This window comes from Pinus tabuliformis, chromosome 2_2, assembly GCF_031772625.1.
Source record: "Pinus tabuliformis cultivar Carrire ecotype Pingquan chromosome 2_2, CPIR1, whole genome shotgun sequence".
Classification (NCBI taxonomy): domain Eukaryota; kingdom Viridiplantae; phylum Streptophyta; class Pinopsida; order Pinales; family Pinaceae; genus Pinus; species Pinus tabuliformis.
The window spans coordinates 890,969,714-891,258,071 of record NC_142300.1 but is presented as its reverse complement, the minus strand read 5'-3'; the positions used below and the strand labels follow the sequence as shown (position 1 = coordinate 891,258,071).

Below are 288,358 nucleotides of genomic sequence, written 5' to 3'. Positions count from 1 at the left end.
GAATCATACTCTTCCACCATGGCATCTACCCATGCGGGATCCTCCACAGCTTCCTCGAAAGAGGATGGCTCAGTCACGACACATTTGCTCACAAGAGCCATGTATCCAGTGTACCGATCAAGTGACTGTCTCTGTCTGCACTGTGATGTAGGTGGTCCTACAACCTTCTCTGCATCTTGAGCCAGTCGCTCAGCTTCTGTAGTGTGCTTTCGCCCTCTGATGGTTGGTGCTGCATGAGTGGTCTCTTCCACTCCATGAACTTCATCTTGTGGCTAATCCACATCCTGAAGCTCATCCTTAGGAACTAATAGCTCCTCATCTGCATGCAAGTGTGGCTCCCTCTCAGGCGAACACTTCATGTCTTTCTCCTTCTGAAATTTGATATCCCGTCGCACAACAATCTTGCGACTATCTGGCAAATACACAGGATAGTTGTGGGACGTATCATTGTACCCCACAAATATCCCAACCTCTGCGGTCGGCTCCAGCTTCTTCCTGGCATCCTTCATCACATGCATGTAAACAGGAGAACCAAAAATCCTCAAATGGGAAATATCAGGCCTCTTACCAGAATAAGTCTCCTCGGGTGTACTCATGTCAAGTATCTTGTGAGGACAATGGTTCTGACACATATACTGCAATATTGAATGCCTCCACCCACAAGTGAAGGGGTAGGCCATGATCATGCAACATTGCCCATGTAGCACCCACGATCATTCTATTCTTTCACTCAGCAACCCCGTTCTGTTGTGGGTTATGGGGAGCTATGAGCTCTCTTTGAATCCCTTATGTGCTGTAGAAGTCCTTGAACTTGCCAGAGATGAATTCACCACCATTGTTTCTCCTAAGAGCCTTCACCTTCTTCCCCGATTCCTTCTTGACCAGTGCTTTGAACTCATAGAACTTTGATTATGTCTCGCTCTTCTTCTGCATGAAGAAGATCGAGCACTTTTGAGAGAAATCATCAACAAAGATCAAATAGTACTTGTGTTTTTCTGTCAAAGCTACTGAGAAAGGTTTCTCTCAAGGATCGTCATGGCACAACTATCCTTCTCGTGAAAGGTGGCTTTCACAAATTTTCCCAAAGTACACCCCTTGCACTGATCTATGTGTGCAAGAGTGCCTTTAGGAAGCCCAATAGAAATATGTTGCAGTATCTTCAAGGCTCCATGGTGAAGGTGGCCCAATCTCTAGTGCCACAGCTCGCCATCATCTCGGCTCACCAATCCTTCTACCTTGCATGCCATTGCTGCGTAACCATCTACATGCAAATGATAAAGGTTCTTGACTCGAACCCCTATCTTCCGGGTTTCTCCAGCTGTCTTACTACGCAGGAAAGCCTTTCCCTCACTGAAGACAACATCATATCCCTTGTCTTCTAACATCACCATAGAGATAAGATTCTTCTTCAATCCTAGAACATGCATCACTTCCTTCAATACGAAGGGTTTACCAGACTCCCTCTCAAAGGAAATGGTACCGATACTGGTCGCACTGTATCTACCATCATCGCCCATCTCGATGTGCACTCCAAGATCTTTCTCATCTAGATCAGAAAACAAATCTCGATCTCCTGTCATGTGAAAAGACGCACCACTGTCCAAGAACCATACCGATCCCATCACACTTGATACCAAGCATGCGATCAGCGAAAAATCCAGCTCAAACTACGAGGCTAAGGCCTCTCCCGCTGCAGATCCAGCAGCTTGCTTATTTTTCTTCTTCTATGGACAATTTGTGGCATAATGTCTGTGCTGGTGACAGTGAAAGCACTTCACCTTGGACATATCCTGCTTCTTGCCTTCCGCATCGGAATGAGAAGCTTTCTTGTTCTTCCCCTTCTTTGCTTTGGCAGCCAAAGCGCAATTTTCTTCATCAGATCCCTTTGATGAAGATCCGTCCCTAGTATTCCGCCTAGTCTCCTCTTGCACAAGATCAGACCAAAGTCTCTCCCATCCTGGGAATTTCTCCTGACCATTGATAGAGTCCTGATAGGAATTCCAACTCTTCGGAAGACCAAGGAGAGCCAATCTCACCAAGTCCTCATCATTGACAGTCACCCCCACACTTCCCAGCTCATCCCGGCATTGGGTGAACTTCATGAGATACTTGGGCATACTGTCTCCTTTCTCACACTTAATGTTTTTGAGTTTATCCTTGAGTGCTAACTTCCTCTAGTCACTCTTTCTTTGGAATAAATCTTTCAACGCTTTCCACATCAAGTATGGAGACGCCTTTCCATGCGGGCTGGATACAATGTGATCCTTCATGCCCTCCAACAAAATCCTTCGACACTTTGCTGTCTTCTTTTTCCAAGCCTCAACTTGAGTAGCAACAGTAGGCTTTGGGACCTCAGCATCTATGAACTCCTTCAACCCATTGTCATCTAACACCACCTCCATCTTGTCTTTCCATGCAATATAATTCAAGCTGCCTTCAAGGGCATACTCCAATCGCAATCCATTGAAAGACATTTCAACTTCGACACCAAGAAAACATTGCTGCAAATTCGAATTCCACCAGCTCAAAACTCAAACACTTCTGATCTAAAATTCGTGAGAACAAATTATTTCTCATACAGAGATTGACTGTATGGGCATTTACCAGATATCTCACCTTCCAAAAGAAGGATGAATCCAGAGGCTACCTGGCCTGATTACAGACTCTGCCTGAAGAAATAAAATGTAATCACTTTCTGAATAATAGATCTGATGATCAACTTGACTCTGATACCATGTAGAAATTTGAATAATATAACACTTATTCACAGAGATTATCCTGATTATACACTATTTGCGGAATGCATGCATAATACACAACCTCCTCTACCATTGATCATCAATTTGCGAAATTTAAAAAAACAATCGCATGCGCACATTGAAACATCAATCACACATATCAACATAGTATGTAATGGGAAAGCATACAGCTGAAAACCCCCAAGTATCTATATATTATAATGATAGAGAACATGCAACAATACATAGTACAATACTCCTCACAAGTACTCAGTACTATCTCCACATGCTACACACAAAACTAGCTCAGATCTGAACAAGTCACGGGTTCAAATTTCCTCCACTGTTTGCCTACCTCTACTGGCAATCCAAGTTGAGAATGGATCAGATCCAAGTTCGAATTCCCTTGGCTTGTACTACGCAATCCTCATTGGAAATCTCAATCAATGATTGTGAAAATCTCATGCACAGCTATAGTCACAACTGATAGTAGTCTCACCCTTTCACCCACCTCTAACACTTGTCTCCACTGAACTGTCCATGCATTGAGTTAACTGATGTATTCTTTAGTTGATTATGAGTTAATAATTAATGAATTAATTAATAATTAATTCACATCACTCATCACTAGTGTATTTGGCAGTTAGACTAAATACAACTAGTTCAACTAAGTCAAACTGAACACAACTCCATCAACTCCTCAATCAACTCCACCAAACTCAATCACTTGAGTTCTAACTGAAGTCCATCATGCAGTAGCTCAACTAACCCATAGGAAAAGCATATTTCCTTCTGGCAGTTGCATGTTCCACATCCGTAGCTCGAACTGAAGTGCTGCAAGAGGATAAGATAATGTTTATAGTCCAAATATTATTAAGAGCTAATAATATTTGACTGTTCTATTTTTTGACTGGCAGTCTAAAAATAGACTCCGCCCATATGTCTAAAAATAGAGGTCCATCTATTTTTACCAACATGACCAATCATCCATAAATAGCATCCTGCAACTCATAGACCATGATCCATATGTCTAAAAATAGACATAGTCTAAAAATAGACTTTGCTCCAAAAATAGCCTGCGGGCCCACTTAGTGAAGGCGACTTCTTTTCACTAAGCTCCATCATCTTGTTGCATTTTCAACAAATGATCTGTCGCTTTGGTACCTCAACTATTGAGTCAAAATCAATGGTCCAACATTGAAGGGATAAGAATCCTCAAACGGAAACCCAAGGTATGTCGGAAATCCTCATAGCATCTTCTTCAGTTAAGAAATGAATACCGAACCATGCATTGACTAGGGAACTTACCTTTGGTCTATATTTGATGATCGGCATCGAGTATTTATCGATTCATGTTTTCATTTGTACTCCATTACAATTGGCATACTTCCACCAGCCGACCAGTACATGCTTCTTCAACCAGTCAACATTTTCCCAATACTCTTCGATGCCAAGGGTGAGCTTCTGGATCGACGCCTGGGCTACAATAGGTTTCTTTCGCTTGCTCTTATTTTTTCTGTTATTTTCAATTGATTGTTTCTCGCCACCAGGAGTGTGGAAAGGGACCCTAGGTGAATTGTTGTCATGTTCATCAAGCCCAGCCACTGCAATAGTGCCAACTGGGACCCTAGATCTATGCTTCAAAGCAGGATGTTAGCCGCCCTTTGTTGTGTGACAATTTTTGGCTTCATTAGTTATGTTTATGAGACTATGTTCATTGGATAGGTATTCAAATTACGTAGTAGGGTCTGCCATCCAGTGTGATTACATTGACCAGCCATCAGAGATCTTGATAACAAGGAATGGTCCCCCACCGCTCACAGACAAGCAGGTGCCAATTGATTGTACTCCCAAACCGACGTTGACAAACCAACCTGCTTATATTATTTATATGTTCACTGCCTCTTGTCTTGTAATAGAGATTATATTGTTAAAATATTATTGGAGTCCCCTACACCGACGACAGCTAAGAGAGGAATGTACACCTACACGGTTTCCAAATCCCAAAGTTAATTCACTAGATATGTTAGTCATTCCATGACTGACAACAATGAATGACCAGGACTATAAGGTAGTTGGTACCACCTATTTGCACCAAACAGATGAAGGGCTAATAAATGCATTCAAATTTGAAAATGGAAAAGGCAGTATGGCCAATTCTCGCCGCGCTAAACTAGAAAATTGCTATACTACTCCAATTCAAATCCCATGAGTGATATCCCCCTCAAGGATCCAGTTTGAATATCTTGATTGATATGCAGCTCGGGGGTGTTTTATGTAGAAAATGACTGATTACCAAACAGTGACTGCTCAGGGATCTTTTATGGAAGAAAACACCGAATGCCAAAAGAGTGACCATAATGATGTATCCTGCATCCCCTTTTAACTCGAATGCTTGATCAATCATAATGGTATCCACTGCATTTGACTGTATTAATATCTTCATCACCTTCTATATGATTTTCAATGCAACATTAGCAAATGTGGCACCATCGAAGATTAATCCATAACCAATAATTATCGCAATTCCATCCTAAACTTTCCTTACTAAATTATGATATGTAAATTGTGTGCCTACCTCATCTGAAAGTCCTATAGCTAGACCTCTTGTGTGCTTTGAATGTATCCTCACTTAAGGACATAAGGAGTAAGAGGGCAACCAAAAACATACCTAATAACATCAATTACAGTTAGATGAGAATACTTCATCAAGTGCAGTCTGGTTTATTTGTTGGCACTGCCTTACCTACCAAAGCATCTACATTAATGGCCTCTCTGCTTTGAGCATTTTCAGTTGTGTATCTGAGGAATATATCCCTCCATTGGTGGCCTTGGCTTAGTCAATCCCTGTCCTTATCCCTGTCGCCGAATCTGCCTTCTAGTCACCCCATCCACTAGAGTCAATTTACATAGTTGTTGGAGAAAAATGCAGCAGCAAAACCATTAACGACCTCTTCCATATTTTCATATCTAATCTGTGCACTACCTGCAACCTATCTTGAGAGGATCGAATTCCCTTGCCTACCAGACATTTGTAATCATATTTTCCATCTTTCTTGTGCTTTCCCTAATAAATAAATAAAAGATATACATTGCATATATATGCAAAGAAAAGTAACTAGCACAATTGCATTTACTAATGTGGTTGATATACGCCGATAGGCATATATGAAGCATATATACAATCACATTTTCCAATGTGATTGATATATGCCGATAGGCTTATATCAACCACATTAATAATTATTATGTGTATTTTTTTAAACATCAACTATTTGTAATTATTAATAACTATATAAATAATAACAACCATATTCTTATATATTTATATATTATTATATCATTATTATATTAATATTATAATAATAATATAATAGTAATAATAATAATAATAATAATAATAATAATTATTATTATTATTATTATTATTATTATTATTATAACAATGATATTAACTCATAATAACAACTATGACAAAGATTGTAAAAGTGCAAGGAGAGCAATTAAAGAAGCGGTTGATAAATCTCTTAAAATTGGCAAGATAAAAATATACAAAGCCATAACTAAAAGGAAAAAAGGCAGTATATTTGTAAAAGACAAGAGAATCTCTTACACCTCTCTAAGGTAGCTCCTATGAAATTCTCGAGGCAGATTCTAACTAGGAAAACTAAAGATAATAATAAAATTGCTTTACACGACTAGAATTCTTATTTAAAAAAGCTTTATGAATCTCCAATTGTCATGGATAACTTTGAAACCCTGCTCACAACGAAAGAATTTTTCTCATTAGAACACATTGATTTTTGGGTTAAACGCTTGGCAAATGGGAAAGCTAAGGAGATTGAGGGTTACTAGGCAGAAATCTTAAAAATTGGAGATCCAATCCTCATCCCCCACATCCACAAGATTTTCAATCAAGTGGTGTGGCAAGGGTTCCCTAAACCATGGACTCAGAGCCTCATTATCCCTATTTTTAAAAGTGGGGATATGAATAACCCCTCTAATTATCGGACAATTATGATCAGCCCTCTCTTAGCCAAGTTATATGGTATTATTTTGGAAAACAAATTGAGCATACAGCTTGAAAGTGAAGGTAAGTGGGCTAAAGGCCAAATGGGTTTTATAAGGCAACACTCAACAACGGACCACCTCGTTAAGCTTAGGATCATTGTGGAGGAATTCCATAATGATAAATCCAATCTCTTTTGTTGCTTTGTGTACTTTAGAAAGGCTTTCAATACAGTTCCTAGAAACAACCTATGGAATAGATTAGAAGAGCTAAAGGTTCCTTTGAAGTTGAGAGTTGTCACTATAAGGTTATACAAGAATGTAATTGCCAAGTTAAAGAGAAATGAGGGGTGGTTGAAAGATATTAAGTGTAATATTGGAGTTAAACAAGGTTGCCCCCTCTCCCCTACCCTATTTGACATTTACATCGACAAGCTAGAAGGTTGTTTAGAGGAAGTAGGCTATGCTGGCACGATCTTAGTTGGGATAGTCATAATCCTTCTTCTCTATGCTGATGATATTGTTCTTCTCGCAAGGTTCCCATCAGATCTTGGTACGCAACTTAGACTTCTTAAGGATTTATCCTCTACCATGGGTATGACTTGTGTTAACAAAACAAAAGTTATGATTATCAAATCCAAGAAGGACACTTATGCTAATTTTATGTATGACAATAGTAACTTGGAGGAAGTGTCTTTTTACAAGTACCTAGGAATTGATATTCATCACAAGCTCAATTGGAACTATAGCATTCAGAAAAAGATTAATGAGGGGTGGAAAGCTTATTTTGGTCTTGAAAATAATTGTAAAACGAAAAACCTCATAATGTGGAATAGAAAGAAGTTCCTCTTTGAAACATTAGTCACTCCTGTTATCTTATATGGATGTGAGGTTAGGGGTTGCAGCTAGAGAATCCTGGAGAAAGATTGAGAAAATCCAGAAGTGTTTTATAACGTATAACCTCAAAATTAAAAGCAATACACCCTATCCTATTCTCCTTATAGAAGCGAGTCTTTCCCCTATCGAGAGCCTAGCTATGACTAGGCTTTTGTTGTACAAGCACAAACTCAATAGCATAGGAGACCATAGACTTCCTATGCTAGCTTTAAATTCCAGCCAAAACCACCTAAGGCTCAAACGAGGTTGGTATAAATACACCAGAGCCTGGTTAAACCATTGGGAGATCGATGAGAATGTTGCATTGCAAAACATTAATAACATTTAAAATATTTTACTTCTATGTTCAAAGAAAAAATGTGGTGTGAGAAAGATTTAGCAGCTAAAAGAAAATTAAGATATTATAAGGAGGTCATCAACCCCACCCTAGAAGATCAAAAGTATCTCTCTATTTTAACTATCTCAAAGAAGAAAATTAATTTAGCCAAGATTAGAACAAACTCTCATGAGCTCCATAGTGAAACAAGTCGTTGGGCAATTCCTAAAACACCATGGATGGAATGGATCTGCCATCTCTACGAGAATATGAACATCGAGGATGAAAATCACTTCCTCTTAGAGTGCCCCATGTACAACCACATTAGATCTCAATTTCATAATGTTTGTTGCAATACTGACCTTCCTAACCTTCTACGATGTCAAAATTATAGTGAGCTTAGGAGGCCTCTCTCCAAGCTTTTTGAGCATAGCAATAAAATCTTAAATCCAACTAAATAATTCATTTTTTTAGGTCCGATAGACCAAAGTTTGGTTTCAATGGACATTAACCACCATCGTCATTATCATCATCATCAATTAGAATTGTGATAAGAGAATTATTATGTATATTGTTTTAAATATTAATTATTTATTATTATTAATAACTATATAAATAATAACAACCATATTCTTATATATTTATATATTTATTATTATTATATTAATATCATAATAATATTATTAGTAATATTAATTAATTAATTAATACTAATAATAACTAATAATAATATTATGAAATAATATTATATTATTATAATAATAACATTAACTCATAATAACAACCATGATCCAATAATAATTAAAATTGTGATAAGAGAATTATTATGTGTATTATTTTTAAAGACCAATTATTTATAATTATTAATAACTATATAAATAATAACAACCATATTCTTATATATTTACATATTTATGATTATTATATTAATATTATAATAATAATATTATGTTTTTATAATAATATATTTTAATAATAATAATAATAATAATAATATTATTATTATTATTATTATTATAACAATATAAATTAATAGTAATAATAATAACAATGATATTGTATTATTATTATAATAATATAATATATTTATTATATTACCAGCCTAGATCCATCTTAACACTCGATCTATCAAGCGTCGAGAGGGATCAAATCTCTTGAGGTGCATACCTATTTTTTGAGTGCAAAACTTGAGGAAAGGTTTGCACCTCGAGAGATTTGATCCCTCTTGGCACTTGATAGATCCAATTTTAAGATGGATCTAGGCTGGTTTCAGTCATGTACGGTCATACAAAATTTGTTGAGCATCTAATTATTTTGATCATTTTAAATATGCTAAATATGTTTAAGATTAATTTGGTCAATTTAATTTAAAACTTTCTTAGTTACCTCAATTTGTTAAGATGAGAGAGACTCTTAGTAACTTGAATGATGAATAAAGATGAAATACAAATTTTGAGTAAAAAGTGTCAATGTAACAATTTTGATAGATAAAAATTGTGAATACTAAGAATATAGTCAATTACAAACAATCTTCATTGCAATCAATCTGAAACTATTTTTTTTATTGTTCCTATTGTCACATCTATTAGTTTTTCCATTTTCTCATATCGATCATATGAAAGAGTAGTTGGAATTATAGACCATTCAAATATTTAACTCGCTACTATAGTAAACAACATACCTTAGAGTAGTTGGAATCATAGACCATTCAAATATTTAACTCGAGCTACTGTAGTAAACAACATACCTTGTTGCTCTCCAATATTAATAGTAGTTTTCTCCAAAGTCAATCATTGTGACTTATGGAGTGTTTACCCCAACTAATTTTCAATGGTAGTTATTTTCTATTACTGCGTTTAAATGCAAAGTAATTAACAATGTTAAATGATGGAAAATGGGAATCATAAGAATGTACTCAATTATAAATAGTTTATAGTTTCAAAAAGAAAACATTTGGGGTAAGGAAACATTTTATTTAGGATGAAAATTCAAGTATTGTATTTATGGTTGAATATAGGGAGGGAGGAAGAGATATATATATGGAGAGAGAAATGTTAGAGAGAGAGAAGGGGAAGAGAGAGAGAGGGAGGGAGGGATAGATAGATATATAGAGAGAGAGTGTGTATGTTTAGGGGCTGAGATAGAGAGATAGAGAAGGAGAGACAATGGGTTATAGACATATATATGGAGGAGGTAGAGATGTGCTTACACTGAAATCAATGCACACTATTAATCTAATTACTTTGAAATTAATGTACATCATACATCTTGTTGCATCAAATCAGAAATCAACATCTACACTAAAATCAATGCATCTAGTGCAAACAAACAAATAGGATTAGAAATCAACATCTATACTAAAATCAATGTATCTAGTGCGAGAAATAAAATTGGATTAGAAATCAATATCTACACTGAAACCAATGCATATAATGCAAGAAATCAAATATTAGTAGAAATCAACATCTACGTTGAAATCAATGCACCTATTGTAAGGTATTAAATATGATTAGAAATCAATATCTACACTGAAATAAATGCATCTAGTGCAAGTGATTAAATAGGATTAGAAATCAATATCTACATTGAAACCAATGTGTACTGTGCAAGCAATCAAATAGGAGTAGAAATCAATATCTACATTGAAACCAATGCATCTAATGCAAGCAATCAAATATGAGTAGAAATCAATATCTATGCTGAAATCAATGCATCCAGTGTAAGGTATTAAATATGATTAGAAATCGACATCTACACTGAAATCAATGCATCTAGTGCAAGCGATCAAATAGGATTAGAAATCAATATCTACACTGAAACCAATGCATCCTATGCAAGTAATAAAATAGCAGTAGAAATCAACATCGACATTAAAATCAATGCATCTAATGTAAGGTATTAAATAGAATTATAAATTGATATCTACATTGAAATCAATGCATATAGTGCATGTGATCAAATAGGATTAGAAATCAACAACTACATTGAAACCAATACATCTATTTTAGTGAAAATATAAAATATTCATGACTTTCTAGATCTAACTTCTATGTATGTATTTGTCTCTATGAGACTCTTTCTTCTTCCCTCTCTCTATACCTTCCATTCTGTGTCTATCTACCTCCCCCTCTCCTTCTCTCTCTTCCCCTCCCTCTCTCTCCCGTCTCACTCTATCTGCCTCTCCCTAACTTTCTCTATCTTTCTCTTCTTTCCTCTCTCCCCTTGCCATCTATATTTATACCTCCCTCCATCTCTCCTTATTTGTCTCTCTATCTCAACCCCCTAAACATCTCTCTCTCTCTCTCTCTCTCTCTCTCTCTCTCCATATCTATTTATCTATCCATCTATCTCTCCCTCTTCCTTTCCCTCTCTATCTCTTCCCCTTCTCTCTCTCTTGCTCTACCCCCTCCATCTATATCACTATCTCCCATCCATCCCTATTCCTCCCTCCCTCTCTCTTCTACCCCCTCACCCACCCCATCTATATCTCTATCTCCCATTGTATGTCCTTCTCACCCCTAAAACATACACGCTCTCTTTCCTTATCGATCTATCTCTCTCTCTCTCACTGACTCTCCATCTCTCCCTTGCCACTCCCTCTCCACCTTTATCTCTCTATGTATTTCTTCCCCTTCCAACTCAATCTCTTTCTCCCCCCCTCTCTCTCCTCTCTCTCAAGTCCTCTACCTTTTTCCTTTCTCTCTCTCCCCTTCTTTCCCACCTCCCTCTATCTCCCCCCCATCATACACACACTCTCTCTCCACCCTCCAACTTTGTCACAATCTCCCTCCTTCTCTCCTTCTCTCTCTCCCCCTCTCTCCCCCCTCCATATCTATGTATCCCTATCTCTCTCTTCCCCTTCTTTCCCTATCTTTATCCTCTCCTTTTCTCTCTCTTCCCTCATCTCCTCTCTCCCTCATTCCATCTTCATCTCTCCCTTGTCACTCCCTCTCTTTCCCCCTCCAAATCCATCTCTCTCCCTCCCTCTCTCCCCCTCCTCTCTCTCTTCATTTCTCTTTCTCACTATGACTCTCACCTCTATGTCTCTCTCCCATACTCTATGCCCCCTTCCATCTCACTCTCTTTCTTAAATATGGTCCCATTGTATTGTATTTAAGAAAGTATCTAAATTAATAAAAAACATAATTGGTTGTAAAATATTAAACCTATATTTTGGATCAATCATGTTAAAGAAAATACAATAATAAAAAAATTAAAAGAATCACGCACTATCTTTCTTCTATCATTGTTAATCAATTTTCTTTCTCACTTCGCTGTGATCCTTGGTTAAGATGCATCTATCCTGGTTCATTATAATATTATTTATATTATATAAATTCCACATATGTATATATACAAGTATTCTCATTTTTTAATTTATTAAAACCTCCATTTAATCTCTATGAAAGTATTGTTAGTAGTCATGAGGATGGAGGGTTTAGATACACCTCAAAAATAATTATAACCTTTTTTCTTTTATATCTAATTTAAAAAATGTTATAAAATAAAATATGTTTAAAATATTTTTATTTTTAAATAATTTATTGTTTTTGGGCATGTGGTATTGATAAGACATGGTATTGACCCATGGTATTGTAACAATTAAAAGCCTAGATCCATAACATAGTAATCAAAAGTCTATATGGCCCATGGTATAGATAAACCATGGTAGTAGCCCATGATATTATAATTTTCTTCCCTCCTCTCCCTCTCTGTTTTTCTCTTGCGAGTATTGTTCTATGGTATTGTAAAAAACCTACTTAGAAGTTAATAATATCCATGGTAAATATTCATGATTAAAAATATTTTCATAATGTAAATATTAAATTTTTATCTGCTTATTAATTAAATTTATAGATGGAACACATCTATATTAATTTTTACAAATATGTTGATGACATAAAATATAATATTACAATATTATATGTTACCCAATATTTATAACCACTCCCACCTAATAAATACAGGTTAGGGGTGGGGAGAAATACTAATTAAAATGTAATATTATTAAAATTTACCTAATATTTGAGTATATTACATTCTACTCAATATTTCCCCTCACTCCTACTAATTTTATTGAGCACCTTCCATTATATTTAGTTTACCTTCCTACAACCGAAAACCTGAAATTTACCACATTATTACTATTATGGTATGTATTAAAGAAATCACAAAATCGAAAACTTGAACAAAAAAATAGAAATATAAATTTAGCGGGTTATTATTATTATTATTATATAAATCACACAACAAAAAACCTAAACGCCACGAAATTTACCTACCAAAAACTTGAACAAAGAAATATAAATTTACCGGGTTATTAATATTACAAAAATCACACAAACCTAAACGCCATGAAATTTACCTAGTTATTATTACAAGATATGCCCAATTGAATCATCCACTTCCTTTATCTAATTTTCTTTGTTATTTGATGAATAAACTAATCAATCTCTTTTTAAGTTGTATCATAGATTTATTTATTTAAATAATTTTCTTAAAATAATGTTACACATATCTTCAACATATACAATATAATAGCTAACGCATACATATGTTTTAATAGTTTTTAATCTTCAACATATATAATATATATATTAACCGACACACATATATTTTTTTATATTTTTTTAATGTAACATTACATTACGTGACAACATCTCCCTCATATATTTTTAATATTTTTTAATGTAACATTACCTTACGTGACAACATCTCCCTCATATTTTTTTAATATTTTTTAATGTAACGTTACATAACGTGACAAAATCTCCCTCATATACTTGGCTGTAGAGTGCCTCTCGGCGCAATTATAATAATAATAATATTATATTATTATTACTTAAGGGATTAATACTAAAACCCCAAGGGATTATGAACCCAAGCGAATAATATTAAAGAACATGGACTAATATTATAAACCCAAGGGATACAAACCTTAAGATAAATATTAAAAATCCTAAAATAAACATGGTTGAATTAATAAAACCTAAGAATTAATACTTTAAACTCAAGGGAATAATAAACCAAAGGGATTATTAATATTATAAACCCAAGGAACTGATAAACCAATTGTTTAGTATTATAAACCCAAGTAATTAGTGAACCTAAAGGATAAATATTAAAAGCCTAAGGGATCAAGAAGTGCAAGAGATCGATATTACAAACACAAGATATTAATAAATCTGACCATGATTGATATTATAAACCCAAGGGATTAATACTAAAACTCTAAGGGATTATGAACCCAAGGCAATAATATTAAACCCAAGAGACTAATATTATAAACCCAACATTGGTAAACCCTAATATAAATATTAGAAACACTAAAATAAACATGGTTTATTTTCATGGTGAGACAATCCTTGTCACAATGCGACATTGAACCATGGCTAACCATTGTTGGCTATAATTGATAATGGTTGACCATGATTGATATTATAAACCTAAGGGAATAAGAAACCCAATAGATTGATATTATAAACCCAAAGGAATAATAAACCCAAGGGATTAATACTAAAACTCTAATGGATTATGAACCCAAGGGATTAATACTAAAACCCTAAGGGATTGTGAACCCAAGGGACTAATATTATAAACCCAACGTATATAAACCCTAAGATAAATATTATAAACATCAAAATAAACATGATTAATTGTTGTTGATTTTCATATGGAGACAATCCTTATCATAATTCCATGTTGGACCATGGTTGACTTCATAATAAACCGTGGTTGACCACGGAATAATAAACCCAAATGATTGATATTATAAACCCAACGAATTAATAAACCCAAGGTATCAATACTAAAACCCTAAGGGATTATGAACCTAAGGAAATAATATTAAACCCAAGGGGCTAATATTATAAACCCAAGGTATGTAAACCCTAAGTGGAGACAATATGTTTCATAATGTGAGATCAGACCATGATTGAACACAATTGACCATGGTTGGTTATGGTTGACCATGATTGATATTATATACCCAAGTTAATCATAAACCCAAGGGATTGATATTATGAACCCAAGGGAAACATAAACCCAAGGGATTATTACTAAAATCCAAGGGATTATGAACCCAAAAGAATAATTTTAAACCCAAGGGACTAATATTAAAAACCCAACATTGGTAAACCCAAATATAAATATTACAAAAACTAAAATAAACATGGTTTATTTTCATGGGGAGACAATCATTGTCACAATGCGACATTCAACCATGGTTGACTATGGATGACAATGGTTGACCATCATTGATATTATAAACCTAAGGGAATAATAAACCCAAGAGATGAATATTATAAACCCAAAAGAATAATAAAACCAAGGGATTATGAACCCAAGGGAATAATATTTAACCCAAGGGACTAATATTATAAACCCAACATTGGTAAACCCAAATATAAAAACTACAAACACTAAAATAAACATGGTTTATTTTCATGGTAAGACAATCCTTGTCACAATGCGACTTTCAATTTCAAACATGGTTGACCATGGTTGGCTATGATTGAGAATGGTTTTCCATCATTGATATTATAAACCTAAGGGAATGATAAACCCAGGGGATTGATATTATAAATCCAAAGCAATAATAAACCCAAGGGATTAATACTAAAACCCCAAGGGGTTGTGAACCCAAGTACACCCAAATAGAAATATTACAAACACTAAAATAAACATTGTTTATTTTTATGGTGAGACAATCCTTATGACAATGCGACATTCAACCATCATTGACCATGTTTGGCTATGGTTAACAATGGTTGACCATGCATGATATTATAAACCTAAGGGAATAATAAACCCAAGGGCTTGATATAAGAAATCCAAAGGAATAATAAACCTAACGAATTGATAGTAAAACCCCAAGGGATTATGAATCGAAGGGAATAACATTAAACCCAAGGGACTAATGTTATAAACCCAATGTATATAAACCCTAAGATAAATATTATAAACACTAAAATAAACATGATTGACCATCGTCCTTTCATAATGAGACAATCATTATCACAATTCCATGTTGGACCATGGTTGACCATAGTTGACATCATAATAAACCATGGTTGACTAGGGAATAATAAACTCAAACGATTGGTATTATAATCCCAAGTAAAAATAAATTGAAGGGATTAATACTAAAACCTCAATGGATTATGAACCTAAGAGAATAATATTAAACAAAAGGGACTAATCTTATAAACCCAAGGTATACAAATCCTATGATAAATATTAAAAATACTAAAATAAACATTTTTGAATTAATAAACCCTAAGAATTAATATTTTAAAGTCAACTGATTAATAAACCAAAGGGATTATTAATATTATAAACCTAAGGAACAATAAACCCAAGGGATTAATACTAAAACCCCAAGGGATTATGAACCTAATGGAATAATATTAAACCCAAGGGACTAATATTATAAACCCAAGTTATATAAACCCTAAGTGGAGACAATGTTTTTCACAATGTGAGATCACACCATGATTGACCATAGTTGACCATGGTTGCTTATGGTTGACCATGATTAATATTATAAACCCAAGTTAATAATAAACCCCAAGGGATTGGCATTATGAACGCAAGGGGAACATAAACCCAAGGGATTATGAACCCAAGGGAATAATATTAAACCCTAAGGACTAATATTAAAAACCCAACATTGGTAAACCCAAATATAAATATTACAAACACTAAAATAAACATGGCTTATTTTCATGGTGAGACAATCCTTGTCACAATGTGACATTCATCCATGCTTGACCATGGTTGGCTATGATTGGCAATGATTGACCATCATTGATATTATAAACCTAAGGGAATAATAAACCCAAGGGATTGATATTATAAACCCAAAGTAATAATAAACCCAAGGGATTAATACTAAAACCCCAAGGGAATAATATTCAACCCAATGGCCTAATATTATAAACCCAACATTGGTAAACCCAAATATAAATACTACAAACGCTAAAATAAACATGGTTTATTTTCATGGTGAGACAATCCTTGTCACAATGAGACATTCAACCATGGTTGACCATGGTTGGCTATGATTGACAGTGGTTGACCATTATTGATATTATAAACCTAAGAGAATAATAAACCTAAGGGATTGATATTATAAAGCAAAATAATAATAAACCCGAGGGATTAATATTAAAAACCTTAGGGATTGATATTATAAAGCAAAATAATAATAAACCCGAGGGATTAATATTAAAAACCTAAGGGATTATGAACCCAAGCGAATAATATTAAACCTGAGGGACTAATATTATAAACCCAATGTATATAAACCCTAAGATAAATATTATAAACACTAAAATAAACATGGTTGACCATCGTTGATTTTCATATTGAGAGAATCCTTATCACAATTCCATGTTGGACCATGGTTGACAATGGTTGACATCATACTAAACCATGGTTGTCTCGGGAATAATAAACCCAAGCGATTGATATTGTAAACACAAAGGAACAATAAAACCAAGGGATTAATACTAAAACCCCAAGGGATTATGAACCTAAAGGAATAATATTAAACAAAAGGGACTAATCTTATAAACCCAAGGTATACAAACCCTAAGATAAATATTAAAAATACTATAAAAAAGCATGGTTGAATTAATAAAACCTAAGAATTAATATTTTAAACTCAAGAGATTAATAAACCAAAGGGATTATTAATATTATAAACCCAAGGAACTAATAAACCCAACTATTCAATGTTAAAAACCCAACAAATTAGAGAACCAAAGGGATACATATTAAAAACCTAAGGGATCAAGAAGCGCAAAGGATCGATATTACAAACATAAGATATTAATAAAGGTGACCACAATTGATATTATAAACCCAACCTAATAATAAACCCAAGGTATTAATAATAAAACCCAAGGGATTATGAATCCAAGGAGATAATATTAAACCCAAGAGACTAATTTTATAAACTCAACATTGGTGAACCCTAAAATAAATATCACAAACACTAAAATAAACATGGATTATTTTCATGGTGAGACAATCTTTGTCACAATGCGACATTCAACCATGGTTTGCTATGATTGACAATGGTTAACCATCATTGATATTGTAAACCTAAGGGAATAATAAACCCAAGGGATTGATATTATAAACCCAAAGGAATAATAAACTCGAGGGATTAATACAAAAACCCAAAGGGATTGTGAACCCAAAGGACTAATAGTATAAACCCAACGTATATAAACCTTAAGACAAATATTATAAACACTAAAATAAACATGATTGACCATCACTATTTTTCATATTGAGACAATCATTATCACAATTCCATGTTGGACCATGGTTCACCATGGTTGACATCATAATAAACCATCGTTGACCGGGAATAATAAACCCAAGCGATTGATATTATAAACCCAAAGGAACAATAAACCCAAGGGATTAATACTAAAACCCCAAGGGATATTATAAACCAAAGGGGATAATAAACCAAAGGGATTAACACTAAAAACCCAAGGGAATAATATTAAATGAGGGATAAATATTATAAACCCAAGGTATATAAATCCTAAGATAAATATTACAAACCGTAAAACTCAATGTTTTATATACCCAAGGGAATAATATTAAATCCAAGGGATTAATATTATAAACCTAAGGTATATAAACGCTAAAATAAATATTATAAACCTTAAAAGAAAAGCGACTAATAAATACAATGGTTTAATTTTATAAACCCAATGAATTAGTAAACCCAAGGGATAAATATTATAAACCTAAAGGATCAACAAACCCAAAGAATCAATATTAAAAACACATGGGATTAATAAACCCTAAGAATTAACATTTTAAACCCAAGGGATTGATAAACCCACACGATTATGAATATTATAAACCTTAGAGATTAACAAACCTTGAGGATTGTTAATATTATAAACCCAACCATAATGAACATTAATGATATAAATATAAGGTTAATTATAAAATTAATATTCATATTAATAAATATATAATAATAAAAATATTAAAAATTTGTTATTACAATAAAATTATTATTATTATAATAATAATATTACATTGTAACAACATTTTCATAAAAAATCACATAAAATAAAATCTCATCGACGCGTTTTGAACCAACCAGTGTGGTTCATCTTCAGGACAAGATAAGGAATCAGATCTAGAAAATGGAATAAATAGATGATGAGAGCAGCTAACTAGCCGTTAAAAATAATAGCTAGTTTGACTAAAAAATTGAAATAACTAATTAAGCATTTGTCCCAGAATTAAAAAGAATTTTAATTTAATAATTAATATTATTTTTGAATTAAGAAATAAATAAGATTAATAAAATAATCTCATTTAATATTAAATAATATTAGTATTATTAAATTGTATTACAGATGTAATATCAATAAGAATTTTGAGATACAAAAACTATAATAATAATAATTAATTCATTAAATAACTATTTTTTTACCTTTTTATTAATAATCTATCATAATTTTAAATTAATAACTAATACTATTTTTGAATTAAGAAATAAATAAGATGAATAAAATAATTTTATTTTAATATTAAATAATATCACTATTATTAAATTATATTACAGATATAATATCAATAAGAATTTTGAGTTAATAATTAGTTTTTAACTTTATTATTATTGATCTATCAAAGAAAGGAAAAAAAAATTGAATAAATAATAATAATAATAAGACTAAAAAAGTAAAGATTAGGAAGATAACTAGGAAAACAAGAAAAATCTAGGAAGAAAAAGCAGGGATCCAACACCTGCTAATACTCCAACCATCATTTCTGTTCAGATTGACGGGCCTTTGTTCGATATCTAAGGCCTCTCTAAATTTCCGATGATGAAAGTGGTCAATCCTAACAATGACCTTCGCCTCTTCTATGCAAATGTGATGATTGGTTTTTTCCGCATGTTTAGCCAATGCGGAGGAGCGAGACCTTCCATGCTTTATGTTTGTAGCATGCTCACAAATCCTTTGATTTATTGATCGACCAGTCTCACCAATATAAGGAGTCCCACATGAACAAGGAATCATATAAACGCCCTTCCCATCCTTAGGGTTAATAGGGTCCTTGGCGGAACGAAGAGAACTTCGAATAGTGCGAAGGGGTCTAAAAGAAGAAGGAATATTATGCTTTTTCAAGATCCTCACGATTTTATCCGTGGTCCCTTGAATAAAAGGAATATGAACCCTGGAAGATTGATCTTTGGGATCAATCCTCTTCTTAGGACCTCTTTTTGAACAGAGACGATGGTTGGAGTATTAGTAGGTGTTGGATCCCTACTCTTTCTTCCTAGATTTTTCTTGTTTTCCTGGTTATCTTCCTAATCTTTACTTTTTTAGTCTTATTATTATTATTATTATTTATTCAGATTTTTTTTCTTTTGATAGACCAATAATAATAAAGTTAAAAATTAGTTAATTAATTAATTAATTATTATTATCTCAAAATTCTTATTGATATTATATCTATAATATAATTTAATAATAGTAATATTATTTAATATTGAAATAAAATTAGTTTATTGATCTTATTTATTTCTTGATTCAAAAATAATATTAGCTATTAATTTAAAATTATGATAGATTAATAATAAAAAAGTAAAAAATTAGTTATTTAGTTATTATTATTATTATTATTGTTGTTTTTGTATCTCAAAATTCTTATTGATATTATATCTATAATATAATTTAATAATACTAATATTATTTAATATTAAATGAAATTATTTTATTAATCTTAGTTATTTCTTAATTTAAAATAAATATTAGTTGTTAAATTAAAATTATTTTTAATTCTGGGTTAGAGGCTTAATTAGTTATTTCAAATTTTTAGTCAAACTAGCTGTTATTTTTAATGGCTAGTTAGCTGCTCTCATCATCTTTTTATTCCATTTCCTAGATATGATTCCTCATCTTGACTTGAAGATGAACTACACTCGTTGGTTCGAAACGCATCGACAAGATTTTATTTTATGTGATTTTTACTGAAAATGTTGTTACAATTAATATGAATCACAAAAGTCTAAATTCTACAATAATATTACACACAAAAGAATAATATTATAAGGCCAAGGTATATATACCCCAATATAAATATTGTAAACCCTAGAATTATCATGGTTGACCATGGTTGATTTTCATATTGAGACAATCTTTGTCACAATGTGACGTTGCACCATGGTTGACCATGATTGATTTTCATATGCAGTGAGTCTTTGTCATAAAGCAATGTTGGACCATGGTTGATTTTCATATTGAGAAAATATTTGTCACAATGTGATGTTGGACCATGGTTGACCATGATTATAAACCAAGGAGATTTATATTAGATGAAAGGATTAATATTATAAACCCTGTGAATAATATTAAACCCTAAGAATAATAACCCTTAAATTAATAAACTAAAGGGATTGATATTATAAACCAAAGGGGATAATAAACCAAAGGGATTAATAGTAAAAACCCAAGGGATTACAAACTCAAGAGAATAAATCTAATATTAATTATAAAATTAATATTCATATTGATAAATATATAATAATAATAATAATAATAATAATAATAATAATAACAATAATAATAATAATAATAATAATAATAATAATATTAAAAAATAACTATTACAATAAAAATATTATTATTATAATAAATAACAATTATTAATTTATATTAACAACTAATTATAACTATCTATTATTGGCGACATTGGATTTTGGGCTAACGCGCGCTCTGCAGCCTTCGGCTCTGAACCCTGAGGCCCGCACCTTGCGCGATCTGCAAGCAGCGAGCTCGCCCGCCCTCTGCCGATCTGACCCCTGCGGACTTCTGCATGCTGCGGTTGGGCCGTTTCATGGATCGATCTGCTGGCTTTTGACAGTCCCGATCCTGGGGATTGAGACTATGGAGGGGTTGGGCACTCCTCAAGCGGCTCTCCCGCCTCCTCCGCCGATCTCGCCTTCTGAGGCCTTCACCCAGCTCTTGGCTGGTCTCCCAAAGAAGAAAAATGTTGAAGCTGCGAAGTTTGTTAAAAAACTGGATGATATTCCGGTGATCTCCCTTCCTCCAGAAACCCCGATCCAAGTTGCTCTGTCTTTAGCTGAACGGGCTCTCATCGGCTAGTTCACTAGGCTATGGCCGTCTCCAAAATCCACTAAGAGCTGGGTCATCAGAAACTGGGCGCCGCTAATCAAAGAAAATGTCACCTCATACTTTCTGGGGAGAGGATACTTCCTCTTCGAATTCACATCAAAGGACGACAAAGATCTGATCTTCCAAAACGACCCCTACTTCATGGGCCCTCAGGGTTTGTATCTGAACAATTGGACCTCGGACTTCGATCCGACAGTTGATGTGCCCAAAGCAGTCCCGGTGTGGGTTAGACTTCCAAATCTTCTAGTACATTGTTGGAATTGGGACTCATTGAGACACATTGGAAATGCCCTGGGGAAATTTATAGACCGAGCAAATAACAAAGACCAATATGACTGTGCCAGGATCTGTGTAGAAGTTGATCTGGAGGTGGGACTACCAGAGGCCATCACAATAAAGGTCGGAAGTTGGACGCATTTACAAAAATTGGATTATGAGTAGCTGCCCTTCAAATGCCAGAAATGTCATGTTTATGGACACTTTGCCAGAGATTGCCTGACCAACAATGAGGCTGCGTAGGGGAAGGAGAAAAAATGGAACCAAGTCAAGCGATCCAAATCGCATCCCAAGAATCAGAAATCGGGAGGCCCTAATGGCAAAGGGCCTCATCAGACCACTGCTCACCAGATCCTGACCAAGCTTGCGCCAGAAAATAAGTTCGACCCTCTGAGCTCGCAAACAGAGGGCACCCAAGAGGTCGTGGTACAAAAGGAGACAGAAGTGACTCAAGAGACCGAGGTCCATAAAACAGCTCCTTCAGGCAAAGGTACCCCCACAACCTCTCCCAAAGGAGCCAATGCTGAAGATCCCAAAGGTAAGATTTTAGAAGAGGAGGAAGAAGAATAGGAATCTGAAGAATCAGAAGAAGAAGGGGAAATAGGAGAGTCCCAAACCTCGGTAAGAAGATCTAAAAGAGGCCGGAAAACTGACAGGGAAAAAAGGGAGCAGGAGACTTACAAAGAAAAACTTCAGGGCAGCCAACCAACTTTGGAAAAACTGCTAGCTCCAAAGTCAAAGATGTCGAAAAATCAGACCCAAGGTTCCAAGGGAGCCCACCAGAAACAAAAATAACGAAGATCATCTCCTGGAATTGTAGAGGTATGGGGAGTAAAGCTAAGGAAGAAGCCATCAGAAGCTTAATTAGAACAGAGACTCCAGACATCTCGTCCAGGAGACAAAGTTGGAAGACATAGTCTTCCTTCATACAAGCAAGAAACTTTGGTTCAAAAGTGAAGCAAGAGCAATCTCTGCCCGGGGTGCCTCGGGAGGAATTGGCACTTTATGGAACACTAGCAAATTTGCAGTCCTATTTGAGGCTAGAAATACCCACTGGTTGCTACTGAAAATGCAGAATCTAGACACCAAGGAAATTTTTTGTCTTTTTAATGTTTACTCTCCTGTCAATGTCGGGGAAAAAAAGGACTGTTGGGATTCCACAAGGCAACAAGCAGATTTGACAAACTTGGAAAATATAATTATTGTTGGAGACCTCAATCTCACTCTCCATTCATCCGAAAAAAGGGGAGGCAACATAGTACGTGATCCAGCAAGGGAATGGGTGGAGGACATTTTGCAGGACTAGGACTTGCTGGATATCAAACCCTCTGTCGGTAAGTACTCTTGGTCTAATAAAAGAATGGGCCCTGGTCATATTGCTGCCAGGCTAGATAGATTTTTTATTCAAAGTTCCTATTTGCTGCTAGGCCTAGAACCAAGAATGCATATTCTTGCTAACAACATCTCAGACCATAAGCCCATAAAACTAGAGCTCCTAGCTCATCTTGATTTGGGACCTATCCCCTTTAGATTTAGCCCACTCTGGACAAAGGAGCCAGACTTCATGAAAATTGTCAAGGATTGTTGGAATCAGCCTATCAAAGGTTCGCCTTTATATATTTGGGAAGAAAAGCTTAGAAGGGTAAAAGGAGCTCTAAAAAGATGGGTTAAAACTCTGTCTAATCCGGCTACAGAAAGGAAATCCATTAAAGCCTCTCTTGCCTCCCATCAAAAGCGTATGGAGAATGATACAATCACTAAGGAGTTATTAGATCAGGAATCTCATCTGCAACAGTGCTTCCACAAGGCTTGCTTAGCTGAAGAAGAATATTTGAGATTAAAATCTCGTAATCTTTGGCTCAAAGCAGGGGATAGGAACACTGCATTTTTCCACAAACAATCCCAGGCAAGGAAATGCTTCAACACTATCTCTGAGATTAAAGAGGATAATGACATCCATAAGGATTTTGAGTATATAAAGAAAGCAGCCTTTTTTCACTTTCAAAACTTGTATAGTGAAGACAAGGATCCAAATCAATACCTTCTTTAATCTCTCAGCGTATAAAGGAAACTCTTGAGGCCAAAGTTACTAAAGATGAAGTGAAAAAAGCCCTCTTTGATATGGAACCGGATAAGGCCCCTGGGCCGGATGGTTTCTCTGCCAGATTTCTCCAAGCTTGCTGGCCGATTATTGAAAAGGACCTGCTCAAAATGGTGCAAAAGCCTCAGAACACTCAGAAAATAGGAGGCAACACAAATTCTGCTTTCTTAGCCCTTATACCCAAGGAAAAAGGTGCCAACATCTTCAGCAGATTTCGTCTGATTTCCTTATGTAACACTGGATACAAATTAATCACCAAAGTAATTGCAAAGAGACTGAAGCTCATCCTACCCAAAATAATCCCTGAGAACCAAGGAGGCTTCATCCAAGGAAGGCAGATTGTGGACAACTTCATTCTCGTCCAAGAGGCAATTCATTCAAGTCTTCTCTGAAAAGAGCAAGGTATGGTAATTAAACTTGATTTAGCCAATGCATTTGATCAATTAAATCATAGATTTCTTTTAAATGTTATGAGCAAATTTGGTTTTGGAGAAAATTTCATTAAATGGATCTGGGCATGCATCTCGGAGCCATGGATCACCCCACTAGTGAATGGAAGAGCCACTAATTTTTTCAAAGCTTCGAGAGGACTTAGACAGGGGTGTCCTCTATCCCCTCTGATTTTTGTCATCCAAGCTTCTATCCTCAGCTTCCTGTTAGACAAAAAGATGCAAGAACAAGATATCAATGGATTGTGTATTGAAAGATGGGTAAAAAACATAAATCACGCCTTGTTTGTGGATGACACTTTGTTACTGGGACCTGCCACTCTCTCCTCTACATCAAAATTCAAAGAGGTTTTGGATGATTTCAGTAAGGCCTCAGACAGTACTGTAAATAAGAACAAATGCCACATCTACAGCTAGAATACTACGCCCAGATTGCTATCTGACATTTCTAGATGTCTGGGATTTGCAGCCTCTTCCTCCTGGTCATCTTTCAAATATTTGGGTCTCCCTGTATATCATAAGAGACCTACAAGCAAAGACTGGCTCCCACAGCTGGAAAAATTTAAGTCAAAGATACAAGCCTGGGGCTACTCCTGGCTCAATACTGCTGGAAAATCAGTTTTAATTAAATCTGTGCTTACCAGCCTCCCTTTATTCCAATTCACTGGGCTTCTTGCTCCAGCAACCATCCTAAAAAAAATGGAAGAATACATACGGAGGTTCTTTTGGAAGGGAGGAAAACAAAACGAAAACAAGATTCCTCTTATCAGTTGGGAAACCATCACCAAGCCACTGTGGGAGGGTGGATTAAATTTTAAAAATCTCTGTCAGCAGAATGTGGCAATGGCAGCAAAGATTATATGGAAAATCATTGCACCCAATCCTGGCTGGGCTCAAGTGGCTCTCTGGAAAAAATATTTCAGAGGACCCCGCACCATATGTTTAGATAATGTTATTCAATGGCCTAACTCGGCATTCCTGAAGCTGTACGCTAAAGCTGCCCCTCTAATTACAGCACACTCCTATTGGATCCCAGGTAATGGCAAAAAGGTCAGCATTTGGACTGACAAAATCATGAATAAAGAACCAATTGAAAACAGAGCCTCCATTAGCATGCTACGTTGCTGGATGGACAGAGAGGGACTATGCACGCTGTGGGATATTTCTCTATGGAACAACTCTACTTGGGCAGGATGGAAACGCATCGAGGTGCCAGATCAATTGACCAATGAATGGGCCACGTTGCTTGATTTCTTGCATGGATTGGCACCCACACATGAGGAAAAGAGACCTGAAAGGTTGGGGGCTAAACACCAGAGGTTACGCAGTCTCCCTAGGGTACGTCAAATTGAATGAGAGACCATATGTCCCCCCTAATCCAGCTCCTTGGCGAGGTGTCTGGCACACTCCTTCATGACCCAAAATTGACTTCTTTGCCTCGCTTCTCTGCCACGGTAAAATCTTAACTTGTGACATCTTACAGAGGAAAGGATTCTATGGTCCCTCCATTTGCTCATTGTGCAGTGAAAATGCAGAGACAACAGTTCATTTAATTCTAGAATGTAACTTCTCCAAGCAAGTATGGTTTTCCTTTATTCATAATTTGGAACCTAATATCATGCTTCCTTGCACCATGGCAGATCTCTTTTCAAACTGGGCAACCAGATACCTTGGCCCAGCTCCTAAAAATCAGATCATTAAAACTGCATGGGCAATCCTCCCAAAGATTATATGTTGGCAGATATGGCTAGAACGTAATAGAAGAATCTTCAGAAATACAAAGCAGAACCACAAGATCTTAGAAAACAAAATCAAATGCCACATTAAGGAGTGCTTGACTGATATAAAAGACGACTCCAACCTCACTCAATAGGACATCATTTGGGGATCGATTCTAGAACTTCAATTCCAACCAGCAGTCAGAAATGCCCCTATCATTAAAGACTGGCAAATAAGGAAGTCTAAAAGTGATTTTCAAGACTGGATCAAAACGCAAGAAAGACACTCTCTCTTTTTTGATGGGGCAGCAAAGGGAAATCCGGGAAGAGCTAGAGTAGGAGGTGTTGTTGTAAATCCATTTGGGGGAAAAATCCATTCCTATGCTTGGGGACTTGGATATTCTTCCAACATTCAAGCGGAGGCCTTAGCCCTCTTTCAAGGTCTCAAGATCCTCAAAGATTTAAACATAAAAGAAGCTAATGTTATAGGTGACTCCCAGATCATCATAAACGCAATGGCTTCCAAATCCCCAGCTCTGGATCTTAAACTAGCAAGACTGATAACCAGAATCAAAGGCTTGGAAAGCAACTTTCAGAACTTGAATTACTATCATGTGCTGAGAACCCATAATAAAGAGGCGGACATTGAAGCCAACAAAGCTGCCCTCCTCTCTGCCGGAGTCAAGATGAAAGACGGAAAAGAATCATGGGAACCCATTCCATAATCTGATCGCTGCCATGTTCTACTGTTTGCTATTAAATAAATTTGTATGTATCTTCAAGTGGGGGAAAATCTCTGAAATTGATTCCATGGACTCCTTAGTAAGGAAGAATTCTGCAAGCTCCAGCTGCATCCTTAGTCACTACAGTGAAAGGCAACAGGACAAAGAAATCTCCAATGTAATCAGATTTTCGGCATTCAGGCCAAGATGAATACAAACACTCCATAACCATTTCTGTTAAAAAAAAACAACTAATTATAACTATAAATTAATTATTATTACAACCATTATAAAATAACTCAAGGGAATAAATCTAAAATTAATTATAAAATTAATATTCATATTTATAAATATATAATAATGAAAATATTAAAAATATTAAAAGATAACTATTACAATAAAAATATTATTATTATAATAAATAAATTTATTAATTTATATTAATAATTAATTATAATGTATATAAATTATTATTACAAATATTTTAAAATAATTAGTGTTATTACTATTTTTTTTTTCTTTTTTGCTAAAGCAAGAGTCGTACCTTCTATTCATTAGAAACAAAGAAACAAATTACATATAATACAACTACCCAAAGAGACCTGAGGGACATAGAATCAACTATCCACTCAGGGCTTGGGTACCAAGCCAAAAGCTTAACAATCGGGCCACAGGCCCACAAACTTAACTGCCAGACCTTCAAAATACAAACCAATGCCTAAACCGCCCGATCTGTTTGTAAAGATCTATTGGAAGAGATGCATATCAGAGCCATAAAAGGCATATTCTTTGATTCCAAAAACAGAACCGATGGAAAAATAGAAACCATACTTAACATATTTCAGGTCCGAATGGAGGAATAAACTTCACACATGTGATCTGCCCAAAATCCACCGATTCCAACCTCAAGGCGCAACATGCACAGAAGATAACAGTGAATCCAGACCCAAAATCCAGATAACCCAAAAATGCAACCCGCCCCCAGTATCCCGCAAGATCTCCCACGACTCAGTCCCCGGAAGAGTCCCTTTGATCTGAGCCGTCCTTTCTAGCGCCTAAACCAACGGCCAAGGATGAAATCCCATAGCAAAGATGACTGAAGTTTAACGGGTCGCCCCTCCAAGCTGCCTGAACAATCTTGACGGCTGATCCACCCAAGAGATCCAACGGTGGAGAATAATATCGCACCGAACAAGTTAACTAGACGTTAGTGTGCGAAGGAGGGAATTTTTCCAAACCCTCACTTTGCCACGAGTAGGAATTTGGATGGGATCGTTGCAAAATCACTAAAACCGTTTCCCACTTTAAAGCAGTACGATCATCCAAATATCGCTAAGGAAGTGGTTTTACTCCCCGAGGCCCAAAAATGCAGAGATTCTGGCTGCCGGTAAAATAAGGATTCCTACCATGATTACTCAACTTTCTAGTCTGAACTTGGACCCCAGAAAAGAAGAGAGGCTCTCCATTAGTTAAGGAACTATGGTATCCACTGTGCTCCCCCCGATGAATAGTGATGACCATCTCGTTGACTCCGGGGATTTTAGCGACCAGCCGTGTTCAGCCCCCCACCAAAGACCAGTTTGCTAGAAACTGATGACACATTCAAAGGCAAAAAGGTTAAGAGCTTGCCTCCATGGCTTTGTGTTTGAACACTCTCCTATCCTCTTCCTCTTGCTCGCAGCAAAGAGTTCTTAGTCTGCTTTGTTGCAACTCCTGCCATTCCATCGAAACCTTGACCTCTGAACAGTTGACCCCCTAATTAGCAAGAAGATCCACTAGCTTGTTGGCCTTTCTGCGAACATGATGGAAACTGACAGTGCACAGGTTTTGGAAGTGATCCTAAATTCACTAGAAAAAACTGATTAATTTCCAGTGTTTGGAGACTTTTTCTGGCTCTGTTCCACTATTTATTCTTTTCACTGAGTTAATTATTAGTTCAGAGTCCGCTTCTATTATCACATTGCAGCAGTTATCCTGACTTAGAAAATCCAGGCATTACTCCAAAGCCATTAGTTCAGCCATGTTGTTGGTAGTTGTTCCTAAGTGACAATGGAAGATGAAGATAATACTTCCCTTAGCATCCCTAAGGACTCCTCCATACCTAGCATATCCCAGGTTTCCTTTTGATGCTCCATCTATGTTGTATTTCAGATATCCTTCTGGGGGAGGATGCCAAAAATCCTTCTCCGTGCGTAACCTTCCTATCAATACCTTAAGGAATTAGCCCCTCGAGCCCCAGCTGCCTGAGAATTTTCCACTCCATATCTGAGGGAGGATTTTTAGGGTCGTTGCAAATATTGGTACCCATTGTCTCCTTAAGTTGTTTTAGGATTGTCTCAAACAGGCAATATGGGGGATTTTTTTCCTCCTTAAATATTCTTTTGTTCCTTTCCTTCCAAACATTCCATATAATGAAGCTTGGTGTAAGGGCCTAGGATGAGTTGAGAATTTCATAGTCTGAAAATTTTCCTCTCCACCTATTAAGGGTATTAATGATGCTCCCTCTGTCCCTGCCAGAATATTGAAATATTTTGGCAAATATGTCCCATAACCAGGAGGTGAAAATGCAACTGTTGAGTAGATGCTCTATTTTTTCTTCTTGCACCCCATAGAGTAGGCATCTAGAGGGTGCCAAAATACCCCTCTTCCTAATGTTATCCCAAGTCAAGATTTTCCTGTGGTAAACCAACCATATGAAGATTTTGATTTTCATCCACCCTTGGTCCCTCCAAAGTTTCTGCCAGATTTTGTTTGGAACCTGGGGATCTAGCTCAAGGAGAATGCCTTTTGCTTCTTTAATATTAAAGTTGCTCTCCTTGTTATTGCCCCATCTTAGTTGGTCCTGCCCTGCTGAAACGAAGATCATCCTTTGTTCCACCATTCTCATTAGCTCCTCTGCTTTTGTTTTCAAGTGGTTGTTATTTCTGCAATCAATGCTTCTCCAGATTCTCCATTTGTCCATCTGCTGAGTGTTATCCCAGAAGTCCTTTACTTGAATTAATCCTTGGGGAATCTATTTCATGTTTAAGGTCGAGGAAGTCTTATTTTAACAATATTGGTTCTTGTTGCCACTTATCTTCCCAAAAAAGAGCTAGATCCCCTTCTCTGATTTCCCAGAAACTATTCTGTTGAACTAATCTTCTATTTTCCCAGGCTTTGTTCTAGATGTATGAGCCCTTAATATTACTTGACATTCTTATGAGGTCACTAGTTTGCCAGGATCTTGCATATTTTTATTTCCAGATATTTTCCCATTGAGTCTCTGGTTTCTGAACCCAGTGGCACCATAGTTTGGCCCCTAAAACCTTGCTGAGTATTTCTTGATCGTCCAAGCCAAGCCCTCCATGGTTTTTGGATCTGCAAATTTTTTCCCAAGACACTAAGTCCCATTTCTTCCTCATCTCCTCCTTACCCCAAAGGAAGTTTCTTTGTATATTTCTGAATTGCTGAAGGACTACTTTTGGAGCTGGGAGGGCAGATAACATAAAAATAGGGATGGCTTGTAGGACAACTTTTGTAAGAACCAACCTGCTTGCAAGATTTAAAGATCTAAAGGTCCATTTACTGACTTTATCCTACAACTTATTGATCAAGGGTTCCGAAATGCTTTTTAGCATTGGTTTAGCAGTTAGAGGAACTCCCAAATATTTTGATGGAAGGGAATCCCTTTGAAAGCCAAGAATTTTGGAAATATTTCTTTGAATCGCAATATTGGTATTAAAGAAAAAGATTTTTGATTTGGAGAGATTAACTTCCATACCTGTGGCCATGGAAAAGACATTCAGGATTTGTTTATAAGCTATAGCTTCTTTGACCGTGGGGACTCCCTGTAGCATTGTATCATCTACAAATTGTTGATGAGTTAGAGCCTAACCATTCTCAATTAGTTGTAGGCCATTAATCTTACCTGTTACTTTAGCATGCTTGATGGACCTACCAAGTCATGAGAATGAAAATAAATGGGGAGAGTGGGTCTCCCTGTCTGAGGCCTCTGGAAGGCCCAAAAATCTCAGAGGGAGAGCCATTCACCAAAATTGAGAAGCTGGAGGAAGTTACCAAGGCCATGACCCACCTGAACCAATTATCCAGCCTGCCTTTTGCTACTTAATGAGTGAACCACCTCTTGGGCTTGAATGATGTTGTCTAAAATTTGTCTACCTTCCACATAACTGGATTGTTCCCCTGAAACTAGGGTAGGAAGCAGAGGTTTAAGTCTATTAGCCACAACTTTGGATATTATCTTATAAACCACATTGCATAGAGCTATGGGTCTAAACTTATCCGGTGTTTGGGCAATGTCTTGTTTAGGGATAAGGGAGATAAAGGAGGTATTGAGTGCTTTCAAAATAGTTCTGTTCAACCTGGAATCCTCCACTACATTTAAAATATCTTGTTTGACTATATTCCAACATGCTTTATAAAATCCACATTAAAGCCATCCGGGCCTGGTGCTTTTCCATTCTGCATTTCTTTGAGGACATCATCTACCTCCTCTTTAGAAACTGGCTTATTTAGATTGAAATTGTCCTCTCTGGATACCAGCTTTGGTATGTTTCTAGTTACATCACTGATGGACTATTCTCTGTCTAAATTATTTTCCTGTGTAATTCTTTAGAAGTGTTGAACTAACACAGCGTCAATATCTTCATGGGAGGTGAGAAGATCACTGTCTTCATTCCTAATTGAAGATATTCTGTTGTGTGTTCTATTTGCCATGGTGGACCTGTGAAAAAATTTCGTGTTACACTCCCCTTCTTTTAGCCATTGAACCCGAGACTTTTGTCTCTAAAAAATTTCCTCTTGTTTACACAGATTATCCCATTCTTGATGATATTTGTCCACTTGGTTACTTTTAACTCTATCAAATCCATCCTTGATCAGAGCTTGGTTGAGAACCTTCATTTTGTTTTCAATTGATTTTTTTCCACAAAAATATTGCCAAAGTCATTTTTGTTCCAATTCTTTAGTCTAAGTTTGATATGTTTTAATATTTTTATGCAGAAGAAACATTCTTGTTCCCTAAATCTGTAAATATTCTAACCACCATTTTTTAATATTGTTGATGAAATCAGGGTGGGAGAGCCAGATATTTTCAAATCTGAAAGGTCTGTTTCTGAGAGTACCCAACACTTTGATCTCTAGTTGAACCGGCCAGTGATCTGAGCCTCCAAAGGGGGGAACTTCCGTTATTACTTCCTTATTTGTTAGCATAAGATCCTCCGAGATAATGAATCTGTCTAACTTTGAGGCTACCTAAGACTCTCCTCCTCTTTTATTATTCCAAGTAAAGAGGCCAGTATTCGTTTCAGTATCAACGAGGTTCATATTGTCTATAAAGGTTTGAAACTCTAAAGAGTCTTTACTTAGAGTTCTAATTCCTCCTTTTTTCTTTGAAAGAGATTTGATCATGTTGAAGTCCCCTCCCATGATCCAAGGTATTCCTGCCTGTCTATCCCTGAGATCCACCAGTGAATCTAGAAACTTGAGTTTGTCACCTATTCTTTGAGGGCCATATACATTTGTGACCAAATAGGTATATTTGTCTCCTACATGTTGAATAACTACTGATAGATAGTTCCTGGTTGCCTCCACATCTATTATGCTAATTTTTTTAGGGTTCCAAAGAGTGAGAATTCCCCCCACTGTATCCTTTGCTTTAACTTCTACAAACTCAAATCTACTGAGCCATTTGCGATGGATTTGTCTTACTTTTTGAATGGAACATTTCATTTCTTGGATGAAGATAATATCCGAAATTTCTTGTTTCATCCTATTACTAAGCATTCTCTTACTCCCTAGACCTCTGATATTTCAAGATGTAAACTTCATAATTAAAGATTTGTAAAGGAGTAGCTGGCTATATCTTTCATCTTACCTGAATCTATCATTAGCTTGCCACACTCCATCAAGAGTTCATTCTGCTTTTTCCTGCCTCTTTTGTTACCTGGGTTTCTTGTTGCTAGTCCCAGATTTGTTTTTATCATCTTCACCACTATGTTATCCTGCTTATCTTTATTTTTTCCTTTCTCCCACACATTAGCCCACATTTTCCATAAAAACAACTGTTGTATTCTATTGAGCTCTTCTTGAGGTATCGAATCTACTCCTCCCGTAGTTCCTTGAATCAAGAACCCTTCCAGATCTAGGTTTTCTTTATCAAGAATCTCATGTATCTCATGGTCCTCCAGGTCCATTTCACTCTGGGTCATTTCCTGATCCATCTCAAGTTCTATTTCGCTCATTATGGTTTCTTTCTGATAATCAGTTTCCTGAGTTTGTTCACGTTCTTCTTCTTTTTTCTTTTCCCTAGGATTTCCTTCCATTGCTTGATCTTCCTTTGTAGTTTCTTCATCTTCCTAAAGAACTTGGAACTTATTTTGACTGACCTTTAGCCCTTCATCTTGGTGTTGCTTTGGTCCTCTTTTGCCGCCTTTTCCTCGATTTCCCACTTTCTGGAAGCTATCCATTTCCTTTGTTGTGTTAACCTTGTTGTTATTTACCACTCTACCTAGTGGATAGTCTCTAAATAGATGCCCATGTTCATGACATCTACGGCATATGAATGGAATATGCTCATAGTCTACTGTTTTCACCCATTCTTCATCAAAATCTTCCAAGATCACTTCATCTGGTAGAGTTCCTGATAGATCCATTTCCACACATATCCTAACAAAGGAATTGTATTTCCCTCTTCTTGTGGCTTCAGAAGCTTTGAAAAAACGACCTAATTTATTGCCTATGGCTATTAACGATTCATTTTGCCAGTAATCAAGAGGTAAAGAATAGAGTCTTACCCAAACCGGTACCGAAGTAAAAGTCTCACGTTCCGGGACAAAATTCATCATCCATAGCCTCATGTAGAGTCCAGCTAATACATAGGAGTAGGGTCCTCCTTCAAAAACTCTGTCCTTGTCTTCAATGTTCATGAACACCACAATGAAGAATCCCTCTAACCCAAGATGCAGGTCAATGCTACCTTTAGGTTTCCAGTGATATTTGATCCATGTCTGTAAAGATTTTTCAATGGGCCATAGTCCCATGAACATACAGATAATAGCATATGTCCACATGTGATCCCTATGCGCTTGCAGAGCAGAATCATTTAAAATAACTCTGGGAGTGATCTCAACTTTAGGTTTGCAAGGTCCCTTTTGTTTCTTGTCTTTATTTCCCTGTTTTTTGTCTTCTACCTCCTTGTCCTTTGTTCCATTTTTTTCCTTAGTATTGGCTTCTACTGTCTCCTCTTCCCTATTTCTTTTCCCTTCCTCTGAAGAACCTCTAGCATTTTCTAGAGGTTTCTTACCTCTACTAGCAACGACCTCCTTGTAGAAGGGAGTGGCACTCCCTCCTCTGCGACCCTCCATGAGGAACCCTATCTGCAACTCGCTGAAACCCTCCATGAGGAACCTTGTCTGCAACTCGCTGAAACCCTTGATGTTCGCCTTCGTTGTTCCGCTCCATTCCTTGATACCACCTTGAACAGGTACATACTCTCAACCAACCATTATTACTAATTATTTATTATTAGTAGCATTATTAGTATTATTTATTATTTATTATTATTATCAATATTTGAGGTTGGACCATGGTTTTCTATGATTATAAACCAAAGGGGATGATAAACCAAAGTGATTAATACTAAAAACCCAACAGATTAAAAACTCAAGGGAATAATATTAAACCACGGCTAAATACTATATACCCTAAAACCCCAACATTTTATAAAACGATGAGAATAATATTAAATCAAAGGGATTAATATATAAACTCTAAAATAAATATTATAAACCCTAAAATAAACATGGTTGACTATATAGTGCCTTGGGGTTTTAAACCCCAAGGGACTATGAACCCAAGGCAATAATATTGCACCCAATGGATGAATATTATAAACCAAAGGTATATATACCCCAAGATAAATATTGTAAACCCTAGAATTATAATATTGCACCCAATGGATGAGTATTATAAACCAAAGGTATATATGCCCCAAGATAGATATTGTAAACCCTGGGATTATTATGGTTGACCATTGTTCATTTTCATATTGACACAATCTTTGTCACAATGCGACATTGCACCATTGTTCATATGCAGTGATTCTTTGTCATAAAACAACATCGGACCATGGTTGATTTTCAAATTGAGAAAATATTTGTCACAATGTGACAATGGACCATGGTTGACCATGATTATAAAGCAAGGGGATTTATATTAGACCCAAGGATTAATATTATAAACCCTACGAATAATATTAAACCCTAGGAATAATAACACTTAGATTAATAAGCTAAAGGGATTGATATTATAAACCAAATGAGATAATAAACCAAAAGGATTAATACTAAAAACCCAAGGGATTACAAGCTGAAGGGAATAAATCTATTATTAATTATAAAATTAATATTCATATTGATAAATATATAATAATGAAAAAAATAATAATATTTAAAAATATTATCATTATAATAAATAATAATTATTAATTTATATTAATAATATTAATCAAATAGGACATCATCCTCATGTAGACGGAAGACGGAAAACTGACGATCAAGATTCTAGGGTTCATCAAAAATAGTGACAGAGGGTAACAGGTACCCATGGAGGCACAGGGAGGAGGGAGCTCCACTCCCTCCTACAGTAATGTGGTTTCAAATAGAGGAAGAGTAGGGAATAAGAACAAGCCTCCACAACCCTTGGAGGTCAAGACAAAAAACACTGAAACTCAAAAGGCGGAAAGCAACAAAACCCATGCAGAACAAGGGACCCATGAAGAAGACCGCCAGGAGGAGAAAGTGGAAGACAGAGGTCAGGGTACAAAAAACAAAACCAAGATGGGGCCTTGTAAACCCAATACCATAACTAAACCACGAGTTATTTTAAATGATCTAGCTCTGCAAAAGCATAGGGATCACATGGCAAACTATGCCATTATATGAAAATTTATGGGCATCAGGTTGTCAGAGAAAGCGTTGTACACTTGGATAAAATACAACTAGAAACAAAAGGGGAATTTAAATATACATCTTGGATCCAAGGGTTTTTTTACAATGGTATTCATGAACATGGATGACAGAGACATGATTTTTGAAGGAGGACCATACTTCTTTGCAGCCGATGGACTCTATATGCAGCCATGGATGATGAACATTGTGCCAGAACAAGAAACCTTCACTTTGATACCGGTATGGATTAGACTCTACTCCTTACCTTTAGATTACTAGATCCCAGAATCTTTAACAGCTATAGGCAATAAATTAGGTCATTTCTTAAAGATTTCAGAGGAAACTCTACGACGAAAATATACCTCCTATGCTCGTATCTGTGTGGAGATGGACCTATCAGGAGCCCTTCCAGATGAGGTCATTCTAGAAGTCTATGATGAGGAATGGGTTCAAACAGTTGACTATGAACATATCTCGTTCAGATGTCACAAATGTCATGAACATGGGCACCTATCTAGAGATTGTCCTCTTAATAGAAGGGAGGAATACCTAAACACCAGCAAAGGGAAAGATCAGACAGGTTTCACCAAAGTAGGAGGAAAAGGAAAAGGAGGGGGAAGGAAGACACAAAAGAACCCTACTGAGAAGGATAAAAAAACAAGAAGGTACAACAATTTTGAGATCTTAGGAGAAGAAGATGTAGATGGAGGTGATCAAAAGAGTACAGAGAATCAGACAGCAAGGGGGAAAGGAAAAGAGACCAGCATGGAGTTCACACAGGAACAGAATGAACACATGATGAACCCTTTGAGTAACATGGAAATAGAAAAATACCATGAAATGACTCAAAGTGAAAGTGGCACAAAGGACCAAGACTTACAAGAGATCCTGGAAAGGGAGAACCTAGAGTTGGAAAAGTTTCTTGAACAAGGAGGAAACCTACGAATAAACTCCATACCTAAAGAGGACGTTGACAAGGTACAACAGATATTCCTTAACAAGTCACATCAAACAATTGCAAGAGTTAAAATAGGACATGATAACCAGGAAAATAAAGGGACTTCCACAATAGGATTAATAACAGGAAAATTAACAAAAAAATCCAGGCAAGAGAAGGGGAAGAAAAAGACAGAAAGAATTACTGCTAGAGTGTGGAAAACTCACACTCAGGAAGGATGAAAGACATTTCCAGTTACTCCTTTAAAACCCCACCTCAATGAAAATAACAACCTGGAACATTAGAGGACTAGGGAGTAGAAGAAAACAAAGGAATCTAGGTAACAGGATCAAAGAGGAAAAACCTGACATAGTATTTATACAGGAAACAAAATGCTCAGTGGAGAAGATTAGAGAAAAACATAGCAGATGGTTAAATAGATATGAATACCTTGACATTAAGGAAAATAAATCGGCTGGTGGCATTCTCACTCTATGGGATCCACATAAATATGGTGTGATTGATGCGGAGGATTCCAGACATCACCTTTCTTTGATTTTCCAGCCGGTGAGTGATAGGCAATGTTACATGATCACCAATGTCTATGGTCCTAAACCAATGGAGGACAAACTTCAACTCCTCACAACACTGGAGGATATGAAGAAAATATACCCAGCTCTACCCTGGATTCTAGGAGGTGATTTTAACATGACAAAATCACTCATGGAGAAGAAAGGAGGTACTAGAACAATTGGTAGGGATTCAGTTGCCTTCCAGAACTTCATCACCAATATGAAATTGGTTGATATGGAAACTAGCAATGGAATCTTCACTTGGAATAACAAAAGGGGCAGCCCTACCCAAGTAGCCTCAAAATTAGACAGATTTATTATTTCAGAGGAACTTCTTCTCATGGGAAGTAGCCTAAATGCGCTCATCCTACCTTTTGGAGGTTCATACCACTGGCCTATTCAATTGGAAGCTTCTCTATTTGGTAAATCGAGGAACTCCCGCTTCAGGTTTGAGAACGCTTGGCTTACACATTCAAATTTCCTCACAAACATTGAAAAATGGTGGAAGGAAGAGCTACACCTTCAACGTACAAAGATGTCCCTTCTACATAGCACGCTCAAACACATTAAAGGCAGACTCAAAGAGTGGAATAAAAAGGAATTTGTCAATATCTTCAAAGAAAAAGGAGATGTGGAAAAGAAACTAAAGGAAATAAACCAAATTCTTAACACAGAAGGCTATACAAATGAAAGGAAAGAGATGGCAGAGTCACTCTAGCATGATTGGAAAAATAGATGTCTACAAGAGGAAATATTCTAGAGACAAAAATCCAGAGTACAATGGATTAAGGAAGGGGAGAGAAACACCAAATTCTTTCACAAACCCACCATAGCTCATAGAAACAACAACAGAATTGTGAAACTTACAGATCAACATGGAATAGAAAGAAACACTCATGAAGAGATGGAAGAGGTTCTAGTCCAACATTTTCAAAGAATTGCTGAGGAAACCTCGGAAGATAGATATCAGTTTACGAAAAGATTTACTCAATACATTCCTAAATTGGTTTCTAGAGAAGACAATTACAATCTCAATAGACCAATAACAGAGGAAGAGATTGAGGAAGTCATTACAGAGATGCACAATGGGAAAGCACCAGGCCCAGATGGCTTTAATGTGGACTTTTCCAAAACATGTTGGAGGATAGTAAAACAGGATAATCTGGAGGTAGTGGAAGACTCTCAAAGATTTAAGACAGTCTTGAAGGTGCTTAATGAATATTTCATAGCCTTAATCCCCAAATAGGAAAAGGCCACCTCTCCAGATAGATTTAGACCTATAACATTATTCAATGTGGTGTACAAAATAATATCCAAAGTAATTGCCAACCATCTCAAACCACTCCTCCCTACCCTAGTGTCAGAGGAGCAGATGGGCTATGTGGAAGGAAGATAAATTCTTAATAACATAACTCAAACACATGAAGTGGTTCATTCACTCAGTACCAATAAACAGGCAGGGATGATAATTCAGCTGGACATAGCAAAGGCCTATGACAAAATTAGTTGGTCGTACATAAGAGCAGTACTAAAATCCCATGGCTTTGATCATAATTGAATTAAGTGGGTCATGGTGCTAGTTACCACTGCCAACTATTCAATTCTTCTCAATGGCTCTCCCTCCAAAACCTTCAAGCCTACTAGACGTCTTAGGCAAGGTGATCCTCTTTCTCCTTTCCTTTTCATTCTAATGATGGAAGGGTTAGGTAGAGAAATCAAAGCTACTAAGGAGGAAGGGAGAATTCAGGGTCTGAGACTCACTCAAGGCGGGGACGCGGCGACACATCAGCAATTTGTAGATGATACTATGCTTCAAGACACACCCACAATCAAGGAAGCCAGAGAATTCAAGCAGATTCTGAGTGCGTTTGCCATGGGAGCAGGCACAGAGGTAAGTCTCACTAAATAAAAGATTTTCTTTTTCAATACAGATATTTCGATTCAAAGAAATTTTTCCAGAATTTTTGGCTTTCAAAGAGAGTCATTTCCCGTGAAGTACCTGGGAGTTCCCTTCACTGACGAACTGTTACATAAGGAAATTTGGGAGCCTGTTCTAAATAAGCTAAAAGATAAGATTAGAAAATGGACAAATAGAGCCCTAAGTCTAGCAGGGAGGCTTATTCTAACTAAGGCTATCCTCCAAAGTATCCCTATCTATATGCTATAGCCATTCCGACACCAATTGGTGTAATTACTAATATAAGAAACATTCAAAGAGACTTTCTTTGGGGGAAACGTGAAGGAAAGAAGAAATGGGCCCTAGTGGCATGGGACAGGGTATGCAAACCAAAATCCCATGGTGGCTTGGGTCTTCATGACCCAGGAATTCTTAACAGAGTTTTAGGAGCCAAAATATGGTGGAGATGACTAAAAGAAATTCAAGCCCGCTGGGAAAAACTATGGAAGCAAAAGATTGCAAGAGATTGGCAAGAGAAGAACCTCATAAGAATGACAGGACAAGTAAAAGGTTCTTCAATTTGGAATAGGGCATGGGAGAATAGGGCCCTAGTCCAAAATCATAGTTTTTGGGAGATCAGAAATGGAAATCTGGCCTGGTTCTGGGAGGATAATTGGTAGCAGGAGGACAATCTCCGTAGTGAAGAATTAAAAGACATTCACACAGATACCATCAATAAAGGATTAAGGAGGGCAAGGGACTATTGGGATCACTCAAGGAATAATGGGAAATGGATAATATGGAAACTTCCAGATTATAGTGAAATGGGCATGATGCATACTCAAGCTATAACCCTTAACAGTCTTTTGGAAAAGAGGCAAATCTTAACCTCAACCTTGGAAGATCAATTAAGATGGGGAAAGAATAAGACAGGTCTCTTCACCCTTAAGGAGGCCAAAAGGATAGACATAGGGCTTAACTATCCAAACACTGATAAGACATGGAAAGAACTCTAGGATAATCCTCATTGGATGAAATTCAAACTGTTCAAGTGGCTGGTTCAACAGGGAAAGATTCTGACATGGGATAACCTAAGTAAAGAAGGCTTTGTTGGCCCCTCAAGATGTCACCTATGTGGACAATAGGAAGAAACCACTAATCATCTCCTAAATAGATGCTCATTCACCACAATACTTTGGAACTAGGTTGGTGATGTCTTTGAGCAGACAGACAGAAATGTAAATGACATCATTGCTACATTGATAAACTGGCGGAATTTTTTTTCGAATAATGAGATAATAACCTCTGCCTGGGCGCTGACCCCAGGGTTCTTAATCTGGAATGTTTGGAAGGAGCGCAACAACAGGATTTTCAAGGATAAGGCGAGCCCAGTGAGCAGCATTCTAAAGCTAATCCTTAAGCAACTCAAAGAGTCTGTTCATATCCTGGGAGGTGTCGATACCGGAAAACTCATAGGACAAAGAGAGGCCAGAATCCTGGAAAAGTTAGAGCTCAAGGTTCATCTCCCTCAGTGTTCTATGCAGATCAACAAGAATACCTCAGCTGAAAAAGCTTCTTGGAAACCCCCTTCTCATGGTTTTTTAAAATTTAACATTGATGGGGCCTCTAAAGGAAATCTGGGTGAAGCAGGTTATGGAGGGGTCATGAGGGATGAGGAAGGAAACATTCTGGTCATCTTCCACAGTTATCTAGGAAAAGCAACCAACAATATGGCTGAGCTCATGGCAATGGAACTATGCTTGGAAATACTGCTCAAGTACAACATTCACAATGTCATCATTGAGGCTGACTCAGAATTAGTCATTAATTCAGTGAAAAGGGTTAATGTTGGCGCTGCACCTAAGAAAATCTCAGGTCACTGGTGGCTTCTGCAAGTCTACCAAAGAATCCAATCACACCTAAGAGTGCTAAGAACTCTTAGGTTGGTGCATGTCTGCAGGGAAGCCAACAAAGTTGCGGACTGGCTTGCCAATGAGGGGGTTCAAAACAAGCATATCGACTTGTGCTGCTGGTGGGAGGAGGTAATGGATGACAAGATGAAGGAGGAATGCTCATCCCAGGCCCTTAGTGACAGACAACAGTTTCAGAAAAATTCAAGAGACGGAATTTTACCTCATGTCAACGATGAATAAGTTCACTTCAGACAGTTTATCAGAGGATATGCACTGTCGGTTCTCTAAGGGTGCTTATAGAAATAAAGGTAGAAATCAAGACAGAAGATATCTGCTCATAGGAGAAGGGATTCCATGTGAGACGAATGCCACAGAGCGCCAACTCCACTCATATGGCATTCCTTGCAGGAGGCCACCCTTCCGGCCAGGTCTTCCTCGTACAATGCGGGGGAGGTCAAAGGAAGAGATTACCGGGGTCAAAAACTGCTCGAGATATACCACCTACTTCAGGCACCCTCTAAGGTTTTCTCGGATGACAAGCGATGCCATTCAACTAGCGACGCGTGGAGGGGGGTGAATAGTGTTTACTGCCTTCATCGCTGGGTAATCTGCGAGCGGATGTGCGGTCCGATTTGTTTTGTGACCATCAGATCTGGAGGAGGAAGATCTACGGCCACCTTTTGGCGTGCAAGTTGGTGGGCCCGAAAGGACAAAACCACTAATGGTTTACCACCTTCATCGGGCACCATCTAAACCAAAGTCGGTTTTTTTCAAAAGCTAGCGATTCCACTCAGGATGCAACACGTGGTGGAGGACTAGAAAAGCAAACCGCCTTCATCGCGCGGTATTCAGCGGGCTTTTAAGCTGTACGATATGGACACCAGCCATTGGATCTAAAGTATGAGATCAATGGTCAACGTTGATCGTGCAACTTGAGGTTTTTTTTCGCGGGCTTTGCCTCCACGTGGGTTGATTTTTGACCGCTAGATCACTAGGAGACAGATCTTCAGTGGGTTTTGGGGAGCGGACTTTGAATCCACTTGCCCACTTTCGGTTCCAAGGCAGTCTCGACATTGTTTCTGTTTGATTTTTGGAGGTTTTTTGGGTACTTTGAGTAATTTCACTCTCCCTTTGTGGGAGTCTGCGCCTCTGTGTTTTCACTCTCCCTTTGTGGGAGTTTGTTGTAACCTGTGTAAATCATTATTTTTTACCTAAGTTAATAGAAGGACCGTCTCTTGCTTTAGCAAAAAAAATAATATTAATCAAATAGGCATTGGGAATGCCTTTTGCTAATATTTATTAAGTGATATTTTAAATACTAAACATTAAATATATATTTTTCAATTTTAATATTTTTAATATTCATGTTACAATTTAAATAATATTAATAATTTATTGTTATTATGAAAATAATGTTAAAGGGTCATAATTTCAAAAAATTATTATGATTAATAATATTATTTTCTTAAATCTAATAAAGTTGTTATTAATAATCACATTAAATTATTAAATGTTGCTAATTAATCATATCTAATAATCGATTTAATAATCATCATATTATTAATTATAATAAATCTAAATTTACATAAATGCTTACATTAATGTTTAGTAAACCATTTTGGTCAACCATGCCACTTGATGTGCCATTTGATATAGTATATACAAATCACAACAATATTTACTAATGATTTAACCATATTAGACTCATCAATATTGATAACCCAATTTATGTTGATAACTTAGTATTTGGTTATAACCACAATATATTAGGTTAATGACATCACACATATTAATTTGTAAACATTTTTAATATTGTATTAATGATATTATTAATAACATTGTTTTCCATATTAATTTGAATGTTATTGTTATTATTAATTATATTTATTAACATTGTATTTTTTAATAATTAATATTAATGTTATATAATAAACATTAATAATATTTAATATTAATATCAATAATAATAATAAATGATTATTATGTGAATACAAATATTAAAAATATTATACAAAAATATAGTATTTAATGTAAAACTTCTTTTAATAAAAAATAATTAAAATAAATAATATATTTATTAAAATTTAATATGAAAATTAAAAATAGATATAAAAACATATTTATTAAAACTTAAATGTAACTCACATTTGTTCTAATGATGTAGTTAAATGTTTGTATTAAATGTTGGAATTAAATATTGTATTTGTTAGATTCAAAGTTGGAATTAAACTTTGTTCTAAACATTGTAAATGTTGTAAACATATTATATGATATAATTCATTTCTTATATCAAATAGCATTGGGCATGTACAAAAATGATAACATTGGACAATTAATCATAAACCACACAATGTAATGTAAAGCACTGTATTGTAAACGTTATTTTGAACATTGTAAACTTTGCTCTCCACAATGAATACATTGTTCCATAATACTAATGAACACTCCCCAATGAACACAATATTAACACAATAACTCTAAGCAATGACAAAACAAATGTTGCTAATATAAAAACAATGTACCAAATTCCAATACGCTTCCCAATGGCTTAGATTATGGCACAATATAAACATTGGAGTGTTGCTCCAAACTATTAATGTTTCTCCAAAAATATTAATGTATTGGAAATATATTAACACTGCATAACTTTGCAATTATATATTAAATGTTAGTATTAAATGAATAAAAGATGTCATTAAATGAAGAAACATTGTCTTTAAATGAATAAGAAACGCATGTCTGGTTTATTTTGAATGCTCTCTACCACAATAAACATTGAAAGTTGAATGTTGCATAATAAAAACACTGTCCAATGTTGTACATTCTCCAATTTATAACACTCTTCATCGTGTCTTTAAGGTGTCAATATGATGTATGGAGCTATCAATATTCATTATTTGTTTTTATGTCTCTTGTCATCTCTACGATCTTGATAATTATGCATTCCCTGTGCCTATGCCATCTACTATTTTTTAAGATCCTATCACCTTGCATTACCTCTGATCATAAGTGTAATGCATATTTGTAATGAGACTTGAATTTAAGAGTTAGGGTGCAAAACCATAAAAAATTCTTTTGAGAGAACTTTCTTCCCAATGAAACAATAGGTAACATATCTCATGAAAATGCATGGATTTTGATTCCAATACTATAATTCTTTCTTTATTGCTTAATTATTTGATTAATTACTTGTCTCTTGATTCATTTCCTTTTTTTTTTTTAACCATTGGCTACTATCTCTTGTTTTTGCTTCACCATTACTATTTTTATTGACTTCCATTTAGGTTCATCAAATGCTATTGGAATTGCTGCTTAAGTTAAAATTTATCAAAAATTTAAAGTAAAACTTTTTTTAATAAAAAAATTAAAATAAATAATATATTTATTATAATTTAATGGGCGAATTTAAAATAAAATAACCTTATTTATTTCAAACATTTGTAAGTGAAATGGATTTAAAAATATGAAGATTCAAACCCTTCATGAAACTCATTCATTGGCAACTCATTAAAATCCTAAACTGATGCAGGAGCATCCAGCTCCGAGGAGACAGAAGGTGGTTGACTGTCTCGAAAATAAAACAAGAACAAGCCGAAGACTACATGTATTGTTGGACAGGTTATTCAACTTGTCATTTTTGGTTTCTTTTTGTTATTTGTTTCATTTTCCAGAAGGTCGTTAAAGAACGTAGGATTACAGTTGTGAATTGTTTTAGTTTAGGAAATAATTAGCAGTTAGTTATCATTTTGGTTAAAAAAAAAAGGAAAAGAACTGGCTAACAGTTGGACAGATTCTGGTTGAATAGTTCAACCGAAAACAAGAAGCAGTTATACTTTCCAAGTATTAAAACAAAGAGAAAAATAGTTGGAGGGGGAGAATCTCCAGTACGAAGAAACAGATAGGAAAACAGTCTTCTGTAATAAAGAAAACAAATCATTTACTTTGCCAACTAAGAATCCATTGCTAATTATTTCATACGTTGAGTCCTATGTCTATTTCATACTTCCTTCTACTGTGAATAAAATGCATTTGAAACAATAAGACAGCAAGCTGTAACAGGGTTTACACAAGTCGAAAAGGGAAAAGCGTTGCTACAGGAAACCATTTCTAGCAAAGGAGGGAGAACCATTCAACAGTCACCGACGAACGACCAGGTAACGAATACGATGCCTTCAAACCATTTACAAAAATAATACAAGTACTGAAAGCAAATGTGAAACAGTTTAATTCAATTAACCAGTTAACCACCGTCCATTACAAGCAAGAGCACACATAAAGATTTTCTGAGCAGACAGCGCTCACCAAAAACAAATTTCTTTTAAACGAAACCTCTTAAGCTAAATACAATAGAGCAGGGCTATTCGAGCCATAAAGGACAGAGTGGAGCACAACCCAACTACAACTCAGGTGACTGCAACTATAAAGGAATGAGAACCAGGAATATCAGAACCCATCACAAACTAACAATCGAATCGTGGTCGGAAAGACCCTACCCGTTGTGTGTGAGTCTGGGCGGGTTTTGATCTACTCCCCGGAGATTGTAGAGAGAGAAAACCCTTGGCGGCCAGCCACCTTAAACAACTTGAAAACAGAGGAGGACGAGGGTTAGTGCAGAACCGGAATGATAGAATGAGCTAACCCAGCAAACGAAACAAAGCCATAAGTACATTGGCGCTTAGCTGTGGTTGATAAAGCGGCATTGCAAAACCGAAACCGACATCCAGAGCCTGATGACAAGGAACGAGTCTGTAAGAGTCTGAAACAGGCGCGAAGGCAGAGTATGGCATAGAACAAGTGCATACCTCGGAGGCAAGGTCGAACGAATCGAGCCAGAAGCGCGGAACTGGAGGTCACCCTTTCACAGTTAAAAACCAACAAGTTAACAGAGCCAAGAAACGAACCCATGCGACAAAAATTGTCCAGAGTAACAGCAACCATACCATAGCACAGGGCAGAGAACTGATGGTGTTGTCGCTCTCATAGAAGCTCAACGCACAGAACAGAGGAAGCTCGAACGCACCAAAGAAGCTCAACGCACAGAACAGAGAAAGCCCGGAGGCACCAACATACCTCGGCAGAGCAGAGCTAAGAGTCGAGCACAATGAACAAATGAAAATGACAGTAAACGAGGGTAGGGTTTGTCAAAAGGCGGGAGCGGCTAGACCGAGGAGACCGACAGGTGGCGTCCCATGACCGGTGAGGAGGGACAGTAATCAATACAAGCAGATTGCAAGTGAGTCCAAATCCACGGAGGGTTTAATATCATTGCACCATAACATGACAGTTAATATAACCATAGGTTAACCACCGAAGGGACAAGAGGGGCCTGTAACCTTAGCACGGTTACCAAATACGTTCACATTAATTTCCACACGATTGAAACAACGCTACGCAACGTTGGAGGGCTGGGCCATCAAAAGTGGTATCAGAGCAGGTTTGCCGAATAGGAACAAATGGAGGTTGGCAGAAGAGGAAGAGCAGTCCGGAGAATAGCAGAAGAGGGACTCCGTGAGGAGATTCGCGTTTTGCGTGAAAGATTGGCAGTAGTAGAAGTTGGGGGAAGGAGAGACCCAACAGATGATAGTGATGAAGATGTGGCAGAACCAGAAGACGAGTTTGAAGGGGTGACACCGGAATTCCGATTATTAAAGTCAGTTTTGCTGTCCAGTCATAAGCCAAAGCACGAGCTACCCACTTATGACGGAAGTTTGTCTGCAGATGTGTTACTGGATTGGTTGAGTGAAGTAAATAAATATTTTGAGTTTGAGGAAACCAACGAGGACAAGAAGGTGAAGTTCGCTGCCACAAAGCTGAAAGGACATGCGTCCTTGTGGTGGGACAGCGTTCAGGCGGAAAGGAAAAGGCTACACAAACAGCCTATAAAGAAGTGGACCAGGATGGAAGCAAAACTGAAGGAGAAGTTTATGCCGAAAGACTATCAGATCATGTTGTATAGGAAGGCACAGAACTTGAAGAAAAGAGGGATGACTGTTAAGGAATATACAGAAGAGTTCTATAAGCTGAATCTGCGGGCAGGGTATGTGGAAGATACCCCAGAAAAGATAGCCAGATTCGTGAATGGGTTGAGGGGGGAAATACTAGATGAAATCGATATCCTCTCACCCAGAACTTTGGATGAAGCATACCAGTTTGCACTAAAGGCAGAGGAGAAAATTAACAGGAAACAAAATGCCAGGAGAGGAGGCGGAACTGGCAGGGGGAAAGGCAAGGTTTTTGGCAGAGGCAGAGGTGCAGGTTCAATTGAAGAAGGCAGTAGTTCTAAATCTGCAGGAACAACAGAGAAGGACAATAGCACTAGAGGAGGACGACTGGCCCAGCGAGGGCGAGGAAATGGTTGGGACAGGGGAACTGTCCAGTGCTATCGTTGCCACAAGTGGGGACACAATTCGTATGACTGTCCTGAAGGTGAACTGGTAGGTGGAAGAGGATCTTATGTTGCCCAGCCAGAGGATGCTGAGGCAACACCTCAAGAAGTGGAGAATGCACTAAAGACGGGTGAATCTTTGGTGTTGAATAAGGTGTTGTTGAAACCAGCAAAAGAAATTGCAGAACCTGACCAGCGAAAGGCTTTGTTCCGAACAGTTTGCAAGTCATAGGGTAAGTGCTGCAAGCTGATCATCGACAGTGGAAGTACCGAAAATTTAGTGGTTGTAGAGATGGTGGAGAAACTGGGATTGAAAAAGCTGAAGCACCCCACTCCCTACAAAGTGTCATGGCTGCAGAAAGGACATCAACTGTTAGTTGATGAACATTGTGAAGTGGAGTTTCAGATAGGCAGGTATAAGGATAAAATTATCTGCGATGTTATGCCAATGGATGTCTGTCATATACTGCTAGGACGACCCTGGCAGTTTGACAGAAGCACAGTTCATGACGGGAAAACAAACTGTTATAAGTTTGTCAAAGATGGGATCAAGCACACGCTTGTACCCATCAAAGAGAAGAGTGCAGCTGAAACCAGTGGGGTAAAAGCATTATTGATTGGCGGAAAAGAATTTATAAAATAGATTGAGGACAGTGATGTAAATTTTGCTGTCATAAGAAGGCCAAAGGCAGTGATACTGCATACACAAATTTCAGACCTGCCCGAGGAAATCCAAAATATGTTGCAGGAATTTGGAGACATCGTGGTGGATGACCTTCCAGATGAACTACCCCCCAGGAGAGGTATTAGTCACTGTATTGACTTTATACCAGGGCCCAGTCTGCCAAATAAAGCAGCCTATCGTATGAGCCCTAAGGAGCATGAAGAAATTAGGAAGCAGGTCCAGGAGTTGTCAGACAAAGGATTGATTAGAGAAAGCATGAGCCCCTTGTGCAATACCGACCGTTTTGGCTCCAAAGAAAGGAGGAGAGTGGCGAATGTGCACAGATTCTAGAGCCATTAACAAAATTATTGTTAGGTACATATTTCCATTGCCGAGAATGGACGATATGATGGACTGTTTGAGTGGGGTGGCTTATTTCTCGAAGATTGATTTGAAGAGTGGATATCACCAGATCTGAATTCGGGAAGGAGATGAGTGGAAGACAGCTTTCAAGACAAATGAAGGGTTGTATGAGTGGCTGGTGATGCCATTTGGGTTGAGCAACGCTCCCAGTACTTTCATGTGCCTGATGAATGAGGTGCTAAAGGAATTCATTGGAAAGTTCGTAATAGTTTACTTGGATGACATTTTGATTTTTAGTAAAACTAAGGAAGAACATTTCAGGCATCTTCGAAGTGTGTTGAGGAAGCTGCAGCAAAACAAGTTGCTGATCAATCTGAAAAAGTGTACTTTTTTTTCAGCGGGAGTTAGTGTACCTGGGTTTTGTAATTGCGGAAAATGAACTGAAGATGGACCCAGAAAAGGTGGCAGCTATAGTTAGCTGGCCTTCTCCAAGAAGTTTATTCGAAGTCCGAAGTTTTCACGGACTAGCAAGTTTTTATAGGAAATTCATCAGGAATTTCAGTGAGATCTGCGCACTTATGCTGGATACGATCAAGAAGCCAAATCAGCCTTTTCACTCGACCGAAGCAGTGGAAAATAGTTTTCAGATTTTGAAAAGGAAGATTACCGAAAGGCCGATATTGAGGCTACCTGACTTCAACAAACTCTTTCAAGTTCGTTTTGATGCTAGTGGTACAGCCATTGGGGTAGTGCTTAGTCAGGAGGATAGACCAGTCGCGTATTTCAGTGAAAAGGTGAACGAGAGTAGACAGAAGTACTCAACCTATGACAAGGAGTTCTACGCAATTATACAAGCGTTAAAGCATTGGAGACATTACCTGTTGGGTAATGAGTTTGTTTTATTTACGGATAATTCTGCATTACAGTACATCATGCAACAACATAAATTGAACCATAAGAATGCAGCATGGGTTGAGTATCTTCAGAATTTCACGTTTGTACTGAAACATATTAGTGGGCAAGCGAACAAGGTGGCAGATGCGCTGAGTAGGAGGACCCTACTCTTATAGGAAAGTACAATGCAAGTTTTAGGCTTTGAGCACCTGAGGGAACTGTATCAAACAGATGCAGATTTTAAGGAGGCCTATGAGGCCTGCCAAAACCCTCTGTTGAGAAATAGTAGTCTGTGGTTGGACTACAATTTACAGGAAGGGTTGTTGTTTAAGGGAGGACAGTTATGTATTCCCAACTGCTCTATGCGAGAGAACATTATTCAGGAAAAACACAGTGGGGGTCTGGCTGGACATTTTGGTATGGACAAGACATTTTCACAGGTAGGGCATTTCTATTTTTGGCCAAAGTTGCAACAGGATGTATAGACGTACGTAAGTAGGTGCAAGATCTGTCAACTAGCAAAGGGTCACAGTCAGAATACAGGTCTTTATTTACCATTACCCATTCCGAGTAGACCGTGGGACTCCGTCAGCTTGGATTTTGTTCTGGGCTTGCCTAAGACACAACGGGGTTTCGATTCAGTAATGGTAGTGGTAGATCGATTTTCAAAGATGGCGCACTTTATACCTTGCAAGAAAACCAGTGATGCTACTTATGTAGCACATTTGTTTTTTACCGAGATCGTTCGACTGCATGGTCTCCCAAGGTCCATCATCTCCGACAGGGACGTAAAGTTCACCGGACATTTTTGGCGAACCCTGTGGAAAAATTTGAACACCCAGTTATAGTTCAGCTCCGCTTACCACCCGCAGACCGATGGAAAAACTGAAGTGGTAAACAGGAGTCTGGGGAATTTGCTACGGAGCTTGATAGGCGAAAATTCACGGATGTGGGACCGTGTACTTGCTCAGGCGGAATTCGCATATAACGATTCACCTAATCGCAGCACCGGTTATAGTCCCTTCCAAATTTTATACGGCATGCATCCACGCGGAGTGCATGAATTACGAGATTTGGGAAAGCTCGAAAAACGAAGTGCTGATGGGGAAGATTTCGCCCAACCAATGAGCAACTTACATGAGCAGGTAAAGCTGAAATTGCAGGACAGTAGTGAAAAGTATAAGCAGCGAGCTGATTCAAAGCATCAGGAAGTTCAGTTCAATGTTGGAGATGAAGTCCTTGCGTATTTACGTAAGGAACGATTTCCAAAACGGGAATACAACAAGTTAAAGTATAAAAAGATCGGTCCCTGCAAAATCATTCGCAAGTTTTCTGCAAATGCCTATGAGCTATAGTTGCCACCAGGGATCAGTATTTCTCCCATCTTTAACGTGGCAGATCTGTTCCCCTATGTCGTTGATTCGGAAGACAGTGCAGCAGAAAAGGCACAACAGAACACCAGTTGTGAGGAAAGTTCATGGATGAGACAGATGCCAATGGCACAACCCCTTGAGATCGAGAGGATCCTTGACACACAGGTAGCCAGGCGCACACGCAGGAAAGAATATCTGCGGTACTTGGTCAAGTGGAAGGATCGTCCGATAGAGGACAGTTCGTGGCTCGACGCAACGCAGATACAGAAAGCAGGCTATTCTGTCGACGAACTCATGGAACGGAGCCATGACTTTTTGCCACCCCGGAAGCCTGATGCAGGAGCATCCAGCTCCGAGGAGACAGAAAGTGGTTGACTGTCTCGAAAATAAAACAAGAACAAGCCGAAGACTACATGTATTTCTAGACAGGTTATTAAACTTGTCATTTTTTGTTTCTTTTTGTTATTTGTTTCATTTTCCAGAAGGTCGTTAAAGACCGTAGGATTACAGTTGTGAATTTTTTTAGTTTAGGAAATAATTAGCAGTTAGTTATCATTTTTGTTAAAAAAAAAAAGGAAAAGAACTGGCTAACAGTTGGACAGATTCTGGTTGACAGTTCTACCGAAAACAAGAAGCAGTTATACTTTCCAAGTATTAAAACAAAGAGAAAAATAGTTGGAGGGGGAGAATCCCCAGTACGAAGAAACAGATAGGAAAACAGTCTTCTGTAATAAAGAAAACAAATCATTTACTTTGCCAACTAAGAATCCATTGCTAATTATTTCATACGTTGAGTCCTATGTCTATTTCATACTTCCTTCTACTGTGAATAAAATGCATTTGAAACAATAAGATAGCAAGCTGTAATAGGGTTTACACAAGTCGAAAAGGGAAAAGCGTTGCTACAGGAAACCATTTCCAGCAAAGGAGGGAGAACCATTCAACAGTCACTGACGAACGACCAGGTAACGAATACGATGCCTTCAAACCATTTACAAAAATAATACAAGTACTGAAAGCAAATGTGAAACAGTTTAATTCAATTAACCAGTTAACCACCGTCCATTACAAGCAAGAGCGCACATAAAGATTTTCTGAGCAGACAGCGCTCACCAAAAACAAATTTGTTTTAAACGAAACCTCTTAAGCTAAATACAACAGAGCAGGGCTATTCGAGCCGTAAAGGACAGAGTGGAGCACAACCCAACTACAACTCAGGTGACTGCAACTATAAAGGAATGAGAACCAGGAATATCAGAACCCATCACAAACTAACAATCGAATCGTGGTCAGAAAGACCCTACCCATTGTGTGTGAGTCTGGGCGGGTTTTGATCTGCTCCCCGGATATTGTAGAGAGAGAAAACCCTTGGCGGCCAGCCACCTTAAACAAATTGAAAACAGAGGAGGATGAGGGTTAGTGCAGAACCGGAATGATAGAATGAGCTAACCCAGCAAACGAAACAAATCCATAAGTACATTGGCACTTACCTGTGGTTGATAAAGCAGCATTGCAAAACCGAAACCGACATCCAGAGCCTGATGACAAGGAACGAGTCCGTAAGAGTCTGAAATAGGCGCGAAGGTAGAGTATGGCATAGAACAAGTGCATACCTCGGAGGCAAGGTCGAACGAATCGAGCCAGAAGTGCGGAACTGGAGGTCACCCTGTCATAGTTAAAAACCAACAAGTTAACAGAGCCAAGAAACGAACCCATGCGACAGAAATTGTCCAGAGTAACAGCAACCATACCATAGCACAGGGCAGAGAACTGACGGTGTTGTCGCCCTCATAGGAGCTCAACGCACAGAACAGAGGAAGCCCGGAGGCACCAAAGAAGCTCAACGCACAGAACAGAGGAAGCCTGGAGGCACCAACATACCTCGACAGAGCAGAGCTAATAGTCGAGCACAATGAACAAATGAAAATGACAGTAAACGAGGGTAGGGTTTGTCAAAAGGCGGGAGCGGCCAGACCGAGGAGACCGACAAGTGGCGTCCCATGACCGGTGAGGAGGGACAGTAATCAATACAAGCAGATTGCAAGTGAGTCCAAATCCATGGAGGGTTTAATATCATTGCACCATAACATGACAGTTAATATAACCACAGGTTAATCACCGAAGGGACAAGAGGGGCCTGTAACCTTAGCACGGTTACCAACTAAGTTCACATTAATTTCCACACGATTGAAACAACACTACGCAACGTTGGAGGGCTGGGCCATCATAAACCTAATATTATAATATTATATTAATATAAACTAAAATATGTATGATTGAGGCATGTTGAAGTGAAAAGAAATATGGGGATACAAAATATTCATTTGAGCGATATCCTCGTATAACAAATTTATTTTGCACTTAGTAAAGAGGGATTCAATCAAATTAATAAATTCAAGGCTTACATGAAGGGGCATGAGGGCTTTACATTATCTGAATTTGTCGAAGAGAGCATTTCATAGTTAAGCAGGAGAGCATCTCATGGTCTACAAAGTTTTTATTAAATTATATATGTGTGTGTGTGCGTGCACATTTTGATTGAATTTAAATGAAACACATTTCAAATTCACTTTTATTTCAAATCAAACAAATTTAATTGAAATTTAGTCCAAAAAAAAAGTGATGGGCGAAGAGAGATGTTGAAGAGGAAAAACATAATGATTAAGAAAAACATCATTAAAATTTATTGTTAAAACCAATTAGTTATATTAAATTTAATACTAATATCTAATATAATATTGAGAATATTATATTATATATTATATTAACAATACTAGAACCTAATATTATATAAATTATATTAATATTTAAAATCTGAAATCTAAAAATACTATTATAACTTAAAACCATTAATTTTTGTTATAAAACCATGTTAAAGTTTTGGCAGTTTGAATAAACTGCAATTAATGAAGACCAATGAATTGAATAGACAAATATTTGGACTATGAAGCCTTTTGAAACACACACTTTAAAAAACTAACACACAACAATGTGCAACCATGTTTCAATAATATAAAAGTTTTAACATTTTTGTTTTTAATTCTATTTCTCTAAAACTAACTTGTATGGTAAATTTTTAATAGTGATTTGTAAAAAAATAATTTAAATGAGGTTTAAACATATGATTTAGATATGCAAGAAAGTTAGTGGTGTGAATTCCATCCATTGATGGAGTGACGACGACGAGAATATACTGACATCTTTAAGTTTACACCATCCCATCAAAAAAATTAATTAAGAAAAAGATTAAAGTGCCCAAAAAATTAATTAAAAAAGGATTAAAGTGCCCAATTCCAATAAGAAAGACGTCTATCCGGATAAATATATCAAACTTTGCTCCAATTGGCAAGTGGGTTTGTCTTGTGTAGATAGAAACTAAGAATTTTGGGAAACCATTGAAATTTGATCAGTATTCTAGAGATTTTAACAATGAAAGATGACAGTCAAGTGGTTGGATTCCAAGATAGAGATGATTGAGAGAGAAAAACAAAAGGCAACTTCTGTAAAGTCTCCCAAAATGGATGGTTATGATTGTAATTGATATCTAACCATAACTATCAAGATATAACATATTAAATCTGATAATAATCATTTCATTAAAATTATAGACAAATTTAAATGTTATTTTACATTTATTGTTACATATTAAATCTAATAATAATCATTTCATTAAAATTATAGACAAATTTGAAAGTTATTTCACATTTATTGTTAGTTTTATTTTTTATAAATAATTAAATTATCTAAATCAAAGGTTTATACTATCATGATCTGTTCATGGATATGAAACATTGTTTCCATATATTAAGCATCGCTGTAGTTTAATTCAATATAAAATTTATAATTATATTATGAAAATTATAATATGATATTAATTATCAATTATAATTTAATTTAATATTTTTTTAGTTTTTTAATTTTCTATTTAAATTTAATTAGATTTTATAATTTTATTTTAAATATAATATTATTAATTTTATATAATTTTATTTTAATATTATATTTAAAATTAAGTGGGCTTGGAGTATGGCTTAAAATTGTTTTTTGCTTAAAAATTTGTTTTTAAGTTGTCCAGCTGCTTCTTTGGGATAAATTGCATTAACATTTCTCGTTGTTGCGACAATTAACGCTATGAAGAGCAGGATCCTTCCCGTGTCCTCCATTATTTTTGCTCTTAGTTACATTACGCGTTCTTGAATATGCATAGAAAGTATTTTATTAGTTTCTAACGACGACAAGCATACCGTCAACTGTGGAAAGTTATATTGCCGCAAATTTTAACCATAGTTAACAATTTCCTAATTTAAAATAGTTCAAAAATAATGAGAAACAAAATTTATGAAATTTATCAATATTATAGAATGGAAAAATACAAAAAGAAAATTAATAATGTTAATAATAAAATTTTAAAATTAGAATTTAATGTAAATAATAAGATTTATAAATATCAAAAATAAGTTTCAAATACAAACATTAAACCGATCCATATAAGCCTACTAGTATTAAAACCATTTAGTTTTTAGATTTAAATGTATTTAACAATAATAGGATTGGAATCAATAAATTAACCATTCAAAATGAAACTGGCTAGTCAAATCTTACACCATGTTTCACTGTAATTTAGAGACACATTGTAATGGTTATATTCCAAAATTTTGTTTATTATGGTTCATTGAAAATGGAGCTGGTTAAGAAAATCCTACACCATGCTCACTATTTCACATTAAACAAGAGCATGGTAATCACTATCTCCCCCCCAAAACATATGTTTTTGTAAAAAGGCAAAGAAACCTTTTTACGATTTTTTAAAGACAAAATACTTGCTCAAGTTAGTATTCTCAATTGAAATTGTTGTATTGATTCATATTTTTGGGGCTAATTCGGCCAAATTTGGTAAGTACGTTTTCGACCAGATATTCCTGAAAATAGCGAGTGATTTGCAAAGAGTTGCTCGATACAACTCGATAGAGAAGAAATTGTCATTCCATATTGGTGACAATAATAATAAATAATTCTCAATACAATACAACTCGGTATGGAAGAAATTGTCATTCAATTGTTAAAATTAGCTAATTACTCATGCATGAAGAGTAGGCTAAACTTAGAGAGTCATTTAACTAAGTGATGGAGTGATTGAGTATTTGAGTGTTGAGTCAAGTCAAGTTAAGTCATAAATGACTTTTAGTGTGTGGTTGCATGTCAAGATATTCTAGGTAAGTCGCCAGTTGGAAAAGGTTAAAGACCCTTCACCGAGTTCATTGCAAGTATCAAGTTTTGTGTGATCAATAGAAGAGCCACAACTCATGTGATTTGTGTATGAATGTTATGATTTGTCTCCTCCACCTTTCCAACAAATTGGTATCAGAGCGAGGGAGAACAGATTAGCAACAATCTTTGTGAGAGGAGAAATATAATTTTTCTCATGGTATATGTGCTATAACGCACCTTGTAGGTTATATACAAGGCATTATAACACATTAGGGCTTAGTAAAGAGTCACGTTGCATACAGAGCAAAGAAACCCCTTGAGCTAGTACATACAAACTTGTGTGGACCTATGAGGAAACATCCGATTGGTTGAAGTTGTTACTCCCTCACTTTCATTGATGACTACAACAGAAAGATTGGGGTTTACTTCTTGAAGAAGAAGTCTGAAACTTTTGCAAAGTTCAAGGAATTCAAAGCCTTAGCAGAGAACCAAAGTGATTGACAGATCAAGGTATTAAGGTCAGATTGTGGTGGAGAATATGATTCAAAGGCATTCCATGATTACTGCAAACAACATGGAATCAGAAGATAGTTTACAACCAGGTACACACCGCAACAGAATGGTGTAGCAGAGAAAAAGAATGGGACAATTATGAACATGGTAAGAAGCATGTTGAAAGGAAGAAACTTGTCTAATGAGTATTGGGTAGAAGAAGTTGCATGTGCTATTTATGTGATCAATAGATTTCCTACAAAGAGTGTGATGAACAGAGTACCAGAACAAGCATGATCAAGTATGTCTTGCAACGTATCCCATCTCAGAGTGTTTGGATGTGTAGCTTATGCACATGTGCCTAAAGAGAAAAGAGGCAAATTGGACAATAAAAGTGAAAAATGCATATTTAATGGTTATAGTGAGAAATCAAAAGCTTACAAATTGTATATCCCTATCACAAAGAAGACCATAATTAACAGAGATGTTGTGTTCAAAGAACAAGAGTCATGGAATGGAACTATAGACAAAAAAATTGATGCACAAGTGCCACTAATGGAAGAAGATGATGTAGCAAAAAAGGAGCAGCAAGAATCACAGGTAAAGACACCAAACAAAGACACACCAACAAGGACTCCAAGATTTTCAGAGCAGCATGGATCTTCAAGTAGATCAACAAATCAAGATTCTCCCACCAATCAATCAGGTGATGAATTAAGCAATGGTAAGAGAAAGATGAGAATTTTGAAAGATATTTATGATGATTTGGATGTTAGTTCAAATTTTGCATTGTTGTCATTCCAACCTTCTTCGTTTGAAGAAGCAATCATAGATAAAAATTGGGTGCAAGCCATGGATGAAGTAATTGAATCTATTGAAAAGAATGATACATGGGATTTGGTTGATTTACCAAAGGAACAAAATCTCATTGGTATAAAGTGGGTGTACAAGACAAAGTTGAATGAAAAAGATGAAATTGATAGATTTAAAGCAAGACTTGTAGCAAAAGGATTCTCGCAGCAACAAGGAATAGAATTTGGAGAAACGTTTGCTCTAGTAGCGAGATTGGTTACTGTAAGAGTGGTTCTAGCCACAACAACTTAGAAAAAATGGAAAGTATATCAGAGGGATGTGAAATTAGCCTTCTTGAATGGAATTCTAGAAGAAGAAATTTATGTGTAGTAGCCTCCAGGATATGAAGTTGAAAGTAACGAAGAGAAAGTTTATAGGTTGAAGAAAGTGCTCTATGGACTGAAGCAAGTGCCTAAAGCTTGGTATAGCATAATCAACAACTACATGATTAAGAATGGATTTTGCAGAAGCAACATTGAGCCTACCTTATACACAAAGGTAAATGAGCATGGACAGATTTTGATTGTTTGCTTATATGTTGATGACATGATTTTTGCAGGTGATTTTGAGATAGATGAATTTAAAGTAGCCATGATGAAAGAATTTGAGATGACAGATCTTGGTCTCATGAAATATTTTCTTGGCATAGAAGTTGAGCAATCTGAAAAAAAAAAAAAAAAATAAAAATAGAAATAAAAATAAAAATAAAAAAATAAAATAAAAAAATAAAGAATATATATATATATATATATATATATATATATATATATATATATATATATATATATATATATATATATATATATATATATATATATATATATATATATATACATACATAATAATAATAATAATAAAATAATAATAATTTTTATTTGTTAAAATAAATATGCCAAATATTTGTTGAAAAGATTCAGGATGGAAAATTGCAAACATGTCCCTACACCAGTTGCAACAGGTACAAAGTTAAGCAAGGATGATGAAGGATCAGATGTCAATCCAACTCTATTCAAAAGATTGGTTGGCAGCCTCATGTCTCTCACAGCTACAAGACCAGATATTATTGAAGGAGTGAGTTTTATTTCTAGAATTAATTTTTATTTGTTAAAATAATTATGCCAAATATTTTTTGAAAATATTCAGGATGGAAAATTGCAAACATGTCCCTACACCAATTGCAACAGGTACAAGGTTAAGCAAGGATGATGAAGGATCAGATGTCAATCCAACTCTATTCAAAAGATTGGTTGGCAGCCTCATGTCTCTCAGAGCTACAAGACTAGATATTATGCAAGGAGTGAGTTTTATTTCTAGATTTATGGAGACTCCAAAAGACACACATTAGAGTGCAAGAAAAATAATTATGAGATACATAGTAGGAAGTAGAGATTGTGGCATAATGTATGAAAGCACAAAAAATAAAGATTTGATTGGATACACAGGCAATCATTTTACAGGCAGTTTGGATGATAGGAAGAGCACTTCTGGTTTTTTGTTCCATCTTGGTTCAGGTGTGATTTCATGGGCATCTAAGAAGCAACCCATTGTGACACTTTCGCCGGCAGAAGAAGAATATGTAGCAACAACATCAGCAACATGTCAAGAAATGTGGTTAAGAAGAGTATTTGATGGACTTAAGTAAAAACAATAAGGATCGACAACAATATATTGTAACAACACCTCAATGATTGCACTATCCTAGAATAGTGTGGTTCATGCAAAGAGAAATCATATTGATACTAGATAACACTTTATTAGAGAACTTGTGAGAAATGGAGAAGTTAACTTGAAGCCTTGTAAATCTATTAATCGATTGGCTGATATATTTACTAAGTCATTAGCACAAGATGTGTTTGAGTTTCATAGAAGAAACTTGGGTGTTGTAAGCCTAGCTGAGACATAGACCAATAGACATGTTTGAGTTGTCATGAGTCATGTTTTAGTTTAGCGGTCATAATTAAGTGGAAGCGTTAAAATAAACTAATTAGTCCTGCATGAGGAGTTCGCTAAACTTAAAGAGTCAGTTAACTGAGTGATTGAGTATTTGAGTGTTGAGTCAAGTCGAATTAAGTGATAGATGAATTTTAGTGTGTGGTTGCCTGCCAAGATATTTTAGGCAAGTCACTAGTTGAAAAGGTTAAATACCCTTTATTGGTTTCATTGTAAGTATCAAGTTTTGTGTGATCAATAGAAGAGCCGCATCTCATGTTATTTGTGTATGAATTTTATGCTTTGTCTCCTCTATCTTTCCAACATCAATCTGGGTAACAATAATAAGCAATTACACTAAATAATTCCTAGATATTTCTTTGTTCATATCTATCAAATATCAAGTATAAATGAAATCTCTCCAAATACAAACTTTTTTTAAGTTTTTTCAGTGTTTTGACGCGTTGATTCCTTGTACTATATCTAATATGAAAATATTCTAGTTTTTTTATTTCTTAACAACTATTGATAAACACTCAGAATACTGATAAACTAATGGAACGTTATATGTCTCGCCTCTGAAATCACCAGGGATCATCATTGGTAAAATAACTGAAAGGAAAGAAACTAAGGGACCGAAACTCACGCCTCTGAAATCACCAGGGATCATCATTCGTAAAATAACTGAAAGGAAAGAAACTAAGGGACCGAAACTCACATTAGTAAAAGAAAGAAAGGAAAGATTTCCTGGTTCTTGCTTTGACATAAACTCACACTTTAAAATAAAAAGTTAGAAAGGAAAGGAAAGAAATGAAGGGACCCAAAGAAATAACTCCATGAAAGACCTCTGCACAACCACTTCATCATCCTGATGATCACATTTCAAATGCAATATTGACTTGTCTGGTAGATTGCCTGTGTAATGAATGGAAACATTTACAAATGCGAAATATGGATCAAGGTTCATTCACTATTATTTATTTATTTCAACATTTATAAAGATTCAATATTTTTTTATTCTTTATTTTTTTCCAAGAGAGGAGATATATTTATTTACTTTATTTATTTTTAATTATTTAAAAAATGTTGTAATTGAAAGTTATGTAAATTAACTATATTGTTTTTAATTTATTTATATATTTAAAAAATTAGTTTGGAAAAAAAATGATATATTAAAATCAAAAAATAAAATTTTAAAACAATTAAAATTTTGAAATGGTTTAGCCAATTATTTGCTAAAATTTCCTATTTTACTATTTTAAAAAAATGAAATAATTAAAAAAATAAAAATAAAATTTAAATCTAATTATAATTATTTTACAAACAAAGAAATTTCATCAAAGCCTAAGATGGAGGTGAGAGGAAAACTTTGGTGGCGCTGGATAAGAGGAGGACCCAACTTGTGGAAGCAAATTCAGACTCGTAAATATGACATGACAACTCGGATTGAAGATATCCTCAGATATTGTCACCCTCCCAAAGGATCAGCAATATGGAAAACAACAGTCCAGAATAGAGACCTCATCCACCAACATGTCTTCTGGGAGATCAGAAATGGGAAAACAACTGTGTTCTAGCAAGACTCATGGAAACAGAGAGGAAAACTATTTGAGATAAGATTTGAGCGACCTATTTTTGTTCACAACTGGTAGGAACTTCCGTACGGTGGATCAGTATTGGAAATAAGACTTGACTATTGATGGATGGAGGAAATGGAAGGAGCGTCAGGACTGGCCTCAACCCCCAGAATTGGAACAATGGAAACAACTCGACAAAGAGTTAGAATCTAGGAAGCTCTTTTTCCTAAATGGACTAGACATCCTTCGATGGGGATATACTATAAAGGGAACTTTCACCATTAAGGAGGCATATGGACTCAAGGCAGGGAGGGACCAGGGGCAACACAATCCTATTTGGAAGAAGATCTGGAAAGGAGGATGGTGGCAAAAAGTTGCCTAATTTCTTTGGCTAGTATGCAGGGGTAGAATTCTCACTTGGGACCAACTACAAAAACGAGGTATCTATGGACCCTCATATTGTATCATCTGTAGCCATCATAATGAGGATATAGAAAATCTGTTAAATTCTTGTCCTTTTGTAGATAAAAAATGGCACCAAGTGGAAGACATTTTTGGAAGAACAGATAAAGACCATCAAAGCATTAGAGAAACCATTCTTCTTTGGCCAACATGCATCTTCTCCAACCCAGTCCTGAACACAGCTTGGGGCTTGTCCTGAGTGCAATTCTCTAGGCTATATGGAGAGAAGGGAACCACATAATTTTTAAGAATAACCATCTACCTTAGGAAGTTGTTTGGGAAGGGATCATCCAGACATTTGGGAAACAATCTTTGCAGAGAAATGGCACCCGGATGACTGGAAAGTTGCCCTCACGAGGATAGAATCCTCCAATACCTGAACCTCTCACCTTCGATGATTTACCTGAATTCTTGGAAACTCATCACAAGGGGAGTGGATTCAATATAGCACTTCACTACACCCCCAAAGGGATTCATCAAGTTGAGTTTTAACAGAGCCTCGAAAGGTAACCTAGGTCCAATAGGACTAGGAGGGCTCTTTTGAGATTCTGGGGCATAATCTTGTCTAATATATGCTGACCACTATGGTTATACGAGTAACAATAAAGTAGAATTTTTAGTTGTTCGACAAGGTCTTATCAAGGCTATCAAATTAGGGTATAGGAACATTGTGGTGGGAGGAGACTTCAAGCTTGTAATCAACACAGTTAAAAAATTGAGCCAAGTGGATAAATGGGACAAAATTAGCCACAACTGGAGAACTGCAAGATTAGTGCAAGAGATATGCGATCTTCTTCAAAATTTTGTTTATATTATTACCAACCATGTTAGACGAGATGGAAATAGAGCAACAAATTTCCTAGCAAATTGGGGTTTTTCACATCGAAGTGACCCTCTCGAGTTGACTTGGCCACCTTAATCCATGGATGGTAGGTTCAACTCCATGGAAGTGATCCTAGAACAAGACAAGAGACACAACTCTTAGAGTCTCCAAACATCTGACTAGACCCCCAATCCGGGTATGATTTTTACAACACTCCCATCAAGGCAGTTAAATGCAAAGGGCCTTAGGGTTCAAACCCACCACCCTCCACACGCTCGAGGTGATACATGTGGTGGCTCTATGCATGCAAGAGGTTAATACTCCCGCAGGAGGTGGCAACGACTTTGTTTCTTTGGTCTAGCATTATCTCAAGTGCTCTACGAGAGTTGATGGTAGGTTTTTTGTCCAGGGCAAAGAAGTTTGGAAGGGTGATGCCAAGTGCAGAGGAAGGACACGAATCTAGGTAAGGTGGTGGGCTAATCTACTCCTGGTGAGGGTAAACTGGTATGTGACCTGTTTCTTCTCTTCCTCCTCCATGCATCAGCTTATCTAGTTATGGGAATTGGGTTTGCATAGGGTCAACTTGCCTGAGATTATGAGCAAGTGGGGTTTCAAGAATTTATCGATGCTTGTATCCTAGATGTCGTATGTCATGTTGACCAGCATGGTCTCTATGTCTATTCAATTCGAAATTATTGTTTCTCAGATGGGGTTATATGGGATTTGTGCCTCTATGGTCGGCCCCTGGGACCTTATTCTTCTAGTTTGGTTTGATAATCCCGGGACTCAGGGATGGGTTATCAACAACTCTATCCCTAGGCTTAGTTTTAATGTATTTCTCGGGGATGGGTTGAATTTTTCTCCCTGCATTTTTATTGGCCTCAGAACCATAAGTGTTTCTCTATCTATCCTGTCAATTCTCATGCCCTCTACCTCTATGGAAGTCCTTGCAGGGTTAGATACGAGGGTCTGTGACAGTCTAGGTATGGCAACTGAACTTATGGTTTAAGTCTCGTTGGTATATTAAATTCTTCTTCTGATTACTATGATAATTGTTTTTGGGTTGTGGAAGTTGAGTCTCTATTTGGGTTGGAAGGCAAGGATGGGGTGGATGAGAAAAGACCAGAGGAAGTTCATTGAATTTTGTCATGGAAATTATTGTTTCATGCTTCTCTCATGGTAGGTGTGCGGGGATGTAGGGTCACCTGGAAGAGAAAATATTCCAGGTTCGAGCCACCACTTGTACAAGCAATTCTTCATACCTACCTTTTCACTGTGCACTATGAGTTCGTGGAAATGGTGTGGGCTGCATCCACTAGAGGCCGCGGCAATAGAACCTGGGTGACTACAAAGGAAGAGAAATCTAGCTCTTATGGGTGGGAAAACAAGAGGCTGCAAACCGACCGCCAGCCTCATAAACGATGCAGCTACAACATACCATGAAGGGACAAGCGAAGAAATTAGGCAGTTAATTGAGGAGTGGAAAGCTGATTTGAACTGACAGGCTGGCTCGATGGACATTGAGGTGGAGGATTGGCAACCTATGGTGCCGAATCCTAGGCACACCCATTGTCGCGTTACCCAGTTTAAATAGACTTTGTACCTATACTGGTCCATGAAAAGTATCCTGGGAAAGGCCTTGGAGCAGATCTTTGTGAATATGGCAACAACAGTGCAAGACTTCCCCAACTACAAGAAAGACTTCCAAAAACTATAGTTTCAACTACAAAAACAAGATGGACGCCTTCGTCGAATCGAGGATCACTTCCCTTGCCTTCTCTCACAGACTGTGCTATCGGGTTCCAATGTTAAGGATCTAGCTCCAATAGGATTTGCAACTGCTGAGGGAGAGGAGTAGTCTGCTAGATGGTTTCAGTTTTTTATTATTATATATGCAGATAGCTTTAAATTTCCAGAATGTTGTATTTTATGTTCATAGGAAAATAGTATTTGGGCAAGGCAAAGACATACAAACTTATATAGCTTGGGTAGAAAGACTAATTATTTGTTGCTACTATATGGCTTATCATGCTGTTAGGTAGCCAACAGACTTGGTTTCCCTTTGGGCAAGTTGAGGCCACCTAACTATTCACATGTAGATGTAACTTGCTTATATATTAATGAAAATGGAAGGAGCTACCAAGCTTATAAAAATAAATAAATAAATAAAAATCATATTCTAATTATATTTATCATAAACTAATTTGATAAATATTTATTATATCAATTATATTCCTTAAAGCTCAAATGCCCTGCAAAGGCCCGACTCTTTCTATGGTGCCTCCTCAAAAGGAAGGTCCCCACATGGGACATCCTCCAAGCTAGATACATGTATGGCCCTGGGAGGTGCTCCCTTTGTAAAGAGGAAGAGGATTCTATAAATCATCTGTTCCTTCGCTGCTCGGAGACTGCTAAAATATGGAGGGAGGTTGAGAAGCTGCTGAATAAAAAGTTACAGTGGGGAAATGGAAATCTGGACGAGGCTTGGTCAAATTGGTGGCAGCAGTACCCGGAGGGGAACATGAGAAATCTTCCGCCCATCATTTGCTGGGGTATCTGGCTTGCTAGAAACAGAGCCATTTTTCAAGATAAGGGAACCCAGGCTTCTGTCACAGCCATCCAAGCGGTCTCCATTTACTCTTCTATCCCTGAACCTGAAGCAAAAAGTCCACAAATTATAAGCAAGACAGTTCAAATAAAAGATGGCATCCCGTGGGCGTTCTTTGACGGAGCATCACAGAATAACATAGCTGGTGCAGGAATTGTCATTCACCTAAATGCTCAACACTCCCTTAAAGCCTCGGTGGGTTTGGGCTCAGGATCAAATAATTTTGCCGAATTATCAGCCCTGAGACTGCTCCTTTGTTGGCTTATTCACAGAAACACCTTCACTATTCAGATCTTCGGAGACTCCCTCAATGTGGTTAATTGGGTCAGCGGAAAAAGTATATGCAAGAATCAAATTTTGAAACCCATCCTGGATGAGCTGCTGGTCCTTAAGTCATCTTTTAACACTTTCTCCATATGCCATATATACAGGGACAGCAACGATGCCGCGGACAAGCTTTCTAAGGAAGGTTTGCAGCAAGTTTTGGGAGGGTGGAAGATAGTTGAAGACTGTCAAGGACAGTCCATTTCATCAGATGTGCCTCCTTATATGTAACTTTTCAGCTGGTTCTGTTTACCTGTTTTTTTTATCTCTCATTTTCCTGTTTCAGTCTCTCTATCACAGACATCTCTTTCACAAAACTCTGATACTTAATATTATATATTTTTTGTGGGTTGTTTTCCTCTCTGTTGAGGAGACCCAAAGGCTGCTTTAGTACGCTGTTTTTTGCCTTTTTGATCTGCCTCTCTCAGTCGAGGCGTGGTTTTGGTTATGGCTGTTTTGTTTCAGCTGTTTTCTTCAGTTAAAACTTGCTCAGTTTTCTGCGTATCTAAAGGGCAGAAAGGAGTTTATAGTTTTTTGTTTGCTTGGTTGGCAAGCAGCTTTAACAGAAATGCTCGGCATATGCAATGTAACTTTTTATTCTCTTAATAAAAAGTTCGCTTTTTCTTCGGAAAAAAAATCAATTATATTCCTTACGTCATTTTTATAATTTTTAAATAATATTAATATCACTATTTATTATATCACTTATATTCACTATATCATTTTTATAAGTTTATATATATATATATGGATGTAGATATAAACAAACTATTTAACTATTCAAATACAAAATGAAAATTATTGTTTAGAATTTTATATTTAAAAAAAAAATTGTTTGGTTTAATATTCAATGAATTGAAATTTTGTTGGGTGGAAGAACATGAAGGATTAGGTAGAATTTATGAACACCTTTTCATTAAAACAAACCATGTGTCTTCTATCAATCCAACCATTCCAGTCATTATTGATATTTCCATGTTGTTTTCTTCACCATTTTAGTTAACTTTTTTTACATTATTTTGAATTTACCAATACAATGACATAATGCATTGCATAATGATATTAACTTTTGTAGTTGGTGTAGTTTTCAATCTAACAAACTAACTCAAAAGGATTTTGATCTTATGTAATCTCATATCTAACTAATTCAAAAGGATTTTGGTATTATGTAATATGGTGTTTTCTAATTACAATTTCTCAATAATTATTGAAAATCACAATTTATTTAAAATAATTTTTATTAAATATGAATTAAAAAGTATTTAAAAATATGTACTTTACTTTTGCATATTTAGTTAAGTGTATAAATATATTATATGATTACCAAATTATTAAATAAAATAGTAAGAAACAAAAAATTATAAATATATATGTGTGTGTGTGAGAAAAGATAAGATGATCATTTTTATTAAAAAATGAATGGAAATGATATTTCCAATATTGCATTTGTTTTTCGAAATAATTTTGGTATTTTATTTAGTTTAAAATTTGAATCCATGTTGCCCACGGAGTATAGAATAGAGAGTTGATGGGATATACACTTAAGGTTCTGTGTGATGTGAAGGTCACTAGTTCGAAAGTCCATGGGAAAAAATCCAACCATGTTAAGGATTAGTGGCATAGACTAGGTGTGATCTCTTGGTGATTTTGACGGTTTAGATGCCCCTGGGTTGCGATTTCTCAAGCCAAGTGAATCTAAAGAGAAAAACTCTTAAAAAAATTCATTACTTGCCTCAATTGTGTTTTAGATTTATGTATCCATGAGTTTTGTATTGTTCTGTCTAGACAAAAAGTCTCATCTACTAATTGGAACATTTGGTATAAAGTTGCTTTGGGCACACTCGAGGTCTTCTTTACCTTCATGAGAGTTGTCAAAGATGTATTATTCATAGAGATATCAAAGCATCCAACATTTCAATCACTAAGAATTTTTACCCATAGGTAAACTATGTCTCATAGAGGCCTCCATATTATATATGTAAGGTCTAACTAATAACAGAATGGGTTGGATATGTCATTACTACTAATTTGATCATGTATCATTGAAATATTTCATGCATTAAGGCATAGTTTATGAGTAAGGGCTAACTGAAATAAAAATATGCGGGATTGGATATGTCATTATTGCTAATTTGAGCATATATCATCGAAATATTTAATGCATTAAGGCATTGTTTAATAGGAACTTATTATAATTATATCTTCTTAGTAAGTTGACCCGTTCCTAAATTCTTAGGACATTTGTTCCTTAATACCATTTCAAAGTTTTTTTGATAAAACCAAGGTATATATAATAACATAGTCTAAGCATTATTTAAATGTCGTTTGAAAATATCGGATAAAAATTATGATACTCATGAGCTTGTACAATTGTAGAAATATCTTTCCACGGTGGGAAAAATTAGTGTTGAAGGAAAAAATTAAGATAATTAAGTTTGCATTTAATTGCATTTTCAAATGCATGTCCAAGTTTCGTGTCATTATGGAAAAAAAGTAGTAATGTGGATTGAAAAATTAAGATAATTATGGTTTAATATTGCCACATTTTCAAATTTCTTCCCCAAAGCATAAAAATAGTCGTGAAAAAGAATATAATATTTGATCAGGGATTAGTATTTTAGCTAAAAAAATGAAAGTGCTCAGAATTGCTTCAGATCTGAATGAATGGATAGAGTTTGTCACGAGGATTCCAACGTCGTGAATGGTTCAAAAAACCGACAATGTATGCAAAAGTGAGAGCTTCTAAAAGTTTGGTAAAAAAAGTCAAAATCAAAGTTTGACTAGAGTTCACTGGATGCCCGGTCAGTGTGCAGAGAATATTCTCTAGTTTCAGTGAGTGACAATGTGACAAATGTCATCTTCAGATTCTCTTGTTTGGCTCAGAGAAGGTAAAATTATCCAATTGACTTTAAAGTGGAATTTGATTTTTTTATTATTTAATTAAATATTATTAAATATATTTTATATATAATTTTTATATTATATTATACAATTTTTAAATTATATATTATAATTTAATTAATATATATACATATATATCCTAATATATTAATTAAATATTCCACACATATATATATATATATATCCAAAGTGGAATTTCAAATTCCATATCCCAAAATAGCAAGTCACGTAAATATTTTTGAATGGCATAGAATTATGGTGTTTAAAAAAAGGGATGTTGACCTCCCTCTCATATTTCCCAAGCTTTACCAACCAACCATGGGTGCACAATTAAAAAGGAGGGTGCGGACATTTATATTTAAGCCTTAAATGTTGACTGACGAAGGAGAGGAGGGAGCTAGCCCCCTCTCCATATGACCACCAAATGAAAACCAAGGGCTAGGGCCAAAATTAAGTGCGATTAGCGCCATAATCAAGATTAGCAATTAATTAATCCATTCATTAAGTTGGTGGAATTTATGACGGAGCCACCAAATCTAGAACTGCCACCAAACTTGGCGGACGTAACTGGAGTCTCTCTAGATTTAGCGGAGATTTTCTAGGAAACATTGTTTGATCCATAACTTACTCAATTCTCAGCCAAATTTCGAAAATGAATATTCATTTTTGACTAATTGGCATGCTAGGAACTCATTGGAATAGGTTCTATAGGAAGAAGAGTTCATCTATAGGTGTTTTTGGTCACTTGAAGATTTTTGAAGCCCAGGGCCACCAAGTGTTAGAGGTCATTCCCAAAGCAGCTAATAACCAAAGTGAGTAAAAAATAGTCATTTATGATAGATTTGAATGTTTTAAACTCATTGGAATATGTTCCAAGAGCATTGATGCATGTAATATAAATTTGAGCACTATTGAAGATAATACAAATGCCTACACTATGAACCTGGACCAAGGAAATGTAGCCTAGGAGGGGTGAACTCATTCAACAATTTTTTTTTTATTGAGATCTGTTATTTGTGTTTGCTGTGTTTTTATATGTTCTTGTTCAGACATGTAAATTCATGCTTTTGAGTTCATGCAAAACACTAAATTTCACCAAGTTAGATGAATGGACAATCACATGCTCATGGATAAACTCTTTATGGATAAGCAAGCCAAAGCAAAGAAAATGTTATATCTGGAAATGATACTAGCACAACATTAACTAGCAATCAATTTTATATCAAGTTGGTATCAGAGCACAAGGTTTCTTGCTTGATTTTCTTGAAGGGTTTAATAGTTGCAATTGTTGTTATTATTACAAGCTTGAAGTTGGAGAGAGGAGAAGGGAAGTTATGGATAGCTAGTCTTGAGATTAGGACAAGAAGGAAGAAGGCTGAGAAAGCACCATCCTCACCCAAATGACCACTCAAGTCAACACCTGAATCACCTCAAGTTCCATCTCCATTAGTTGAGATAGAAGAGGCACAGCTTGCACAAGAGGCTGAAGTGATTGAAGAGGTACAATTAGTACAAATTTCTGAGCATAAATCCATAGCAATTATGTTTGGAGAAAGAGAGAATGAAGGTCCCTCTTCAGAAGAAGAAGAATTCAAGAAAGCTTTCTAAACTTTGACAGAGATGGTTAAAGTCCTCTATGAAGAGAGGAACACTAGAATGGTTGGAGAGAGTTCTAAACCTCCACATGGAGAAGGAAGCTCATAGGAAAAAAAAGATGAGAAGAAGGATTCCAAAGGGAACGGTGGAAAGCCACCTCCATCTCCATCATCCTCATCATCTTCACCATCTCACACAACATCATCTTCCACTACCACCACTACCATACTCATTCGAAAACCAGAAAAGGAAAAACTCCATTACTGAAATTGGACATAAAATTCGAACTTCCCATGTACAATGGAGAAGCGAATGCAGAAATGTTGGACAGTTGGATTCGACAGTTGGAGGTATACTAAATAATTCAAAACCTTCAAGAAGATGACATAAAGATCCAATTAGATTCACTAAGGCTTGAAGGAGCTGCACTAGTTTGGTGGGAAGCAAAGACTCAAGAGGAAATGCGAATCCATGGTAAGATATCCATTTCTTGGGTTGAATTTGTTTCTGCAATTAAAAGACAGTTTTATCCTTTAGCCTATATGCAAAAATCCATTATGATTTGGCATAATTTTAGGCAGCTTAAAGGTCAACCAATCCAAGATTATACACAGGAGTTTAGGAAAAGGGCTTTATTGTTGGGAGTAAACTTGAATTCACAAGACACTCTCTTGAAATATATTGGAGGTTTATATTCCTATTTGCAGCATACTATCCTTATGTTTAACCCAAGAAACTTAGATGAAGTATGTGTGCAAGCCACACATCTTGAGAAAAGGATAAAACAAAACATAGAGGAGAAAGGTGAAATTGAGGGTAAGGGAAAAGAGAAGGGAGGAAAATGGAAGGGAAAGAAGAATGCAAGTATAAAAAAAGAGAAGGAAAAACTCACATGCAAAAAATGTTCAAAGATTGGCCATGATGAAGACCATTGTTGGCAACTTCATCCAAAATTAAAACTAGATAGGTTGAAAGCCAAAGAGAACGGAAAAATTGTTGCTATAGCTGAAAAATACTTAGGGTCAGATTCAGGAGATGAGACAAAAATTACAGCTATGGGTTTAAAAGGTCAACATGTTGAAAGTACTAGTTCCTCAGATAGTCACAACAACACTCCAAATGAAGACAAAAGGGAAAATTTGTTCACTGTAAGAGTAATCTCAAATCATACCAAGATTGATGCACTCTTTGATAGTGGATCACAAGAAAACCTGATTTTAGAAGACTTAGTTAAAGAGCTTAAACTTGAAACTATACCACATCATAAACCATACCCTTTGGGTTGGATAGTTAAGGATTCCAGTTTACAGGTTTCAAGGAAATGCATTTTTAGATTTCCTATTACTACAAACTTTGTTGATGAAGTCGAGTTAGACGTGGTTCCACTTGACATTTCTGGAATTATCTTTGGAATTCCATATTTGTATGATAGGAAAGTGGTGTTTCATCGCTATGAGCACAAATACCATTTGCTTAAATATGGGGTGAAGTATATTATGAGAGCTCATCGCAAGAAATTAAACATTTCTTTAGTTAATGCAGGGAAAATGAAGACGCTAGTGAATGCAAGTTAGAACTTGACAATGTTGATGATCAAACAAAGATATGTTTTGAATTATATTTTTCATAAAGATGTTTATATTTGTAATGAGTTGTTTCAGAATGATAACAAGTTGCCTATGAAAGAAGGTGAAAAACATTTGCAGTAGCCAACATTGGTGTTGAGCAGTGTTGAAAACAAGGTGTTGGTGCAAGAAGTTGCAAAGGTCAAAGAGAAGAGAACAAAGAAACTTGGAAAAGAAGGCATGGGTTTCACAAATGTTCATTTCTGGTTTCCAAAATGCACATTACAATGGCGAATAAACTTGGGCAAGGGTCGACTCAAGTACAAGGCAAAAGTAACTAAAAATTGCCATAGAGACAAAGTGCAAGGTGAGAAAGATTCCAAGTTTCCTTTGCTTGTTGACCAAGGTAGGAACAAGATTTTTTCTGCAAAATTAGATTGTTTTTCCACAAATTCAGAAATATTGTAGCATGGCAGTGTCAAAGACAACAATAGATGGTCGTTGGAATCAAGGAAAAATTTTACTTTTTATGAAAAGCTCCCAATGATGAAATTAGGAAAATTTCAATGGATAAAGACTATAAAGCTGAGAGAGCAGTCCCCTCATCAACATAATCAGTGATCAAGAGAGATTTTGGGGTCCAACAAGCTTCTAGTGGGGAGGAATGATCAAGGATCAATATTTTAGCTAAAAAAATGAAAGTGCTCAGAATTGCTTCAAACCTAATGGATGGATAAATTCCGTCTCTAGGATTCCAACATTATGAATGGTTCAAAAAATCGATATCGTATGCAAAAGTTAGAGCTTCTGAAAGTTTGGTTAAAAAGAAGTCAAAGTCAAAGTTTGATTAATGTTGACTGGATGCCTAGTCAGCATGCAGAGAATATTCTATGTTTCAGCCAGTGACACTGTGACAAGTGTCATCTTCATATTCGCTAATTTGGCTCAAATAAGGTAAAATTGCCTAGTTAGCTTTAAAGTGGAATTTGATTTTTTTTATTATTTAATTAAATATTATTAAATATATTATATATATAATTTTCAAATTATATATTATAATATATATATATATATATATGTATATATATATATATATATATGTATATATATATATATATATATGTATATATATATATATATATATGTATATATATATATATATATATATATATATATATATATATATATATATATATATATATATATATATATATATATATATGTATATGTATATATATATCCAAAGTCGAATTTCAAATTTCACATCCCAAAATACAAGTCATGTAAATGTTTTTGAATGACATATAATTACGGTGTTATGGTGTTTAAATAAACACGATGAGGAGGGCGGCTTTGAACTTGTGACCTCTCCCTGATATTTCCCAAGCTTTACTAGCCAACCATGGGTGCGCAACTAAAAAGGAGGGTGCAATCATTTATATTTAAGCCTTAAATGTTGATTGACAACAGAGAGGAGGGAGCCAGCCCCCTCTGCATATGACCACCACATGCAAACCAAGGGCCAGCGCCATAATTAAGCATGATTAATGCCATAATCAAGATTATAAGTTAATTAATCTGTTAATTAAGTTGGCAAAATTTATGGCAGAGCCACCAAATCTGGAACTGCCACCAAACTTGGTGGACTTAACTGGAGTCTCTCCAGATTTAGTGGAGGTTTTTTAGGAAAAACTGCTTGAGCCATAACTTACTCAATTCTCAGCCAAATTTCAAAAATGAATAGTCATTTTTTACTAATTGGCATGTTGGGAACTCATTGGAGTAGGTTGCAGAGGCATAAGAAGTCATATACAAGTGTTTTTGGTCACTTGATGACTTTTGAAGCCCGAGGCCACTAGGTGTCGGAGGCCATTCCCAGAGCAGCTAGTAACTAAATTAGGTAAAAAAATAGTCATTTCTAATAGATTTAAATGTTTTAAATTAATTGGAATAGGTTCCAAGAGCATTGGATACATGTAACAACAATTTGAGCACTATTGAAGCTAATACAAAGGCCCACACTGTGAAGTTGGACCAAGGAGATGTAGCCCAGGAGGGGTAAACTCCTTCAACAAAAAATTGTGTATTAAGCTATGTTATTTGTTCTTTCTGTGTTTTTATATGTTGTTGTTTAGCCATTTAAATTCATTCTTTTAAGTTCATGAAAAACACTAAATTTCACCAAGTTAGATGAATGGACAATCACATGCTCATGGATAAACTCTTTATGGATAAGCAAACCAAAGCAAAGAAAAATCTTATGTCTGGAAATGATACTATCACAACATTAACTAGAAATCAATTTCAGATAAATATTCAAAAGGAATTGTCAAGGAATGTTATCTAAAAGAAACTATGTTTTTAACAGTAAAGCATAGCCATCGTTTAATCATTCAAATGTGTCAAATTAAAATTTCCGTAGAATGTAAAGCATACATGAGGAAATCTGACTTTGACAAGAATCATTAATTTTTCTTGGACCTTCACCTACTAAAAGACCAACACACATATACATCACACTGCAATAAAACATTCAAACCCACTCGAATAATTTTCATGTATTTTTCACAAGGATTAAAGGTTAGATTAAACCCATAGTTGTAGATTTGAGTGTCGTTATATTGCCTCAATTGGTGAATTCAATGCGTCATTTCCTCTTTGAAACTAAGGCTCCTTCCATGTTTTCGTAGGTAATATTGGCCTATATTTCCACTCCATTGCCCTAATTCTTTACTCTTAAGTGCCTTACACTTTAGAATGGATAGCATACAAAGATCCTACACTGGTTAGAGATTGGAGGTAGGGTTCAATCTCTTCATGATAATTTTCATCTGGTAGAGTAAACAAAAGGTTTTACAACAACCACATTTTTAGAAAATTTAATCATGAAGTTAATCAGTTGTCCAAGAAAGCTTGTTCTGGGGATCCATGTTCACTGCTCAATGGAGTTAGCAGGGGTGTAGAAAAGGAATCTCTCCCTCCTATATTCATTGACTTGTAAAAGCATTTCTAGTAGAGGAAAGTCTCTAATCACTGGCGATTTTTCTCATAGGATAACACATCTTACGTATAGATAATGATTTGAAATACCATATATATATTAAATATAGATAATGATTTGGAATACCGTTTTTAAGAGCCTCAACTCCTTACTTTTATGGCAGAACCGACAATCAAAAGAAGATAAATTCCCTTGAAAAATAAAACTCGAGATGCTAGTCATGATAGGGAAACTAGTATGCAGGTTCATCCAGGATTGTGAAGTCTAGATTTCTTAGTTTTCTTACTTGTAGGGTTATCAGATCCCTTGCATGTCAGCGTAACTAAATATGAACATTTCAACCAAAAGACCTAAGAATCCTAGCACTACATGGAGAATTTCTTAGATGATGCCAAGGAAAAATGATTTGGAGGATTTGGTTTCGGATCAATCCAACCTACATTGATCAATTTGATTTGTTGTTCTTTGACCTTGAGGTAGAATGAATACTAAAAGTGATGGCCCTCAAGTCTGGTCAATGGTTGGTATTCATTAAGAATTTTGATGATCCATGCTTACATGTTTATAACTTCTCGGACATGGGTTTAAAGCTATATGGTTTCTGACCTATATGAAGATTCAAAAGGAGCTATGATTTATGGTTTGTTGATGAAGGTACCCATTTTGTAGCCTTATATGATAATGATCCAAGCTTATGCAGGAACAAAACAAAATACAGATATTCACATAAACGCAGAGATGCAGTAGAAATAAAACTTCATTTCATTAATATCAAAGAATTGAAATATGCTTACATACAGAAATGGAAATAAACTAGCTTGAGCAATGGTAGCTTATCTCTGAGAAAAGATGTGATGGCTACATGACTCTTAACCGATGTTACAATGAGGCTCAAGGGCCTTTTTATTATTTAACAACAAGGGAAAACCCTAGAAAACCAAAACCCTAACCCCAGGAGATGGAACACCAAGAGTTAGTGAGCACTATTGGGGTTAGTTTGTTAAACAACTTCCCAAGGTCATAACTTGGTCATATTATCTCCATTTGGTGCATATGATACCTCATTGGAAAGATATCTCTGAGTAATACAATATTTTCTATATTTAATTCTTCCCATGTCCTCCAATATTTTTCACTGAATTAAATCACATGTTCCTAAATATCAATGATCATGATTTTCTTTCCCAAAATTGATCCTTTGATCTCACAACTTACTATAGGAACATTTTATATCTAATCATTCGTAATGTCTAAAATATTATATAACTAATAGATTTTAATTTTTAAATATCGTGAGTAAGATACATGAAAATACATATTCCCCTTTTCCATGGATTCGATCACTAACATGTCATGACTGTATGAGAATCTTCACTCCATAAGTAATCCCACAAGCTTAGTGTTGGCCTATATTATGAATATTAACCATTATATCATGATTATTAGATTTTAAAATAACATAATTAACATAACATTCATCGAGGATTTTTCCAACTAGTTGACATGCAATATTCCTTCCCGAGCACTCAAACTTTATGCACATAACAATTCTTGTCTTGAAACCAATATCTGTAATAGCTCCAATATTGAAACTAAAAGTTACGATACCACTACATCTTGTACCCAACCCATTATTACTCATTCAAATCATGATATCTAGAATCTATATCGAAAAACTAAAGTAAGACCTTCATCTGCATAAAAGCGATGTCGCTCCAAAGGATACGATAAATATGAAATTTATTTTTAGACGAGACCCACAAATCAAATATCTATGGGAAAAATTGTAAGAAATCATGGGGGAAAAAGGTTATTACTTTCAAAGGACAAAGGAAAAGCTCATATCACCTAGCAACCCCATTTTCTCTTCATCTCTTATGGTATCATAGTGCCCTTGTTACTTCCATAAGAAAGAATTTTGGAGGATATTATATTATTAGGTATTTTTACTCTTCGTGTATGATTATACATAAATCATGAGAATATCATGGAAAATATTCCCACCACATTATATACATAGCCTTCCACTTGTATCCATATGAATTCACTAGTTAGGCTTTGCCTTGAGCTCCACCTTAGGAATGCTTACAATATAAAATGAGGCCATTACAATAACCCAAATAACTTACTTCTATGTGACAAACCACATCATATACTTAATACGTAATTATTACATATTATAATTTATGTGTCAAAATTATGTTATTATGTTGAATATTTAAAATTGCTTTCAAATAATATTTATACAATAGACCATCCACGAGGTCTTGGATAGACAGTGATCAAGTGCACTGTTAATGCACTCCTAGATGTTAAGTCACCAGTTCAATTCCTCACCCTATTCGGGTGTTATTCTTGGACATGACCATGATGTAGCCTCATCAATGTCGAACTTACAATATATATATATATATATATATATATATATATATATATATATATATATATATATATATATATATATATATATATGAAGAGGGGATATCGAGGATGGCGTCTAGGTTTCCTCCTTGTTCTTGTCTTCCTTCCCATGTTGCTACTGCTATTCTGAGTTTGTCTTGTCATCCTAATGTTGTGCCATGGAGTGGTAGCCTCTTTCGCATGGGATGCTACAATCCAAGGCCTTTTTCCACTAAATCACGTGATTTAATGTGTGACATTAGTTATTTGTTTATTGAGGATGAAAAAATGCAGAGGCATGATGAAATCATAGGAATTTTTGTGCTTGAGGTAGCCTATTGTGAGGGGTCCCTATTGTGGGTGATTTTTTTTCTCAAATATGACTCAAGGTGCCTCGTCGCCGACATGGAAGGATGTTTGCAGTTTTCATTTTGGGTATGGGCTAGTCAAAGTTTAGATTCCTTGGATATGCTCCCTTGTTCCTCCATTTTTCTTATTATATGCAATATGTATCATTTGGAATGTATCACATTTATGGTCCTTAGTGATATGAGGCCCATTTCATTGTTGGGGTCGACCAACCCCTATGAAATACCTTCATTTTCAGTTCTAACTCCCCTTGATTTTGTGTAGTCTTGGTGTTTTCTACACCAGGGAATCCCATTTACTCTGCCCATTTCAAATGTTACCACCTCACACCAAATTGAACAAGAAAAGGCAATAAACTTTCACATTTTCATCAAGAACATCAAGCGTAAATCTATTAGCATATGGCCAAAAACCCTAGACTTGGTTTTAGCCCTTAAAAGTAACATTGAAGAGAAATGGGGCATACCCATAAAATTCTAATGTATGCAAAATGAGGGGAAGGTGGTCCATGACTTCTCCTTGCTTAAAGAAACCATTATATCTAGAAATTCAACAATAATATTGAACTCAAGACTATGAGGAGGTGCTCCTGGTACCAAGACATCAAATGGAACAATTGTCGCTTTCAAAGAAGTAGTCCAAGGAGTGTAGAAATTCCTTATAGATTCAAACTACTTATGTAATTTACTAAAACAAAATACTTGAATCTATTCTCCTCATCAGCGGAAAGCAATTAATCGATCGAAAAATCAAAACATAAACATGAGACAAGACTCAACACACATACTCAGAATTTTATCTATGAGAAAGAAACTAATCAAAACCCCTTACTATATGTATTGCATTAATCAAATAATATGGATGGACATAATATGCTCTACTCAACCTTGAGCTCAACTTCCACAAGTTTTTCAATCATCTGTTTTACTGATTACTTTTGGCCAATACTTAGTCAAATTTTCAAGCCTCCAAGCTCCTATTTTGTTGCAATGTTCATCTAGGAAATTAGCCCCTATTAAATAGGAATTTCCTCAATGAGAATTATGCAATAACTTTAGGCATTCCTTTAACTGCATGCATGACATGTACGATTTGGAATATTCTACAATTGATAATACACTACCCTTGAACTCCAATCTCAACTGGGTAACTCAAATTTTGTGCATGTATGAGTTAATTTAGGCTGATTGATTAGTTAACTAGTTAAACACTAAAATTTCACCCCACTGCGAGACCTCCAAGTAGTTCCTCCAACAGTTAGAACTCGTTTAACTAGCCATAACTCAATTTAACTGAATTAAAATGCTACAACTAAAATTAAATCAACCTAGGGTCCTAAAATTTAGGAATCACTGTACACAACTCAATTTCTTCCTCCAACTCAAATTAACTAGGTTAACTAAGTGATAATAACTTAGTTAACTCATTCAAGTTGTTTGCTGATGTGGAATTTTTATTTTCTCCTAATTTAATTAAGGACAAAATTAAATTAGGAATTTCTTGTTGCATTTTCAACGCTCCCTCTCAGCAAGAAAGGGATTCACATATACCTTGATCCAACATCTTTGGAATGTACTGCATGCAAAACTTCTCATTGTTTTTGTTTCTATTGCAATATCTGCAACTAAAAAGCATAAAAAAAACAAACTCAATCAATTGTGTCTATAATTGTCTACTGGGAAAATTGTGTTGTTGTTGACTCTGCTAATGAGCCTCCTTCTCTGTTGTCAACACTCCTTTACACTCCTCAGTATCTGACTGACAATGATCCTCCTAATACTGAATACTATGGGTCCCCATAGCAAGGTAATGATCCATGAGAAAAAAAACACCTCAATGGACCCTGCCCAAATTTTTGCACCCCTGTTATAGAAATTTTTGTGCCCTACAACTCCAAGCATGAAATGTCCATAAACCAAGGGCTCCTAAGTCCCTAAAAGTGTTGTTCTAACCCCTAAAGGAACAAGGTCAACAGATTACAGCTTCTCCCAGAAGTTCTCCATGAAAAACTAATCAAAATTGGTCAAAACAGGATCATTGCAACTGCTCCACTGGCTAGGTGTGTTGCATCTCACCCAAATGCACTGTGAGGGTGCGTTGCATTTCAAAACTCCCTTCTGTGGGGTGCGATTGGTGAAAAATGACAAATGGAAGTGTCATTCCGCGAGGTGGAGAGGAAATGGAAGCTTCCAGAATCTTCTCCTGTGACACTTGCCTCACTGAATTCGACCAAGGATGAGTAAGAGGCCCTCAGTCTCCAAGTGGAAGCAAGAACTGACAGAGAGAAGACACTAATCAAATCACAAGCTGACTCATCCCCCTTACAGATATCTATACATGGATCCCTCATCCCAGAGATCCAGAGGCTGGAATTTTGCATATTGTAAGGAATTGTTGTTGGTTTCTAGAGACAAACATTAGATTGTTGGGTGATCTAAGCTTTGTTTGAGGTAAAGAGGGGCTTCTTTGCTGGGAGGTTGATGCTGGGTCGGAACCACTGGTTGTAACTCCTCCTGGATCTTTTCTTGTTTATCAATAAAAGCTATTTGAGTTTTCCTCCATGCTTTTGTATCATTGATGCTTGTTACATTTGAATGGTCAATTTAAATCTGATCCTAAATTGTTTATGAATATAGATCCATGTCTTTGTATAGTGCTATGCTTTTGTGATCTTACAAGTACTTTGTGAAGCTGGGCGTGCTAGGGAGCAGGTAGCTGGAGACTATCAAAGAAGAGAGGGATCGAATCAAAGGATTAGCGCAAGACAGAGGTTGGTTCTTTCTATTCCTCTCTATCTATAATTCATAAAGGAAATACAAAAGTAGTTTTTCTCTGTTTGTTTCTAAGGCAGCTGTCACACCTTAGTGGGATAGGGCAGTTCTAAATAGACACTTTTCCATGTAACAAAATGGCGACTCCGCTGGGGACATAATTAGTTTGTTTGTTTATCATTATTTGTTGTTTGTTTCATAAACTTACAAGTAGCATTCGAACTGCATTTGTCATAACAAATGAAAAGTAGATAACTGATGCTTCAATCCATTCACTGGATCTGTTTATGATTTAAACAGCTGATTCACAAACTATCTGATTGCCCTTGTGATAGCTCTTAAATCCTTCTTAGATCTACCCCTGATTGTTGCATTACTGATTGCTTTTTACTCGGCCAAAAACCAAGAACTGAACTACAAACTGTGACCTGGAACTCGAGCAGAGTCTCGTTTCTGGCCCAACGCAGGTACTGTTCAGAGATTCTAAATTTTAGCGCACTTCCCGAAGGGACAACCTGCGCTACATTTCAGATTCCCTGTGTTACAAGTGCGCTGATCAGACTAGCTCTGTGCAGTTGTGGATTCTGTGGATCATCCTTTCCAGTTCTATTCCTGAATTTTGCTGCCTGTGATTAGTATATGTCTGTCTAAAACTCCTTTTCCTTGTTGTTATTCCTCCTCCTTTGTACAAAAGAACTGTAGATGTTTTTGTGTGTTTGTTGAGTCGTTTACAATTTTCCTTTGCAAAAGTAGCATAGTCGTGCTGTCGTCCTTTGATTTGAATCTATCGCAAGTGTCGATTTCGATCATAGGAGAAAGTTTGATTGTTTTTGATGGTCGATTATCCTGTTACTATTTCTTTTGGTCTAAATTTTTAATTTTCTAGTGTCAAAAACAAGTATTCATTTCAAAATCGTAAGGTGTCGTAATCATCTCTATTTTTTTATTTCGAAAAGAAGCTTGTTTATATTTGTCGCTTGAAAAGAAATTCAGATTTGTACATCAACTTTATTTTTAGCATCAATACTAAGAAAGTCAAAAACAAATACATGCATGTGCACTTGCATATAGACAGTCCGTTTGGCTTGATTTAGGAAAGTGCATTTACAGTGTGCTCTTTGCTCTTTGTGAAAAGATTTTGTCTTTCTTTTCCCTAGTAGCTAGGATTTTCATTGCACAAAAGAGATAACAAGTTTGTTTATCATCTTTAGATTGCATTTTAGGAATTACATCTACATCTCGTGGTGAAACCGAAAGGCAAACTTCATAAACAAGATCAACTTAAAATAAATTCAATAAATCTAACAACGCTTTGGAACTTAACGCACAACATTTAGAGGTCTAGGCTAGAGACATATTCCAGCATCGTAAAGCCTGGTAACTGTTGTTCTCACTGATGGTTGGGTGATTCCTCCACTTTGAGATGATAAGTGCCAGTACGGACTTGTGCTCCCACGTACCGTCAAGTATATTTTGGGAGAAACCTATAGGCTTAAATCCTTTATCCATAGGAAGCTGTGTTTGCCGCCCTATCGATCGCAATGCACTGAACACAGCATTCGGGAAGATTGACTGCCATACTGTAAAAAGTATTCTGCAGTTTTGCGATTGGTTTGGTACTCCCTCTACCTAGACTTCCAGAGTAGTCCCTTTCGTTCCTTTTCAGACTCGTTAATGGAAAAGGTCCATCTGAGCACTTGTCACTTCAGGCTCATTAAAAATTGAAGGAGACTAGAGTCATCTTTTGTTTTTTCTCGACTCTTAAAAACTGAAAAAACAAGTTGTGTCAAAGAGTCTAAAAATTTATTTTAAACGGAATATTCATTACCCCTTTCCTACGTTGATCTTGGGTTGAGAAAATGGAACCCACCAACCAAGGAATTCCCCTTGGAGGAAATCCTAGTCCCTTCTCCTCTTGGGGAGATGTTGGTGCACCCCATATGGCCACATTGTCGCTTCCAAGACTGAAAATTGGTTTGCATGTATGGCTCTTCTCAACCTCTGTCGTTCAGAACACCACTATTCCTGAACAATCGAATCAGCAAATAGACGAGTCCAGAGTTACCCACCAACCTTCTACTTCCTCTAATTCTTCCTCTCCTCCTTCCTCTTCGCTTGATGGGGCTGGTAAAGCCAAAAGTCAAGTACCTAAGGAGAAGAAGGAAAAGAAGAAGAAAGAGAAGAAGAAGAAGGAGACAAAAGCGAATGGGGGCAAACGAGTGTCGTCTAACGAAAATCCACACACTGCACCGACCAGTCCTAAATCACCATGTGTCATTTGCAAGGGAGACCACTATCACAGAGATTGTCCTTGCATCCCTCGGATCTTAAGGGACTGGTCTCCTCGTTTGCACAACCCGGTGTCGTCAACCTATGATGATCATGTTGAAAACACACCACCAACTAGTGAAAGTGAAGCCCCAAGACAAAAAGGAAAATATAGATTTCCTTGTAAACTGTGCGAAGGCGATCATGCCATCCACCGTTGTCCCTTCTTAGATGAAGCTAAAAGAGTTTTGGATGATCATCCGGTTTCACCGTTACAACTTCCTCCTGGATATAAAAAACTCTTGCCGAGTCCGTCACTAGCTGAAAATCCGGTTGACCCACTCAGGTGGTCAGCCGAAGCATCTATCATTGAAGATGAACCATCTGAATCCAGACCAGACGATAGTCAAAAGGTCGAGGTGGCAGTTGACCCGGTCTTGCCTTCAGAGGTTCCATCTTCAGATGATACAGTCACTGAAGAGAACAAGGATGACACCGTCCAAATTCTTTTCATAAGCACAGACTCCAACGAACATGGGGGAAATTTACCCGTTCCTTTACCACAGAAAGGAAGTTCGTCAGAGTCGTACCCAGCCGTCTATTCGGTCCCACCTCCAAGCAACCTAGTTGTCTCTTGCGACTGGAATCAACTAGGCAGACCCCGTTTACCAGCTAGTGTACCATTCCGAATTATTGTTCAAATATATACAATGGTTATGGCTGGTACCATCATAGATGAGGGGGCTTCTGTGAGTATCCTTTCCTCAACTGCTTGGAAAGCGCTTGGTTCGCCATCGCTTTTGCCTGAGATGAGAAAACTAATAGGCTTTGATAAAGGAACTAGTCGACCGTTAAGGATCCTTCCCAATGTGCCCATAACATTGAGAGGGAAAACCGTTCACATGAACATAATGGTAGTTCAGGGACCCCTAGATTACAATCTACTCCTTGGACGAGACTATATTTATTGCATGGGAGCAATTGTCTCCTCACTCTTTAGAGTAATGTGTTTTCCGCACGAAGGAAGAGTGGTCAAGCTCGTGGACCAGCTTTCATTTCTTGGATCATACAAAGCAAATAGTCATATACCATCCCTGAATGGTATTTTCACGCAAGAATGTCTCAATCTCCAGTCTGTCCTCCCGATGAGCGCGAGTGATTTGGAGGGATATGACTGAAACCCAGGGGGCATGCACCCTGGTCTGCTTCGGCAGGAAAACTTTCGGTATAGAGTAGGCTTTCGCGGGAGAATATGACTAGTCTGTACCCCCGTTCGTGATTGGAAGAGGGGGTTATTCTGGAACAAGATTCTCTTGTCAAAGTTATGTGAGTTGGTGGGCATCGCCGCTAACGTTTGTTTATTTCGGTAGACATCACCGGAGAAGTGTTTTTTTTACGAGCTAAATAGAACAATCTTTGGGTAGCCTGAAAGAGGTATACCTTTCTTGATAAACCAAATGTTTTGTCAGCTCGAATAGAAGGTGACCTTGAAACTCTATTTTATACCTAGGGGCATGCAAACCTTTTGGAGTGCAAGCGAAGAGCGGCTATTTATTTTTTAAATTTATAGGACCTCTAACCCTTTAAACTCGTAGGATTGGTCGTTTCCTAACTTGCATAAAGAAAGGATGTGGGGCAAATCTCTAAAAGTTGTCGTTTTTATATGAGACATTCTTATCACACGACTGGATTAATCGAGCAGTGTTACCGCAAGGTTCAAGCTCGTTAAAAGATAAACTCGCATCGAGAAGTTTTAGCACATAGTTCAAGCTCGTTAAAAAATAAACATAAGACATGAGCAAATGTTTCCACCCGCGTTTAAGCTCATTAAAAAATGAACTATTCCCCGGTAAATAACCATCGTGAATGTAGTACTTCAGCCATTAAAGCCTTGCTCGTGTTTGCACCATCACCTCCACTTTTTCATTGGCCGATCATTCACCTCCATTTGATTGTTTACCCATTTTGAGGAACAGCTGCGAAGAGTGATTTCACTAGCCATCCTTGTGGCACTGCCATGATTGGAAAATTCCAAACCTTACCTGGAATCAGCTGCTACCCGTTTTATCACTCGTTCCTCAAAATACGAGTCTCCTTTAAGCTCTTTTCAACTGACTCGTAAAATATGAAAAGATTGTCAAGCCATTGGCCTCTCCAGCTCGTTAAAGGGACAGGAAGTGCTATTCCTCCTCTAGATTTTAATCTTTTTGGACCCGAGGGATTTTTACACAAAAAGATCGAGCGCTTGTTTTGTTCGGCTCGTTAAAACTATCGAAAATTCATCCCGTCTGTATTGTTTTATACTTTTTTGGACTTAAGGGATTAGATGACGAAAAAGGAATTTTGGAGTTACCTTTACGTTCCTTTTCAGACTCTCTAAAATTGAAAAGGACTAAGTTATCTTTGTTGTTAAACTCGTTAAAAAGATTAATAGCGACAAACTTGTCTATACACGAGAACGAGTTTCACTATCGCTAGGCTCGTTAAAACATAGCGATGGGTTTTCCCGAAGGGCAAATTATAGAACAAGCATATGTTATCCACCTCAAGCTTGACAAAAATAAAGAGGTACTGGTCAGCAATGACTGGGGAAAAATTGGGAAGAAAACTAAAAGAAACTTTGTTGGTAGCAAGTCGCTCTTGAACATGACACTTCCACTCCGTGTCCGAGTCGGGTTGGGTTGTTTCATTCACCGGTCACATCACCATGGTCACTGCATACCATCCACATTTGGGGTTAATGCTACCAATCCATCACATCAGTGTCGCTGATATGTTCAAGAGAAGTCATCCAGAGAAGTCACCTGTGTCTCACCCACTACCATACATTATACTCCATTCTTTCATAACCGCCACTCTGAACCTTATATCATCAGATCATTTTCACCTCCATTGAAATCATTTGCTCTGTTCCATGTCATTGATGTGGGATTCATTAAGGCCATCCTGTGACGAATCACTTCTTGTCAACATCAACGCATTATCCAAGAAGTTGATCTAGTAACACCCCATTCAGTACTTTGAAGCTTGCGTGCCTCAATGGAAAGTTTCTCACTTCCGGCGACAGGTTTACATCAATGGCCTTCGACCGAAATATTTTGCGTGGTGTTCGATGCCAAGTCCTTTATTCACACCACGTGAATTGTGTTGCAGTACCTTGAGGGTCATTATCATTATCGTGATTCCTCTCATGCTTGTTAACAGTTTACATCATTGATTGGTAATCAAGCGATGTCTTTCCATGTTCGACTTCAGAACATTTCTCACATGGATCGACTTGTACTTCGAGTGAAGATCAGATGAGATTGAAGACCCCGGATCTAGTTTCATCCATCTGGGCTGCGATATATATTCAGGGAAATAAAGACATTAAATGTACAGCATTGCAGCACAGATAATCATCCTACCAAAAGGATGATGGCTCTATCAGAATCATCAGTCTACACTCAGATGGTTGTCTGTCCTATGTACATGAAAATGAATTTATAAAGCTGAGCATGGGAATGCCCGCCTCAGCTAGATCATGAAAATATTATGAAGATAATGTATTGTATTGTATCTTATTACAGGTCTCCTCCCAACATTGAAAGAACTTCGGATCCTCATAATAAAGCATTTCACCCGACACCAAAAGGTTAACGGCCTCATACTTTAGGGGGCAACTGTTATAGACATTTTTGTGCCCTACAACTCCAAGCATGAAATTTCCATAAACCAAGGGCTCCTAAGTCCCTAAAAGTGTTGTTCTAACCCCTAAAGGAACAAGGTCAACAGATTACAACTTCTCCCAGAAGTTCTCCATGAAAAACTACTCAAAATTGGTCAAAACAGGACCATTGCAGCTGCTCCACTAGCTAGGTGCGTTGCATCTCACCCAAATGCACTGTGATGGTGCGTTGCATTTCAAAACTCCCTTTTGTGGGGTGCAATGGGCAAGAAATGACAAATGGCAGTGTCATTCTACAAGGTGGAGAGGCAATGGAAGCTTCCAAAATCTTCTCCTGTGACACTTGCCTCACTGAATTTGAAAAAGGATGAGTAAGAGGCCCTCAGTCTCCAAGTGGAAGAAAGAACTAACGGAGAGAAGACACTAATCAAATCACAAGCTGACTCATCCCCCTTATAGATATCTATATATGGATCCCTCATCCCAGAGATCTAGAGGCTGGAGTTTTGCATATTGTAAGGAATTGATGTTGGTTTCTAGAGACAAACATCAGATTGTTGAGTGATCCAAGCTTTGTTTGAGGTGAAGAGGGGCTTCTTTGCTGGGAGGTTGATGCTGGGTCGGAACCACTGGTTGTAACTCCTCCTGGATCTTTTCTTGTTTATCAATTAAAGCTATTTGAGTTTTCCTCCATGCTTTTGTATCATTGATGCTTGTTACATTTGTATGGTCAATTTAAATCTAATCCTAAATTGTTTATGAATATAGATCCATGTCTTTGTATAGTGCTATGCTTCTATGATCTTACAGGTACTTTGTGAAGTTGGGCGTTCTAGGGAGCATGTAGCTGGAGACTATCAAAGAAGAGAGGGATCGAATCAAAGGATTAGCGCAAGACAGAGGTTGGTTCTTTCTATTCCTCTATATCTATAATTCACAAAGGAAATACAAAAGTAGTTTTTCTCTGTTTGTTTCTAAGGCAGATGTCACACCTTAGTGGGATAGAGCAGTTCTAAATAGACACTTTTCCCTGTAACAAATCCTGGGGATATTGCTTCACATTTCCCCACCTCACACTTGGAGGTATGGCTGCATGTGCTCCCTTTGCCCACTTAGCTCGAAATATCTCCCTAATGGAGATCTCTCTTCTTCTCCATTTGTGGTTTCTCCACAACTTGCTAAGGCTGCTTCTGAGGCTTCATTTTGAGAGGTAAATCATGATCCCTCTCAACCACCAAGTCTCTAACATTTTCCTTGCTCCTCAAGGCTTTGCATGCATCTTCAACCTCAAGTGTATAAAGGATCTTGACTCGCACACTGATCTGCTTTACTTGTCACGTGGTGATGTGTCCTAGGAATGCCTTTCCTTTGCTGAATATCACATCGTAGCCATGATTCTACAATACCATGATGCAAACAAGATCTTTCCTTAGTCCTGGAATAAACATTGCATCCTTGAGTCTAAGAGGGGAGCCTAACTCCCTTAGAAAAATATTTGTACCAATATTGATCACATTATACCTTTCGTCATCTCAAAACTCAATGTTCTTCTTGAGGTCTTTCTCCTCCAAGTCACTGAAGAAATCTCTTTTCCATGTCATGTGTAACGAGGCACCACTATCTATATACCACGTGATTCCCATTAATGTGTTTTTCATGCATGCAATGAGAGTAAAATCAAGCTCGAACTATGAATCCAAAGCTTAACCTATTGCTTCTATTGTAGGCTCCTTCTTCCTTTCCATCTTGGGTGGACACTTCGTGAACATTAGGGGAATTTTGAGGTCTAAAATGGGCCTACTAATGAAAATATAAAATAATAGTGGAAATAAAAAAATAAGATTAGATTACATCATCAAATTTTAGAAGGAAAAAAAGAAAAAACTAATTTTTCAACTCGTATTTTCAACTTAGTTTCCTATGCGTTTACTCAGATTTCGAGTGGAAATACTCATTAGATGCAAAATTTGATTCCTCATCCAAGGATCACCCATGTTTCATACTTTTGATGGACCGTACTACAATAAAAATGAGAAAAAACATTAAAAACATGATTTCACGTCTTTTCGTGTTTTTCTCATTTTTAGTGTAGTAGGGTCCATTGAAAGTATGCAACATGGGTACTCCTTGGATGAAGAATTAAATTTTTCATCCAACAATTATTCTCACTCCAAATTTGAGTAAAACCTTAAGGAGATAAGTTGAAAATATGAGTTGAAAAAGTAGTCTTTTTTTATTTTATTATTTTTTAGTCTTTTTACTTTTTTACTCCAAAAATGTTGAATCGTCCCCCATAGTTGACATCATCGTATTGAATCCTTTGGTTCTAATAAAGTTTATTTTGGTTGTACATTTTTCTTAGGAGGCCCATTTTAGACCTCAAAATTCCCCTAATGATAATGCCTGGATTCATGACAATGAAAACACTTGATTTTCTACAAGTCTTTATTATTTCCCTCTTGGTAGGAATCAACCTCACCTTGGGACTTCTTCCCCTTGGCCTTCATTCCTTTGCAGACTAATGCAAAGTCCTCCTCCTCTTCTTTAGATGAGATCCCGTCTTTGTTGTTCCACCTTATTTCTTCCTGCACTAGATAGGACCATAACCACTCCCATTATGGTAGTTTCTCTCTATCATTTACTGAATCTTGATAACTATGCCAACTCTTGGGAAGACCCAACAAAGCTAGAGCTACCAAATCTTCTTCAGGGGCAGTAACACCAACCCCGCCAAGTTCATCACAACACTATGTAAACTTGCTCAGATACTACAAAATTGTGTTATTCTTTTGCATCTTTACGCTTCGAAGCTTGTCCTTGAGTGTTAGCTTCCTATGGTTACTCATGTTTTGGATTATATTTGTCAATGCTTCCCACATTACATATGGAGTCTATTTCACGTGGAGATTCGAGACAATATGGCCTCGAACTGCCTCCAATATGAGCCTGCTCGCCTTCGATACACACTTCTTCCATTCTGCTAGATCTTGAGCATCATATGTTGGAGGCTTCTGGATATATTTATCTATGAATTCCTTTAGCCCATTATCTTCCAACACTGCATCCATCCTGTCCTTCCAAGCAACATAATTCAAGCTACCCTCAAGGGCATACTCGAGTCTCAGTCCATAGAAAGCCATCCTGCTAGCTCTGAAGAATTGATCCTGTAAATTCAATCCACCTACAAAGACAACTTCAAATTGTCTTCTCTACTATGATTCCTGCCCTAATACCATGTAGAAATTCTTTGTAGATTTAAACTACTTATGGAATTTTCTAAAACAAAAGACTTGATTCTACTCTACTCATTAGTGGAAATAAATTAATCGATCGTGAAATCACAACGTAAATATGAGACACGATTCAACACACATACTCATAATTTTATCTAGGGGAAAGTGACTGCTCAAAACCCCTTACTATGTATATTGCATTAATCAAAGAATATGGATTAATCCAATATGCTTCACTCAAAATTGAGCTCAACCTGCACAAGCTTTTCTATCCTCTACATGACTGACTGCCTCTGGCCAATACTTATCCAAATTTCCAAGCCTCCAAGCTCCTATTTCCTTATGTTGTTCGTCAAGGAAATTAGCCCCTATTAAATAAGAATTTCCTCAATGAGAATTGCACAATACCTTTAGGCATTCCTTTGACTGCATGCATGACCTCTACAATTTGAAATATTCTACAACTAATAGAAAATTGTCATTCAACTCCAATCTCAAACGGGTAACTCAAATTTTGTGCATGCATGAGTTAATTTAGGTTGATTGATTAGTTAACTAGTTAAACACAGAAGTTGCACCCCATTGCTAGACCTCCAACTAGTTCTTCCAATAGTTGGAACTAGTTTAACTAATCATAACTCAATTTAACTGAATTAAATTGCTACAACTGAAACTAACTCAACCTAGGTTCCTAAAATTTAGGAATCACTGTACACAACTCAATTTCTCCGTCCAACTTGAATTAACTAAGCTAATTGAGTGATAATAACTCGGTTAACTCATTCAAGTTGTCTACTAGTGTGGAATTTTGATTCTTTCCTGATTTAATTAAGGATAAAATTAAATTAGGAATTTCTTGTTGCCTTTTCAACAAGGAGGGGCTTTTGGATCTGCAAATCAGTCCCAAATTGTCCTCGCTCCCTATATTGTTGACCAAATGGAACATCCCATTTGTGGAGGTTAACAATGCAAAGGTCTGTTCTCTTTATTTTTCCCTTTCGAAAAGGGAAACCATTTGTAGATTTAATGGCTTATGGCCAAAATCAGAAGTTCTTACCCAATGGATCTTCTCGTTTTGGACACCAAATTGTGGCATATACCTATGCTCTAAAGGATTCTTCATAGTCCAATCAGACACTCAAAAGGACTTTTATTTTGTTTTACAAGAAGGGCCATCGTTTTGGGGAAATGCAAGTTTATTCACCACCCCATGGTTTCTGGAGTTTGATGCCTCAAAAATGGTGGTCGCTTCCATGCATTTGGGTGAAGTGTCCAAACTTTCCCCTTCCTTTTTGGCACCATAAATTTCTTGAAGACATAGGAAATGCATTGGGTAAATTCAAAATATGGGATATGGAAAGAACATAAAAATGCCTCTTCACCTTTTCCAGAATATGTGAGGAAATATACCTGTGCAAAGGACTTCAATACCATATAACCTTGAAGCACAATAAATTTCAGTGATGAGAGGTCCTAAACTAAGAAAACATGACATTCCCATGTCGTGAATGTTTTCAAATAGGTCATTTGCATAATACTTTCTTGCACACTAAGAAAACACTAGAAAAGAAAAATAGGCAACCCAACCATCTAAAAGGATGACACTTTTCAAAGCCAATCCCTTCTAAGAAAGAAGGAAGAAGAAATTATAGAGAATCCTTAATCCCATCATGATGTAGGAAATATGGTTCACTTTAGATATCAGTCGGAAGAGGCCTCCCAGCCACCGAAAGGATCAGTTGTACAAATTCAGTAGGACACTATTCATGTTAGTATGTAGATTTCAGATAGTATTGGGGGCACAAAAAGAGCCCATGTATCGGAAATCTCCGATTCTGATAAAGAATCACCCTAGGTGGTCGTAGAAAATGATTTGCCAATGGTTCCTTTAGAACCAATTTCAGATGTTCGGCACAAGGTGCAAAAAAGGAAGGGCAAAAGGACTAGCTAGTAATTAATAATTTTAAATAATAATAATAATTTTATTGATGGAGGTATAAAACTTGAGTTGGATTTTAAGTTAGAGGGAATTGATTTCAAAGAAAAAGTTTGTTTAAAAGGGAATGAAGCTTTATATGAGGAAAAGTCCCAAATAATACTTACAAGTGAGGAAAAAAAGCAAGAGATGACTTCAAACCAATGTGAAAAAGTTGGTTGTAAAAGATGAGATTGACAGTTAAAATATAATAAAAATTACACAATTACCCAACTAGAGACCTTAAAGCACACATTTTCACACTAAAAAATTCACTCTTTGTAATCCTTTAAACATAGATGAAAATTTAAAATGACACTTCAAGTTAGTAATCCACCGAGAAGCTTGATTATTATTATTATCTAATTTTAATGTCACAGCCAAATCAGACACCAAATTGATGTATGAGACCCTTTGTTTGTGAGACAAGGGATCCACTTCCAAGTAGTTATTTGACTGCTAAGTCTAAGAAAACATAAATACAACCCTCTGGTTTTGAACCTTTAACCTTTTAGGAAGAAACACATACATTTAACAAACAAAATAATGATAAATATTAAATATTTATTTTATAAAAAAACGTTAATAGTACTTTTGACTTTTATTTGTACTTTTGATTGTCCAACCGCATATTAAGAAAAAAATAGCCCCTTCACCACTCCTCTTAAAATCCTTCTTTTTTTTCTTTTTCTTTTTTATAGTACGAAAAAAATGCTATTTATATTAATATCAGAGAGAAATTTACAAAAAATACAGATAGTCTAGCAAAACATGCCAATCAAAAATAGTAATCAAATACAATAAGCTTCATGTGTAACAACATGAATCATCTTCCCCTAAAACATTAGAAGGAAGGACCAGTGAAGCTAGATTATGGAAGCTATGTGTAATAGTAACAATAATAGGTAGAAGTACAACCCAATACTTGGAGCAAAAAATAAACCCTGTTGAAAAGAAAAGGATAGTCACCATCTGCAAAGGAGAAACCCCACTTCGCAGAGGACACTGTGAAATGCCCAGTGGCCAAGCAGAGGAAGTCCTTCAACAGGGAAAAAAAGAGAAAATATGTTCACAATTATGTTCCTCGAAGGATAAATTCTTCCATGTTGTAAGTGATGTTTTCCAAAAGAATATCCATATACCATTTGCCCGATTCTTGAGATAGACCTTCCTTTGATACTCCTCTTAAAATCCTTGCCATTGAAGGAATTGCAATGAAGTTGGTGAAGTGATCCGTCATTGTTTTGTCGAGGCTAGGTGTATGAAATTCCCATCACCTTAAAGTTGGAAGATGAGAATGGAAGTGGAGTCGTAGTGGGATTATCTGTTAGTTTCACACCGGCAAAGGTTGTTGTAAGGGGCCAAGGGCCAACATTTTGGCAGAATAAGTTAATATAATATATAATATTTTTTGGATTTCAAGTTAGGGAGTTATTTTTTAGTGGGTTTTTCTATTTAATTTCTCTAAAATCATAAATTTATTGAAATCACAAATTTGAAAGTAATTTTTACATAATAGAAGTGTTTTAGGGTTTTTTAAAATGTTGAATCCATTGATAACGACATTCAAAAAACTAGATTAAATAACACAAATCAAAATTTTACTTCAATTTTCTAGGACACCAAAAAAAATCCAAAAAAATCACATTAAAAACAACTCTATTTACTTTTAATAACACAATATATATATTTTATTAAAAAATAATAAAGCAAAACAAAGACTACATGGTTTTCTGAATAAAAAATTATTTCACCTTTATCCGAATAAGAAAGTGTTCCACCCTGCAAGTTAGGTTGATATCTACCAATCACTATCAAGATATAACCATATTAAATCTGATAATATTCATTTAATTAAAATTATAAACAAATTTGAATGGTATTTCACATTTATTGTTAATTTTAAATTTTATAGATAATTAAACTATTTAAATCAAAGGTTTAGACTATCATGAATTGTTCGTGGATATGAAACATTGTTTCCTTATATTACTTAGGGCTGCAGTGTAATTCAATATAAAATTCATAATTATATTATGAAAATTATAATCATATTATGATATTAATTATAATTTAATTTAATAATTTTATTAGTATTTTAATTCTAAATTTATAATTCATTTTAAATATAAGATTATAAATTTTATATATTTTATTTTAATATTATATATTTAAAATTAAGTGGGTTTTGAGTATGGTTTAAAATTTTTTTTGTTTGGCTAAGAGTTTGTTTTTTTGGGAAGTAAAAAAACCGGTTAACGACCTAGAGGCATATGGGAGGAGTGAAAGCTTACCTTTTTAAGAGTGATGAGTCAGCGTGCATTCGTGGATAGCAGCCAGAAATGCTTGTCTTCACCACTGGTTTAACAATTTATAAATTATGTTGTTGAATTGAGACCTAGAGGCATATAGAGCCATATGGGAGGAGTGAAAGCTTACCTTTTTAAGAGTGATGAGTCAGCGTGCATTAGTGGATAGCAGCCAGAAATGCTTGTCTTCGCCATTGGTTTAACAATTTATAAATTATGTTGTTGAATTGATTTAGGCTGAAATTTTTTCTCATAAAACTAAAAACTAAATTATGATAAATTTTCCCACCGATAAAAAATATATATTTAAAATTATTTTTTTATTTATTTATTGATGGTAAAATGATAAGAATTTAAGGATTATATTTAGTTATATATCATATTTTTCGTATTGGGGAACCAGGCTTGCAAATTTTTAAGTAAATGCACTTGATAATATATGTTTACTAAGATATACTAGTATATTATATGTGTTACATACATTAACATCGTCTAATGAATCTATTCATGCTGTTATAACCCATATTGATAGTCCAATAAATGTATTTTATTAGGTTATTTTCCATATGATGCAGTACTTATTACAGATAGGTCGCCATGAGAGTGACGTAGATAAACCACAATATCTAAATATCTAAGCGACCAGGCCGTCATCATCCCGGAAGCTTAATGATCGATCCACCCATATAACAGCGACCGGGCTCCGAACCGTGTAGACGCGAGACGACCAAGTGATCGAACCATAAGCTCCAGAGGCAGAGGACTTCTCAACACCAAAGCTTACAGTGAACAGATGTCTTTGATTCTTCTTAGTGAACACCAATGTTTTGGGCTTCACAGTCACCTTCACTCCCGACGGCTCCACAACTTGTACACAGTAAGTTGAATTATGAGGCCCCACATTGGTGACCTTCCTTGTGAAAGTAGCAGACGCTTTGCCAGTGGAATAAAACACCACCGAAAAAGAAGGATAATTCAGATCGCCCGGCTTCGGAATTTGCTTTGGACAGGAAACCCGTGTCTTTGTCAGCACACCAATCTCGGAAGACGAATAGTTCAAGCTGCAAAGATAGTTAACGTAATCTTCAGTGCCGATATCGTAGACAAGCCCCGGTTCTCGTGCTTTCTCAGGATTTACGTGGCCCGCACCCATGCCCAAAGGAGTGGCAGGGGAGCCTCGTAGCCAGGCGTCCGTTATAGGGTTCCCCTTGTTATTGGTAACATAAGCCGTGGTCATGAGAGCAGACTTGAGAGCAGCCGGGCTCCAATCTGGATGCGCGGCTTTCAGCAGAGCAGCCAATCCACTGACATGGGGACAGGACATGGAAGTGCCAGAGTCGAGATTGAATTTTGTTCTTCGTTTATCAGAGGGCAGCCCTGAGGGGCCAAGCTGCTAGAATGTTGAGCCCCGGGGCGATTACATCGGGCTTCAGAATGTCTGGGCTTACGGAATTCGGACCACGGGACGAAAAGGAGCTCAAAATTGGCGCCTCTTCTCTGTGGTAAGTGGTGCCATAGAAAACAATTGTTCCCACTGGGCTAAGGCTTGTGTTTGAATTCAAGTAATCTCTGATTGCCTTGGCGGCCTTGTTACCGACATACGTAGCGGGCAAAACGTGCGCGTCGGCTACGAGTTCTTCTCCGCCTCCGTCGGGAGTGAGTAGTATCATGCCAATTCCTCCGGCCATGGCCACCACTTGCCCCTTTTCGGTTCTAGCTGTGATTCCTCGTTCGCAGACCACGATTTTCCGTCGGACCATCTCGGGTTCCAGAGAGCCATCCAAACAGAAATCTCCGTACACGAGTGCCAAATTGGGTTTGGTTCCGAGAGGCTTTCCTCTGTAGAGAGATGCGCCACGGTAGGCGCGACCGTTTCCCAACACGACAATCGCGGGAAAACTTCGGTCCACGGAACTTGCCCCCACCGTCATTATCCACGGCGCCTCGTTGGACAACGATGAGGAAATAGGCCCATTATTCCCCGCAGAGCAAGAAACGAAAACCCCCTTGGCCATCGCACCGAATGCCCCTACCGCTATGCTGTCTGCATAAAACGGAGTGCCGTGCGAGCCTCCTCCAAGGGATATAGATAAGACGTCCACTCCATCCGACACCGCTGTGTCCATTGCCGCCATGATGTCGGAGTCGGAGCAACCTTGAGACCAGCAGACCTTATACACCGCCACTCGTGCTCCGGGTGCCATACCCGTGGCCGTGCCCTTGGCATAACCCAGAACGTCGGCGCCCGGTATAACGTTGCCTGCCGCTGTGGACGCAGTGTGGGTCCCATGCCCATCCGAGTCCCGCGGGGATTTATATTCCACCGTTTCATTTATAGGACCGTTGTGGGACTCGTACCCTTTGTAGAAGAAGCGCGCGCCGATGAGTTTCTTGTTGCAGTTGGAAGCGTTGAATGCTTTACCAGCCTCGCAATGCCCCTTCCACTTGGACGGCACCCGCGACTGGTTTTTATGATCCGCAAAGCTGGGGTGCTCAGGCCACACTCCGCTGTCGAGAACGCCTATTATTACATTCGTAGCATAGCCCGTGGACTCAGACCAAAGGCCTTGCCCTCTTTTCAAGCCCAGGTAATGGGGCGTATACGTTGTGTGGAGCTTCAGAAGTTTGTCTGGATAAACGCCCATGCAGCTGTCCATGGCTTTAATTGCGGCCACCTGCTTTTCGCTCAATTTAGCCGCGAATCCAGTGAGAACAGTATTGTATGTGTACAGTATACTCGATTCTGCCAATTCTTCGTCATTTATCACTCCGGCTTTCACAACTGCGTCACGAATGAAAGATGCATACCAGGTTGCGGGATTTATAGAATCGGCGATTCGAACCTTCGTCGGGTTCATGTGAACTATGAATGCCTGGTGTCGTCCGGCCGTTTCTTTGGGATAAATTGCACTAACGTTTATCGCTGTTGCAACAATGAAGGCTACGAAGACCAGGATCCTTCCCGTGTCCTTCATTATTTTTTGCGCGTTCTTGAATATCCGTGATCAAATCTGGCAAGAAAGTATTTTATTAGTTTCTAACGAAGATATGCATACCATGAACTGTGGAAAGTTATCCTGCCGCAAATTTCAACCACAGTTAACAATTTCGTTTTCGAATTTGGATTCGAATTCAAAATTCTTTAAAATTTAATGTGAAAAAAATCCCAGGTCATCTTATATATTTAAAAAAAAAAAAAATGATGAATTCTTCAACATTGATATAGGAATTTTTTTTTTAAATAGTTAAAAAATAATGAAAAAATATTTAAAAAAATAAAATTATGAATTCTTTAAACATTTTTTTTGTTTAAAATAGTTAAAAAATAATGAAAAATATAATGTATCAAATCTATTGAGCTGAGAGCTCATTTTACAGTTTAGTATGTTGTTGTTGTTTTTTCTTTTTTTTTAAATTTGGTTAAAGCCATGAGTAAGTATGTATTTCTTTAATTTTGTTAAAGTTATGAATAAGTATGTTTTTGGAGAATTGACACTTGTCTAAATAGAAAAACAATATCAATTATATTAAAAAAAAGAATATACTATGTATATTTAATTAGTTATATATATAACTTAATATAATTTAAGGTAAAATTCATATAATTTAATATAATTTCATGTAAAATAATTATAAGTAAAAAAATATGTAAACAAGATGTATATTTTAACAAGTTATTTAAAATTTGCAGTTAAATAAATTTGATCCTTCTCAATTTATGTTATATCCATTCTTTCACTCTCAACTTATGTTAAATCCATTCTTGAGATAGATTTAAGCTGATTAATATTATAAAATGAGAAAATGTGAAAAAAAAATTAATAATATTAATAACAAAAATTCAAAACTAAAATTTAATATAAAGAATTCAAAATCAAAATTAAAAAAATAAATTCCCCATTATATTATATAACAAAAAGAATTATTATTTTAAATAATATTAAGGCGATCTACTAATATTAAAACCATCTATCTAATTATTAGATTTAAATGTATTTAACAATAATAAGGTTGCAATGGACAAATTAACCATTTTTATAATGATCCATAGAAAATGAAACTAGATAATAAAATCTTACACCATAGTTCACTGTAAACATACACATTGTACTGGTTCCAAAATTTTGCTTAGAAATTGAAAATGGCTAATCATAGTAAATTTCTTTCTTGACAACTATTGATAAACACTCAGAATATTGATAAACCACTGAAACGTCATGTCTGGCCTGAATAGTACCTTTTGAAGGGTTGTAGTGAGCGGAGCGGAGAAATAAGTGGAGATGGTACTCGGCTTCACGGCAAGAGAAAGACGTGCGTGGGCAGGCATGAAGAGTCCAGGGCAGTGATGAATCTTTATACACAGATTGTTACTTCATGGGTCCGAGATATTAAACAAATCATTTATTGAAACAGGCATGAAGAGTGGAGGGCAGTGATGATTCTTTATACAGAGATGGTAAGTCGTGATTGTTACTTCATGGGTCCGAGATATTAAACAAATCATTTATTGAAACGTGACGATAAAACGATATTAAACAAATAAGTCGTGATTGTGATGGTAAACAAATCATCTATTGAAACGTGACGATATCCTGGGTCCTGCTCTGCCTTGCCTATTAAACAAAATTGTGGCTTGGCTTCAAACAGAGATTTCCTGGTTCTTGATTTGACATACACTTACTCTTTTGAAACAACAAACTTCGAAAGCAAAGGAAAGGAATTATTAAAGGACCCAGAGAAACAACTCCATGAAAGACCTCTACGCGACCACTTCATCATCCTTTCATGATTGGAAGACAAGGATGAGGTACATAAGAAAACACTGGAGAAAGTTTATCTAATTTTATCATGGAAATTACCGTTTCATGATTCTCTCATGGTAGATGTGCAAGCAGTAGGGTCACCTGGAAGCGAAAATATTTTGCCCTAAGGGCTGTACAAGCAATTCATCATACCTACTTTTTCATTGCGCATTGTGCGTTCATGGAAATGTTCATGGAAATGGTCCGGGTTGTGTGTGCTAGAGTCTGTGGCAAGAGATCCAGGGTGACTTTGAAGGAAGAGCAGTCCAACTCTTTTGGGAAGAAAACGAGAGGCTGCAAACTAGCAGCCAACATCATAAACGATGCAGCCACAACATAGTGTGACAACATAGTGTGAAGGGACCAGAGAAGAAATTACGCAATTAATTGAGGAGTGGGAAGCTGATTTGAACCGACAGGATGGATCTATGGACATTGAGGTGGAGGATTGGTGGGCTATGGTGTTGGCTCCTAGGCACACCCTTTGTCACTTTACCTAATTTAAATAGACATTGTCCCTGGTCCATGAAAAGTATCTTGGGAAATTCCTTGGAGTAGATCTTTGTGAATATGGCAACAACCTCGCAGAACTGCCCCAACTACAAACAAAACTTCCAGAAACTACAGTTTCAGCTGCAAGACAGGATGGACGCCTTTGTTGAATGAGGATCACCTCCCCTGCTTTCTCTCATAGACAGTGTTGTCCGTTCCAATGTTAAGGATCCAACTCTAGTAGAGTCTGCCTCTGTCGAGGGAGAGGAGTAGTCTGGTAGATGGTTTCAGTTTTTTATTATTATATATGCAGATAGATTTTAATTTCCAAAATATTATTTTTTTATGGTTATAGGAAAATAGAATTTGGGCAAGGCAAAGACATACAAACTAATATAAGTTGGGTAGAAAGACTAATTATTTTTTGCTACTGGATGACTTATCATACTGTGAGGTGGCCAAGAGACTTGGCTTCCCTTTAGACAAGTTAAGGCCACCTAACTATTCATATGTGGATGTAACTTTTTATATTTTAATGAAAATGGAAAGAGCTACCAAGTTTATAAAAATAAAATAGAAAAACAAAAAAAAATCATATTCTAATTATATTTATCATATACTAATTTGATAAATATTTATTATATCAATTATATTCCTTATTTCATTTTTATAGTTTTTAAATAATATTAATATCAATATTTATTATATAAATTATATTAAGTATATAATTTTTATAATTTATTTATATATATATATCTATATATATATATATATATATATATATATATATATATATCTATCTATATATATATATAGATACCTCATAGAGACCTCCATAGAGACCTCCATATGAGGTAAACTATGTCTCATAGAGACCTCCATATTCTATGGGTAAGGACTAACTGATAACATAATCTTCAACGTTACATATGTCATTATTGCTAATTTGATCATGTATCATTGAAATATTTCATGCATCAAGGCATAGTCTATGAGTAAGGGCTAACTGAAAGCAGAATCTGCGGGATTGGATATGTCATTATTGCTAATTTGAGCATGTATCATTAAAATATTTAATGCATTAAGGCATAGTTTAATAGGAACTTATTATAATTATATCTTCTTAGTAAGTTGACCCGTTCCTAAATTCTTAGGACATTTGTTCCTTGAGACCATTTCAAAGTTCTTTGATAAAACCATGATATATATAATACCATAGTCTAAGCGCTATTTAAATGTCGTTATGAAAATCCCAGATAAAAATTATGATACTCAGGAGCTTGTACAAATATCTTTCCATGGTGGGGAAAAGTAGTGTTGAAGGAAAAATTAAGATAATTAAGTTTGGATTTTAGTGCATTTTCAAATGCATGTCCAAGTTTCATGTCATTATGGGAAAAAAGTAGTAATTTGGATTGAAAATTTAAGATAATTATGGTTTAATATTACTGCATTTTCAAATTTATGCCCCAAAGCATAAAAATAGTCTTGAAAAATAATACAATATTCAAAAGGAATTGTCAAGGAATGTTATCGAGAAGAAACCATGTTTTCCACAGTAAAGCATAGCCATCGTTTAATCATTCAAATGTGTCAAATTAAGATTTCCGTAGAATGTAAAGCATACATGAGGAAATCTGACTTTGATAAGAATCATTAATTCTTCTTGGACCTGCACCTACTAAAAGACCGACACACAGATACATCACACTCCAATAAAACATTCAAACCCACTCGAATAATTTTCATGTATTTTTCACAAGGATTAAAGGCCAGATTAAACCCACATTTGTATCTTTGAGTGTCATTATATTTCCTCAATTGGTGAAATCGATGCGTCCTTTCCTCTTTGAAACCAAGGCTCCGTCCATGTTTCTATAGGTAATATTGACCTAGATTTCCACTCCATTGCCATAGTTATTTACTCTTAAGTGCCTTACACTTTGGAATGGATAGCATACAAAGATCCTACGTTGGTAAAATATTGGATGTAGGGTTCAATCTCTTCATGATAATTTTCATTTGGTAAAGTTAACAAAAGATTTTACAACGATCACATTTTCAGAAAATTTAACCATGAAGTTGACTAGTTGTCCAAGCAAGCTTGTTCTAGGGATCTAGGTTCATTACTCAACAGAGTTAGCAGGGGTGTAGAAAAGGAATATCTCCCTCCTAGATTCATTGACTTGTAAAGGCATTTCTAGCAGAGGAAAGTCTGTGATGACTGGCGATTTTTCTCATAGGATAACACATCTTACGTATAGATAATGATTTGAAATACCATATATGTTAAATATGGATAATAATTTGGAATGCTTTTTTTTAGGGCCTCAACTCCCTACTTTTACGGCAGAACTGAAATTCAAAAGAAGACAAATTCCTTTGAAAAATAAAACGTGAGATGCCATTCATGATAAGGAAACTAGTATGCAGGTTCATCTAGGATTGTGAAGTTCAGATTTCTCATTTTTCGTACTTGTAGGGTTATCAGATCCCTTGCATGTAAGAGAAGCTAAATATGATGGTTTCAACAAAAAGACCTAAGAATCCTAGCACTGCATGGAGGATTCTTAGATGATGCCAAGGGAAAATGATTTGGAGGATTTGTTTTCCGATCACTCCAACCTGCATTGATCAATTTGATTTGTTGTCCTTTGACCTTGAGGTAGAACGAATACTAAAAGTGATGGCCCTCAAGTCTTGTCAGTGGTTGGTATTCATTTATAATTTTCATGATCCTTTACTTACATGTTTATAGTTGCTCGGGCATGGGTTTAAAGCTAGATGGTTTAAGACCTACATGAAGATTGAAAAGGAGCTATGATTTATTGTCTATTAATGAAGGTACCCATTTTGTAGTCATATATGATAATGATCCCAACTTATGTAGGAACGAAAAAAAATACAGTTATCAACATAAACACAAATATGTAGCAGAAATAAAACTTAATTTCATTCATATAAAAGAATTGAAAGATGCTTACATAGAGAAATGGAAATAAATGAGCTAGAGTGATAGTCGCTTATCTCTAAGAAGAGATGTAGGGGCTACATGCCTCTGAACTTTGTTACAATGAGGCTCAATGTCCTTTTTATTATTTCACAACAAGGGAAATGTTGGCTTGTTTGGGCTTGACTCAGGTTCAGAAGTGATTTATCCAAACAAATCCCGAAACTACCGGCCCTTTCAGCAACAGTTTGCGGTGCACGGACTGAGGTCTCGCCCGAGGTAGTATGGGAGGGTGTTGGAACTAGGTTTCCACACCCTAGGGATGTCTTAATGAAATCTAGGAAGTTTTCGAACTGAACCTGCACGCTTGCGTTGCTCTGCGTAGCCTTTTGTCCTTCACAACTTGTGCAACTGCTTCCGCGCAGCTGTGTAAAGAGCGCTAAGAGGTTTTGTCTACATCTTTTATCTTTACTGTGCTATTATTATAGATCATAACTTAATTGTGTGGGCCAAATATTCTTATTAATCATTCAACATTCGTAACAAGTGGGTGCAATCATAAAACTATAAAGAGATGCATAAATATAATCGAACCATAGACACACGATATTTTAGAATCAACTTATCTTTTATTCATTCTCTGTCCAAGTACAATCCCAACTTCGCCCTACGCACTCAGCTGTAGGGGTTCGCACACACAGCTACGGACTCTACTAGGCCTCCGTGCACTCAGCTGTGGAGCCTCTACCTATCACTACGACCCAATACCTTCATATCCACTTCTAGCTTCTAATCATGCCTTTGGATCTCTCTATTACTTGTCAAAAACTAAGACTTATTTTACACTTAGAGCCTCGTTCTATCTATACAATCCCATGGTCTGCGGACCATGGGTAGGTCGACACACTTTACATTAAATTACATTATCTTAGGGCAGACAACCCTAGAATCTTGTGCTTCACGCCCACATTTCACGGGGTCTTTACATTACACTTGACCAAAATTTGGGCTTCAAGCCCCAAAAACATGTTATGGGGGGATCCGCTACCCAACAGGCCCCCAACACAATCATCGTGACTCGTCCCGAGTCACTCTACTGGTGCAGAGATCTTTGCGCGAAGTCCATCCAACTGTGCCTATGCGACGCGAAGGTCTGTAACGCACTATGCTGTCGTTGTTTGGATTTGCTCCATTTCTTCTTCTGGATCATCTGCGTCTGACTTGATTCTCTACTTTGATGTCGGTTTCTAGTACCTGTGTTTATAGTCCCGCACCTTTGTCTGGCTTGTCGGGTCACGAAGACTGTACTTTGGTCAGTTAGTCAGACAGCCGACCCACCCGTGTAGGGCTTCAGGCGACTTCCATTTACTCTTCCTGGGAAGGGTTCTCCATTAAGTTTGACTAGCTGGACCGTGCCTCCATCTGTGACTTCTTTTACCACATATGGTCCTAACCAATGCATTCTGAAATTCCCAGGAAATTTTCCAAACTTGTTGTCATACACCAACACTAAATCGTTTACCTTGAATGTGCGCAACTTGATATGGTGATCGTGCCAGGCTTTCTTGCGTTGTTTCTGTACCTGCTGATGGAATCTTGCCAGAAACCATTCTTCCTTGAGTTCCTCTAATTACGCAAGTCTCTCTTCCAAGGCTTCGCAGTCTGACATGCCTGTAATTACTACTATTCGTAAACTAGGTACGATGTATTCCATCGGCATGACTGCTTCCATGCCATAGACTAACCTGAAAGGTGTCTGACCCATCAATTTTTTGCATGTGGTTCTGTATGCCCATAAGATGGCAAGTATGTGTAGGTCCCAGTCGTTTCGTTGTGCGTTACATACTTTGGTCAGTGCAGTCTCTAGAATTTTGTTGAATGCTTCTACTGTCCCATTAGCTTGCAGATGGTACAATGTACTTTGCTGATGATACACCTGGAATTCCTCAGTGAGTGCGCTGATGGTTTCATTTAGGAAGTGTGTTTCGCGGTCACTCATTAAAATTTTCGGGCAACCAAACCGTGTCAACACGTTGTCGAACAAAAATTTCATAGCTGTAGCGGCCGTGCAGTCCTTAACCGGTTGTGCTTCCACCCATCGAGTCAGGTATTCTGTTGCGGTGATGATGTAGCGCACACCCGTCTTCCCCTGAGGTTTGATTGGTCCCACAAAGTTGATTGCCCATTTTTCGAATGGCTGCAGTGTCATTTGTGGATTGAGTGGCATCTCATCCCTTCGTGATGGTTTCCCAGTCCTTTGACATATGTCACAGGCCCGACAGTGCACTTTCGAATCTTGATGTAGGGTTGGCCACCATAGCCCAGCGCGAAGAATCTTTTGTGCCATCGCGCATCCTACATAGTGTCCTCCTACAACACCCCCATGTGCTTTCGCGAGGATCTGTCCTCGTTCAAATTTAGGTACATATCTTCACAATATCTCATCGTTTCCCATTTTGTAGAGGTGCCCCATGATGACAGAAAAGTCAGCCGCGTGCACCACCAATTCCTTCTTCTACTGGACTGAATATTCCTTCAGCACAGTCCTTGTGGTTAAAAAATGGATTATATCTTCGAAGTGGTCATCTACGACGCACACTACAAAGAGCTGTGCATCAGGTAGTACTTCTTCCAAATTTGTTGGCTCCCCCCCAGTCTCAATTCGTGATAAGTGATATGGTCCTACATTTAGGTGTCCTAGCTTTACGATCACCTCAAAGTCATATTCTTGAAAGAGTAATAGCCATTGGCATATCTTCCCCCGCAACACAGGCTTGTTCACCAGGTATTTCAACGCGGAATGATCAGTGTACATCTTGAAGTGTCCGCCAAGTAAATAATGTCGGTATTTCTGGAGTGTGTATACCATTGCCAACCCTTCACGCTCAGTAGTAGAGTAGTTCTTTTCAGCTTTGGACAGTCGCCGACTCATGAACGTGATCGGGTGATCCACATCTTCCGTGCCTTCCTGCGTAAGCACAGCTCCCAGCGCAATACAAAATGCATCAACATCTACATGAAATTCTACGTCCCATTTTGGGAAGACCAGGATGGGAGTGGATGTAATTTTCTCCTTTAGAACATCCAAACTTTTCCTTCAATCATCATTCCAACAATATGTAGCGTCCTTTTTCAATAGCTTTTCCATTGGCACTGTTATTTGTGCATAGCTCTTGATAAAATTTCTATAGTAACCAGTGTGCCCCAACATAGTGCATAGTTGTTTGACACTTCGTGGCGCTTCCAGATTGAGGATAACAAAAATCTTCGCAGGATCCACCATCAGGCCTTGTTTGCAGACCACATGGCCGAGCAAGTTTCCGAAGGGGATGAGGAAGGTGCACTTTTTAAGATTCAGTGCAACTTGTTGTCGTCAGCAAGTATCCAACATCAAACGTAAGCTTGTTATATGGTGTTTAACTAACCCAAATACAATCCAATCATCCAGATAGACCTCTAAGAACTTGTGGATGTATTCCTTGAACGCGGCCACCACTATGCGCGAAAATATTGATGGCGCGTTATTATGTCCAAAGGGCATAACGGTGTATTGAAAACAACCCCATTCGGTTGCGAAGATTGTCTTGCTCCTATCTTCCGGCGCGATCTTGATCTAATGGTACCCTGAGAAGCCATCCATGAATGAGTAAGCTTCATGATCGCCAACATTCTCTAATACTTCATCTGTAAACAGTGTCGGAGATGGATCATGAACACAGGTGTCGTTAAGCTTCCTGAGGTCCACGCATATTCTAATTTCGCCCTTCTGTTTTTTCTCCTGTACTACCATGGGACTCACCTAGTCGGATTCTTCCACTGGTTCAATAATTCCAGCTGCAAGCATTTTGTCTAATTCATCGTGGACCTTTTCTTTATACTTTGGATTCAACCGGTAAGGTCACTATTTAATTGGCTTCACGTCTAGTTTCAGAGTGATCTTCATCATCCCTAAGTCACCAATGATCCCCTTTAAGTCCGTGATTTTGGTCGGGAACAAATCTTGATATTCGTGGAGTAACTCAGTGACCTTATCTATCGTAGCATCGTCCCAATAGTCCCCAAGCATTGTGTACTTCAGCTCCGCATCTATGCCAATGTTTACCTACTTTGTATTAGTGGCGCAATGATGTCAGGATCCTTAATCGATGGTCCTCAAATGTCGCGGGAATATTAATATTTCGGGGGTCATCATCATCCTCCTCTACTTGCACGTTATAACATTCTAGGGCACTGCTTAACTGGGTTGCCCATGTTGGTTGAACTACTTGTCATGGTTCCTGTGGTATTTTGAAAATGGCGGCTTTTACGGCTTGCAGTGCGTCATCAACAATATCCGACCATCGGCCTTCAAATGTGAATTTTAACAAAAATCCATCACGCAAGACATCCCATTTGCCCGTACCATGTCAGAGTTTTGTCTCACTATACCAATTCATGGGTATGACATCCAGGGTATGGTAGAATAAGTGTACCCATTCAGGCTGAGGTTCTTCCCCATAGGCCTTGGTACATTTTGCGTGGTGTGTGCATGGGTCATCTCGTCCATTGTATTTATCTTCTATCCATAGTTGCGTTTTCCCAAATCGCAGGCGCATCACCCTTCTACATCCGCACCAGTGTTCAAAATTTCCTTGATGTGTTCCCCACCAGGGCACAAGTGTCGCGCGCAGCGCCCACTTCAACGCATCGAGCCGCTGTTGTTCCAGTACTGCGCTTTCAAACTTGCCCAAGAATTCATCTACCACTATCAATCCATCTTATGTTGGCAGATCTCGGGCCTTGGTTGTTACGCAACGCAGTGATCTAGTCATCATGTTGCAATTCAACATTATCACTTCGTTCAACCGATTGTGCCAACGTTCATCTTCTTCATTTGAATACAAGGTGCAGGAACTTGTGCGCTCCCATGAGATCCTTCCATCTGTAGTCAGATTCACCAATCCTGATCTTGCGCAGTTATCTTGTAGATTCAATCCAGCTCATCGTCGCTTCCATTATTGTGCACAGGTTCGGTGTAGCGTGTTCCTTCAGCTGGATCTAGCAGAACGACTACGCATAAGGAATATTTCTCGAATATCATCTTCTGCTTCTTTAGGTTAATGAATCCATTCATATCAGTGGCCCAGTCTATTCCTAGCAACGCGAGATAAGGATTGTTGTCATCGACAATCTCTATTACTTCAAAGTCTATCTGTGTACTCATGCCCTCGATATCGACTATTACCCCTTGCAACCTCCACATGGGCAAAATCTTATGTTGGTTCACCATTCGTAATTGAATAGGGGACCACTACAACATGGGCCTGCCCATGCATTCCCATGTTTGCTTCGGTAACACATTCGCGTTTGATCCCAGATCTAGGATGACCTGATCCATTTCATACTCACCAATCTGCACAGTCAACCTCATCTCCCTTCCAGTGCGCAATGTATGCTTCCCCAATTTCTGGACTACGCGTGGTTCTCCTGACCCTGTGCACCTGGTGATCAATTCCTGTAGTCCCTTAACTGCCTTATTATTGTGCAGCAGCTTCATGCATGTCTCCAGAAAGGTAGTAAGCATAGAAGGATCCATCCCTAGCTCTGGTTGATCCTTACTACCTGAAGTAGAGGCCTCCGCGAAGCTCTTCTTAGCTTCCATGAATGTCTCCTTTGCGTGTTCTAGGTCAAACTCAGGTTCCTTTGTAGGAGCCTTACGAACCCATGTATCTTCCTCGGGCTGCTTCCCCTTATCCTCCCCTGTGGTCGCACCGCTTTTAAGCATCATGTTCACATTTCGGTCTTCTTCACATGGTTCAGACCTCATCATTTGGATATTCTGAGTCAGAGGAGGCTGGAGTACCCCTTTCTCATGCATCTGTGTGATCAACGTAGGACAATCTACTACTTCATGATCGAACTGAGCACAGTATGAACAAGATATTCTCATTGGGTTGGTACAATCGCAGGCGTAGTGCCCTGGTCCTCCACAATTGTAATAAATTAACTATGTGCGGCCCCTTCATGGTCCCATTCCTCTTCGTCCTTGACCTCTCCCCTGAAATCCAGCATGCGCCATCCCCGCAGCTGGGTCAAGGCCTCGTGTTTACCTTGAATGTGCGCAACTTGATATGGTGATCGTGCCAAGCTTTCTTGCGCTGTTTCTGTACCTGCTGATGGAATCCTGCCAGAAACCATTCTTCCTTGAGTTCCTCTAATTACGCGAGTCTCTCTTCCAAGGCTTCGCAGTCCGACATGCCTATAATTACTACTATTCGTAAACTAGGTACGATGTATTCCATTGGCATGACTGCTTCCATGCCATAGACTAACCTGAAAGGTGTCTGACCCATCAATTTTTTGCATGTGGTTTTGTATGCCCATAAGACCGCAAGTATGCGTAGGTCCCAGTCGTTTCGTTGTGCGTTACATACTTTGGTCAGTGCAATCTCTAGAATTTTGTTGAATGCTTCTACTGTCCCATTAGCTTGCAGATGGTACAGTGTACTTTGCTGATGACAGAAAAGTCAGCCGCGTGCACCACCAATTCCTTCTTCTACTGGACTGAATATTCCTTCGGCAAAGTCCTTGTCGTTAAAAAATGGATTATATCTTCGAAGTGGTCATCTACGATGCACACTACAAAGAGCTGTGCATCAGGTAGTACTTCTTCCAAATTTGTTGGCTCCTCCCCAGTCTCAATTCGTGATAAGTGATTTGGTCCTACATTTAGGTGTCCTAGCTTTACGATCACCTCAAAGTCATATTCTTGAAAGAGTAATAGCCATTGGCATATCTTCCCCCGCAACACAAGCTTGTTCACCAGGTATTTCAACGTGGAATGATCAGTGTACATCTTGAAGTGTCCGCCAAGTAAATAATGTCGGTATTTCTGGAGTGTGTATACCATTGCCAACCCTTCACGCTCAATAGTAGAGTAGTTCTTTTCAGCTTTGGACAGTCGCCGACTCATGAACGTGATCGGGTGATCCACATCTTCCGTGCCTTCCTGCGTAAGCACAACTCCCAGCGCAATACAAAATGCATCAACATGTACATGAAATTCTACGTCCCATTTTGGGAAGACCAGGATGGGAGTGGATGTAATTTTCTCCTTTAGAACATCCAAACTTTTCCTTCAATCATCATTCCCACAATATGTAGCGTCCTTTTTCAATAGCTTTTCCATTGGCACTGTTATTTGTGCATAGCTCTTGATAAAATTTCTATAGTAACCAGTGTGCCCCAACATAGTGCATAGTTGTTTGACACTTCGTGGCGCTTCCAGATTGAGAATAACAAAAATATTCGCAGGATCCACCATTAGGCCTTGTTTGTAGACCACATGGCCAAGCAAGTTTCCAAAGGGGATGAGGAAGGTGTACTTTTTAAGATTCAGTGCAACTTTTTGTCGTCAGCAAGTATCCAGCATCAAACGTAAGCTTGTTATATGGTGTTTAACTAACCCAAATACAATCCAATCATCCAGATAGACCTCTAAGAACTTGTGGATGTATTCCTTGAACGCGGCCACCGCTATGCGCAAAAGTATTGATGGCGCATTATTATGTCCAAAGGGCATAACGGTGTATTGAAAACAACCCCATTCGGTTGCGAAGGTTGTCTTGCTCCTATCTTCCGACGCGATCTTGATCTAATGGTACCCTGAGAAGCCATCCGTGAATGAGTAAGCTTCATGATCGCCAACATTCTCTAATACTTCATCTGTAAACAGTGTCGGAGATGGATCATGAACACAGGTGTCGTTAAGCTTCTTGAGGTCCACGCATATTCTAATTTCGCCTTTCTGTTTTTTCTCCTGTACTACCATGGGACTCACCTAGTCGGATTCTTCCACTGGTTCAATAATTCCAGCTGCAAGCATTTTGTCTAATTCATCGTGGACCTTTTCTCTATACTTTGGATTCAACCGGTAAGGTCACTGTTTAATTAGCTTCACGTCCGGTTTCAGAGTGATCTTCATCATCCCTAAGTCACCAATGATCCCCTTTAAGTCCATGATTTTGGTTGGGAACAAATCTTGATATTCGTGAAGTAACTCAGTGACCTTATCTATCGTAGCATCGTCCCAATAGTCCCCAAACGTTGTGTACTTCAGCTCCGCATCTATGCCAATGTTTACCTACTTTGTTTTTAGTGGTGCAATGATGTCAGGATCCTTAATCGATGGTCCTCAAATGTCGCGGGAATATTAATATTTCGGGGGTCATCATCATCCTCCTCTAGTTGCACGTTATAACATTCTAGGGCACTGCTTAACTGGGTTGCCCATGTTGGTTGAACTACTTGTCATGGTTCCTGTGGTATTTTGAAAATGGCGGATTTTACGGCTTGCAGTGCGTCATCAACAATATCCGACCATCGGCCTTCAAATGTGAATTTTAACAAAAATCCCTCACGCAAGACATCCCATTTGCCTGTACCATGTCAGAGTTTTGTCTCACTATACCAATTCATGGGTATGACATCCAGGGTATGGTAGAATAAGTGTACCCATTCAGGCTGAGGTTCTTCCCCATAGGCCTTGGTCCATTTTGCGAGGTGCGTGCGTGGGTCATCTCGTCCATCGTATTTATCTTCTATCCATAGTTGCGTTTTCCCAAATCGCAGGTGCATCATCCTTCTACATCTGCACCAGTGTTCAAAATTTCCTTGATGTGTTCCCCACCAGGGCACAAGTGTCGCGCGCAGTGCCCACTTCAACGCATTGAGCCGCTGTTGTTCCAATACTGCGCTTTCAAACTTGCCCAAGAATTCATCTACCACTATCAATCCATCTTATGTTGGCAGATCTCGGGCCTGGGTTGTTACGCAACGCAGTGATCTAGTCATCATGTTGCAATTCAACATTATCACTTCGTTCAACCGATTGTGCCAACGTTCATCTTCTTCATTTGAATACGAGGTGCAAGAACTTGTGTGCTCCCATGAGATCCTTCCATCTGTAATCGGATTCACCCAATCCTGATCTTGCGCAGTTATCTTGTAGATTCAATCTAGCTCATCGTCGCTTCCATTATCGTGCACAGGTTCGGTGTAGCGTGTTCCTTCAGCTGGATCTAGCAGAACGACTACGCATAAGGAATTTTTCTCGAATATCATCTTCTGCTTCTTTAGGTTAATGAATCCATTCATATCAGTGGCCCAGTCTATTCCTAGCAACGCGAGATAAGGATTGTTGTCATCGACAATCTCTATTACTTCAAAGTCTATCTGTGTGCTCATGCCCTCGATATTGACTGTTGCCCCTTGCAACCTCCCCATGGGAAAAATCTTATGTTGGTTCACCATTCGTAATTGAATAGGGGACCACTACAACATGGGCCTGCCCATGCGTTCCCATGTTTGCTTCGGTAACACATTCGCGTCTGATCCCAGATCTAGGATGACTTGATCCATTTCATACTCACTAATCTGCACAGTCAGCCTCATCTCCCTTCCAGTGCGCAATGTATGCTTCCCAAATTTCTGGACTACACGTGATTCTCCTGACCCTATGCACCTGGTGATCAATTCATGTAGTCCCTTAGCTACCTTATTATTGTGCAGCAACTTCATGCATGTATCCAGAAAGGTAGTAAGCATAGAAGGATCCATCCCTAGCTCTGGTTGATCCTTACTACCTGAATTAGAGGCCTCCGCGAAGCTCTTCTTAGCTTGATGGATGTCTCCTTTGCACGTTCTAGGTCAAACTCAGGTTCCTTTGTAGGAGCCTGGCGAACCCATGTATCTTCCTCGGGCTGCTTCCCCTTATCCTCCCCTGTGGTCGCACCGCTTTTAAGCATCATGTTCACATTTCGGTCTTCTTCGCATGGTTCAGACCTCATCATTTGGATATTCTGAGTCAGAGGAGGCTGGAGTACCCCTTTCTCATGCAACTGTACGATCAACGTAGGACAATCTACTACTTCATGATCGAACTGAGCACAGTATAAACAAGATATTCTCATTGGGTTGGTACAATCGCAGGCGTAGTGCCCTGGTCCTCCGCAATTGTAATAAATTAACTATCTGCGGCCCCTTCCTGGTCCCATTCCTCTTCATCCTCGACCTCTCCCCTGAAATCCAGCATGCGCCATCCCTGCAGCTGGGTCAAGGCCTCGTGTTTATGTCTGCATTCTATAGGCTGGGGTCCGATCCATCATTAACTTGTAGCTGTGACAAGTACGCTCGTCATGACCTACTAACCTGCAGAAATTACAAAACAACTGTTGGGGAGTCTGTGTATACTTCTACAACAAATGATAATGATCCGTTGTGTGTTTTCCTCCTATGTGACAAATCGTGCACCATAACGTGGGTATCGCACTTGGCCCTGCTTGTGCCTCCGGTCTCAACGGCATTGGCCCCCTTCCTGCCAAGAAGTTCACGAATACTTCAAGAAGTGGTCTTCGTCATGTCCCTGGCCTTTGCATTTTACACACCATACTTCCTCACGTGCCTTTGGTTGCGGTGCCCTATCCTATTCAAGCTCTGGATGTCCAGGCAGAGATTCTATAGTTGCACGTGGATTTGTTGAACTCCCGGCCCTGGATCTTGTATTGGTGTCTCATGCAATCTCATCGCCATTTCCAATGCTTCTGCCTGGGTAGAAAGTTTCTGTTGGGATAGCACCATCCTTAGGTGTGGTGTCAGAGAGGCCACAAACCATGCACGATGTTGTGCATCTGTGAGCGTCATATTAGCCTCGCGGATCATACTCTTCAGTCGCTGATCCAGATCCCAGGGGGTCTCGCCTGGAAGCATCATGATCTCTTTAAACCTGATGATTGATTGTGTCTCTGATTTCAGCCAACTAAATTCTTTGTTCAGTGCATTCTAGATCTCTGTTATTCCTGCATTTGGGTGATCATTAGAGTGCTTGATATACCATGTCAACGTGCGATCCTGCAGTGCGCTCACCAATGTATCCTTCTTAATGTTGTCGTCTGTGACCCCTTTTGCTTCCCACACTACTCTTACCACGAACCAAAATTAGTCCGGATCCTCATTCCCTACTCCTTTGAATACGGGTAACTTGATCGTGCTCGCCATACCGAATTGCAAGGTTGGTGGAGGTGGAATGGGTGGATATGGAGGTGAAGGAGGTGAAGCGGGTGGTGGCATGGGCAGAGGTGGTAACTGCAGAATGCATTGCCTTATTAAACTGATCGCACTTCATGGAGAGATCCGAGCGAGCTCTTCCTCGCTCTCTTGAAAAGGTGAAATTAAGGGATTGTTTCCTAATTCCTCGCTACCTTTGTAGATCTTTCTGCTCCGTGTCATTCCAAACATTAATGTATTCACATAACCTGCTTTTCACATAACAACATCTTAATCTAGGTATTCAAGGATTTAATGTACTTACCCCGCGGTCGCTTGAGAAAGCATCGTTATGCTTTACTGTAATTCACGATTGTGTCTATTACAAACTCAATGATAAATCCCCCTATTATCTGGTCGAGCTAATGGTCCACATCTCGCGTGATCTTATCTTCTGATGCCTCTTGTCTACGCACTAATTCCAGAGTCCACACTATCAGTTGGTTGAGCTTACACCTTCCTTGGCTGTCAGCAAACCTCGCAATCCACTCATACAATTCAGAAGGAAAGGACGCGAAGAAGATCTTGTGGATTTCTGTATACATGTAGCAATCTAGCCACCTTTTCTTGGATACCTGTGGAGTTCTGTTTTCCTGTGTCGCGAATTCGTGAATCTTCTTGTCCAACCACTCTTCAATTTCCCTCTTTGTTGGGTTCCAGTGGCATGACATCAGACATCCCTTAGGCAGATCCATGTCCCGGCAACGGAACCATTTGTTGGCTTGTTGGGGCCTGACCCAAGTTCAAATGTGATTTAGCCAAGAAAATCCTGAAACTATTGGACCTTTCGGCAACAGTCCATGGTGCGTGGAGTGAGGTCTCACCCGAGGTAGTATGGGAGGGTGCTGGAACCAGGTTTTCGCACCCTAGGGATGTCTTGATGAAATCTAGGAAGTTTGTGAACCGCACCTGCGAGCTTACGCTGCTCTGCGCAACCTGCTGTCCTTCACAGCTTGTGAAACTGCTTCCTCACAGCTGTGTAAAGAGTGCTAAGAGGTGTTGTCTAGATCCTTTATCCTTACTGTGCTATTATTATAGATCTTAACTTAATTGTGTGGGCCCAATATTCTCATTAGTCATTCAACATTCATAACAAGTGTGCGCAATCATAAAACTGTAAAGAGATGGATAAATATAACCGAAACATAGACACACAATATTTCAGAATCAACTTATCTTTTATTCATTCTCTATCTAAGTACAATCCCAACTCTGCCCTGCGCACTCAGCTACAGGGGTTTGCGCACGCAGTTGCAGACTCTACTAGGCCTCCGCGCACTCAGCTGCAGAGCCTCTACCTATCACTACGACCCAATACCTCCATATCCACTTCTAACTTCTAATCATGCCTTCGCATCTCTCTATTACTTGTCAAAAACTAAGACTTATTTTACACTTAGAGCCTTGCTCTATTTATACAATCCCATGGCCTGCGAACCATGGGTAGGCTGACACACTTTACATTAAATTACATTATCTTAGGGCAGACAACCCTACACTCTTGTGCTCTGCGCCTGCATTTCACAGGGTCTTTACATTACACTTGACTAAAATTCGGGCTTCAAACCCCAAAAACATTCTATGGGGGCATCCGTTGCCCAACATGAAAACCCTAAAAAGCCAAAACCCTAACCCTGGGAAATGGAACACCAAGAGTTAGTGGGCCCCATTGGGGTTAGTTGGGCAACCAATTTCCTGGGGTCGTAACTTGGTCATATTATCTCCGTTTGGCGCATAAAATACCTCGTTGGAAATATCTCTCTAAGTACTACAAGATTTTATAGGTTTGATTCTTCCTGTGTCATCCATCATTTTTCATTGAATTACGTTACACGTTCTTGAATATTCGTGATCATGATTTCCTTGCCCAAAATTGATCCTTTGATCTCACAACTTACTATAGGAACACTTAATATCTAATCATTATTAATGCCTAAACTATTATACAACTAATAGATTTTAATTTGTAAATATCATGAGTAAGATACATGAAAATACATATTCTCCTTTTCCATGGATTCGATCACTAACATCTCATGATTGTATGAGAATCTTCACTCCATGAGTAATCCCACAATCTTAGTGTTGGCCTATATTATGGATATTAACCATTAGATCATCATTATTAGAGTTTAAAATAACATAATTAACATAACATTCATTTGGGATTTTTCAAAATAGTGGACATGCAACATTTCTTCCCGAGCACTCAAACTTTATGCACATAACAATTCTTGTCTTGAAACCAATAACTCTAATAGCTCCAATATTGAAAATCAAAGTTATGATACCACTAAATCTTATACCCAACCCATTATATACTCATTCAAACCATGATATCTAAAATCTATATCAAAAAACTAAACTAAGACCTTTATCTACATAAAACTGATGTCCCTTCGAAGGATCTGATAAATATGAAACTTATTTTTTGACGAGACCCACAAATCAAATATCTATGGGAAAACTTGTAAGAAATCATGGGAACGAAAGGTTATTACTTTCAAAGGACAAAGGGCAAGCTCAAATCACCTAGCAACCCCATTTTCTCTTCACCTCTTATGGTATCATAGTGCCCTTGTTACTTCCATAAGAAAGCATTTTGGAGGATATTATATTATTAGGAATTTTTACTCTTCGTGTATGCTTATACAAAAATCATGAGCATATCATGGAAAATATTCCAACCACATTATAAACATAGCCTTCCACTTGTATCCATATGCATTCACTAGTTAGGCTTTGCCTCGAGCTCCACATTAGGAATGTGTATAATGTAAAATGAGATCATTACAAATCAACCCAAATAACTTGACTTCTATCTGACAAACCACATCATATACTTAATACGTAATTATTACATATTATAATTTATGTGTCAAAATTAGGGTATTACGTTGAATATGTAAAATTGCTTTCAAATAATATTTATAAAATAGACCATCCACGAGGTCTTGGATAAATAGTGATAAGGTGCATTATTAAGGCACTCCTAGATGTTAAGTCATTGGTTCAATTCCTCGCCCTATTCGGGTGTTATTCTTGGACATGACCATGTAGTAGCCTCATTAATGTTGAACTTACAAAAAATATATATATTTATACAACATGAATATGAAGAGGGGATATCGAGGATGGCATCTAGGTTTCCTCCTTGTTCTTGTCTTCCTTCCCACATTTCTACTTTGATTCTGGGTTTATCTTGTCGTCCTAAGGTTGTGCCATGGAGTGGTAGCCTCTTTCACATGGGATGCTACAATCCTAGGCATTTTTCCACTAAATCATGTGATTTAATATGTGACTTTAATTATTTTTTTGTTGAGGATGCAAAAATGCAGAGGCATGATGAAATCATAGGAGATTTCGGGTTTGAGGTAGCCTATTGCGAGGGGTCTCTATTGTGGGTGAATTGTTTTCTCAAATATGACTCCAGGTGCCTCGTCACCAACAAATGAGGAGACTTGATGTTTTCATTTTGGGTATGGGCTAGTCAAAGTTTCGATTCCTTGGACATGCTCCCTTGTTCCTCCACTTTTCGTATTATATGCAATATGTATCATTTGGAATGTACTGCGTTTTTTATCCTTAGCGATATGAGGCCCATGTCATTGTTGGGGTCAGCCAAACCCTATGAAATACCTTCATTCGCAATTCTACCTCCCCATGATTTTTGTAGCCTTGTTGTTTTCTGCACCAGGGAATCCCCTTTACACTGCACCTTTCAAATCTTACCAACTTAGAAAGAAAAGGCAATAAACTTTCACATTTCATCAAGAACATTGGGGGTAAATCTATTATTGTATGGCCAAAAACCCTAGACTTGGTTTTATCCCTTAAAAGGAACATTGAAGAGAAATGGGGCATACCCATAAAATTCCAATGTCTCCAATATGAGGGGAAGGTGGTCCACGACTTCTCCTTTCTCAAAGAAACCATTTATTTAGAAATTCAAAAATAATATTGAACTCGAGACTATGAGGAGGTGCTCCTAGTACCAAGACATCAAATGGAACAATTGTAACATTCAAAGAAGTAGTCCAAGGAGTGTAGAAATTCCTTATAGATTCAAACTACTTATGTAATTTGTTAAAACAAAAGACTTGAATCTATTCTACTCATCAGCGGAAAGTAATTAATCGATCGTTAAATCACAACATAAACATAAGACAAGATTCAACACACATACTCAGAATTTTATCTAAGGGAAAGAAACTACTTAAAACCCCTTACTATATGTATTGCATTAATCAAAGAATATGGATGAATATAATATGCACTGCTCAACCTTGAGCTCAACTTGCACAAGTATTTTCTATCCTATGTCTGACTAACTGCCTTTGGCCAATACTTAGCCAAATTTTCAAGCCTTCAAGCTCCTATATCCTTGCACCGTTCCTCTAGGAAATTAGCCCCTATTAAATAGGAATTTCCTCAATGAGAATTGTGCAATACCTTTAGGCATTCCTTTGACTGCATGCATGACCTATACAATTTGGAATATTCTACAACTAATAGTACACTACCCTTGAACTCCAATCTCAACTAGGTAACTCGAATTTTGTGCATGCATGAGTTAATTTAGGTCTTTCTCCTCCAAGTCACTGAAGAAATCTCTATTCCCCGTCATGTGGAATGAGGAACCATTATCTAGATACCACATTATTCTCATTAATGTGATTGTCATGCATGCAATAAGAGTAAAATGAAGCTCAAACTATGAATTCAAAGCTTCACCTATTCTTGCTACTGCAGGTTCCTTCTTCCTTTCCATCTTGAGTGGACACTTTGTGGCATAGTGCATGAATTCATGACAGCGAAAACACTTGATTTTCAACAAGTCTTTATTCTTTCCCTCTTGGCAGGAATCAACCTCACCTTGGGACTTCTTCCCCTTGGCCTTCATTCCTTTGCAGACTAATACAAAGTCCTCTTCCTCTTCTTTGGATGAGGTTCGGTCTCTGTTGTTCCACCTTATTTCTTCCTACACTAGATAGGAGAATAACCAATCCCATTGTGGTAGTTTCTCTCTACCATTTACTGAATCTTGATAATTGTGCCAACTCTTGGGAAGACCCAACAAATCTAGAAGTGTCAAATATTCTTTAGGGGCAGTAACATCGACCTTGCCAAGTTCATCACAACATTGTGTAAACTTGTTCAGATACTGCAGAATTGTGTCATTCTTTTGCATATTTATGCTTCGAAGCTTGTCCTTGAGTGCCAGCTTCGTGTGGTCACTCATGTTTTGGATTAGATCTATCAATGCTACCCACACTACATATGGAGTCTCTTTCACGTGGAGATTTGAGACAGTATGATTTCGAACTGCCTCCAATATGATCCTCGTCACCTTAGATACACTCTTCTTCCATTTTGCTAGATCTTGAGCATTAGATGTTGGAGGCTTTGGGATATCTTTATCTATGAATTCCTTCATCCCATTATCTTCCAACACTGTGTCCATCCTGTCCTTCCAAGAAACATAATTCAAGCTACCCTCAAGGGCATACTCAAGTCTCAGTTCATAGAAGGACATCGTACTAGCTCTAAAGAATTGATCCTGGAAAATCAATCCACCTACAAAGGAAAATTCGAAATCTCTTCTCTACTGTGATTCGTACTTTGATAGCATGTAGAAATTCCTTGTAGATTCAAACTACTTATGTAATTTTCTAAAACAAAAGACTTGAATCTACTCTACTCATTAGTGGAAATAAATTAATCAATCGTGAAATCACAACATAAAGATGAAACAAGATTCAACACACATACTCAAAATTTTATCTAGGGGAAAGTGACTTCTCAAAACTCCTTACTATCTTTATTGCATATATCAAAGAATATGGATGAAGACAATATGCTCCACTCAACATTGAGCTCAAACTGCACAAGTGTTTTCTATCCTCTGCGTGACTGATTGCCTATGGCCAATACTTAGCCAAATTTCAAAGCCTCCAAGCTCCTATTTCCTTGGCTTTTCCTCCAAGAAATTAGCCCCTATTAAATAGGAATTTCCTCAATGAGAATTGCGCAATACCTTTAGGCCTTCCTTTGACTGCATGCATGACTCGTACAATTTGGAATATTCTACAACTGATAGTACACTACCATTGAACTCCAATATCAAATGGGTAACTCAAATTTTGTGCATGCATGAGTTAATTTAGGTTGATTGATCAATTAACTGGTTAAACACTGAAGTTGCACCCCATCACTAGACCTCCAACTAGTTCCTCCAACAGTTGAAACTAGTTTAACTAACCATAACTCAATTTAACTAAATTAAATTGCTACAACTGAAATTAACTCAACTTAGGCTCCTAAAATTTAGGAATCATTGTACACAACTCAATTTCTCGTTGAAACTTGAATTAACTAAGCTAACTGAGTGATAATGACTTAGTTAACTCATTCAAGTTGTCTGCTGATGTGGAATTTTGAATTTTTCCTAATTTAATTAAGGATAAAATTAAATTAGGAATTTCTTGTTGCAATTTCAACAAGGAGGGGCTTTTGGATCTGCAAATCAGTCCCAATTGTCCTCGGTCCCTATATTGGTTACCAAATGGAACGTCCCATCTGTGGAGGTTAACAACGTAGAGGTCTTTGCTCTTTTTTTTGCCCTTTCGAAATGGGAAATTAATTGTAGATTCAATGGGTTTTTGGCCAAAAAAAGTTCTTACCCAATGGATATTCTTGTTTTGGACACCAAATTGTGGCATATACCTGTGCTCTAAAGGATTCTTCATAGTCCAATTAGACACTCAAAAGGACTTGTATTTTGTTTTACAAGAATGACCATCGTTTTGGGGAAATGCATGTTTATTCACCACCCCATGGTTTTTGGAGTTTGATGCCTCAAAAATGGTAGTCACTTCCATGTTGATTTGGATGAGGCATCCAAACTTTCCCCTTCCTTTTCGACACCATAAATTTCTTGAAGACATAGGAAATGCATTGGGTAAATTCAAAAGATGGGATATGGAAATATCAGAAAAATGCCTCTTCACCTTTGCTAGAATATGTGTGGAAATATACCTACACAAAGGACTTCAACACCATATAACCTTGAAGCACAATAACTTCTAGTGATCACAAGTCTTGGACTAAGAAAACACGACATTCTCATGGCGTGAATGCTTTCAAATATGTCATTTGCATAATACTTTCTTGCAAGCTAAGAAAACACCAGAAAAGAAAAATAAACAACACCAATATGAAAAAATAATTGTAAAAACAAAAATTGACATTTAAAATATAATAAAAATTACAATTACCCAAGTGCAGACCTTGGAGCACACATTTTCACATTCAAAAATTCACTCTTTGTAATCCTTTAAACATAGATGAAAATTTAAAATGATACTTCAAACTTAATAATCCACCAAACGTACAAGGGAGGAAGCTTGATAATAACTTGCACCTAACCAGCAAGATAGTGATAAATGTCAAATATTTATTTGACAGACCAATGTTAGTGGTAATTGTGAAATTTATTTGTACTTTGGATTGTCCAACCGCATATTAAGAAAGAAATTGCCCCTTCACCACTCCCCTTAAAATCCTTTCCATTGAAGGAATTGCAACGAAGTTTGTGAAGTGATCCGTCATTGTTTTGTGGGGACTCGGCGTATGAAGTTTCCATCACCAGGAAGTTGGAAGATGGGGATGGAAGTGGAGACATCGTGGCATTACATATAAAGCAAATTTCTGTCAAATAGTGCATTACGAACGGTTGCGTTAAGCATGAAGAGTCCATGGCAGGAATGATCTTTGTGTTGGATAAACACTAATTAATAATTCCAACATTTAATGTGTTGTCTAGTTTCTGCTTGAGAGTCGCTGGAGAGTTCAGGGGATGGTCTAGAGTCTTTGGCAGACTTCAGGTAGCGTCCAAAAGAAGTCACAGACAATTAGAATCTAGAAATTTCATCGTGTATATAAAACTATTCTTTGGCAATGTGAAATTCAAGCTGTGGTGTATTAAGTTCAATGTTCAGAGTGGGTTTTCTGATTTGGTATCACGGAGATTCAAACAATCACAGAGAAAATTGAAATACTTGAATAGAAAGAATGAAATGATAGAAGCTGGAGAAGGATTTGAAATGTTTCCTGTTATTGAATTCATGTCTAATGAAGATATGAATAAACATGAAGAATTTCATGTGCATGAAAATAGAAGAAAACGTGAAATATTTGAATTAGTGCAAACTGATGTATGTGGTCCAATGCAAACTAAGTCACTTGGTGGAGCATATTATTTTATTATATCTATTGATGATAGCACTAGATACACCTGGGTGTAATTTATAAGAAACAAAAGTGATGTGTTTGAATACTTTAAAGAATTCAAGAGTATGGTTGAAAAGCAAACATGAAAGAGCATTAAAATTATTTCATCAGATAAAGGTGGTGAGTACACTTCAGGAGCTTTTATCAATATTGCAAACAAAATGGAGCTATGCAACAATTTACAGTACCACATTCACCTCAGCAAAATGGAGCAGTTGAGAGAAAGAATAGAACATTAGTTGAATGTGCCGTTGAATACTTTAAAGAATTCAAGAGTATGGTTGAAAAGAAAACATGAAAGAGCATTAAAATTCTTTGATCAGGTGGTGAGTACACTTCAAGAGCTTTTATCAAATATTGCAAACAAGATGGAATTATGCAACAATTTACAGTACCACATTCACCTTAGCAAAATGGAGTAGCTGAGAGAAAGAATAGAACATTAGTTGAATGTGTCGTTGAATACTTTAAAGAATTCAAGAGTATGGTTGAAAAGCAAACATGAAAGAGCATTAACATTCTTCAATAAGATAAAGATGGTGAGTACACTTCAGGAGCTTTTATCAAATATTGCAAACAAAATGGAATTATGCAACAATTTATAGTACCACATTCACCTCAAAAAAATGGAGTAGCTGAGAGAAAGAATATAACATTAGTTGAATGTGCCGCTAAGCCATTAATACAGTTGTATATCTTAAAAATAGAAGCTCTAATAAGTATCCTGAGCACAAAACACCATTTGAAGGATTTTATGGTTTTAAACGTAAGTTAGTCATTTAAGGATATTTGGATGCAAGGCCTTTGCTCATATTCCTAAAGAGGATAGGAGAAAGTTGGATGCCAAAGTCATCAAATGCATTTTTATTGGATATGGCATTGATAAAAAAACATATAAAATGTATGATCCAAGTACTCACAAGGTCTTTGCAAGTAGAGATGTTATATTTCATAAGGCTGCAGATAAACAAATAAAAGAAGATGAACGTAATGTATGGCAGCCTCCTTATGACATCTTTAAGGAAGAAGAAGAAGTTGTGGAATCAACTCAAGCTCAAGAACACATGGACATTCCAGAAGACATGTCAAGGAGTCAAAGTCCACAAAGAAGTGATGAAGGCACTCCACAGAGAAGAAGAAGAGGAGAAGGTACTCCACAGTGTAATGAACCTCTAAGAAGGTCAACACGATAGATTCAAACCCCTATCAGGTATAAATATTATGCTTTAATGTCTCAAGTAATGACTGTTTTTGAGCCTTTAAATTATGAATAAGCTAAAAATCATAAAAAATGAATGGAAGCTATGAAAGAAGAATATGAATCTATAATGAAAAATGAAACTTGGGAATTAACAGAATTACTAGAAATGAAAGTTCTTATAGGATCAAAATGGTTGTACAAGACAAAATTTAATGCAGATGGTAGCATAGACAAGTATAAGGCAAGATTGGTTGCAAAAGTTAATTCACAAAAAGAAGGTATAGATTATGAAGATACCTTTTCTCTGGTTGCAAAAATTAATACAATAAGAATAATGATAACTTGGCAACTAAATATGATTGGAAGCTACATCAATTAGATGTGAAGTCAGCTTTTCTAAATGGTGACTTAAAAGAAGAGATTTATCTTGTTCAACCACAACAACTTGTAAATAAGGGACAAGAAAATCATGTATCCAAGTTAAAAAAAGGCTTTATATGGACTAAAACAGGCACCTAGATCTTGGTATGAGAAAATCGATAAATTCTTCTTTCAATAAGGATTTAAAAAAAAGAAAAAATGATCCTAATTTGTATGTCAAGACAGATAGAAATGGGGATATAGTATTAATCTCTATATATGTTGATGATATAATAATAACAGGGAGTGTTGATAAATTGATTAAGGATATAAAAAGGAAATTATTACAGGAATTTGAGATGAATGATCTTGGTCATATGCACTATTGTCTAGGTCTTGAAGTATGGAGAGATGATGGAAGAACCTTAATCACACAAATGAAGTACTAAAGAGATTTCATATGAATGGATGTAAAGTAGTGAGTACTCCATTGGAACAAAATATCAAATTGAGAAGTGATGATGGAACAAAAGAGGTGAATGGAACATTGTATCGACAATTAGTAGACAATTTGAATTATATCACTACCACTAGACCTGACATTGCTTATGCAGTAAGAATACTTAGTCAATTCATGGCTAAGCCTCATGAAATCCATTGGTTAGCTGCCGAAAGGGTCCTTCGATATTTAAAGGGAACTATCAATTTTGTTATTTAACATACTAATGATGTAATGTTGAATTAACAGGCCATTCTGATTCTAACTGGGCTGGAAATCCAGATGACAGGAAATCCACGACTAGATACATCTGTAATATATGGTCGAGAGCTATATTACGGAGCAGTAATAAATAGGCAACAGTTTCCTTGTCATCAATTGAAGTAGAGTATAAAGCATTATGTAGTGCCACCTGTGAAGCTATATGGCTTAGAAGAATACTTGAAGATGTTGGTGAAGGTGAACAAGAACCTATAGTGATCATATGTGATAATCAAAGCACCATCAAATTGGGGAACAATCATGTATGTCATGCAAGGTCAAAGCATATAGACACACAATATCATTTTGTAAGAGAAAAGATACAATCACAAGAAATTTCCTTAATATATTGTAATACAAATGAGAATGTAGTTGACATATTCAGTAAGCCTCTTGTGAAGGAAAAATTTGAGTTTTGTAGAAGTAAGTTATGTGTTGTAGAAAATACAGATTATGTTGTAAGCCTAGCTGAGACTTAGACTAGCAGGAATGTCAATTAAGAGTATGTTTATAGTGTATTATGTATTGTGCTATAGTGTATTTTGTGTGTTTGTCATATGGTTGGAATTAAGGGAGGGTGTTGGAAAATATTAATAATTCCAACCACCATCTCCATTTAATGCATTGTTTAGTTTCTTCTCGAGAGTTCAGGACATGGTCTCGAGTCTTCAGGAGACTTCAGGTAGCGTCCTAAAGAAGCCACTGACAACCAGAATCAAGAAACTTCATTGCATGTATAAAACCATCCTTTGGCAATGTGAAATTCATGATGTGTTGTATTAAGTTCAATGTTTAGTGTGGGTTCTCTGATTCTTTATACAAACTGGGTTGGCAAAATCATCCTAAATACCTCAAATCGTGATTGTTATTTTTTTTAGTAGAAAAAAAACACTACTTCTTCATATTTATAAAAAAGTATTACTTGATCATGTTTCTCTTCTAATTTCTTCGAGATTTTTTATATCATCTTTTGTGTTAACTGTCTATCTCTAATATATATTTAGTTACTTCTTCCTTACTATATTTCTTCTCAAAAACAGAATATTACACCACTTTAAAGCATCATATATTATCAGTCCTCTTGTTATTCTTATCTTCTTCTAAAAAACAACAACATAATATTATAGCATAAAAACCAACAAAAAATAATAGTCCACTTGTTGTGTCTAGTCTTTGTCTTACTTTTAAGAATAATTTATACTGCTTTCGTTGATCCGTTGGCCCTGTTCATAAGCAAAAAAGTATAATTTACTTATTGGTTTAGGCATCTCTCTATTGGACAACAGATCAACATTCCAATTCTGTTCTCTGTAAATATGATCGAAGTTAATGGATTGAAAGGTACCTACCACAACCCGAATTCTACACATCCAATTTTTAAGAATATGGGGACTGAAACTAGTATTGTTCTGAACCCAGTCTATAATACCTTTTGCATCTCCAAAAATCTAAATACAGTCAACCTTGAGCCATTTTTCCATTATGAGAACACCTAATAAAGCAACGAGTTATGCCTTACTATTTTCTACATGCCCTCCTTCCCACCAGAAATGGAAGTACTTTCCGGGATTCATGACAATAACCGCTCCACAAACACACCTCCTCCCTTTTCATGCTCCATAAAAAACACCCACCGTATAGGTACGCCATATTTTTTTGTGTTTGTTTATCCTCATTCCTTTGTTTTTTATTGTTGGACCCATCTCTACATAGATTGAGATAATCATGTTAATATCATTCTGCACTAGCCCGCTATTATGATCAAAAGTAGTTGTGTTCCTATTTCCCCAGATAGTCCATAAGATAAAAAGTGGAGGGGTCTTGTGATTTTTTTTATTAAAAAACCAACCTTAATATAATTTCCCAAACTACCACTCCTTTGTATCGGTTTGATCTTCAATGATTGGAGGGTCCCTACCCATACATGCACCGCATACTTTCCATACTATTTTTGCATAAAACACAAATACCTGGGCTGATCAAACCTCTTTTTTGTAGATTGTTCCAAGTCAATATTTTGTCATTGATCGCGAGCTAAAAAAACTTTTAACCTTTAAAGGGATATCCCATTTCCAAATGACCTGAAGCCAATTGTTATTAAATTGTGACTCTGGATTACAATTCAGCTTCATATATATATCTTGTACCTTTGGAGCTCCTTTATGTAACTTCCCATACCAACGCAAATGATCGTGTTGATCTTGCAAGAAAATCCCTGCATCAATAATTTAACTATATATTCCTCCCATTCCAATATGTGCATATCTGGCAGCTCTAATTTTGTCGCCCCTCTCCAAGAATGTCCAACAATATTATCAAGTTGAATTGAATATATCTGATGTAAAGTATGGAATCCCTTACTGTGAATGAAATATTCAAAATTTGTGCCGATAGTGAATGACCACCAGTTACACCCACCATAACATCTAAACCGATCTTACTCCTATGCCCATCACTAGTCTCCCATTTGATGAAACTCATCATACAGGGAAGTAATTTCATCATGCAATGCCAAATGTATGATTTAGTAGTTTTGTTCCTGGCCCCCTGGGATATCCACAACAAAAAACAATTGTCAAACATATATTTATCCTTTATGATTAGAGACCACATACCTTGTCCTGTAGTTGTCCTCCACATAGTATTCATATTTAGAGCTTTGTTTAATCTAGAGATATCAATAATGCCCCACCCTCCTTCTTCTATCAGCATAGCTATCACCTCCCACTTAATCAAATGGTACTTGTTCTGCTCCTGTACATCTGCCCAAAGAAAACGACCCATAATGACCTCCATCTTATGAATAATCTTCTTTGGTAGGAGATATAAATGCATCCAATAAACTGCTAAATTATGTAACACCGCTTTCAGCATAATCATTCTACAACCCATGGATAACCATATATGTTTCCAACATACCAATTTCTTTTGAAACCTTCCTAACAACTGCTCCCAGTCCTGAACATAATATTATGAAGGTTTAATATTATAGCCAAGATAACTTACCCCTTCGTCAATGTGCTTAGTCGAAATCCCAAATAGTGTTATAATTCCTCATTCCACAACATGATCTATATTATCATGTAATAACATTGATTTACCACCGTTCATATATAAGCTTGTAGCGGAACTGAAACCAGCTAGATTCTTGTGAATGTGGCACCATTCGGTCACCGAAGTCTCCCCCCTGAGCAGAAGATCATCGACAAACATCATATGAGTGAACCACTGATGTTCGGATACCTTGATCCTAGCTATAATTCCTTTTTCTTTAGCCTCCCGCACCTTCCAACTAAGACAATCGATTACTAACAAGAATAGTAATGGCGACAGGGCACATCCCTACCTAAATCTCTTTGAGCATTAAAGAATCTCATCGGTGGCACATTGATAATAATCGCAATTTTTTTTGTTTGAATGCATGCCATTATCCATATGATGAGAGTCTGTGACATACCAACTTTAATCAAAACCATTTTCAGGAAATCCCAGTTGATGCCGTCATAAGCCTTAGAGAGGTCTACTTTCATCGAAAAAGCACTCAACTTCCTAGACTTTATAGAATGCATAATATCCTCTGTAATGCCGACATCATCTTGAATCTGCCTGCTTTCTAGGAAGCCAAACTATTCCTTCGAAATGAACCTCGACAAAATAGGTTTGATTCTACATACAATCAACTTGGAGATCAACTTGTAAATCGAGTTACACAACGAAATCGGTCTATAGTCCATAAAGGGTTTTGTGAGCTCCTTTTTGGGGATTAATACGATGAGTCGCATTAACAATGCCTGAGACATGTCCTTTAGTTATGGACTCTTATACTGCTGCGAAAAAATATGACATCATCAACTCTTTGAAGTAACAAAAAAGTTCTATCCACCACCTGTCTGTTCCCGAGCTTTTTTCTTTTGTACATACCCTTAAAGTCTCTGAAATCTCTACTTCCATGATTGGCCGACCAAGAAGTGCATTTTCTGCCTCACTGAACATATTTGGCACCAAATTAATAAGTTCCATTTGTGCTGAGAAGTCTTGTTCCTGCACCGCGAAATGTCCTCTAAAATGTGCCACTCTTGCCTCTTCGTTCAAGTTTTGTGTATTGTGTGTATTACCCGCCGAATCCGAGATATTATTGATCACATTGCGCTTCTTTCTAAGGTTGAATTGTGAATGGAAGTATCTGGTATTCTTGTCACCCACCTTGATAAAAATAGCTCTGCTTTTCATTCTAATATCATCTTCTTGTGAGCACAAAATATTGTTCCTCCTTTCTTATAGATCTATGATCTGGATCTTGTACGTAGCCAGAAAAACATTGGATCCCTTGGGTCATTTAGGTACCTGAGCTTATGCTCAATCTCCCTCAAGTCTTTTATATATGCCTCTTGCATTGACTTAATCCAAGATCAATACTCTCTCTTCAGTCTATTAAGTTTATGGAATATAAGAGCCATCCCATTTGATGCATGTGTCTTTTGTGACACTTTCCAACTCTTATTCACCAAATTATGGAAAGCCTCCAACTGAAGCCATTTCAGGTTGAAATTAAAAGGAAATATCCATCCATTTGTCATACCCTCATAAGAAAAATAGGTTAATGATCCAACATAAAGGATGGGATAATTACAGATCACACGCCCACTAGAAGATTAGACAGAGTATGACTCAATATAAATCAATCCAACCTCTTGGATATCCCTTGTACCCCTTCACGCCCATTCCACCAAGTTGGACCAATAAGTGTGTTGGGTTGTGTTATATTCTTTCCATGACTACCCCATGTGGGGGGGGGGGGGGGGGGGGCGGTCACGTTGCATTGGGTGGTAAGCAGGGGGGCGTAGCCCCCCTGCATGGGGTCTGAGGCAGTGCCTCGGGAATTTTTTTTGGACCCTATATTAGGTGGGTGGACCTACCTATGGTTTTGTGCATGGATTCCAAACATGGTTTTGGGCATGATGGATTTTTTTCCATGGTATTTTGTAGATCCGATCAAGGGAGCTACAGTTATGTTCTAATCCAAGATTAATGGATGCTTTGACATGTATATATATATATGTATTGTAACATTGAAAAGAACATAATGAAAAATCAATCTAGTAGTCCCACTTTTTGGATCTAGGGCAAATCTCTGTGTATATCTATTTTATGTTTCATGCTCTCACCATTGTTTATTTTCTATTCTTTTAATTCGTATGCAAGTAATTTCTGTACAGGGTTAAAACCTACATTTGCTATCAGAGTTGTTTTCGCTTCAAGGGGAAGCCTTTGTTGCTAAGGAATTTTTGCTCGGGCCTGTGGTAGACTTTGTTCAGTGGGAGATTTGCGGGATTGATTCATGTGGAGAAATAAGATGGTGAGAGGTGGAAAGATAGAGATCGATAAATTTAATGGTCAGAGTTTTGAGTTGTGGAAACTCAAGATGGAGGATCTGCTGGTGGATAAAGATCATTGGATCGCGGTAAATCTGGGTACCAAACCAACAAAAATGTCAGTTGAAGACTGGGTGAAGTTGATCGGAAGGCAAAGAGCACAATATGATTGTGTGTCTCAGATTTAGTATTGTTGAATGTATCAGGGGAAGCTTCGGAAAAGGCTATGTGGGACAAGTTAGGGACTTTGTACCAATCTAAGTCTTTGTTGAATAAATTGTTCCTATGGAAAAGGTTGTATAACCTGAGGATGAAAGATGGAGACTAGGTGATAGAGCATATGAACGCATTATTACTATGGTAAGATAGTTATTATTTGTTTATATTAAAATTTTATATGAAGATAAGTGCATCAGTTTGTTGTGTTCTCTACCAGATTCATGGGATAGTCTGGTTGTTGCAATAGGTAACAATGCAACTTCCTTGTAATTTGATGAAATAGTCTCGTCCCTGCTGTCGGAAGAGATGAGATGAAAAAATATGGAGGGTCAGAATGGTGATGCCTTGTCTGTACGAGGATGGTCCTAGAAAAAAAAACAAAAATAAGTCCTCGAGTGGTAGATATAAATATAGAGGGAGATCTAAATCTCCAAGAAAAACTGTAAAGGTGTGTTGGAAATGCGGAAAGGAATGCCACTTCAAAAGGGATTGTAAATATAAAGCTCCTGAGAAAGGAAAGGGATCTGATGATGATGCTCTTGTAGAGGTGAAAATGACCTTAGATGAAGGTGGGGATATGTACTTGAATTCTTCTTGAAGTACACATGTAGATCATGATGCATGGTTGATTGAATCAGGTGCATCCTTTCACTTCACTCCCCATAGGGAGTGGTTCTGTGGGTATGAGAAATATGATGGTGGTGATGTATTCTATGGGGATGAAAGGAAGGCTATAATCGTTGGTTGCAGAAAATTCAAGTTGAGTTTGCAAGGTGGAAGGATTAGAACACTTCCGGGTGTTCTGCATATTCCTGCATTGGCCAGAAATATTATTTCTGTAAGCAATCTCGATGATGCAGGTGTAAAAATAGTGTTCAAGAAAGATACCTACAAGATGGTTTGGGGAGCAGTAGTATTGATGTGGGGAGTTCAGATTGGAACTCTATACAAGCTTCAAGGTAGCACTGTTATTAATGGGTGCAAAATTTTTGTGGTTCCTGAAAGTGGAGCAGAAAATTTAGTGGTCTCTGGAGAAAAGACCATGCTATGGCATCAAAGGCTTGGAAATATTGGAGAGAAGGGTCGTCGAATACTTCATGGTAATTGTATGATAGAAGGTATGTCTAATAGCTCTCTGTATTTTTATTTCTGTGAAATTTTTGTATATGGGAAGTAAAATTGGATGAGTTTACCCTCTGGTGGTAAGAGGGAAAAATAGATATTAGAGCTTGTGCACAGTGATGTGTTTGGACCTGTGTCAGTTCCATCACTGGGAAAGTATGTGTACTATGTATCATTTATAGATGACTTCTAAAGAAATAAATGGATATATTTCCTCTAGAAGAAATCTGAAGTCTTTGACAGGTTTAAAAAATTTAAGGCTCTGGTGGAAAACCAAATAGAGAAGAAGATAAAGGTGTTGAGGACAGATAACAGTGGAGAGTTTTGCAAGAAGGAATTTGTAGAGTTCTGTAAGAAGTGTGGTATAGCACGACAAAAGAATACTCCATACACACTTGAGAAAAATGGAGTTGCAAAAAGAATGAAAAAGGCATCGATGGAAAGGGCAAGAAGCATGCACAGTGGTGCCAGGTTAGGACAAGAATTTTGGGCAGAGGTGGTGGAGGCTGCATGTTACCTGGTCTATAGATCACATTCATCAGTGTTGGTGGATAAGACTCCACAAGAGGTATGGATTGGTAAGAAACCTTCTCCTTCACATCTGAGGGTATTGGGATGTGATGCATATGTACATGTTCCAAAGGAAAAAATAAAAAAGTTGGATAGTAAATCTGAAAGATGCATCTTTATTGGGTATAAGGATGGTTTAAAAGGTTATAAGATTTGGAACCCAGAAACAAGGAAGGTTGTGTACAACTGATATGTGGTGTTCAGAGAGGTGAAAGATGTTATTAAACATGAAGTCCTACCAAAGGAACCTGAGGAATAAGAAGATGAAGAGTCACAAACCCCGGCTATGAGAAGACAATTCGAGAAAGAAGGAAGCTAAAAAGGTATAGTCCATCTGGTTTTTGTTCAAATTTTGCTTTATCTATTACTGATTATGATCCCAAAACTATGAGGGAAGTAGTATATTCAGAGGATGGAAAACTCGAGAAAGAGGCCATTGTTGATGAAATGGCATCTTTGCACAAAAATGAGGCTTGGGATCTGGTGGAGTTGTTGGCTGGAAGGAAACCCATTGGTAGCAAATGGGTGTTTAAGAGGAAGATGAATGCAGAAGGAAAGGTGGAGAAATACAAAGCTCGGTTGGTAGCAAAGGTATTCCCAGGTGCCAAGAATTGATTTTGGTGATATTTTTTCTCTTGTTGCCAAGGTATCTTCTATTAGATTACTTTTATTTGTTGTTGCTGCTTTTGATTTTGAGGTAGAACAGATGGATGTGAAGACAACATTTCTTCACGGGGATCTTGAAGAAGAGATCTATATTAAGCAACCTGAAGGCTTTGCGGTGAAGGGTAAAAAAGAACTGGTATGCAAGTTAAAAAAGTCTCTATATGGGTTAAAACAGTCACCAAGGATGTGGTATCAGAAATTTGATACATTTATACGGGGATTTGGCTTCACTAGAAGCAAAGCAAATCACTACGTGTATTTTAAATTAATTGGTGACCGTGTTATTTATCTGGTCTTGTATGTGGATGATATGTTGTTGGTTGGAAATTACAAAGAAATTATCCAGGATTTGAAGACCCAATTGTCCTCCAAATTCGACATGAAATTTCTTGGTGTTGCAAACTATATTTTGGGCATGGAAATTAAATGAGATCGGGCAAAGAGGAAGCTCTGGTTAAACCAGAGGAAGTATGTTGAGACAATACTGCAGAGGTTTAATATGCGGGATAGTAAACTGGTGAAGTTTCCTATTCATGTAGGTGTAAAGTTATATGATGAACATTGTCCCAAGACACAAGAAGAGGAAGAGGACATGTACCATGTTCCATATGCAAGTGCAGTTGGTAGCCTAATGTATGCACGGGTCTATATTAGACTAGACATTGCACAAGCAGTGGCAATATTGAGCATGTTTATGTCAAAACTAGGGAAGGAGCATTGGACAACAGTGAAGTGGGTTTTCAAGTATTTGCATGGCACTAGTGATTATGGTTTGTGCTACCAAGGAAGACCTGGATTGGACAGAGTTTTAGACATCCGTGGTTTTGTTGATGAAAACTGGGGTGGAGATCTGGATTAGAGAATATGTACAAATGGGTATGTGTTTAACCTATTTGGAGGTGCAGTCAGTTGGATGAGTAAGAGACAATCTGTAGTGGAACTTTCAACTACAAAGGAAAAATACATGGAAACCACTCATGCATGCAAGGAAGTAGTTTTGTTGCAGAGATTGTGTTCAAGTATGGGGTTAGTAGAACGAGCTATAAGGATATAATGTGATATCCAAAGTGAAATTTTCTTGGAAAATAACCCTAATTATCATTCAAAGACAAAGCACATTGATGTTCAGTATCACTTTCTGAGGGATATGGTTGAGGACAAAAAGTTGTTGCTGGTAAAGGTGGATACTTTGAAGAATATTGTAGATGCATTGACAAAGTTTGTGAGCATTGAGGAGTTCTCCTGGTGTAGAGAAATAATGGGCATTGCAGGGATGGATCAATGACTAAGCTCTCCTATGGCACCCTGTGGAAATAAAACAACAAGTGGGAGAATGTTCGGTTGTGTTATATTCTTTCCCTGTCGGGGGGTAAGTAGGGGGGAAGTAGCTCCCTTGCGCGGGGTTTGTGGCAGCGCCCCATGAATTTTTTTTTGGACCCTATATTAGGTGGGCGAACCTGCCTATGGTTTTGTGCATGGATTTCACATATAGTTTTGTGCATGATGGTATTTTGTCCATGGCATTTTGTAGATCCAGTCAAGGGAACTACGATTATGTTCTAATCCAGGGTTAATGGATTGGGGTTTATGGATGCTTCAGCATGTATATATATGTGTTGTAACATTGAAAGGAACATAATGAAAAATCAATATGGTAGTCCCGCTTTTGGTATCCAAGGGAAAATTTCTGTGTATATTTGTTTTATGTTTCATGCTCTCGCCATTGTTTATCTTATGGTTTTTAGAATTCGTATGCAAGTAATTTTTGTAGAGGGTTAAAACCTACAAAGTGAAGGAATGATGTTTATTAGATCATGTGCCGCAATCAATCCAAATAAAAAATGAGATAATGCATCCACTCGAGCTCTATTCCCCCAGATCTCTCATGGGCCCAAAGAAAAATTAAGACCTCCAGTGAGAATTAGCAAGCTAAGCCCTAAGACCCCGGAAGGTGGAAATCCTTTCCCAAAAAAGTTTTTCTATCGGAGTTAGGACCATAATTATTAATAATACGAATCCTCTGATTAGATCCCACTTGATGGCCAATACAAATAATCCCTACAACACATTGGTAGGCTTTAAACAAAATATTACTTGGATTCCACATAATCCCAAGTTCTCTAGACAAGTTCAATGCTTCAATGGCACAAACACGCCACTCAGAACAAATAGATAACATGGATTCCCAATAATTTTCCTTTGAGATCATAGTTTTTGTTGATTTTTGGTAGCATTGGATGTGATCTAGCTATGCAAATTGGTGGAGAGGCTAAGGCACATGAGATCTCCAAGACCCAGAAATAGTTTGGGGAAATTCAACCCGGATGGAGAGATATTAAAATAATTAATATTTTTAATGGGGTTCCTAAGTATAAACTTAGGAAAATTAAAATATTAATGTATATTAATATAATATTGGTGAGAAAGTTCTAAATAATGAGGATCACGCCAGATCTAATCTTAGCCATTGATTAGGGACCTAATCTCGATCGTTGATTCATCAACAGGAAAAGTATAAGAGGAGGCTTGATGGTCAGTTGGAGATACACCAAACGGATTAGTCAATTCGATTTCCTGGGGCAAGGTTTGTTGAGAAATCGATTTAGTGATCTATTGCAGCAAGGGGAAGTTTGAAAAAACGTTGAGAATACATAATAGATAGGCAGAGAGAGTGCCAGAGAGACAACGTAAAGGTAGCCATAGCTGACACAGAGGCTTGGAGGGCCAGTGTTGAGGACGCAAGAGTCTGAGAAGCTGACATAGGAAGATGCATAGGCTAGCAGAGTTGACGTTGGATAGAAATAGTTGCATTGTGGTGTTTTCATGGGGCAGAATAAGATTTGAGAGGTATACATAGAGCCATAGAGAGTGACGCAGACCCTAGAGGGTGATGTAGTTCCAGAGAGAAGCTTGGAGCAGCTTTCGCTGTCCATCTAAGGGACAGTCAAAGTTACTATGGGGCTCATCATCCTGTTCCTGATCAACCATAATATTTATCTCCGGAACAAGGTAATTATTCCAAGGAAAATCTCTGAAGGGTGAGCCATTTCTAGCACCCTAGTTGTATTCAGAAAAATGCATAATAATAAAACCTTCATCTGCTGCACCGATTTTCCTGCATTTGGTTTTTCTGTGGACGATTGTCCAAAAATAATGGTGTCCCTTGTGTTGTCTCAGTTATTTCAGTTGTTGATTTGTATATGTGTGAAGGTTGCATTTGTGTTTATTTTGATATTTATATTAATAAATAACTTTTTAATGGAAAGAAAAAGTAGGAGATAATAAACCAGATAATGCAGTAGGGATTTCTGATGTCTCAAATTTAGAAATTTCCATAGTTTCCTAGAACAGAATCATACACGGGTTATATAATATATTAAGGTCCTTGTTGGAGCAAATTTTATTGGCCGCCCCCATCCCTCTTATATTCATGGACAACATAATCATGTGGACACTGCAAAAGGGAGTGTATCCCCTCTAGGGACCCAATGACTGTCTAAATAAGATATGGACATGTTCCCCACTGTATAGGAAACATCAATGTTAATAAAATCATATGTCTCACCTAACCCCTTAGCCGAGGATAAATCAGGCTTATCGTATGCCGAAACCTTCCTATATTTGGGAGGTTTCTTTTTCCGGTGAGTCACATTTTGACGGAAAGAATGACCAGGTGGAGTTGACATGTCTTAAAAAAAGATATTTTGATCGAAAGGGGTTCCATCCCTTCCAAAGAGGTTATAAGTGCCTCAATTTCCTTATGTGGGGATCCCGAGAAATTGTTCATCGACACCCTAGGTGGATTTGTTGAGGGGGGTCCCAACAATGGACCAAGAGGCGAAAGAGCATGGGAATAATCCTGGTTATGAGTAGTGCCCAAATGTGACCCCGCAACCATATTATCACCATCAGTATCTAAAGAATCATGATGAGAATTACATACAAAAGGAAACTTATCTAAAACAAAAAATCCCCAGAAACAAACTTTAAGAAATCATACATCAATGTATAAATATCAGTGTGTAAAGCATCCAAAGTATTTTCGGTGGGAACAGAGTTGCCTAGGAATAAAATGCTGACATCTTCCCTTGCGATTGTCACCGACTTCTCCAAGGGATAGGACTTATAGAAACTTCTTTCCCCACCAGCTCTGCATCTATTTGAAGAATCGAACAACTGCGAACATTAATGAAATAAATGTCTCTTATCATGACACTTTAAACACTAATACGGGACCCCCCAGTAGTCAATAGATAACCTGGATGAAATTTCTCCATTTGATGTCCAATTCCACAAGAAACCCCTAACCCATCTCAACTTCTACCAAGAACCATACCATTCTTTTATCCAATTTCCCTAAACTAGCTTCATCCCAATAATAATATTTAATAATTCTATTGGCTATCTCCTTAATGGCCATCTAGTTCCATAATTCTAGTGGAAGACCAAATTTTTTTGCCCAAATCAAATTCTAAATCTAAATCATCATGGTAGGGTTGAAACTCACCTTCCATTGTTGGAGGATAGGGAAATCCCTACCATTTACCCAGACCTCCTTAAGAATTTGTTGTGCATCCTTCGACTCTAGAAAATGAAAATAGGTCCAACCATTGTATAAATGCTGACCTTTGGCCAATATTGCAGGATTGGGAACCATTTAAGCTCAACCCACTTCTTTATTTGTTCTTTAGACATCTTCAGGTGGTTCCACTTCCAAATTAGAGCCTTATGTCTTAATATTTCTATGTTATCCCAATATGAACCAACGACCATTACCATATGAGGTTCTCCACGCAAGGAAACAATAGGGACATTTTTTCGATTATGAACTCTGCACATATCCTTTGTAACATTTGTAACACCGACAATCGTATTCCCTGTAAACCTCCTGTAACATTGATGATTTCCCAAGTTCTGTAACAATAAAAAATTAGAATGAATGTATTGTGAAAGAGCCTCTTACTTGACATGCAAAGTGGCTTTTGTCATGCGGAAAGAGTCAATTTTGCGGACAAAACTAACCTCCCTAGAAGCTTAAGGCTTTCTAGTGACAAACAAGACAATTAAGAACAATCCTTCTCTAAATATGCATTTACCATATAAGAAATCAAGTGTTTAGATCCTACCCGTAGTCCAACGCTGTTGTAGTAGTCCAGCCTCGTCGATCCGGATGAGCTCCTCCTTCTCTTCGAAACCTGCATTCACTAACAATCAAACGATTAAATAGCACCTGAATATCTCATAAAGTAAAACATATTTAACATACAGACCAAGGAGTATATGAAACAACTCATAAATAACAAATTGTTGAGAAGAATGGACTTATTTGTATTAATAGGAAACAAAAGAAACCATTACAACCTGAGCCTTGGTGTTGTGCAAGTTCCTCCCAGGGTCCAGCAAGAGTTTTCCTTTACTTTGATCAGCTCACCCACTTCCAAATGAAACAAGAAGGATGACAATCTCTCCTCACAAGATTCTACAAGGAAGTGCTAATCTCAGCAGCATCTACCCTTAGGAATGTTCAGCTTTCAACCTCCCCTCCCTCTGGCCCAATGCATGTATTTATAGTGCTGTAGAGGAAGTTAATCAGGTCCACCATCAATGGGATAAGCCCCTCTTTGGATGGGTTAGCTCCCCTCTTGATGGGATAAGTTCCTCTTCCATAGGGATACATGAACCATCTGGAGGCGCTCCATACACGTCAAACAAGCTTCTAGAATGCTCTAGAAATGACCACAAGTAACTTTTTTGGAGTGAAACTTGCGCCTTTTGACCTTTACAGGAGTACGCACCCATTGCTTTACAGACAGAGCGTACAAGTACGCAGGTATTGTGAACTTGGGTCGCGTACACGCAGGTAAGGCTGAGAGAAACTGCGTACCCAGAGATAATTGAATTTAAATGACTTTTCTCTCTTTCTTGGAGTTTGACATGGAAAGCAGAGGCATGAGACTTGCCAAGGAGGATAGTATGACAGTTGATGGAGCCATACTAACTGCAAATAGTCATGGTGACATTTTTTAGTGTAACAGATTGCCCCCTAAAGTGCAAAGCCTGAAGTAGATTTAGGGTTTCATATCATCTAGGAAAGGTGAAGTACTTTATCATTTCAAGGATTATCTTGTGGAGAACCCGGTCAGAACCTGCAAATATTCAACACAAAATACATATATAAGATCATATCATCGTTGAGGTAGGCATTCCCATACTCAGATTGAAAACTTTAACTAACAATCTAACTACTGCTCTGATACAGGAATGATTTTGCAGTACATCACAATCATAGACACATGTAGACATAGTATGGACGCAGCCATCTGTTTATAGTTAGTCTACTTATACAATGAATACAAAACTCCTCGCAGCCTGGATGGCGGAAACTAGATCCAGGGTCTTGATTTCTACTTCCCGAATTGGTACGATTCTATCCATGCGAATAAATGAGTTGATGTCGAACATGGTAGAAAACACTTGATTACCAGTCAGTGATGTAAACTGTTAACAAGTGTGAGAGAGACCACCAGTGATGTCAATGGTTCTCAAAGTACCCAGTACAATCAATGAGATGTGAATGAATGGGTTGATGTCGAACATGTCACGGAATCCTTCGATCGAAAGTCAATGATGTAAACTGTCGTCAAAGGCGAGAAACCTGCCATTGATGCATGCAGACTTCAAGGTACTGACGATTTCTAAGTCATCTCTCTAGATAATGTGCTGATGTCAATAGAAATTGACCCGTTGCAGGCAAGCCCACAACACGAAATCATAGTTCAAGTTGAAGAAATGTTGCTGTAAGGACTAACTCAGGGATGGTCAAAATGGATGACAAGTATTTTGCATATGAATGGTTTATTTGCAGAGGCCTCTTGAACACATAACGACACGACAGATGGCTTGGCGACGATTGACCCAAAGTTAATACCCAGAAACGGTTGAAGACTTTCAAAGTGGTTTATTCAACTTTAAGACAAAGGATTTCCCAACCCAGGTGAATGAAAAGTGTCATGTTCAAGAGTGGTAATAAGGTTTTTCTGTGACAAAGGATAACAAATAGGCTCATTCTTCTCTCTTTTCCCCCACCATTTCTGGCAGGTACCTCTTTATTTTTTACAAGCTTGAGGAGGATAACGTATGCTTGATTATAAGCTCATCCTTCGGATGAGTCCAACTTAGTTTAGATTCGAACCCTAAGAAGGAGTGGTTCGTTCCTGTTTGTAATCGAACAGGTCCTTTACTGTGAAATTTTAACGAGTCCAGTATAGGAGAAACTCAGTGTTTTTCAATTTCAGAGAGTCTGAAAAAACTAAAGAAGACTCCAGGGTTGAACTTTTTCGTAAATTTGTGTCTCTCAAGCCCGAAAAAGTATAAAATAATACTTGAGAGAACCGCTTGATCTTGCGACCAAGGAGTACTTTCACGATTAGTGCCTCTGACCTGAAAAGTAAAAAGTGATCAAGGACACATCGTTTTATTTCCAGTATCGAGTTTGAAACGACAAAAACCCGGCAATCTTTTCCTGTTTTTACGGTCAGAAAAGGGCTATAAGGGAACCGTCTTTTAATTTCGTTTTAACGAGTGTAAAAAAAACGCTCGGCAATCTTTTCATGTTTTAGGAGTCAGAAAAGGGCTTAAAAGATGACTCTGATGTTTTGGTTCATGAAAAATGATAATTTTCTCTGAAAGTCCTTTTGTCCTGCACAAAAACAACACATTTCTCATACCTGTTTAAGATAGGCAAAAATACATTGAAAAATATCCTTCCATGGTGAAAAATAAAAAAACCTAGCATTCATTTATCCAAAAACCTATAAAAAGACCTTTTACCATGTCATTTTTACCATTTTACTGTTGAGGGAGAGAAAAGGGCTTTTGGCAAGAAACTTCCCGTGGACTTTGCGGAGAATCCGACCGTCAGAATCGAGCGCCGTCTCTTTCAGGTATTCCACAACATCCTCCTCTTTGTTTTCATCCGTTTAGAATTTCATTTTAAGCCCTAGTTTGATTTTTTGGGGGCTTTGGGGTTTCAAGATCCGCCTTTCGGGGTACGCAAGTGCCCCAGGGGCGACCTGCGTACCCCGACATTTTCGTTAATGGGAAAATGGCTGGAGTACGCAGCCTACCTTCAGAACAGCTGCATACCGACGCTCTGTTTCTGAACACGGGGTGCGTACTCCGCACAAAGCAAATTTAAAACCTCAAATCTCAAAACTAAAGCATTAATTTTTGATTTAATGAATTCTAATGGGTGTTTTCTGGTGTGTAGATTGCCCACCATGCTTGATTGGCACGAAAGAGAACACGAAGATGTCGATTTGGCCGCAATAGATCATCAACCTTCCATTGATGCTTTGAAGGCATGCGGTCTCTACAAATACTGGGCCATACCTGGCATGAGGGCCCAGGTGCCATTCCTGGAGTGGCTGGTTGAAAGGTGGAACGTCCAAGAACAATTTTTTTACATCGGAGGGCACCAGCTCGAGATTGAGCCCTCAGACATATATTTTCTCACTGGTTTGCCTAATAGGGGCGATAAACTGTCTCTGTTCGGGACTAGGCCGGGTGGCCAATCCCTTGCTAGTCTCCGGCTAGAGTGGTGCAATAATCAAAACCAGGAGAAGGGGATAGAAATCAAATACATATCCCGTCCTGAACTTATGGTAATTGCCTTTACAGTTACCAAACTCTGCGGCGCGGCCGCTTTGCACATTGCCACCGGGTCCCAAATGCGGATGGCGATTGATTGCTTCCGAGGCACCATTTTCAACTGGTGCGACGCTGTGTTGGCCAATATGAAGGGCCAACTGACTAGGGCAAAGAACGGGAAATTAAAGACCTTTGGGTATGGGCCTTTAGTTGTGAGCTTTGCCCTAGAGAGAGTTCCGCTGCTGATCCCTCAGCATCTCACTGTTGTGGTTGGGCCACCTCGGGAGCCAAAGTTGATGCGATGGGTTGCGGTGATGGCCCGACATCCTGATGAGGGAGCGGGAGTTGTCTGATTTCCTGCAGGTTACTTTCACTGGTTGGAGGACCAGGTCTTTGCGATCCAGGATTTTCCTTATGCTGGAGTGGATTTTCGCGGTGATCCAGACATGGTTCTTCCACAGGGAGAACAATGGGACGATAGAGGTACTTTATTTTTACAAGTTTTTAAATTATCTATTTTTTTGTTTTTATATATCGTCTCAAAATTGACAGTAAAAATTTTCAAAATGCAGATGTAGGTCCACGGCGTCCAGCCAATCTCCGGCCTTTCGAGAGGAGACAACCAGTTGCACCGGCACCGGTCCCACAATATGCGGCTGCAGAGACCTTAGCTGAGTTGGAGCAGGATCTAGAGCGTCTGACGGCGGATATACCTGAGACTACTATAGATGATATTCCTATCAGACTTCAGTGCTATGTACTCGCAGTCCCATGACCTTTTAGGAGGTTCTTGTGTAGGGTAGCCCGTGCAGTGGTGTCCTATAGGGAGCACCACCAGTGATTGGATGGTCACTTTTGTAGACACATGTGACATTTTGGTTTTTTGTACTTATCATTTTTGCCGATCATAAGGTATTTTGCAACCTATGATCGAAGACGATGTATTTTTGACACACTCCTATCTATAGATATATCATTATTACCGGCTTATCTTGTTAAACATGTGTGATTAAATGTTAATGTTTTTAAATTTACATGTATGATTATCGCAAATGTCTGTCTAACATTCGAGAAGCAATTGCATCTGCTAATGTATTAAAAGACCTTGGAATATGTTGATATTCGATGTAATCAAATTCACGTTCCAAAAGACGCACTCTAAAAAATAACCTTAATAACACTGGATTTCTAATGGCATAAACTCTATTAAGCTGTAATACAACGAGTTCAGAATCTAACCTCACTATCAAACTCCGAATCCCAAATGAAATGGATTCAGATAATAACTCAATCACTGCACCGTATTCTGCAATGTTGTTTGTTGTTTGACCGAGGCTTACCCCATGCATAGAAACTAACTCGTCAGAGGGCGAATAGATAACCCAAGCTGCGGAAGAGATATTCCATGTACTACGACAAGCACCATCAGCAAATCCAATATACGTTTGGAGAGGCATCGACATCTGCAAACATCAAGGGTAAAACCAGGATAAGCAGAATAACGATGAAAAACACACTTTCTAAGCTAACCACACTATCTATACTAACAAACACACTAGCTAGAAAGAAGAATTAACCTAACTAACCTAACGAAAATCTTCACACCCACCATTTAAGCATAGTACCTCTTTAGGTAAATTCCATTTCTGGGTTTACCCAAAGAGTCCCCATCAAAGTCAACCAGCTCATAGGCCCCTTTTTCTAGCTTTCACTTAACAATGTAGGGTCCATGCCACATAGGAAAAAAATTTCCAGCACCTAATTTATCGTTAGCTTAACCATACAATAGCACTGGGTCTCCTTCCGAAAAATTTCGAGGGGTTACATTTCGATCATACTGAGCTTTCATTCGTTTTGCATGAGTCTCGATTTCTAGTGCAGCATCGCGTCGAGTCTCATCTAATTGAGCTAAGTATGATAAATGCCTCTCCTCTTCGGAAGTAGCTGGAAGTAATTCGACAACCATTTGAAGTGATGGGATTTCGCATTCAATGGGCAGCATGGCTTCCAAACCATAAACTAGTTGGAAAGGAGTGAACCATGTTGATGTTTTCACTGAAGTTCGATATGCCCAAAGCGCGGAAAATAACATGTTGTGCCAATTTGACCGATGAATCCCAATGATTCGTCGGATCATGATGACCAAAACTTTGTTGATGGACTCAACCAGACCGTTGGCTTGTGGATAATAAGTAGTTGAGCTATCGTGACGCAAACCAAGTTGGCCTGTAAGTTCTGTCATCATAATCTTTCGAAAAATGGCGCCCATGGTAAGTGATTATCGCTTGTGGGACACCAAACCTAGCAATAATGTGATTGAATATGAAAATTGCAGTTGTCTTGTCGTCTGCCTCGAATGTAGGCATCGCCTCGGCCCACTTCGTAAAATAATCAACCGCAAGGATGATATACGCATGCCCCCCGGCCGAGTGAGGGTTACATGTAATAAAGTCGATACCCCATTTGGCAAAAGGACCGATGGCAATTATAGGGTGTAAAGGAGCTGGTGGTGCGCACATCTTGTGATCAAAAACTTGACAATTGTGGCATTTTCGGACCGCAATGATACAATCTTTAAACATGGACGGGCAGAAATAGCCAGCACGCAACACCTTCTGAGCTGTGGCATACCCAGACATATGACCGCCACATGCCCCAGAGTGACAGTCATTCAAAACCCTTTCTGCCTCTTCGTGAGTTAAACAACGTTGGAAAACCAAGTCCGCCCCACGGCGATAAAGAGTATCTCCAATAATTTGGTACAGTTGGGACTGGAATCGAATTTTCCGACGTTCTGACTTTGAAGCTTCGGGCCGAAAGGATTGGGTTTGGAGATAGATAATTATATCCCCATACCACGGATCTAAAGTGTTGATGATAAACAAAGATTCGTCCGCAATGGGTTCTTCTGCCACAGTTTCCGTGTCAGCACGCGGGAAGTCACACATCAACTCTACAAAGACTAAAGATTTCTTAGACTTAGACTTTTCAAACTCTAAGTCGAACTCTTTCAGGATAACGATCCATTTAGATTACTTGCCCCCTAGCAATTGTTTAGTCAAAATGTAGATCATAGGGTTGCAATCCGAAATGACTGTAGTTTTACGGAGAAGAATGTAATGACGAAATCGTTGGACAGCCTGAACGGCTGCCAGGGCCAATTTCTCCACATGCGAATATTTTAGCTCAGTGGGATTTAACGTCCTACTACGATAATATATCACATGTTCCATTGCGAATTCGTCTTTCTGAACTAACACCATTCCAATAGTGGAATGAGAAGCAGCGAGGTACAAAAAGTAGTCTTGGTTGTAGTTGGGAGGATGCAACAAAGGTGCATGGGTCAACGCGTGTTTTAGTGCATCAAAAGATTGCTGAGCGATCTCATCCCAAGAGAATTGAGCATTCTGTTTCAACAACCGTGTAAAACCTTTTGTAACCTCGGCGTAGTTAGGAATGAATCGGCGTATAAAGTTTGCTTTCCCCTGCAAACTTTGGAGTTGGCGAAGACTCGAAGGGGGAGGCAATTTGATGATAGCTTCTACCTTCGAGGGATCGACGCGGATGCTGGCTTTTGAAACTACAAATCCCAGCAATCGTCCCACTTCTATATAGAAGACACATTTGTGTGGGTTCAAACGTATACGATAATGCCTACACCTCATGAAAATTGCTCGTAAATGGACAAGGTGATCAACTCGATGTAATGAATGAGCAGGCAAATCATTGAGGTACGGTTCCAGAATGTGTTTGATGTCATGAAACGCATAAGACATCACCCTTTGAAAAGTGGCTCCAGCATTCTTAAGCCCAAAATGTAATTTGAAATAAGCAAATGTCCCCCATGGACAAATGAAAGCCGTTTTTGGTTGATCGGCAGGTAGAATATTGATTTGATTGTAACCGGAAAAACCGTCCATAAAGGAAAATATTTCATTGCCGGCACAATCATCAATTATTTGATCGATATAGGGTGTTGGATAGTTGTCTTTGGGACAAGCACGATTAATATCCCTATAGTCAATACATATTCTTATTGTTCCTTGTTTTTTGTTAACCGGAACAATATTCGATACCCAATCCGTTAAGGGGATCAGATAAATGAAACCTGCTTTCAACAGCTTGTCGACTTCTGCTTCAATTGCAGCCGCTTTTCAAGGGTGAATCTGATGCAAACGTTGCCGAATGGGTTTAGCGTGCGGGTAAGTCTTAGTCTCATGGACAACAATTGCGGGATCAATTCCTGGCATTTCCTCATAGGACCAGGCAAACACGTTGCAGAATTCTTGAAATAGGGCCTTGTATGTTTGAATCTCATCATCTGAACATGAGGCACCTATATGAATGTTTTCAATAATTCCAGGCTTGACTGAAATGTCAATGGGAACAGTGCGAGAGATGTTTCCAAAATTCAGCTCTGAATCAGGATGTTTCATTGGACTCTGAGCTTCTTTGACATATTCAGCTGTAAAAACTGATGAGAAATCATTTTCAAAGCGATCATCCTCAGGTAAAAATGAAGATCTATGATGCAGATCTTCCCATGGTAAATCGTCTACACACAGGACTTCACAAAGTTGTTCGTCAGATGACACAACGTCAGGAAACGCTATTAACTCCGAGGTTGAAGTGAAAAGTGATTCCTCACGGACCACATTCATTTGGTCGATTCTGGTTGAACGCAGGTCAGTAAAAGACTGCACCGCTTCGTAAGCAATTTCATACGGACTCAAAGGCATAGCATCACCAAATGAGTCTATTTCAGATTCGGAAGGAACGATCCAAGGATCGTCATAAACAATGGTATCTGATGTAATCATATGAATAGATGCGAACGAAGACACGACGTTTATTGGAGGAAAAGGAAAAGTTCCCAGTAAACCGGCATCTTTAACTAATCCTACACCAACATCCTTATAAGGGATAGTCGTTTTACCAACATGTTGGATACTCTCTGAAGAGGCTGGGTCGGATGAAAAGTAAGCCAGCTGGTCTATGGTCACGATCTTACCATTATGTGGAAATTTTATTACTCTGAAGACTGATGAGACGACCGCTGTCATAGCGTAAGACCAACTTCGACCCAAGAGAAGATTGTAGTCTAGAGGGGCATCAACCACCTCCACATCCAGATTAACGGTTTTTCCTTCAACCCCTATAGGCAAATCCCGTGGAATGCCAAACGGATGGAACCCACGGCCATCAAAGGCCTTAAGAAATGTCGGGGATTGATTAAGTGAAGGAGAACCAAGCGATCTCCAACACTGAATCGACATAATACACGTGGAAGCTCCCTCATCAATTACAGTCCGAAGAATAGGCTTGTTGTTGACTATCACTGGAATCTGGAAAGCCATCTGATGAGGTAAACGCGGTGTACTATTTTCTAGATCAAAGATTATCAGGTTCGGGTCCTGAACATCAACAGCTCCTATAGCCGAAAAAAGTAATTTTCGTTATGCTGGACATGATTGTAGCACTTCTAAAGCCGACGTTGCTAAGGGCGAAACAACTAAATCCTCAACAATGTTGTAATTCTGGGCCGCTCTCGCATGTGGATTGAAAGCAGACCTTCGAAGTACACCCTTGGCGGGCGGTTTAATTACTAAGTCAGGGTTAGGTTTCTCGATCTGTAGTGGATCAGAACCGGGAGCTGAGGTTGATGGATTTGACTGAGAAGATTATGCTTCTTTCGATCCATCAACAGGACTTTTACTACCATAATCATGTGACCGAGTCGCAATCCTTACATGAGACATCATCAATATGGGTTCTTCAACGGCACTATAGGAAGAACCTATCATTTTGCTATCTTTCAGGAATGGATCTTTCAAGATAGCAGGAATTTGGGAACCTTTGACTAGTTTCGCAACCTCGGCCTGATGAGGGCAATCTCTTGCAAAATGATCTTCTTCACAAATAAGACAAGGATAACGGGGCTTGCGCTTTTTGTCATTGGTTTCCGACTTTTATGTTTTCTCCTTTGGAGCTTTGTCTGCTTTATTCTTCTTCTTGCCTTTCTTCTTCCCATCGTTTTTTGATTTAGCCGTAGATGACTCTACAGCGTGAATATCAGCGGAGACTTCAACGGAAGATTCTCCTGTCGGGGAGTCTGGTAGGGTGATAATGGGCAAAGAGTTCTTTGAAGACTTCTTCTTGCTTTTAGTATTCACCGTACCAATAATGCCACCAGCAGCATGAGGTCCCGAAGGAGCAGCAACGATTTGATTCGACTTTGAAAGATCTGGGATCTTTTCGTGTAACGTACCCGACTGAGTATAAACTAAGTCAAGGTACTGCGCTTGAGCAATGACTTGCTCTTCAGTAACTACTCCAGCCTTAGCTACGTCTTTAGTAATCTTCGGTAATAATGATTTAACAAACCATTCAGCTAAGATTTGGTCCGGGATAAGAACTTTCACTAAACGCCTTCGACGTCTCCATTCATGAATATGGTCGGAAATATAAGTGGACATCGACTGTTTTAATGAAGTTAATAACTGAGTGCCATTATCATATCTGACCGGCAACTGAAAATGTGTTAAGAACAAGGTAGCTAACTGACTAAAATTATAAAAAGAGGCCCGTGGTAACTCAATGTACCACTTGGCTGCGAGACCAATGAGTGTACGCTGAAAAATACGTAAATGGATCGAATCATCCGAGATGGAATTTGAAGCACACCAGAGGTGGTAAGTCATCATGTGATTTGATGGATCCTCTCCAGACTTACCTTCGAAGTTGGGTATATCACTGGGCAACTTATTTGGCATTGGCGGCCAGAACGGAAGATAATTTATTGGATCGTTCATTAGGCGCGTCAAGTCTGGTAAATCCAAAGTTGCGATAAACGGCAATTGCCGATTAGGATCCCTAAAAGTCTGGGTCACAAGACCAGTCCCAGGAAGAGGATATCTAGGATAACTTGGAACAGGAATCGCATTCGGGATATTGTATCCTCCCGGAAAACCAGGATTAACCGGACCGTATTAGGGTTGCTGTGGTTGTTGATAAGTGTACCCAGGATACGGTTGATACTGGTAAACCAGTTGTTGGACAGCAGGACCGTATTGGTACTGTCCCTGGTACGGTTGTAAACAAATTGTGGTTGAGTAGTAACAACCGTACTTAAACCTGGCTGCCCCACAGGCATCTGAACCGTAGTTTGGATCGTGGATCCAGACAATGGTAAAGATGTTTGCGGAGTAGTGGCAGAGATAGTAGAAACCGGAGCTATCGATACTCCAGAAGTAGGTGTGGTGGAAGGAACAGATGTTGCGGTAGTTGCAACAGTCGTTTGAGATGGAGTACTAGGTGCAATTGGCGACTGAGTAACTACCGAAGGTACAGAAGTTTAAACATTAGACTGGACTGGTTGTTGGGGTTGACCAGAAACCATAGGTTGTCCAGTTTGAGATGACAACTGTACGCTTGGCTGCAACACTTGTTGAACTTGCGATGGATCCCACACTACGTTCATTCCGGGGTATTGACCCATGACAGGTTGAGGATATTGAGATCCATAACCGGATTGAGGTTAGGATTGATAATTGAAAGGTACATTTCCCGTACCTTGAACATAAGATTGACCTTGAGGTGGTTGATAACCTTGACTCGAGTACTGACCTTGGGGTAGATACCCTTGAGGTAAGTACTGATACTGGGGTTGACCTTGAGGCATATATTGATACTGAGGTTGACCTTGGGGTACATATTGAGGCTGGGGTTGACCTTGAGGAATGTACTGTACCATGGGTACATACTGTCCTTGAGGTTGCCCCCCAGACGCAAGTTGTGTACCTTGAGGTTGCCCCCTAGGCGTTAATTGAGGCTGCCCCCCAGGCGGTAATTGACCACCTTGAGGTTGCCCCCTAGGCGTTAATTGAGGCTGCCCCCCAGGCGGTAATTGACCACCTTGAGGTTGAGAACCGGGAATTGAACCTGAGATCATATAAATGTCCCCTACACCCAACGGTTTATTACCATTGTTTCCAGCTAATGACCCATGTCCAATGGGTTGAGAAGATGCTCTTGCAAAAGTACCAGAAAGTGACTGATACCCGGCAGGAACAGAAGGACCACCATACAAGAAAGATTCAGGAGGTTGAGTAAACACGTACGACTGACTAGAAATATTTACAGGAGTATAAATACCTCCGGGTGGATAAGGAGTACGAGGTGGAGAAAAACTTATCCCTGAGTTGTCTAAGTAATCAGTTAACGAAAGGTACCAAGTAGTACTTCTAGGTGGACTGTAAAAGATAGATTCACGCTCCCTTAGATCAATGGTAGGTTGATCTTCAAGAATAGGGCCGCCTACTTCTTCTTCTGGAGCAAGTCCTTCAATAGCTATCAAACCAGAAGGAAGATTTTCGGTGATGACTCTTTCTATCCTAGGTGAATCAGGAACACTAGAAGTTGGAGTAACAGGTTCAGATATTTCAGGTTCTTCGCCTATATCACTAGTAGATGAAAAACTACCAGCAAGCTCGGAAACTGCAACAACTTTAGGATTATAACCTGTTTCTAGACTTTGGTAATCTGGATGGACTACCAACGAAGACTCTCCTTCTTCAGGTGAACCCACTCTACTGCCACCAGGAGGAGTTACAAGGACTTTCAGACCTTCGTAATGACTCGGGACGTCTTGAGGAGGCTCACCCCGAAGTCTACGGGACTTCCTCAAAAAATCGGCCACGGTAACAATCTCAGGAGACTGGCCCCGAAGTTTACGGGACTGTCTCGGTAATTCCGCCATAGTTAAAAACTTTTAACTACTGCACACGCAAAAAAAGTAAAATCTCAAAACAAACCACCTAAAGTCTCTAAAGAACCAAACAAATTTTAATCACACGCCTAAATAATCTAGGGCTTCAAACCATACACAAACAGTAGCCTTCCGGACCGAAAACACTAGTTGGTGATGAAGCCCAACATCGCCGAATTCAGTACAGAAGTGGTGGGTGGAACAGTTACCCCGACAACCTGCTTAATGAATAGACCGGCACACGTTCCTCCACTTTAACCGTCTCGAGTGAAGTGAACCCCCTAGAAAATCCAAGTGAGTCTAGCCGACGTCTGCTCCAGGTACAGTGGGATCTTCCCTCCACCGTCACCTCGGGTAGAATCCTAAAGATAATGGTCACTAAGGTTACCAACAACAAAAAATATACCTGGGGAAACAGTCTACGACCCGATAGCATGCAAGAGCAGAGTAACAAGCTCAATCCCCTTGCCGGCTCCTTGACAATAATCCAAGGTTTACCGACAAGTGACCCCAGGCTCCTCGAAAATAATCCGAGGTTTACCGTTTGTAATACGTGCGTATCTAGCGTCTTTCCCAATGAAGGAGGATTGATCCCATCACTGGTTCGGACACGGTCTCGTGCTTCTCCTTTAAGAGGAGCTTTCCCAGAGTACAAATGAAATAGTTGGATTTATCCTACCACAAGATAAGCTACTTGTTTGGTTTTGCTGTCTTGGAGAGTTAATTACTCTCCTACTCCAAGACACTAGCCTGATCTATATTGGTGTTTCAGAGCCCTAGTAAATAAAAGTTACTAAGTTGATTTTACTTTAAGCGTTAATTTTTATGGCTTTTCTTTAAGACAAAAGGTAGCAGAGATGAAACTGATGGTGTGTAGACTTGACTCAAACCACTAAAAAGATGCACTTAGGATGATTTATACTAATTCTCTTTTTCAATGAATTCCTTAGCTAAGAGAGTTGGAGAATGCAAAATTTATATAAAGACAACTTTCTTGGCAACGAAAATCAAAGAAACAATCTCTTTATCTTTTCCAAAACATGCAACACATGACCACTAATTATTTTGCGAAAATTCCCTTTTCATTCAAAGACTCAAATGCCACTAATCAAACTTTTCTTTCAAAAGAGATTTTTGGATTTTTTCCTACTTAACAAAGCATTTAAAAATAAAAAAGAAAACCTTTACAAATATATCAAATCAAAGCTACTTAAAAGCAAATCAAAAGAAATTCACCTAATAAGCAAATCTAATGAGGCCAAAACCTACAAAGTATGATCCCAGGATGTTTTACTCAGTCGTGATTTAACTAAGGACTAGTCAATGCAGAATCAAAAACTAGTCAAAAACAAACATAAAATATTTTGTTCTTTTTTGTAAAATGAAATTCACAGTTATATCAACAAACCCTTCCGAGATTCGGCAAAGAGACAAAACAAAGGTAGATGTCTCACAAGGGTAGATTCTATGAAAAGTCCGACTCCTAAGAAGATTGCAAATACCAGGGATATCCAAGGTTTTAACACTTCTAAAGTCAAAATCACTACAGGACCAATGTAAAAATCAAACCCTAAGGCAAAATCTCTATGAATTCCACTAAAACACTTGACACTGACGAAACAAGTTCAGATGAAGATCTCTGGTAGATAACCAGTGGATCTGGGTGGAAAAAACAAATTAAAAGCAAAATCTAAGAGGCAAAAAGGAGAAAATTGAAATTTTCTCAATTCTGACAGGGTACGCAGGCAACCTGTTTACACAGGTGTGGGTACGCTCTGTGCACAAAGCCGCAGTGCGTACAGGTACGCACTGTGCTGAACTCAGAGGCTGCGTACTTCTAGCAAAATTAAGAAAAAGTAAAATCTAATTTAACCCTAAGCTAAGCCACCCAAACACACAGTCAGACAACCAAAACCAGAAAGAAAAAGACTTTTCTCAGATCAAAGTTTCAGACAAAGGAAAAATCATTCACATCAATGGATTCCCCAGCGGAGTTGCCATTTTGTCATGCGGAAAGAGTCAATTTTGCGGACAAAACCAACCTCCCTAGAAGCTTAAGGCTTTCTAGTGACAAACAAGACAATTAAGAACAATCCTTCTCTAAATATGCATTTACCATATAAGAAATCAAGTGTTTAGATCCTACCTGTAGTCCAATGCTGTTGTAGTAGTCCATCCTCGTCGATCCAGATGAGCTCCTCCTTCTCTTCGAAACCTACATTCACTAACAATCAAACGATTAAATAGCACCTGAATATCTCATAAACTAAAACATATTTAACATACAGACCAAGGAGTATATGAAACAACTCATAAATTACAAATTGTTGAGAAGAATGGACTTATTTGTCTTAATAGGAAACAAAAGAAACCATTACAACATGAGCCTTGGTGTTGTGCAAGTTCCTCCCAGGGTCCAGCAAGAGTTTTCCTTTACTTTGATCAGCTCACCCACTTCCAAATGAAACAAGAAGGATGACAATCTCTCCTCACAAGCTTCTACAAGGAAGTCCTAATCTCAGCAGCATCTACCCTTAGGAATGTTCAGCTTTCAACCTCCCCTCCCTCTGGCCCAATGCATGTATTTATAGTGCTGTAGAGGAAGTTAATCAGGTCCACCATCAATGGGATAAGCCCCTCTTTGGATGGGTTAGCTCCCCTCTTGATGGGATAAGTTCCTCTTCCATAGGGATACATGAACCATCTGGAGGCACTCCATACACGTCAAACAAGCTTCTAGAATGCTCTAGAAATGACCACAAGTAACTTTTTTGGAGTGAAACTTGCGCCTTTTGACCTTTATAGGAGTACGCACCCATTGCTTTATAGACAGAGAGTACAAGTACGCAGGTATTGTGAACTTGGGTCGCGTACATGCAGGTAAGGCTGAGAGAAACTGCGTACCCAGAGATAATTGACTTTAAATGACTTTTCTCTCTTTCTTGGAGTTTGACATGGAAAGCAGAGGCATGAGACTTGCCAAGGAGGATAGTATGATAGTTGATGGAGCCATACTAATTACAAATAGTCATGGTGACATTTTTAGAAATATTTATTCTTTGCAGAGTTGATGTGTCACTTCCCGCGTGCTGACACGGAAACTGTGGCAGAAGAACCCATTGCGGACGAATCTTTGTCTCTCATCAGCACTTTAGATCCGTGGTATGGGGATATAATTGTCTATATCCAAACCCAATCCTTTCGGCCCGAAGCTTCAAAGTCAGAACGTCGGAAAATTCGATTCCAGTCCCAATAGTACCAAATTATTGGAGATACTCTTTATCGCCGTGGGGCGGACTTGGTTTTCCGACGTTGTTTAACTCACGAAGAGGCAGAAAGGGTTTTGAATGACTGTCACTCTGGGGCGTGTGGCGGTCATATGTCTGGGTATGCCACAACTCAGAAGGTGTTGTGTGCTGGCTATTTCTGGCCGTCCATGTTTAAAGATTGTATCATTGCGGTCCGAAAATGCCACAACTGTCAAGTGTTTCATCGCAAGATGCGCGCACCACCAGCTCCTTTACACCCTATAATTGCTTTCGGTCCTTTTGCCAAATTGGGTATCGACTTTATTACATGTAACCCTCACTCGGCCGGGGGGCATGCGTATATCATCCTTGGGGTTGATTATTTTACTAAGTGGGTCGAGGCGATGCCTACATTCGAGGCAGACGGCAAGACAGCTGCAATTTTCATATTCAATCACATTGTTGCTAGGTTCGATATGCCCAAAGCGTGGAAAATAACATGTTGTGCCAATTCGACTGATGAATCCCAATGATTCGTCGGATCATGATGACCAAAACTTTGTTGATGGACTCAACCAGACCGTTGGCTTGTGGATAATAAGGAGTTGAGCTATCGTGACGCAAACCAAGCTGCCCTATAAGTTCTGTCATCATAATGTTTTGAAAATGGCGCCCATGGTCAGTGATTATCGCTTGTGGGACACCAACAGTTGATGGAGCCATACTAACTGCAAATAGTCATGGTGACATTTTTTAGTGTAACAGCTTTGATTAAGCTTTCCCAGGAGATGGATAGCGAGTCACGTATGTTTGCCATCCGCTTGATGGGATATAGAAAATCTGCCCAACTAGAAATCCGATGGAAACACAAGCATAGAAGAGAATACAGAGAGGATGTACATTATATCTAGTTGGAGTGCCAACTCAGCATGATATCCCTTCCAAGGAAAACCACCTGTACTTAATGATCGAGGACCGAAAACGGGAAGCACGGACTGAATGACGAGTAGGAAGCCAAATCAACACAAGATCCCCTCCATGGAAGACCACCTATACCTAATGACCCAGGAACATTTGGATCCACTAGAAACCTAGGACCCAGACAGTCTCAGGACTCTAATCCCAAAATAATTGTCCAAAAATTGAAATCAATGGAGTTAAAATCACCTTTAAAGCCTTGAAAAATTAGATTAACCAAAATGCAAAATACTGCAACTTCATAAAAAGCCACATGCGGTAGTACCAAATAGATCAAGGGACCCCTCTAGATCATGCCACTTGTGCATTTGGTTGACCTATCAACCCCACCTAGATCCGAAAAATAAACTACATTATTACCCAGATTCACACACCAACCCCACCGAAATCCCCACTCATCACTAGGAGTCAGATGTCATTACATCACTCTAATTGTATTACCACCCCCCCGTTGAATGAAATTAATGTTGATTAAAATAAAAATACCTAGGCTGCCCCACGTTCTAACCTAGGTTCGAATCTGTATCAAGAAATCTAAGTGATTCCTCAGTCCTCCATAACGGAAGAGACTAAAGAACTAGATAATAATAAATATGGAACCTGCTCCTATATCAACTCAAAAGAGCTGCACATCTGAGAAATACCAAAATCTTAATATATCGCCCTTCAGTGAAGACACCCTATCCAAAGCTCTATCTAAGACCATAATGAAATCGACAGAACCCATAAGTTACAAAATCACCATAGGCCAAATGTAGAATACAATGAGAAATATATACTACTGAGCACATAAACCTACTCTCACAGTCATGGGGATAGATCAAAAACTTATGTTCGTGAACAACACCATTCTCCTTTTAAAAACCTAAACCTAGAGCTCTAGAAATAAACCCAAGAAAACCACAGAAGAAATAAAATAAGACTCTTCTCCTCCAGACTATTTCCAATGGTGCTTCCTACCCTACTCCATGCTCAATCACCTCATGCAAAGCAAGCTGAGAGTTGAAACCTAAACATTCCAAGATCATCTTTAGTTGGGTGAGCTCCTCTTCAAAGGATCCTATCTACTGCCTATGTGTGGGCTGGCGCGAGCTCCTCTTAAGAGGCTCCTCAAATCTCATAATAGTTATTCCATTTCATTGTTTACACAATGCTTATTTGCCAAGCAAAATCAATGAATTCCCTTATTTCTAGAATTGAGAGAGAAAATGGCCTTAAGTCACATTCAGGTTAACCATTTGCTGGTATCCTAGTGCGTTGTTAAGTTATGAAGAAACTTCTTAGAATCCTCAAACAACAATACAACCACTTCGGTGACAAAATATGGGTTGTTATCATCATGTAGCTCTTGCAACTTTGTGAATTTCTCATTGAGGAATCCATCTTGGAAAAGAAAATTAGTGAGCTAAATAAGCCACTACTGCAAGCGTATGACATCCATTCTGAAACTGAACAGCCACAGAGGCAACATCGTCATGACAGACTGAAAAATTCCACTCAAAAGGGAAGTAAATGTTCGATTAACACAAACCCCATATCTCTGAAAATGAATTACAATGAAGATACAGAGAGAGAGAAGTGGTGGGCTTTATAATATATTGCGAGAATCATAGACACATTTAAAAAAAGAAGAAGATTCATGGATCAGACATAACATAATATAAGAGTAATCAGATGGTAATTGCGCATGCGGTAGGGGTATAGTTCCCACTGTAGCCAAAAATTGCAGAGAATTCTGTTAGTTTCCAAGCTCCATAGAATTCGAAGTGGGAAAATCGAGAGTAGTGCCGGGAGATCTCAAACAAACACTGATCACGCCCCCAATTTTGATTGTTACTTCATGAGTCTGAGCTATTAAACAAATCATTTATTGAAACGTGATGATAAAAACTTCTCTCCCTTGCCTACTAAACAAATATGTGACTTCAAACAAATATTTCCTAGTTACTTCTTTGTATAAACTTACACTTTAAAATGAAAAAGTTAGAAAGAAAATAAATTAAGAAACAAATCTCAACCAATTCACCATCGTGATGATGTCAATTCAAATGCAATTACAACTTCACTTCCATGGTAGAAGGCCTACATAAGGAGTGGAAATATTCACCTCTCCATTTTCCGACCTAAACTAGGAATTATTTTTATTTTTAAACATAATAGGATAGAGCTAGTGAACCTACCCACCCATGTGTTTGGTTTTGGTGCTTTCTAAGAAATCGATAGAGGAGGAAATCACAAAACAAGATACTAAAATATGAGCAATGAGTTGGTGTTAAGTGAATTGGTTGATTAAATTGTTTATGATTAAAACATTATAAAGTCTACTCAAAATTATCAAGAAGAGTCATGTTAATCTTAGCTCACATTTACAAGACACACACATTACTGACAATTAAATTTAGCTCTCTAAAAATAAATTGAAAAGACAACTAATGGACACATATTATTTTCTAACATTCTCCTTTAATTTTGATAGCTAATTCCTATTGGTATAAGTATCCGCTAGAATTAGAGCTCCTAATTTTTCTATACGAAACTCAAATACATATATTTTCAATGGTTTTAAAAATATGTCTGCCAATTTTAGTTTTGATGTACAATATTCCAAGGGGATTTCTCCATTGTTTATAAGTTATCTAATGAAGGGATATTTCGTATCAATATTTTTTCTTTTCTGATGAAAAACATGGTTCATTGACTAGGCTACTGTTGAGTTGTTGTCACAATATAGAGTAGTAGGTCCCTCTTGTTTTCGTTGTAGATCATCTAATACTTTGCTTAACCAAACTTCTTGACAAGCTATTTTTTTGTTGCTACATACTCAATTTCTACTGACGAGATAGTCACAATGGGTTGCTTCTTGGATTCCCTTGAAATCACACCTGAACCAATATGAAAAACATATCTTGAAGTACTCTTCCTGTCATCTACGTTACCTGTAAAGTCACTTTCAATGTATCCATCTAGAACATCACTAATAGTGTTGAAGTATAGTATGTCATATCCTCTTGTTCCAATAATATATCTCAAAATTCTTGTTCCTTCTTGTTGATGTGAGTCTCTTGGGGACTACATGACCTTGAAAATCAAAGTAATTGCATACATAAATTCCCGTCTAGTGGAAATACAATACATAAGACTACCAAGCAATCTCTTGAATAGAGTTGGATCTACATTGGATCATATATCTGCTTTTCTGACCTTTATTCCTATTGCAATTAGAATTGGTGTTGGTTTACTATTCATCATCCTGAATCTCTTCAGTACATTCATGGAATACATTTCCCGAAACAAAAAAAAATACATGAATCTGATTGAGTGACTTCAATACCAAGAAAAAATATCATCAAACCCAAATCAGTCTTCGAGCTCTTTCTTCATAATTTCTTTAAACTCACCCTCTGATAGATTCCATATGAATATCATATAATCAACATATGGAAAAAAAATTAGAATTTGTCATTTCTCATTTACCTTTGTATACAATGTAGGTTCATTTTCGTTTCTACTAAATCCAATGTTGATTATGTACGAATCAATCCTATTATACCAAGCTCTAGGATATTTCTCAAGTCCATAGAGATATTTCTTCAACTTGTAAACCTTATTGTCATGACCTTTTATCTCATGTCCTAGTGGTTGCATCACATATACTTCTTCTTCCAAAATTCCATTCAATAATGCCAAATTTACATCTATTTGGTGAACTTTCAATATGTTTTGTGTTGTGAAAATCCCATTGCTACTAGTCTAGTGTGATAACCCCACCCATGGTTCTCTCATAAAAATGAATTGTAATATTTTTACAAATATGTGAAATTTAAAAAAGGGAATGAGTCAAAGGGACACATATTCCAAAGTTGGGGAGGAGGATTACTTACTTGGGATGACTGAGGTTTTCTTTTGCAGATGAGAAATTTGAATTGTTTGGAAAACCATTAAAGACTGGTGGGTGCATGATTTTAATGGGTTGAATCTTAAATTAAATGAGCTGTAAAAGAAAAGACATAGGGCCATACATTGGGTAACCTTATAAAGGAAAATATGACAACAAATTTATAGAGGAAAAGACCAAGCAAGGCAGCTAAGACGAGGATGAAGAATCCCTGCAAAACAAGGAAAATAAGGTAACAAATGCATTTGAAGGCATGTGCGAAACAGTTGGAAAATACACTACCTTGGATCATCCAATAGAGAGAATTAAGTAGGAAGTAAAGAGAGAAGGAAGAGTTTGATTCAATCAACAAGCAGATTAGATGTGAAGAGAAGAGAAGGGGATTGGTCCTCAGGTTCCCTGGAGGTTGTGGGTTGAGCTGCTAGTTCCTAGGGCCCTGTAACAACTTGGGTTCCCTGTAGGCTATGTGTTCAGATAAGATCCTTGGAGACCTATAATATCTAGGGTCCCTGGAGGGTGTGGGTTGAGACAAAGTCTCTGGAGCCCTATAAAAACTTGGGTCCCTGGAGGTTGTGGGTTGGGATGTAATCTCTGGTTCCCTCTAACAACTTGGGTTCCCTTGAGTTTGTGGGTTTAGATATAAGGTTCTGGAGCCTTGGATGGTTTAGGAAGAGGTTAATATTGAAGAAACATCAAAGGAATACTTAATTGAAAACCTTTGGTTATTTCCTTACTATCAAAGTGTATTTTGGACTTCCTAGGAGGAAGTGAATCTGTGCGTGTGCACTTGGGATGAGGTAGAGAACCTCTGGAGTCCCTATACTGAAGAAGATGGTAGCAATCAGCTAGCGGGATTGAGTAAGAGGTCCTCTAGGATTAATTATTTTCAGTTGGTGTTCGATTCCCTTAAGAGAGCACCCCTGCCCATACTCTGGAATATGGCTCGAGGGTGACAAGTGAAAGTATGTGTGGCTGCAATTGTCTATGGTTGGGTGTGTTATAGGCCATTTTTCGCATCTAGTTAATAGGCTTACAAATCAGATCAATCCACATTTGTTAATGCATTGGCATCATCCCTACACAAAGCTTTAAACAAGACCTTTCTAAAAAGTCCAAGTTTCTGGGTTTAATTGCTCAAAATAAATGTTTTTGTTATGAGGGAACCTTGCCCCTTTAACCACCTACGTTCAGCATTGGTTTCTCCCTTTTGCACCAGTGTTGATCAACACTATTTGATCCTTGTTGGGGGTACGATGATTCTATAAATTCAGGAAAATTAAAAATATTTTTCAAAGTTTCCTCTTCCAAAAGCTTCAAGGGGTTATTTTAACCATTTACCTTGGATAAGAAGTTAAAGTCATATATGATCCTACATTTGAGACTTCACTTCTTATCCATTGAGCTCATCCTCCCACCATAAGTGGATCTCAAGCTCATTGTGGTAAATCCTAAACTACCATCCCTCTGCTATAAATTTACTGCCATTCATATCATTAGGGTTGTATTTTGGAGACTGATTATTCCCTCATGTTGTTGCCTTGAATCTAAAGGAGTCATCATCTTCATGCATTAGGGTGATATTGAGATGTGTTCCGTCACAAGGAAGGAAAAGTCAACTTGGGGAGATCTCTACAAGATCAGTTGTTATTCATGGTTGTAAACTCTCTCCTATTTCTATTAATACAAAGAGTATATTGTTTTCCTATATGTGTTGTGTTAAATTTACATTCATGTATTTCAATGCCTCACTGATTCATTGAATAAAGTAATTAAATTATGCTGAGTATATGTTGTGGATCCTTGGCTTGTTTTAGTTGTATGTGAAGGCTCTAATTATAACAATCAGAGCTAATATTGGAGTTAAAAGCAAGGAGGAAAGTAAATCTTGCGACAAATTCCGAGTAGGCTTCTTTCCCATTATTCAATTTCCTTAAGGACACCTAAAACATCCTAATGGGTATGGACACCTACAACATCCCAATCCACCTCATATTGGGAACCCTCCTCTTGGGGGCATTTGTTTTCGTATTCCCCTCCTCTTCTAGTAGGGGGAAAACCTGTTGTTGAAATATTCCCACATCATCATCAAACATCACAAGTTAGTGATCAACCTCATTCGAGTCCTCCACATCCAAGAATGGCTGTCAATTATTTTCAACCTACATTGCATGTACAACCTAGCTCAGTTGTGAATCAAGTTCAAACCTCTCAACCTGTTCCATCTACATCTCAGATTCCTACTTATTAACCTATACCTCAACCTGTTCAAGCTCAAGTTAATGTAAGTCAACCTTTGCAGGTTGCATCTTTGACTCAACCTATTCTACCGGTATCTAGAGCCTCCCAGACCCCATTTACCCAGCCTCTTCAAAGTATCTTACAACCCCCACCGCTTGGTCAGGTTATTCCTCAAATCCAAGTGGGTCAACCTGTATATGGTATGGTGCAGGCGCAACCTAGCCAACCTTATGTTGGGATGATGAAAAATCCCACAGGGCAACTGTATCAAGGTATCCCTCAAATGCCTTACCAAGGACAGCAAATCCAAACCCAACCATTTCAACCTTTACAAGGTTATCCTAGAGTTGGGTAGCAAGGTTATGTGTATCCAGGTTATCAGAATCCTCCCTATCCCGAAGCACAAATACTTGTTGTTCAGGTCATCCCATATTACTGGGTATCCTCTACCGGACTTCAATAGGCAGTTTTCATTTGCAACAACTCTTGAATTGCCATAGCTAACCTAACTTACAAATAATCCCATTTTCCATTCTCGTTGGTGGTCGATTATTCCTACGAAATTTCATGTTGTGACTTATCATTTATGGTGTTCTTCGAACTCTCTAAATGATGAATCTATCCATTTACATATTTTCCGGCGCACACTTGCTGGTACGACAACAAAATGGTATTTGGAACTACCATGAGATTCGTTCAATAATTTAAGTGCCTTAGCAACCACATTCTTAACTCATTTTCAATTACCCATTTGATATGAGATTGGAACTAAAATTTTGACCAATTTCGAACAATTTGATTCCACTCACATTTTTTATCACATTCACTAGTGGCAATGTCACTGTTGTTTGGTTAAAACTTTTTTTCCTGATCATCTATTAGCCGAATGATTCACTAATTCTTTATTAGCACCTATCACTGAAGATGTCGCTAAGGGTGAAGTTGTGAATGAAGAGAAAGTAATTGCTCATGCCCAATATTTGGATCTTGTTTATACACAATCTGGCATGCGTTACGATAAAATATCAAATGCTCTGTGACCTGGACAAACTATTCCCCCATATTCCAGTAAGGAATCACATGTCATTGATCACATGATTGGTTCTTCTAGCCAACAGTCGGTGAGTAAACCATATGTTTTGACTCTTGCTGTGGCTGCCCAAAACCCCTCCTCCACTACTCTTGTGGATTCTACTTCTGAGATCAATGTTGTTCAATCCACAAAAGGAAAATCTCAGCAACCAGAAAGTAAGAAGAAAGGAAAAGGTAAAAAGAAGAAAGATAATCCTCCGCAGGACAAACAAAATAACCAGTCTTCTGATGAAAAGAGAAAACCTCGTTATCCATGGTTAATTTGTATTGAGGAGAATTTCACTCGTGACTATCCACATCAGGTGGAATTAAATCAATTCCTTAAGTCATTTATTGCACCTGTTAGGGTGCTATAATTTTATAGGATTGTTTAGTTGATGATTATTATATTTCAGATGTTCTAAATAATATTCCATGTTGTAAATTATTTCCAAAAAGGGTCGAAACCTTGAGAAAATAAAAAAAATATGCTTGCAAGTCGAAATGCAACATTAGAGAGTAATTAAGTGCATTTAGATTAAACTAATCACATCATTTCAATGTGATTAAATAAATTGTAATAAGGCCTTGGTACCATAGCTTTGATTTTATTATAAAATTGATCACGACAAAAGGAGATTTGTCGCATATGGTTAAAAGAGCGGCAATTATCCATCGAGGGATCCTCCTACCTTTCAGATCGATGGTGCACATTCATTTTTAGTCCCCCCTTTGCATTCTATCTTTATCGTCGCGGGGGGGTCTGAAAAGGTGGAATTCCCCACCGGGTCCCACGACCATGTGGCCCGCTCTCTAGATTTCGCACCCACCCAGCCTAAACCACTAATCGCTCCTACCCACTCTGAAACCATTTCCCCATCACTTCTTTACTGATGTCCCTACCTAATCACCTTATCACCAATCATGTACCTCCATATTATCCCTCACCTCCATGCCACATCTCGCCTCCACGTCATACGTTTGTTTCATGGCCAAGTAAAACTATGTTTTTCCCTATACATAACAGCACTTTCAAACATGCTTTATAAACAACTGAGAACATATTTTCAAATATTGAAAGAATTTTTTGTTTCTAACATCCCCTGGTACAAAAACCTCTCTCAGGTTTCTAACAACTATTATGGTTTGGGAGATCCAAATGCATCTTTTAAGGCATATTTTCCAGAAATTTCATGTTTCAGTCACCCTTTTGCAGATAATGTTTTGGATAACCAGAGATGAATATTGGGAAACTAGACAATTTTTTGTTTCCTAATATGCCACGATAGAAAATCCTATCTCACGTTTCACACATCTATCAAGGATTGGGATATTCACTCTCATCATTTTAGCCTATTTTTTCCGATTTCACAATGTCTTGTTTTAGTCAACTTTTTTAGAGCATATTGTGGATAATAAGAAATGAATTTTGGTAAACTGGAGGAGGTTTTTGTTCCTCAGATGCTAAGATATGAAAATCTCTCTCAGTTTTTGAACATCTGGCTTGGATTAATATCTTCAAACCCTATTTTTCAGAATTTCGGGAGGAAAAAGCTCAAAGACAATTAGTGACTTGTAGGCCACCTCATCAAATAAGAGTTGTTATCAAATTTGAATTTCTCTTCTTTGTCACCAACAATCCACAAATATAGTGCCAAGTAGATTCATTATTTTTGAATTTCCTATATTTTAGTTCTATTTGTGTAATACAATTTGAGATATTTGTAACCAAATCTTGATATTTTTTCAAGATATTTTAGTTTAGAATTTGTATAAATAATTCATAGTTTGAAGTAATAGATGTTGATTGTTGAATATAGTTTCCTCTATGAATTGTAATTTTTCAAGTTGTTGGAAGCATTAATAATACAAGGACATTCTTCATAGGATTCACTTGGTGTATGGATTGGTGATGTTTTTCTCATGCTAATGTGTTTAATCATTGTCTCCTTTCTCTGTAATTTCTGAAAAGCTTAATTACATAAAAGAAATTCTGATGAATGTGATATGTTATATAGAATTAGTAATTTATATGTTTTTTGCTGAAGTCAAATTAAGGAATCCTTCATTGCTCCTTAGTTTCTACTGAATCTTTCATTTCCCTTGTTTCATAATCCACTTAAATTTCTGAAAGATCCAACTAGTGCAACCTAGCTTTCCCTGTGAAACTCCTTCAAAATTAGATGCAGATCCAATTAATCTTTAGACTCCATAGCCCAATGGAATTATAAAAATTTAATCAACCAAGCAATCAAATAAAAATAAATCAGTACAGTCATAACTAGCCTAAAATTCACATAAAACATAGCTAAATTTTACAGAGAGATCCCTCTCTGAAGTTGGCAGGGCTAGATTCTAGCTTCCAAAGTGGGTTTGATGTTTTCCTATGTGTTTACTCCCTCCACCTCAAAAATATAGAACGAAAACATAGTGGCGACCATATTGGGGACGAACATTTAATGTTCCTCAGGAACAATTATCAAGTTTAGATCTGGTTGTTGATAGTGGACAACAATCAGACACAAGAAGGTTGAATCATCCACCTGGCGACTCCACACAGTTTCAAGTCAATCTAAAGACTCCACTGGCAGAAGAATCCAGAAATCATGACATTTATGGCGACTCCACTGCTCACTGTTCAGGTTGTTTCCTAAAAACAAGATGATAGGGTATGTGGTAAACCCTGTATCTTGTGAAGTTATAAAAGAAATTAGGGATCAATTAGTGGATTTACAAATAGATGAAGTCTTTTCAACGGTTGTGCTTCATTGTTTGAGATCTATCAAGTTTTCTCCTGAAGGTAAAACCCATTTTTCCGAATTAGTTGTTGAAAGGTTTGAAAAGGAGATTGATATTTTAGATGTTCAAATCCAATCATATAACTTCCAAGATCCTAAAAAGTTCTTGGAAATTCTCCCTCCTCCCAAACAAGAAATAGTAGTGTTTCATTTTGATGTTGAAATTGAGCATTTTTTTGAGCATAAATCAGATGACCCATACCAGAAACTATATAATGATATAGAAAGCATATGTGGATTACCTAATCATGACCATAAATTTGAAAAATACTTTGAGCATCAAGTAATAGGTCATGTCTTTCATGATCCCATAGCTATCAATATGGAGAAGTTTTTCACTGCAGAGTCCCAATCAATTTCTAGTGCCTCCCCTGTTTTTCATGATTTCAGAGCTCTTGGTCGTGAAGATCAAGCTGACAATCAGTTTCTTGTGCCCTTGCAAGCTCTAGTTCTGATTCTTCTTAAAGACAGTGAGGGAGCCAAGATATTGGATCAAATTTTTGATTGTCTATATTAGATATTTTACATTTCCTAAAGTCAAGAATTTGGTGTTAGAATAGGATTGTATATACATAAATAATCTTACTAGGTAAGCATCTTTTCAACGTTCAGATTTTCAGTGCGCAGCAGTGGTTTTAGTTGTTAGTTTTCAATTTTACAAGTTTGCAATACAAAGTTTAGTTTGTAGTTTCAGTTCATATGTTAGTACACAAATAATATTTTTGTTTAAACTTTAGAAGAAATGACTAAGGTTTTCAGTTGCAGAGGTTTTTTATGACCTAGCAAGTTGCAGATTCAGGATCAGCCCAAGGGATCAGGCTACTAGTCTATGGTGTTCTTGGCACCTCCAAGGAGACTACCATCACCAGTTGGAGCCTATGTTAGGGTCCTATAATTTTATAGGATCGTTTAGCCGATGATTATTATATTTCGGATGTTGTAAATAATATTCCATGTTGTAAATTATTTCCAAAAAAGGTCAAAACCTTAAGAAAATAAAAAAATATGCTTGCAAGTCGAAATGCAGCATTAGAGAATAATTAAGTGTGTTTAGATTAAATTAATCACATGATTTAAATGTGATTAAATAAATTGTAATAAGGCCTTGGTACCATAGCTTTGATTTTATTGTAAAATTGATCACGACAAAAGGAGATTTGTCGCCTATGGTTAAAAGAGCAGCAGTTATCCGTCGAGGGATCATCCTACCTTTCAGATTGATGGTACACATTCATTTTCACCCCCCCTTCCAACCTATCTTTACCACCAGGGGGGTCTGAAAAGTTGGTATTCCCCATCGAGTCCCATGACCACGTCACCCGCTCTCTACATTTCACACCCCCCCAGCCTAAACCACTAACCGCTCCCTACTCCCTCCGAAACCATTTCCCCCTCACTTCCTTACTGTTGTCCATACCTAATCACCTTCTTGCCAACCATGCACCTCCATATTATCCCTCACCTCCATGTCACCTCTCGCCTCCACGTCATACGTCTGTTTCATGGCCAAGTAAAACTATGTTTTTCCCTATACAACACAGTACTTTCAAACATGGTTTACAAACAACTGAGAACATATTTTCAAATACTGAAAGAGGTTTTTGTTGCTAACATCCTCTTGTACAAAAAAATCTCTCATGTTTCTAACAGTTGTTATGGTTTGGGAGATGCAAATGCATATTTGAAGGCATATTTTCCAGAAATTTCTTGTTTCAATCAACTTTTTGCAGAGAATATTTTGGATAATCAGAGATGAATATTGGGAAACTGGAAGAATTTTTGGTTCCTAATATGCCAAAATACAAAATCCTATCTCACTTTTCACACAGATACCAAGGATTGGGATATTCACTCTCATCATTTTAACCTATTTTTCTGACTACGCAATGTCTTGTTTTAGTCACCTTTTTGCAGAGCATATTGTGGATAATAAGAAATGATTTTTGGTAAATTGGAGGTTAATTTTGTTCCTCAGATGCTAAGCTACAAAAACCTCTCTTAGTTTTTGAACAACTAGCTTGGATTAATATCTTCAAAGGTATGACTGGACCCTATTTTTCAAAATTTCGGGAGGAAAAAGCTCAAAGACAGATAGTAACTTGGAGGCCACCTCATCAAATAAGAGTTGCTATCAAATTCGAATTTCTTTTCTTTGTCACCAACAATTCACAAAGATAGTGCCAAGTCGATTCATTATTTTTGAATGTCCTATATTTTTGTTCTATTTGTGTAATATAGTTTGAGATATTTGTAAACAAATCTTGATATTTTTTCAAGATATTTTAGTTTAGAATTTGTATAAATACTTCATAGTTTGAAGTAATAGATGTTGATTGTTGAATATAATTCCTCTACGAATTGTAATTTTTCAAGTTGCTGGAAGCATCAATAGTACAAGGACATTCTTCACAGGATTCACGTGGTGTACGAATTGGTGATGTTTTTCTCTTGTTCATGGGTTTAATCATTGTCTCCTTTTTGTGTAATTTTTGAAAAGTTTAATTACATTGTTATCACTCTAAAAATTTCCTTAGAGTTGTATATTGTGTCAAAAGAAATATTAGAGGTAACCAAAAACCTACTTTTGAGATCAGGATCTAGCCTTCCTAATGCTCAGAGAGGGTTCTCTCTTTATGATTTGACTTTGTTGAGTCAATTGATTTTAGGCTAGTTATTTAAGATTTGAGTGGTTTGATTTTGATTTGGTGGTGGAATTACTGACTTAGATGGATAGAGGGATGTCCTTTACCATTGGGCTATGGGGTCAAGTGTCAAGAAAACAGGACTGAATCAAGTTCTAAAGATAGTGTTTACAAGGCAAGGCAACTGAGTAATTTCATATCTTTAGGCTAGAGGGTGAAGTGGTTTTCAATTGGGGTCAAGGAGTAGTTAAGGGTTCCTCAAACTGGATAATGAAGGAAATGATAGAGGTCAATCAGAACTAGGGAGCAATGAAGGATTCCCGAATCTAGATATCAGAAGAAAAGGTAATGCAATGCCTTTATTACTCATTCCAGTCTTTTGACTTGAAAAAATGGTACAATGAACCCTTAGGTTTCAGATCAATACAACTATAGAAATGTTAAGCAATCCCCCTCTGTACTTCGAATTATGAAGTATTTATAATAAAATAATTACAAAGTCTCCTAAACTGATTTAGGAATTATTCAAGGAAACAGAAATATCTTCATGCAAGAAGATAGAGATAGATATGTAACTGCTGCAAGTTGTCCCTATTTATTTGGGTTTGTTATCTTATGCTTTTATCTTTTGTTGTTTTTTCTCCTTTGCAGTTGCTCTACATTGGTTGTTCTTTTACTTTGCCTTTTTACTGATACTCTTCAATCTGATACTCTTTGACCTAGCTGATATGTTGCTTTTCTTTCACTACTCTGTATCTACTGTTTACCTTGCATCTTCACAGTAGATCATTTAATTTTTCCCAAGTCTCTATATATGGAAATTTAATATTTACCATTCTTCTGTATACTTCATCAGCTTCTGTGTATTTTTCAAAGGTGGGCTTGTCTACAAAAAGATGTTTTACCTCATGCTGGAGATAAAAGAGGTTCTCAAAATTCTGGTAAAGAACCTTTCCTGTAGGCATCCTTTTCATAGAGGAACTATTGAATTTCTCCCTTGCGACTTCTCTGATTTTCTTGTTATATTCTTCATGTGGCATTAACCTGTCATTTATAACCAATGGATTTGGCAGACCTTTCTACCTCAAAGCATCAAATTTAACCATGAACCTACCTATAGTTAGCTCCATGGTTTGGCATTTGTCCTCAAGCTGCATCATTAAGTTCCTCTTGGTGAGTACTTTCTTCACCTCTAGTATAGTGCTAGTCCTGTTAGCTATGTCAAGCTCTTGCAATTCATATTTATTCTTTGAGTTAAGGATTTGGATTATTCTTGAGGCTTCTTCTGGCATATTACCAAGGTTGGCCTTAAATCTTTCAATTGCTTCACTAGCCTCTTTGACTAAATCATTTTGTTCAAAGATAATTTGTATAGATGGTCAAATATCATTGATAGAGTCAATGATATTGGCCCATAGTTGTTCTTTTGCTTGGGCAAGTGGCTCCTTCAATGTTAGTTATTTTTTCAAGTTCTTTATCCTTTCAGTCAACCTGTTTGACTTTTGTACTTCATTTTTATGCATAATTTGAGCCAGTTTCTTCTCATCCTCTAGACTCCTTATCTGTTCTTTTAGTTTATTTATTTTAGTGGTCTGAATGGACATGTCCTCCATGGCTTTGACCAATTTACTTGCTTCATCACTTGGATGAGATGCTACTATTGTTCAACCTGTTGTTGATGTAGTTGTTGTTGCAGCTGGAATTGTTGTATCTAGTGGAGCTGTTGGGGCCAATGAAGCTACCAAAGTTGATGGAACTGTTGTAGTAACTATAGGGATACTAGTGGAAGTAGTTGTCTCAAGGCTGACTTGTTTCAGCTGTATTAAACTGTCCAATTCATTCTCCATTTCTTTCAATTGAGCATTTAATTGAAGAATGAGATCCATCATTTCCTCCTACTGGGTTTGGCTCTCTAGGACCTCCTTGGTCTGTGGATGTTCTGAAGGAGGCAACTTCAGTTGTTTCTTTAAAGTAGCAATATCCTCATTTTTCTTCTTTATTAGTTTTTTTGCAGCTTTGATATCATTTGGATTATATCCAATTTCAATTACCAAGTCTTCCAGTGACTTGATTCTGTTATCCTTGGCTTGTGAGGATGCCTTTTCTAACTTAAACTGTGTTGTGATGTTGTGTAGAGAGCTTTGAAGTTTTTTCACATTCATTGCTTTTTTAGTCATTATGGAGTAAATCATTTCACCTGCCAGCTTATGCAATTCAATTTGATCAATAGGGTGAACATCCCTGGCCAAAATTTCAAATTTTGTCTTCATGTTGTCTTCTGACGATCTAGGCTGCTGGACTATACACTGCATAAAGGTCATTTGAATTTTACCAGTTTTAATGTCAAAGGTTGACATTAATCTATTCTGATTGATAGGTGTTTGTTTGAAGTACTGGGCATATGTTTCAGCTTTAATGCCTCATTCCTCAACTTGATTTCATTGTACTTCTCTTTTATATCTTTCTCTTTATCCACTGGCTTTCTGGATGAAGAGACTTCAATACTAAGCTTCTTTTCAATAATTTGAGTATTTGAGGTGGAAGGTTGATGAGTTTCCTCTTAAATTGTTGGACCTTTACTCTTTCCAACCATTGTGTCAGTATCAGTGATTTCAACTATCTCAATGGTGTCTTCTTACTCAGTTACAGGATTAAGCTTGGGATTCTTCCTGTAACTGATTTCAAACCTGTCATCTGTAGTATCCATTCCAGAGCTAGAAACTTCTTCCCTGGTTATTTTTACATTTCTATTCGGCATGGCTGGAGTCTATAGAATGGGACAGATACCCATTTTTTCCTGTAAGGTTGGAACATGTAGAAAGGAACTAGTATCTATATGCTTTTCCACATCTATTAAGGTATTTTCCACATCTATTAAAGTATTTTCTAACCACTCTGACTGGTTGGCATATCTTTCAATGTCTAGCCTGGGCTCATGTATGAAAGGACTTAATTTGAATTTTAGCCTTAGTTTGTTTATGACTCCATTAGGGTCATACGACCACATAGAATTGCTATTGAAGTTCATTTGTTGTAAGATTTTCTCTGCTTCTTATCTAGATTCCCTATTATTACAAATAAAAGGGCCAAGTTGGTTTTTGTTCTTGAACTCAAGTTTTCTTCCTAGCTGATAGAAAATTGACCTCATCTGAGTTTATGATCTTCCTGAAATACTCTAATGCAAATATCCTCATGGGGAGGTATTTGGGCAGTTTTTAGGGAGTGAGATGGCATCGATATATCCTAATTTTAGTTTGGTCCTGGTATAGATACCAGTCTCCCACTCTACTATTTTTAGATAACTGTAAAACTCTCTTAATCTCATCATTGATCCTGGGTTGATAGCTACTAGTTAGCATGTTTACAACTGGGTGGATAAATGAATCAATGAACTCTTTATAAATAAGAATAGTGGAATATCTTTGGATTAATGGTGTCCAAAATATGATAGAGCTTGGATGGCCCTTAGTATCTAGCTTTTGGATGCTGACTGGGAACTTGTCTGACTAAAAATATAGGAACATGTGAAACAATACTGATGAGTATTTGAATACTCTCTCATTTGGCAATCTGATAAACTGTTCATGGATTCCATCTGCCAAGAACTTAGCAAAGTTGTAAATTGTAGCTGGAGGATTGCTTGGGAAAAAAATAGAAAGGAAAGCAAGTATAACCTCATCCACATGCTCATCAGTGGTGTACCCTAGAATACAAGAGAGCATGGTTATAATTTGTTTGGCTCTCTCAGAGAAAATGGTGGCAACATATGGAGGACTATCTGTAGGAGTATGAGACTCTTCTATGATGAAAGTCTGAAACATTTGAGCTTTCAAAGGCCTGGGGTTAAATAATACGGTGGGTTTAATACTTTCAAAGTTTTAGTGAGGGTCGGGAAATTATAGTGGGGGTTTAAATACATAAAGCGAGACTTTAGGAAATAACTTAGGATAAAGGGTTTAGTGGGTTTTTTTATGGGAAAAATGGAAATTACTAAGGGGGAAATGTATTATTTGTGATGGGAATGGGATTCACACTAGGGAAAGGGGTTTTGGGAAGGGGGATGATTTTTAAAGGGTAATGTCTAGGGAAATGTGTGAAACCAAGGGGAAAAAGGTCAAACTGAAGGGGAAGGGTTTTTACAAGGGGAAATGAAGAGGGAAGGGGTGATTGGGAACCAAGAAGGGGACAACACTAGGGGATGAAAAATAATGAAGGGATAATGAGGGGAAATTAATAAATAAGCTTTAGTGAATGTTTTTTCTCTTTGAAAATTCCTCCTCCACATGAATCATAGGATTAAGCATGATGAAGCGATTTTAACTTAGCAACCTTGTGCACTTGCAAAACTTCTTCTACCTAACCTTTATTTACCCTGGCATTTTCTCTTCATTCATTGGGTGCATTTGAGCTTGCTGACCCTTTATTTCTTATTCTTTGATAAGTAAACTATCTAATTCTAACCTTATAACTTCCAATGGCTCAGATTAAACTAATGAGCCCATTATTATTCTCAACCTAACTACTGATCTGCGAAGATTAAACAGTTTGGCTAGATCTTTTTTCTCTATCTATCAACATGAAATTTACAGCATGAATGAATCAAGATTAAACTATTTGACCATCATGGATTGTGGCATTTTTTGACAAGGCGCACACAAATTTATTTTACAAAGTAAAGTAAAAAGTAGTGGCATTTGAATTTGCACACTTTCATGATCTATTCTTATCTCTTTCTGTGGGGTTCATATCTTATACTTTTTTTTATCTTTTTCTTTCTTTTAGTCCTTTGATTATTCTTTTAGGAATTACCCTCTTTACATTTTTTGTTTTTATTATGGGAAAACATTTTGCAGAAACCAAAAGTATGTACAATATTACAAGAATAACCATAGCCAATTCAAAATAATCAATCCTATTATTATAGGATCCTATAGTGGCTCCACATGGGGATGGTATTTCCTGGTTAAATGTCAAGAACTTTAAGATCAATAGCCTTTGAAAGTTTTACTGTGGTTGCCTTGTAACTGCTCCTCTTTGATCTGATTTATTCATACATATGATGGTACACCTTTCGAAGCTCAGGTCCTTCTCTTCGGGCTTCAACCTCAAAAGATTATCATCCCATCTAATCTAAACTCTGCAATGTTATGTACAATGAGCAAAGTAAACAAATGAATGTTACGATATTCTGACACATAGGAAATAGTTAAGTATAACTTGGTCTAGTGTAGAGTTAGGTAAAGTGTGTTTCTTTACTATGTACTTTTGTAACTTACAATCTGACGGTCACGATATGTAGTGATCTGACGATTCATTCTCTCCAAGGTATTACCGACACTTGATCCATGGCTTAACACCCGATTGGTTCATGATCTCTATTTAAAGAGCATGGAGGGTCATTTGTAGGGTAACTTTTCATGAGAGAATCTTCTTTAAATTTTCATTCTTTTATTAATAAATTTCCTGAAGTGGCCGCGTTGGCTCAGGCCATGGATTGTTTCCCTCTTTGAGGGTTTTAACCACGTCAAGAATACAGGTGTATTGATATGTGATCTGTTTGTGAGCGGTGTCCTTTGTTGTTCTGTCTGAGGAATTTACCCTCTAAATTCCTACATGGTATCAGAGCTATTTGAGGGCCGCATCCGTTGGTGATCCAAATCTGAAGTCGGTAAAACTGCATCTCACTGTCGTTTCCTAGATCTAATGTTTTTGACTGCTTTCGAGCCGAGAGGACTACTTTATTGTGTTAGGAGCATATGTTCCAATTAGGAACCCCTTTTGTTTCATGCGAAAAGGTTTCCGGTAGCCCTAGCTACGTCATTTTTAAGATATGGAGGTATACAATGTTTATTTGAAGCTTTTAGTTATTTTCTCTCTGTTTATTTCGGTTTATTTATCTCTTTGTTTTTTATTAGCGGATCTATACCTTTCAATTCTGCATATGCTCTTTTCCCTGCGACTCTATGCGATCTGGGCAAATTAGAAATAGAAAGGAAGGATTTTTCTCATGCGTATGCTATTTTTTGACGCGCCTTAGTGTCATCTCAGAAAATCAGAAACATTGAGGAAAATATTTAGTTTCTGGCGAAAGCTAACTCCTGCCCATAAGGGTTGGTTTTTTTTGTATGTCCTTGTTGGGTTTTATGGCTTTTGTTGTGTAGGAAAAAAAAAAGAGATTTCTCAAGTAAGCACGCACCCCAAAGCTTCAATAACAAAAAACAAAAAAACTCCTTCCTCTTTTCCAAAAATTACTAACCTTTTAAACTAGCTCACATGGTCCAAAGTAACTTTATGAGAATAGAGGTCTTGGGTTCAATTCTTTCTTTTTGTTGAGTTACTTTTTCAAAAAGCACATGTAGCTTATTTTTTAAAGTTACTTTATGTAAAAGTGTTCTCACCCATTATAAAAAGTGAGTCACTTATAATTCTAAAGTCTTTTTATCTTTTATTTAAGTCACAATTTAGTGGGTAGCTCATAAAGTACCATTGTAAAAGTGACTTTCACTTATTTATAAAAGTGAGTCACATAATTTTTTTTTAAATGAGCTAATTAGATTTATGTTTGGGAAGGGGCGGGGGGGGGGAGATTTTTTTTTAAATATAACATAATCATTCATTTCCACACATTCACGCACTTTGTCGGCACCTTCAACAATGTTTCTTCAAAAAGCCATAACTTCTTCATCCGAAAGCCGTTTTCAGAGCCGATTTTTTTGAATCAGCCTATTTTTCGATATCTTTCCATTGGAACACTTAGTTTCAACATCTACAGCTTTAGTTTCTGTTAAAATGGAAAGTCCATGCCAAGTTATTCTTGACATCACCAACTACTTCCAATGGTGGTCCTACATTGTGGATTTACTTAGAAGTAAAGGTATTTACAGAATAGCTTCAGGCCAAGAAACCAAACCTCAAGATGAAGATAAGGCAGTCAAATGGGAAAATACGCAAGATCAAGCACGTGGGTTGATAGGGATGTCTATTTCTCCAGACCTTAGATTCCATATCATAGAACCTGATACTCTTAATGAAGCAATGATACATCTCACTAAAGTTTTTAGAATTAAAAATGAAATTAGAGCCCATCAACTCAAAAATGAGTTGCTTACATTGGACCCCAATAATGTTTCTTCCATTGAAGATTTTTTGTCCAAGTTCAAGACCCTTAGACTTCTCTTGGAAGATGTTAAGGTTAAGAAAGAAGATGGTAGCCTTATCTATTCCATTCTTACTAAGTTTGGACCAGCATACTCTGTGTTTGTTTCCACCTTCCATTATACTAGAGAAGCCTTTATTTCTCAAGGACAAGACTACAAGTCCCCCTCTTTTGATTCCTTTTGTGATTCTTTAATAAGAGAACAAGAAAAGCTCTTATATCTTGGCCTTCTTAATCTTGGAAACTCTTCTAAGAAAGCCTTAGCTGCCCAACAGCGACCAAATTCAAAGAATCCTAAGAAGTAGTATCCTAAAAAGAATGGTCCTAAACCAAACAAGGGTCCTAAGCAATTTCAGCCTCAAAATGAAAAATCATTTCAACAAAATGATAAGGAAAATAAAAACAAATGGAAGAAGACTGATAGACATTGCCACTTTTGTAATCGATATGGCCACCTAGAATCCAAATGCTTTAAAAAGATGGAAGCCTTGGAAGCAACAATGAAGAAGCATAACATCCATTTGGAGCACTCTTCAACTTCAACTTCATCTTCAAGAATAACACTTTCTACATGTGGTTGTCAAGCATCTCGGTCTGGTTATGCACTAAATGTATCTTCTTCTTCTCATTCTCATGAGTGGCTCATTGATTCTGGAGCTTCTTATCACATGGCCAAAAACAAAGCCATGTTTTCTTATTTAAATTATTTTAACACCAAAAATATATATGTTGGTGATAATAGATCTCTTAGTGTTGTAGGGACTGGAACTGTTCATCTAGACAATGGTTGATTTAATGATGTATTATGTGTTCCAAGCTTATCCTACAACCTTCTATCTGTATATCAGATAACTCATTCAGGTGAAGGTAAAATAATTGAATTTTCATCTCACGATGTTGTAATTAAGGACCTAAGAGATCCTAGAGAGATTTTAGCTACTGGCATTGTTGATGATTCTACAAGGTTGTATAATTTTAACAACTTTCGGTCATCAAATCTTCCCTCGGTATTTGTTGCTCATAATGATGAAGTGAGCAAACTTTGGCATGAGCAATTTCGTCACTTAAACTCTTGCTCCCTTTAGAACCTATGTAAAGAAAATATGGTGACAAGTCTTCCAATGGTATCTTGCAGAGATGGTGTTTGTTCCAGATGTGTACTTGGAAAACATCATCGGGATAGTTTTAAAAAACGTGCCTCTTGGCATGCCTCAGCCCCTTTACAGCTTGTGCATAGTGATTTATGTGGTCCACTTCTAGTTGTTTCATTCTCTGGCTACAAGTATTTCTTAACTTTCATTGATGATTTCTCCAGACGCACTTGGGTATACTTCTGAAAACTCAAGAGTGAAGTATTTAACATGTTCTTGGCCTTTAAGGCCTTTGTTGAAAAATAATTTGGACATCAAATTCTTAAGCTAAGATCTGATAATGACAGAGAATATGTTAACAACAAATTCATCAACTTTTGCACTGAGAATGGAATTGCAATGCAACATACTATTCCATATACTCCACAACAAAATGGTGTAGCTGAAAGGAAGAATCACACCTTAAAGGAAATGGCTAATTTTATGCTTCAATCTAAAGGACATAGTCCTAAATTTTGGATAGAAGCAATTAATTGTGCAAATTACATAGTAAATCGCACTCCTACTAAGGTTTTAAAGAATATCACTCCAGAAGAAGCATGGAGCTCAATTAAACCAAATGTAAGTCACTTTCGTGTTTTTTGAAGTGAAGCATGGGCCCATATTCTAGGTGAGAAACATAAAGCTTTAGAACCTAAGAGTGAAAAAAGTATTTTTGTTGGATATTCTAAAGATGTCAAAGGATATAGTCTTATTCCACTTAAGTCAAAAAATGTTATCATTAGAAGAGATGTAAAGTTTGCTAAAAATATATCGGCCTACGAGCCTAGTTCGGCGGATGTGCCACCTCTCTCTATCCCTTCTACTTCAGAAAATATTTCTTCTTTAGATGATGACAGTGAGGATGAAAATCCTCCCCCACCTTCTCAAGATCCTCCTTCAGTTCCTCAGCTTCCAAAATGGGTCCGTGCTACTCGGGATGCAGTAGGTGCTCTTGCCGGTGATCCTAGAGATCAACAACATACACATTCTCAGTTCGATAGAGCCTCTTCTTTACTGGCTCAAGCTTCAACGAATTATGATCCTGACACATTTTCAGAAGCTTCAGGCCATCCAGATTGGGACGCAGCTATGAATGAAGAATATCGATCATTATTGGAAAATGATACATGGGATCTTGTTCCTCTTCCAAAGGGATGAAAACTTGTTAGATGCAAATGGGTTTACAGAACCAAGTATGGACCAGATGGAAAAGTTGATAAACATAAAGCTTGTCTTGTTACTAAGGGTTTTTCACAAGTTGAAGGCATGGACTATACTGAAACCTTCTCTCCTGTTGCCAAAATTAACTCTATCCACCTTGTTCTTTCCCTTGATGCCTCTTTCAAATGGGAAGTCCATCAGATGGATGTTAAATCTGCCTTCTTGCATGGAGACTTGCATGAAGAAATATATATGGAACAACCCACTGGCTTTATATAAACAAACTCTAGTTTTGTATGTCGGCTTAAGAAATACCTTTATGGTCTCAAGCAAGCCCCATGGCTTGGTATGCCAAAATGGATAGCTTTATTTTAGAAACTGGCTTTTCTAGGTGTCATTCTAATAATATTGTCTACACCAAGAAAGTGGGCAAGTCTCTTATCATTCTTGTTCTTTACGTTGTTGATATTATCCTTACTGGTAGTGATCCCAACCTTATAAACCATGTGAAGTCCAACCTTAAAAAGAAGTTTGAAATGACAGACTTAGGACACTTGCATTATTTTCTTGGTCTTCAAGTTTTTCAATCCAAGGAAGGTATTTCTCTTTCCCAGTCCAATTATGCTTGTGATATTCTATTCCATTTTCACATGGAAGACTGTAAGGCAGCCCCTTTTCCCTTTCATTATGGAGCCAAAATTTTAATCACTTATACTTCCCCTGAAGTTGATGCTACCTTATACCGTCAACTTGTAGGAAAACTTTTGTATCTGACCCATACTCGTCCTAACCTTTCCTTTTTTATTGGCCTTATTGCTCGGTTTATGCAAAACCCACATGAAAGTCGTTGGAAAGCAACCAAAAGAATACTTCGTTATGTTCGAGGCACAATTTAGTTTGGGATTCATTATAGTGCAAAAGCATCTCCTCTATTGGTTGGTTTCACTGATTTCAATTGGGTTGGTGACCCTGATGGACGGAAGTCTACTGCAGGTTATGTGTTCACTCTTGGTTTAGGACCTATTACATGGGCTTGCAAGAAACAAAGTGTCATTTCTCTTTCTTCAGCAGAAGCAGAGTATCGTGGTGCCGTAGAAGCTAGTACGGAAGCCATGTGGCTTCTTCAGAACCTATCAGAGTTTAGCTTTTAGCAGCAGCATCCGACTACACTTTGGTGTGATAATCAAAGTGCCATTGAACTATGCAAAGATACAGTCCAACATCAGCGCAACAAACACATTGAACTGCACATGCACTTCATCAGAAAGCTCATTCATGACCATGTTCTTGAAGTGCAATATTGTTCAACAGATAATCAAGTTGCAAAAATCTTTACAAAGGCTCTCACAGAGGTGAAGTTTAGTAAACTTTGATTTCTGGTTGGAGTTCAGGAATTTGTCACTAAGGGGGGATAGGCTCTAATGCCTCCTTCCTTCTCCTATTGTGTCATATCTTTACATCCTTCAATCCTATCCTAAGTTTTTCTTAAGGGGGGATGTTAGGATATTCTGACACATAGGAAATAGTTAAGTATAACTTGGTCTAGTGTAGAGTTAGGTAAAGTGTGTTTCTTTACTATGTACTTTTGTAACTTACAATCCGACGGTCATGATATGCAGTTATCTGACGGTTCATTCTCTCCTCAGTATTACCGACAACTGATCCGTGGCTTAACACCCGATTGGTCCATGATATCTATTTAAAGAGCATGGAGGGTCATTTGTAGGGTAACCGTTCATGAGAGAAGCTGATGTAAAATTTCATTCTTTTATTAATAAATTGCCTGAAGTGGCTACGTTGGCTCAGGTCGTTGATTGTTTCCCTCTTTGAGGGTTTTAACCATGTCAAGAATATTGGTGTATTGATCTCTGATCTGTTTGTGAGTGGTGTCCTTTGGTGTTCTCTCTGAGGAACTTACCCTGTAAATTCCTACAATGAACTAATGTTAATTTGTGGACAAGTAATGCTTCAATATTCTACCATTGACTAGTCCACCTGGTAGATCTGTTCCATCTAACTGTCTCAAGAAAAATGCATTGTTATCTCTGTAACCATAAATGATGTAAGGGCCTTGCCATAGGAAATCAAATTTACCATGTTTACCCTTTTCTTCTCTTCTAGAATCCCATTTGAGTACTTTATCACTTATGTAAAAATCATCATCTTTTGTTTTCTTGTCAAATATATTTTTGATTTTATCTTGGATCACTTGTGAGTTTACATAGACTTCTTCTCTGGTTTGTTGCAAATGCATTGTCTGATTTATCCTCCTTTGGATACCATTTGGTTCTACTTGCAACTCTTGAATCATTTTCATCATTGGTACTCCTAAAGAAGATGGGAAAACAACATCCATTCCATATACTAGCTGGTAAGGAGATGTACCAATGGATTTTTTGGTAGTTAGTCTATTTTCCCATAAGGCATTAACCAACTTTTTGTTCCAGGTCTTCTTGTTGTCTTCTAGCAGTTTCTTGATGATATTAACAACGCTTTTGTTTGAGGATTCTGCAAGTCCATTACCTTGTGGGTAATAGGCAATGGAATGACCCAGTGTAATATGATATTTGTCACAAAAGTATACCATTTTCTTGGATTTGAAAGCAGGTGCATTATTAGTAATGATATTTTGTGGGCATCCAAACCTAGAAAGGATGGTGTTCTCAAGGAATGAAATGATGACAGAGTCTGTGGCTTGTCTAGAAGGGATGGCTTCTATCCATTTAGTAAAGTAGTCAGTGGCTGTCAAAATCCATTTATGTTGGGCTGAGGAGGATGGGTGAATTTCCCTATTGAAGTCCAAACCCCATTGCTGAAAAGGAATTTATGTGGAGATGGGTTTGAGAGGTAAAGGTAAGAGTTTCTTTTTGCCTTCAAATATTTGGCACTTGTGACAGGAGGTCACATATTTCTTGACATCTGCAAAAAGGGTGGGCCAGTAAAAACCTGCCCTTAAAATCTTATCAGCAGTTGTTTTCCAGTATAGGTGTCCTCCACAATCTCCTACATGAAATTCTTGCATAACTTTGTCAGCTTCATATTTTAATAAATAATTCAATACAATGCCACCACTATCTTTCCAAAATAAATCATTGTCTATGATACAATATTTCATTGATTTCATTTCAAAAATCTACCTTTAGTTCTGGAAAAACTAGGAGGAGCTTGTAGGTTTAGTAAAACAAATATGATATCTGTATACCAAGGTGAATCTATGAAAGGTTCACTGATCTATGGAGTCGCCATCTCTTCCTGGTCATCTACGGCACCAATGAAAATTATATCTAAGGCCTAACAGTTTGATTTAGCCACGAGTTTGGCCAACCTTGGCCTTTGATAAGTTTTGTAGGATTTATTTCAATGTCATATTCCAAATTGGTGGCAATCCATTTGCCTCTCTTTCCTTCAAGTCCATTCTGTGTTAAGATGTCTTTTACTACTGAATTTGGAACATATGCAATGATGTGTGAGTATAAGATGTACACTCTGAAATCTTTAATAGATTTCACTAAAGCAAGTGCTTTTTTTTCATTATGTTGTACTTTAGTGTAGCATCTCTCAAAGATTTGTTGAAAAATTGATCTAGGTGGCTCCAGAGACACACAAGACAAGGCAGACTTAGGAAAGCTCGAAAATCAAAGTGTTTGGATTATGTTCAAACTAGGACCAAAGCGTATATCTCGTCGTCCTAATCGCGATGGTGCGAATGGTTCGTCAATCCGAGTCCAGATGAGAAAGTTAGAAGCAATCAAAGTTGGGTAGACTTTTTGATGACTGGGCAGGCTTAAGGAGGCCACAATTTGGACTTTTTCCAGCCACCAGATTCCATCCAACTCCATTGAGATTCCGAGCGAAATTGTGGGGTCGTTAAAATCACTCCTACAGCTAAAAATTCGAATTTTGTAAAAATGGCCATTTTGTTATTGAAAACAAAAAAATAATAAAAAAAAGGGGTGGGGACCACCAACCCGACCACCTCAACTATGCCATACATATCAAAATTGGTGATGCCAATAGGATTTGAGCTCGCCCAGCCACTTGGGCCGGCCCACCGGGCGGCCTCATGACTCATAACCAACGATACACCACCTTACATAAACCAACACCTATATGCATTAAACAATACATAGCGCCACGAAGTTTGGGGGGAGGAGTGGGCCACCGGGACCGGTGGACCCGCCTCCCAAAAACAAATGTTTGTTATGAACTATCCACTGAAAATACAAAATAGTGTTAAAAAAAGGGAGGGGCGGGGTTTGACCGCTTGACCCTTCCCTAACCACTTGCCAATTTTACCAACGTGCCTAACGTGCCACATTTGAAATCTTCGCCCAAGAATTATATAAAACTCATTTTCGTTCAGTTCAATGCAGATGGAGGAACCAAGATCAAGCACGCATTTCGAGGCATTAATTTTTAATTATTTTTTTTTGGCAAGGGGAACCATGAATTTTGCAAGAGGGCTGAATTTTCACTTTGTTAGAATTTGACAAATTTTATATGGATTCAACACCTCTCGATGCCACGAATGCAATGGATTTATCTATTTCTCCATCAGAGTTTTGAATTTTTCGGCCATTTTCAGTATGCAGGTGGAACCATGATCACTGTAAAAACAGGGAGCGGGACCATGAGCCTTGAAATTTTCCCGAGGAGGTAATTTTTCTCCATGTCGGAATATAGTCAAGTTTATACTTGTGTTTCATGGTTTTCCACAGGGATTGCAATGGCGAGGTCAGATTCGCCATTTGAGTTGCAGATTTCCATTCCACCCATGGAGTATAATCTTTGAGGAATATAGGGTGAATATACAAGATTCCTTGAGCCCCAAATTCTCAACTTCTCAGAATTCAGATTTTGGACAGTCGATTTTGCACTACTCGGTGCCACAAATCTGATGGTGCATTCAAATTCTTCATTCCCTCATTTCATTTTTTAGCCACTTTTCTAAGTGGAGTGCAAGTGTCCACATTCATATGCGAGCAGTATTTTTCATGCGATTGATGCCGTGAGATTGATGATCCGAACAAATTCAGCAGTTTGACATCCGCTTCTTCAGATGGCCCTGGGTTGTGAGGTATATGATGTGTTCATGTACTTCTTCTTTATGCATTATGCTGCATAGATCCTTGATTGATATTGATGCAGGGTCTTGTTTCTTACATGTTTTCATGATTCCTTACTTGATGTGATGCGGAATCATCTATGTGATGTACTTGTTGTCATGATTTGTCATGTTATGTTTTGAGATCCCTTTGTTGTATGTTGTTGGGATACTCTTGTTCTCATCATGCATCTTTTTGTTTTGACATCCCTTTTATAATATGTTGGCGGGATGTTGATCATGCATGAGTTTTGTGTCATACTGATAAGAGTATTTTGACTGAGAGATCCTGTAGTGGAACATCTCTTAGAGCCACTCCTGCATGAGGTCATTTTCCTTGTATGATCATGACATCATCTCTTGTGTACATCATCACTTTTGACAGCAGTTAATGCAACGGCCTACACCATCTTGACACCGGGGCCCGAAGATGTAGTCCCTCCTGGATGAACTCTGTTATCAACGTCTTATGTTTTCATGTTCCTCTTCTTTACAACATGCACATGTATTCACTCATGTTCTTTTAAAAATGCAATTTAACATATCAAGAAAGTAAAAGGTCTTGGAAGGGTCCTTCGTCATAACCGGACCTGGATCAAGTGGTATCAGAGCGGTCTTTGCGTTGAGATGAATTGCAGCGTGAAAAATGGAACGTGCAGCGACAGAGGATGAAAAAGCAATGTATGAGACCATGCTCAACATTTCCAAAGAGTAGAAATAATGTATGAAACTCTACAGAAAGAGACAAAGGAAAAGGAGCGATTGCAGTTGCAGTTGCAAGCCACAGAAGAGGCCCTAGAAGAACTGAAGCATAACAACCAGAATCTTCAAACAGAGAACGTTGAATTGAAGATGCGTCTACATGAAGAGAAGGAGGAAAAGAAGAGTTTGCTACGAAAGCTACAAGCATGGGAAGAGGCCTTGGAAAAGCTGCAACGAGACCCATGTGAGGTAAAATCTAATTGTCCAAATTCATGTATGTTTCCTGATGATGATTTCGCTATTTTTTAAAATCACACCATAGGAATTGGCTCCAAACTGTTGAAGAGAATGGGGTATGAAGGAAAAGGCTTGGGCGTTAATGGACAAGGCATTGTCAACCCCATCAAAGTAGAGGAATTACCGTGTCGAACAGGACTTGGGTATGTCAGAAAGGAAGTTGGGGAATGCACTGAGACAGCAAGCGAACCACCAACAACAAATGATGAGAAACCCTCATCAGTTCTTTCCAAATCGAAAGAGGAGGTAAAAGATGTTGGTTTCCTTTTGGTTTTTTCATCACATAGTATGACTTCTATTGGAGATGTGGAGATCCAAATTGCAGGGACAAACATGAGGCTACTTACAAGGATGAGGCACGAGGAGGAAGAAGCACTTGGTGTTAATAACCAAGAAATGACTCAACCTTTGGAGGTTGTGCATAAACATCAATTTGCAGGTTCAAGATACACCAAAGGAGAATGTTCGAAGGTGTCATATGCTTTTGAGATATCATCAAAATTGTCGAGGAAAGATAATGATGGGAACACATCCCCATCATCCCATGACAGCGTCCAATGTAGGGAAAGAGCCGAGACAAGCTCTCATCACCATACTTACACCAGAGACAACAAGGAAAGGTATAACCACTCTCAGCATTCGAATGTTCATTTTGATTATAATCATGTTGTTAACAATGAACGTAAAACATGGCATCAAAAAACATGTACCTTTTGTGGATTACATAACCATACATTTTCTAAGTGTTGGAAAATAATGGCAGCACACAAAAGGATGAGGCGTTAAAGACCCTCTCAACAACAAGTAAAGAAACATGTTAAGTAGATCTGGAGGAAGAAAACCTATTGCAATCATTGTGACAAAAGTGGCCATCAAAGAGCCACTTGTTGGAGGCTCCATCCAGAGCAACGCCTTAAAGACAAAGCGTCGGTGCGTGAACCAGGTGAAGCAGTTGTTCGACAAGCAAAACCACCTCAAGGAGGTGACCCATTCACATTGATAAGTGAAAAATGGTTTCTAGACATGTTGTCATTTCATGGTCATTCTTTTGTAAATAATTTGTTGCATTTTAAAATGTAAAAGTGATGATGTGTTTTCCATCACTTGTTCAACAACAATGATGTCTGGTCTTATTTGGTGTCGCATGTTAAACTATGAAAGTGATGTTATGTTTCCATCACTTGTCAAAACAATAGTGTTTGGCCTTATGATTGTAAATCATGTGTTGCAGTGATGATGTGTTTTCCATCACTTGTTGAAGCAACAATGATATGTTGGCCTTGTCATCGTAGCTGGGGTCTTGCGTCCATCTTGATGTAAACTTGACCACTGAATATATGCTATAAACTCGTGGAAAGCGTGGGACAATTGGGTCATTAGTTGGTCATGTAAATCAAGCATGTAATTTTCAAAATAATGTACTACAGGTTGCAGAGGTAGCAGGTGTCGGCTCGTCGCTTAAGGCTCTAAAGAAAAAAGGTGAAGGAGATGGAATTGAGGCCTTTTGAGGATGCTTGTCATTCAGACAGGGTACAAAGAAAGTTGCAGACTATTTTTCATGCTTTTGGAGGACCAAAAGCTCCTCATTGGGGAGGATTGATCTAGGTGGCTCCAGAGACACACACAAGACAAGGACGACTCAGGAAAGCTCAAAAATCAAAGTGTTTGGACTATGCTCGAACTAGGACCAGAGCGTAGATCTCGTCATCCTAATCGCGGTGGTGCGAACGGTTTGTCAATCCGAGTTCGGATGAGAATGTTAGAAGCAGTCAAGGTTGGGTTGACTTTTTGATGACTGGACAGGCTTAAGGAGGCCAAAATTTGGAAATTTTCAGGCCACCGGACTCCAGCCAACTCTAGCCAGATTTCGGGCAAAATTGTGGGGTTGTTAAAATCACTCCTACGATTAAAAATTTGAATTTTGTAAAAATGTCCATTTTGTTATTGAAAATAAAAAATAATAAAAAAAAGGGGTGGGGACCACCAACACCACCACCCCCAACTATGCCATATGTATCGAAATTGGTGAGGCCAACAGGAGTTGAACTCGCCCAGCCACTTGGGCCGGCCCACCGGGCAGCCTCATGACTCATAACCAACGATACACCACCTTACATAAACCATCACCCATATGCATTAAACAATACACAGCGCCATGGAGTCTGGGGGGAGGAGCGGGCCACAGGGACCGGTAGACCTGCCTCCCAAAAACAAATGTTTGTTATGAACTATCCGCTGAAAATACAAAACAATATTAAAAAAAGGGAGGGGTGGGGTTTGACCTCTCAACCCTTCCCTAACCAGTTGCCAACTTTACCAACGTGCCTAACGGGCCACATTTGAAATCTCCACCCAGGAATTATATAAAACTCATTTTTTCTCAGTTCGAGGCAGATGGAAGAACTAGGAACCAGGCACGCATTTCGAGGCAATAATTTTTAATTATTTTTTTTGGCAGGTGGAACCATGAATTTTGTAGGAGGGCTGAATTTTCACTTTGTCAGAATTTGACAAATTTTATATGGATTCAACACCTCTCGTCACCATGAACACAATGGCGCTGTCTGTTTCTCCATCAGCGTTCTACATTTTTTGACCATTTTCAGCATGCAGGTGGAACCATGATTGCTGTAAAAACAAGGAGCAGAACCATGAGCCTTGAAATTTTCCCGAGGAGTAATTTTTCTCCATGTCGGAATATATTCAAGTTTATACTTGTTTTTCACGATTTTCTGTAGGGATCGCAATGGCGAGGTCAGATTCTCCATTTGAGTTGCAGATTTCCAGTCCACCCATGGAGAAGAATCTTTGATGAATCTAGGGAGAATCTAAAAGATTCCTTGAGCCCCAGATTCTCAACTTCTCAGAATTCAGATTTTGGATAGTCAATTTTTCACTACTCAACACCAAAAATATGATGGTGCATTCAGATTCGTCATTCTCTCATTTCATTTTCCAGCCACTTTTCTAAGTGGAGTGCAGGTGTCCACATTCATGTGTGAGCAGTCTTTTTCATGCGATCGATGTCGTGAGATCGATGATCTGAACAGATTCAGCAGTTTGACATCGGCTTCTTCAGATGGCCCCGGGTTGTGAGGTATATGATGTGTTCATGTACTTCTTCTTTATGCATTATGTTGCACAACTCCTGGATTGATATTGATGCAGGGTCTTGTTTCTTACATGTTTTCATGATTCCTTGCTTGATGTGATGCAGAATGATCTATGTGATGTACTTGTTGTCATGATTCGTCATGTTATATTTTGAGATCCCTTAGTTGTATGTTTCTGGGATACTCTTGTTGTCATCATGCATGTTTTTGTTTTGACATCCCTTTTATGCCATGTTGGCGGGATGTTCATTGTGCATGCGTTTTGTGTCATACTGATAGGAGTCTTTTGACTGAGAGTTCTTGTAGTGGAACATCTCTTAGAGCCACTCCTGCGTGAGGGAATTTTCCTTGTATGATCATGACATCATCTCTTGTGTACATCATCACTATTGACAACACTTAATGTAGTGGCCTACACCATCTTGACACCAGGGCCCAGAGACGTAGTCCCTCCTGGACGAAATCCGTTATGAATGGCTTATGTTTTCATGTGTTGATGATTTTCATGTTCCTCTTCTTTACAGCATGCACATGAATTCACTCATGTTCTTTTAAAAATTCAATTTAACACATCACGAAAGTAAATGGTCTTGGAAGGGTTCTTTGTCACACCTAGACCTGGATAAAAAATGCTGCTGCTCATAACCTTTATCATTCTTTTGCAACAAGACTACTGCAATAGTATGTTCTGAAGCAAAAGAAAAAATTGTAAAATATTTTTTGAAATCAGGACTTATGATGACTGGTGGTTTAGTAAGGGCTTCTTTGATTGCCTCAAAAGACTGTTTAGCCTCTACTGTCCACTTAAGTTCTGAATATTTCTTTAACATGTTATTTAATTCTCTAATTAACTTTTCCAAGTTAGAAATGAATCTTCTAAGAAAATTTATTTTAACTAAGAATGATTGCAATTCTTTAATGTTCCTTGCATGACTGATGTTTACGATTGCCTCTATTCTAGCTGGATCTATTATGATTCCATCTTTTGATATTATGTGTCCCAAGAGTTTACCTTCTTCTAGCCCAAAGAGTGTCTTTTTGGGATTCAAGGAAATACCAAATTTTTTACATTTAATAAAATCTCTTCTTGGTAAACAACTATAAAGTCATGTATTTCTTTTTCAAAAGCTATGTCCATTGCTCTTTGGAATGTTGCTCCAGCATTCATTAATCCAAAAGGCATCTTTAAATACATGAAAGTACCCCAGGGAGTGGTAAATGCAGTCTTTTCTTGATCCTCTGGTTGAACTAAGATTTGGTTGTATCCAGAGAATCCATCAAGCAATGAAATTCTGGATGACCCTACTATCCTCTGGAGAATGTGGTCCATTTTAGGGAGGGGATAGTTATCTTTTAGTGATACTTTGTTCAAGTTTCTGAAATCAACACAGAGTTTGATTTCTCTTGTTTTCTTTCTTGTGGTGACTAAATTAGAGACCCAATCTAAATATCTAATTAGTGCTATGATTTACACATCATACATCCTGTTTACTTCTTTTTCAATTAATGGCATAAGAATTGGATTAATTCTTCTAAGATTTTGTTTAAAGGGTTTCTAATCTTCTTTGATGGGTATCTTATGTTGAATAATGTTGGTATCATAAGACTTGAGGTATTCATTTCAGTTTTTCATCTGGAGGTAATGCTTTGGATATTTTGATAAGTTTGGGTTTTTCTTCTGTTCCTATGTTACATTCTTCTATGTCTGATCTTAAAGGATCCATTTTTGGTTTTATGGCTACATCATTTGAATCAAAAAAATCTTCTAATGGGACTAATACCGTAGGCAAAAACTTAACTTTAAGGTTTAAAATCTCATAATCATCATTGCTTATTTCTTCTATTTCTACTTTTTCTAAGTTATCTATTTCTACTTTAGTGAATTTAGTGGGTATCTACGTCTAAAGCATTTATATCTATGTCGCTATTTATGATGTTATCTACTGTAAAATCAGTATCTATGTTACAATTTTGGAATTCTCTCTCAGCATTCATGAAATCATAGATTTGAGAATATTGTGAAAAAATCTGCCAATATTTCAGATTATCAGGTATAACAGGTCTGTGTCTTACTTTAGCAGTGTACTGGTGGTTGGGCTGAAAAGGTAATCTACAAGTGCTAGCAAAAGTAGCCAAACTATGAACTTGCATGTTTTGTTTCTTAGGAATAGCAGCAAAATTAGTTTCAAGAAGTTCCTTAATCAGATCTAGAATAGTTTCTTTGTATTCGCTTAGCTTGGGATTACTCACAGAGTATTCTCCTTTAATTTGTTTTATGATCAATTCCAAGTTTCCCATGATAGAAACTCTCTTGGCTCCAAGTTTTCTTACAATTTGCAATCCTAAGATTAAAGCTTCATACTCTGCGATGTTGTTTGTGCATTTAAAGTTTAATCTAAAGGCGTGACCTTCATAATGATTATTTTCCATGTTATGAATCCAAACTCCTGCACCTGCCCCTAATCTATTTACAGAGCCATCAAAATCTAAATGCCATAGAGACTCATGTGTTATGTTTTGAATATTAGGTGCTTTGCATTTTTCTTCCACAGCTGTGATTTCAGTTTTGCCATTGTCTGAATTATACAAGATAAATGAGTCCATATCAGAATGCATGGAGTATATAGGGTAATTCTATGGTTTTTCTAAACTACTTTCCATGTATCTCATCAAGGGTTCTCTGTAAATCTTTCTTTGTTGACCAAATACAGAGATGGTAGCATATGACATGTCTAGTTGTAGAGATCCCTACAATTTTTCTCCCCATGTAGAGATCTCAGAATGACGTCATCAGAACTTGTTCTAGAATATTAAATAGTCTTGCAATTGAGTTTTCTCCATCATCTCACCTTGTATCTGACAGGGGGGGAAATGATGGTCATCTACAAGCTTCAAAGTCACATCAAGCTAGCCTGAGCCACAACCTGCCACACCAGTTTTAGAGTTTTAGCCAGAGACAAGATGCCTGAACATGCCTTCAGTTGGCAATCTGGGACACTTCCTCTAGCAGAAGACTCCAGCTTCTTGCCAGTTTTGAAAGAGTTCCAGGAATTACAGAGTTGTTGGTCATCCTTAAACCATCACAGATTAAGAACACTTCCTCTAGCAGAAGACTCCAGCTTCTTGCCAGTTTTGGAAGAGTTCCAGGAATTGCGTTAATGATTCCAGAGTTGTTGGTCATCCTTAAACCATCACAAGTTGAGACTTCCCTTTTCAGGTTGAAGTTTTACCTTTTATGTGGGGTGAGACCTCCCTTTTATGGTTGAAGGTTTCCCTCTTTAAAACAATAGGATCACTTCCTCTAGCAGAAAACTTCAGTTTCTTGCCAGTTTTGGAAGAGTTCCGGGAACTGCACTAAGCGTTCCAGTGTTGGTGTTCATCCTTAAACCACCGCCCTTTATACGAACATTTCATAGAGCACATTCAACCTAGTGTTGCCATGCATTTTTTGCACATTTTGTATTACAGCTCTCTTCTTGGACTCATACATAAACCTTCGGATTAAGGGGGGGAATGTTGGACACCTAATCCTAAGTGGGTTAGTGTGGAAGTCGAATGGACAAAAGGATTCCAAGAGACCTTGGGATCTGAAACCCAAGAGTCACATATTTGTACTATAAATGTATATCTGATGTTAATAAAAATGTACTCACTGATTTATCTTTCCCATTCTATGTTTTCCATGTGTATTTAACAACATTGATGACCTCATCCAGAGTTTCAGATCCTTTGACAAACATAAGATTAATAGCCTTTGTTTTCTCAATTTCTTTTCTAAGGACAACAATTTCACCTTCTAACTTTTCAAGATATTTTTCTTTTTCATCAATTTGAAATTGTAGAGTATCAATGATCATATTCTTTTCTTCTATACATGTCTTAAGTCTAGAAATATCTTCATTAAAACTATCCACATCTATAGCATCCATGTAATAATCATCTTCAAAGGCCATTAAAAGTTTATAGTCATTACCTCGTTCATCTTCATCACTATTTGATAGACCATCACTGTCTTCATGAGTGTAGTAGCTTTTCTTATTTGCATTCTGTTTCTTGTTCCATCTTATAGGTTCCTTTCCCTTGTCGATCTTATCCTTACGAGGACATTTGGCAGCATAGTGACCTACTCTTCGACAAGAAAAGCATTTGAAGGGTAACTTACCTCTGAACCGTCCAGCACCCCGTTGAAGATTTCTGACAAAATTTGATTCTTCTTCTTCTTCTGACCCATGTCCTGATTCATAATACTCTCCTTTACCTGAAGCCTTGAAGGCAACTTCTTTCCTGTCAGATGGACCTCCTTTTCTCATTTCATAAGCAGATAGAATTCCATGTAGTTGTGACATTTTAAGATGTTGTAGATTCTCCTTTTCTTCTATAGCAGAAACTTTAGATTCAAACCTAGGTGACAAAGATCTTAGAACTTTTTCAACCACAACAACCTCTTTTATTTCTTCACCCAAAATTTTCATACAATTAACAATCTCATCCACACGAAGAAAATAGTTAGCCACACTTTCATCATTATACATTCTGAGATTCTCATACTGAATCCTGAGGGTTTGAAGTTTTGCACGTTTTACCTGTTCATCTCCTTCGTAGCTCAAAACAATCTTGTCCCATATTTCTTTTGCGGATTTATATTGCATAACCTTCACGAATTCAGATTGAGATAGACATCCTAGAAGAGTATTAACTGCCTTTGCATTTCTTTCATATTTCTTCTTCTCAGCTGAATCTTTAGGAGTAGCTGATGGAAAAGTATACCCTGTTTCTATAATGTCCCATACTTCTGTACCCAAAGATTGAAGATAGGTAGTAACTCTTACCTTCCAATATATGAAGTTTGACCCATCAAAAATCGGTGGCCTGATTGATGCTTCCCTCTCATAGTTGCTCATGATGTTAGATCTTCCTTCAAGCGATCAAGCTTCTTCAGAAGGACCTGCTCTGATACCAATTGTTGGAAATAATACTGAGAGGGGGGGTGAATCAGTATTATCAAATTCTTTTCAATATATCTTCCTTATTTATACTTTGAATAATTCTTCAAATATTGATCATTACTTTGTATGTCAGAATCATAAAATAATGAGCAGGAACAAGAAAGGAAAATAGTCACACAAAAGAACACCAGATATAAGGTGGAAACCCAATGTGGGTGAAAACCACCTACTGCAATATGTCTCTATCTTCTTTTAATAAGAAACTCATTTTACAATGATTTTGTACTGGTGCAGTCCTTTACCAGTACGCAGGATACAACCTGCAGAGAGCTACAACTCTCTCTTTCGTTTTCCAGTCTCTCCTGGAAGGGAGCTACAACCCCCTACTTCTTTTCTTTCAAGGACCACTTTTCATAAATTTTCAAACTGGATCCAAGAACATCAAAAAACCCATCAACTACACTTGCATCATCAATCTCTGATTTCACCAAAGCCAACCCACATACAGATTTGCAAATATTTCCTTATAACTTTGCAGATGTTACATCAGACATACCCAGATCATAACATGTGTAAAATAAAACATGCATCAATAATTCAGACTCAAATTATTAGATTTATAGATCAAGCGTATGCCACATATCACAGATCAAAATCATATAGAGATACCACTATTTCAGCCTTAAGATTTTGACCCATCAATAGAACTTATCCTTCTCCTTACGCTCAAGTTCCTTCTTCATTCAGATCCAGATCTAGCACTTTATCAGATATTCGATAATTCAGAAGATGCTTTGTCAAATGATCTCCTTCCTCTTTTATAGCCTTAGTCCTTTCTCAATACCACGGTCCAAAACCATAGGATCAAAAACTGTCGAACTAATACCATGAACCAACCATGAAAGTGCATGAGATGAACACTTTTGGATGCAATACCACGGGCCAAAACCATAGGATCAAAAACTGTCGAACTAATACCATGAACCAATACTTGGGATCAACACTTCTGATGAGGTACCATGGTCCAAAACCATAGGTTCAAATACCAAGGACTAACTACCATGGACCAAAGGTAAGTTCTCCAACATATACGCACTTTTCCTTTCCTGAAAGTGCGTACCATGGTCCAAAACCATAGGTTCAAATACCAAGGACTAACTACCATGGACCAAAGGTAAGTTCTCCAACATATACGCACTTTTCCTTTCATGAAAGTGCGTACCATGGTCCAAAACCATAGTTTCAAATACCAAGGACTAACTACCATGGACCAAAGGTAAGTTCTCCAACATATACGCGCTTTTCCTCATAGGTTCAAATACCAAGGGCTAACTACCATGGACCAAAGGTAAGTTCTCCAACATATACACGCTTTTCCTCATAGGTTCAAATACCAAGGACTAACTACCATGGACCAAAGGTAAGTTCTCCAACATATACGCGCTTTTCCTTGCATGAAAGTGCGCGAACTTTTTCTCTACATGAAATAAACTTTTCTCTGCATAAAAGTGTGTGAACTTTTCTCTACACTATAATTTATTATCTGAGATGAGTGGGTTGCCATCAAGTACAACATATGTATCATAATGCCAACAGAGTTCCCAGGCAGAATTGAGAACTTCATTTTCAGAGAAATTATTCCTCCAGTTATTCAAAGTGTTACCAATACTTCCTTTGTCTCTATCAGACTATTTGAATATGTTGGTAAAGAAAACCCATATCCTATTTGTAAAAAGACAACTGTTTAGAAGATGCTCGATGGTCTCCTCTTGGGTTTCACAGACATGACATCTGGAGGGACCCAACATGCCTCTTTTTTTGAGGTTGTCCCAAGTTAGGATTTTCTGGTGGTGAACTAGCCACATGAAGAGTTTGATTTTCATCCAACCTTTGTGCTTCCAAAGCTTCTGCCAAGATTTATTAGGAGCTTGAGGTACCGGATCCAGGAGAAGACATTTAGCTTCCTTGATGTTAAAGTTTCCCTCTTTGTTGTTGCCCCATCTCTGTTGATCCTACCCCTTAGTTACAAGAATAAATCTCTGCTCCAACAATCTTTTAAGGGATTCAACTTTACTATTGAGGATCCTATCCTCTCTGCGCTCTATTTTTTCCCAAATTCTCCACTTTCTTGTATTATGTTGATGCTCCCAAAAGTATTTCACCTTAACTAATCCTTGGTTGTTAGTCTCTTGCTTGAGGCCTAAAAATTCTTCCCTTCGAAGATTAGGTTCTTGTTGCCATTTGTCCTCCTAGAAAAGTGCCAAATCTCCCTCTCTGATTTCCTAGAAATTGTTATTTCGAACCACTTCTCTATTCTCCCATGCCTTGTTCCATATGGGGGAGCCTTTCACTATTCCTATCATATGTATTATGTAAGAAGCCAGCCATGTATTGTCATATTTTTCCTTCCAGATGCTTGCCCATTTAGCTTTCGGATCCTTAACCCATCTCCACCAAAGTTTTGCACCAAGAGCCTTGTTGAGTATCTTTAGATTATCTAGACCCAGGCCTCCTTGGTTCTTGGGCTTGCAGATCTTTTCCCAAGAGACTAGAGCCCATTTTTTCCTTGTTTCCTCTTTAACCCACAGGAAATCTCGTTGAATATTCCTAAATTTCTGTAATATTCCAATTGGAGTTGGGAGGGTTGATAGCATAAAAATTGGGATAGCTTGGAGAACTACTTTAGTAAGAACCAATCTACCAGCTAAATTCAGAGATCTGTTTGTCCATTTCCTAACCTTATCTTGCATTTTAGTATCTAATGGATCCAATATGCCCTTGATTTGGGGTTTAGCTCTGAGAGGAACTCCCAAATACTTAGAGGGAAGGGATTCTCTTTGAAAGCCTAAAATTCTAGAGATATTCTCTGGATGGCGATGTGAGTGTTAAAGAAAAAGACTTTTGATTTGGAAAGGTTAACTTCCATACCTGTAGCCTTCGCGAAGTCATTCAAAATTTGTTTGTAAGCCCGTGCTTCTTTAATTGTGGGAATTCCCTGTAACATGGTGTCATTTACAAACTGTTGATGAGTCTGAACTTGACCATTCCCTGAAAGTTGGAGTCCTTGAATTCTTCCCATCACTCTTGCATTCTTGATGGATTGTCGCAGCCCTTCCATCATGAGGATGAAGAGAAAAGGGGAAAGTAGATCTCCCTATCTAAGACCTCTGGTAGGGAGAAAAAGTTCAGAAGGAGAGCCATTCACCAAAATTGAAAAATTGGAAGAAGTCACCAGGGCCATGACCCATCTAACCCAAATGTTGTGAGCACTTTTTTGATGTATATCCAATTCACTTTGTCATATGATTTGGTGATGTCCAGTTGCATGATCATACCCGCTCTCTTGTTGCAAGTTAATGAGTGAACCACCTCGTGAGCTTCAATTATGTTGTCCAGAATTTGTCTCCCTTCTGCATACCTTGTTTGTTCCTCGGAGATGAGTGTTACACAGTAATTTGTCACCATTTGTCACCGTCCCTATTACCCCTTTCCCGAACTTTGGAGAACTCATTCTGGGACCTATAAGAAGTGACATAACTTGAAAACACTTGCATTATGTTCCCCTAATTATGGACTTCATATGCCTTGAAGACATCTCCTGCAGAATATCCTTAAAAAGTCCCCTTTTTCCATTAGCGCGGATCCACAGTGTATCACCCACACCAATGGGGGAAATTCTCCAAAGAGGGCGCGCCCGTTGGCGCTCTGTCTTAGAGTCTTACTCGCGCCAACCAAGTTTGGGAAAGCTTTTTAACAAACACACGCCCAAAAGTTTTTCCCTTTCGATTCATGAGGCTTTTCAAGGATAATGCCAATCTCTTGGATGTCGAGATTCATCGTATCTCTATCCATAATATCTTTCCAAGGATAATGCCAATCCCATGGATGACTGGATTCATTGTACCTCTTCCTCCTCCTCCATCTATAAAAGCTTGTTCTGTTGCATTTCAAAAGCTAGTTTTTCAGCATAGGGAGAATTATACTATCAGAAGTCTAAGAGATTGCTGTAAGAGTCTTCTTTTCATTCATAATCAAAGAGAGAGAGGCTTGTTCCCAATCCCGACAAGCTTTGCAAGACATATGTAGTTGATCATCCAGCCAAAGGAGGATTTGACGTCAGAACTTTGGTTGCATTCTCCTTTTTTGATTATCAATAATAGATGACTATCATTATGGTTCCATTCTTGTTGTTCATTGTGATGATGTTTGAGTTATATCTTTTCTGACCGATATATAATTGCATCTATTGGATTTTATGCTTGTACTCGTGTCATTCTTTGCATGTGCAGGTGTCCATTCACGGAGACCGTAAGGATCGTGACCGGCCAGAGTAAAAGAACGGCGGTGTCAACTCTTCTACAACACTAGCGTTGGATTCCAAGTAGGCTCTTATAATCCACCTTTAATTTGCAATTAGGAACTTGTGTGATAGCATTGTTTGATTGTTGCTAGACCCATTTTGGGTTAGCGGGATCGCCTCTGTCCACAGAGGGGATTTACCTCTCCAACAATTTGGCGACTCCACTGGGGGAGCTATTTGTTGTTTGATTCGTTAACTTTGGACGGAGCCTGAAGTACGACCAGGTAGCCTTCAAAACGCTATTGCTCTGCATTAGCGAAGTAGAACAATGCCACTTCAGTCAATCTCTGGTTTGGTTTACGAACCGAACAACTTGGAGTTTGTCTTGCACTTTGGTTTTCTCTTGTTTTGCTTGCTTACATAAGCTTTCTGGGTTGAATTTTTAAGTTGTTTCTTGCTGCCTGGTCTGTCTGGATACAGTTGATCAAGCCCTGGACTGCTTGTTTTTCTTTTTAAGCTAGCAAACTTGATTAGCCCAAATTTTTCCCTGACAGTCGCGCTTGTGGGCGCATGTTGCACAAAAGCAACTCGCGTTAATCCATTAAAAGCGCGCGTTACAGCCTGACAGTCGTGCCAGGCCTGTGAACTTTTCCAGTTTGCTTGTTTGGAAGCCTTCTGAGCTTGGATTTCTGTCTGGTTACATCTTTTTCAACTGCTGGAGTGTGTCAAAGCTTTGTTTGACTGGATTTTTGACCTTCATCGTTCGGGTGTTTGCCTCTTTCCATCGATTTCATATTCCAGCCCTAGGGCATCTAGTGGCTTTGTGCATCAAGCCTTCCGTGGGAGTTTTTGGTTCTTTGATTGTCCAATCGACTTCTTGGCCACTTTTTGCACTTGTCTAGTGGTTGTAAAAACTTTTTATTGTGTTCTTTGAGAAATTTACCTCTTTTTAATTTATATTTCTCGTGGCTTCGTTTGGGCTTAGATTACATAGCTCATTGAGGTTTTTGTGATTTTTCTTGGTTTGAAAGATTTTCTTGGTGTTTCAGACTTGATTCTGTTTTCATTGAGTGAAATTTGTCTTTTTACTCTTTGTTATTATCTCTCAAAATTTGTTTAGTGCATTTTGCCATCAAAAAGAAAACAAACAATCTCTTTTGCATTGCATTAGTTAATGGAAATTAGAGTTCTTCATTGTTATTAGTGATTAATCACTTAAAAAAGAAGAAGAAAAGTTTCGTTTATTTCCATTAGCTGCATTAAAGTCATTGTTGATTGTTTGATGATCATTTTGTTTGGTTGAAAGATCTCAACTCTTATGTAGTTAGCATTCATCGAATGGAATGATATATTTTGGCATATAGCTTGCATTTAGGAAATTGTGAGAGATTACATGTGGTAGGACCTGGAAACTGAAACCTAATCAAAGATCAACTGTAAAATGAACTGAATGAATCTAAAAACGCATTGGAACTTAACGCATACATCTAGAGGTCTAGGCTAGAGACGTGTTCCAGCGTCGTTAAACCTAGTCAATGTTGTTTCACATTATGGTTGGGTGATTCCTCCTTTTGTGACTCAATAGTGGTCTAGAATGGATTTGTGCTCCCATGTACCGTCGAGTATATGTGGAGACCCCACTAGGTTATCATCCTTTATCCACAGGAAGCCATGTCTGCCGCCTTACAAGCCGTAATGCACTAAACACAGCATTCGGGAAGATTGACTGTTGTACGGGAAGTCCTTGGTTTTCATATGATTGCCAAGGTGTATATGCAGTTTTACGGATTGTTTGGTAAACATTTTGCCTAGTTCTCCAGAGTAGTCACTTTTGATCCTTTTCAGACTCCCTAAAAGAAAAGGCTCACCTGAGCATTTGTCACTTCGGGCTCACTAAACATTCGAAGGAGACTAGAGTCATCTTTTTGTCCTTTTCTCAACTCTTAAAACATGAAAAGGTCAAGTTCAGTTCCTTTGTCTTAAAATTTATTCGACCACGATTCACATTTACCCGGTTAGATCTTGTTTGTGTTAGTTTGAGTAGGGTCCTTTCTCGTTAGCTTCCCTAGGATTTTGTGAAGTTTTCATCCTGGCGAAATTACCAATTTCGTCTTCATCCTTTTCCGAGATACCGGTTGTGAGTGATACTCTTCCTGTTATTCCGAGTATACAACCGATTAATTCTTGTGCTCCAGGCGACAAGACTTACAAATTTCATTGGAACCCCATTTGGGAACCTTCTGAAGACGGTATCCCTTTTTGGGAATACACTTCCCCTCGTGTTTTGGCCCCACTATTTTCTTCTGATATGGAGGAAGTATCCGCTACTTCGACTGAAGAATCCATTGTGACGAGCGGTGAAATTCCCACCGCGACAGAACCTATACTTGTTAGTAGCACCCCTACTACTAGGAGACTACCTCCAGGCTATAAAGCATTAGAAGATGTTATGTCTTCTAGGACTCCCTCCACGAGTTCTATTTGGTCACAACTCGCCTTTCCCACCACGGAGCCTTTTACTCCGCAAAGTCGCAGTACGTCTGTTACCTCAATCCCAACCATTCCAACGGTATGTGTAGCTTCTTCGACTCCCATTTTCAGTGGTCCTTCGGCCTCTATATTCGGAGTCTTTGATCCTACGTCAAATGTCCTACTAGAGGGGCCATATGACCAGTATTTACCACATCTTGGTAGGCCTTTGTTGTCTCAACCGACTGCTGAGATTTCAGTCTCGTTGTCAATTGATTGGGGCCCCACCTATTATCATGGTGGCCAAGTATTGTCTGCGCAATCCCAAGGACCACCTAATCAAAATTAACAGTCTTACACAGGGCAACCTGGGAGCCAACAAGGACAACCCTTCCAGGGACAACCTTTGGCCTCTGGTGGTCTGTCTTTCACCTCTTATGCTCCACCTTCTGGTAACTCAGGTCAATCTTATGTTCAACAAGGCCAGCCTGGTATCCAGCAAGGTTATCCTACTGGAAAAATTGGTCAATCGTATGTTCACCCAAACCAGCCTAATGTACAGTATGGTCCAGCATCTGGACAATATGGTCAACCGTATGGTCAACCCACCGTCTAGTATAGTCAAGCACCTGGGCAAGTCGGCCAGCCTCAAATCCAATCAGGCCAACCAACTTTCCAACCCACTCAGCCATCTGGTCCGTCAGGACAACCCTCAATTGTGCAACAACAACTCCACTCGCAGCAAGTACAACCTTCTGGTTAGGTGGGCCAACCTCAATATCAACTAGGTCATCCTTCTGGCCAGATAGCCCAACCTACAAGACATCCTTCTGGCACTGCTCAACCCGGTTTTTTGCCCCAGGCTAGACCCCAGGCCCCATCCGGTCTTCAAATGCAAGTTGGAATTCAATCCCAACCAGTCTATCGAACTCAGCCTGTTTCTCAAACTCAGTTTGGAGTCTAGCCACCTTATGGTTACCAGCAACCCCAAGGGCAACCTTCGTTTGCCCCATATCAAAATTCTCAACAACTGTAGGCAAATCCTCATCAGAATTATCCACAATCATATGTTGCTCCTGCAGTATAGTTTGGTAATCCATGGAATGCTGGGGCGCAAAACCAAAATCCCTACGGACAAAACCCTATGGGGCCAAATCCGTCTGAATAAAGGCCATGGGGGCAACTGCTAGTTGGTTGGAACCCTGGTGCTCCATCTTACCCACAGCCCCAGATGTCCTTCAATCCTCAGTTACCTTTCTTAGCAACCTTAGAATTACCGGATGTGTCCAAACTGACCAATGATCCCATTCTCCATAATCCGTATTGGCCTCCGGTTCCGACGAAAATTCCCGGTGATTGTCCCAAATTCGATGGTAAAGCTAATGAAGATCCTCAAGCTCATGTCATGACCTATCACTTATGGTGTTCATCCAATTCATGGCTTGATGATTCGATTCGACTTCGCCTTTTTCAAAGGACTCTCACTGGCTCTGCAGCTAAGTGGTATATTGAGCTCACTGGCAAATCCTTTCAGGATTTTAACTCATTGGCTATGGCATTTCTCACTCATTTTCAATTTCCCATTCGATATGAAATGGGTACACACCTCCTGACATCCTTAAGACAGACAATGGCTACGCATATCTCTGATCATATCCATGAATGGAGATGACATCGACGTATGATCAAGTTTTGGATTCCCGACCAACTTCTTACCCACTGGTTTACGACTTCGTTCGTTCCTCCAATAGCACAGGACATTGCCATGGGGGCATGTGTCACTGAAGAGAAAGCTATCGCGCGCGCTCAGTACCTTGACTTGGTTTATTCCCAGTCTGGTACATTGTATGATTATTTTCCTGATGCCCCGAGACCATGAACATCCAAAGCCCTGCCAACACCAACTGTTGACGGTATTATTGGTTCTGTTAACTCATCCTCGAAGAAAAATTCTGCGAACCCCAGGAAGAAAAATTCAAATGCTTCGAATGAGCACACTTCTCAGGCTACACCCACTTCAAATATTACTTCCGATGTCAATGTCGTCCAATCCACCATGGTAGATAAAGCCTCGGAAGGAAAGAAGAAAGGAAAAGGGAAGAATAAGCCAGATCAACCTAAACAGGACTCCCCTAAACCTCCACCCGAGGAAGGTGCCAATCGCAAACCTAAGTATCCTTGTCTTATCTATGATGACGATCACTATACCAAAGACTACCCTAGATAGTCTGAAGTTAGTCGTTTGTTTTAAGGCGCCCCTGGGACTCCTGCGGTGCTCAAAGAACCCTTTCCCTCGCAACAAACTCAAATGGTGGCTGACCCCTCTCAACCTCCATCTTCCTTCGGTTCTCAAGTATTCATGGTTGGAAAAATACCTGTCCACATCAGTACTCGGACAAAAGAATATCCGTCATCGGTCGGGAAAGAGCTTGAGGTCCCCTCTAGTGCTCCTCCGTTCAGTTCAGGCTCGCTCCACATCGAGAGACCTAGTACCAAGACGCCTATTCGACCCCCTCCAAAACGAGTACTCCAGAAATCTTCTTACAATCCAAATGCTTGTGCTGCACAGCACTACAATATTGTTGAGGACTTATCTCATTCTCCATCGGCTACATCCGCTTTAGAAGTTCTCCAGAGCTACCCTTCTCAGAGGAAGTCCTTGCTATCGGCTATCGGTGGCATAGACCCGGCTGACTCGGATCTGATTACTTTTGACTTGGAAATCCATACGCCGAGACTGCCTCACCAAATCGCATTCCTCATACAGGTTATTATTAATTCCAAAAAGATTCATCGTCATTGATGAAGGTGCTTCAATTTGCATCATGTCTGTTGCCTATTGGAAAGCTATTGGTTCTCCGACGCTGAGCCAGTCTCCCACAACCTTGGAAGCTTTTGATGGAAGAGCATCCCGTCACTATGTTATACTCCAATGTTTGCCCATCTCTTTGGAAGGGAAGACGGTCGAGATGGAAGTTGAAGTTGTTGATGCTAATCTTACATACAACCTCCTTCTCGGACATAGCTGGACATACCCAATGCAAGTTGTAGCTTCATCTTTGTTCCGTATCATCCGTTTCCCTCATCAAGGGAAGATTGTTACCATAGACCAGCTTTCATTCTTCACTTCCTCTTCTGAAGGCAACATCCCTTTTGAAAGAGCATACCTCCAAATCATATGAGAGTCTGGGAGCCGGGATTTTTAAAGATCCCGCCCTCATGGGTGTTTTTCTGCTCCCACCTCCTAACGTCGCTTCCGTCAATATGATTACTACTCATTTTGATCTTTGGATCCTCCCTCCCACTGATCAAGTAGAATCTTGGGGCAATGAGATGCCGTTGAGTCCTGCCGAGCTCAACTACGTCGAAATCATTGTTGCATCGGCTCCCTCTCCTGAACCTGCTCCTTCGAGCAGGGTTCCCGACTCGTTCACTCCATCCTCATGGCTTGGAGATAAGACTTATTCAAACCCTTTAAAAGAAATATTCCCTTCTGACGAAGCCATTATTGAGACAATGTCTCCCAAGGAACCTCCTTGGCATAATTCTCACCATCGTTCCTTGTTTCTCCCTGCCCATTAGGATATGCTTAGTTGTCTCGAGCGGTTTGCTCCTTGTCTCCCATTTCAAACCCTTCAAACACCTATCCAAATTTATCAAGTGTCCACTGAAGGAAATATGGCGAACATCACGCAAATCCAGCCTATCGACATCTCTGCGAAACCAGGGATTGTCGAACATCTTCACATTGGAGTCACTTGTACTCTGGAGGAGATTCAACTCTATACCAATCTTTTTTGCGAAATTCGTGACGTCTTTGCATGGTCCTACGAAGAAATGCCCGGCATTGATCCTAGCATAGTGGTGCATGAGATACTCACGTATCCAGGTGCTAAGCCTGTTCATCAACGTTTATGCGTCGTACACCCCCGCAAAGCTGCAGCCATTAAGGCGGAAGTGGAAAAGCTTCTTAAAGCTGGTTTTATTTACCCTATCCCACTCACAGATTGGGTCTCCAACATCGTGCCTGTGAATAAAAAACGGGGTACCATCCGTGTTTTTGTCGATTATCGTTATATTAATCGGGCCTATCCTAAAGATAATTTCCCCACACCATTCATTGATCAAATTATTGACGAGTGTGCCGGAAGCGAAATGTACTCTTTTATGGACGACTTTTCTAGGTATAACCAAATAAATATTGCCCCTGCTGATCAACACAAGACCACTTTTATCTGTCCATGGGGAACTTTTGCTTATAAGAAGCTCCCTTTCAGTCTCAAAAATGCTGGTGCTACCTTCCGACGTGCAATGTCTTACGCTTTTCATGACATTCGCCACATTGTACAACCATAACTGGATGATCTACCAGCTCATTCATCCAAATGTCAGGACCACCCTACTCACCTTCGCGATATCTTTCTTCGTTGCCGAAACTACCGTATCAGACTCAATCCTCACAAATGTGTCTTCTGCATTGAATCCGGTCGACTTCTCAGGTTCATCGTCTCCCGAGAGGGCATCCGTTTGGATCCCCTTAAAGTCGAGGCTATTGTGAATCTTCCTCCCCCTGCTTCTTTACAGCAATTGCAAAGCTTGTAGGGTAAAGCAAACTTTCTGAGACGATTCATTCCAAACTATGCGAAGGTGGCTAAAGGTTTCACACAGTTGCTAAAGCAAGACGTCCCTTTCCATTGGGATACCATCGCTCAAGAATCTTTTGAGCGTCTCAAGGGTCTCCTTGTTTCCGCTCCATTGTTGCGTCCTCCGAACTATCATCGCGACTATACTCTGTATTTGGCCGCCGCCGACACCACTATCGGCATGGTTCTCGTTCAAACTGATGATGATGACAATGAGCATGTTGTATATTGTCTCAGCCGCAACCTTTTAGACACGAAAACGCGATATGCTTATGTCGAGAAGTTGGCTTTGGTCGCGTTTGTGTTGTCCAACGCTTCCGTCACTACATTATGCTGCGCACAACCACCTTGATTTCTGATTGCAACCCCATGACATACATTTTGTCACGCCAGTTGCTGGGGGGCAAGTACTCAAAGTGTATTGTCATCCTCCAAGAGTTCGACTTGGAATTTACCACTGCCAAGTCCAAGAAATCTCTGGTATTTGCTGAGTTACTTTGCTCTTTGCCATCCTCTTCCCCGCCCTCTCACTCAGAGGATCATATTCCGGATGAGACTTTGTTTCTCATTAGCACCCTCAATCCCTGGTACGGGGATATCATCATATATCTGCAAATGTCCTGCTTTCGCCCTGGCGTGTCAAAAGACGCTCGGCGAAGGATTCGTCATCAATATCAACCATACCGTATCATTGGGGATACACTATACTGCCTTGGAGCTGACTCTGTTCTCCGCCGATATCTAACTCTCGAGGAAGCTGAGCGTGTTTTGAATGACTGCCACTCTCGCACCTATGGTGGTCACATGTTCGAATATGCCACTGCCCAAAAAATCCTCCGTGCTGGCTACTTTTGGCCCTCTATCTTTAAGGATTTCATTCTTGTCGTCCGCTCTTGTCATGAGTGCCAGATATACCAACGGAAGATGCGAGCGCCTCCCACTCCATTGCACCCTATTGTCACCATCAGCCCTTTTGCAAAATGGGGCATTGATTATACAACCTGTAACCCTCGCTCGGCAGGGGGGCATGGGTTTATTATCGTTTTCGTTGATTACTTCACTAAATGGGCCGAGGCGATGCCCACATTAATTGAAGACGGTCACACAGCGGCGCAATTCTTGTTTAACCATGTTATCTAGTGATTCGGCGTCCCTCAAGCCATCGTTACTGATCACGGGAAGCATTTCCGTAATCATATGATGACAGAACTAACAACCGAGCTAGGCTTACGGCACGATAGTTCGACTCCATACTACCCTCAGGCTAATGGCCAAGTTGAAGCTATCAACAATATTTTGGTTACAATGCTTCAGCGTACCATTGGCATGCATAAGTCTAACTGGCATTTAATGTTGTTCCCTGCCTTGTGGGCCTATCGAACCTCCGTGAAGGATGCCACCGGTTTCACTCCATTTCAACTAGTTTATGGACTGGAGGCTACCCTTCCAATCGAGTGCGAAATCCCTTCATTAAAATTGGTCGTCGAACTACTTCCCAACACTACTCCTATAGAAGAATGCCTTCTTTACCTGGAACGGCTAGATGAGACCCATCGCCTAGCCTCTTTGGCCATTGAAGCACAAAAGAATCGAGTCAAGACTCACTTCGATCAGACTGTCCATCCACGTTCTTTTGTTGAGGGAGATTTAGTCCTGCTATACGATCAGGAAAATGATAAGCTAGGAGCAGGAAAACTCGAGCCTATGTGGCTAGGTCCTTACATTGTCAAGAAACTTTTGCAAAAAGGGGCCTACGAGCTAATTGACTATGAAGGGAACCCTCTCAAGAAGCCCTGAAACGGGCTATACTTGAAAAAATACTATGTGTGACGCTCGTACACTTTGTTTTGTACATACATGTACTCTAGCAAGTGTGTTGTGGGTGTGTGTGTTTTAGTTTTGAAAGCGTAACTGCCACTTATTGTGTCTTTCTTTTCTTGTGCAGATGTCTGATACACCTTATGTTGGTTTCGCTGATGGTGCCTGCAGCAGTACTCATAACTTGTCCTCTGCGGCATGGGTGATCTATGACCCTCATGGCGAGTTGATAGATCTTCAAGGTGTGTGTTTGGGCTGTACCACTAATAATGTCGCTGAATATTTTTTCGTAATTGAACTACTTGATGAAGCAATTAATCTCGGCATTCGTGCATTGGTAGTGAACCTAGACTCTCAACTTGTCATCCACCAGCTCAACGGGCGATATTCCGTTAGAGACCATCGTATTCTAAGGTTTTATTTACGTGTGAGATTGTTAGAAAGGAACTTTGATTTCATCACATATCAGCATATTCCAAGACAATTGAACACGTTAACTGATGCATTGGCTAACCATGTATTAGATAGACATTTGTGTAATATGTAAAACATCATACAAGAAAGCATATAAAGCACAATAATAAAACCATAGAAATAAGCATATGTATATATATGTGTGTCGCAATGTTTGCACCACGTGCATCATATAGTTCAAAAAATAATACATGTTCCTCTCAAATACATCCAGAGACGACATGTCTCTCAAAAAGTATATAGAAAAGGGAAACCTAGGAGTCTAGTCCCGGTGGTGCTCATGATAGCAAAACACGGTGCGCACTAAGCATCTCAACTGACGATGGACACGATTAGGCACCCCCACTGTGTGCCTCTGGTATGCTAGTGGCATATCTCCCAGTCTAGCATAATCAGGAATCCCTCGGGCGAGTCCGTCGAGATTCTGAATCAGTTCATCCCCCTCGGTACCCTCTTCTTGAGGGTCGGCTGCGGGCTGGTTCCTCCGAGCGATGGGAAACATGCCAACTGGTCGCTCTAGGCCAAAATTTGCATGTATATACAATCGTTGTTAGGACAAACATGTATTAACAAAAAAAAAAATATAAAACATCAAAAACAAAAAGAGATCTTACCCAGCTCTTCGTCCCACTCCTCTCCCTCGGGAAATGGGAGATCTGGGTCTCCGGTGAAGTCAGTCCCTGCATAGGGCCAATCCTCCACCACAATCAGCTGATGGCGGAGCCATATGAAGAACTCGAGCCTCCAGGATATCTGCTGGCCCCCTCCTCCCCTGGGCATCAGTGCTTCCCAGCAAGCCATCCTAGGCTCTCGTGGCAAAGGATCAGCCACTATAGCTCCCTGTCCCTGATAAATTGGTAATCGTTCCAAGAAGAATGATACCACGATCGAGCCATACCCAAACTGGTTTACCTTTCCTCACTTGCACTTTGTAAGCTGCCTCTTGATGTTAGTAGTCACTGTGGTGGCCTAGTCAAAGATGGTAGGATTTAGGCATTCTGTGGCCAACAGAAGATGGTTCTTGCTTGCCTCATGGGGCACCTACACTCCTGCAGCTCGAGTAATGGTGAACAATATCACCCTGAGAATCAAGTCCGGAATGGTGGGAATATCCACCTTTGCACTGTTCCTTCCAAATTGCGCCCCTAGGCACACTCGTTCTTGAACTTCAGTCATCTTCTCCCTGGAAGGTCTACTCCTGGTCAAAATAGGCCTCACCCCTCTCCGTGATAACCTCGTGATGAAGTAGACATCAGACACATCGAGCCCCAGCACTTGGTCCCGTAAACGGAACACTTGGTCATCAACATCCCACAGATCAATTATGAATTGTAGTAGCTCGGGCTGAGCGCGCAAGTAAGGCGTAAGAAAGAATTTCTTAAGCCCGCAATCCCTTAGGGCATTCATGCACCCTTCATCCTCAAGGGCCAAAGCATCCTCGGCATCATGTTCTCATTCCTTCCATTCTACTACCATTTTGCCTGCTTTCCTGCACCCACAAGAACACATAAACCACAATTAGATCACTCGTAAACTTGTAATCCAGTCAAATTCAAAATGCATTGGGAAATTTTAAGCGAAAAATTGAGTTCCACGGTTGCCGCGACTATTTCTAAAACAGTCACTCCAATGAGCGCGACCCTTTTAGAAAAATTTCCCCATTAGCGCGGGTCCGTGCCAGATACCCGTGCTAATGGGCGAAGCCCTAAATTTTTTAATACCCCCTTGCAGAGGTCAATCAGGAAGCAAAAAAATAAAAAAATGTATGGAAATGGAGCTAAGGGAAGCGCCTCTTACTTGGAACCGACGAAATCCTGAATGGTTGCACGGATTGGTCGTAATCACCGTCTGAAGTTCACTCCCCAAACAGACCACTACTACTCTTCAGAGAGGTAAAAAGTAAAAGTAATTCTATTTTTACCATTTTCACCATATTTATAAACTTTTTGACTTATACTTAGGTTTAAAAAGTTAATTTTTGAATATTTTAGTATATCTTTGGTCGAAAATGGGTTTTATGCTTGCTTTTTGTGCAGCGACAGGTCTTTTTCACAACTTCGATGGTGAAACGAGTTGTATTTTATACTTTTTTGGACTCGGTAAATACACGAAAAGGTCACTGTGGAGTCATCTTTCAGCTCTTTTCTGACTCGCTAAACATGAAAAGATCGTCGAGTTATCCCCTTGACTCGTTAAACGTAAATAAGAGGCGGTCGTCTTTAAACTCTTTTCCGACCGTGTGAAAAAAAAAAATCGTCGGACCCTTGTCATTTCAGGTTCGTTAACGATTACGAAGCGACGTGGTTTTGATCGCTTTTTTACTTTTTCAGGTCGAAATCACTACTCATGAAAAGTACTCCTCGATCGTAATGGTCGGGCGGTTCTTTCGAGCATTGTTTTATACTTTTTCGGGCTCAAGAGACACAACTTTACGAAAAAGGACACCCTTGGAGTTTTCTTTTCTGCTGTCTTTTCAAACTCTCTAAACATGAAAAGACGCCGAGTTCTTCCTCTGTCAGACTCGTTAAAACTTGATGACATTGGAGTCCGTCGAGATGACGTTACAAGCATATGCTATCCCCATCAAGCTTGTTAATAAAAATAACTGGGGTACTCGCCAGAAATGGTGGGGGAAATGGAACCATAATTATTGTCGTGTCGGCAGTATGTCGCTCTTGAACATGGCACTTGTCTGCTTTCGTGTCTGGGTGGGGACATCTCATCTCGTTTTTCACTTGCCTCCATGGATTTGGGTGATCCTGTTTGACCTCTCATCTGCTCATTGCCTCGCCACCATGACCTTTGATCCATTGATGTCAAATACTCCCAAGTCCACTGTCCTACCGCCGATATGTTCAAGAGAAGTTGACCTCTGCAGAATAACAACCTCCCTCTGATAGCTCACATAATTCTGATCCACCACAACATTCTTTCTCTGTCTCATGTTGATGATGTGGGAAACACTATGGCCCACCTTCGATCAAGGTCATTTCCTGTCGACTTCAACTCATTTTCCAGGAAGTTGATCTAGAGACTCCCTTCTGGTGCCTTGGAGCCTGCATGCCTCAATGGCAGGTTCTTTGTGTTCGACGTGAGGTTTTCATCATTGGCCTCCGATCGAATGATTCTACGGGTGTTCGACACCAGTTCACTAATTCACACGCCGTAGATTGTACCTTTAGTACCTTGAGGGCCATTGTCATTATTGGTGGTACCTCTCGCATCTGTTAACAGTTTTCATTATTGACTGGTAATCAGACGATGTTCATGCATGTTCAACTTCAACTCATGTATTCACATGCTTGAACTTGTACTTTTATTCGGGTCGAGATGAAGTGCAAGACCCTGGATTTTGTTTGTTGGAATCCAGGCTGCGATTTTGTGGATTATTATTACATGACTCATGCACTGGATGGCTGCGACCATGCCTGAGTCTATTCATCGATCCTCACCGGATGGCTACGCCCATACCATGGATCTAGATTATTATACTCTATTATGGATGGCTGCGACCATACCACATATATCATGTATTGGAGTTATCAGTTGTATCTCTCTATGCAGATTCTATGGCGGCAGCTGCATGTGTTCTTGTAAAGCATTTCACCCCTCTCTCTCTCTCGAGCCTCATGCTTTAGGGGGCATCTGTTACACAGTAATTTGTCACCATTTGTCACCATCCCTATTACCCCTTCCCCACACTTTGGAGGACTCATTCCGAGACCTGTAAGAAGTGACATAACTTGAAAACACTTGCATTATGTTCCCCTAAGTATGGACTTCATATGCCCTGAAGACATCTCCTGCAGAATATCCTTAAAAAGTCCCCTTTTTCCATTAGCATGGATCCACAGTGTATCACCCGCGCCAATGGGGGAAATTCTCCAAAGAGGGCGCGCCCGTTGGCGCTCTGTCTCAGAGTCTTACCCACGCCAACCAAGTTTGGGAAAGCTTTTTAACAAACACATGCCCGAAAGTTTTTTCCTTTTGACTCATGAGGCTTTTCAAGGATAATGCCAATCTCTTGGATGTCGAGATTCATCGTATCTCTATCCATAATAGCTTTTTGAGGATAATGCCAATCCCATGGATGATTGGATTCATTGTACCTCTTCCTCCTCCTCCATCTATAAAAGCTTGTTCTGTTGCATTTGATAGGCTAGTTTTTGAGCATAGGGAGAATTATACTGTCAGAAGTCTGAGAGATTGCTGTAAGAGTCTTCTTTGCATTCATAATCAAAGAGAGAGAGGCTTGTTTCCAATCCCGACAAGCTTTACAAGATATATGTAGCTGATCATCCAGCCAAAGGAGGATTTGACGTCAGAACTTTGGTTGTATTCTCCTTTGTTGATTATCAATAATAGATGACTATCATTATGGTTCCATTCTTGTTGTTCATTGTGATGATGTTTGAGTTATATCTTTTCTGACCGATATATAATTGCATCTATTGGATTTTATTCTTGTATTCGTGTCGTTCTTTGCATGTGCAGGTGTCCATTCACGGAGATCGTGAGGATCGTGACCGGCCAGAGAAAAAGAATGGGGGTGTCAACTCTTCTACAACACTAGCGTTGGAGTCCAAGTAGGCTCTTATAATCCACCTTTAATTTGCAATTAGGAACTTGCGTGATAGCATTGTTTGATTGTTGCTAGACCCATTTTGGGCTAGTGGGATTGCCTCTGTCCGCAGACGGGATTTACCTCTCCAACAATGAGCCTGTGCAGCAGGGGTATTAGTCTATTAGCCACCACTTTGGAAATTATCTTGTAGACAACATTGCATAAGGTGATGGGCCTATATTTCTCAGGAGTTTGAGCATTATCTTGTTTTGTAATAAGGGCAATGAAGGCGGTATTGAGAGCTTTCAAAATGGTCTTGTTCCTTATGGAGTCTTCCACTATCTCCACTATATCTCTTTTAACTATATTCCAACAGGCTTTAAAGAAATCCACATTAAACCCATCCGACCCTAGTTGATCCAGATTTAAACAGGAACGCAACAAATTACAGAGATAACCATATACACAAAGATGCAGCGGAAATAATACTTCATTTCATTAATGGAAAATACTGACATATGCTTACAAACAGAAATGGCAATAAACTAGCTAGGGCGATGGTAGCTTATCTCTGAGAAGAGATGTGATGGCTACATGCCTCTGAACTATTCTGAACTGAATTACAATGAGGCTCGAAGGCCTATTTATTGTTGAGAAACAATGGAAAACCCTTCACATACCGAAACCTAACCCTAGAAGATGAAACGCCAAATTGTGGGCCCCGTTTGGGTAAATTGGTACATCAATTTCCCGGGGTCGTAACTTTGGCATACGATCTCTGTTTGACGCGTACGATAGCTCGTTAGAAAGATCTATCCGAGTACTACCACTTTGGGAGGCAACATAGGGCTCGGCCACCCCAGAATTCCAAAAAAACGTCGTTTAGGGCCTCAAAACGGCTCCGGAAGTTCAGGACCCGAAAAACTGCTAAAAATAGTAAACTGTGCTACAATTAAGGAAACTGAAAATGCTGAGAAAGACAATGGTGGGGGTCCAGGTGGACCTGGCAAGTGGCCACCAATATCCACCTGGATCATTCCTCCCCCCTTAGGAAGCAATGGTCCCCATTGCATTGAGCTCCTCCATGAGATGAGGAAACCTCTGCTGAACTTGTTCCCTGGTGAGCCACTTGCCCTGCTGAAGGAGTTGGCCTGCTTTGACAACTCGATACAGTTGGATATGCTGTTGGCGAGTGTTCTTGATCTGTGTGTCCATGATCCGATCAGTTGCAGCTTGTTCCATGCAATCGGGATTTAATTCTGTGGGTTTGAGCTGTTCTGCAATGTCGGATGTGTCTAGCAATGGTGGAAAGTATGGCCGAAGGCGGTCCACATTGAACACTGGGTGCAGGCCAAGGAATGGGGGAATGCTGAGCTCAAATGCATTGTCTCCCATAGCCTTAGTAATGGTGTAAGGACCATATCGAAGTGGTCTCAATTTCCGATAGGCTCCAGTAAGGCGTTCCTTTTGCAAATGCAACCAGACTTTGTCGCCCACCTGAAACTTGTGTGGCACCCGGTGTTGATCATGTCGCTGCTTGTACTTGGCATTTGATTTCTCAAGAATGTCATGGACCTGCTGGCGAATATGTTGGATGCGCTCAATGAAGCTGGTGGCCTTATCTGTTTCGGACTGGACATGAGCTGAATTCATGTGAGTAGCTGCAAGTGGCATGGCCACATCAATGGGGCATAGTGGCTGGAATCCTAAACCCACCTGAAAAGGGCTATGGCCAGTGGAGCTGTGAAGAGCTCGGTTGTAGCTGTGCTGAACATAGGGGAGGCTCTCGTCCCATGTGCGTGGATGCTTTGAGTTATACATGCGCAGAATGTGCACAATCATCCTGTTGACAACCTCTGTCTGGCCATCAGTTTGAGGATGGAAGGCTGTGGACTTCGTGAGTTTGGTGTCCAGCATTGACCAGAGACTGGACCAAAATGTGCTGAGAAACCGACTGTCCCGATCTGAGATGATAGACTGTGGGATCCCAAAGTGCACCCACACTCGTTCAAAGAAGAGTTTAGCAGTGGCTTCTGCTGTGATATTCTTCTTGCAGGCCATCATAATGGCCATCTTTGAGAACCTGTCGACGACCACAAAAACACAGTCATTTCCATGCTTAGTGGAAGGAAGGCCTGACATGTAATCCATGGAGATGGATTCCCAAGGTCGACTAGGGGTAGGCAACGGGGTATAGAGGCCTTGCTTCTTAATGGTCGGTTTGGCAATGGCACAGGCAGTACATGATCGGATGTACTTCCCAACATCCTGTCGAAGATTCGGCCAATAGAAATAGTTTTGCAGTACTGCCACTGTTTTCTCGACCCCGAAATGCCCAGCAGCCCGACTGTAGTGTGCTTCCCAAATCATCTTGGCACGCTCGCTTGAAGGAACACAAAGGTGACCGAGGTGGCATAATAGGGCATCCTGGAGGTGAAAATCTGCAACCTGCCGACCCTCCAAGAGTGTCTGGTATGTGTGGCCGAATTCTGGGTCGCTTTTGTAGAGAAGTGGCCAATCAGAAGTCTCGTGCCCGCAAGAGTTGAGCACGGTGGTTAGCGCCATGATCGGTGGTCGACTGAGGCAATCTGCAACATTATTGGTGCTGCCCTTTTTATACTTGATATTCAAGTGAAACTGTTGCAGGTATGTAGACCACTTCTGATGGCGATCATTCTGCAATTTCCCTTGGGTCTGTATGAATTGCAGAGGTCGGTGGTCTGTGTGGATGACCGTTTCCTTCCCCAAAATGTAATGCTTCCATTGTCGGCAGGCCTGTACAATGGAATACATCTCTTTATCATAAGTGGGGTACTTCCGGACTGTGTCTGAAAGTGTTTCACTGTGATATGCCACTGGATGTCCATGTTGAGTAAGGACTGCCCCAATAGCATAGTCAGAGGCATCTGTCTCGACCTCAAATGGTTGTTGTAAATCTGGTAACGCGAGCACTGGTGCCGTGCAGAGGCGATCCTTCAACTCCCTGAATGCCTTCTGTTGAGATTCAGACCAAAAGAATTTTGCTTTCGCCCCGCCCTTGGTGACTTGACTCAAGGGCCAAGAAATATGAGAAAATCCCAACACAAACCTGCGGTAGAAGTTGGCAAGACCTAGAAAGCTGCGGAGCTCTGTTAGAGTGGTTGGAGAGGGCCAATCCCGAATGACTTGGACCTTGGCTGGATCGACATGCACCCCCTGTTCATCAATGATGTATCCCAGATACTGGACCTTGGTCATGCCAAAAGTGCATTTCTCCAAATTGGCACATAGCTTGTGTTGCCGCAGTGTTTGGAGAACCTGTCGGATGTGGTGGAGGTGCTCTTCCCAACTCTGGCTGAAGATCAGAATGTCATCCAAGTATACTACTACAAAGGAGTTGGTGAATGGCCGCAAGATGTCATCCATTAGCCTCATAAAGGTTGCAGGAGCATTCGTCAATCCGAAAGGCATGACCAACCATTCGAAGAGGCCCTCCTTGGATTTGAAGGCAGTCTTCCACACATCTGAGGGTTCAATTGGTACCTGGTGATATCCTGACTTCAGATCGATCTTGCTGAAATATTTCGCCCCCTTTAGTTGGTCTAGGAGGTCATCAATCCGCGGGATCGGGTACCTATTACGGACAGTGATCTTGTTCAGCGCCCGATAGTCAATACAGAGTCTCCACGTCCCATCCTTCTTCTGTACCAACACTATCGGGCTCCCACAGGGCGAAGAACTCGGACGGATGTGACCTTTCTGTAGGAGCTCCTGAATCTGCCTCTTGATTTCATTGTTCTCCAGAACGGAGCGCCGATAAATTGGTCCATTGGGTAGCGGCGCACCTGGGGTCAGATCAATGGAGTGCTTGACTTGACAGTGCAGAGGAACCCCTGCCGGGGAGGTGAAGATGTCTTTGTACTCCTCCACAATCTTGTCCATTTGTAGCTGCCGTGCAGAGGGACCTCGTTTGGAGGCCGCGGCCACTGTCTTCTTCTTCCCTTGAGGGCGTATCATCAGGAAAAAAATTTCCTGGTTTTGGAAATGATCTTACTGCATTGTTTTGCAGTAATCAAAGAGATGGCGGCAGGTGGTGGTACCTCTGGTATCCTGAACAACTTATTTCCCAATGTAATAATAACAGCACGGGGCCTTGATTCATACACAGCATGTCGCTTCCACAAGTATGGTTGTCCTAGTAATACATCACAAACTTCAAGGGGAGCAATGTCACACAATACCTCATCCGTGAAGGGCTTGATGTTGTATGGAAGGCGACACTGCTGGCTCACGCGAAGATCTCGCCCTTGGTAAAGCCACCCAATGGTGTATGGTTGTGGATGTGCTGTGGTCGGTAAGCCCAACCGCTTCACGACCTCTGCCGAAATGAGGTTCTTTTGACTCCCGCTATCAACAATGAACTGTATCGGGGAGCCCTTGACCCACATCTGGGAGTGGAAGAGACGCTCCTCCTCCTCTGGATCTTCGGGTTCATTTTTCTGGATCTTTGCGGTAGCAACAGTGGCGCTGGGATCCGCATCAATGATCTGCTTCCCTTTTTCATACCCCTTATCGGGTTCTGACTCAGAGTCGGAACATGCATCTGATTCTGAAACCTTTAGCTCAGCCACCAGTGACTGTTTGGCCCGACACTCACTTGTGTTGTGAGTGGAGCTCTTATGGAACTCGCACCATTTTCCAGTGTCCTTTCTCGGCTTCGCGGCATTGCTCTTTGCTTGCAGCTTCAGCTGGTTGTCTTGGGCTGTCCCGCCTTGGCTTTGTCCTTTGTTCTGTGGTTTAGGGGCACCTTTCCCCTGCTTTGGATTCGCAGATCCAAAGTCTCGCTTCTTTTGTTTAAACTTCTGCTCGACTTTGACGGCATACCGGTATGCTGCGCCGAGCGAGGGGATGTTTAGGAACTGTATTTCTTCCTGGATGTACTTGTGCAGGCAGCCACGGTATTTGAGTATCAAATGTTGCTCCGAATCCTTGATACCCAACTTTGTGCGAAGGGTATGGAAAAGATTGGTGAACTCCGGCACATCTTGGTCCCTTCCCTGCCGCAGCGTGGTCCACTTTATGTATTCATCCTCATAGCTTCCGACAGGGTAGTACTGCTCCTTGATGGCATCCCGGAACGAATCCCAGGTGGGTGCGGCTGAAAATAGTGAGCCAGTACTTTCATCCTTCTGCTCGCAGTAGGTTTCCCACCAGTCCTTGACGTGGGGGGCTGCTTTGAGAAGAGCAAAAACAATCTTTTCCCGACTCGAAAATTCATGAACAGAAAAATAACCCTCTAGCAGATTTAACCATTTATCTACGGCATCGGCGTCTATCTGACCCTCGAATATGGGGATTTCAAAATTAACTTGTACCTTAAAGGGTGTGGCGTTTCCAGAGGAGCTGCTGGAAGCCGATGCGCCGCTTCTGGGTAGCCGCTGAAGGATCTGCGCAAAGCTGTCCATCATCGCGTTCAGTTGTCGCTCGAGCGCTTCTTCGAGCAAGATTTTGATGGGATCTCCTGCCCCCTCGTCTTTCTTCTCGTTCGCCATGGGAGGCCGTCGGGATTTGCGAGGCTGGTCTTGCAAAGGTTCAACCAGTTCAAGCCCTAACTCCTTATATCCCGACCTTGTTGGGGACATGCAAAGAAAAACAGAGAAAAAGAAGACCACTCTAATACCACTGATCCAGATTTAAACAGGAACGCAACAAATTACAGAGATAACCATATACACAAAGATGCAGCGGAAATAATACTTCATTTCATTAATGGAAAATACTGACATATGCTTACAAACAGAAATGGCAATAAACTAGCTAGGGCGATGGTAGCTTATCTCTGAGAAGAGATGTGATGGCTACATGCCTCTGAACTGTTCTGAACTGAATTACAATGAGGCTCGAAGGCCTATTTATTGTTGAGAAACAATGGAAAACCCTTCACATACCGAAACCTAACCCTAGAAGATGAAACGCCAAATTGTGGGCCCCGTTTGGGTAAATTGGTACATCAATTTCCCGGGGTCGTAACTTTGGCATACGATCTCTGTTTGACGCGTACGATAGCTCGTTAGAAAGATCTATCCGAGTACTACCACTTTGGGAGGCAACATAGGGCTCGGCCGCCCCAGAATTCCAAAAAAACGTCGTTTAGGGCCTCAAAACGGCTCCGGAAGTTCAGGACCCGAAAAACTGCTAAAAATAGTAAACTGTGCTACAATTAAGGAAACTGAAAATGCTGAGAAAGACAATGGTGGGGGTCCAGGTGGACCTGGCAGGTGGCCACCAATATCCACCTGGATCACTAGTGCCTTTCCATTTTGCATTTCCTTGAGGACCTCACTGATCTCCTTTTTAGTTACAGGTCTATTGAGATTACAGTTGTCCTCTCTATAGACTAGCTTAGGTATATGTTTAATTATGTCCTTGATGAAAGGTTCTCTTTCGGGAACGTTTTCTTTGGCAATGTCCCGAAAATGCTTTACTAACACTACATCTATCTCCTCATGGGATTGATGGATTTGACCATTGTCATCCTTGATTGAAGATATTTTGTTGTGAGTTCTATTCGCAATGGTAGATCTGTGAAACAATTTGGTATTGCGTTCTCCCTCTTTCAGCCATAGAACCTGAGATTTTTGTTTCCAAAAAATTTCTTCTTGTTTGCAAAACATTTCCCATTCTTGTTGGTATTTCTCTGCTAGATCATTATTGTCTTTATCAAAGCCATTCCTGATTAAAGCTTGATTGAGCTATAGAATTTTGTTTTCTACAATTTTTTTACTTGTGAAAATATTGCCAAATTCCTTCTGGTTTCATTCCTTTAGCTTCTACTTGATGTAATTTAGTCTTTTATGCAACAGGAACATAGAAGATCCCTGAATTTTCATGTCTTTGGCCCACCATTTTTCAATGTTATTGTAGAAATCTGGGTGTGACAGCCATATATTTTCAAACCTGAACGGTTTGTTTCTAGGAGTGCCAATGCCGGAGATCTCCATCTGGATCGGCCAGTGATCTGAGCCTCCAAAAGGAAGAATGTCCGCTATTATTTCCTTGTTTAGAAGCATGAGCTCTTCAGAGATCATGAATCTGTCTAGCTTGGAAGCTACCTAAGAATCACCTCCTATTTTGTTGTTCCATGTGGAAAGGCCATTGTTTGTCTCAATGTCCATTAGCTTCATGTTCTCTGAAAAACTTTGGAATGCTGAGGAATCTTTGTTTAGAGTCCTTGTACCCCTTTTTTTCTCCGAGAGAGATCTAATCATGTTGAAATCTCCTCATATCACCCACGGTATCCTTGCAAATCTGTTTCGGAGGTCCACTAAGGAATCGATAAACCTGATTTTGTCATCTAACCTTTGAGGGCCATAAACATTCATTACAAGATAAGCATCCCTGTCACCTACAGGTTGAATCACAACTAATAAATAATTCCTTGATGCCTCCGCATCAATAATACCTATCTTTTGGGGATCCCAGAGGATAAGGATACCCCCTGTTGTATTTTCCGCTTTGACTTCTATAAACTCATATCTATTGAGCCATTTACTATGTATTTTTCTTATATTTTGCACAGAGCATTTCGTTTCTTGGACAAAAATAATATCCGAAGCTACCTGCCTCATTCTATTATTCAAAATTCTTTGCTTTCTTTTGCTTCCTAGACCTCTGATGTTCCAAGTTGTAAAATTCATTGTTACAGATTGGTAGAGTAACTGGTTAGATCTTTCATCTTACCTGAGTCTATCATGACCTTTCCACATTCCATTAGTAGCTCGTTCTACTTTTTCCTGCCCCTTTTTTTCTCCGAGTTTCTTGGAGCTAATCCTGGAGTCGATTTTACTGCTTTTATTCCATGGTTGGCTTGTCGTTCCATGCTGTTATCTTCGCCCAAGTCCTTTTCCTGAGTTTTCCATAAGAATAACTACTTTATTCGATTGCATTCTTCTTGTGATAGAGATTCTACCCCGCCCGTAGTTCCCTTACTCAAGAACCCTTCTAGATCTAGGTTTTCTCTGTCAAGAATCTCTTGCAGCTCATTGTCTTCCATTTCCATCTCACTCTGGGTCATTTCCTGATCCATATCCATCTCTGATTCACTCGTCATGATCTATTTCTGCTTTTCCTCTACCTTTTTTTGATTATGTTCTTATTCCTTGTCCTGCTTAGCATATCCATCCTTCATTTCTTGATTTTCAACTGTTGTATCTTCCTCCTCTTCAAGAACTTGGAACTAGTTCGGCCTACCTTTATGATCTCCGTTTTGGTGAATTTTTGGCCCTTTTTTGCCATTTCTGTCTTTATGGGCTACTTTGTGAAATCCCTCTGTTTCTTTCAGTGTGTTGGGATTTCTTTTTCTCTCTACCTTACTGAGAGGGCAGTCTCTGAGAAGGTTCCCATGTTCATGACATTTTCGACATCTAAAAGGAATATGCTCATAGTCAACCGTCTGCACCCATTCCTCATCATAAACCTCCAATATCACCTCATCCGGAAGAGCTCCAGATAGGTCCATTTCTACACAAATCCTGGCAAAAGAGGTATGTTTACCCCTTTTTGTGGCTTCAAAAGTTTTGACATACCTCCCTAGTTTATTGCCTATAGCTGTTAGTGAATCTATTTGCCAATAATCCAAGGTAGCGAATAGAGCCTTACCCACACCCGGACTGAGGTAAAGGTTTCCTGATCCGGCACAAAGTTCATTATCCACGACCACATATAGAGTCCTGTTGCTGCAAAGAAGTAGGGCCCACCTTCAAACACTCTGTCTTTATCCTTAATGTTTGCAAATACCACAGTGAAAAAACCCTTGGATCCTAGATGAAGAACAATACTTCCTTTAGGTTTCCAGTGGTTTCTGATCCATGTTTGTAAATCCCTTTCGATGGGCCAGAGTCCCATGAATTTGCATATGATTGCATAAGTCTGCATGTGCTCCCTGTGGACCTACAGCTCTAGGTTATTCAAGATTACTCTAGGAGTGATTTCAGCTTTGGGCTTGCACGGTCCCTTTTCGTTCTTGTTTTTTGTTCCCTGTTTTTTGTCATTTTCCTCCTTGTCTTTTGTGCCATCATTTTCCTTCTCCTTGTTACTTACTGTTTCCTTGTCCATGTTTTCTCCTTCTACCTTCAAGTTACCTCTACTTGATTCCAGGGGTGTTTTGCCCCTGTTAACCACTACCTCTCTGAAGGAGGGAGTGGAGATCCCCCCTTTGCTACCGTCCATGGAGAAACCCCCGCTTAGAATCTATCTACCTTGGTCTTCCACAGACTCCCGCGCTCCCCGTTCATTCCACTTATTTCACTGACAAGAATAAGGTATTGTCACTCAACTCTTTTCTCATTTCTCATCCTAGCTTTCTTAGCTAATAAATTGGCCTCTACACTAACAACATTACTTTGCATCTGTTCCAATGTTTCAGGGTTTCTTTCTCTCAATTGGTAAGACATATCTGTGTCAAAACCATCAGGGAATTTTATTAGTGCTAAGTCTGGTGGAGGTTTGATAATTGCAGGGATTGCATTATAGATACTGTTGAACCTAGTACAATAATCCTGAACAGATTCATTAGAGGCTCTTCTAATGTTTTCATATTCAGACAATATTTGTAAAGGGTTTTTCCTTCTTTCCCATCTATCGATAAACAATCTATGGAAAACAACTAAATCAGAAATATGATTAGCAGGTAAACCTTTAATCCATTTTTTGACATCTCCTGCTAGTGTTTGGGAAAATAACCTCATTTGCACATCAGACTCATCAATCTCATGTAACTCAAAATAATTAGTGATTTTATTCACATGCTGTTGGGTAGTATATTGACGAGTAGCATCAAATAGAAAGATTTTACTTTGGTAGTCTTAGGGCATGGCATGTAGTTGAGCTGGTAAGACCAAAGGTGCATATCTATCTACCATGGATAAGGCTTTGGTTTGATTCGAGGGTAAAATAGTGGTGCTTGAAGAAGAACATGATATGGCTGTAGATGAACTAGATGAACTTGAGATGTTTGGTTGAGAGGAAGTTGAGGTATGAATGGTTTAGGGGAATGAAGTGTGGTGGATATTATGGATGAGGTGGTAGTAAATGAAGCTATATATATAGTTTTTGAAGACTCTGTAGAAATTTCAGGGGTAGCAGCAATTAGGGCAGCTAATTCAACCAATTGTTGAAGATAGGCTTCATCTATATGCCTTATCAAAGTTGAGGTTAAAGCTTCTAGTTTGTCAAAAGTATCCAAAACATGTTGATCTAAATCAGGATGTATAGGAACCTTTTTTGATTCAATAAATTGAATAAAATTGGGGTCAGTATCATGAATTGAATTTTAAGATTTGGTAAGAAACAAAGAAATCTCAAATGATAAATCAAATTGAATATCCTCTAAACTTGATAACTCTTTAGGAAGTGAATTTTCTTTAATTAACTGAGTACTATTTCCTTGAGTTTCTACCTTTTTTGGTTTTCTTAAAATTCAGTCAGGATCATCAACTCTTATAGTAGGGTTTGGATCTAGATGTGCCCTAGTATAGTGTGTTCTTTTGGAAGCCAAAATTTTAATTTTTTAATGAAACTTTTTAACAACTCTAAAATGAACTTAAGGTGAAGAGATTTAGATTTTAAGATTTTCTTTAAGGTTTATCAGACTGAGGACTTTCCCCAGTATGGTCGCCACTATGTTATCACTCTAAAAATTTCCCTAGAGTTGTTATCTTGTGTCAAAATAAATATTAGAGGTAACCACAAACCTACTTTTGAGATTAGGATCTAGCCTTCCTAATGCTCAGAGAGGGCTCTCTATTTATGATTTAACTTTGTTGAGTTCATTGATTTTAGGCTAGTTATTTAAGCTTTGATTGGGTTTTGATTTTTATTTGGTGGTGGAATTACTAACTTAGATGGATAGAGGGATGTCCTTTACCATTGGGCTATGGGGTCAAGTGTCAAGAAAACATGACTAAGTCAAGTTCTAAAGATAGTGTTTACTGGGCAAGGTAGCTGAGTAATTTTAGATCTTTAGGCTGGAGGGTGAAGTGGTTTTCAATCGGGGTCAAGGAGCAGTTAAGGGTTTATCAAACTAGATAATGAAGGAAATGATAGAGGTTAATCAAAACTAGAGAGCAATGAAGGATTCCCTACTCTGGATATCAGAAGAAAACATTAAAATGAATAAATGTTCAGGACATAGTGTACTTAAACAAATTCTGCAATAATATTCCAGTTATTTCATTCAATTTAGATAACATGAAAGTATGTGAAACACTTAAGTAGATAACAATTTGAAAAACATAAAATACTTCACTGAACTGGCCCAAGACATGAATCATGTAATGCAATGCCTTTATTACTCAGTCCAGTCTATTGACTTGAAAAAATGGTACAATGAACCCTTAGGTTTTAGATCAATACAACTATAGAAATGTTAAGAAATCCCCCTCTACACTTCGAATTATGAAGTATTTATACAAAAATAGTTACAAAGTATCCTAAACTGATTTAGGAATTATTCAAGGAAACAGAAATATCTTCATGCAAGAAGATATAGACAGATATGTAATTACTGCACGCTGTCCCTATTTATTTGGCTTTGTTGTCTTATGATTTGATCTTTTGTTGTTTTTTCTCCTTTGTTGTTGCTCAACGTTGGTTGTTATTTTACTTTTCCTTTTGACTGATACTTTTTCATCTGATACTCTTTGACCTAGCTGAACCGTTGCTTTTCTTTCATTGCTATGTATCTACTGTTTACCTTGCATCTTCATAGTAGATCATTTAATTTTTCCCAAGTCTCTGTATCTGGGAATTTAATATTTACCATTCTTCTGTAGACTTCATCAGCTTCTGTGTATTTTGCAAAGGTGGGCTTGTTTATAAAAAGATGTTTTACCTCATGTTGGAGGTAAAAGAGGTTCTCAAAAGTCTAGTAAAGAACCTTTCCTATAGGCATCCCTTTCATAGACGAACTATTGGATTGCTCCCTTGCCACTTCTATGATTTTCTTGTTATATTCTTCATGTGGCATTAACCTATCATTTATTACCAATGGATTTGGCAAACCTTTCTGCCTCAAAGCATCAAATTTAACCATGAACCTACCTATAGCTAGCTCCATGGTTTGGCATTTTTCCTCAAGCTGCATCATTAAGTTCCTCTTGGTAAGTACTTTCTTCTCCTCTAGTATAGTGCCAGTCTTGTCAGCTATGTCAAGCTCCTGCAATTCATATTTATTCTAATTTAAGGAATTGGATTATTCTTGAGGCTTCTTCTGGCACATTTCCAAGTTCGGCCTTAACTCTTTGAATTGATTCACTAGCCTCTTTGACTAAATCATTTTGTTCATAGATAACTTGTATAGATGGCCAATTATCATTGATAGAGTCAATGGTATTGCCCAGCCCATATCTATTCTTTTTCTTTGGCAAGTGGATTTTTCAATGTTAATTCTTTTTCCAAGTTCTTTATCCTCTCGGTAAACCTATTTGACTTCTGTACTTCATTTTTATGCATAATTTGAGCCAGTTTCTTCTCATGCTCTAGACTCCTTATCTATTCTTTAAGTTTATTTATTTCAGTGGTTTGAATGGACATGTCCTCCATGGCTTTGACCAGTTTACTCGCTTCATCACTTAGATGAGCTACTGCTATTGTTGAACTTGTTGCTGATGTAGTTGTTATTGCAGCTGGAAGTGTTGTAGCTAGTGGAGCTGTTGGGGCCAATGAAGCTGCCAAAGTTGATGAATTGTTGTAGTAATTGTAGGGATAGCAGTGGTAGTAGCTGTGTCAAGGCGGGCTTGTTTAAGTTGTATTAAACTATCCAATTCATTCTCCATTTCTTTCAATTGAGCATTTAATTGAAGAATGGTATCCATCATTCCTCCTACTGGGTTTGGCTCTATAGGACCTCCTTGGTCTGTGGATGTTTTGAAGGAGGCAACTTTAGTTGTTTCTTCAAAGCAACAATATCCTCATTTTTATTCTTTATTAGTTTTTCTGCAGCTTTGATATCATTTGGATTATATCCAGTTTCAATTACCAAGTCTTCCAGTGACTTTATTCTGTTATCCTTGGCCTATGAGGATGCATTTTCTAACTTAAACTGTGCTGTCATTTTGTCCAGAGAGCTTTAAGGTTTCTGCACAGTCATTTCTTTGTTGGTCATTCTGGAGTAAATCATTTCACCTGCCTACTTATGGAATTCAATTTGATCAATAGGGTGAACATCCGTGACCAAAACTTCAAACTCTGTCTTCCTGTAGTCTGCTGACAATCTAGGCTACTGGACTATAGGCTGCATAAAGGTCATTTTCATTTTACCTATTTTAATGTCAAAGGCTGACATTAAACTATTCTGATTGGCAGGTGTTTGTTTGAAGTACTAGGCATATGTTTCAACCTTTAATGCCTCATTCCTCAACTTGATTTCCTTGTACTTCTATTTTATATCTTTCTCTTTATCCATTAGCTTGCTGGATTAAGAGACTTCAATACTAAGCTACTTTTCAATAATTTGAGTATTTGAGCTGGAAGGTTGATGAGTTTCCTCTGAAATTGCTGGACCTTTACCCTTTCCAACCATTGTGTTAGTATCAGTGATTTCAACTGTCTCAATGGTGTCTTCTTGCTTAGTTACAAGATTAATCTTGGGCTTCTTCTTGGTAACTGATTTCAAACCTGTCATTTGTAGTATCCATTCTAGAGCTAGAACCTTCTTCCCTGGTTATTTTTACATGTCTGTCCTACATGGATGGAGTCTGTAGAATGGGACTAATACCCATTTGTCCCTGTAAGGTTGGAACCTGCAGAAAGGAACTAGTATCCATATGCTTTTCCACATCTATTAAGGTATTTTCAACATCTATTAAAGCATTTTCCAACCACTCTAACTGGTTGGCATATCTTTCGATGTCTGGCGTGGGCTCATGTATGAAATGACTTAATTTGAATTTGAGCCTTACTTTGTTTATGACTCCATTAGGGTCATACTGCCACATAAAAATGCTATTGAAGTTCATTTAATGTAAGATTTTCTCTACTTCTTATCTAGAATCCCTATTATTACAAATAAAAGGGCCCAATTGGTTTTTGATCTTGAACTGAGTTTTCTTCCTAGCTGACAGAAAATTGACCTCATTTGAGTTTATGATCTGCCTGAAATACTCTAATGCAAATATCCTCATGGGGAGGTGTTTGGGTAGTTTGTAGGGAGTGAGCTGGCATCCATATATCCTTATTTCAGTGTGGTCCCGGTATAGATACCAGTCTCCCACTATACTATTTTTAGACAACTGTAAAACTCTCTTAATCTCATCATTGATCCTAGGTTGATAGCTACTAGTTAGCATGTTTACAACTGGGTGAACAAATGAATAAATGAACTCTTTATAACTAAAAATAGTGGAATATCTTTAGATTAATGGTGTCCAAAAGATGACAGATCTTGGATGGCCCTTAGTATCTAACTTTTGGATTCGACTGGAAACTTGTCTGATTGAAAATATAGGAACATTTGAAACAATACTAATGAGTATTTGAATACTCTCTCATTTGGAAATTTGATAAACTGTTCATGGATTCTGTCTACTAAGAACTGAGCAAAGTTGTAAACTATAGTTGGAGGATTGCTTGGGCAAAAAATAGAAAGGAAAGAAAGTATAACCTCATCCGCATGCTCATTAATGGTGTATCCTAGAATACAAAAGAGCATGGTTATAATTTGTCTGGTTCTCTCAGAGAAAATGGTGGCAACATATGGAGGACTATCTGTAGGAGTATGAGACTCTTCTATGATGAAAGTCTCAAAGATTTGAGCTTTCTTGGGAAGGTCCAGCTTTGTGTACAGTTCAAGTAAGGCTTCAATGGAAAGTGGGGTCTCATTTGGGTTTGGTTGGATCTGCAGCATTTGATTTACTAACTCTGCAGTAATGGTGAATAAAATCTATTGGTCAGGAGAGATTATGGCTCTTTGACTTGGGACATAGCAATCTTGGCAGAAGTGGATGATTTCTGGGAATAGGTATACCTATGGGAACAAGTATTTGGGAAAATTTGATTCCCATAGGTGAATGTCATCATTCTAGTTCAAGAATTTATCTTTACTCCAACAGTGGAGTTTTAGTAGGTGGTTAGGGGAATTAGTGTTTTTAATTTGAAAATCTATGTCGGCCAATGGGAGGTGGTCAATATCCAGGTGAGGGGTTTGAAGGGGTCTTACATCCAGAGTGCTTTGGGAAGCCATAATTTGGTCTATTCAACTGAATTACTTTTTCTCTGGCTTTAGGAGTAAGGTCATAAGCTCTAGAATAGTGGGAAGGGTAATTACAGTCTATAGAAAAGGGATTTTATATGCACAGTAAGGTTTTCTTCAGTCTAGCAAGGTTTTTTAATTAATTTAATTAATTAACCTTTTAATAACTACTATGCATAGCTTAAATTATAGGGTCATTTTGGTTCTTCTTGGAAAATGATGATTTGGTGCGCAGAAAGGGTTCTGTGGTAGCAGCAGAGGTTTCTGAGATTTCAATTGTCTGTTTGCTACTTCAATTTGGTGTCTACGGCGTCTTCTGGTTGCAAAAGGTGGTTAAAATGGTTGCGTAGAGGTTCAAGGTTTCAGAATTGGTTAATAGAGGTTTTTGTAGAGAAAATGAGTGAAAAGAGTAAAAGGGGGCTTTTCAGCCTTTTAACCAACAACAGTCACATTTTGGCGCGATATTTGGTAAATGAATAGTGGGTAGTTTTCTTTTACGTGGGGAGGCGGTTTTATGCCATATTGCACCACTTTTGGGTGGAGGGCGGTATTTTTCGCGAGCACGCAATATAACCTATTGCTGCCACATAGAAAACTAGTGCTCAGCCAAAACCGTGAATCTTGTTTGATTTTGGACATTTAACTCTCAGATGATGAAACTATGCGATATGGATATGTGTCGTTGGATCTAGAGGTGGGAGATCGGAGGGCTGTCGCGCGACAAAGTTGTGCAGACGGAGTTGGGATGTGGTTGGCGGGGCCCAGGGTTAAATAATACAGTGGGTTTAATACTTTCTAAGTTTTAGTGAGGGTCGAGAAATTATAGTGGGGGTTTAAATATATAAAGCGAGACTTTAGGAAATAACTTAGGATAAAGGGTTTAGTGGGTTTTGTATGGGAAAAAGGGAAATTACTAAGGGGGAAATGTATTATTTGTGATGGGAATGGGTTTCACACTAGGGAAAGGGGTTTTGGGAAGGGGGAATGATTTTTAAAGGGTAATGTCTAGGGAAACGTGTGAAACGAAGGGATAAAAGGTCAAATTGAAGGGAAAGGTTTTTTACAAGGGGAAATGAAGAGGGAAGGGGTGCTTGGGAACCAAGAAGGGGACAACATTAGGGGATGAAAAGTAATGAAGGGATAATGAGGGGGAATTAGTACATAAGCTTTAGTGAATGTCCTTTCTCTTTGACATTTCCTCCTGCACATGAATCATAGGATTAAACATGATGAAGGTGCTTTTGACTTAGCAGCCTTGTGCACTTGCAAAACTTCTTCTACATACCCTTTATTTACCCTACGATTTTCTCTTCATTCATTGGGTGCATTTGAGCTTGTTTACCCTTTATTTCTTTTTCTTTGATAAGTAAACTATCTAATTCTAACCTTATAACTTCCAATGGCTCAGATTAAACTGATGAGCTCATTATTATTCTCTACCTAACTATTGATCTGCCAAGATTAAACAGTTTGGCTAGATCTTTCTTCTCTATCTATCAACATGAAATTTAAAGCATGAATGAATCAAGATTAAACTATTTGACCATCATTGATTGTGGCATTTTTTGACAAGGTGCACACAATCTTATTTTACAAAGTAAAGTAAAAAGTAGTGGGATTTGAATTTGCACACTTTCATGATCTATTCTTGTCTCTTTTTGTGGGGTTCATATCTTATACGTTTTTGATATTTTTCTTTGTTTTAGTCCTTTGATTATTCTTTTAGGACTTACCCTCTTTACATTATTTATTTTAAATACGGGAAAACATTTTGCAGGAAGCAAAAGTATGTACAATATTACAAGAATAACCATAGCCAATTCAAAATTATGAATCCTATTATTATAGGACCCTAACATACATAACAAAAACTGTGATGAATAGGATATGTTATACAGGACACCCTATTCTAGCTGCTAGTAATTTATATATTTTATGTTGAAGTAAAATTAAGGAATCATTCATTTCTCCTTAGTTTCTACTGAATCTTTCATTTCTTCTATTTCATAATCCATTTAAATTTTTGAAAGATCCAACTAGTGCAGCCTAGCTTGCCAAGTGAAACTCCTTCAAAATTTGATGCAGATCTAGTTAATCTTTAGAATCCATAGCCTAATGGAATTATAAAAATTTAATAAACCAAGAAATCAAATAAAAAACAATCAGTATAGTCATAACTAGCATAAAATTCACATAAAACATAACTAAATTTTATAGAGAGATCCCTCTGAAGCCGGCAGGGCTAGATTCCAGCTTCCAAAGTGGTTTTGATGTTTTACTATGTGTTTACTCCCTCAACCTCAAAAATATAGAATGACAACAACACCCATTGTGTTGAAAGATCCCTTTCCTAATCAGGAGACTAACATGGTAGCTCAGGATCTCACTTCATCTTTCTTTGTTTTGATGCTTTCCTCCACTAAGCCTAAAAATGATGTTATGGTAGCAACCAAGAATAAAGAATACGATAATTTGAATCCCTCGACCTTTTAGGCTATTGATCAACCTGCCAATTTTACCACATCTCCGCTGTATCCTACTGCAAATGTGGTTCCTACTGAATTAATGACTAAACCTCCCAAGGATGTTATCCATAAATACACATTTAACCCTCGTGCGAGCGCTACTCATAATTATAACATAGTTGAGCATCTGGCTCAATCTCCTTCATCTATGTCAACCCTCTAGGTGTCGCAAAATTGTCCCGCTTAGAACAAGGCTTTACTTTCCACAATTGGATGTATTGATCCCTCAGATTCTAACCTTGTAGTTTTTAACCGTGAGAATCATATGCCTTGACTTCCATCCCAATTATCTTTCATGATTCTAGTTGTCGTTCGAAGTAAGACCATCCATCGCTCCATTATGGATGAAGGAGCTTCAACATGTATCATGTCACTTTCTTGTTGGAAGGCCATTGGTTCTCCTCAATTAAATCAATCATCGACTACTCTAAAGGCCTTTGATGGAAGAGTCTTCAAGGATTATGGAACTTTGAATTCATTACAAGTTGAATTAGGTGGCAAGACACTATTAGTAGAATTTGAAGTTATGGACATACTGTTATATTATAAACTTATACTGGGTTGTACATGGGTTTATTCTATGGCTGATGTTGTTTAGACATATTTCAAAGTGATAGATTTCCCTCATAAGGGGGGTATAGTATCCATTGATCAACTCACTTTATTTGCCACAAACTATCACGTTACTGGAAGCATCTCTCTTGTGGGGGAAACCCCACATCTAGATTAGCATGCCGAGGTTGGACTGCTTAAGGATTATTATCTCATGGAAACCTTTTCACTTCCTCCTACTTTTCCTCAGCCCCTTCTCAAAAACTCTAATATTGTTGCCTATGTCAATATGATATGTTCTTGTGCTACTCCATATGATCCTTGGGTAGTACCAAATGAATCTAATATTGATATCTTTGGTGATCGCATGCCACTCAATCCCATTAACCTCGACTATAAAGCCATCTATTCGACCTGTGTGACACATTTTGATTTCTCCTCTTCGATCAATTGGGTTTATCATTCCTTAGATTTTGGCACGTCCTCTGATCCCTTCTTTGGTACATTTTCTACTGATGAGAGCATCATGGAGATAATGATGACAAATGATGCATTGTGGGATGACCATCACCATCATTCCTCCTTGCCAGATTCCTTTGAGGATAATCTTAGTGATCTCTATTGGCCCAATGTCATTGAGATGTATTTGAATTCTGTATCTATCCATGATATCGATTCTAAGAAGAATTTGTCGAATATTGAAGAGACTATTCCTCTCAATATTTCAATCAAACCTGGAATTTTTGAGAATGTACATATTGGTGCGTATTTCTCTCTTGATGAGATCAAGACATATAAATTCCTTTTCCAGGAGTTTAGATACGTTTTTTCCTGGTCTTATGAAAAGATGCCATGTATTGACCCAAACATTGTTGTACATGAAATCAAAACATATCCTGATGCTAACCCATTTCGAAAACATCTACGTCAGGTCCATCCTAAGAATGTTGCCACTATTAAGGCTGAAGTTGAAAAGCTTCTATGCATTGGTTCCATCTACCCAATACCTCTAGTTGATTGGGTGTCAAACATTTTTACTGTCATTAAGAAACATGGAACAATTCACGTGTGCGTCGATTACAGGGACATTCATCGTGCTTGTCCTAGAACAATTATCCTACCCTTTTATCGACTATATTGTTGATGATTGTTCTACAAGTGAAGCATTTTCATTTATGGATGGATTTTTTGGCTACATTTAGATCAACATTATCCCATCGAGCCACCATAAAACAACATTTATTTGTCTATGGGGCGCATTTGCATATCGAAAGCTCCCTTTTGGATTGAAAACTTTTGGGGAAATTTTTTAGAGGGAAATGAATTATGCCTTCCATGACATTAAGAACATCATACAACCATATTTGGATGACCTACCTGCTCACTCGAAACATCGTGTTGATCATCCGATGCATCTTAGGGCTACATTTTTACGTGCTTGACATTATAACATTAGGCTCAATCCACACAAGTGTGTGTTTTGTGTAAGCTCCGGTCAACTTCTCCGCTTCATTGTATTAAAGAAAGTAATTTGTATTGACCCATTGAAATTCCAGGCAATCCTAAATCTTCCTTCTCCTTTCTCTCTTGTTCTACTTCAACGACTCCATGGGAAGGCTAACTTTCTACAGAGATTTGTTCCTAACTATGCCAAATTAACCAAAGGATTTACTCGCTTGTTAAAGAAAGGGGTTCCCTTCCATTGGAAATAAATTGTCCAGAAGGTGTTTGATGCCTTGAACGATGTTCTAATTCGAGCGTCATTGTTGTATCCCCATATTACCAATGTGATTACTTCTTGTAGCTTGCCATTGCAGTTAATACCATAGCTATGGTATTGGTTAAAGAGGATGATGTAGGGAATGAACATCCTTTTTAGTTTTTGAGTCGGAAATTAAATGATGCAAAGATCAAATATACTCACATAAAAAATTTAGCTTTGGTGGTTGTTCAGGTTGTCCAAAGATTTTTTTACTATATCTCGCTTCCAAAGACTATGGTTGTTTCCAATTGAAAACCCATGACATACATCTTGTCACGACAATTGATGGGGGCGAATTACTCCAAATGAATTTTTATCCTCCAGTAATTCGATTTGGAGTTCATCAAATCCAAGTCGAAGAAATCATTAGTATTTATCGAATTGATCTGCAACCTTCCCACTGCCGAAACAAAAACAATGTTTGACGATTCTATTCCAGATGAGTTGTTGTTCTTGATAGATTCATCTAACCCATGGTATGGAGACATAATCATATATCTCTAGACCTAGAATTTTTGGCCCGATAACTCTCGCTCTGACCAACGACGTATTTGATATCAGGCTAAAAACTATATTATAATTGGTGATGCCCTTTATCATCGTGGTATCGATATGATTTTTTGAAGGTGCCTCACCCATCAGGAGGCCAAGAAATATTTAAATGAATGTTGTTCTAGGGAATGTGGTGGAAATATGTTTGGTTACACCACCACACATTAGATTTTACATGTTGGCTACTTTTTTCCTACTATGTTTTGCAGTCGCATCCTTTTAGTCCAAAAATGTCATGTCTGCCAGATATATGATTGTAAAACTCATGCTCCACCAACTCCTTTACACCTTTTTATCATTGTTGGACCTTTCGTGAAATGGGGTATTGAATTTATGACATGTAACCCTCACTCCATCGGGGGGTATGTATACATCATTGTGGAAGTAGACTATTTTAATGCTTGTGCTTTCTTGGAAGGTGATTGTGTCCTGTTGTATGACCAAGAGTTTGACAAGTTAGGATCTAGGAAGTTCGAGCCAATGTGGTTAGGCCCGTACATTATTGAACATGTTCTTGCTAAAGGGGACTATGATCTTGTTGATTTAGATGGAGTTCCATTGACACAACCTAGAAATGGGCAGTAACTCAAGAAATACTACGCTTAAGTTATTTTTTCGTAGTTCACCATGTACATGTTGTATATAGGTGTGTTGAGTGTGTTTGTAGTGTGTTCCCTTCAAATTTTCCTATGGTTTCTATTAATCTTGTTTACATTTGGTTTGCAGATGTCTACATCCTTTCAACAATATTTTTTTATGCTGATGGTGCTAGTCGTAATACTCATAACCTTTCTTCCATAGCATGGGTTATATATGCATTGAGTGGTGAGTTAGTGAGTTTACAAGTGATTTGTATTGGTCTCTCTACCAATAATATCAACGTAGTGATCGAGCTATTATCTGATGCTATTTCTCATGGTATTTGATATATAATTATCATACTTGACTCACAACTTGTAGTACTACAGTTAACTCATGTCTATTCAGTTACATGTCCAACTATGCTTCGTATGTTCTTGAGGGTTCGCCTTCTAGAAAAACATTTTGATTATACCTAATATCAACACATTCCTAGAAGTATAAATACATTGACACATTCACATCACATACATTAAACAAGATAATATTATGCATAAGAAACACCGATAGGTAGATAGTTGTACATATATCAAAGTTTGGTTTTACGAAGGCTTGTGCTCGAGACACATATGGCGACACGACTTTTCATATCAAAAAATATGCATGCAGTCAAAATATGGCTATATAGCCTCCTAGTAGACTAACCTTGATGATGTTCATGATAACATGAAGCTGCATGAGCCATCTTGCACAACAGTCGACTGATACAGCCAGGAACACCAATAGTATAACACTGCAATCTCATAGGGATCTGGTCGACCCTAGTCTCAACGATGCCCTGGGTCAATCCCTCCATGTGTCGCTCAACCTCTGCAAGAGTCTCAACCACATTAAGATCCTGCAATACCTCTCGTCCCCCTGCAACAACCTATACTCCAATTGGTTCTTATTGTGGGTCTCCAACATGCTGAAGATAGGATAATCCCACTGGTCAAACGGGTCCAACACCTACATGTAAAAAGATCGATAGTTAGTCTTGGATACATAACAAATAAAAAGATTTAAAAATCGAAAATAATAAAAATTAATGATAAAAATTATTTTGTTTTACCTATGGCACCCAATCCCTTTCCATCAGGAAGCATGAGCTTTGGGTCCCTGTGGAAATATATCCCAGTGTATGAATAGTCTTCAAACATAATGAGTTGCATGCGCAACCATCAGAAGAAAACTGGAGTGAAACTCATGGAAGATGGCCCTACATGTCTAGACATGATATCCACCCATCGCGTCATTCGTGGGATTATTGGATTTGGGAGCTCAAGCAAGATATGTTAGTGTTAGAGTAATGTAATCTGCTCTATTCACTCTAAATCATATTGCATTTGGGACCTGTTAGCCAAATGTAAGATAGCGCTTCCCACCTGTTAAGGTCCTATGATTTGTAGGATCAGATGATGATTGAGTATTTCCTTTCAGTATTTCCAAAAAATATATAAATAAAAATATAAATAAATGAAAAGAGGGTATATAAAAATGGAATAAAAGAAATAAAAAAGAATGAAAAAACCCCATAAAAAATAGAATTGAAAGTGATGCAAGTCCAAATGCCACTACCAGATAACTAGTTTCATTTTCTAGAATAAACTGATTGTTGTGTGCAGCTAGTTTAAAATGCCACAACCCTGAGTCATTGCTTAGATCATATAGTGTAATCATGATCAAACAAGTTTCAATTTATGTTAATTAGATTAGAGAATAATTTAGCCAAACTGTGTAATCTTGGCTAAATATAGTTAGGTAGATGAATGAGTTGATCCAATTGTTTAAGTTGGATCAATAAGAAATTATATATAGGATTAAGATAGGCTTTTTTTCCTCTTAAAGAAAATAAACAAGGGTCTGCACATCTAAATTTAGCCTTTCACTATTGACAATTAGTCTTAGGTTAGGAGAAAATTGAGTTCAAAAGGGGTCAAAGGATAAAAACAGGTTAATTTTACATCAAAGGCTTTTATCCTAAGTTTGGGATCATTATGTTTTTTTATCCTAAGTATTAAACCTATGAAATAATGCCCGCAAGTGACAAAAGGAATTTTTCGTATCTATTAGGTTTTGTGCTCCATCCGACGGCTTAATGGACTCCTCATTAGATCGATGGCCAATAAGGTTTTTCGGCCCCCCCACCCATCCTACCTTTATCTGCCGGGGGGGTCGGGGTCTGAAAAGTGGTTTCCTCCCCGTCGGTCCCATTCCTACTATAACCTCCACTTTATTTCGCACCACCCCCTCACAAACCACTTACCACTTTGAGCCCCCTCCGAAATCCGCCAACCTTCTCCCCCTTTCCCGCTATCTCTTCCCACATGCTTCCCCCAACTCCTATCTCGACACCTAGCCATGTCTGTTACATAATTAAAGTTTCCCGCGTGCTCCCCTCCACTTCTATCCCGACACCTGGCCATGTTCATTACGTAATTAATGTTTCACAGGATAACCATTTCAATTCAATAATGTCTCCGTGCCTCCAACGAGACTATGCCACTACCATAAAAACCCTTATGTGCATCATTTTCACTAATTTTCCACATAGGTCACTCACTCTATCCATGCTAACATAGTAAGCTTCCACATTCGACAAAGAAACCAGTTCAGTGCAGGAAAAGGCCATTCTTTCTACCACTATCAAACATCTTCTCGGTAATCCATCACCATTACCTTCCTTTTCCGACAAATCAATTGTTAGAATGCCTCCTAAGAAGAAAAACAATGAAGATCCGATAAACCCAATGCTCCCTCCTGCAGTCGATCTTGACCATATTCCCCTCGCAGACAGAGACTACAAAATTGCTGAGCCAAAATGCAAATTCGACCTTTTTGAATTTCACTATTGGTTGCAGGACAATTTCATTGACCAATATGATGACATTGGACTCTGGGAATCCAATTTTCCTCTGTATATTTTCCCGCAAACTTACCACTTCCCCGAATTCATTCGTAAGTGTCATGTTTTCTATTTTCCTAATCAGAGAGTTGTTGTAGCCCTAAATGGAGAAGTCTTATTCACCATTACCCTTGAAAGCATCAACCAGATGCTCCAGATCACTCAGAATAATTCCAACACCCCATTTTCTTTAGAAGCCTTAAATGACCTATATCAAAAGTTAACTATGTCCAAAAGAGCTCAAATTTTTGAAATATTTTTTCCTGAAGATGCCCAATTACCCAAAAAGAATCCCCCTTATCCCTCTTCTATATTCCCTGATAAAGAAAAGCAGATTGTCTCCATCCTTTCATGTTTATTAGGGTATAATTCAGATGAGTGGGTAGATGATCCTATATTAGATTTTCTGTCTATCTTTTCTACTGAAGAAAAACCCTTCATAATTTCTAATTTCGGTCAATTTCTTGTTGATGTTATGCATGAACAATTCCTGAAGTTTTTAACTAAAGGAATGTCCAAGTATGCATCCATTTCGGTTTACATGTTCATTTTCTATTAAGCAGACAAGTTTCCATTCACGCTCGAGAAGCTAGATCAAGCAGGAAATGCCCAACCAATAATTTTCTGGACTTCTTTGGTGAGGAAGGATTCAAAGGGATATAGCTTCAAAGAATATATTGATCAGTTCATTCATCTAGCCATGAGTGTACTAAGCAACAGAATAGAGCCTAGGATCAGTAAGTAGATTCAATAGACTTTACACCTCAGTGAGTAGGCCAAAATAGGTGACTGGTACTTGTACCAGAATTACACGTAGATTAGAGTGTATGCGTGTGAGTTGCCACCCTACAAGTTGCCCAAATACCTCCCCATGAGAGTATTTTATCTAGAATACATTAGGCAGATGATCAACTCAGATGAAATTCATTTTTTTCATCCAAGAAGAAAGCTCAGTTCAAGATCAAGACAGAAATTGGACCTTTTATTTGCAACAACAGGGCAGCAGGTGAGGAGGCAGATCTTCTATTGAAGCAAATGAAGTTTCCTTTGAGCTTCACTTGGTCTTATGACCCCTTTGGTATAATTTCTAACCTAAGGGTGGAACAGAAGACCACCCCTTATGTTCACACACAGAGGCCCGAAATTGAGAAGTATATGAACCAAATTGAGTGGAAGGAGGACACTTTACAGGAAGCAAAAGAATAGCTTTTGACAACATCCACTTCTCAGACTCCTATTCCATAGGAAAAGATAGAGAAAAGGCCAAGGGAATAAGGTTCCCCTTCAGTCATAGAACTCTCAGCCAAAGAATTTAAGATTTACAGAAAGAAAATAAAAACAAGTCATACAATAGACTGTCTAAAGGAGGGAGAATTTTCAGCCCCTATAGTCCTAAAGGGTCATTTTTCTCCAGCACAGATAAGAAGTCCAACTACAAGGTTTCCAACAGCATCATCAGGTTCAAAAGGAAATCCAGATTCAACTCAAACATCAGAGCTGGTTCATGGAGACAGGGAAAAAGTATTTTTGACAAATACAAGGATATAAAGCTCAAGAATGAGCTCCTCAAAGGCAACACATATAATCAGTTCTGGAAGAAAACTTCTTCTACTCAGAGTAGACTTTTATCATCTTTTGACACAGATAAGGGAAGAATGCATACAGATTTCTTTCAGGCTCAAGTCCTCCATCCAAAAACAATAGTAGATTACAAGAAGACTTCCTTTGAGTTTGACACCAAGGATATACATCCCATTGACCAGATGGAGATGCATAAATAGACAGGGGAGATGATATATTCCACCCTAACCAACACTGCAATGAATGCTTCCAGATTGTAAGTGTCACTGAATAATATTCAGTCTCAGCTCAAACTTGAAAAAATTTCCTCTCTCGAAAAGGACACCAGGATTAAATCATTAGAAGAACTGGTCATTAAGATAGGATATGATCCAGAGAATGTCAAAGCAGTAGAAGAAATAATCAAAAATAAAAATGATGACATTGCAACTCTTAGAAAGCAGTTAAAGCTGCCAGCCACAGAGGACCCGCAAACCAAGGAAATAGGAGAGATAGAGGCATAGAAGGAAGACATGTTGAAGCTAATCATTGAGAAGAATGCTCAAATCAGAGACATGGAAGCTGAGATGGATAAATTAATCAAAGAAAAGAAACAAAACACACAATTAGCTATAGTTCCATTAAACACTGTACCCCTTGCAAAAATACCTACAATAAGAACTTCTACATCAATGAAAACTCATGAATAGACTGCAGAGGCTGCAAGAAAACTGGAAAAAGAAATGGAAGGTATGTCATTATAGGGTGAAGAGATCAAGAGATTGCGAGGACAGATAAAGATTTTGCAAGAGAGGAAAGAAAAAAGTGAAGCTTCACATCTAGACGAAATACAAAAATCTCAGAGATTAGCACAAAGGTTGCAACAATTAGAACAACAACCTTCCATTGGTCATACCTTAGCTCAAGCTAAGGAGAGAATATGGATATATATCCATAACTCCATAAATGAAATTTGGACTCCTATACAGATTATTTTTGAGAAAAATGAATTAATTCCGAGATCTAAAGAAGCCATTGAGGAGATCCAAAAGAAATTAGATGACAAGCCTAATGATGCCACAAACCTCATTAGATTTCTAAATTCCAAAAACTAGTATGAGTGGGAAGAATTAGGGATAGAAGACGGGATTGAAACAATTTTGGAAGTCAAGAAAGTGTTGGATAAAAGAAATCTTTTGTTGCAGCTGGAAGAGAAGTGTCAAAGTCTGGGAATCGGTGTTCAGAGATTCTTCAACAAATTTGAAATGTTGAGTAAGAAAGGCTTCCAAGCTTGGTTTTGTTAAATGACAAATTGATTCCTCTATATGATTATAATAAAAATTTGGTGGATATAGCAAGGGACATCTCCAAATTTGTTGGCATAAAAGGGAGCATTACATGAACATCTTTCCTGAAGACCTTAGAGAATGATTTGAACATCCAGGGTGAGGTCAAACACTTGTTTATCATTAAGCTCGCCTTTACCAAGTACACTAAAGTAGATGAGGTTTACAGAAGATAACTCAAGATGTCTATTCCAAGTGAAGAACGTTGGGATAAACTGTGCGAGTTACTGGAGTAAAAAGATGATTTTAGTTTCAACATAGGACTAACAGCGCAACAAAAAATCAAGGGCTAGATATTCAACAGTTCCATAAAGCTAGGGCTACCTATCTAAGCAATTTTAATTTTCCTATATTTTGTAACAACTAGATAGAATTTGTTTTAGAAGTTCCTAAAATACATCCTGATCAGTTTTGACAAGATATTTTGTAAATAAAACTTATAAATACTTCTCCTTTTGAAGTATAAAAGGTTGAATTTTTCATTCCAAAAAATTGATTGTACTCTTTCCTTTTAATGGGTTGATCATTAATAAAAAGGACACTCTTCACAGGATTCATGTATTGGACTATTTGGTGAAGTGATTCTCTCACTGTCTATGTGTTTATTTGTTTCCATACTTATGTGTCCTTAAATCTCAATTATTTTACATAAAGTTTATGAACATAATTTGTTGAAAGATACACTTTGATTCTGGTTGTGGATAATTTAAATGTTTTCTCCTGATATTAAGTTAAAGAATTCTTAGCTTCTCTTTTTCTTAATTGAACCTATTTCTTTTCTTCTATTACATTTCATTTAAATCTAAAGGATCCAGTTAGTTCAGCTACCTTGCCCTGTGAAACTCCTTTGAAAATCTAAGATAGATCCCTGTTAAGTTTGTAGACTCCATAGTCTAATGTAAGTTTCAAGCATTTAATCAACCAAACCAATTAAAAAAAATCTCAAACAATCAAACAAACTACGAACATTCATAACTAGCCTAAAACCACAAATACAACAAAGTAAAATTTGACAGAGAGATCCCTCTCTTAGTTTAGGAAGGCTATATCCTTAACTCCAAAGCGGTTTTATGGTTACCTCTGTGGTTTCTTCCACAACCTCGGAAATTACATAGTGCTAACACAACTAATCTAGTAATAATAAATAGGATTGTTCTCAAAGGAAAATGGACCACATCCATTATCTTGATTGTCCTATCTTCGGTTGGTTGGGATCTAGGTCTACAGTGTGCAGTCATATAGTCTTTGAAAATCTCTTCACCCCTTCTCGTTATATGGAATTTGTATCTAAGCATCCATTATCTATTGACTAATGCTAAAGCACAGTTATGTATGCAACACAATTACCCCTGACCAAGGCTGTGCTGGTGTCCCAAGGAGGCCTTGCAGCAAGGCTTCGGGCTAGGAACTTTCATGTATGGAAGCATTCAATGTGATAACTTGTCTAGGGCATGTAACAACTGAATTAGGGTTTGATGAGCCCTAATTATACTAATCTGAATGTTAGGAGTGATGTGCCAAAATAGACCTGTAACAATTTCCCCCTAAAGCATGAAGTCAAAAATGATAATGTCGAGTGATATGCTTTACGATGTGACAGGGAGGATCTAAAGCGGACGGTGACCTACGTCGACTACAATACATAATATCATGATATATTTTAATTTTTCATGAATTCCTGAGGGAAGGCATACCCATACTCATCATATCAACTTTTCATTACCTGTACATAAATCAGATAGTCGTCTACAGATATAGACCCTTGATAGGATGACCATCTGTGTAAAGCCATTAGACGGATGATTTAGTACTCTCCTGAAATCGCAGCCCAAATGGATGAAACTAGATCCAGGGTCTTTTATCTCATCCAATCATTCACTCAAGTACGAATCTAACCATGTGAATATGTGATCTGAAGTCAAACATGGGAAGACACCATCTAATTACCAGCCAATGATGTAAGCTATTAACAAATGTGAGAGAGATCACCGATAATGATAATGATTCTCAAGGCACTGCAATGCATTCTGCATGGTGTGAATAGATGTTTTGATGTCGAACACCATACAAAGTCTTTCAGTTTAAGGCCAGTGATGTCAACCTATTGCCGGAAGCGAGAAACTTTCCATTGATGTATGAAAGCCTCAAGGTACTAGAAGGGTGTTTCTAGGTCAACTTCTTGGATAATGTGCTGACGTCGACAAGAAGTGACTCGTCACGGGAGGGCCTTTATGTATTCCCCACTAACGACATGAAACGAGTGTAATGATTTTGAAGACATAATTTGACTGATAACACAAGGTTCAGGAATGGCGGTTATGAAAATGAAGGTCTATGAGTATTGCAAAGGATGAAGTTTATTGAGTGACTTCTCTTGAACATATCGGCGACACTAAATGAATTGGAAACATTGACCCAAAACCATAGTGATGGATGGTTTGATAGACCATAGGTATGATAACCATCAAGCAGATAACCCAACCCAAATAGTCACAGAGATGAAGTGAAAGTGTCATGTTCAAGAGCGACTTGCTACCATAAAGTGATTTATCCCTTTTCCCATTTTCCCCAGTCATTGTTGACCAATACCTCTTTATTTTTTAACAAGATTGAGGAGGATAACATATGCTTGTATTATAATTCCACCCTTCGAGTGAATCCATCGCTATGTGATGTTTTAACGAGCCTAGCGAAGGTGAAACTCGGTCTTGTCATGATAGACAAGTTTGTCTCTATTTGATGTTTTAACGAGTTTAACGACAATGAGAACTCGATCCTTTTCATGTTTAGAGAGTTTGAAAAGGGACAAAAAAAACTCCACAAGTTCTCTTTCGTAAATTTGTCTCTCAAGTCTGAAAAGGCGTAAAATAATAAAAGCGAGAACCTATTGACCATGTTTGATCAACATATTCCTTTTTCATAAGTAATCTATCTCAGTTCGGAAAAGGGTTAAACTTATACAAAGTAGATGTCATTTCCAATCCGTTAACGAGCTGAAAAGGACAAGCGCTCAAAAATCTTTTCATATCTTGAGAGTTTGAAAAGAGCTTAAAGAGGACTCCACTTAGAGGAACGAGTGGTGTCTAGGATAAAAACTGGTTCCGATGATATTGGAACTTCTCAAAACATGTTGATTTATGTGAAGAGGTTGGCTAATAAGACCACTCATTGAAACTGTTCCTCAAAAAAGAGTAAAACAACCAAGTGAAAGTGTATGATCGGCCAAGCAGATAGTGATGATGGAAGGAGAAAATCCAAGGCTTATTTGACATATGAGGCTGATCGAATGACAGTTACGAGGGTTAAAATAGAGATGGGTTCATTTTTACACAAGCTTGAACCATAGGGAACTGTGCTTGGATTCAGTTTCATGTTTACAAAAGCTTGAAATGAAAAAACTATGCTTGAGATTGGTTTACATGCCCCCAACATGATGACTCGATTCTAGGTGCATGCCCCCCAAGCGTCATTGCATTCACCTAAGTAGACTACTAGTGGCTATCAGGTGGATGGAATGAAGGTTAATTTACGAGGTCAAGTGAAAGACTCGATTGGGATTTTACGAGATCTAATCAAAGACTCGAATTGGAACTTTGCTCCAGGGGACCTTGTTTCATTTTTTTAATGAGCTTGACACAAGACAAGGAGCTCTGCTCATATTCCTTATTCCAGTTTTTAACGAGCTTGACACAAGACAAGGAACTATGCTCTCGGACCTGTTTCATTTTTTAACAAGCTTGACACAAGACAAGGAACTATGCTCATACCCTTTGTTTCATTTTTTAATGAGACTGACACAAGACCAAGAACTATCCTCATATTCCTTGATCACAACCCATAAGAGGTCATGACTTCCAAGAGGTTCTCATCATATGGGAGAAAAATTCTCTGAAAGGGATACGTAGCGAGAAATCCATTAGAGAGATTTGGTTCCAATGCCCCCAGTACATAATGCAAAACATCATGGAATTCATTTTCAGTTGATGTAGGCATGGAATGTGTTGCCACATAATTGACCCGTGGCAAGGAAGATACCATTGGGAAAAAAGGACCATTTAGGGAAGATGGTTGACTAGAAGCCATACTTGGACCGGGAAATGAAAGCTGGTCAATGGTGACAATTCTGCCTTCATGTAGGAAACACATCAGTCGAAAGAGTGTTGAAACAATTGATCCCATGTCATAAACATAGTCACGCCCAAGAAGTAAATTGTAATATAGAGAGTCTGGGACTACCATCACATTGATATAAACAATTTTTCCTCCCAAAGTAATAGGAAACTAATGAAGGATCCCTAATGGTTGACTAGTTCCTCTATTAAAAGCCAATATAATATGGGTAACAGGCATAAGTGGCGGTAAACCGAGCGCCTCCCAAGAAGTGGAGGAAAGGATACTCACCGATGCACCTTCATCTATAATAGTGCCAGATAAAATCATATTATAAACCTGTACTATGATCTGGAAAGGCACATAAGAAGGAAGACGACATTGTGGAAGAGACCAGACTACTTGGAGGGGGTACCATAAGAACGGGAGAATTACCCCCTTGAGTTACGAGAACGGGAGGATTTTCCTCCTGTCTTGATGGAACAAGAGGGTTGCCTCCAAGCTCATTAGAATCTGAAGAAATGAAAATAGCCTGAGTGGTATGATCACTCTCTACGGGAAAGGTACGATTAACTGAAGGTGAAATCAGGTCAACTATTTCCTTGACCTGTGATTGGTCAGTATAGACTCATGGGATTCACATTCAGAGAGAGTGGGTTTGGCCGACGATTGATTTTTGTTAGTAACTTCATAAACTCGTGAAGGATTAAGGGAGAGTCTCCTATAACCATATGGAAGTCGCTACGGAGATGTAGGACGGTTATCCAACACTTTTTGGGCTTCATCCAGATAGGGATAAAGGTGAATGGGGTGATTCCCTTCGCATAACCTACAAGGAAACTTAACTTCACCCTTATTTCCATGTACTTTACTATTGCCAGTTGATGGGCTGTCACCAGCATGATCTCTAGAGGGTTATGACACAGGATGATGTGAACGAGAAGACCATTCTTATAAGATCTGAGGAATACCAGAACAATTTCGAAGAAGATGGTCTCCCGTACAAAGTTTTCAAGGATATCAAATCTTGTGAGGCTTATCGAACGGTTTCTCATCAGAAGTTTTGTTCAAAGCAATGGTCGCTTGGTTGCCCCCCTGCTGAATTTTCTTATTCTTCTTCTTCTTCCCTTTCTTCTTCTTCTTATCCACCTGGTTACTATCATCAATACTTTCACTAGGTGAAGAGGAAGAAGGGGAGGAAGAAACAACTGATGAAGAAGGTAAAGGGTGAACTTTAGGATCAATTGGAGGTTGATTTTGTCTAGGTGGAGGAGTACTCGATTGCAGAGAAATCACGAAATTTTGAACCAAGGAGGTTGAAAACAACCATATTGGCAAGCTAATGGTAAATATTGGAATTGATAATGTAGCCATATATGGAGCACCAATATTTTTGAAAGGAGGAAAAGGACTACAATTCCCATCAAAAGGAATTCCATGATCGGTGGACTCTAGAGTTGTTGCCATATGTCTCAACCTAAGATCAACTAAGGAGTGATGTGGAGGATGTTATCCATAGTCAATTAATTTTATTTTAATCAAAATAACATAACAAAACAAAAGAGGGATAATCTAGGCAAAAGGATTACCAAGCAACTGTGAACTGCAATATACTGCCTCAGTAAACCAAGGACTTAACATACGTGCAGGAAATCTCCCCGAATGTTGTTTTCGGTGTATCACAGTATACAAGGCGGCCGACTCAATTACCTATGGATGGATAGCAACCTAATGTAATCCTCCCAAATATAACGGAAATTACATGGAGGCCCAATCCATGTTAGCGCTGTCTAATGTGAAACCGCACAATGAGAACATTCCTTTATACTTTTCGTACTATAACACTGCCCTATAAACCCGAAATTACATGGATGAACTACGATATAATTACATATGTGGAATGAGGTATCACGCTCGGAATGTATCATAGACAATTGGAAACAACTGCTATGTTTAAAGACGTCGGAACACGTCTCTAGCCTAGACCTCTAAATGTTATGCATTAAGTTACTATAATCCATTAGGTTAATTGAGATAAATTTTTAAGTTGATATTCTTATGAATTTTCCTTTCAAGGTTCACCACGCGATGTATGTTTGCAATTAATATAATGCAACTAACATGAGAGACATTCTTTCATTCAATTAATAATGAAAATCGTAGCTAGTAAGGGATAGAGCAATCAGATCTTTGACAAAGAGCAAAGAGCACACCTAATGCAATTTCCCTAGCTATTCTTATCAAGAATTCACAAAATACAATATGCATGATGCAATTTTTTCTTTTCAGTCCCTTTAGTGTTTAGATGAACGTAAAGAAACTAAATGCACAAACGATCAATCAATGCTTTTCACAAGAAACAAAGACTTTACGGCAATTTCGTTTTCAAAGAAATGAAGACTTTACGACAATTCATTTTCAAAAAAGTTAAGACTAATCAATGTAATCTAACTTTGACAATGAATTGATAATGATAAAGAAATATCTTAAGAAACACTAAACAATCAAGGTCAAAGTAGGGCTAGGAGAGGAAATGCAAATTGATTTCAGAGGCATAAAAAACTTTGATCTTTCAACAAACAACATGAGAAGCAACTTTGGAAAAATCAAGCAAAAGATGGGTTTTTTAGCTTGAGAGGGACCAACGCAGGTCTGAGTGGGATACAATGCACTGCAGAGTATTTTCTCTAAGCCAAGGGTGCACTACAGTGCACTGTCCCCCGACTAAGGGTGCACTGGTATCAACACATTCCTAGAATAGGCATTCTAGTGCAAATTTGGACCAAAAAAGCTTCAAAATGACTGAAAAGAGATCAATGAAGTCAATTAAAGTCTACCAGGATGCAATATGATAAGGATAAACTACCAGGAATGATGGTTGATCCCTAGTATCTTCGCCAATTTTTTATATGGAATTTGTATCTATGAATAAACACAATTTCCCTAAGTGGGTAGCTACACTTAGAACAATAGAAAGAAAGTAATTTAACCATTTCCTATAGTAGATAGATGAGATGAAGGAGCTTAATTGTAGTCTTTCACTTCCTTGATCCCCTTTGAATTGCTCTCGTCGCTCCCACTTGAACTGAAACCACTCAATTGGTACCTGTGTCAATTAAAATAGAAACAACAACGATCAAAGCATACATGATCTATCTACTATAAACCAATGGAATCGAAGACGTTGAAACATATAATCATCATAGATATGAACAAGAATATGAGAAAAGGAATAAACAAATTTATTAATGTAGAAGGAAGAGTTTCACCCAATGTCGTTCGATCCCATGTCACTCATCCAGCTTCAGTCCAACCTGTTAGCGTTTGAAATTTCACCTCAGGCTGAGAAGGCAAATCTCAAAGCTACATCAAACCATTCAGCCTCGTAGCTAGCCCTACAGGGCAGGAGAAGGCTCTCTCCGGTCAATCTCGGCAAATTTTCAATGAGATGAGATGACCAATCAAAGGTAACACTGATATTAGGTTAGTAAACTGATTAAAAGGTTGATTTGGGGTTTTTGGGGGTTTTTTGGTGGCAAATTGAGGACCTGCAATTTAGGGTGCGGGGATTTGACACAGTTTCTGCAGGGGGGTCTTTGGGGCAAGGTAGGAGCTTGCATAGATGTCTTTAGCTGAAGTGGGTGATCAGGAAGAAAGATAAGAAGGCTAAAGAGAGCAAACAATGGATTTGAATTCTCTTTAGACAGCAGAAAACATAGAAATTAAACAAATTTGAAAGCAGAGCATGGCAAGCATGAATTCTAACTTTATCACTTCATTTGTTTAATATGCAGCAGTATAGAAAGGAAATGAATCACATAACAAAGCTTACAATAACATGAAGAGACACACCATCAACACAATGAGTCCACAAGAATCCCAATGATGACTGCAAAACCCTGGTCTTCCTTAGCCAAAAATTGCAGAGATACAAGTGAAAATATACAATGATAGCTTCTCCCTCAAGAGTCCAACCATGAAAATGAGCATGAAATTACATAATATAGATGATCTAACCTCTTTCCCTGCCTCCAGGGGTCGAGCTGACTATCCTAGGAGCTGTTTGAACAACTTCTAAACTAAGCACTACAAAATAGGCAGTCAAAACAACTTGCCTCTAAAAACTTGGAAACCAGTTAATACAGTCAATTTTACCCTTTTACATGAGAGAAACTTCTAGAAGAGTAAAACAAGAGTAAAAGTACTCAAAAAGTGCCACAAGTACAGTCAAGAGGACCACCATCGACCTCAGTAAGTCAAACTGGAGCTAAACTTCAAATTCTGGGCTGAACTGGTAAAATCTGGCACAAATTCCTCAACGGGTCGCGCACTTTGGAGCCCTGTTTGGAGGCCTTCCCGGAGTCAGAATGAGGTGCAGGATAGCTCGTTGGAAAGGTCTCTGATTCTACTTTCCCCCAACCGGAATTTTTGGATTTGGAGGTCATTTTCTCAATCAAAAGTCAATTCTCCCAAGACTACTTCTGCAGCTCAAAAAAGGGGCAGAAAGTCAAACTTTGGTTGTGTTTTGACCTTTTGGAGGCCCAAAACTCCATGAAAACTCAAGGTAATGCATGGGAATATGTAAATTTGCATGACAAATCCAAAAATTCTGAGTTTTTGCAAAACGGAGCTACGATGACAAAGGGTCTCACTGGGGGTGAGACCCGTTGAGAAGCCAAAACCTGTAAATTGCCCAAAAATGCCAAAAATGAGCCAAAACTTCCAAAATTTTTTGTGCTTGGTGCTATGAAGAGGCTAGTGAGTGTCATGATGAGTGAGAGAAGCCTCAACCAAGATACGGAGTGGATTTGGCCTTTTTCTCCGTTTTAGTGCCTCGGTCAACCTCCTTTGAAAAACTTTCATTTTAGCCTTGCAGACATGCATCCTTGCCCAATAACCTATGATGACCGCCCTTTCCACCCTTATGAGGCCTCCTCTGTACCTCAACCTCTGTAGATGATGAATGGTCATCACTTTGCTCATAAGTTTCGGTTTCTTACATGGTTTAGGAGCAAAGTGGACAAATTGAAATGCTGTCTCTGCCTGCAAAAAGCGCTGAACTCTATGCTGTTTCAAGGGGACAAGGACATGAGGGAAATGTTAGGGGAGAGACCTTTGTACAAGGAATTGGGAATATATGAATATAACAGGGAATTTAAAGAAAATTTGCAAACAATTATGCATATAGGAATACATATTTATAATCAGGGATATTGGGAAATCATTTACAAAGATCACTACATATGGGAAAACATGTATGAAAGTGAACATATGGGAATATGAAAACATGCATTACAGGGGAAGATAGGGAAACATATGCACAAAACCTTTTACATGTTCACCAACAATTTTTAGTGTTTACCCATGCATATGGTGGAGGGAGATTAGGGTTTTGAATGCTTTTGGGAGAGGGGTAGGGTTTGCATTTGATTTATAAAATAATATGGGAAAAGAGATGAACATATAAGTGTGAGTGAAAGGGAAAGGAAGGAAACAAACCAAAGGGAAAAATAGCTTGAAACAACACAAACCCTAGCACAGTTTGCTCATTAATATTGCAGCCATATAAGTCTTTTCATTTGCATGATTTGAGGTTAAAATCATAGCATGAGGGCTTACATCCATCACCAACCTCAAAAAAAATATGTAAAGAGCCTATCTTGAACAAATTTGATGATTTGGAGGAAGATTGGGCAATTTTTTTTGAAGTTTGCAGCAAGACAGCTCAACGGGTAGCGCACCTTGCCCAACGGGTCGCGCACCTCTGGCTCAACGGGTTGCGCACCTTGCAGGAGGCCTTTGGAGGCCTTCCCGGTGTTGGAATCGGGTGCACGATAGCTGGTTGGAAAGGTCCTTGAGTCGAATTTCTAACCCAAGTAGAATGTTTCAATTTGGAGTTCATTTGACCTGTCAAAAATCAAATCTCCCAAGACTGGTCAAAAAGTGCCAAATGAGGCTGCCTCAAGGAAGAGTGTTGTTGCAGTCAACTTTTGAATGCCTTCCTCAACCCCAAATTGAGCTCATGATAGCTCATTAGAAAGATATTTGTGTCTAGTTATCATGTTATTCATCAAGAAAATCATTTGGCCAACCAAGCTAGGAGAACAATTGATTTTCCCAAGGTCACTTTAGAGGTGTCTTTGATTCTCCTGAGGCAACGGTTTTCTTGACATTTCTCTAAAACCATGCCACCTGTGTAAAAAGTGAAGGAGTTTTTTATTATTTGGCATGTTCTGGACAAAAACCTCTCTCAGGTTTCCAAAATTCATCTTTTATTGCTCTGAAACATCATTTGAGTGAAACTTTTCCCGATGTGTGAAACAAGGAATTTTGTCGAAATGAAGCGAAATGAAGGGGATAGGGGGCTTCTAAATTCTTGGCGAATTTTTTTGGAAGTAGGGAGGGATTTTAGGAAGTAGGGGAAAGTGGAATCTCAGAGATTGAGTGAGGGGAAGGGGTGCAAAAGGGCAAAACACAGGCCCAACCTAGAAAATTGCCAGGTTGTAGCTAGAAACTAGGGTTTGTGCAAAAATGAGGATTTTGGGGGCTCTCAGTGATGGAAAGCATTTGGTAAGGTACTTTAAGGATAGGGGAAGGTGTATGAACATCAGGAAACAAGTTTTGCCGGTGATTTGACCATCCAAGAGAAATTGGCTTTCAAAACCCTAGGAGAGAGAAATGACCTTACTTAGGCACAACTGAAGCATGAATAAGGTGTAAAATGACTCATTCGACACTAACATGATAATGACAACCCTCTGAATGATGATAGGCTCAGCTGAATGATGACATGGACTGACATTTTGGCAAACCCTAGACCTAATGCCTAGTGACCAAATTTTGCTTGAAAACTCTTTGAAATGACAAAATTTGACCTTGACACTTCAAAATCACTTTGTAAGAGCATATTTGATCACTGAAGGAAGGCTGGAAAGACTGACACTAACATTGGCTCCAATGGGGATGGTAGCTCCTTGGAGGTACCAAGAACCGTAGACCTCTGGGAGAGCAGACTAGTGCTTTCGTCCATTGGGCGATGGAGTCAAAAACTCAAACTAAAATGCATGACTGAAAACCGACACAATCTTAACAACAAGACTGAAAATTGACTCACAAAGGACTCATGACTCAACTAAAAACTGACTTGATACTTAAACACAACCGACAAACTGAAAATGATGCCCAAAGTGGAGCTTATTCAACACAACCTACCCTAACAGTTTCATTCATCACCTGATCAAGTGAAATGAAACAACCAATGCAACCAAGTAAGTATCACGTCTGCTGGTTGAATTCTCCACAAGTGCTCACTTATGAACAACAAAAGAGAACTACTAAAAGGCAACTCCCATGACAACTTAGAAATAGATCCGTTGAATGATATGAATTCTCTATCTGCCTCCAAAAACACTGCATAAGGATCTTGAAGTTCATGCACACTGGGACCTAGCTCATCCAATGGATTACTTCTCTTCTCCTCATACCATGAATGCAAACTTTGATCTGAACCTTGTGACGAGACCTCTGCTGAAAATGACAAAGAAACCGGCTGCCGGATCAAATTCATATCAGAACATGTTTCAAGCTCACATGTAGTTAATGGAGAAAGACTTTGACTGCAAACCTCATCCAAAACATCAGCTATTGGATCATGAAAAACTTGAAAAGACTGCTGCAATGTATCCATTGAAAATGTATGACATCCTTCTAGCTGTTCATCTTGTTCTTGAGAGATTTTATGAGAATTCTGCCTTATAAAGTGAAATGCTTCAAAACAAAAGGGTATAGAATCTTCCTGTATCATCAATTCATGTATTTCGGCTGCCATACCTTCATCTGTAATCTGCCTTTCAATTTCATTTGGTAGCTGCAAATTTGATGCTACAAGCTGCTCAAGAATTTTGTCATCTGTCTCATCCTCAACATTTACACTGAGAGATTGCTGATTTGTTATAGGCTGTCCATTTAAAGATTTACTATACAACCTACCCTTCAAAAACTGAAAAGATTCGAAACAAAAAGGTAGGGAACCTTCTTGTATCATTTGATCAAATATGTCAGCTTCCATGCTTTCATCTGCAACTTGAAAACCAATGGAATTTGGGGGCTGCAAATCTGAATATGAGAAGTCTGGAACAAGGTTTTTATTGCCTTCAAGATGGTCTAGATCAAGACTTGTTGACAGCTGATTTCTAATTGCATGGCAATTATCTCTAATGAACTGAAACGAATCAAAGCAAAAAGGCAAAGATCCTTCACTTATTTCAAACTTTGCTGCACTCTCCTCATCAATGTCATAGCTGATATGTGATGGCTGAACATTGTATTCAAGCTGTTGAAAATGAACTTTTTCCTCCCACAAACTAGCTGCTGGTTCATCTGCAAGGTCAGCGTTTGTTTGGAGAACATAATCATCATCATACTGATCATAATGAGGCAAATCATCATCAAACATACACATCATATCAACAGCTCTTTCTTCTTCACAATGATCTATAAAACAATCACTACGACAGCTAGAGTAAGAAACAAAATGTTTTGGATCAGCAACTTGTTCTTCTTCAATCAGCGCGCCATGAACATCATAATCATTCCTTGAGTTGATCTTGTCCATCATCTTTTCCACTGCACTTACCAAAATTTCAAGCTTTACCTCTAGAGATGTTGATTCGGCCAGATCTATGTTTTTCATCTCTTCTTCCTTCATCCTTGCCCGTCGGATCAGCAGATGCGCCTCTACACTTACTGCACTGTTTTGCATCTCGTGAAGTGTTGCAATATTCTTTTCTCTCAGTTGAAACTCCATCTCCGGATCAAAGGCACCCGGATAGTGTAAGAGAGCAGATTTAGGATAAGGTCTTATATCAACTGGCATCGAATAATAAACTTGGTTAAATCTGGCAGAAAATTGTTGTACTGTCTCCCCTGGCAATCTTTTCAGCTGGTTGTACTCTTCTACAATCAAGAAAAGGTTCTGCCCAATCATCTACCTATCGAGAAAAACTTTGACGAACTGCTGGAAATCTGAGATGCTCGCATCAGGCAGGGCTTTGAACCAACTCTTCACTTTGGCTTGCAAAGAAAGAGCAAAAAGCCTTATACTAACATCTTCTTCATCAACTTCAAAAAGATCTAGAAAATTCTCAAAATTCTGGACATGTTGCTCAGCGTTGACATTCTTACATTCACCATCAAACATCGGCAAGTATAGATCATAGTTTTTGGGGAAAGCATGAAGAACAGAAGGTAAAACAAGAGGTTTATACCGATCTGGAATTTTACAAGGTGTAGGGATATGTACAACAGGTATAGAATCAGACTTGGTCGCTTGAGGTTCATCACAAAATTCGGAAAAAGGATCTTGATCAAGCTCAAAAGCATGCAAATCTTTGGTATTCACAATCTTCAAAGGGAAAGAATCAATGAGAGGCCGAGGATCTTTTCTCAAGCATAATATACTTTGCAAAGCCTTCTTGACATTCTTGGGAAAAGAGAAGAAATAATTTAGAACAAAGAACAAAATATCTTGGATAAAATTCCAACTTGAATACCTGATTTTGCCATATTCTCCTTTCATGTTTCTGCTGGTCGGGATCATCCTCCAATGGAGTCTTTGGATCTGATCTTCAAAACTGATTTAGAGTCGCCAAGTGAATGATTTCAGCCTTTCAAGTGTCTGATCGTTGTCCACCATCAACCATCAGATCTGAATTTGATATATGTGCTGGGGTGAAATGCAAATGAAGTGGTCGTATTCACAAGCTCACGGAGATTGACTGAAGCAGCGTTTATCTACTAACGCTGATGTAAAACAAGAGCGTTTTCGAAGGCTACCTGGCATAACTTCAGGCTCCGTCTAAGACTTATGAAACAAACACATCAACCCACAAACAATTTGTTCTTCCCAGTATGGTCGCCAGTATGTTAGCATTTGAAATTTCACCTCAGGCTGAGAAGGCAAATCTCAAAGCTACATCAAACCATTCAGCCTCGTAGCTAGCCCTACGGGGCAGGAGAAGGCTCTCTCCGGTCAATCTCGGCAAATTTTCAATGAGATGAGATGACCAATCAAAGGTAACACTGATATTAGGCTAGTAAACTGATTAAAAGGTTGATTTGGGGGTTTTTGGGGTTTTTTGGTGGCAAATTGAGGATCTGCAATTTAGGGTGCGGGGATTTGACACAGTTTCTACAGGGGGGTCTTTGGGGCAAGGTAGGAGCTTGCGTAGATGTCTTTAGCTGAAGTGGGTGATAAGGAAGAAAGATAAGAAGGCTAAAGAGAGCAAACAATGGATTTGAATTCTCTTTAGACAGCAGAAAACATAGAAATTAAACAAATTTGAAAGCAGAGCATGGCAAGCATGAATTCTAACTTTATCACTTCATTTGTTTAATATGCAGCAGTATAGAAAGGAAATGAATCACATAACAAAGCTTACAATAACATGAAGAGACACACCATCAACACAATGAGTCCACAAGAATCCCAATGATGACTGCAAAACCCTGGTCTTCCTTAGCCAAAAATTGCAGAGATACAAGTGAAAATATACAATGATAGCTTCTCCCTCAAGAGTCCAACCATGAAAATGAGCATGAAAGTACATAATATAGATGATCTAACCTCTTTCCCTGCCTCCAGGGGTCGAGCTCACTATCCTAGGAGCTGTTTGAACAACTTCTAAACTAAGCACTACAAAATAGGCAGTCAAAACAACTTGCCTCTAAAAACTTGGAAAACAGTTAATACAGTCAATTTTACCCTTTTACATGAGAGAAACTTCTAGAAGAGTAAAACGAGAGTAAAAGTACTCAAAAAGTTCCACAAGTACAGTCAAGAGGACCACCATCGACCTCAGCAAGTCAAACTAGAGCTAAACTGCAAATTCTGGGCTGAACTGGTCAAATTTGGCACAAATTCCTCAACGGGTCGCGCACATCATCCTCAACGGGTCGTGCACTTTGGAGCCCTGTTTGGAGGCCTTCGCTATCTCCGAATGAGGTGCAGAATAGCTCGTTAGAAAGGTCTCTGAGTCTACTTTCGAACCCAACCAGAATTTTTCGATTTGGAGGTCATTTGCCCAGTCAAAGGTCAATTATCCCAAGACTACTTCTGCAGCTCAAAAAAGGGGCAGAAAGTCAAAATTTGGCTGTGTTTTGACCTTTTGGAGGCCCAAAACTCCATGAAAACTCAAGGTAATGCATGGGCATATGTAACTTTGCATGAAAAATCCAAAAATGCTGAGTTTTTGCAAAACGCAGCTAAGATGACAAAGGGTCTCACCGGGGGTGAGACCCGTTGAGAAGCCAAAACCTGTAAATTGCCCAAAAATGCCAAAAATGAGCCAAAACTTCCAAAAATTTTTGTGCTTGGTGCTGTGAAGAGGCTAGTGAGTGTCATGATGAGTGAGAGAAGCCTCAGCCAAGATACGGAGTGGATTTGGCCTTTTTCTCCGTTTTAGTGCCTCGGTCAACCTCCTTTGAAAAACTTTCATTTTAGCCTTGCAGACATGCATCCTTGCCCAATAACCTATGATGACCGCCCTTTCCACCCTTATGAGGCCTCCTCTGTACCTCAACCTCTGTAGATGATGAATGGTCATCACTTTGCTCATAAGTTTCGGTTTCTGACATGGTTTAGGAGCAAAGTGGACAAATTGAACTGCTGTCTCTGCCTGCAAAAAGCGCTGAACTCTATGCTGTTTCAAGGGGACAAGGACATGAGGGAAATGTTAGGGGAGGGACCTTTGTACAAGGAATTGGGAATATATGAATATAACAGGGAATTTAAAGAAAATTTGCAAACAATTATGCATATAGGAATACATATCTATAATCAGGGATATTGGGAAATCATTTGCAAAGATCACTGCATATGGGAAAACATGTATGAAAGTGAACATATGGGAATATGAAAACATGCATTACAGGGGAAGATAGGGAAACATATGCACAAAACCTTTTACATGTTCACCAACAATTTTTAGTGTTTACCCATGCATATGGTGGAGGGAGATTAGGGTTTTGAATGCTTTTGGGAGAGGGGTAGGGTTTGCATTTGATTTATAAAATAATATGGGAAAAGATATGAACATATAAGTGTGAGTGAAAGAGAAATGAAGGAAAAAAACCAAAGGGAAAAATAGCTTGAAACAACACAAACCCTAGCACAGTTTGCTCATTAATATTGCAGCCATATAAGTCTTTTCATTTGCATGATTTGAGGTTAAAATCATAGCATGAGGGCTTACATCCATCACCAACCTCCAAAACAATGTGTAAAGAGCCTATCTTGAAAAAATTTGATGATTTGGAGGAATATTGGGCAATTTTTTTTGAAGTTTGCAGCAAGACAGCTCAACGGGTCATGCACCTTGCCCAACGGGTCGCGCACCTTGCCCAACGGGTCGCGCACCTCTGGCTCAACGGGTCGCGCACCTTGCAGGAGGCTTTTGGAGGCCTTCCCAGTGTCGGAATAGGGTGCAAGATAGCTCGTTGGAAATATATTTGAGTCTAATTTCCAACCCAAGTATAATTTGTCAATTTGGAGTTCATTTGACCTGTCAAAAATCAAATCTCCCAAGACTGGTCAAAAATTGCCAAATGAGGCTGCCTCAAGGAAGAGTGCTGTTGCAGTCAACTTTTGAATGCCTTCCTCAACCCCAAATTGATCTCATGATAGCTCATTGGAAAGATATTTGTGTATAGTTATCATTTTACCCATCAAGAAAATTATTTGGCCAACCAAGCTAGGAGAAAAATTGATTTTCCCAAGGTCACTTCAGAGGTGTCTTTGATTCTCCTGAGGCAACAGTTTTCTTGACATTTCTCTCAAACCATGACACCTGTGTAAAACATGAAGGAGGTTTCTCTTCTTTGGCATGTTTTGGACAAAAACCTCTCTCCGTTTTCCAAAATTCATTTTTGATTTCTCTGAAACAGCATTTGAGTGAAACTTGTCCCGATGTGTGAAACAAGGAATTTTGTCGAAATGAAGCGAAATGAAGGGGATAGGGGGCTTCTAAATTCTTGGGGAAATTTTTTGGAAGTAGGGAGGGATTTTAGGAAGTAGGGGAAAGTGGAATCTCATAGATTGAGTGAGGGGAAGGGGTGCAAAAGGGCAAAACACAGGCCCAACCTAGAAAATTGCCAGGTTGTAGCTAGAAACTAGGGTTTGTGCAAAAATGAGGATTTTGGGGGCTCTCAGTGATGGAAAGAATTTGGTAAGGTAATTTAAGGATAGGGGAAGGTGTATGAACATCAGGAAACAATTTTTGGCGGTGATTTGACCATCCAAGAGAAATTGGCTTTCAAAACCCTAGGAGAGTGGAAATGACCTTACTTAGGCACAACTGAAGCATGAATAAGGTGTAAAATGACTCATTCGACACTGACATGATAATGACAACCCTATGAATGATGATAGGCTCAGCTGAATGATGACATGGACTGACATTTGGGCAAACCCTAGACCTAATTCCTAGTGACCAAATTTTGCTTGAAAACTCTTTGAAATGACAAAATTTGACCTTGACACTTCAAAATCACTTTGTAAGAGCATATTTGATCACTGAAGGAAGGCTGGAAAGACTGACACTAACACAACCCTCATCACACCAAAAGCACACCAATCCAATAGCATAACATTGCTTGAGATGAACTCAAATCTTAAACCAACAGACTTTCTCTACAATCTTCATATTCCAGCCCCCTGATCACTATGATGAGTGCTCAATTTATAGGGAAATGGAGGTGGTTTTTTCATAAATGAGGGTATTGAATGGCCTTCCAAAATTGGAGTTAGTTTCCATGGAGCAAGGGATGAGAGGATATGAGGTTAATTCATCCATAGTCTATCCAAATTTGATCTCATAGGATGAGATAAGAGATGGGATCCCTCTAGAATGATCTAGAATCAAGGAATATTCCCATAACCCTATGCAAATTTTGCTCAATCTCACCCAATACAGGTCAAAGAGGACCTAAGTGCACTACAATGCAGGCCTGAATGGGCCTACCTACTCTGCAGCGCAGTTACCCCTAACCAAGGTTGCGCTGGTGTCCCAAGGAGGCATTTCAACAAGGCTTCAGGCTAGGAAACTTTCATGGATGGAAGCATTCAATGTGATGACTTGTCTAGGGCATGTAACAACTGAATTAGGGTTTGATGAGCCCTAATTGTACTGATCTGAATGTCAAGAGTGATGTGCCCAAATAGACCTATAATACTTCTCGAACCAGATAATAAGATATGAAGACCTCTCCTCAATAAACCTGTCAAGAAATAAGTCTTCCACCTGTATGATGAGCATATGTGCTCCAAGCTTGAAAGCTTGTGCCTGATTTTCCCATGCCCTGACAAGATACTCCAATAGTTCCATCTGTTGTCTCACCCCAGGAAGCCAAAAGAACGTGAGAAGCCCACAGTTTATTAATGCTTGGATGGTTAAGGGATCATTGGTTGCATCCATGTCTTGGATTTCATATTCTCTTTCTCACAAAATTAAATCCATTTCATTCTTATGGATACCTGAAACATGCTAGGGAAAATCATTAGAGTAAATCCCATGTAAAAAAATTAGAGAAATCTGAGTGAAAGAAGAAAAATAATTTTTTTAAATGTACCCAATGCACCCTACCAAAGGGAGATAATGTGCTACAACACCCTCCATAGTTCAAATTTTGTTTTCCAAGTACACCTTTCAACACTGCTAGGGTGAACAGGAGCTATGACGAAAAATTAAAGTCCTAGGTCACCCAAAACTAGAAAAAATATGCATGAAATGAAAAATTGGAACTGTAAAAAGAAAGGGGAAGGTGGGATCTCCTAGCTGGAAGTGGAGGCACTCGAAATGATCCATCAGATTGGCCATAATCAGTTGCTAAAGATCGGGGGAAAATTGCACTTAAAGCTCACTCACCAAGAGGTAAAATGTAAAATGGTAAAAATGAAATTACTTTTTGCCTATTTATGGTAATTTTCATGATTATTTTATTAATATTTTACTATGTTGACCTGAATATGACTTAATTTTACCATGTACTAGATATTCTAAACTTTTGGTTATGTTTTGAGCACGTTAATAATTGTTTGAAATATTTAATGATGTTTGAATTGAAACAAATCATTTTTACCAAAGAGGATACTTTTATCACTTTTTTGGGCCCTGTAAACTCACAAAAAAGGAACACCCTAGAGTCTTCTTTCAACTCTTTTCAGAATCCCTAAATATGAAAGGTTTGTCGAGAACTTTTATTTCTGAACTCGATAAATTAAATCAAAAGACGTATACTTATTATAAGTTTAACCCTTTTTCAGACTGAGATAGGCTATTTACAAAAAAAGAATACCTTAGTCGAACATGGCTAATAGGTTCTCCTAAGTATTGTTTTATGCCTTTTCAAACTCAAGAGAGTATTTACAAAAAGGAACCTTTGGAGTTTTCTCTTTCCCTCTTTTTAAAACTCTCTAAACATGAAAAATGAGTTGAGTTATACCTTCGTTGGACTTGTAAAAGTATCAAACAACGATGGACTTGTCTAACATGACAGGTCGAACAACTTGTTCTTAGGGTTCATTAAAGATACTCAGAGTGATTCATTCGAAGGATGAACTTACAGATCAAGCATATGTTACCCTCCTCAATCTTGTTAAAAAATAAAGAGGCACTAGCCAGAAATGGTTGGGGAAATTAGGGAAACATTCTACTCTACCTAATAATGGCACCGAGTCCATCTTGAACATGACACTCTTTCACTCCATCTCCATGGTTGTTGGGTTGGGAAATCTACTTGTCTTTTTGGTTCATCACACCATATCAAATCCTCCACATTTGATTTTGGGTCAATGCTACCAAATCTATTTAGTGTCATCGATATGTTCAATAGAAGTCCTTTAGTTGATATCTACTACGATACTCTTAATCCTTCATTTCATGGGTGCTATTCCTGAACTAGTTCCACATCAACATCATTTGGTCTCAAATCTTGATACCCATTTCATGTCATTGATGGGGGATACATTAAGACCCTCCTGTGATGGGTCACTTCCTCTCAACATCAGCTAATTATCCAAGAAGTTTACCTAGAAACTCCCCTTGGTACTGTTAGCGCTTGAAATTTCACCTCAGGCTGAGAAAGGTAAACCTCAAGGCTACATCAAACCATTCAGCCTCGTAGCTAGCCCTACGGGGCAGGAGAAGGCTCTCTCCGGTCTATCTCGGTAGATCTTCAATGGGATGAGATGAACAACAAGGTAACACTGATATTAGGGTAGTAAACTGATTAAAAAGGTTGATTTGGGGTTTTTTGGGTTTTTGATGGCAAATTGAGGAATTGTAATTTTGGGTGCGGGGATTGGACACAGTTTCTGGAGGGGGTTCCTTGGGGCGAGGTAGGAAACAGTATTGATGCCTTAACTTGAGATGGATGATCAGGAATGAAAGATGAGGAGCTAAAGAGAGCAAACAATGACTTTGAATTCCCTTTAGACAGTAGAAAACATGGAAATTAAACAAATTTAAAAGCAGAGCATGGCTAGCATGAATTCATACTTTAACACTTCATTTGTTTAATGTGCAGCAGTAAAGGAAAGGAAATGATTCACATAAACACACTTACAATAACATTGAGAAACACACCATCAACACATGAGTCCACAAGAATCCCAAAGAGGACTGCAAAACCCTGGTCTTCCTTAGCCAAAAATTGTAGAGATACAGTGAAAATATACAATGATAGCTTCTCCCTCAAGAGTCCAACCTCTCCAACCCTGAAAATGATTGAGAAAATACATAATATAGGCAAGCCAACCTTTTCCCTTGCCTCTAGGGGTCGAGCTCATCCTTCTAGGAGCTGTTTCAACCACTTCTAAAGTAAGCACTACAAACTAGGCAGTCAAAACAACTTGCCTCTATAAACTTGGAAACCAATCCATTCATTACATATTTACCCATTACATGAATGAATCTTCTAGAAGTGTTAAACAAGAGTAAAAGTGTCTTATATTTACCAAAATTACATCAAAGATAATCATATTCAACCCCAAAAAGTCAAACGAAGTCAAAATGTGCTTTTCCAAGCTGTACAGTGAAATCTAGCAAAGTCTGCTCAACGGGTCGCGCCCCCTGCTCAATGGGTCACGCCCCTTTGGAGCTATGTTTGGGGCATGTCCAGGTGTCAGAATTGGGTACAGGATAGCTTGTTGGAAAGGTCTTTGAGTCTACTTTCCAACCCAACTATAATTTTTGAATTTGGAGTTCATTTGCCCTGTCAAACACCAATTCGCCCAAGACAGCTTTCTGCAATTCAAAAAAGTGGCAGAAAGTCAAATTTTGCATGTATTTTGACCTTCTGGAGGCCCAAAACTCCATAAAAACTCAAGTCCATCCATGGACATATGTAACGTTTCATAAAAAATCAGGAAATGCTGAGTTTTTGTGAAAAGGAGTTGCCATGACAAAGGGTCTCACCGGGGGTGAGACCCGTTGAAGAGCCAAAACCTGTAAATTTCCAAAAAATGCCAAAATTACCCAAAATTCTCAAAATTTTTTGGGATTTGTTTCATGGCTGAGCTAGTGAGTGTCATGATATTTGAGGGATGCCTCAGCCAAGATACGGAGTGGATTGGTCTTCTTCCTCCACCTAAGAGCCTCGGACAACCTCCTTTGGAACATTTTCATTTTGGCCTTGCACACATGCATCCTTGCCCAATAGTGATTCTTCATGTTTCTCAGCAACTTTTTCTCTTGGTTGGCCTTAGCCAACAGCCTCTCCAAGTGTGCATTGACCCAGATGAGCATAGCCTCTCACAAATCTCATAACATGACATGTGGCGGAAACATGTGACTGTAAGTGGACAAGCCTGCAAATAAGTCAAAAAGGTGGGCTCCTCTCTTACATGGTGACCACTCTTACCACCCCTATGTGGCCTCCTCTGTACCTTAACCTCTGAAGATGATGAATGGTCATTACTTTGCTCATAAGTTTCGGTTTTTGACATTGTTTAAAGAGCAAAGTGGACAAACTGTGCTGCTGTTTCTGCCTGTAAAAGTGTTGAATCCTATGCTGTTTCAAGGGGACAAGGACATGAGGGAAATGTTAGGGGAGGGACATTTTTACGAGGAGAATGGGAATACATGTATATAACAGGGAATATAGGGAAAACATTTGCAAAAATTACTGTATATACATTATCAAATTCATGTGTTTACATGGGCATATGGAGAAGTAGGATTAGGGTTTGAGTTTTTAGTGCTTAGGGAGAGGGGTAGGGTTTATATTTATTTTACAATTTAGCAAGGGAAAATGCATGAAAATACAAGGGAAGTGAAAAGGGGAAATAGGGAAACAATTACAAGGGAAAAATATGAAACAGAAATAACCCTAGCACATTTTAACAATCAAACATTGCAGCCAGATGGAGTCTCTTTTCTTGCACAATTTGATCTTCAAAACAAATTCATGATGTCTTATAAACATGACCAACAACCATTTCCAAGTTGGGAGACCCTACCTCAAGCGATTTGATGATTTGAAGGGTGATTGAGCAAGTTTAAAATAAGTTTGCAGGGAGACAGCTCAACGGGTTGCGCACCACTCCCAACAGGTCGCGCACGCCTGACGGGTCACGCCTGTTGAAAAAATACACTGCAGGCAGCCTCCTGACAGGTCGCGCCCCTCTGACGGGTCGCGCCCCTCTGACAGGTCGCGCCCGTGGCTCAACGGGTCGCGCTTTTGCAGGAGGTTTTTGGAGGCCTTCCCGGTGCTGGAATCAGGCGCAGGATAGCTCGTTGGGAAGGTCTTTGAGTCTACTTTACAACCCAACTAGAATTTTTCAATTTGGAGTTCATTTGAACTGTCCAAAATCAAATCTCCCAAGACTGGTCAAAAAGTGCCAAATGAGGCTGCCTCAAGGAAGAGTGCTGTTGCAGTCAGCTTTTGAATGCCTTCCTCAACCCAAAATTGAGCTCATGATAGCTCATTGGAAAGATATTTGTGTCTAGTTATCATTTTACCCATCAAGAAAATCATTTGGCCAACCAAGCTAGGAGAAAACTTGATTTTACCAAGGTCACTTCAGAGGTGTCTTTGATTCTCCTGAGGCAACGGTATTCTTGACATTTATCTCAAACCATGACACCTGTGCAAAAAGTGAAGGACGTTTTTCTTCCTTGGCATGTTCTGGACAAAAAACTCTCTCAGTTTCCCACAATTCATCTTTGATTGCTTTGAAACATCTTTTGAGTGAAACTTGTCCCGATGTGTGGAACAAGGGATTTTGCCGAAATGAAGCGAAATGAAGGGGATAGGGGGCTTCTAAATTCTTGGGGAAATTTTTGGGAGTGGGGAGGGATGTTAGGAAGCAGGGGAAAGTGAAATTTCAGAGATTGAGTGAGGGGAAGGGGTCCAAAAGAGCAAAACACAGGCCAAACCTAGAAAATTGTTAGGTTGTAGCTAGAAACTAGGGTTTGTGAAAAAATGAGGAATTTGGGGGATCTGAGTGATGGGAAGTGTTTGATAAGGTATTTTAAGGATATTGGAAGGTGTATGAACATCAGGAAACAAGTTTTTCCGGTGATTGGACCATCCAAGAGAAATTGCCTTCAAAGCCCTAGGAGAGGGAAATGAGCTTGCCTAGGCGCAACTGAAGCATGAACAAGGTGTAAAATGACTCATTAGACACTGACATGATAATGAAAACCCTATGAATGATGATAGAATCAGCTGAATAGTGACATAGACTGACATTTGGACCACTTTAGAAGGAGTGAAAGCAAACCCTAGACCTAATGCCTAGTGACCAAATTTTGCTTGAAAACTCTTCGAAATGACAAAATTTGACTTGGAAACTCTGAGACCACTTTGTAAGAGCATATTTGATCACTGAAGGAAGGTTGGAAAGACTGACACTAACATTGGCTCCAATGGGGATGGTAGCTCCTTGGAGGTACCAAGAACCTTAGACCTCTGGGAGAGTAGACCAATGCTTTCAGCCATTGGGCAATGGAGTCAAAAACTCAAGCTGAAATGCATGACTGAAAACCGACTCAAACTAACTTAACAAAAAGACTGAAAATGGACTAACAAAGGACTCATGACTCAACTAAAAACTGACTCAATACTTAAACACAATCGACCAACTGAAAATGATGCTCAAAGTGGAGCTTATTCATCACAACCTACTCTAACAGTTTCATTCATCACCTGATCAAGTGAAATGAAACAACCAATGCAACCAAGTAAGTATCTCATCTTCTGTTTGAAATCTCCGCAAGTTCTCACTTATGACCAACAAGAGAGAACTACTGAAAGGCAACTCCCATGACAACTTAGAAACAGATCCATTGAATGATATAAATTCTCTATCCGCCTCCAAAAACACTGCATAAGGATCATGAAATTCAAGCACACTGGAACTTAGCTCATCTAATAGATTACTTATCGTTTCCTCATACCATGAATGCAAACTTTGATCTGAGCCTTGTGATGAGACCTCTGCTGAAAATGACAAAGAAACTGGCTGCCGGATCGAATTCATATCAGCACATGTTTCAAGCTCACATGTGGTCAATGGAGAAAGACTTTGACTGCAAACCTCATCCAAAACATCAGCTATTGGATCATGAAAAACTTGAAAAGACTGCTGCAATGTATCCATTGAAAATGTATGACATCCTTCTAGCTGTTCATCTTGTTCTTGGGAGATTTTATGAGAATTCTGCCTTATAAACTGAAATGCTTCAAAACAAAAGGGTATAGAATCTTCCTGTATCATCAAATCATGTATTTCGGCTGCCACAACTTCATCTGTAATCTGCCTTTCAATTTCATTTGGTAGCTGCAAATCTGATGCTACAGGCTGCTCAGGAATTTTGTTATTTGTCTCGTCCTCAACATTAACACTGAGAGATTGCTAATTTGTTATAGGCTGTTCATTTAAAGATTTACTATACAACCTACCCTTCAAAAACTGAAATGATTCAAAACAAAAAGGTATGGAACCTTCTTGTATCATTTGATCAAATATATCAACTTCCATGCTTTCATCTGCAACTTGACAACCAATGGCATTTGGGGGCTGCAAATCTGAATATGAGAAGTCTTGAACAAGGTTTTTATTGCCTTCAAGATGGTCTAGATCAAGACTTGTTGACAGCTGATTCCTAATTTTATGGAAGTTGTCTCTGATGAACTGAAATGAATCAAAACAAATAGGCAAAGATCCTTCACTTACTTCCCAATTTCTGCACTTTCCTCCTCGATGTCATAATTGATATGTGATGGCTGAACTTTGTATTCAAGCTGCTGAAAATGAACTTTTTCCTCCCACAAACTAGCTGCTGGTTCGTCTGCAAGATCAGCGTTTGTTTGGAGAACATAATCATCATCATACTAATCATAATGAGGCAAATCATCATCAAACATACACATCATATCAACAGCTCTCTCTTCTTCACAATGATCTATAAAACAATCACTACGACAACTAGGGTAAGAAACAAAATGTTTTGGATCAGCAACTTGTTCTTCTTCAATCAGCGCGCCATGAACATCATAATCATTCCTTGAGTTGATCTTGTCCATCATATTTTCCACTGCACTTACCAAAATGTCAAGCTTTACCTCTAGAGATGTTGATTCGGCCAGATCTATGTTTTTCATCTCTTCTTCCTTCATCCTTGCCCTTCGGATCAGCAGATGTGCCTCTACATTCACTGCACTGTTTTGCCTCTCGTGAAGTGTTGCAATATCCCTTTCTCTCAACTGAAACTCCGTCTCCGAATCAAAGGCACCCAGATAGTGCAAGAGAGCAGATCTAGGAGTAGGCCTTATATCAACTGGGATTGAATAATAAACTTGGTTAAATCTCGCTGAAAATTGTTGTACTGTCTCCCCTAGCAATCTTTTCAGCTGGTTATACTCTTCTACAATCAAGAAAAGGTTCTGCCCAATCATCCACCTATCGAAAAAAACTTTGACGATCTGCTGGAAATCTGAGATGCTCGCATCAGGCAGGGCTTTGAACCAACTCTTCACTTTGGCTTGCAAAGAAAGAGCAAAAAGCCTTATACTAACATCTTCTTCATCAACTTCAAAAAGATCTAGAAAATTCTCAAAATTCTGGACATGTTGCTCAGCGTTGACATTCTTACATTCACCATCAAACATCGGCAAGTATAGATCATAGTTTTTGGGGAAAGCATGAAGAACAGAAGGTAAAACAAGAGGTTTATACCGATCTGGAATTTTACAAGGTGTAGGGATATGTACAACAGGTATAGAATCAGACTTGGTCACTTGAGGTTCATCACAAAATTCGGAAAAAGGATCTTGATCAAGCTCAAAAGCATGCAAATCTTTGATATTTACAATCTTCAAAGGGAAGGAATCAAATGCAAGCCTGGGATCTTTTCTCAAATACAATATACTTTGCAAAGCCTTCTTGACATTCTTGGGAAAAGAGAAGAAATAATTTATGACAAAGAACAAAATGTCTTGGATGAAATTCCAACTTGAATACCTGATATGTTCATGTTGTCCTTTAATGTTTTTGCTGGTCGGGATCATCTTCCAGTGGAGTCTTTGGATCTGATCTCAAAACTGATTTAGAGTCGCCAAGTGAATGATTTCAGCCTTTCAAGTGTCTGATTGTTGTTCACCATCAACAATCAGATTTGAACTTGATACATGTACTGGGGTAAAATGAAAATGAAGTGTCTGTATTCACAAGCTCACGGAGATTGACTGAAGCAGCGTTTATCTACTAACGCTGATGTAAAACAAGAGCATTTTCGAAGGCTACCTGGCGTAACTTCAGGCTCCGTCTAAGACTTATGAAACAAACACATCAACACAAACAAGTTTTTTCTCCCCAGTATGGTCGCCAGTATGTTAGCGCTTGAAATTTCACCTCAGGCTGAGAAAGGTAAACCTCAAGGCTACATCAAACCATTCAGCCTCGTAGCTAGCCCTACGGGGCAGGAGAAGGCTCTCTCTGGTCTATCTCAGTAGATCTTCAATGGGATGAGATGACCAACAAGGTAACACTGATATTAGGCTAGTAAACTGATTAAAAAGGTTGATTTGGGGTTTTTTGGGTTTTTGGTGGCAAATTGAGGAATTGCAATTTTGGGTGCGGGGATTGGACATAGTTTCTGCAGGGGATTCCTTGAGGCGAGGTAGGAAACAGTATTGATGCCTTAACTTGAGATGGACGATCAGGAATGAAAGATGAGGAGCTAAAGAGAGCAAAAAATGACTTTGAATTCCCTTTAGACAGTAGAAAACATGGAAATTAAACAAATTTAAAAGCAGAGCATGGCTAGCATGAATTCATACTTTAACACTTCATTTGTTTAATTTGTAGCAGTAAAGGAAAGGAAATGATTCACATAAACACACTTACAATAACATTGAGAAACACACCATCAACACATGAGTCCACAAGAATCCCAAAGAGAACTGCAAAACCCTGGTCTTCCTTAGCCAAACATTGCAGAGAAACAGTGAAAATATACAATGATAGCTTCTCCCTCAAGAGTCCAACCTCTCCAACCCTGAAAATGATTGAGAAACTACATAATATAGGCAAGCCAACCTCTTCCCTTTCCTCTAGGGGTCAAGCTCATCCTTCTAGGAGTTGTTTCAACCACTTCTAAAGTAAGCACTACAAACTAGGCAGTCAAAACAACTTGCCTCTATAAACTTGGAAACCAATCCATTCATTACATATTTACCCATTACATGAATGAATCTTCTAGAAGTGTTAAACAAGAGTAAAAGTGTCTTAGAGTTACCAAAATTACATCAAAGATAATCATCTTCAACCCCAAAAAGTCAAACCAAGTCAAACTGTGCTTTTCCGAGCTGTACAGTGAAATCTAGCAAAGTCTACTCAACGGGTCGCGCCCCCCTGCTCAACTGGTCGCGCCCCTTTGGAGCTCTGTTTGGGGCACTTCTAGGTGTCAACATTGGGTGCAGGATAGCTCGTTGGAAATTTTTTTGAGTCTACTTTCCAACCCAACTGGAATTTTTGAATTTGGAGTTCATTTGCCCTGTCAAAAACCAATTCTCCCAAGACAGCTTTCTGCCGTTCAAAAAAGTGGCAGAAAGTCAAAGTTTGCATGTATTTTGACCTTCTGGAGGCCCAAAACTCCATAAAAACTCAAGTCCATCCATGGGCATATGTAACTTTGCATAACAAATCAGGAAATGCTGAGTTTTTGTGAAAAGGAGTTGCCATGACAAAGGGTCTCACCAGGGGTGAGACTCGTTGAAGAGCCAAAACCTGTAAATTTCCAAAAAATGCCAAAATTACCCAAAATTCTCAAATTTTTTTGGGATTTGTGCCATGGCTGAGCTAGTGAGTGCCATGATCTTTGAGGGATGCCTCAACCAAGATACAGAGTGGATTGGTCTTCTTCCTCCGCCTAAGAGCCTCGGACAACCTCCTTTGGAACATTTTCATTTTGGCCTTGCATACATGCATCCTTGCCCAATAGTGATTCTTCATGTTTCTCAGCAGCTTTTTATCTTGGTTGGCCTTAGCCAACAGCCTCTCCAAGTGTTCATTGACCCGGATGAGCATAGCCTCTCGCAAATCTCATAACATGACATGTGGCGGAAACATGTGACTGTAAGTGGACAAGCCTGCAAATAAGTCAAAAAGGTGGGCTCCTCTCTTACATGGTGAGCACTCTTACCACCCCTATGTGGCCTCCTCTGTACCTTAACCTCTGAAGATGATGAATGGTCATTACTTTGCTCATAAGTTTCGGTTTTTGACATTGTTTAAAGAGAAAAGTGGACAAATTGTGCTACTGTTTCTGCCTGTAAAAGTGCTGAATCCTATTCTGTTTCAAGGGGACAAGGACATGAGGGAAATGTTAGGGGAGAGACATTTTTACAAGGAGAATGGGAATACATGTATATAACAGGGAATATAGGGAAAACATTTGCAAAAATTACTGTATATACATTATCAAATTCATGTGTTTACATGGGCATATGGAGAAGTAGGATTAGGGTTTCATTTTTTAGTGCTTAGGGAGAGGGGTAGTGTTTATATTTATTTTACAATTTAGCAGGGGAAAATGCATGAAAATACAAGGGAAGTGAAAAGGGGAAATAGGGAAACAATTACAAGGGAAAAATATGAAACAACAATAACCCTAGCACATTTTAACAATCAAACATTGCAGCCATATGGAGTCTCTTTTCTTGCACAATTTGATCTTCAAAACAAATTCATGATGTCTTATAAACATGACCAGCAACCATTTCCAAGTTGGGAGACCCTACCTCAAGCGATTTGATGATTTGGAGGGTGATTGAGCAAGTTTAAAATAAGTATGCAGGGAGACAGCTCAACGGGTCGCGCACCACGCCCAACGGATCGCGCATGCCTGACGGGTCGCGCCCGTTGAAAAAATACACTGTAGGCAGCCTCCTGACAGGTCGCGCCCCTCTGACGGGTCGCGCCCCTCTGACGGGTCGCGCCCCTGGCTCAACGGGTCGCACTTTTGCAGGAGGTTTTTGGAGGCCTTCCGTGTGTCAGAATTAGGTTCAGGATAGCTCGTTGGAAAGGTCTTTGAGTCTACTTTCCAGCCCAACTAGAATTTTTCAATTTCGAGTTCATTTGACCTGTCAAAAATCAAATCTCCCAAGACTGGTCAAAAAGTGCCAAATGAGGCTGCCTCAAGGAAGAGTGTTGTTGCAGTCAGCTTTTGAATGCCTTCCTCAACCCCAACTTGAGCTCATGATAGCTCATTGGAACGCTATTTGTGTCTATTTATCATTTTATCCATCAAGAAAATCATTTGGCCAACCAATCTAGGAGAAAACTTGATTTTCCCAAGGTCACTTTAGAGGTGTCTTTGATTCTCCCGAGGCAACGGTATTCTTGACATTTCTCTCAAACCATGACACCTGTGCAAAGGGTGAAGGAGGTTTTTCTTCCTTGGCCTGTTCTGGACAAAATCCTCTCTCCGTTTCCAAAAATTCATCTTTGATTGCTCTGAAACATCTTTTGAGTGAAACTTGTCCCGATGTGTGGAACAAGGGATTTTGCCGAAATGAAGCGAAATGAAGGGGATAGGGGGCTTCTAAATTCTTGGGGAAATTTTTGGGAGTGGGGAGGGATGTTAGGAAGCAGGGTAAAGTGAAATTTCAGAGATTTAGTGAGGGGAAGGGGTCCAAAAGAGCAAAACACAGGCCAAACCTAGAAAATTGCCAGGTTGTAGCTAGAAACTAGGGTTTGTGAAAAAATGAGGAATTTGGGGGATCTGAGTGATGGGAAGTGTTTGATAAGGTATTTTAAGGATAGTGGAAGGTGTATGAACATCAGGAAACAAGTTTTTCCGGTGATTTGACCATCCAAGAGAAATTGCCTTCAAAACCCTAGGAGAGGGAAATGAGCTTGCCTAGGCGCAACTGAAGCATGAACATGGTGTAAAATGACTCATTAGACACTGACATGATAATGAAAACCATATGAATGATGATAGAATTAGCTGAATAGTGACATAGACTGACATTTGGACCACTTTAGAAGGAGTGAAAGCAAACCCTAGACCTAATGCCTAGTGACCAAATTTTGCTTGAAAACTCTTTGAAATGACAAAATTTGACTTGGAAACTCTGAGACCACTTTGTAAGAGCATATTTTATCACTGAAGGAAGGCTGGAAAGACTGACACTAACAGGTACCTTGGGGCTTACATACATCAATGGCAAGTTTCCTCGCTCTTGGCGATAGGCCTTCATCATTGGCCTTCAACCAAAAGATTCATTGTGATGTTTGACTTCAGCTCATTCATTGACACCATATGTATTGTACTAAAGTACCTTGAGAGCCATTAACATCATCATTGGTTTCTCTCGCATATATTAATGTTAACGGGAAAAGTGTCTATTTAGAACGACCCTATCCCACTGAGGTGTGACAGTGACCTCAGAAACAAACAGGGAAAACTACTCTTGTATTCTCCTTTATGAACGATAAACGAAGAGGAATAGGATGAACCAACCTGTGTCTTGCGCTAGTCCTTTGATCCAATCTCTCTCCTCTTTGACAGCTTCCAGCTACCTGCTCCCTTACTTGCCCAGCTTCACCAAGTTCCTGTAAGATCACAGAAGAAAGAAACTACACAAAGACATGGATTTATGTTCATAAATAGCTTAGGATCAGATTTAAGCTAAACATACAAATATAACAAACATCAATGATATACAAGCATGTAGGAGAAACTCAAATAGTTTTATTGATAAAACAAGAAGATCCAGGATGAGTTACAACCGATGATTTCTGATCCAGCATCAACCTCCCAGCATGGAATCCCCTCTTCACCTCCAACAAAGCATAAATCACCCAATACTCTGATATCTATCTCAAAACCAACAGCAATTCTCTGCAATGTACAAAATTCCAGCCTCCTGGATCTCTTGGTGAGGGATCCATATATAGATGTATGCAAAGAGGATGAGTCAGCTCATGAATTGATTAGTGGCTTCCCTCTGTCAGTTCTTGATTCCACTTGGAGACTGAGAGCCTCTTACTCATCACTGGTCGAATTCAGTGAGGCAAGTGTCATTGAAGAAGATTCTGGAAGCTTCCATTGTCTCTCCACCTCGTGGAATGACTCTGCCACTTGTCATTTCCTGCTCAACGCACCCTGGTAGTGCATTCAAGTGCGTTGCAACGCACCTAGCCAGTGTATTTGGGTGCTTTGCAACGCAGATAGCTAGTGGAGCAGCTGAAATGATCCTGATTTGACTAGTTCTGAGCAGTTTCTGGTGGAGAACTTCTTGGAGAAGCTGTAATTTGTTGACCTCGTTTCTTTAGGAGCTGGAACAACACTTTTAGGGACTTAGGATCCCTTGGTTTATGGACATTTCAGGCTTAGATCTGTAAGGCACAAAAATTTCTATAAAAATTAACAACTTACATCATTGGTTGGTAATCAAATTTTGTCTACCATGTTCGATGCCAGCTCATTTATTCACATGGTTAGACTCATACATTATATGATTGAGTGAAAGATATAGAAGACCCCATATCTAGTTCCATCTATCCGGGCTACACTTTTAGGATTAATACAATATTATAAAGTATGATGGCTATGATCATACAGATAGTCATCCAATCATGGGTCCACATATTGTCATCAGTGGACGCGAATTCTTGATCATTGTACATGTAACGTTATCTTATGTGTTGAGCGTGGGTATGACTCCCTAAACAAAGATATCATGATGAAAATATATTGTAATAGATGATGATATCGATTGGTTTACCTTGATCTAAACTTGTCACAAGGTAATTCACTTCAGTCACTAGCTACCATTTCGAATGTTGCACTTTAGGGGGAAATATGTTAGAGGCCATTTTGTCACATCTAGTCAACAGATCTACAATTTAGATCAATCCACATCCATGAGCGTGTTTTCATCATCCCTTCACAAATGCCTAAGAATGAACTTTCCAAAAATTATTGTTTTATGGGATTAATTACTCAAAATCAATGTTTTTGGGCCCAACGCACCCTACCCCTTTAGCCACCCGCATTTAGCGCCGGTTTCTCCCTTTTGCACCAGCATTGGTCAACACTAGTTTCTCCTTGCTGGGGGTGCAATGATTCTAGAAATTCAAGAAAATAAAAAATATTTTTGAGGCTTCCTCTTCCAGAAGCTTCCAAGAGTTGTTTTAACCATTTACCTTGGATAAGAAGCTCGAGTCCTATCTGATCCTACCTTGGATACTTCACCTCTTATCCCTTGATCTCATCCTCCCATCATAAGTCGATCTCATGCTCATTATCGTAAATCACAAAATACCATCCCTCTCCTATAAATTTATTACCATCCATAGAATTAGGGTTGGCTTTTAGATACTGATTATTCCCTCATGTTTTTGCCTTAAATCTAAAGGAGTCATCATATTCATGCATTAGGGTGATATTGACATGTGATTTGTGACAAGGAAGGACAAGTCAACTTGGGGAGATCTCTACAAGATCAACTACTATTCTTCGTTGTAAACTCTCTCCTATTTATATTAGTACAAAGAGTATATTTTTTTCCTATATGTGTTGTGTTACATTCACATTCATGTATTTCAATGCCTCACTGAGTCATTGAATAGAGTAATTGAATTATGCTACGTATATGTTCTGGATCCTTGGCTTGTTTTAGTTGTATTTGCAGGTTCTAATTATAGAAATTAGATCTACGATTGGAGCTTTTGAGCAAGGAGGAAAGTAAATCTTGCTACAAATTCTAATGGGGCTTGTTTCCCATTATTCAATTTATTTAAGGAGAACTCTATATTCTTTGCCTTCTATTGTTCTAGGCCAGTCCACTAGGTCTCGGGAAATTAATTTTCTCCATAATCGTAAATACTGCATAGAAGGGTGGAGGGTCCTTGTTCTTGACTCAGTTTCCCTACAGATTTAAATATAAGTAGTCCCCTACACTTGTTTTAAATATCCATGAATTTATATTTCATTCTAGTTGAAATGGCACTGCATCTTTGGATAAAAAGGGAGACTATCAATGCATGAATGTGTGGTTACACACTTCTGGGGAGATGGTACTGATGTTTATGTTAAATATATCCATATGTGCATGATTCTATAAAAATGAATGACACTGTTAAACAGACTAAGTAAGTGTGTTCTTCTGAACTAGAAATGAAATAATATTCGAATTGCTTGTTGGTGTTGATCATAAAACATATGATGCAAAAAATGTGCAATTAACTACATGATAATTAGGACTATGCTATATCACAGAGTTGAACCTTATTCTGAATGAAATGTGCAACTGCATTTCAAATTTCTTATAAGTAGGTAACACAAATGCATTATGAAATGATACAAGTAGTGTTAGAAGGATCCATAAGGATATGGAATACATTTGGAACAAACTTGGAACATTTCGCACAATGGCCCTTTTCATTAACATGAAGTAATGAAATAAGAGACCACCTATTTGGTAGGGTCTATATATATACATGGATATTATTTCACCAGGCTATAAGCCCTTGAAATTGTGAAAAGGGAGTTGAAAGGGTTATTTTCCATGTTTAGTAGAAAGATAGTCAAAATCCATGCAGGAATTTTTAGTGAGCCTTTCATTATGAGCATCCTAGATGTCTTTTTCTAGCTTCTTAGTGTTGTTGATAGGGTGTAATACGGTTTTGCATAGTGCCATAGAGTTGCTTGCAACCTTGCATTGAAGTTAGAGACCCTTGGCATGTTGCAGAAGAGGTGAAGCCCTTTAAGGATTCACTACAGGCCCACGACAGATCAAGACTACAACAGTGCCTATGCCAGTGCCCCTGGAATGACCTTATTCTAGAGGAGGAACATCTGAGGGTCAAGAACTTGTTGGAGAGGCCTTTTACCAAGCTCAATAGGGGTATCACCACAGGGTGCATTAGAAATCCACTTTCTCCGTCGACGGTGTTGAGTCTTGATGTCAACCTTGATGCTTATAGAACCTCTATGATAAAGGCCTGGTTGGACCAACCAGTGAGAAGCGATCGATAAGGAGCTAAGGCACTTTCCCTCTAGGAAAATCTAAGTCAAGCACATCACATAAGGCTAGGCAAGGTTCCCATGGTTGGGCTATGGCATAGATTCAAGGAAAGCTTGATTTAGTGTAGGATAGATCATGCTCTAAACTAATAAGATAGAATCAGGAAACCTTATCCTTAACTATGAAACACCCTAGTCATGGAGGCTTGGCATTGGCACAAGCCAATTACCTTTAATGCGATTGGACAAATTTATTGTCACATAGCCTTGAGGTAGAAACTCAAAAGGTTTATCCTCGAGAATTGTGTTTCACAACAATGGGATCAACTAGGATGATGTCAGATGGGATGACATGGAAGAGCCACCACATGCACCAATCGAAACGACAAATGTGTGAGGGAGCAGCCCCACCTGAATTACTTGAAAGGAGAAATATGTGGAAGCTCTGACATAAAGCATCGAGATGATGTAGAAAAAATACACGTGCCAAAAAATGCTAGCCACTTGGCCGAAAGGATGGACCACTACCTACATAAGACCGAAAGTTTAGTTTGGAAGGATGACAGGAAGGTGCAACAGAAGTGCCAGGGTATAAAGGTTGGATGACATCACCTTATGTCACCCTCGAAGTCTCACCTTAGAGGAACGTTGAAGCGGAAGAGTGTAATGCACTAGGAAAGGCCTTGTAGGATGAGGTAAGGTGGGTGCGTGGCAGGGTCTGCACTATTGTCGTGGTGTTTTTGGTTAAGGACTAGCCCATCTATTGAGTTAGCTCGACAAGTTCACCTCGAAAGATTAAAGTAGGGAGCCAATTTTGAATTTCAGGAGGAGATTAGTGGGATAACATAAGTCATACCACGTTGGTGGAGAGAATATCCAATTGGTGGAGAAGGTGTCTCGCCAGGTCATCCCGACGCTATGAACCTAAAGATGTAAAGAGGTGAAACAAAGTAGGGGATGGGGTGAAGGAAGTGGGGTGACGGGGATAACTTGTGGTGGTCGTAAGAGTGTAAAGGAAAATCAATGGGAAAAGGAGGCCATATTTCCCCACCCATATGTAAGCTCAGTGACATGGCCCCGAAGATTACCAAATATGCATGCTTGGGAATTCATTGGCATGGAAAAAGTAGGATGATGTGTCACTAGACATTGATCCTAGAGGCATGGGGAGGGTTAGGACGAAGGCATCGATATGACAGGGTTAATCCATGATCTTCAGATTCAGTTCGACACATTAAAGGGCTTCGACAGGTAAGTGGTGGAGGTTAATCCCAAATGGTCAAAGATCCCAACTAACATGCAAGCCAACGATGGACTACCACATGGAAGCTCGATGAGGTTGTAGGGTAAAATATTTGGAAGGAAATATCTCTGAGTTTAGATAGGTTTGGAAAAAAGTCAAAAAAAATTATACCCCATATTCATAACTATAATTTGTGGATTGGGTATGCATAATGACCACCTCCTTCTCTAAGTGTTGGGTAAGAGGTGATGTTACAGAGTGCTATTAGAGGATCCAAGTTCAACTCTTGGGCTGGATGGGATTTATTATGAGCTAGTGATGATTTATCAGAAATTACTAAGTAACTATTTAGGTGTTAAAAGTCTGTCTAAACTATTGATTGATTCCTTGATGGTAACCTTGTGCTAGTGTGATATGTTTGGTTGAAGACAAACAACAACTTAGTGACAGTAGGATCATGGTGATAAATATGTTGTTTATTATTAATTATGCACTCATGATAGGATTGTAGGATTGAATGATTGATGCATATGATTTGGAAAATGTTGGCAAACTAACCTGGTCATTTTCTCATGGTAGATATTTCCATGGAAGACCCAAGAATGCAAGGTCATGGTTTTTATTATGTGTTTATTATTTATCATGAAATTTATAACAATGTGTTTGGTTGAAATCACATCACAAGTAGCATAAAACATAGGAAATAAAATAATGACTGAAAGGTTGAATATAGTTCTAATCAATCAAAACATGGAAGTGATTGGGTTAGAGCTAATGAAGAAGAGAGACCAGTTGACCATTGGGGAGTGAATCACTCTCCAGACTGGATGGACATCTTGAGAAGCCCGAGGGCTAAGGTGAGAAGCTTCAAGGTCGAAAATGAGAGCCTGCTAAGAGCCCAAGAAAGGAAAACGAAGATAAATTCAGTCATCCTACAGTGCCACTCGGATTGGCAGAGGTGAATACAATCTAAGATGAGGGCTAGTAATAGAGATAGAAAAATCCTCCAGGAGTCAGAATAAAACACCAACAAAGCAGATGGTGGCGGGTCCAGAAAGAGGCATAGGTGAGGAAGTGAGGACACTGTGCCAAGAGATGTACCTTTGAGGACTCCAAGAGGAGGAACTAGCACAAAAGTGCATTATTCCATCAAACCATCTAGTTCTGCTACATGGGGGCACCACCACCATTCTCACTATTACCATCATCATCGTTCATGATACAAAGGAAAGGATCACATGCTTGAGAATTTTAAGAAAGGAAAGTCACCTACATTTGATGGGGATATGAAGAAATAAGAGGTTGCAGAAGCTTGGATGCTGGGATTAAAGATTTTTTTTCAGAATACATGACTATTATGAGAATATGAAAGCTAGAGTTTCCACCTACACCTTAAAACTAAAATCCAACATATGGTGGGAGGACTTAAAGAATGTTAGAGCCATTATCGAGAAGGAATTGACCTAGGATGAGTTTGAGAAGCTCTTTAGAAAGAAATACTTATTTGAATGTTATTATGATAGTAAGGCAAAATAGTTCTATGAACTCAAAATGGGTCAATTAACTAGTGATGAGTATGTCACCAAGTTTTTGGAACCATTGAGGTATGTTCCATATCTCAAGGATGAAAAAGCTAAAATTTAGAGATTCATTAGTGAGTTTCCTATGGCATTCAAAGATAAAATTGATTTGTTGGAACCCCAAACCTTGAAAGATGCTATCAAGAAGCTATAACATTGGTATGAGAAAGAAAAACACATACCTAATATTAGAGGTAATTAGAAGGCCAAAAGAAGCTCTGGACATAAGAAGATTTGGCCCAAGAAAATATTAGAAAGGAGAGAAGGTAAGAACCCAGCTCATACAACACAAATCCGACATAAATCTAATGTTTTTGTTAAGAAAAACATACAAAAACAAAACTCAGCAAAACCCAAGTTTGAATTTTGAGAGCCATTCAAATGTTGGACTTGTGGTGAGAACTAGAGAAAAAGGTATTGCCCATATAAACAAAATGCTCAACCAAATATATACAGTGCTTAAGAGGCTTTCACGGTTTGTGAGGTAGCTCAAAGTATGCCAATAATTTATGCAACAATGGAAAACCACCAAGTAGATCACTAGGCACTTGTAATTGAGATGGAAGGTAAGCTACAAGATCAAATAATTTCTATTGTAATTGATCCAGGTTCTAACTATAGCTATGTCAGCCCAAAGCTTGCTGAGAAATGTGCTTTAGGAAAGGAGTTTCATAAAGAACCTTTGCTAGTTCATTTGGAAACTGAGATAGTGAGAAGGATCATCCATTGGGTAAGGTCATGTGTATTCGAGCTCAGTTACATGCCCACAATAGCACATTTGAATGTATTGTCGTTGGATACATATGACATATTGTTGGGCATGAATTGGTTGTGTTTACATCATACCGAGGTATATTTCTATGAAAAATAAATTGAATGCTTGGATTAAACAAGAGCAAAAAGAGTGTTGTAGGGAAGAAAAAATCCCATTTCAGTAAGGTTAATCACTGTTGTGTAGGCCAAATGCAATAGAAAAAGAAAGATGCATGATATTTGTAGTGAAAGTTTATAAGGAAAAGAAAGTTGATAGAGAAATAGAAGATGAGGAAGTTGAACAGCTACAAAGGTACCCTGTTTTGCAATAATATGCATATATCTTCCAGTGGAGGTTCCTGGATTACCTCCTCACAAAAATATATATTTCTCTATTGGTGTGGTACCTGGAGCACCACTAGTATCCAAGGCACCATATAGGATGAGCACCCCATAGATGATTGAGCTGAAATTTCACCCCCAGGAAATGCTTGACAAGGGCTACATAAGGCTAAGTGTGGCCCTATTTGGTCCTTCATTTTGGGGGAAAAATTTTGACACATTTTGACCAAGTCTTGCATAGGAAACTATCAAGGGAAAGAGAGAAAAATTTCCAAGATCTGTCAGAAGCTTAAGTTGGAAAGAGGAAAGTATGGGAAAATGTGAGCATAGTGGTGTTCATAGAGGCCACAGAGGAGAGATGGAGGAGTTGTAGTTGAGTCACAAAATCTGCCAAAGTGGAAAGTGCGTATCATCCGAGGGAAAGACAGGTAGTTCAGGCGAGCGAAGCTTATAAAATATAGAGGAGAAGGAAACAAAAAGGAGAAGGTGAATCTCATATGTCGAGATGTTGTTGCTGAGTCTATTGGAACTAGTTTTGTTCTTAGTTCGTCTATCTTTGAGCCACATTTTATGATTATTCTTTTGATTTTAGCTGAAGGGCCACAATGTTGAGATTTAATGATGTCTTATGTTTAATTGAAAGAAGTTGTGGGACTATTCTATGCTTTTGACTATGTTGGTTTTCGTGGCCCTCTTTGAAATTTTCTTATGCATGAATGTGATCATTCTCTTTATCTTTGTATGTGTTGCAAGTTATACATTGCACTAATTTCATGTCTAATAATGTAATTTCCTATAACAAATGTGGATGAAAGTCGTTGCAAAACCCTCCTTGATGTATGGTTCTAGTCCCTTTCCTAGTAAGGTATTGACATGCCTCAAGTGAGATGCCTTACTTCTTCTAAGTAAGGTGAAAATGTCGACTTTGCGCTAGACTACAACACTCTTTTTTGACCCCTACATCTGAAACTAGGGTCTCTATCTTTCATAATTTTTCACCAACAAATGGTTCTGTTGTTGGGACTTGAAATTTATTAAAGGGACCTAGAACATGGTGTCAAGGATTTTTAAGAAGGATCTTCAGGATTGGTGGCATGAGCAGGTAGAGTAGTTTATTTTTCAACAAGCTGACCTCTGTAAAAAGAGTTTGAAGAGGGTGAAGGAAGAATTTTTGTATGTGAAACCTGTGAGTGATTAGTACGAGATATTCTGGTGTAAATTCCCAAAATATATTTAAAATTGGTCACAAAGGTTGCAGACAAAATAAGAAGTTGGTAGTCGGTGTAGATCTCCCCATACCTGGATTCCCGTTGACCTAGTCAAGTTACACACGCTTGATACAAACCTAACTTAGGCCTTTGATTTTTGGGTACAAGCTACTTTAGAAGGCTACATCATCGAGTTTGTTGTAGAAGGCCATCTATCCTTTTTAAGGTTTAGGTTGTGTTTAGGTAAGGATTACGAGAAAGACTATTGAAGGAGATTCCATAATGGGTTAAAGTCTTAATGGTGGAAGAAAACCTACTCTAGGTTAAGGTCCAATCCATGACTTCCTAAAGCCTCGATGCTGGGGATGAGTATAGGGAGAGAAATGTTACTTGTTTGTGAGTGATAAAAATGTCAAAGAGATGGACGTGGATGACTCTCAGAAGGATAGAGACCTAAGGGTACAAAGGAGGTCACATATAACTGAGGAATGGGAGTAGAAGGCTTTGCAGGAAATCCATAGACGACAGAGGGAGCTACACCAAGTAGGAGCATGTTAAGTAGCGTAGAAGCATAAGAAGGAAGACTAAGCCGGCTAGAGTTGAAAAATGAAGGGGATATGGATAAGGTTATTTCTGGCCTAGTAGGAGAGGTCAAGACTGCTATAGTGATGTAGATTGAAAGAAGCAGTAGATATTTGCCCCTTCCTGGAGAGATGGAGATGTCGAATGGATCGGGTCCTATGGACCAAGGGGCGGGCCCAGATGAGGACATGCACTTCGAAATGAGGAGTTTTTTTGTTTTTTTTTTTTGTTTTTGTTTTGTTTTTTTTTGTTTTTGTTTTGATTTTTTTTGTTTTTGTTTTGATTTTTTTTTTTTGTTTTTGTTTTCGCTTCTGGTTTTGTTTTTGTTTTTGTTTTTTGTTTTTTGTTTTTTGTTTTTTGTTTTTTGTTTTTTGTTTTTTGTTTTTTGTTTTTGTTTTTGTTTTTGTTTTTGTCTTTTGTTTTTTTTTTTCTTTTTGTTTTTTTGTTTTTTTTTTGTTTTTTTTTTTTTTTTTTTTGTTTTTTGTTTTTTGTTTTTTTGTTTTTGTTTTTTGTTTTTTGGTTTTTTGTTTTTTGTTTTTTTGTTTTTTTTTTTTCGTTTTTGTTTGTTTGTTTTTTTTTTTTTGCTTTTTTGTTTTGTTTTTTTTTTGGTTTTTTTTTTGAAGATGATTCTTCTCCCATGAGTAGTAACTCATATCCCAACAACTCAGATAGCACTTCCCATGACCTCCCCTTGGTACGTTATCAAAACCCTATTTAACTTCTCTCTACGATAGTTAAAATCATAAAGGTTCACAAAGTATACAATACCTACAAGGATGGTATCATAGGTGGTAGAAATAATGGTTATCATTCATGTCTCCAAGTGTCTTTGCAACCCTACTCACAGGGGTTCATACTTATCTCACCAGTTCAACCATGTATGGATAGAAACATGGCAGGATCTTTCACTCGGTATGTTGAGTTCTCTAGGAGGGGGAATGAGGATGTAGAGAAACATTTCTACTTGTGTGAGGCTATTTAGAGAGCACATCAAAATACAGATGCCACCAAACTCATTGAATTTCAGACCACTCTCTGAGAGAGAGCGCTTAGGTGGTTCATCAAGTGGTCTGCTTTGCAGCAGAATTGTACAATAGATTAAGTTCAGTGGGAATCCATTCAAGAATTCAAACTTTCATAAACTAACCAACAGGGGTTATCTGAACTATGAAAAATCAAGAAGTGAGGGGGAGAAAATGTGTGGGAGATGATGCAAAGGTTTAAGGAAGCTAGTGGAAAGCTGAGTTACCCCATTGATCCCAATCACCAGTGGGATCGGTTCATTAAAGCACTGTTGCCATTCACCCAAACACCGATGACTCAGTAGAAGATTGAAGCCATACAAGATGTGCTTGAGAAAGTGACCAGGATCGAGGTTATTATAGGATATCAAAATGATCATCGAGGGGGGTCGATTTCCAATGATCCTACTCTCATAGGGTTGCAGCACTAGATCATTGATATGACTGAGAAGTTGAGGGACATCCACCCAGCGCGACCTGCATGACCTCAAATGTGGTGTACCAATTTCCACATCAAAGGGCATCATGCCATAGAGTTCTTGAGATTGAGGGGGCCGAGTGCTCCGCCCATTCCAGAAAGTCCTTCTACATTCTTACTCTCCATTGGAGTTGCGTAAATTGGTACGCAGGGCTTATATTCAGGCTGCACATAGTTTCACGCTTTTACTAACCAACAGGGTGCATCTTTGAACGAATACTATGAAATCTATTGAACATATGAGAATCTTCCACACCTATATCTAATATTACAAAATATTTAAATGTCCTGAAAAATATCTTCTATGAATTCTATAGCTCGCCGACTCACTACACCAATCAAGGTAGGGCCTTAGATGCTCTAGCTAGCCGAATAGATCATTCTACCTTTAGAATTAATGAATCTCCTCAAGGGAAAGGAAGTGGAGGCACAATAGGGGGACATAACAAGAGGCATAGGTTCGATCTGTTAATTATGACCTGGAGGGGCATGTTGTTAGAGACTTCCTGCTACCTAGAAGACCATGGTGTTCCCAGTGAAGAATCAAGATACACATAACCAAGGATTTCCTGGAAATAATCGTTTGGTGGGAGGATCACAATCGGTAGAGGGGAGAAATTTTAATTAATGTAGAACTGGGTGAACTCAAACCAAATTTGATGTCAAACAGTAACATAGTCACACTGGGGGGAAAGAAGACCGAAGCTGAATCTAGGGCCACTAAGCAACCAAGGGTCATAAATCATGCCTCACCAAAGTGATCTTATGATTCCAACCAGTAGAAGGAGTACTATAAATATGCCATGAAGATCTTCAAAAAACTGGTTTTGACTGATGGCAACCAAGGGGAGCAACCAGAACTATTGAAGCCTAGAAGCCTAAGATTGTGAAAGCAAATTTCCCAACCTCTAGTAGAATGGTTCAAGTTGTTCTTGCAAATTATGAACGATGAGAAAATGTCGAGGAAATTGCAGAAGTAGCTTAATGTTGTTGTCAAAGTTGGGGAGCTCTTGGAAGGGCTCATCTCTGCCAATTTACCCAAAAGGAATTCTATACAAGTGTGGAGGAACAAGAAGAGGGCGAGGAGGGAATTTGATGTCGATGCCCAGATCGCAGGGTTCTAGATCAAAGACACTATGCTAGATTTTGGTTTGGATGTAAACATCCTACCAAGGAAGACCTAGGAAGCCTTGGGAAGACCTAAGTTAGCATTCTCCTCAATTCAGCTATGCATGTCGAATAAATATTGCATAATTCAAGTCAGACAACTGGAAGATGTGGAAGTAAACATAGCAAGAGTAAATACGTATGCAAATTTTGAAGTCATAGACATCATGGGAGATAAGGGCCCCTATCCCGCATTGGTGGGGATAGATTGGGCCTTCAAAAACTATGCAGTGATTGATGTAAAAAGGGAAATAATCACTTTCTAAGTGGATGGAGTTAGGGTGATTCAACCCTTGGATCCTTATTAAGGCCCCAAGTTCACTAAATCAGTGGACAATAGAGAAGAACTTGAATTATTGGATCAATTATATCATCTCACAACAGGAAAGAGAGAAGACTAGATCAATCCTATAATGGATGGGTCAATTAGTTGGAGGAGTGTTCAGAGCTTTGAGGTCATTTTAGAAGCTACATACGATGATTGGCAACAACGGGGCCATGAGATCCACTTGAGGCAATGCAAAAATATCCATCATATCTATTGGGTCAGTACATAGGTATGGGACTTCCCTATGTTTAATGGGAACCACTTTGTTGTTGATGTTGTAGATGAAGTTGATTTGAACATTTTGGAGGAAGACAAGATGCCCTTACTGGATTTGTCCCTTCAAGTGACGCTGACAAGGTGGTGGGGTTGCCATCATAACCACCTCCAAATATGGGAGATGGTCAAGTCTACATTGATATGCAGATTCGGGTATGTAGAAGGCTTCTCACCCAATCTCCTTAAGTATGAAGGATACATCAATACTCACTAGCATTTCGAGAACTGTAAATATAGGTGGACTAGGGAGAGACTTCTCGATATTCTGTGGGTTCATAGCTTTTTTGACACTCTAGGAACATTCCCCTAGGCTTGGTATCTTAAAAAAAAGATAAAGAGGCAGATCATCGAGTGGGACCACATGAAAACCAAATTCATTCATGATTGCTCCTTTGCCAACAAATATGAGAGGATATTGCTTGCCATGAAAGAAATCAAGAGCATCTTGTTCCCAACAGGAAAGCTTATTGAGGACTATTGCGACTAGGATGTCTTCACTCATACCTATAACTTAGGATTTCATGACAATGTGGCTCACGAGAAGGTAAATCTCGAACCTGACATAGATGATTTGGAAGGATTAAGGCACTTGAACTTTAAAGAGTCTGAGGGGGAACGTGACATAGAATATGGTCCAGTAAGGTTTGGACCACAGCTGCAACCTTGAAAACTGAGGAAGCATAACGTCGAGACTGAAGAGAAACCAAAATTGGCTTTCATTGGGGACTATGGGGCAAACAAAACACCAAGTATATTTTCTATCTTTTGAAGGATTACGAGGATCCTTTCCCTTCACCCATTGTAGAGCTCAAAGGAATTAAAGGGGAATTGGGAGAAATGAAGATCATGTTGAACCTACACGCAAGGGAAGTAAAAAATTGATTATATCAACTGAACCCAAGGATCAAGGAGAAGGGGAAGAGAGAGATCGAGAAGATGCTGGAAGTTGGCCACATCTTTCCAATCGATGAAGCTAAGTGGGTTAGTCCGATCGTCATTCAAAATAATAAGGATTCAAAGAGATCCAAGTCTATGTATATTACAAGATATTGAAGTAACGAAGTCCTTAATAGTGTTTCAGGTAATGACGCCTATTCCTTCACATATGGGTTCTTTGACTATCACCATGTTCACATTGCAGAATAAGATAAGATGAAAACCATGTTTACAACTAAATAGGGCTCTTATTCCTACCATGTCATGCCATTTTCATTGAATAATGCACCTATAATGTTTTCAAGGACCGTATTGCAACTATATTCACAAGTTCCCAAAGGTATATATGGATGATTGGACAATATACATCTTATTGAAAAGACACTCTGCCTAGCTCGAAGTAATGTTTGATTTCTGTAGGAAACTACATATTTCTTTGAACTTAAAGAAATCCATTTTCATTGTCCCCTTTGGAACACTACTAGGGTATATAGTTTTCAAGGAAGGAGTGTGTGTCGACATTGCCAAGGTTATGGTATATCTAAATATGCCTCCACCAACTAGTGCCAAGCAATTCAGATCAAATCTTGGCCACATAGGATACTATTGTAGGTTCATCCGTAATTATGCCCTAATTACTACACCATTGGAAAACATGTTGAAGAAATATGAGTGATTCGCTTGGACTAATGAATGTGATGTCACCTTTAAAACATTAAAGGATAAGTTGGTAAGTGCACCAATCCTAGTTTACTCAAGTTGGAATAAATAATTTCATGTCCATATCGATTTGTTTGGGATCGCTTTGGGAGCTATTTTAGCCTAGCCTCGAGATGGTACTCAAGATCATCCAATTTGTTTCACCAGAATAAGAATTTCCACTGTAGAAAGGAACTACACCACTACTGAACACAAAGATATTGCAATGGTGTATTCGCTGAAAAAATTCATGCACTATCCTTTGGGTGGTCGCTTTAAGTTTTTCACTAAACATTATGTACTGAAGTACCTGGTAAATAAGCATGTGCTATAAGGGAGAATTTTCAGATGGCTCTTGTTGTTTTAGGAGTTTACACTCTAAGTCATCATGAATTCAGGAAGGATGAATATAGGGCTTGACCATCTCTCCTGGCAAGAGTCAGGTGAAGTAGGTGGGTCAGTAGATGACTAACCTCCAGACACTAATTTTTTTAAGGTTGAATCCATCCCCAACTATTTGGAAGGCATCACACTATTCTTATCCACTCTAAAATATCTAGAAGAGTACATAACAACCCAGAGAAGGCATAACATGGTTCAAGCTATGGATTACCAGTTGATCGTAAGCCAATTGTACAAGATGGGTCTCAACCAGATACTGCGACGATGTGTGCTAAACCATGAAAAGGAGGATGTGATATGGGAATACCACTCTGGAGTTGCAGGAGGACATGTAGGGGGGGAAGCTAATACAAGAAAATTACTACAAGCAGGACTTTGGTGACCCACGATCTTTCGGGATGCAAAAGAATACATCAAGAAATGTGATTTTTGTCAATGGGTGGGGTGACCATTACACAGGGATGAACTTCCTCTGTAGCCTGTACGCACGTTTAAGGATTTAAAAAAGTGGGTTTTGGACTTCATTTGGCTTATTAATCCTTTGAAGCATCACTTGCATGCTCGATACTTTATTATTGCTACATACTATCTCACTTATTAGGTCGAAGCCGCACCAGTTGAAGATTGCACTATTGACATCACTGCTCAGTTCATTTTTGAAAATGTCATAGCTCAGTTTGGGTGCCCCAAAGCCTCACCAATGACTAGGGGACCCACTTAATTAATGAAAAATTCACTGTATTTTTGTATAACTTCATGATCCAACATAATATAAGTATCCCCTACCATCCGCAGGCAAATGACACCATTGAGGCTTTCAACAAGATCCTGGAGAAGGGCCTCTCTAAGATTTGTTTTGCCAACTAAGATGACTGGAATGAGATGGTAATAGCCACCTTATGGTCCTACCATACCACCATCAAATGATGGCATAAGCATACACTGTTACATCTTGTTTATGGCCGAGAAGTTGTAGTACCTACTGAATTTATCATTCCCAACCTATTTATTGCGTACCACTCAGATGACAGAGGATGGGTCAATTGTTGAACGAATGAATGAACTATGGGATTTAGATGAATCTAGGTTTTTATCTTATTTTCACCAAGTTTTCGGGAAGGAAAGACAGAAAGCATGGAATGACTGACACATCAATAGGAATTATTTCACAGTCAGGGACAAGGTTTTGTTACATGACAGTAAGTTTTCCAGGCATCTTGGGAAGCTTAAAATGGATTGGTTGGGACCGTCCATTGTTGCAAAAGTACGAGACATTGGAGCTTTTAATATTGTGCAACTAGAAATGACTATGTTCCCTAGTTGGGTGAACGACGCATGCCTGAAGCCCTTCCATGGCCCACAAACTTATTAATCAATTGGTTTGATCTTTGAAAGGAGATCATAGTTAGGTTTAGGATCGAGTCAATTATGTAGATTTGAAGTCGTGTCATTTATGTCAGTTGTGAATAAATATACTTGCATCAGGTTTTTTAATTTAGTTAAGTGCACCCATCTGCAACCGATTATGGTTGGGGGAATGCATGTAGCAATTGTCTTGTCCATCACAATCAATAATAATTTCCAACATCGTTTTGAATATTTTGGTTTAAATATTTCTTGTAATATCCCTGACACATTCTAGTTATCAAGTTTTTTATTTTTCAATCATTTTGTAATAATTGGCTATCATGATCATTTGCCTTTTGAGTTTTTGTGTCATCCACCTCAGGTCCAGGTCACAATCGTTGCTAATTCCATGATTTGAATATAGTATAGCAAGTTGTCATATTTATTAGTTAATTGGTATAATCACAAGCATTGTGTCAAGTCTTTCTATATAGTTTGCATGACAATGTTGAACTCTCCATTGTAAAATATTATTTGGTTGAGTTGCTCACTTTGGCTTCAGTATTGAATCCCCTTGGTTGTTAGCCAAAATTTAGGCCTCATGTGTCTAATTATGTACAGGCAGTGAGTTGTAGTCATGACTCGAGTATCCAAAGTTGTTGTCCCTACTAGTCTATATGACCCCAGAATTATAGAACTTGAAATTCTTCTTGACAAGTATGAGAAGGTTTCGCTTGTTGACAATGATTTATCAAACTCATTACATTTTCCCACACTAAAGAGAGAAATATTCACAATGTCCACAACCAAGCAAGATGAGCCCAATTCTTCTAGGCTCAAAGAGGAATGCTGAGGATTATAGAGGTCCATGCTGATGAATTTAAGAAATTTTCCAGTCTTCGACACTTAAAGCATGGCTACGCAATGCACAAAGTTTCTTATCATCTGGTTGCATGGCGGCTCCCTATGGCTCAACCGAGAGTACCCAATACATGCCAATGATATCCAAAGGTTGACGTGGTTATCTTCTATGGGAGCCACTGTGTCATTTGCATTCCAAACCACCTCTAAGTGTGGGAAGAAAACATGTGATAGTAATTATTATACCAAGTATGCTACTTAGTGCAATGGGAAAGGAGCCACCATTGATATTACCAATGTCCCCTCAATTAAGTTTGCTTGTCACATAATTGTCGGGAAGATCATGCTCGATTACACCAAGGGTGAATGCACTCTAGATACCATCTCAGTGGTTGAATCATGTGAAAGGGGCGAGTAGTTGAACTAGTGTAGCTATTTTCTAAATGAGATATTCGAAGCCTACGAGGATGTATACAAGAGAGAAAGTTACTTCATCTATGGGTAAATAGTTGTCTCTCTTACAATAATGAAGTCGTGCCAAATCGAAGGAAGAGAATTAGCCCTAGTTTCTAAACATCATCCCCTCACACTTGTGTACTTCCCATGGCAAACATCAAGGGACCCGAACAACAAATAAATCAATGAGGCATCCTTCATTGGCTGGTATGCCAAAATACTCACTATCACAGGGGTTGTCCCCACAATCCTAAAGTCACTCCTTGATGAATATTCACAGGTCATATGGTTCAGTGTTTTCCATGCCACCACTTGGATCCACACAAGGTTTTCTACCCAGAGACGTTCCAGATGCAGTCTTTTCCTTTCAATCTCTTAGAGCATGTTTTCCATAATGAATTTTTTTCCTCGCTAGGTATAATTAGTGAGATCCAACAAAAAAACATATATAATATTTTTGAAGAAATGTTTCCATGACCATTACCTGGTGAGATCCCTTCCACCTCTCAAAAGTGAGAAGCAAAATAAATACTCTCTCCTGTTGTGAAGAGATTCGAAACAACGACGTTTTCAGTCTGGAACACTATGGAAGCCTTTGGATTGTCAGTAAGTTCTCTACCCCTCTTTTGTGTAATTCCTAGTGTTAGTTCGGTCAGTACTTCATCACTCTAATTAGTGGTCATCTCCCTTCCCTTTATGGTCTCTACTTTTGTTACTGAGCCCATAGTGCAGGACACTCGTCTAATTTCTACCTAAATTCCTTTAGTTTCCCAACACCTCGTTCCAGTTACCTTTCCCCAAGTCATCGAACTCACCGACGAAGAACCACACTCTATCGCTTGCAACTAGATCATCGAAGAAATCTTGCATTCCACCTCAACTACTTCCCCAACATCTCACAACCCATCACCCTGCATGACCTCCCCCTCCGCGACCATTTCATACCTTCCTCAAACCGAAAACCTTCTCAATGTTGATACCAATATGGATTTCTATTTATTCATTAAAGCAACCATCAACACTACCCATGATGCCCTCATTGTAAATGTTACACCCAAAAATATGGTTACCATGCCTCTTCTATCCTTACTATTGGCGTTGGGCCCTAAACCAACAAATGGCCAGCAAATCGACCCTATTCCCCAAGGCCAAGAGTTTATAGACATCCTAACTCAGACCTCCACCCCTACTCCCAATTTACCACCATCATTTTTTCTATACATTCACACTAGCACTCACACTGTAGAGAACCTAAAATGGGACACCTCACCACAAGGTCAATCCGATATATCGATCACCAGTGGACAACCTATGTAGGTCTGATTCCCTCTCCTTGCTACCATGTTAACTGATGATCTTCAGAATTGGTTTTCCTATCAATTATTTACCTTCATCCAACTCACTAGTTGTGAAGATGAAGCACTATGTAATATGTTGGTAGTCAAACATGAGCAACAACGTAGCAAATTATCTCCTTGGTGGTCGAGCACAATCTAATCCTACAAAAAAAGCAAGTGTTGCACTAATAGGTCAATGATATTAGTGCTAAGTTCTAGACACTTTGGCATAATATTTATCAAAAATTAAACAATAATGAAACAAATTATAGATATAAGCATAAATACATAGATACAACAGAAATAACACTTCATTTCATTAATATCAAATAACTGAAATACGGTTACTAATAGAATGGAAATAAACTAGCTCGGGTGATGGTATCTTATCTCTCAGAAGAGATGTGGTGGCTACATGCCTCTAAATTATGTTATAGTGAGGCTCAATGACCTATTTATTATTGAAAAACAAGGGAAAACCCTAACCCCAGGAGATGTACTGCCAAGAGTTTGTGGGCCCCTTTAGGGTTAGTTGGGCAACCAACTTCCCGAGGTCGTAACTTGGTCATATTATCTTCATTTGGTGTGTATGATACCTTGTTGGAAAGGTCTCTCCAAGTACTACAGACCTAAAAAAATGACATTTAGGGGGTCAAACTGCTTTGGAAATTGAGGACCCGAAAATCTGCTAAAAATAGTAAATGATGAAATAAACAAGGAAACATATGAAATCGACTAGAGGTTTACATGGCATAGGCACATGGCCACCAATATCCACCTAGATCAGTCCTCCCCCCTTAGGAAGCAATGGTCCCCATTACATGCAAAGTCTCCATGACGTGAGGAAAAATCTGTTGAACCTGGTCCCTCGTGACCTACTTGCCATGCTGAAGAAGTTGGTCTGCTTTGATAACTCGATATAGATGGATCCTCTATTGGCGAGTGTTCTTGATCTGCGTGTCCATGATTTGAACTATTGTGGCTTGTTCCATGCAGTCTGGTTTGAGCTCTATTGGTGTGATTTGTTCTACAATGTTGGATGTGTCCAACAATGGTGGAAAGTATGGCCGAAGGTGGTCTACATTGAACATTGGATGCAAATGAAGGAATAGTGGGATGCTAAGCTCAAAGGCATTGTCACCTATAGCCTTGGTGATGGTGTATGGCCCATATCAAAGTGAGTGAATATTACAGTCGGGTCTGGTGAGGCGCTCCTTCAAATGTAGCCAAACTTTGTCGCCCACCTGGAACTTGTGCGACACTTGATGGTGATCATGGCATTGCTTGTACTTGGCATTGGATTTGTCCAATATATTAGGGACCAGCTAGCGGATGTGTTGAATGCACTCTATGAAGCTATTAGACCTATTGACTTTGAATTGGATGTCAGCCAAATCTTCTTGAGCAGTGGCCACATCAATGGGACATAATGGTTGAAATCCCAACCCTACCTGAAAGGGGCTATGTCCCGTTCAGCTATGGATAGATATGTTGTAGTTGTGCTATACACAGGGGAGGATTTCATCCCACATGCATGGATGCTTCGAGTTGTACATGCACAGAATGTGTATGATAATCTTGTTGATGACCTTTGTTTGGCCATCAATTTTGGGGTGGAAAGTTGTGGACTTAGTAAGTTTGGTATCCAACATCGCCCAGAGACTTGACCCCCGATCTGAGATAATGGAATGTTGGATCCCAGAGTGTAGCCACACTTGCTCGAAGAAGAGCTTAGCATTGGCCTCTGTTGTGATACTCTTCTTGCAGACCGACATGATGGCCATCTTAGAGAATATGTCAACGACCACAAAAACACGGCCATTTCCATGCTTAGTAGAAGGAAGGCATAACATGTAATCAATGGAGATAGATTCCCAAGGTAAATTAGGAGTAGGTAGAGGAGTATATAGGCATTGCTTCTTGATGTATGGTTTCAGAATGGCATAGGTGGTGCAGGATCTAATGTACTTCCCAACATCCTGATAAAATTTTGGCCAATAAAAATACTTTTGTAGTATCGCCATAGTTTTCTTTACTTTGAAATGTCCAGTGACCCAACAGTAGTGCGCCTCCTAAATAATTTTTAGGATGCTCACTTGAAGGAAAACATATGTGTCTCAGGTGGCATAACAGTCCATCCTAAAGATGAAAATTTGGAACTTTCTTCCCTTCCAGAAGTGTCTGGTATGTGATGCCAAATTTTGGATCACTCTGGTGAAGATGCGGCCACCCCAAAGTCTCATTCCCATAGAAGTTGAGTATAGTGATCAACATCATGACGGGTGGTTGGCTAAGGCTATCAGTAACATTATTGGTGATGCCCTTCTTGTACTTAGTGTTTAAATGGAACTGTTGGAGGTAGGTGGACCATTTCTGATGGTGATCATTCTGCAACTTCCCTTGTGTTTGTATGAACTGCAAGGTTTGGTGGTCTGTCTAGATGACCGTTTCCTTCCCAAGAATGTAATGCATCCATTAATGACAGGCATACATAATGGAATACATTTCTTTCTCATAAGTGGGATACTTTCGGCCTATGTCTGAAAGTGTCTCACTGTGGTAAGCCACTGGGTGCCCCTGCTGATCAAGAACTGCACCAATAAAATAGTAGGAGGTGTCTGTCTCAATCTCAAATGTTTGTTGCAGATATTGTAATTTGAGAACTAGTGTAGATAAGAGGTGATGCTTCAACTCAGAAAACACCTTCTATTGTGTTTCGGACCAAAACAAATTTTCTTTCACTATGCTCTTGGTGACTTGACTTAAAGGCCAAGTGATATGAGAGAACCCAAACATGAACTTGTGGTAGAAATTTCTAAGACCCAGAAAGCTACGGAGCTCTGTTTGAGTGTTTGGGGTTGGCCAATCCTGAATGACTTGTATCTTGGATGGGTCAACATGCAAACCCTCCTAATCAATAATTTACCCCAGATATTGAACCTCGGTCATGCCAAAAGTGCATTTCTCGAAATTGGCAGACAACTTGTGTTGTTGCAGGGTTTGAAGGACCTGTCAAACATGGTGGAGGTGCTCTTCCAAACTCTGTTTGAAGATTAAGATGTCATCTAAATACACCACCACGAATTCATTGGTGAAATGTCACAAAATGTTGTCCATCAATCTCATGAAGGTTGCAGGGGAATTCGTCAACCCGAAAGGCATGACCAACCATTTGAAAATGCCCTCCTTGGATTTGAAGGAAGTCTTCCACACATCAGAGGGTTCGATAGGGACCTAGTGATAACCGGACTTCAAGTCAATCTTGCTGAAATATTTTACCCCCTTGAGTTGGTCCAGAAGGTCATCAATCTGTGGGATTGAGTACCTATTCCAAACAGTGATCTTGTTCAATTCTTGATAGTTAATACATAGTCTCCTAGTCCCATTCTTATTTTGTACCAATACAATCGGGTTCCCATAGTGTGATGAGCTTGGACTGATGTGCCATTTTTGAAACAGCTCCTGATTCTGCCTCTTAATCTCATCATTCCCCAGAACAGAGCATCAATAGATCGGTGTATTGGGTAGCGGCGTGCCCGAGATTATATTGATGTAGTGCTTGACCTGACAGTGCAGAGGTGAGGTAGAAATGTCCCTATAGGTGAGGTATAAATGTCCTTGTACTACCCTATGACCTTGTCCATCTGCTGCTCTTGTGCAGAGGATCCCTGTCTGGAAGCCATGGTGACAACCTTCTTCTTGTCCTGAGGGTGAATTAGAAGGATTTTTTTTTCCTATTCTAGGAAATGATCTTACTACATTGCTTTGTATGGATCAAAGAGATGGCGGTAGGTGGGGCTACCTCCCGTATCCTGTACAACTTATTTCCCAAAATAATAATTACAGAGCAATGTCTAAACTCATATAAAGCATGTCGCTTCCACAAGTATGGTTGTCTTAATATTAAA

General features: G+C 38.5%; 1 protein-coding gene and 1 pseudogene across 1 annotated transcript; one reads left to right on the top strand and one right to left on the bottom strand.

Moving 5' to 3' along the window:
• The first annotated feature begins 65,026 nt into the window (after positions 1-65,026).
• LOC149195894 (uncharacterized) lies at positions 65,027-65,860 on the top strand. Its single transcript, XM_089408054.1, has one exon. It carries the CDS (start codon positions 65,027-65,029, stop codon positions 65,858-65,860), a length of 834 nt encoding a protein of 277 aa, XP_089264180.1.
• A 28,458-nt stretch (positions 65,861-94,318) lies between these two features.
• LOC149195893 (subtilisin-like protease SBT1.7 pseudogene) lies at positions 94,319-96,659 on the bottom strand (annotated as a pseudogene).
• Between the last annotated feature and the right edge of the window lie 191,699 nt (positions 96,660-288,358).

Bases quoted from the DNA above. Each gene is read 5' to 3' on its own strand.
- LOC149195894 (XM_089408054.1), top strand. From the start codon at position 65,027: ATGTATGGCCCTGGGAGGTGCTCCCTTTGTAAAGAGGAAGAGGATTCT.